At 36.4% G+C, this 243,793-nt stretch overlaps 2 protein-coding genes and 2 pseudogenes across 6 annotated transcripts; 3 read left to right on the top strand and 1 right to left on the bottom strand.

Moving 5' to 3' along the window:
- The first annotated feature begins 21,394 nt into the window (after positions 1-21,394).
- Positions 21,395-74,697, top strand: ACP3 (acid phosphatase 3). Of its 2 annotated transcripts, none has more exons than XM_081301799.1 (11): positions 21,395-21,565; positions 34,613-34,708; positions 37,530-37,616; positions 38,309-38,461; positions 43,296-43,394; positions 48,575-48,667; positions 51,194-51,326; positions 55,396-55,478; positions 57,293-57,396; positions 61,321-61,490; positions 71,861-74,697. In XM_081301799.1, exons 1-11 carry the CDS (start codon positions 21,467-21,469, stop codon positions 71,977-71,979), a joined length of 1,236 nt encoding a protein of 411 aa, XP_081157925.1. In that variant the 5' UTR covers positions 21,395-21,466; the 3' UTR covers positions 71,980-74,697. The 2 variants fall into 2 exon arrangements, with proteins under 2 accessions (XP_081157925.1, XP_081157926.1); XM_081301800.1 differs by lacking the exon at positions 71,861-74,697 and adding an exon at positions 65,057-65,096.
- A 42,990-nt stretch (positions 74,698-117,687) lies between these two features.
- DNAJC13 (DnaJ heat shock protein family (Hsp40) member C13) lies at positions 117,688-241,750 on the top strand. 2 transcript variants are annotated; one of them, XM_081300893.1, is made up of 57 exons: positions 117,688-117,931; positions 135,395-135,475; positions 145,077-145,216; positions 146,385-146,460; positions 147,194-147,343; positions 147,735-147,776; positions 150,902-151,102; positions 153,529-153,735; positions 153,827-153,922; positions 154,471-154,562; positions 156,211-156,377; positions 156,487-156,566; positions 156,662-156,831; positions 157,271-157,370; positions 158,505-158,612; positions 159,498-159,653; positions 160,398-160,454; positions 162,351-162,472; positions 164,641-164,716; positions 164,960-165,055; positions 166,195-166,338; positions 169,877-169,959; positions 171,996-172,149; positions 175,553-175,656; positions 175,743-175,902; positions 176,845-176,907; positions 178,117-178,218; positions 183,481-183,585; positions 184,439-184,641; positions 186,578-186,662; positions 189,264-189,418; positions 189,915-189,960; positions 191,711-191,865; positions 193,195-193,396; positions 195,009-195,124; positions 195,940-196,018; positions 197,499-197,634; positions 203,181-203,365; positions 203,760-203,834; positions 204,829-204,948; positions 212,144-212,323; positions 213,110-213,277; positions 214,570-214,683; positions 215,965-216,081; positions 217,141-217,318; positions 218,364-218,455; positions 220,295-220,394; positions 222,111-222,185; positions 222,397-222,509; positions 226,713-226,882; positions 227,052-227,094; positions 227,446-227,619; positions 229,845-230,024; positions 230,311-230,451; positions 233,705-233,848; positions 235,136-235,235; positions 240,896-241,750. In XM_081300893.1, exons 2-57 carry the CDS (start codon positions 135,440-135,442, stop codon positions 241,000-241,002), a joined length of 6,840 nt encoding a protein of 2,279 aa, XP_081157019.1. In that variant the 5' UTR covers positions 117,688-117,931; positions 135,395-135,439; the 3' UTR covers positions 241,003-241,750. The 2 variants fall into 2 exon arrangements, with proteins under 2 accessions (XP_081157019.1, XP_081157020.1); XM_081300894.1 differs by lacking the exon at positions 145,077-145,216.
- On the top strand, positions 199,390-203,142 carry LOC308652698 (citrate synthase, mitochondrial-like; annotated as a pseudogene). The gene is made up of 2 exons: positions 199,390-199,431; positions 200,738-203,142. The product of its transcript is annotated as a citrate synthase, mitochondrial-like (transcript).
- On the bottom strand, positions 231,649-232,197 carry LOC308653232 (large ribosomal subunit protein eL21-like; annotated as a pseudogene). Its single transcript has one exon. The product of its transcript is annotated as a large ribosomal subunit protein eL21-like (transcript).
- Positions 241,751-243,793: the final 2,043 nt, after the last annotated feature.

Raw genomic sequence — 243,793 nt, forward strand, 5'->3', positions numbered from 1 at the left:
TTTCATCTCTGTCCCCATCTTCCCCTTCAGATCTTGAGATTTTTTTTTCTTTATTGGATGTTCACAACATTACAAAGCTCTTGACAAATCATATTTCATACATTAGAATCAAGTGGGTTATGAACTCCCATTTTTACCCCAAATGCAGATTGCAGAATCACATCGGTTACACATCCACATTTTTACATAATGCCATATTAGTGACTGTTGTATTCTGCTACCTTTCCTATCCCCTACTATCCCCCCTCCCCTCCCCTCCCATCTTCTCTCTCTACCCCATCTACTGTAATTCATTTCCCTCCTTGTTTGTTATCCCATTCCCCTCATAACCTCTTATAAGTAATTTTGTATAACAAAGAGGAAAGCACAGAGATTCAGATCTTGAGATTTAATAACACTAGGAGGAGAGTCAAGAACCTGATTTCTTTTTAACCAGCCTCACAGGTGACTCTTTAGGAACAGCTCTAGGGCCCAGCTGCTGCCTCCTACTCCATCTTGTTGTTTGAGTCATAAGTTTGTGTGTTTGATCGATTGGTTGGTTTTATGGGAAAAACATTCATCCACATTCTACATTGTTTTCTTTGTGCTAATAAAGTATCTAGAAACATCTGGAACTCTGATGTTATAATTGAAGCTATGGGTCAAATTGTAGAAGTTATGAATTCATAAGGTTGTTTATTATGGAATGTGCAGAGTTTTGATGATAGACGGATTTCAAATGGGAAGAAAAATAGAAGAGGTATTATTTTTTAAAACATTTTTTGAAACTCTCTCTCTCTCTCTCTCTCTCTCTCTCTCTATATATATATATATATATATATATATATATATATATATATATATATATATATTAGTTGTTAATAGACCTTTATTTTATTTATTTATATGCAGTGCTAAGAATCGAACCCAGTGCCTCACACATGCCAGGCAAGTGCGCTACCACTGAGCCACAGTCCCAGCCCCTAGAACAGGTATTATAATAGGAAAAAAAGTCTTAGCCATGCAATAACTGGGGCAATTCTTTCATAGAAAAAAATACATGAACATGGTTGTTATATCAAGATAAATAGAGTTCACAATAAAGACCTAATGATTATGAATTTTTATATAGCAAATAACATAGGATCCAAATTCAAAGTCACAACTTCAAAAACATCAATGAAAAATAGGCAGAAATATAATTACTTATATTATATAAATAATTATATATTATTAAGAGACCTCAGCTTACCGAAATTAATAAAAATGAAAAACAAAGTGCTCTACTATCAAAAGAAGAAAAAAAAAGTTGAAATTCTCAATCTTACCAAGAAAAGAAATTCAAATTAAAAATTGTAATTAATTTAGAAAATAACAATAATAAAATCTCAATTCTTCAGAAACTGTGGGAAATGCTCAAAGCCATAAGGAAAATCTACAACTTTATTATGAACCAAAAAAAGAGTTCAGCTTTCAAATCAAGGTATTTTAGAAGGAAAAAAAAAAAGCAAAAGTAAGCCAAAAGAAACAACACAAAAATAATAAAGAAAAGCAGAAAGCAATGGATAAAAAGAAAAAAAAACAGAACTAGTTAAGAACAAAATCTTAGACAAACAAAAATTAAATAGGTAGCTTCACTGCCTAGAACAAGTTTTTAAAGGGGAGCACAAAAATACACAAATGCAGAAATATAAGGGGAATTTAAAAATATTATGAGACATCTGGATAGAGTAGATCACACTGATATAAATTACTAAATTTATATTTTATATATAAGCTATATATTAATGTAAATTATCAAAACTGACAGAAAAAAGGGGGGACAAGAAAACTAAATACCACTAAGAAACTGAGAAAGTTATCAAAGAGCCACACTTTAGAAAATATCAGATGTGGACAATTTCATAGGGAACTTCAACTTCTGCTAAACCTACAAGGAACAAAGATTTCCAATGCTACTGAAATAGTTCCAAAGCATGAAGAAAAAAAGAGAATATCCAAACAGTGTTTACAAAGCCAGCATAACCAAAACCTGAAAACAGCAACCCAAAAATCTACAAACCAATGCTTTATAAATACTATCTGAATATCAAAAAAAAAAAAAAGGATAGAAATAGAACCCAGCCATGCATTGAAAGACAAGGGCAGCATGATCAAGAAGAAGCTGCTAAAGAAATTTAAATTTAAAATTCAACATATGGAAAGACCACAGGAGAAAAACCATGTAATTCTTGCCAGAGATGTTAAAACAGAATTTCTAAAAATTCTAATACCTAGAGATCTGAAGGAGAAGCCCACCCACCACACCACAGCCCAAAATCTGGAGGAGAGGCCTGACCTGGACCCAGAGATTCATGGAGAGCCACCCCACACTGGGGTTCCTTATTCACCAAAGCATGGCTCCACAGCCCAACATCAGGGTACATATAGACTTGAGGCTGCCACCACCACAAAATTCGGATATCACCGCTTGTATCAAGGGACAACAATAAGGACCTGGTAAGCCCTCATCAAGGTCCCTGTGGGCCTGGCTGCACCAAAGGGGTTTCTGTACTAGGGGTGCTAACAGTTATCCTGTTGCTGAGGTAACAGGGAGTCTTGCATGGGGTTGCCTATCTCTTGTTTCTCCCACTAACACCCAACTTCTTATGATTACCCTCTCATTAGTCATATAATCTAATACCTTCATATTCTCACATCCTAACTCATAAACTTCTCAGCCAGCCCCCCCAGACCCTCCCTTCTACCTTTAGAAACTGTAAACCATTATGCAAACCTATTGACCATAAGGTAGAAGATAACTGAACTCATCATTTCTTATTATAGTGACAAAACTGTAAATGTAAAAATAAAAAAGCTAAGTGATATATGGCTGCATGTTGGGTATATTGAGTGTAATATTGATCTCTCCCTTAACAGTGAGGTTTTGGTAACCTATAGGGACACTATAAGACAATAGGGCAGAAGCTGTCATACCGAAGATCTATGCTGCAAGAGAGGAAGACTCATAGACATCATGAAAAAAACAGGGAGGAAAGTGCCCCAAACAAACCAAGATACTAAAACAATAGAATCCATTGGTAGCACTGTAGGTGAAATGTCAGAAGGAGTTCAGAATATACATAACTAAAATGATTTGGGAATTAAAGAATGACCTAAGTGAGTAGATACAGGCAAAAATTGATCACTCCAACAGAGATAAGAGAGAAAATACAAATTGCAAGAGAATACTTCAACAAAGAGATATAGATACTGAAAAAAACAGAAATCCTCAAAATTAAAGAAATAATAAGCCAATTAAAAAACTCAATAGATGGGCTGGGGGGATGTGGCTCAAGCGGTAGCATGCTTGCCTGACATGCGTGTGGCCCGGGGTTCAATCCTCAGCACCACATACAAACAAACATGTTGTGTCCCCTGAAAACTAAAAAATAAATATTAAAAAAAAATTCTCTCTCTCTCTCTCAAAAAAAAACCCTCAATAGATAGCATCACCAACAGACTAGATCATTTGGAAGTCAGGACCTCAGACAATGAAGACAAAATATACAATCCTGAAAATAAAGTTGACCTCACAGTGAAGATGGTAAGAAACCATGAACAGAATATCCTAGCATTATGGGATACCATTAAAAGACCAAATTTAAGATTTATTGGGATAGAGGAAGATGCAGAGATTCAAACCAAAGGAATGCACAACCTCTTTAATGAAATAATAGAGGAAATTTTCCCAAGCATGAGCAATGAACGGGAAAATCAAATACAAGAGGCCTATAGGACACTAAATGTACAAAATTACAACAGATCTACATCAAGACACATTATAATGAAAATGCCTAGCATACAGAATAAGGATAGGATTTTAAAGGCCACAAAAGAGAAAAATCAAATTACTTATAAGGGAAGACCAATTCAGATCTTAGGAGATTTTTCAACCCAGATTCTCAAAGCCTGGAGATCCTGGAACAAAATATACCACGCTCTAAAAGATAATGGATGCCAACCAGAAATCTTATATCTATATCCAGCAAAATTAAGCTTCAAATTTGACAATGAAATAAAAACTTTCCATGGTTAACAAAAACTAAAAGAATTTACAGCAAGAAAGCCTGCACTACAAAACATTCTTGGCAAAATATTCCACGAGAAGGAAATAAAAAACAACAATGAAAATCTGCAAAGGGAAGAACTACAATAAAGGAAAAGCCAACCAAAGGAGAAACCAAGTCAAAAATAACAAAAGTAAACAAAAATAACCTGTAATACAATTCATGCCTCTTTCAACTCTTTTTTTTTATACTTTATTTTTTAGTTGTAGGTGGACACACAATCATTATTTCATTTTTATGTGGTTCTGAGGATTGAACCCGGTGCCTCATGTGTGCTAGGCAAGCACACAACCACTGAGCCACAACCCCAGCCCCTCTTTAAACTTTTTTGATACATTTTTACACATAAAAATTTTATCATCTAATTTTTCAGGTTTTTGTTTATTTCGTCTTTTTTTTTGTTTTCCATTTCTCTTCACAAAGCTATACAAATATGTTCTTTAAAAGTTTTAGCATTTTTATGTTATATTTTAATATATAATTAGTCTGGTATGTGTATATACATTGTCTTTGATATGAAATGAGGTATATTTTACTCTCTTATAATTTAAAATCCATTATTCAAGATTTAAGGATGAAAAAGATCAGAGTAAAAATTGCTTAGTAAGATATTTATAAAGGGTAAGAGCAAGGTTGAGAATAACTACAAATTTTGTGAAGCATCTTTCCTTTTGTAGACTTGGAGAGGTAGGAGGTGAAATAAGAGAGAGCCATTATGAAAAACTTGTAGGAGGAGGTGACCTAACTGAAGTTATTCCCACCAAAAGCATGATGAAACCAACTCACAGTCTAACAGAATCTTATAGGGAGGAATAAAGCACCTCACTCTACTCTTGTATATTCTAAGTTCATCTCTTTGGTGTCTCTTTCTGATGGAACTCAACAGGAAACCACATAACAAGATGACTTATCATGCAACCTACAGCATATGTCTCACCAAAAGCTGAATATGTTGAAAGGAGTCAATATGGCAGCCATTGGTTACATGAGGCCACTGAGTACTTAAAATATGTCTAGTGTGAATGGAGGTGTGCTATGTGTTAAACAGACATTAGATTCCAAAGAATTACTAGGACAAAGAAAATGAACATGAAATATCTTACTAACAATTATTGTCTTTGCAAATTATGTTGATAATCCATTGGGTTAAATGAAAATGTATTAAAATTGATTTCTCTATTTGTTTAAAAAAAGAAGTAAAGGAGAACAAAGTAACATTCTGTATCTTGACAGTAGTACTATATATCCATATATATGTTGTCATTTTTGTATTTGTGTTATCAAAATTCATATAACTATAAAACTAAATGGGGTAAATTGTACCGAATACAAATTATAGCTCAACAAACATGACTTTAAGAAATCTAGTTCATTAAGTGTTTTAACAGTATTGGGCATATACTAACCACATGATAAATAATGGCTATTATTATGATTCATTAAAACAACCAGCATCAGGCTGCTTCATAATGGGGTAGGGAGGGGGAGCATGGGAGGAATGAACTCTAGATAGGGCAAAGGGGTAAGAGGGGAAGGGAAGAGGCATGGGTTAGAAATGATGGTGGAATGAGATGGACATCATTCTCCAAAGTACACATATGAAGACAAGAATGGTGTGAATATACTTTGTATACAACCAGAGATATGAAAAATTGTATATATATGTAATATGAATATATGTAATATGAATTGTAATGCATTCTGTTGTCATATATAACAAACCAGAATAAAAAATAAAATAAATTCTAATACCTATGCAATATGCTCTTGTAGTTTCTAAAGACAATAAAGCAGGACTAGAGCGACATTTTTATAGGGATATTTTTAATTTTAAAAGCAGGTGGGTGTGGGTGTGCCTGTATCTGTGTGTATATGTCAAACAAAAAATCAATTTTATTCTTAATGTGAAAGCAGTAAAATATTGCTTTAAAGGTAGAAATGGACGTTTTAGAAATGGACTCTATATCATAACTATGACACAAGATTACTTTTTAGGTAGTGTCACAATTAGAAAAGATAAATAAAAAAGGAGATATAAAAAGAGAAATAAAAAAGATAAATAACCATCTTGAATATAATGAATGTGTGTGTGTGTATGTGTATGTGTGTGTGTGTTTTGTATTGTGGGCATGTATGAACATCTAACAACAAATCCCATCATATAACTATAATGCACAGATTAAAAACGTGAAAAGAGGGAAAAAAGAAAAGAGAAAAAAGATCAGTAAATAAAGCAATCTGAATGAAGGAATACTGCAGTAAGATAGCACAGATCTCAAGTAGGCCCCCAGAACTGCCTGGGAACTGTTCTGCATATTCATTGAAAGTTCATCTCCCTATTAGCCAGGACATATATTTTCCAACTCCTTGGTCCTGAAATGTTTAAATATTCTCCACCCTCTTTGATGCCACTTCCTCAAATGACATTGTTTCTTATTTTTTTTACTGAGAGTATGAAGGACCCCAGAATAGTACTCGATGCTTCTCCTTTATCTTGCCCCTCCCTTTCATTAAAATGGATTGAAATGACCTCTTCTCCAAGGCCAACCATTTCACTGCACTCTGGATCCCATTTCCTCTCCTTATTGGAGGACTTTCCTCTGTACTCTGTATTGCATTATCATATAAACTCAATACTGAAACACAGAATTTCACACCTCCATCTGCCTCCCCATTTTCAACTCCCTTTATGGCTATATTTTTCAAGTTCTTCGTGGTGGCTGCTTCTCTACCCTCACCTCCCACTCCCTTCTCAGTGAATTCTGATTTTACTTTCATCTTCACTACTCCATAAACACAGGTCTCTGCACGACCTCATCTTGCAAAATCCAGTGATCACTTCTCTGTCCTTTCTTCTGAAAACACTCAAGACTTTCAAAACAGTTGACCACTTCCTCTTCCTCTCCACCCCCAACTTCTACAACACCACAGTCTCCTGTTTCCCTTCAATCTCCGCATTACATCTTTTCAGGTTCCTCCTCCTCTCAGCTCTAAATATTGGAGTGCCACAGTTCTTTTCTTTTTAAATTTTTAAAACCTTATTTAAGCTGGGCACAGTGACACACATCTATAATCCCAGCAACTCTGGAGGCTGAGGCAGGAGGATTGCAAATTGGAGGCCTGCTTCACCGATTTAGTGAGAACCTGTCTCAAAATAAAAAGGAATGGGGAGCTGGGCGTGGTGATGCACACCTGTAATCCCAGGCTCAGGAGGCTGAGGTAAGAGGATCAAAAGTTCAAAGTCAGCCTCAGCAACTCAGCGAGGCACTAAGCAACTCAATGAAGCCCTGTCTCTAAATAAAATATAATAAAGGGATGGGGATGTGGCTCCATGGTTGAATGCCCCTGAGTTCAATCCCTGGTACCAAAATAAAAGGGGGATGGGGATATGTCTCAGTGGCAAAGAACCTCTGGATTCAACTCCCAGTATCTCCCCCAATATAATTGAGATCTAATTTATATAGCATAAAATTCACACATTTTAAATGTATTATTCAATGATTTTTTAATAAATTTATGGAGCTGCACAACCATCACCACAATCACCACAATTTAGAACATTTCCCTTAACCCAATAAGATTCCTCTTACTCATTTTTAGCTAATTCCAGTCCCAGGTCACTGCTAATCAGTTTTCAGTTTATAGAGATTGACTCTTCCTTTCCTCTTTGGACACACTCTTTGATAGGTGATTTTTACACGATCTTGTGTTTTTTACATTATCTGTATGTCCAGGATGACCAAATTCATGTCAGTTCCAATCTCCGAAACTTCAGACACACATATCCAGTGGCCACTTGGCATCCCTATTGGATTTCTAGTAGGATCTCAAACACTGTTAACCTGTTGCTGGTCTGTTCCATGGAACCTCGTTAAGACCATGGCTTTAACTAGATTTCAGGGCTTGAATCTTGACTTTAGGCAGGTTACTTAATTTTTCTGGGCCCTAATTTCCTCACTTATAAAATGAAGTTTAGGAATACAAATGCTTCTCAACTTTTAATGGGGTTATGTCCTGAAAAACCCATCATTAAGTTAAAAATATTTCAAGTTGAAGTGCCTATCTCATCGTATGGAACATCATAGCTTAGCCTCATCTATGTTAAACATGCTCAGAACACTCACATTGGCCTGGAGTTAGGCAAAATAAGCTAGCAAAAATCTTATTTTATAATTAATCATTCAATATCTCATGTAATTTATTGAATACCTGTATCCAAAAAAAAAAAAATGCCCGCAACACAGCACACTGTCGGGAATCAGTGGTCCACCCTTGTGATCACATGTACTGCCTGTCCCGTATGGAGAAGGAGAATCTGTACCCCATCTCACTGGCTTAGGATAGATCAGGTATCACAACTCTAAGTTCTACTGAGAGCACATTGCTTTCACAACATAGCAGAGCCAAAAAGTCCCCAATGGAAGCATCATAAATTGAGACCTCTCTCATAGGACTGTTATAAAAATCAGGCCAGTCTTAACATCTATAAAGCATTTAAAATAGTGCCAGCCATATAGTAAGTGGTTGGTTCTCAACCTTTTGAAGCACTGTAGAATTCCTTGGGACAACATTTTAAAATGTGCCAAGCCTAGACCCAATTGCAATTAACTGAGGATCTGTAATTCCTACTGAATTACACATACATGTACAGTCTTTGGTAATTTCAATAAAAGTTTTTTTTTCTAGTTGAAAACCAGGGCAGCAAGAACTGCATATATATCTGTATAATATATATATATATATGTCAGATTAATCTGTATCTTTCTGAAGCTTCACCATCTGTATCTGAATAAGTAACTCACTGAATCATTCCACATTTTTTCCTTGCTAAGAACCTTTGTTCTGGTACCAGACAATCACCTGTCAGATCCTGAGGATGACTCATGGGTCTATGTCAGTCACAGCGGTCCTCCCTCCTACAGGGATTTGTTTAGGTGTGCTGATCTGGGTCAATGAAATATGAGTGAAAGACAGTGGAGGCTTCTGGAAAGGTTTTCTTTTTTTGACTCAAGAAGCAAACAGAAGGAAACACTCTCCTTTTTTGGCACCTAGTGGTTGCCACCTGCATGCTCTGGTGTTACAGCTATATCATAGGCATAGCAGCTATGACATCAGGAGATAAATAAGCAATGTGGTTTTGACCTCTGACCCCAGTTCCTGAGCCAGAGCTCCTAAAACCTTGTAGATATGAGTACTAGGAGAACACTTTGTTTTACTGTTTGGTCTTTAACCCCAGTTTCTAACACAGACCTCCTAAAGACCTGTGTAATTTCCTGAATGATGACACAGAACTCCTACATCCTTTGGAATTTTCTGGGTGCTAGGAGCACCTTTTGTTTTAAAGAGACAACTCTTGGCAAGCCCCTCGGTAGCTCCAGGATGGGGGCTGGTTGCCTGTGAAACTGAAGTGATTAGATTCAGCTTTGAAAAGGGCTGAAGACTGAGTTGGTCACCAATGGCCAATTCTGTAATCAATCATGCTTTTTATATGAAGCCTCCTTAAAAGGGGGGGGGCTGGGGATGTGGCTCAAGCGGTAGCGCGCTCGCCTGACATGCGTGCAGCCCGGGTTCGATCCTTAGCACCACATACAAACAAAGATGTTGTGTCCGCCGAGAACTAAAAAGTAAATATTAAAAAAAATTCTCTCTCTCTCTCTCTCTCTCTCTCTCTCTCTCTCTCTCTCTTTAAAAAACGGGAGGGGGGACAGGATTTGGAGAGTTTCTGAGCTGCAGAACCCACACAGGTGCTTAGAGGTGGTATACCCAGAGGACATGGAAGTTCTGTACCCATTCCCACACATCTCACTGTATATATCTCTTCCATCTGGCTGCTCATCTGCATCTTCTTTAATATTCTTTATAATAAATGGGTAAGCGTAAGTAAAATATTTTCTTGAGTTCTATTAGCCACTCTAGCCAATTAATTTAACCCAGGGAAGGGGTTGTGGGATCCTTTGGTTTATAGCCAGACAGTCAGAAGTATAGGTCACAACTTGTGGTTTGTGATTGACATCTGAAGAAGGGAGTGGTCTGGTGGCACTGAACCCTTAACCTGTGGGAGTCTGACACTATCTTTAGGTTGACAGGGAGTAGGAAAAAAACCAAACTTCTTTTCTCTGTTCTCACACCACAGCAAACAGCACAGAAGATTTCTGTGACCTCAAGAAATTGTGAAGATTTCTCTCCAGTAGCAAACTTGCAATCAAGTAGCATCAAATCCTATTGGGGCTTCAATCTCCCAAGACTTCCCCTCATCTCAGGTCCCATTCACAACCCCAAGTTGTTTTATCTGTGCTTCTGACCCACTAGATATGAACCAGGGATCCCACAACTTCTGCTTCAACTTCAATGACGTGGTATAAGCAGCTCACAGGATTCAGAGGCACACTGACTTAGTTTACTGATTTACTATGAAGGATATTACAAACAATCAGATGAAGAGGTGCATAGGGTGAGGAATGGGGTAAGGAACTTGAATCTTGTGTGCCCTTTCGAGTTGCACCACTCCAGGAAGTACCATGCGTCCCCAGCTATCCGGAAGCTCTCTCAAGCCTGTCCCTGGGTTTTCAATGGAGTCTGCATTGCACATCTAAAATGCCAGCAGACTGGGCGGGGGAACCCAGCAAGGTCTGACTGTTCAGATTCTTCTTGGCCTCTCTGTGCAGAATTCCTTCCTCCCAGGCAAGGAATGGGGGTCTTGTGATCTATGATGAGACAAAGTATGTCAAATAATTTCTTACAGTTAGTGCTTCTATAACCCACTTCAGAGAGGAGAAATTCTATGGGAAATCCCTGTCTTGGGGAAAGAGTTTAGGGAGCTAAGAACTATGAAGGAAAACCATTATAATTATTATTGGTATATGTCTGTCATGTACATGACATTACTATTATTATTGTGACAAAGTGATATCACAGAGAGCATCGGCGTTGAATTGAACAGAGGACACCCAGTTGGTGTCCCCAGAGAATGGGTTGTTGGTAGGGAGAAATCCCCAAACCCAGATGTCCATCAATGGATGAATGGATAAAGAAAATGTGGTATATACACAATGGAGTTTTATTCAGCCATAAAAAATGAAATTATGGATGAATGGAGGGAACCAGAGACCATTATGTTAAGCAAAATAAGTCAAACTCAGAAGATTAAGCATCCTAAGTTTCCTCTCATTTGCAGAAGCTAGAGATAAAAAAAGGAAAAGAAAGGTGGGGGTGGATCTCCTAAAAATCAAAGGGACCAATGCATAGGAATCAGGGAGGGAGTGGGGAGTGTTATTGGCCAAATTAAACTGTTATATTGGGTGCGTGTATAAATATGTAACAATAAATCCCACCAATTTGTACAACTATAATGCACCAATAAAAAAATGTGGATAAAAAAAAGAAATGAATTGTTCTGTATTGTATATCAGAGGAGGAAAAACAGCTTGTTTTTTCCTATCTCTTTCAGTTTAAAGGTTTTCTTTACTGATTAAATGAGCCACCCAGAAGAAAACATTCTCCTCATTCTTCATCTCACGGATATCGCCTACATGCTATAGTATTATGATGAACCAGAGCAGTGGTGCACACCTGTAATCCCAGCAGCTCTGGAGGCTGAGGCAGGAGGTGCAAGTTCAAAGCCAGCCTCAGCAACTTAGTGAGACTGTGTCTCAAAATTAATAATTAAAAGGGTTGGGGACGTGGCTCTGTGGTTGAGTGCCCCTGGGTTCAATCCCCAGTATCAAAAAATAAAAAATAAAAATAAAGGGGAATGAAATGGGATGAAATAGCTATATTTGAATGGGTTAGGAAGCCAGGTCTCAACCTTACTATGTTGTAACAGGGGCAACTCTACTTTCTTATCACTAAGTTTTCCCCACCAAGCCTCACAAAGAGTCCCATTTTGGGGCTGGGGGTATGGCTCAAGTGGTAGTGCGCTCACCTGGCATGAGTGCAGCCCGGGTTCAATCCTCAGCACCACATGCAAACAAAGACGTTGTGTCCGCCGAAAACTAAAAAATAAATATTAAAAATTCTCTCTCTCTCACTCTCTCTTTAAAAAAAAAGAGTCCCATTTTTCCCTTTTGAAGAGGATATATTATAGTTCCAAAACGAGGGCATATCATCTTGAGGCATGCATTCAGCAGTGTGTGTGTGTGTGTGTGTGTGTGTGTGTGTGTGTCCATGCACACAAGTGTGTGCACACATATGCTGGGGGTTCAGATCTTCATGGCCTATGTCACCCCATAAGTAACTTAAAACATATTTTTATTAAAATAAACATAGGCATATGATCACATACAATGAAGAAGTTCTATGAATTCTTCAGATTAAATATGGGACTCAAAATGTCTCCACTTCAGCAGACCAATTTTCCCAGGACATACAACAAATGACAGGAATTATTAGGGGAGCCTAAGACTAGTAGTCAAATTACCAGAGAAAAGGACTTAGAAAAATCACAAAGCTTTGAAGTCTCAAAACCAAAAGATAAAGTTTGGCATGATTTTCTTTAACCAAAGCAAATCATCCCAGGGTAAGATGGCCCATCATCTTTCTGGTAATGGATAAGCAGAAAAACAGATTAGGGATATTACAAGAAAACCTCAAAACATGGTGGGATATATATATATATATATATATATATATATATATATATATATATATAACATTTTATATAAAGTATTATTATGTATGTATTTTACATTGTAGATGTATATTCCATACACTCACATTTTATGTAATATATATTAGATAAGTAATTGATTAGTAAGGGTGCCCAAACTGAAAATTTATTCATTCATTAACAAATACTTATTGAGTCCCCACCATGTGGTATGTTCTGGTCTATGTGATGGCAATAGCAGTAAGTAAAACAGCCCTTTCTCTATGCAGTTTACATTCTAGTGGAAGAGATACATAATCAATAAACAAAGAAATATATGAAATAATGTCAAGGATGGAAAATGCTACCCCAGAAATAAAACAAGTTCATATAATACAGACGGTAGGGGAAGCTGCTGGATGGATCTAGGAAGGCCTTAGAGAATCAGTTCATCTGAGGGAAGAGTGTTCCAGATAGAGGACACAGTCAATGCAAAGTGCATAAAGTGGCAACAGATGTGGCTTCTGAGGAATAAGGAGGTCAGTGTGGCTGGAATAGAGTGACCAAGGCAAGAGTGATATGATATAAATTGAAGATGATGTAGGAGTCAGATCAAGCAGGGTCTTGCAGACTATGGGGAAATTTGGATTTTATTCTAAATGTGGTGAGAAGCCAATGAAATCCTTCTTTGCAGACCTGATTTAATTCAGGAAATTCTTTTTACAATGTTTTTATTAGTGCATTATTATTATACATAATAGCAGGGTTCATCGGACATAGTCATACATGCATGGAATATAATTTGCTTCATATCAGTCCCCAGTACTTCCTCTTTCCCTCACCTCCTCCCACCTCCCATTCCACTTCCTCTATTTTACTGGTCTTCCTTCTATTTATTTATTGCTTTTTAAATTAGTGTTTTACAGCATGCACCAACAGGCTCAGATAGAATGAGTTTGCTGATGGTTGGCCCTTATTAACCTGCTTCACCTTAACATCAAGACCCCCACCCCATCTCAACTGTCTCTTGAAGATAATAAATAATAATAATAATAATAAATAAATAAATTAGTGTTTTACATATACACATACAGGTGAAATTCAGTGTAATATATTCATGTGTGTACATAGCATAATTTGGTCAGTTTCATTCTGCATTTCTTCCCTTTATTTATTCCTCTTCCCTCTCCCCAAAAACTTAACACCAAAAAATAATAATAATAACTCAATAAATAAGCAAAAGAACTAAATTGATATTTCTCAAAAGAATAAATGCTAATGGCCAGAAAAATATGTGAAAAAATGTCCAACATCACTAGCAATCAGGAAAATGTATATCAAACCTACATTGATATTTTATTTCTCTCCAGTTAGAATGGCAATTAGCCAGAATACAAATAATAAATGCTGGTGAGGATGTGGGGGAAAAGATGCACTCATATATTGTTGGTGGGATTGCAAATGAATACAACCACTTTGGAAAACAGTACGGAAATTCCTCAAAAGCCTAGGAATGGCACCACCACATGACCCAGCTATCCCACTCCTCGGACTTTATCCTAAATAACTACAATCAGCATACTATCATGATATAGGCACATCAATGTGTATAGCATTGCAACTCACAATAGCTAAGCTATGAATCCAACCTAGATGCTCTTCAACAGATGAATGGATAAAGAAAATGTGGTCCATATACACAATGGAGTTTTACTCCGTCATAAAGAAGAATGAAATTATGGCACTTGCTGGTAAATGAATGGAACTAAAGACCATCATACTAAGTGAAATATGCCAGACTCAGAAAGTGAAGGGTCAAATGTTTCCTCTCATTTACTGAAGCTAGAGAAGAATAAGGAGAAAGGTGTGTGGGGGGTGAGTCCCATGATTCAGGAAATTCTTCAAGAGAACTTTTTAAAGGGTTTTGAATTGCCTGGGCATTTTTCACTCCAAGAAATTATGGAATCTCTCTAATACAAGATATACCAAAACAAGAGGTGGACAGAGACCAGAGAAGAAGGAAAAAGTTCTCTGTTGAGTAACTTCTGAATTAACCCAAAGAAAGACACATAAGTGATGCCATAAAATGAATTATTGTAATGCATTATTGTAATGCAATGTTTCAAAAAAAATCAATGTTAGACAATCCATTATTAATGAAAAACCAAAATGTTAAGACAGAATTGATATTTTTGATTTTTCTTCCAGGTCCATTTTCAAAAACTCTGATAATGGATTGGTACCCCATAATCAGGTAACCCCATGCCAGAGTCAGCATGGAGCTAATTCTAGACATTTTTAAATTTCTGATTTTGATGAAAATATCTGTTCATTGTGACCAACTTATTTTGGAAGGCTACACTAAACAGCCTGGATGTTTAGGTAATAGAATATTCTAGAATGACATGCAAGGTGGACTATAGCAAAACACAAGGGCCTTACATTTCCTACCAGTAATTGAGCAATTGCAGCTCATTTATGGATGATAATTTTAGAAATACAGAACCCTATCCATCCCTATTCTCCATCGCTTTCTTGGTTTCTTTCAGTACCATCAGCCAAAGCTGGCCTCACCTTACCCAGCCTGCATTCTCTTGTAGAGAAAACCCAGTGGATCATTTCATGTCAACAGAAAAAAGAAGGGGCTGGGGTTGTGGTTCAGCGGTAGAGCGCTCGCCTAGCACGTGCAGGGCGCTGGGTTCAATCCTGGGCACCACATAAAATAAAGAAATAAATAAAGGCATTATGTCCAACTACAAATAAAAAGATAGATAGATAGATAGATAGTAGATAGATAAAAGAAAAAAAGAGGTAATTCTGTTTGGTCTTCCCACTTAGAGTCATAGCTAGAAATGAAAAATGAGATGGGTGAGGTATTCACTTTGGGTACAAAATTTAAGGGGTGACCAAAAATCCTCCATAATCAAGATAATCATTCTATACATGATGAGCTAAAAATCTCCAAACTGTTTGGGGTGATAACAGTTTCAATTTGAAATATTTGTATCAAATCTTTTTGGTATCAGGGATTGAACCCAGGGGCATTATTGTAATGCAATGTTTCAAAAAAAATCAATGTTAGACAATCCATTATTAATGAAAAACCAAAATGTTAAGACAGAATTGATATTTTTGATTTTTCTCCTTTTGCCTCAGGTACCATTAAATCTTGGTAGGGCACTGTACTTACCTAAATCTACTGAATCAGAATTTCTGAGAGGGAAGCCCATGAATTGGTTGGTTTTTTTTTCATCTTTTAATATCAACATGTAAATTTTATTTTGTTTCTAAACTGGGAAGCCCAGGAATTGGTATATTTACTTTCATCTTTTAAGATCAACATGTAAATTTTATTTTGCTTCTAGCAAATGTTAACTGGCATATTTAAAAATTTTTATAAAGTGAATAATTACATTTTATTACAATAAATGTTGGATTAATAAACTATCTTCCTAATCAATAAAATAGATTTCAATACTCAAACTAAATTTCTATACATGATGAGTTAAAAATCTCTAAACTGTTAAAGGGTGATAACAGTTTCAATTTAAAATATTTGTATCAAATCTTTTCAGTACCAGGGGTTGAACCCAGGGGCACTTAACCATTGACCACATCCCCAGTCCCTTTGAGTCAGGATCTCACTGAGTTGTTTAGGGCCTCACTAAGTTGCTGAGGCTCACTTTGAACTTGCAATGCTCCTGCCTGAGCCTCCAGAGCTGCTGGTATTACAGGAGTAGGGCACTGACCTGTGTCAATTCTTTAATCATATATTTTAAACTGGAATCAAACACTAACATTGTAATCTAATATGCCAAATAGGAATCTGTATTTTATGAAGCTTTCCAGGATTTTTATTTTTAACACAGGATAGAGTTCAACAACAACTAAAAAATGATCACTGATGTTTCTCTACTGCCTTCTCTGCTTGCATACTTTGATGAGTTAGGTAGCCATATTGGAAGGACACAGGGCACAAGGAACTGAAGGCAGACTGCAGGGGACACCTAGCAACTCAGGAACTGATGCCCTCTATTCAACAGCTTTCAAGGAACTGAATTCTGACAAGGACCACATGAACTGGAAAGTGACCTAGGCCTGGCCAACACTGTGGCCTTGTCAGAGACCTTGAGCAGGACTCCTGACTCAGGGAAAATGTGAGATAATAAATGCACCTTCTTTTCGGTCACAGAGTTTGTGTTCCATTGTTTCGTAGCAATGGGTAACTTTTTTTTTTTTTTGGTACTGGGGGATTGAACTCAGGGACATTCGACCACTGAGCCACATCCCCAGCCCTGTTTTGTATTTTATTTAGAGACAGATCTCACTGAGTTGCTTAGCACCTTGCCATTGCTGAGGCTGGTTTTGAACTCACAATCCTCCTGCCTCAGCCTCCCAAGCCATTGAGATTACAGGCATGCTCCACGTTACCCGTTTAATAGGTAACGTTAATATTCTAGGGTTTTTTTTTTCATATGTTAATAGATAAGTGGTTTCCAAACTTGTTCAGTCATGATCTTTATCAATATAATATACATTATTAACATACATATAATAAATGTTTTTGGTTAAGGATACATTCCAATTATCTTCTTTATATTAAAAATTAGAACATTGATTGTGTATTAAATCATTTTCATAACAGTATTTTTGAGATATAATGAATATGCTGTATAGTTAAATCCATTTAAAGTGTACAGTTTCATGAGTTTTAGTATGTTCAGAGTTATGTATCACCACAATTTTAGGGAATATTTAGCAGCACAAAAATAGACCCTGTATCTTTTAGCCACCCCCCCCATTCTCCTGCCCCCTGCCCTAGGCAAAGACTAATCTACTTTCTGTCTCCCAAGAATTTTCTATTCTAAACATTTAATATAAATGAAATCTATGTGTCATCTTTTGTGACTGGTTTTCTTTACCTGACATAAATTTTTAAGGTTCACTCATGTATTAGTACTTTGCTCCATTTTATAACCAAATAATATTTAACTTTAAAATAGTTCCTTGTAACATAAAATTCCATTGTAAAGCTTTTATCTTCACTTTTTTTAGGTTAAAAAAAAGATTCTAACACTTTCTTTACCTTTGCAAGTGTTCTCCCATTTCAGGAACCCCTTAAGGTATATACAATTTTGGAAGAACCCAAGGGCACTTTACCACTGAACTACATCCCCAGCCCTTTTAATTTTTTTATTATGAGACAGGGTCTCACTAAGTTGCTGAGGCTGATCTGAACTTGCAATCCTTCTGCCTCAGCCTTCTGAGTTGGTGGAATTAAAGTCGTGTCTACCACACCCAGCTACACATCTTATTTTAAATGGTGTAGTAAGTTATTATGTGGAGGAATATTTGTCTAAATATTAATTAATAAAGTGGTTATTTTATGCCATAGACAAAGAAAACACACACACACACACACACACACACAATGATGGATTAAGAGAAGAACTTTTGGGGCTGAGGATATAGCTCAGCTGGTAGAGTGCTTGCCAAGGCCCTGGGTTCAATCCCCAGTACCACACACACACACACACACACACACACACACACACACAGGAAAAAGAGAGAAGAACCTTTATTTTAAACCATCTTATTAAATTTTGCCTAAGAGTAGCTCTTATTATAACAAGGCTCTGATACAGTAATTTGCCTTTATATCCAGGGTTGGCCAATCAGTACTACTGAGTGCCCACTAGTCCACAAGGCACCGAGAGTCCAATAATACAATTGCGCAAATCATAGAAATCCACACAGGGAAACAGCCTTTCTTCCTGGCTAGCAGCCATATACCCACTGATGGATCTCACACACCCAGACTCTCCCTGTCCGAGCACACTTAGAATTTTCAAAGTTAGAACTACTATGGATCATATTTTTTCCTATAAATATTTTTTCATTGGCAAAATTCTGTTACACCACCCCAGTGCCCTCTCGGATGTTGAAGTATTGATTCTCCCCAGATTTGGAGAGTTGTTGTGTGACATTCTTCAGCTGGCAAACGCTTGGAGATCTGCCTTCAGAAGATAGCCACCTTCTCCCTACCCTACTTGTGCTCCCTACCACAGGCAGTTTGAATCCAGTGATTGGCTAATGCTGGGAGGAAACAGCCTGGCTCCCCCACCCCAATTCAGGACAATCAAAGAGTCCCCCCATCTCCCGAACCCCCAGCAGGATCAGCTAGAGGTTGTCATTAGCATTTCACTGCAGTTCATCTTCTTCCTTTGCTCCACCCTGAGTCTGCTTTCCAAAAAAATCCCAACCTGCTCCAAATATGGAATTTTCATAAAACATTGCATTAATTAGGGTTTGAGCACTTGACCTATGAAGAAAGAAGTATTGCAAGAAACCAGGTGATTCAGCCAGTAAGTTCTACTAGTGGAAAATTACTGTCATATGAAGACATTCTAGTGTTTTTCCTTGTCACTTTTTTGTTGTGGTTTTGATACCAGGGGCATTTAACCACACTCAGCCACATCTCCAGCCCTTTTTATTTTGAGACAAGGTCTTGCTGAGTTGCTTAGGGCCTCACTCGATTATTGAAGCTGGCTTTGAACTTGTAGTCCTCCTGCCTTTACCTCCCCAAGTCACTAGAATTACTGGTGAGCCCCACCATGCCCTGGCTCAATGTCACTTTTGATATTACGATTTCCATATGTTTATCCCAAATGAAACTTGGTTCTTTGCAAAGACGTATGAGTTCAAGGCTCAAGAGGCCATAGAAGATTCTAAACTGGATTTATCTGAGTAGAGGATCTTTCAAGGTTATGGTGTTCAGGTTTTTCAGAACTCTGCCTTTATGATCTTATAACTTGATGATCAAAGTAAAAGCCAGGATGATGCTCAGATAGAAAAGAAATATAAACCACCCACTTAGTTCAACTGAAATTAAATTTGAGTTGAATGGTGTTCAATTCAAATCATGTTTTTCTGGTTCTCTGTTTAAGAAAACATCTTGTCACTGTTGTTATTGTTCTTATTGGGGGGGGGGGGGGGCTAGAAGTGCCTAGAGGAGGTACCACTGAGGAAGTCTGGGCCAGGTCAGAAAGGAGTCTCCAACACATGCAACATAGCACAGGTAGGTTAGAGAAACAGTCGTTATCAGCAAGAGCAAAGAATAGAGCTAAAATAGTCTCAGGCATTAGTCCAAGGGCAAGCCAAGCAAAGAGAAGAAAGAGCCAGGCTGAAAATGAAGAAATAGGCCATTAAACCGAATCAGGCAGTTGATGCCTTTTAAGGAATATACATGGGAACTGAGGTACTGAAGCTTTTCTCAGGTTGCCTAGTGAATACAGCAGCGAATGGTGTGGCAGCTGCCTGTCTACTCTGAACTGGAATTCTCTCCAATCTTCTTTCCTTTTCCTTGCACCCATCTCCTCAAAATCTCACCCATCGAAAATGACAGTGGGAGACTGTAATCCCAGTGGCTCCAGAAGCTGAGGCAGGAGGATTGCGAGTTCAAAACCAGCCTCAGCAAAAGCGAGGCCCTAAGCAGCTCAGTGAGACCCTGTCTCTAAATAAAATTCAAAACAGGGCTGGGGATGTGGCTCAGTGGTTGAGTGCCCCTGGTTCAATCCCTGATACCAAAAAAAAAAAAAAAAAAAAAAAAAAGAAAGAAAAAAAAATGACCATGGGTACTGAACAGGTGAGGGATGTAACCCTTAAAGGTCTAATTGTACCACACTAATTCTGTGCTTTTATTTCCCCCATACCTGAAGAACCATGGTCTCCCACACACCACATTCCAGAGCATCCTATGATCACATAACAACAGAAACTTCCAGTCACAGGTCAAGTGTAGTATACCCAGGGAATCGGTTGTGGGAAAACCATTGTTCTCCCTCTGCCCCTTGGTATGGAAACATCACAACAGGCAGTGCTGCCCGAAACTCCAGCAAAATCTCATCCGTGGTGTGCAGGGTCAGTGTTGTTTGAACCTAGGAAGGGGTAGACAGTCTGAGAAAAATGGAGAGCTGAGTTCCATCAACCCGGATCATCTTCTTTTGTAGCATCCCCAGTGAGATCGCAGCTGGAGAGGTAAGGGTGTGGCTCTCCCAAGGACAGGCTTTTGGCCAACGTCCATCAGTGACAATGCCGAGTTGTAGGTTTGTTTGGTTTTCAGCGTTTCTTTTTAAAAGCTGAGTCAGATTCAGAATCCAATCCTAATTTTGAGATGCCACAGGTGATCCTCCGATGACTTCAGGTAGAACTAAAATTTACCCACATAAACTTCTTTTCTTCAATTTTAAAACACCTCTAGGCTACAGGAGAGTTTAAGAAAATCAGACATCATGTTTGGCACGGGAACAGACCCCAAACATGTCCAGACGCGTCAGTTCCCTCCAGATTTCTCTTCCTTTGCTTGTGGATTCCCAAAAAATTAAGAATTGCTGTTCTCAGGCTTCCAAAGTCAGAACAGACCCTTTTTAAAGCAAGAGCTGGGACCTCAGACCATCTTCAGAAAAAATAAAGGTAAACTGCAAACAAGAAAAGAAAGAACTGATAAGTACTGTGTGACCTTGAGCAAGAGCATTTCCTCCAGTGAACCTCGTGGGGTCCTAACTTAAATGGAGGAGACCTTGATCTCCAATTCAAAAATTATATGACATTATTTACATGCCAAACCCCGCCCAAAACTTCCTGGAAATTTTACTATTTATGAGTTTGGCTCCTCCTCCCCTTTCAATCCTTTGATTAAATAGCTTCCCTCCTGAAGGGTTTTGAAGCTGGAGCAGCACCTTCGGACTCCTGCCAGAAGCAAACTCTGTCTGACGTGAGCGTTGCCTCTGTCCACATGGCCAGGGTGGCGAGACTCAGCCTTGGCTCTCTGCTTCTGCTTTCTCTCCTGCTGGACCAAGGTGTGCTAGCCAAGGAGTTGAAGTTTGTGACATTGGTAAGTACGCTTTTGTCATTGCTTTCTCTTTGAGCCTGTGTTACCAGCAGGGTCTCGAAAAGTCAAGGATCAAGTTTCACTTTTCTGTTGTCTCTGGGAGACCAGGGTCTGTTTAAACTCAGAAAGCAAGTTCCTCTTAATGAAGACATAACAAGGACGTGCCCTAACAACAACAAAAAGGTGTGCTGACTTTTTTTTTTTTTCTTTCCGTTTGCCTTTGTTGGTGTTATTTATTGACTCACTCACTTTAGAACTGCCCTGATTTCGGATTGCTTTTGACAGCCCTGAGAAGCAGAAGCGGCAGTTGGCACTGTTTATATACCAACAGCTAACCTAGCTTTGTTCAATGTGATGATTATTTGTTGGCAAACAGAAAAAAAAAAAAAAAACTGTCATTATCTGAACTTAGCAGCCCCTTCCCCTTATGTTATCACGTTTAGAAATGGACTTTGTTTGGAATGACTTCCAGATACATAGATTGAGTTGGTCCTTTAAATGGTACTTTTCCCTAGCCGTGGCCTGTGTGCTGTGTTAGCCAAAGCGGGAGAGTGGGTGGCTGAAGCAAGGTGTCAGCAAAAGAGAGCAGACTACAGGCATTGTTTAGAAAGTGTATGGAAAGAGGGTTTGCAGAGGAAAGGGGATTCACCTCGGTATGTAGAAGTCTTAGATTTTCTGTTTCTTTCCCCCACTTGGGTTTTACTCTGTCTCTAGGCCTGTCTTGCTCTTTCTCACCCCTGCATTTTTTTTTTTTTTATATAATGAGTGTGGGATGATGAATAAGCATTTTTTTGTAACAATGCTTCAAAATCATTTTTTTTTATAATTTAGAAGAAAGCCACCTTTCAAAACTTAAAACTTAAATTTGAAGTTCCCATTCTCTCAGGATGGTGTATTCAGAACTTTCTGCTTTGCTTTCTATAGGAAATCTGAATATCACATGTTTATGTAAATCATGATTCTTAGTCCAGTAAATCTTTACTGAATCACCAACATAAAAGTGATAGAAAAACCAGAGAGACCCATTGCCGGTTTGTGTACAAACAATGGCCAGCTGTCAGACTTCAGCGCTGAAAACCAGCCCATCAGGCACCTTCTGTAAGGAAACCCTTTCAAGCTAGACTGTTATTTATATTCCGGGTTTCCTTGCCAACATGTGCATTAGAAAAGTATAGGGACTCTGGAAAATGTACTACATTCTGTCATTTCTGCCGCTCTATAAACCTGGGACAAGCTGGTTGAACGGCAATCTTTGTTGAGATATTACAGTGAACCCTTCGTGGTAGATTCTCTCCTCCAGGTTTTACCAACAGCTCAGGATAACTTCTCTCCATTTCCCCTCCACTCTTGGTTAAAGTGCATTCAGGAACTACAAGTTAATTCTTTTCCAAGAAAAAAAATAAAAATAAAGAGGTAGCTCTCTTGGAACTAAAAAAATCACCAAATTTCCCATGAAGCTAATGTTCACTATTTTTCCTACGATGGCTTCCTTCTATTAATGTTAAATAAATTGCAGTTTAATGCATCTTCCGTGGCCCTTAACAAAACAACTCTCTAATGGTTTAAACCAGACGATGTCATTTCTTCTTTTCATTGACTATAGAGAATTGTGACTATAAATGTTTAAATCGTTTACTGATTTTAAAAAATCCTTAGAAAATTGTTAAGAAGTCAGGCATGGTGACACACATCTATATCCCTATAATCCCAGCAACTCAGGAGGCTGAGGCAGGAGAATCCAAGACCTGCCTCAGCAACTTAGCAAGGTTCTAAACAACTTAGCCAGGAATGTGGCTCAGTGGTTAAGCGCCCCTGGTTTCAATTCCCAATACTAAAAAAGAAAAAAAAATATTAACAGAAGCAGAATAAAAGAAAAATGCCAATGACTAAAGTGGCTATGTTAATAAACAATAGTTAACTGAGTACTTAACTGCATTCCAGGTACTATTCTGAGACATCAACGTGTGTAATGTCACATAATATTCCTTCAACAATTCTACAAAGTAGGATTGCTACTTAGAACACAGGAAGACCAGTTAAATTTTAATTTCAGATAAACTGAGACTCTTTTTTTTAACATAAGTATGCCCCATTTAATATTTGAGCATCTTGTGTTTCTACTTATTAAATCTGGCAACCATTCCATAAGGAGTTTTTAAAAACATATTCCTGGACTGGGGTTGTGGCTCAGTAGTAGAGCGCTTGCCTTGTACATGTGAAGCACTGGGTTCGATCCTCAGCACCACATAAAAAATGAATAAATAAATTAAAGATATTGTGTCCATCTACAACTAAAAAAGATTCTTTTAAAAAACATATTCCTATTTTATAGATAAAGAAATTAAGCTGGGTGCGGTGGCACACACCTGGAATTCCAGCCGCTTGGGAGGCTGAGACAGGAGGATCACCAGTTTAAATCCAGCCTCAGCAATGGCAAGGCGCTAAGCAACTCAGTGAGACCCTGTCTCTAAATAAAATACAAAATAGGGCTGGGGATGTGGCTCAGTGGCCAAGTTCGATCCTTGATACCTTCCCCCCCCAAAAAAAAAAAAAAAGAAATGAAGCACAAAGAGGCTACATACCTTGTTCATGGTCACCCAGACAGAGTGGTGAAGATAGGGTTTGAACCCAGGCTGACTGACCCCAGAGGCCATGCCCCTCCCTAATCATGAGGTGTAGTCTGTCTCTGCTGTGGCTATATAATCCAGCAAGGGAGCTGGTATGAGATACACATTAGGTTTACTATATTTGCCTGACTCAGAATAAGTAGATGATTTCCTTGCTTTTCCTCTGTAATCCAAAAAAAAAAAAAAATAAGTTATTCTACTCTGAAAAGCTGCTCTCAGCAGAAAAGTCAGGAAACTGTCCTTGATTCTTGTTCTCACCCATGAAAAGTCACAACGTGATCTTTTAAAACAGATTCACCAAAGCGCATCCCATCAATGGCTAGTTGGACCACTTATTAACAGATATCGCAGGAGAGAAAAAGACAGGTTTCCAAAGTAAGTCAGAATGCAGGCTACACTGTGTGAAAAGGTCTCTTTAATGCAGTACTTCTCAAAGTCTTCAGTATGCACTGTGGCTTTCAAGGAAAGGATCTAGAAAATTGTTTCCTAAAGTGACCGTGGCATCCACCTCCCCTCTCTTTTCCCCAGAATATCCTTACAGAATTGCTATTTTTAACTTTATAGTAAGTACTGTGAGTTCCTATGTTCTCATTAACCAGCTTCGATAATTATCACCCAGGGCCAATCTTGTTTCATCTATATGCCCACTCATTTCCCACACACACCTGTTGCCTTTTTTTAAAGTAATCTTGTACGTCATATCATTCCACCACAAATGGGAAAATGCCATTTAAAAGCGTAATCTCTCCTTGAAACAGGAAAAACCACAAGTTTGGTTATTTCAGACAGAGAGAAAAATTCCATCCCCATTCCACTGGGGTTTTCCAAAGAAAGGGATGATGAGTCACAAGGTATAAGCTCTTTTCATTCTCCATGGTTGACATTCATGCAGAATTATTATATGATTTCATAGGACATCCTTGACAGAAACAGCCTTTAGATCCTAAGCATGTTGTCCTTTTACCAGGATGAGTAACTTCCAAATCATGGTTGGACAAATTCAAACCATGCCACACACTACACATTTCAAGGTTCTTCCTCACTCCTCCTCCCCAGGCAGGCAGCCCAATCTTGCTATTAATTTTCTGATGCTATTTGCCAGAAGTTAAAAGCCACACTGAGGAAAATATTCAACTTCCATTAACTCACGTTCCACCATCATTTATCAGGTTTGGAACCTCAGACGGGTCACTTAATGAAGCAACTGAGCTTCAGTGTTCCCAAACTTAATTTCCCCAACTTAAAGTTAGAAATAACAATCATAACTATGCTTCCTATTTGAAAGAGGATCAAGTGACCTGATAGACATGTGACTATGTAAGGTTAACTGGATGTCCTCAGTCTAAAATGGAACCTTTCCAACTTTTAGATCCTTAATTATTCTTTTATTAAAATGGTGTTAGAAAACATAAAATTTACTATCGTAACCATTTTTAAGTGAACAGTTCAGTGGCATTAAGTACATTTATGAGTTGTACTTCCATCACCTGCATCTCCAGAACTCCTTCCATCTTATAAAACTGAAACTCCATATCCATTGAAAAATAGATCCCCTTTCTTCCTCCTTCTAGCCCCTGGCAAATGCCATTCCATGTTCTGTCTCTGTGAGTTGGGTTAGTCTCAGTAGTTGTCTTTGTTTGACCTGCTTATTTACTTAGCATAGTGTGTTAAGGTTCTAGATGATCCTTCATTATTACAGAACTTGCAACTTGAATAAGAACACATGTGACTTAAAGGAAGCAATGAAAGGAGAATAGAATGGAAGTGTTAAATATTTACCATCTCTCCTAGAACCTTGGACACACTACTTAGCTTCTCTGCACTCAAGCCTTCCCCTCTATGAATTTTAACTTATTTTTTCATGATGGAGGCACAGTTCTGGGGGTCCAGTATGGCTTGAGGAAGGGAGAGGAGGGAGGGGAGAACAGAGAGGGGCTCTGACCATAGTTCAGACAAGGCATGGGGAAGACCTAAGTTAGATCAGGAAAAAGGAGAATTGGAAAAGAATGGATAATTGTTTTGAATTGTGAAAGCAGAAACCCTGTGGGTTAAATGTGAGTAGTAAGGAAAAGGGAGAAACCAAAAGGATTCTGTGTTTTCTAACTCGGGTTACTGGAAAGATAGTGATGCCCAGGAGATAGAAAGCATAAAAGATACTAAACATCGGGAAAACCTAAGGAATATGAGGTATAAATACCTAAGAAATTTATGGTACTCCTGACTATACAACACAATACAGCAGGCCTAAGACTCAGACTACCTGGGTCTGAATGTCTGCGCAACCCCTTACAAGCTATGTGATTTTAGATGAGTAACTTGAACTATATGTGCTTCAGTTTCATTATCGATTGAATAGAGATAAAAGCACCTGGAGGAGTTGTTGTGGAGCTGTGATAAGTACAAAATGTACATATCAGCCCCTTTATAAATGTCCCAAACATTGTCACTAAAATTAATATGCATATATCCACATGATTTCCCTGTGCGTCTTATGATATTCATGTGACCAGTTAATTAAAATGACGGGGGTTACTTAATTATTTATTTGGTATTGGAGATTGAACCCAAGGGCTCTCAACCACTGAGTCACATCCCCAGTGGGTCTTTTTGTATTTTATTTTGAGACAGGGTCTCACTAAGTTGCTTAGGGTCTTGCTAAGTTGCTGAGGCTGGCTTTGAACTTGTGATCCTTTTCTCAGCCTCCTGAGTTGCTGGGATTACAAGTGGGAGTTTCCAGGTCCAGCTTAAATGCCAAGGGGATTTTTTGTTGTTGTTGTTGTTTTCTGAAGTTATTCTCTTTATTTTAAAAAGGATGAGGCATTTATGCATCTTTTAAATTTGATCAGTTTTTTTCTCAACATTGGGCCTCTGATCCGATAAAAACTGGAGAAATAGGGCTGGGATTGTGGTTCAGTGGTAGAGTGCTTGCCTAGCATGTGTGAGGCACTGGGTTTGATTCTCAGCACTGCATGTAAATAAATAAAGACCTGTTAACAACTAAAAAAATATTTTTTAAAAAAACTGAAGAAATACATTCAAAATGTGGCTCCAAAAGTTAAACAGATTTTACACATCGATGGACTCACCCATTGAGTTCTTTCATAACTTACCTGGAACAGACCAGTTATTACCGTGTTTTTATTTCTCTTCATCTCCATTGTTTATGTTTGAACAGTGCTTTGGGCTACAGGCATGAAATTCGCAAGATCTGTAAGTCCTTCCCACACACATTTTTTTTTCCACTTCTGTTAAAGCAGAATTGCAATTATAGCTAACAGATTGTGACCTTCCACCAGATGCCAGGCACTTTATTTATTTATTTATTTTGTATTTTGAATCCTTACAATTACTGATAAGGCACATAATATTATCTACCTACCTGCCCAAAATTAGTACCCAGCAATCCATTCAAATCATTAATCCATCAGATGGATTAATAGGTTACACTAATTAGGCTACAGCTCTCCTAACCTAATTACTCCACCTCTAAATATTCCTGTGTTGTCTGACCCAGGAGCTTATTGGGGGACATCTCATAATCTAAACTATCCTGGGGACTCGAGATGTAACTTCAGATGGCCTATCTAAACCTTCAGACTTGGCAAGAAGGTCATCACATGAAACTTTCTATCAGAAAACAGAAAGCAGGACTTTCATCTTGCCTCACAAATAACCCTACAGTGTCTTTTCTCTAACGTGTGACTCCCTTGTCATTGGAACCAAGGAACAGCACATTGTCTTTGGAACCCTGCAGGTTCTTCAGAGACGCTTGCTGAGGACACCACTGTACTCTGAGTGTTGGGGTTGGGCCAGAGAGGAGGTCAGTTCAGTTTGCTTACAGGAATTTGTCCCCAGTTTTAGGCCCAAGTGTTTTGCAGATTTTCAGGACAGTGAATTCATCAGGTAAATTGTATGTAGCCCAAGACATTTCAGCCAACCAGGGTGCCACTGTGGGCACTTTAAGATTTCAAAATGTCCTAAATCCAAAGGAATAATTAACTACTGTTCTTAGGTAAATGCAAGCAGAGGAGAGATGATCAGAAATCAATAGGAGTATTTCCTAAAGGAGAGGACTGTTTCTCTTTGCTCAACAGGTACTTCTCATTTGTCCTCTATGCTACAAAATATTGCCAGCAGGAAAGAGAATATAGGATAACTAGGTTAAATATGTAATATAATAACAAAAAATAGCAACAAATGTAAAATAAATCCCATATATTGAATGCCTCCCGTGTGCTCAGTACTATGCTGATAACCTCACATATAATACACATTTAATTCTCATGCTGTTCCTGCTTGTTAGATAATGATTTTCTTGTCATACAGAAAAGGAAATTGAGGCATGCAGAAGGTTAAGTTAAATCATTTTCCCAGGGTCTCTCAGCTAGTTGACAAGACAAGTATGTTAGCCAGCTTTTTGTCCCTGTGACCAAAATAACTGTCAAAAATGGCTTGAAGGAGGAAAAGCTTATTTGGGGCTCACAATTTCAGAGGTTTGAGACCATGGGTGGCCAACTGCATTTGCTCTGTGTTTGAAGTGAAGTAGAACATCATGGTGGAAAGATGTTGTGGAGAAACTCTGCGCACAGCAGCTGGCGGGGAGAGAGAGAGAGAGAGAGAGAGAGAGAGAGAACGAACAGGCACATGACCAGTCAGGAACAAGAAGATGTAGTACCCCAGGGTATGTTCCTAATGACCTGTTTCCTGCAGTCATGCTTCATCTGCCTACAGTTCCCACCCAATAGTCCATTCAAATTATTAACCAAATAGATTATGAAACTATAGTTCTCATGATCCAATCTTTTCACCTCTGAACATGGCTGTGTTGCCTAATACGTGACAATTATAGATTCAAAACACAACAGCAAGGGTTTGACACCTGGCCTAAATGACTGGAAAGTCAGAACTCTTTGCTGTATTATTACAAAGCTTGCGCACAATGTAATACACAGATTTCACCGCTTCCCTTTCTTGCATGTCTCTAGTTCTTCCTGGGTCCTGGATAAAAGTCCTGGTAGTCCTGTCTCAAGGGGAATGCAGGATGTCTCTCATGCTGATTCCTTTCCTAGCCAGTCAGCTTGTCTTTTGGAGTGGCATTCATTTACATGAATCATCATTTTTGCCCGAAATATTTTATTTTTTCTAATAATCTTTACCAATTGATTTATTTCTCGGTTCCTGAAAAAAAAAAAAGAAAAGAAAATGGACTTTTTTGAATGGAAATCTTTGTGCATCAAAAGATTTTTAAGATTTAGAATGTGCCTTAAAAAAAATCGGGAGAAGAATTTGATATCAAGAGCCAAAGTCCCTTTCAGGATTTCCAGAGTCATCCCCCAGTTTGTGTTGTGTCATGAGTTCCCAGCCTGACATGATGGAAGGATGTTTTATGAGACTCCAGGCTAATCTAGGGGCAGACTCGCTGTTTGAGGATCAAAGATACAAATTAAGAAGAAAGAAGGGAAAGATGAGGGAAGGAAAAAAAAGAGAGGAGTATGCATGGCACACTTTGCTGATGAGTGAGGATGAAAATCAAAAACCCTTATGAAATGGAAAGGCTTGAAAGAAAGCCACCAGGTACCTGGGGAACTAGAGCCAATCCAGGATCCAAACAGGCCTGTGCATGTCTGTGTGTGTGTGTGTGTGTGTGTGTATTAATATGTTCCAGGCACCATTTGGAGATATAGAGAGCTTCTGGCAGCTTTCAAGGAGTTCATAGGAAGAAAGGGAGCCAATTGGTTTTTTTGTTTTGTTTTGTTTTAGTTTTCGTTTTATTGATTTTTTAAAAATAAATGATTTCAATTTTGAATAAATAAAATTAAAAAAAAAAACAAGAAAATATCAGAGATGAAAACAAAACAGTGAGATGAGCTTGAGATTGAGCAGGACTTTCTTTATAATGGATAGTCCAGGAAGGCCTCTCTCCAGCGACCATGTTTTCCAGGACATGAATTTAGTGAGTGTGTGTGCCAGCAGAAGTAAAAGTAGGACATTCAAAGCCAACAGAACATCCGAGGCAAAGCCATTAGAACTGGAAGAGCAGAAGGACCCTTGTGGCAAAGCAGACTTAGCAAGAATGTGAGGTGAGGACATGAGGTTAGAAGAGGCCACATAGGTAGGGTCTTGTGGATCCTTGTAAGAACTTTAAATCCTGTGCAAAGAGAAGTAGAACACGATGTCTTAGGATGATGAGGATCTGAATGAAACAAGCCTAAGGACACACAAGTTGAAAATTGTTGGAGTCAGTGGTGGGCTTACAAGAGCTCATCATGAAAATCTCGACTTTCATATACATCTTTAAAGTTCTCCATGAAAGAACATTTAATACAATGAGAGAACATGAGGGCATCCTAATCAGTCAAGTGGCATTCTGATTGACATTTTGTAAAGGAGCACGTGACTGCTCGTGGACAGAAGAACTGGACTTGTCTTGACCATACTCATCAGTGTCCCCACATCCTAAGCCACACACCAAATCTGTTTAGCAGATTCCATGCAGCAGGGCCAGTCATGGGAGATGAACTTTTGTTTTTTTTAAGATTTCCTATAATTTTGCAAAGGTAAAATGAATGTAATGTAGTGGGAAAACTATGACCAAGCAATTATGATCTGGACAACTCGTTCAATTGCCTTGAGCCTCAATTTCCTGGTTTGCTGAGTGCCCTTATTCCTGCCCTTATTCAGGAATTAATAAATTGCAAGGAAAGGATTCTACAAAGCATGAAGGTTTGTGCAAACATAAGGTGTTGTTATTATCTTGGACAGCTTCCTATTGGGATTACTACTTAATACTGCAAAAATTGACTGCTAATAATGTTGGGTTTTTTTGTTGTTGTTTTGTTTTGTTTTTGTGGTACTGGGGCTTGAACCCAGGGTTTTGTGCATGAAAGGCAAGCACTCTACCAGCTGAGCTATATTCCCCAGCCCCTAATAATATATTTTTAAGTTACTAAAGGATTTCACAGAGTAGGATTGTTAGACTGAAACAGAGATAATAAATCTGGTAAAGCAGCAGTTAAGAACATTGTCCTACTACAACCTTAAGAATGCCTAAATAGCAGGGTATGGTGGCACATGCCTATAATCCCAGTGGCTCCAGAGGTTGAGGCAGGAGATTGTGAGTTCAAAGCCAGCCTCAGCAATTTAGTGAGGCCCTAAGCAACTCAGTGAGATCCTGTCTCTAAATAAAATACAAAAAAAGGGTTGGGGATTTGACTCAGGGCTTAAGTGCCCCTGAGTTCAATCCTTGGTACCAAAAAAAAAAAAAAAATGCCTAGACATCCAGATGTAGTGGCACATACTTGTAATCCCAGTGGTTTGGGAGGCTGAGGCAAGAGGATCACAAGCTCAAGGCCAGCCTCAGAAATTTAGTGAGGCTGTAGCCAACTTAGCAAGACCCTGTCTCAAAATAAAAAAATAAATAAATAAAAAGAGCTTGGGATGTGACTCAGTGGTTAAATGCCCCTGGGTTAAATCCCTGGTACCAAAAAAAAAAAAGTATGTCTAGAAATACTTAAAGGACTCCAGTTGGCTTGTGGAACTCCAGAAGCTCAAAGAACACCATCTGAACACATGGAAGCATTTACACAGGCACACACACTTTCTCTCACACACACATATGCAGGCTTTTTGATTCCCATCCCAGAGGAGGGGGTTGGTTTAGTAGGCATTTCTATAGGAATTCTCCTGCAAAGAATTCACAGCACATTTGAGCCACTACCTCAGTAACTCTCAAATCTCACTGAATCAGAGGGCAGTGCCCTTGTTTCTGAACATAGTTCAGAGTGAGGAAGCTTGCACAAGTCTCGTGATTACGTTCTAGTGCTCTGCTTTTCAACACACACCCTGCTCTGACAACCACACTTTTTTTTTTGTCTCAGGTCATTCTGCCATTTGGATGCATAACCTCAGATGGATTTATATATTTATTGTGGTGCTGGCTAGGCAAGCACTTTTCCACTGAGCTATATACCCCTAGCCCTTTTTTAAGTTTCCAAGAAAAAAAAAATTTTTTTTGATTACTGGGATTTGAATCCAGGGGTGCTTAACCACTGAGCCACATCCCCATTCCTTTTAGTTCATCTTAAGGTACAATCTCACTAAGTTGCTTAGCGTCTTGCTAAGTTGCTGAGGCTGGCTTTGAACTTATGATCCTCCTGCCTCAGCCTCCCAAGCCGTGGGGATGACACTCATATGCCACCGTGCCCAACTCGGTTTCATTCTTAAAGTCATGCACATAATTCATGGTGCCTTTGGGATTGTTTCTTTTGGATTTGTTTTGTTTCTGACGCAACACACACACACACACACACACACACACACACTCATGCACATGTATACATCCCAGTCTTAGAGGAAAAACGTACATTTAGTAGAGTCTATAAAAAATTCTCCAAGTCCCAGATCATCCTGATTATCTGTGGGAAGTCTGAGGAGCGAACCTGGAGCAGTGATCCTCCCTCAGCAGTGGGGAAGCTTGTGGTGTGGAGGACCCACGGCCTGCGTCTGATGAGCACTACGGCTTACATGCTGAGCAAGCTTGGGCAGCTCCCTTACTTAAAGCCAACTTCTTCATATATGAAATGGAAATAATAATAATAACTGCTTTGTAGAATTGATGGGAGGATTAAATGTAGGGGAAGCACCTGGCATGTTTCCAGGACAAAGCAAGTGAAAGGGTGAGGAGCTGCTGTTGTGTTATTGAATTGCATTGAATCATTTCAGTACAAGATGTCTCATCTGACTTCTCCTTAGCTGACTCGGGCTTTCAGCTGGGGGTGATTTCGGTTTTTATATTGTCACAGTAGAGGAACATTGCTTTTATCTAGTGGACAGAGGTCACGTTCTGCTAAACCTCCTACAATATGCAAGACAGCCCCACAGCAGAGAATTACCCAGCCTAAAACATCAATAGCACTGAGGTTGAGAAACCCTGGGAAACACCCAATACACAGCTAAGAATCTATTGACACCATATGACAACTTTAATTACCCAGATCTGGGAATGTATGCTGGCCAATTATTTGGGATCTAAAAAGTCTAAGATGTGTTTGGATTGTTAAAAGAGAAGCACTAATAGTTAGCCTTGGTAGTTCCTGATGGTGATTGAGTCACCCTTAGAAACTAGTAAGTAGCAGTAGGTGCTCACAAGACAAAATGCAGCTTTTCCTCCTGCTGGAAGGTGACTGACCATTCATGACCTTATTTCCGTAACTGACCCAAACAGTTTGTTACAATCCACTACACAGCTGTTCCTTTGTTTCCTGTAGCCTGTTCCATGGAGGTTTTCAATTCTCACTGGTTTAGGGAGCCAATGGCTTTCTTCAATACCAGAGAGACAATCCAGGTCTTCAAAGAAGCCCCCTGCCCTGTCTTGGAATTCCTTCTCAAAGATAACTAAAGTTTGAGAGTGCTGCTTATTCTGTGTCTATTGAGCTGTTTTACAAGGTTTCAAAAGAGCAATCTCTTGGCTTACTCTTCAATGGAACATTCTAGCCAGGTAGTATAAGCAACAAGTACAGGTGATCTCAGATAAAGCACAGCATTATGCAGACGCAGCTTCCTCTATATTAAAAATATTTGCTGACATCAGTGTAGACTTTGTCTTATACTTCTTGAGTATTTTTCTTTTTCTTTTTTTACTTTTTACTTATCAAATAGCTTTGGTTTTGGTGGGATATGCTATTCTGAAAGCATATTATAATCAAAGTGCCAAGGTTCCAAAAGTCCACACTCTTTCCAAAAAGAAATGTTCAGTGAAAATTGTAGGATGTGCACACAAATCCAGAAGTGCGTTATTATAGAGTACTGAGAATCAGCTTTCCAAATCTCCCTATCTGTAATTCCTTTATCCTTAACCTCCTAAAGCTAATAAATCATTGTCTCAAAATTTTCACAAATGGAATGTGTTGCTTAAAATCACTATTTCTATTAAATGTAAAATTTTAACACCATCATTTCAGTAATCATAATTAAGGGAAGAATTTCTCACCAGTGTCTGTCTGCAATAAAGTGGTTCTGTGAGCTTTGTGTTCCTTCCTACCCTATCTGACATAGAAAGGACTATCTCCATGCATGTATCATCCATCTCCCAATGGCTAATCATCCTGATTCTAACATTATCTTCAACTTAGGAAAAGTCTTAGTGAACTTTGAATAGTGATTCTTAACCTGAGGTTTACTTGGAAAGATCTTTAAAAAAAAAAAAAATTCTGGAGCCCTGGCTAAAACTCCAGACTAATTAAATCAAAATCACTAGAGATACTTTTGGTTTAATTAGTCCTCAGAATTTTCTAGAACTTCCCAGGCCCAATTCCAGTGGGCCTCCAAGGTTAAGAACCAGAGGTTTAGAAGAAACTATTATGACAAACAGAAGCAAAATACCCAAGTGAAGTTTGTAAAACTACTGTCTCACATGTCTTTTCAGGTATTTCGGCATGGAGACCGAAGTCCCATTGAGACATTTCCTAACGACCCCATTAAGGAATCCTCCTGGCCCCAAGGATTTGGCCAGCTCACCCAGGTTGGTTGGATGCCCAGCTGAAAGTTGTGGATGAGTCTCCAGGGTAAATGTGTGTAGAATTGTCACTGTTTTGATGCTTTTTACCTTTTTGGCTTTACCCAAGCACAGGAGCTATATATGGACAACAGAATCTGTGAATTTAGAAATGTTGAAGAGAGAGAGAGGGGAAAAAAAATCTTCTAATCAATAAACTGAATCTGTACTTGGCTCTGTGTGTTCTCATATTCTCCATCAGAAGAATCAGATTAAGGGACAACTGTGTCAGAGACGAGAATTTTTTTTATTGGCACCTCTTGCTGGAGCAGAAAGGAGACACAGCATTGACCCAGCTGGCTCTCAGAACAAAAAAAAAGGGAGCTAGTTGTTAAGTCTGTAAGGGTCGCAGGGGTGGGCTAGAGTCTAGGAATTTTAATGGGCTTTGGGAACAATTTCTGAAATGTTTTCTTTTATCATTTATTTTTATTTATTTTATTGGTGCATTATACATAATAATGGAATCCGCTGTGCCATATTCATGAACATAGCATAACTCAATCAGTCTCATTCTCCAGGACCTTCCCTTCTTCCCCTCTTCTTCCTCTCCATCCACTTACTCTACTGATCTCTCTTTGATAATTATTATTATTGTTGTTAATTTAATTAGCGTGTTATATACATAATACACATACATTATAAAACGGGATTCACTGTGGTATATTCATACATGGACATAGAACAAATTGGTAGATTTCGTTTCCCAGTCTTCCCTCCTCCCTCTCTCTCCATCCCCTTCCTCTGCTGGCCTCTCTTCTGTTTTCGTGAGATCCTCTAAGGTGCTTTCCTTTCCGGCCCCTCGCAAGCACTTCAGCCTTGAGGCAGGCAGACAGTCTGGAGCCAAAGGCTGCATCTCTCCCTGTATCATCCTTTCGCTTTGTGATAAGAGTGAGTCACTGCAACTATAGGAAAATTCATAGGTGGGGGTGGAAAAAAACACAAATTATGGGAGAAACAAGTTAAGGATCCTGAGAATTTGCTGTTTGGGTGACTTCTCAACAGTATTGTCCTTTATGTTGTTTATTTTTGGAGAATCATGGGGAGGGGATCCTGGCTTTCATGATGGCAGCTGTTTTCTGAAGTTGGTAAGACTGAGAGTGAGTGAGAGGCTAGGGGATGACACCATCATGCTCTTACTAGCTAACAAGCCAAAGTTAAGGTCCCTGGGTTCATTTGCCTTTGGTGGGGGTGGGGGTGCTGTTTCATGTGATTCCTCTGAAGTAATGACATTAGAATTTGATGTTTAACCAGCTGGATGCATTGGGATGGAGTCTCAAGCTTTCGTGTGCAAATGTTTTGTTAAAAATGCAGATTCTAATTCAGCAGGTCTGATGCGAGGCCTGAGATTCTGCATGTCTGGCAAACTTCCAGATGATGCCAGTGGTACTAGTATATGGCACACTCCTTAAGTGGTAAAGGTTTAGAGCTCCAATTTCTGCCTTTGGCCAGGAACTTCTAATTGGCATAATGATGGGACGATGAATCTCTAGATCAATGGCTCTCAAAGTATGGGCCCTGGACCAGCAGCCTCATCATTGCCCAGTACCTTGTTTAATGTAAATTCCCTGGCCCTGCTCTATAACAGTAAGTTAGAGATGTTAATGCTAAAGCCTAGAAATTTATGTTTTAATAAGTCCCCCAGGTCATTCTATGTGCCATTCTGAAATGTGAAAACCATTGCTTTGTACAGGAGATGACTGTTTCCCCCAAAAGTTAGCCATAAGAACACAACAAGACCCCAAATCCCTGCTCATCAGGTACCCAATCATGGTCCCCACATCATTCTTTCCCCACATTCATCCCCATGGAAGGTGATAATAGTGGTGCTCAACAGTGACAAGCTAATGAGCAGGTGCAGCCAAGCAGCACCCTGCAGCCACATCCTCTCTAGCTCTTGAAATCTGAAGAGGCTCTGGATTCAAGACAAATCTGCAGCAGTGTTCTCAAAGCATGGTGCTCTACTTCCTGCATCTGAATCAGTTGGAGTACTTGTTAAAATGCCAATTCCATGACCCCCTCCCCCCAGGATACAATAAGCTAGAATTTGGGGGGAATCTGTATTTCAACAGCACTTCTATGTAGTTTTATTCCTGATGCTCAGTAATACTTGAGGACCACTGAGCTAATGCAATGCATCTCAGTGTTTGCTGTCCCTTAAAAGGTCTCAGAGAGCTTGCTGAAAACATATTCCTAAGCTCCACCCTCTAAGATTCTCACTGAGTGGTCAAGAGTGGGGCTCCAGAATTGGATTTCGAATGTGATCTCAAGTGATGTCTATATTTCTGACTCACAGATTACACTTTGATTAATAAGTTTTAGTCCTTTATGAACCAGTCATAAATAAACTGTATGGATAATAAATCATTCATTGCATCCAAAGGTTGAAAGGCACCTTCAGATTCATCAAGCCCACCTTCACCACATAGTTGGATTTCATTCACAAAATCCCCACCTATCCGTCAACCAGTCCCTTTCAATACCCTACCATCAAGGATCCTACTACCAAACCAGAGATGAGTCATTTATTTTAATTAGGTCAATCACCAACTATCAACTAAACACATATGAGGTGCAAGTTCCTATGTTACGTGCTAATTAAGGTGAATTCGTCTTCTCAGGGGGGGCGAGAGTCCTGACTAAAGATTGCAACTGTTTTTATTTTTATGTATCTATGTGTTGTTATTTTGCAACTATTGAATCATACCTTATTCATTCCACAGGTACAATTAGAAGAGAGGAGACAATTTCATTTACTTTCACTAACTTTTGCTTTTATTTTTTCCCATAGAGAGGCATGGAACAGCATTATGAACTTGGACAATATTTAAGGAAAAGATATGATAAATTCTTGAATAAGTCCTATAAACATGATCAGGCAAGTTGGGGTGCTAACGGCAGGAACCTTGACCCTTGAAAAGAATTAATTCTGAATATGTATAAGTGTTTTACCTGTTTTGTTTTCCAAGGTACTTATATTAGTCAGAGATCTTGTTTACAAATGTATTTGTCTTTATATGATTATTTATTCCTAAAACTGTACAAATATGAGTAAGTTCAAATTTTTATGGATACTTGTGTAAATACTTTGGCTTGGCAAGTAGACATTGCTAATTGGTATCATTTGTCAATTCAACTATTGTCCTTCTAGTTGGCTTTATCCCAAGGTATGCTCAGAATATTACTCATTTTATAACATATTATGTTTATGAAGTTACTACAATGTCTGCTAATAGTCCAGTGTGACTGTCCTGCTCTTTCTCTAGTACCTGGCCAGCTCCACAGAAGGGGTACAAGAGACCCTCATGTTTCCTCCAAATTGACTTCTGTTTTGAGGCATGGTGGTGCTCACCTGTAATCTCAGCAACTCAGGAGGCTGAGGCAGGAGGATTACAAGTTTGAGGCCAGCCCCAGCAACTTAGTGAGGCCTTAAACAACTTAGCAATACCCTGTTTCAAAATAAAAAATATAAAGGGCTGGGGAGGATGTGACTCAATGGTAAAATGCCCCTGGGTTCAATCCCCAGTACAAAAAAAAAAAAAATCTTCTACTTTGATTTTTCCACTCTAGGTTTATGTTCGAAGCACGGATGTTGACCGGACTTTGATGAGTGCTATGACAAACCTAGCAGCCCTGTTTCCCCCAGAGGGCACCAGCATCTGGAACCCCAGCTTACCCTGGCAGCCCATCCCAGTCCACACTGTTGCTATCTCTGAAGATCGGGTCAGTATATGGAGAGGTCCAGGAGATATCACGTGGCCCTGGAAGGAGGATTTCATGGGTTCTCAGAACAGTGGATTTGGGAGTCTGAAGACACTTTGGGCTGTACAGTTTTACTTCTTTCGTTTAAAAAAAAGAAAAAGGAAAAGAAAGAAGGAAGGAAGGAAGGAAGGAAGGAAGGAAGGAAGGAAGGAAGGAAGGAAGGAAAGAAAGAAAGAAAGAAAGAAAGAAAGAAAGAAAGAAAGAAAGAAAGAAAGAAAGAAAGAATGAATTAATTCAAGGGACAGTCATAGTAGTACATGGAAAACCCTAGGCAGGATGAGTAGGAACTGAATATTTCTTCAGATCTCTACCATCCACTTTGTTTTGCCACCATTTCAACTTCTGCCAGTTTGTCCCTCTTGACTCCTCCCTGTCTCTCTGTCTCCCTCCCTTCCAGTGGGCTGCTTTCAGTTTCTAGGCTTTGGGTGCCCAACACAATTTGGACACAGATCTCCCTGCTTACCAAAAACTCCCCCCCCCGCCCCGAGAAAAATCTACATTCCTAGGTAGGGAAAAAAAGAAAGAGCTGAGTTCATGATTGGTCCCCACACTTTATATATATGCCCTCATATTTACCTTTCATAACAACCTGGGATGGATAATACTATTGTTCTTTGATCGTAAGGAGAAAGACTGCTCAGAGAGGTAAAATAACAAACAAAATTTGTCCAAAGCCACATAGCTGGTAAACAGTACTCCTATGACCCAAACTAGATCTGTCTAGTTTTGTTACCTGTAAAATAGTGATTCTCAAACTTAGTTTGTCTATTTGAATCTCTTGGGGAGTTTTCAAAACTCCTAATGGCCAGGGCACTCCCCATAACAAACCAGAGTCTCCAGGCATCAGTATTTTAGAAATAGTATACCTAGATGATCCCATTGGCAGCCCAGCTTGAGAACTGTATACCAAGCTACCTCACTGGGACAGTGAGAGAAACACTCTAACTTATTTACCCAGGGTGGGACTAAGAACTCTAGCCTTTTCATAACACTTGATATTTTAAAAAACAGTAATAAATATATGTAACTAATATTCCAGTGTATATGTAGGAAATGGTTTGGAACAAGCAGTTCTTTCCTGATTTCCCTATAGTTACATCATAGGCAGGATCTATCTTAGATCACTTTCCATTTCTACAGGTGAGCAGCACAGACTAGGTAACTTATGAAAAAAAAAAAAAAGAAGAAGAAGAAGAAGAAGAAGAAGCTCATTTAGCTTGTAGCTCTGAGGCCAGGAGGCCAGGAATGTGGCACCAGCACCTGCTCAGCTTCTGAAGAGGGCTTCCTTGCTGGGTCATGATGTCATGATGTGGCAGAAGGTATCACATGGCAAGACAAAGCAAAGAGTACTTGATTTTATTTTTTTAAAAAAAGCTAGCCTGGTGCAATGGTGCACACCTGTAATCCCAGTGACTCAGGAGGCAGAGGCAAGAGAATCAAGAGTTCAAAGCCAGCTCCAGTAACTCAGCAAGGCCCTAAGCAACTTAGTGAGACCCTGTCTCTAAATAAAATATTAAAAAGGGCTCAGTGGTTAAGCGCCCCTGGGTTCAACCCCTGTACAAAAAGAAATTTAAAAAGCCACTCCTATAACAATAACCCATTAATCCACTTATGAGGGCAGAGCCCACTTGGACCAGTCACCTACCAAAGGTCACACCTCTCAACACCACTGATTTGGGGACAGTGTCTCCAACACAGGAATACTGGGGGACATTTTCAAATCATAGCACTACCTTATCTCTCTATGCCTGAGGCTTAGTGTGGACCCCCCAACACACATACACTTAACAATGACTTCCAGGATATGTTGCTGTCCTCTTTGTCCTGCCAGTAATTCTAGAGATTTGACTTAATTGCTGTACCTAGTGGCTTAAGAATTTTCCCCAAGTGCTTTGTAGAAACAGCTGTCCCCTGTCAACCCCAATCAAGATAAATCTATTCTAAATTGATCACTTCTGTGGTATGTCCTGAAAAGTCAGAATGGTTTATATATATCGTCTTCCTTTATAGAATCAGAAGTGGAGTATTATATTATCCATGTTCTTAAATTTTTGTGAAAATTATCTTCCAAAGAGAAAAAAAATCATTTTTCCCATAGGCTTTTCTGCAGAGATAAAGACCAAATAGGAGCACCAGATTTAGCCAACACAAACTTGGATATCTATTTAACCTGTAATCCAGAAAGACAGTAATTAAATTACATAGAAAGAGAATCCGGGTGCTGGGGTTGTGGTTCAGTGGTAAAGCGCTCGCCTAGCATGCACAAGGCACTGGGTTCAATCTTCAGCACCACATAAATGTAAAATAAAGATATTGTGTCCACCTAAAACTTGAGAATAAATATTTTTTTTATTTTTTTTTTTAGTTCTCGGCGGACACAACATCTTTGTTTTTATGTGGTGCTGAGGATCGAACCCGGGTCGCACGCATGCCAGGCGAGCGCGCTACCGCTTGAGCCACATCCCCAGCCCCAGAGAATAAATATTTTTAAAAAAAGAAAGAAAGAAAGAGAATCCAGGTACTATTAGAAGAGAAAAAAAGAGGGAGAGAGAAACAAGCAAGATTATCTACTGTTGGCTTCCAGCTACCTGCTCACTAAAGCAAACAAAGCTCTCCTGTCAGTTATGAAGTCTAACAAAATCCATCAATCAACACAAGGTTACTCCTAGAACTATGCTGGGTGTTATAGAGAAATATAAGAAAAACACAAGGCCAAGTTTCCTCCCTAACTTATGATCTGTTTGATGAAAGAAAATGATCATGAGTAAAGCATGCAGAACAAAATGGTAGAACATGACATCAAAGACAAGCTATACACGCTGAACGAGTTCAGAGAATAAAACCTGCATGAAACTCCCACAGGGAAGTGATTCAAATCTGCCTAGAGTAAGAACTTGAACCAGACCTCAGAGGTAGGAAAGGCAAGGGGTGCATGCATACACTCTTCAGTATCATATGGCAATGATTTAGAAGGAACAGACACTGGAGCCTCAGAGAATACTTGTTGATGCAATTCAGCAAAGAGGAAACGAAGGCCTGGAGTTAGATGATAAAAGATGTCAGAGGAAGGAAAGCCAGCAAGGTCACCAACAGGAGCAGAAATGACAAGGCAGGAAGCAACTTAGAAACATTTTCTGAGCAGCCACTAACACAACATCTCTGTTCTAGGAGTTGACACTATAGCAGTGAACCAGTCAAACAAGATGCTAGGTCTCTTGAGGGTCTATACTCTGTTTTAAAAAAAAAAAAAAATTTTTTTTCTAGTTGTAGATAGACACAATACCTTTATTTTACTTATTTATTTTTATGTGGTGCTAAGGATCAAATCCAGTTCCTCACACGTGCTAGACAAGCGCTCTACCACTGAGCCACAACCGCAGCCCCTGGGGATCTATATTTGATAGGATAAGAAAATACAGAAGTAAATAAAATAATTTCAGATGGTGATAAGTGTTTTGAGAGAAGTAAACACATTAACGTGCAGGCTGGCTGCAGGAGCCGAGCCGAGGTGAGTATCAGTGGGGGATCTGTTCCAGGCAGGGAGGAGTTAATGCAGAGACCCTCAACCAGGGTGTTTAGAGACAGCAAGAAGGCCCACAGTGTTGCTGGATGGGAGAGGATGGCAGAGTGTTTATTAGGGGCCACCTTCCTGTAGACTTTTTGAAGCCATGCTGAGTGTGGATTTTATTCCAGGTCAAATGAAAAGTTAAGGGAGGTTGGGAACCACGAAATAACCTGATCTGATGAATGCTTTAAAAGATAAAAATAAAAAGCAATAGTGTAGCTAGTGTGTGAAGAATGAATTGTGAAGGCAGAAGAAAAGGATTTTGATTGGCCAAATAGGAGGCATTCACGGTATTTGAAACACAGATGACCGTGGCAGGGACTGGTAGGGGACAATGAAGATAGAGAGGGGTCTGTTGGGTGTATTTTGAAAGCCGACAAACAAGGGCCTATTTTAGATCTATTTTGAAAATAGACGCCCCCCCCAAAAAAATGATTAGTCTATGAAGCCGGGTTGTAAATTTTGCCATTGGCAAAAGTGGAGAAAGTATCAAGAAGAAATGGCTTAAAGTGAGGAAGTCCACTTTGGCTCTGTCCATGTCAAGGAGAAATATACAAATAGTGTTGTCCAGAAATACAGGACAAATACAGAAAAGCAAGAGCAACAAAATGAACTTGGGTGTCACCCACCTGTAGCGCATAGTTAAAACCCCCAAGAGATCATCAGATGTAAACTCATTTTAGGATAATCATTTTGTCCTCCTAATAGGCTTTAAATTATATTTTCCCATACATTTAATATATACCCTTATTTTAACAGTCTGCAAATTTGCAAGAACCGAAGTCAATGAATGGTTAGTTGATCTCTTAAGATTCTTTCCCGACCTCTAATTTATTTTCCATATTCCTGGGGGAGAAGGGTATATAACCAATGGGCACCTAGTGCTAGAAATGAAAGGGGAGGAGGAAGAAGCAAGATAACAGTAATTCACAGCAAGTGTGAATATTTACAAACAGCACATTCCAATTTAGGCAAGTTCATGGAAGAAAAAAATCATCATAAAGGTTTTTTTTTTTTTTTCTGATCTGGGTACAGATGCTGTGGTTTTCAGACCTTCAGACCACTTGTCTTGTTTTCTCCTATTTTAGCATTGAGCACACGTCTAGCATATTTGAATCTTAATTTATTAAGGTTGCCTTTGACCAAACAAGGCTTAAAATAATGGCGCAGCTCCCTTGGCAAGGTGCTTCTGGCCAATCAAGGTCTTTATGCTCTTTCTTTTGTCCTCAGTTGCTCCACCTGCCTTCCAGGAACTGCCCTCGTTTTCAAGAACTTGAACATGAGACTTTGAAATCTGAGGAATTCCAGAAGAGGCTTCATCCTTACAAGGTTTACAGTGGGATTATTTAATAAAGTTTTGGCTTTTTTAAAGGGTGGGGGATGAATGTGTCTGTGGGTGGCTGGTGACAGCAATGGGTTAGAATATTTAATGAGGAAAATCATCTCTACCTGATCCCCTTCCCTATGTGGGAGACACAATCAGTAGAAAAGCCAAATCCTGTACCCGTGTCCCTGGCAGGAACCAGGTGCACATGAGTAGCTGGATGAGACTAACTGAGGTCTAAAATCATGTGCTTTCTGAGGCCAAGTGACTGGGGCCTGTCTTCCTACACAAGGGACAGGTCTTTTTTTGTTTTATAAAGGTCACCCCCATTTCAGGATGGCACATAAGGTAGAAGATGGAATGCTTTGTATTTTAAAAATTATCTTCCAAAGGAATACAGTGGAAAGTCTCTAATAACCCCTCCAATAATCAAAAGCATTCTTTTCTAATGTAGTCTTTCAGGTTTTTATGCTTATACCAACCAATACATGTATATTCTGGTAGTTTCTCCTTTGATTCCACAAAAAGTATGTACTATTCATAGGGCTGGGCACTTTGGTTTTTTTGTTCTTATTTTTTCATTGAATAAAATGTCTTGGAAATACCTTATATCTGCACATAAAAATATCCTTATTCTTTTCATTCTTTTTTTGTTTTGTTTTGGTTTTGTTTTGTTTACAAATGTGCAGTGTCTGAATCTATGGACATACCAGCATTTATTTTAATCCTTTCCTATTGATGGAATCGGGGGTCATCTCCACTCTTTTATTTTTTTTACCGTCTGTGTGAACACCTTGGGCATCTAAATAATTTCATAACAATATCCACGGGATAATATCTCAGAAGTAGAAATTCTGACTTACTTTGAAATATTATCAAATTATCCTCTGAAGAGATTGGACCGATTTCCACTCCCAGCAGAATGGCATGGGACAGCCTGTATGTCCAGGACCTTGCCAACAATGTGCAGGCCACTTTGGCAATGTGTGCCAATCTGATGAGGGAAAAATGGAGCCACTAGACACATCCTGTCTGCAATGAGGAGCAAGACAAGGAAGCTCACCCTCATCACATTACATGAGCCTGTGCTAGAGAACTTCTACAATGAGTCAGCTCAGGCATCTCCATCCAGTCAAATGCCATGTGTCTCTTTCCTACTCTTTTCACTTGACTATTTTTTTGTTGGAATAGTGGTTTTCTTTTTTCTTCAAAGTTTTAGGATTTTTCTCTATTTTAGTAGTTCTGTCTGTGACATGACGGGTGTTTATTATATTGTTGTTTGTCCCCTGACTTGGTTTTTCATGTCTCTGCCATGTAGATTGTAAGTGTATCCATGTATTCGTACATATCTTCTACGTTTTCAGTTATATTTTGAAAAGGCTTCCTCGGTTCTAGATTATTAAGTGAGTCTAGAATGCTTTCTTCTAATTTCACTACAGCTTTATTTCTTCATTTGTATATTGCACCCATTTACAGTTTATAGTGGTATTAGGTATCCATCCTGCCTAAGTTTTTTTTTTCTGTTAGATTATCTAATTGCCCCATCCCTTTTTATTGAATGCTTTCTGTTTTCCCACTAATCTGAGATATTATATATTGAAATTCCTGTATACATGGAGACGATTTCTGGACTTTCTATTCTATTCCATTGTTCTTATGAGCCAAAAAAAAAAAAAACCATGGTTGTAATTACTGAGACTTTATAATGTGTTGCTCACCCTCATTGTTCTATGTTTTCTGAGTTTTCATGGTTGTATTTTTACTGGTTCTTTTTAGTCATACATGACAATAGAATTTATTTTGACATAATTAGAGAGGCAAGAACTATCATTTGTTCGGTCCCCAGTATTTCCCCTTCTCTTTCCTTCCTCCTTTCTTCCGTTCCCTTCCCTCTATTACATTGGTCTTTCTGCTATTTACTTATAGTTTTATTTTTAATTAGTGCCTTGTGTGTGTGCATCATGGTGAGGGTCACTGTGATATATTCATATATGTACATAGAAATGTTAGGGCAGATTCTTTTCACTATCTTTCCCCATCCCATCTCTTCTCCCTTCCTTTCATTCCCCTTCGTCTACTCCACTGATCTTTCTTCTATTTTTCCCCCCTCCACACCTTATTTTGGCTTAGCTTCTTCCACATATTAGAGAGAATATTCAACCCTTGACTCTTGGAGACTGGCTTCTTTCACTTAGCACAATAGCCTCCAATTCCATCCATTTATTGGCAAATGCCATAAAGTCATTCTTCTTTATGGCTGAGAACTATTCCATTGTGTATATATACCACATTTTCTTTATTCATTCATTTGTTGAAGGGCACCTAGGTTGGTTCCATAGCTTGGCTGTTGTGAATTACACTGCTATAAATATGGGTGTGGCTACAGCTCTGTAGTATGCTGATTTTAAATCCTTTGAGGAGTGGGATACCTGGGTCAAATGGAGGTTCGATTTCTAGAAACCTCCATACGGCTTTCCTGAGTGGTTCACCAATTTGCAGTCCCACCAGCAACGTAGGAGTACACACTTCTCCCCATATCCTTGCCAACATTTATTTTTTACTTGTATTCTTGACAATTGTCATGGCTATATTTTTAATTTCTTTCTGCACTTTAGAATCAGCTTGTTTAACTTTTTAATGTTTTTACTGAGATAATATTAAATTTATAAGATAACTTAAGGAGAATTTGCAACTTTTCAATGTTAAGTCTTTCTTTTTCTTTTTCTTTTGGTACTGGGGATTAAACTCAGGGGCACTCAAACTCTGAGCCACATCCTCAGCCCTACTTTCGTATTTTATTTAGAGACAGGGTCTCGCTGAGTTGTTGAGCAACTTGAGATAGCCGAGGCTGGCTTTGAACTCACCATGCTCCAGTCTAAGCCTCCCAAGCTGCTGGGATTGGAGGCATGTGCCACAGCACCCAGCTCACTATTAAGGCTCAGAGCAGAGCACTCGCCTAGCACGTGTGAGGTACTGGGTTCAATCCTCAGCACCACATAAAGTAAAATAAAGACATTGTGTCCACCTATAACTAAAAAAAAAATTTAAAAAGAAGAATATGATACATAATTCTTCCTGTTCTTAAAGATTATTTTAGGATTTTCTTAATATATGGCTTTACACCTTTCTGGTAAATTTATCATAAAATTGGCAATATCTAAAAATGACAATGGCTTGCCTCTAGTTTTCTTTTCGTTATTAATTTTTTATTTATATATGACAGCAGAATGCATTACAATTCTTATTACACAATATAGAGCATATTGTTTTCACAATATAGAGCACAGTATATTCACACCAATTCATGTCTTCACACATGTACTTTGGATAACCATGTCCACCACATTCTACCATCATTTCTAACCCCATGCTCTCTCCCTTCCCCTCACATCCCTCTGCCCTATCTAGAGTTTGTCTGTTCTTCCCATGCTCCCTGTTCCTGCCCCATTATGAATCAGCCTCCTTATATCAGAGAAAACATTCAGCATTTGTTTTTTGGGGATTGGCTAACTTCACTTAGCATTATCTTCTCTAACTCCATCCATTTACCTGCAAATGCCATGATTTTATTCTCTTTCATTGCTGAATAATATTCCATTGTGTGTATATGTGTGTATATATATAAGATATGCCACATCTTTTTATCCATTTATCTACTGAAGGGCATCTAGGTTGCTTCCACAGTTTAGCTATTGTGAATTGTGCTGCTATAAACATTGATGTGGCTATGTCCCTGTAGTATGCTGTTACCTCTAGTTTTCTAATATTTACACCTACAATCTCTTTCTTTTGCCTACCTGCACTAGTCAGTACTTGCAGTATCAAGGTACATGGTAGGATTGTCAGTGGGCATCCTGGTCTTATTACAAACTTAGATGTTTTCTCCTATTAAGTATGCTGACTTTTGAGTCAAAATATAGTAGACACATTTTTATTATGTGAAGCAAGTATCCATCCATCTTTCTTATTTTCTTGAGTGTCTTTTAAAAATAAATTTTGATTGTTTAATCTTTTGAACAATCTGTTTAATATTTTAAATATAATCAAGTTATTTTCCCTTGAATCAACTACTATGATTAATTATATTCCTAGATTTACTAATACTGAGCCATCTTTACATTTCTCAAATATATTTCCTTTCTTTTAATGTGAAATTGAATTCTTTGCTAATATCTTACTTAGGTCTTTTGCATTGTAAATACAAGTGACACTGAATTATAGTTTTATTTTCTGGGCAATCTTTGTCAGTATCGATGTTATCCTAACTCATAAAATGCCTTTTGAAAGCTCTCTTTTTCTTTGTTTCAGAACAGTTAAAGTAGCATTGGAATCATTTATTCTCAAAAAGTTTGGTAGAATCCCTCCCTGAAATCATCTGACCCTGGATCTTTTACATTTAGAGTGGTGATAGTGGGGTCTATAACAATCATTTCTATTTATTTTATGGAAATATGTTGGAATTAATATTGACAAATTATGGTTTCCTAGAAAATGTGTTCAATCAATGATGTCTTTCAAAAGACTTCCTAGAAACTGCTGCCCATTTCAGCAGATCGATGAATATGCGTCTCATTATGACAATCCAAGAATAGTACAGACCCTAAGGAAATGTCTGCATTTCATCCAGATTTTATGGTTATAGCCAGAGATGAAGTTTTGCCTCTGTCATGCTTTCCTAGGATGCTCTGGCCTGAGATCCACTTTCTTCTGTCACTCTCACCTCACACATTCCTTTACATGTGAGTTGCAACTTGGCCTACCTCCAAAGAGAATCTGAAGCAGATTGCTTCAGTTCCATCCCAGCACAAACCTGGATCAGGTGGCAGAAAGCCAGCATTCGTCTGCAATTTTAATGTATTAATGAGAAACAATAAATTAGTGTGTATAAAATTATTTGGTTGGCATATACCATAGCCAGTGTTACTGGTGCAGTCTTCTGTGAAGAACAGAGGTTCTCAGGGGAGTGGATTTGCCTCACAGGGAACACTTGGCAATGTCTGGAGACATTTTGGGCTGTTACAACTGGAAGATGAGGAGTGCTGCTGATATGTAGTGGGGAGAGGTCAGGATACTGCTAACCAGCCTACGAATGTGCAGGAGAGCCTCCCACCCACCCAAAATATCAAACTATGCCAAAGATGAGAAACCCTGATGTAGAAATATTTTCTCTCTGCTTGTGTTCCAGAATTTTATAGTAACCTTGCCAGAACTTTCAGGATTCCATGGCCAGGACCTTTTTGGAATTTGGAGTAAAGTCTACGACCCTTTATATTGTGAGGTAAAAGAAAAAAATATATCTATATACATATATAAATATATATATAAGTATATATATATTTATATATATATTTTAAATATATTTGCTATCCGGTTTTATGCTTTATACCTATTTTGAAATAAACAAATACACTTGCATTTTTTCTTACAAATTTTTACTTGTTACTCCCTTTGATATTGAAACACAACTTCAGGTTTTTCTCATATTAGCTTGAAAATTCTGACTTCTCTTTTCTCTGCATTATTTTATGATTTTTACCCTTTAGAAAACTGCAAACAAAATTTTTTTCTTCTGTACAGTGACGCTTATTTACTTTGCCGTCATTGAGGAATGCTGGATTCCCGTCAAGCATTTTAATGAAAAACAAAATGTTTGTTACATAGAAAGAAGGGAGAAAACTTGCCTAATACACAAGCCAACTGTAAGCCAGGCTATCAAAATTGGCTTGTCAGGAGAGAACTTCTTTACTGTGTGATGCATTTGAATTAATTTTGTAGCTAGATAAACTGGGGCTGTGGTTTTCAACGTTCCCGGTATTTTCACTCACCAGGCTCCACCTTCTGGCCAAAATGAGTAGTTTTCTCTTTTTATTTATATATGACAGCAGAATGCATTACAATTCTTATTACACATATAGAGCACTATTTTTCATGTCTCTGGTTGTATACAAAGTATGTTCACATCAATTCATGTCTTCATACATGTACTTTAGATAATAATGTCCATCACATTCCACCATCATTGCTAACCTCTTGCCCCCTCCCTTCCCCTCCCACCCCTCTGCCCTATCTAGAATTCATCTATTCCTCCCATGCTCCCCCTCCCTACCTCACTATGAGTCAGTCATCTTATATCAGAGAAAACATTCGGCATTTTTTTGAGGGGGTATTGGCTAACTTCATTGGCATTATCTTCTCTAACTCCATCCATTTACCTGCAAATGCCATGATTTTATTCTCTTTTATTGCTGAGCAATATTCCATTGTGTATATGTGCTACATTTTTTAAAATTAATTAATCCACTGAAGGGCATCTAAGTTGGTTCCACAGTTTAGCTATTGTGAATTGTGCTGCTATAAACATTGATGTGGCTGTGTCCCTGTAGTATGCTGTTTTTAAGTCCTTTGGGTATAGAGGAGAGGAATAGCTGGGTCAAATGGTGGTTCCATTCCCAATTTTCCAAGAAATCTCCATACCGCTTTCCATATTGGTTGCACCAATTTGCAGTCCAACCAGCAGAGTATGAGTGTACCTTTTCCCCCCACATCCTCGCCAACACTTATTGTTGTTTGTCTTCATAATAGCTGCCATTCTGACTGGAGTGAGATGAAATCTTAGAGTGGTTTTGATTTGCATTTCTCTAATTGCAAGGACCTGAACAGACACTTCTCAGATGATGATATACAATCAATCAACAAATATATGAAAAAAATGTTCATCATCACTAACAAAAGGAGTGTTTTTCTGTTTCCCAGCACAGTTGGCGCAGTTCTGACCATTCACCTGACCATCCACTTCTGATTTTGAGTTCATCATGGGGGAGTAGGGGGCAACAATTACTTTTATAGTTCCATCTCAGTAACAGATGACACCATGTGCCCCCTCTTTGGTAGTTCACTAGCCCAACTGCAAGCTACTCTTTCAATATTTCCACTTTATCATCAGCATCTGTTTCAATGAAATTTGTTAGTCTTGAAGACATTGTCAATGGAGACAAGAACCCACTGATTTAGTTCCTTACTCTAGTTTTATTTTGGTTCTTTTGTTGGTGGGTTTTGTTTTGGGGATTAAACGCAAGGCCTAAAGTAGGCTAACTCCATACTTCAGTTTGATCTGACCTATTCCATAAGGAGACCATGTTATGTGGTATCTTTCTCGTGTCTCTCTTTCTTACTTCTGTGTCACTTTGTTCTGCTCTTTCATGATCAATCAGTCTCTCTCTCTCTTTTTCTCTCTCTCTCTCTCTCTCTCTCTGAAACTTGGGGACTCCTAATCAGCTTTTTTTCTAATGGGTAATAAATAATGACACTAGGTCTCTACCTGCACTGCCTGAAGCTTGTTCATGCTTAACAAACATCTACCCAGTCTCTACTGTGCCCCAGGTACAAACTTCCAAGTTCCCAGGGGTGGGTGTCTATTATTGAAGGCTCCAGAGAAATACATTGCCTATCCTAACAGGCCTCTCAGACAGCTCATTCAGCTTCAGAGAAAATACCATCTTACCCTGTAAGCTTATACCTTCCCCCACAGATTCATAGAAGATTTCCATCCCTTGCATAAAGGAAGGAGCCACATCCTTGCCCTACTGCACTCTTGTTCTGCAAAATATGAATCACACGTTTATCCAGAGTTAAGTCAAAAACTATCTATTGTGATATAAAGTCTTTAAAAGAAGTGGTAGGACAAGAAAGGCTGGCCCCAGTGGTTCTTGTGGGGCCAAAGAAGATTTTTAAAAAATCAACAAAGAGGATAGTCATTAATAAAAAAAAATTGCACAAATGTTTTCTTCCTTTTTCTTTGATACAGGCTGTCCACAATTTCACTTTACCCTCCTGGGCCACTAAGGACACCATGGCTAAGTTGAAAGAATTATCAGAATTATCCATTCTGTCCCTTTTTGGAATTCATAAGCAGAAAGAGAAAAGTAGACTCCAGGGAGGTAAGTATTTTTGAAAATGAGATGTGTTTTGGATTTGTGGTTGTGGTCTGAGTCTGAGTCACAGTCCTATCACTGACCCACTGAGTGACCTCAGACACATCTCTTAAAACTGTAACCATAACACCTGCTTCATAGACAGGGTTAAAATGAATGTATGTATTCAAAGGATTTAGAACAAACAGCAGCTGGTACATAATACACTGTCAGCAAACATTGTGTTACTGTAATCATCAATATTACACACTCTGGGCCTTAATTTTCTCATCTGGAAATTGAAAGCTTTGAGCTAACACTAAATAAATGGTCCTTTCTGTCCAGATCTCTCTATCCAGATGAAATAACCAAGGATTCATATCTGAGTCCGAAGAAAATCACTTGTGCCTGGGAACCTGTAAGACATGGTTAAAAGTTAATAGAACCTATTTTGCAGGATCTATATATTTTATTTATTACAATTGATAAGTTTATGACACAGCTTGAATTGTTTCACTGGTGTTGAAAGGTATTGAGACTTATTTGTCAGTGATGCCTCTTCTCGGATAGAATTGGCTTTTCCCAGCACAGGTGACCCTGAAGGTAGACCCAAGCAGGAGGATTCTGGGCCCCTGTAATGAGGACAGGTGAGTAGAGGAAAGAAGCCAGGACCAGGTGGGTTAGAGATAGAGGCTGCAGCCTGTGAGGGCAGCTAGGTGGACACGCCAAAACACCAAGTGGGGTGTCAGGCTCAGAGGTTAATGTGAGGACATGCCTATTTTAGACATTTTGAGGAAACTGGTATAATCACATCAGGATTCCTGCCAAATGCTATTCACCTGATAAGGCCAGGTCCATTAGAATCCCAAGAGAAGGCATAGCAGCAGAGAATTCTGACAATTAGAGCTAGAAGTCAGTTATGGAGTCAATTACAGCTAGAAAAGCAGGGCTACACCTTAGATATAGAGTGAGACAAGCTGTAACCAAGAGAAGAGCTAATAAGACATGAAACCAGGATGATTAGGAGCAAATTCATGTGAAATGAGTGTGAGGTTGGGGCTAATAATGCAGGACAGTGGTCTCTAATGACATGAGGGTGTTGCAAAGCTGCTATGACAAAGTCCTCATAGCGTGGTACAGAATCAGACCCAACGAAAATGTTCAGGTCTTTGCTCCACGTTAAGAATGGCACAAGCAACAAGCCCAGCCCTTGAGGAAGAGAGCACATCCAGAGAGGAGTCTTAGATGAAACCTAGCATGTCAGAAAAATTACCAGGCAAGGTACAGACTGTGTGTAGGAGCAGAACCCAGGAAGAAGCTCATCCTTTACAACAAAAGACACAGAGGGTCTCACTGGCTACATAAGCACCAGGCCTCATTTCTGGTGCACCAGAATCAAGATTTATTTCCCCTCAGCCTCATCGTGATGGATTCAAGAATCTGGCCCTTCACTACTCCAAGTGCAGCCTATTGGCCTGCAACACCCCCTTACCTAACAGCTGGCTGGAAATGCAGAAGCTCAGGCCCCACTTGAAAACTGTTGAATTAGAATCCACAGCTTAGTAAAATCCCAATGATTTACACCAGAAAGGAATGAACAGTAATCTAATGCTGTGCAGATGTGTGTGTGTGTATATATATATATGAAATGGGGTTTACCCTAGCAACTCGTTCCTCCTCCCTCCCCACTTACCCTCTTTGTCTACTGGAGGGTTATACTGGGGGAAGCCACTTCCTCTCTCTCTGGGTGTCAGTTTCCCCATCTGATAAGTGGATCAAACTAGACTCTGTCTGTAAGTGTCCTTCCCTCAGATATTCTCTGGTCATGGATTATATAGGTTGGCACTTGTGGGAACCCTCCTGCCCTACTTCCTAGAGGAAGTTCAGTGCCACTGATAAGCCAGAAAATTGTTTCCTTCGTGGTTCTTCCAAAACACGAGCTCCGCCCTATTGTTCCTATCTGACTCAGCATGAAAGATTTGTCAACGTCATGCTGATTGAATGATGAAGCGGCTGAACACAACCATGCACAGAAAACATCCATTGTCCTGCTGACACAGAATACAAGAACATCAGTACTGTGACCAGTATCTTCTGACGTTGACCAGAACTTTTGTTCCACCAATTGATTTCAGAGGTGACAATGTCTGGTGATGTGCCCACACACACACACACCCCAAAACTCCCAAGACTAGTTTTGGAACAAACACCCACTCTTTTTTTTTTTCAACATCCACTCTTGCTGTAGACTAGAGGTTGGCTAAATCCAGCTCACTGCCTGTTTTTGTAAATAGAGTTTTACTGAAGCAGCCACTTGTTCATTTATGCAATGTCTCTGGCAGTTTTCATGCTACCGCTGCAGAGTTGAAAAGTTGCAACAGATCTAATGGCCCACAAAGCCTAAAACATTTACCATGTGACCTTTTACAGGAAAAAAAATGTGCCAACTTTTTCTGTAGCCCAGGAATAAAAGAAGTGAAGTTTGTGTTTTCTGATCAATAATGTTTTGTCTGGTTCATGCAAATTTAAGAAAGGATGCCACAGGGAATTTAGATGTTTGCTTTATGTGAACAGGGATTTTGACATACTGGGTTCAAAACCCAGGCTTTCTGCTTACAAGTCACACAATCTTGGGCAAGTTACTGAGCCTTTCTGAGCCTCTGCCATCCCACCTATAAAATGGAATATTGGCATGCCAGAGCCCAGAGATGATTTGATAGTCACCCCTAGCTACTCCTGGGACTAGGGAATAATCACCCAGAACTAAGAACTGATACCACACTTGTGACCAAGGCTGCAGCCTGCCCAAAAAGGCACAGGTTGACAAAGGGCAAGCCACTTTTGGCAGATGATTATCATGACTTCCAGAAACTTGGCAACAGAGTTTAGTACCATGAAGATCAAGTGTAAGTCCCTAAAGTATTCCAGAGAAATTGAGACTTGTTAGAAAAACAGCACCCAGTTTCTTTCATTCATGGTAAATGCCAGCATCTGAAAAAAAAGAACTAATCACCTACCTCCTTGATTAACCTTTTATTGTGCTAATTGGTGTACAGGCCTATATCTTCCTAGTATTTCATAACACTGCTCTGATTCACCTAGCACAGGGTCTGACCCAGAATAGCTGCTCAGGGTTAACTTGCTGAGCAAACTACAGAGTCTGGGATCATAGTTTATTAATGTCAATGCCTGTTCATTGCCAAAAGCAAACACACACCATTGGTCATTCGTAAGCCAGGAGAACACATATACAGTAGAGCAACCAACCAAGACACAGAAGTCTCTTTTGTGACTCCCCAACAGAGTTGGTCATGGAAGTCTCTGAAGCAACGTGTCCTCAAGCAGAATCTGGCACTGGGAGGTACACCACATCTTTCAGCATCTGCAAACAGCATAGAGACTGTGCTCTGTGCACCTGCCTTTCGCCACCTCAGGAGCAACAAGAGTCAGGTGTTTGGATGTGAAGGGCAGAAAGCGCCCCTCTACTGATGACAGATAGTGAGAGCTAAAGATTCTGGCTGCTCCCCAATAGTGACCCCCAGGATAATCTGAAGAAATGGTCCACAAACAGCCCATGATCTGTGCACACATCTGGAGAATTGCTTTCTCCCAAGGCCTCCCATAAAGCCTGACTGTTGGAGAGTGAAAAAAGGAGGTGAAGACAGAAGTACATGCCTTGCAGTCATTTCAGTTCTGCTCAAGAGATGGTCATTGGCTGACAACCATTTTGTAAGATCTGGAAAGAAAAAAATCTAAAATAACTTCCAAGTTATCAGCCTCCTAAACTGAAATTTAGAACCCATTACAGGAGAGTTCTAGAATGCACCAGTCTAGATCTCCTTTCCCAGATGGGTGAGTCACTTGATGTCGCCACGCTTCAGCTTTCTTAGCTATAAATGAGGGACAAGACTGAAACATCAGTTTAAAAAAAATGTGTGTAAGTTATGCTACCCAGCACATAGCTGAGGCTCAACCAAAGTTAGGTCTTTGCCTCTCTTGATAAATCATCAGAGAACATCCCCATTTATGGATAAGTTTGAAAACTAAAATATAAGCCTTGTTTGGTTCAGCTCCATTATTGATCTATCTCCTTAAGGTGTCCTGGTCGGTGAAATTCTGAATCACCTGAAGAGCACAACTCAATCCCAAAACTACAAAAAATTTGTCATGTATTCTGCGGTAAGTATTTCTGTCTTTATTTAACACCCATTTGTTTAAGTGTGTGATCTCTTAGAGGAACCTCATCTTGATCCTGATTACTTCCCCATTACCCAGGGAATGGTAGGCATCTGCACAAAGATGTGAAGATTAAATGTGTCATTCTGGCCCTTGAGGAATTTACAATCTAATGGTAATGCTAACAAGAAGACAAACACCAAAGCAGTGTGGAAATACCATTGAAGCAAGGGCTTTGGTGCCTCCTAAAGGGCGGCCACCTCTCTGTTGCAGGAGATGGGAGAGATAAGCAGGTAGATAAGCAGATAGACTCAGGCAACTTTGATAGAGTCTCAGAATGTTTGAGCTGGAAGGCAGCTTGAAGATCATGCTTCTTAGGGTAAAATGTAAGGAGAGATATGAAGCAGGGGAGACTCGCCCTACCCTGGAAGGGGTTTGCTCAGGGAGGTCAGGGCAGGGAGGACAGGATGGGGGCAGAATTTCAGAAATTAATTATCTTGTAGAAAGACTGGAATCTGGGACCAGCACCTAGTTAGAAAGCTTATGTAATATCTAGAAAAATGGAGAGGTCTGAAACCAGAGCCGCAAGAAGACAGGAAAAGGGATTTGCTCGGTTATAAGGGAAACTATGATTTGACTAGAGAAAGCCATGTTTTCATTCATGGCTGAAGATACAGGGAAGCTTGATTATTATATTATCCTCCATATGGATTAGGCTAGAGAAATAGCCCACGGAGGGAGCTAAAGAGAAGTGGGCCTGATTTTTTAGCTTCTAATCTGGTTTCTTTTTCTAACTTATTGTGTGACTTCTATCAAATTATGTTGCTCCTTTTCTTTTTCTTTTTTTTTTGATTGGTCCTCACCCCTTTTGAATATGTGTACACCGTCATACAGTTTGGGCAGTGAAATGTTGTCCCCACTTTATAGATGTGGAAGTTGAGAATTACCTAACACTAGATAGCTAATCAATTCCAGGATTGAAAATCATCCTGTATACCTTTCAGCCACTCTGAGGCAAACATTTAACTTTAATTCTTTTTTTTGGGGGGTGGGGGGTGGGACAGGGGTTAAGGGGATTGAATCCAGGGGCACTTTACCATTCAGTTATATCCCTAGCCCTTTTGTTTGTTTTATTTTGAGACAGGGTCTTGCTGAGTTGCTTAGGGCCTCACTAAATTACTGAGGCTGGCTTCAAACTTGAGATCCTCCTGCCTCAGCCTCCCAAGTCACTGGGATTACTGGTGTGCACCACTGTGCCCTGCTACAATTATGTTTAAGCTACAATTATTTTTAAGCTTCCTTATATTTTAACCTCCCTAAAACATTTATGGCCTTATATACTCTTCCAAAACTTTAAAATACAATGATACTAATCTATAGAAAAATATAATTTAGCATTAATGTGTTCTAAAATATCTTAAATTTTAATGAAAAATCAATGGAACAAGCAAAAGCAGAGATTTGCTTTACTGGGAAAAGGCAGAGGACTGAGAAGACTTGATTCAATTTTACTTTATTCTATGCTTATTTGATGATAATCAAGTTACTTAATGTCTATGGATCTCAGTTTCTTCATTTTTTAAATAGGAATATGTATGTAAATCTTACTATCTAGCATACAGCAAATGCTGAAGTAAAATTAGCTCTTTCCCTAATACTTATTATATTTAGTCCTTAGTACTTATTAAGACATTGGGAGTAAGGGAAATTAAATTGAATGGGAAACCCTAGTGGTGCTCTACAAATGCATATCTATTGAATGCAAATCTGAACCAGCAGTAAAATGATTGAAAATGATTTGTTCCCAATTTCTGTAGCATGACACTACTGTGAGTGGCCTACAGATGGCGCTAGATGTTTTCAACGGAATCCTTCCTCCTTATGCTTCTTGCCACTTAGTGGAATTGTACCTTGACAAAGGGTAAGTGCATGATGAGTGCTTTTGAAATTCAGCATCACTGGCCCCCAGCTTTGTTATTATTGCTATTGTTGGCATAAGGGTGGTTGTGTCTGTCTTTGGTTTGCTTTTATATTTGAAGGGAAGAATGGTGATAATAGTATCTGTGAGTCAGGGCTCTTTTTTTGTTGTCATGAAGTCTTTTATTTGAAAATAATGTACATAACACAGTAGATGGAAAAATTTTAGAGAACCATCCTAAATAGCAGAAATTATTTTTTTTTAAATTAAGGTATTCTAAGTTTGCTGACATTATATAGTTCTCTTGGTAAAAACAGCCTGATAGAAGACGCCATGAGGAAAAATGAAGGTGCTTGGTGCTTAAACAACAAAAGTATTTCAATTAAAAGACTTTGGACACACCCAGTGCAGCTCCTGGTGAGTCATATTCACCAGTAAAGATTCTTCTGGCTGGTGTTTACCTGGTGTGGCCTTTCCCAGGTGACCAAGCCCTTGTTTAAACCTAGTAGGAAGGTTAGATTTTGAGAGACCAAATGTCACATTTTACCCAAAACTGAGGGAGCTCCCAGAATAGGTGAGTTTTATTGTTAAAATGGGTCAAGTTGGGATAAACCAGGAAGAGTTGGTTACCATAGACAAGGTCACACCAAAACTTTGTATCATTTGCGAGAGGAGTTGTTTTTTTGGCAAATCACCAGAACTCATGGGATATTATTGAAGGAATAAAGGAAAAGAAGGGGACAAGTTAAGGCAGTGACCCCAGAGCTGTGTTCCAGGGTTGGCTGGGGAGATGAATTGTGCCTTCCTTTCAAGATATTCTCAGCAACTACAGGCAGGACCAGCCTGACACCAGGCCCCACACTCAGAAGAGCTCATGCTTGTCTTGACATTCTGCTGCTGCTGCCATCTTGAAATTCTCCATAATCTTGGAACAAAAGGCCCTGAACTTAATTCTTCTAGCTTTGTAGTTTTAGATACATGTTTTTGGTCCCCCGAATATGTAGAACAAGAAATTCACAGTATAAAGACCTAATTCTCAACCAATACCTTCACTCCTTATGAAGAAAGTGAGTCCCACACAGTTAGGGAAGGGTAGATGTTTTCTTTATCGAACCTCTAATTGGGTGACACCATGATGAAGTCAAACTATAATGTGGTCTTAGCTGATTTGCTCTCAAATATCTTGGGTCTGAGCAGAGAGAAGCAAATGGAGACTAGTAATGGAGACTAGCAAACAGTAGAACATGAGAAAGAGAAGACTGAAAACATAAAAATCTGTCTTAGTAATAAACCTTGCGGATCTGACCCTTTGAAGACCACCTCTGGACACATAGTTAATAAATCTAGACAAAATTCCAGGATCAGCTGTAAGCACAGGCACTGTTTCTTTAGGGATAAGACAAGAGAAGCTACTGACTCTTCTCAGGCCTCCCTCTTCTGTGATTTTTGTACCCCAGGGGCCTGAGCTTGCTTTGTTAGGGAGCCATAGTACTTTCTTCCCCTGAATCACTTTCTTTCACTATCTTGAGAAAACCTATGCTATTAGACAAGAGTGAGTTATTTTTTCAACTGAGCGATCTGGACACAGAATAAAAAAAAAAAAAATTAACCAAGAGCCATGCACAGGTCAAGGTTGTTGTTTTACTAGGATTTTCTTACTGGCACTCCATAGAAGGATTGAAGGTTGGACTTGATTGCCTTTAAGTTAAGAACAAGGAGAATCTAAGCTAACAAATACTATAGATGCCTGCTTATAGGGCGATCTTAACTAGGTCATTCCACATTTTCCCTATAAGATTAGGAGAGAGACAGGGAGAGTGTTTTAGATGTCTAGCTATTTTAAATACACAAACTGTTAAGGTTGTAGAAAAGGTAGTTAAATATATATTTAAAATATTTAATTTTAAATAAGTGTATAAATTTAAAATCATAAGCTATATAAAATAATTCATTAAGTTGAAAATACTACTTTTTTCCATTTTTACTTTTTATGGAATAGTTTCTTATCAATTCTTTTTTATGTGTCTTTAGCATGTGTCTTCCCTACTAGAGCCAATTTTGAGTCCCCTGATGAGTGCTTATGAAATATTAGATATGTTAATTAAGAAGGGTAATTCTGCCTTCTGTACAAATGAAATCTAAAATTCTTAGGGGCTTAACCTAAGAATTAGTGGAAATTAATGAAGATTAATGGAAATTAATCTTTCCCTTATCCAAAAGCCCAGTGCAGGTGTTGCGGGTCAACAGGTGTTTTAGTCAGCTTTCTCAGTGCTGCAAACCAAAATCCTGACAAGAACAATTTAGAGGAGGAAAAGTTTATTTGTCGCTCATGGTTTCAGAGGTCTCCGTCCATAGACAGCCAACTCCATTGCGCTGGGCCTGAGCTCAGGCAGAATATCATGGCGGAAGAGCATGGAAGAGAAAAAAGCTCAGGTTGTGACCACCAGGAAGCAGAGAGAGACAGCTCCACTTTTAATTGAGGACAAAATACATACCCCAAAGGCATGTCCAATGGCCCACCTCCTCCAATTATACCCTTCCTGCCTACAGTTACCACCTAGTTAATCCCTATCAGAGGATTAATACCCTAATTAGGTTAAAATTCTCATAACCCAATCATTTCACTTCTACACTTTCTCACATTACTTCACACATTAGCTTTGGGGGGATACCTCAGATTTAAACCATAACAATAGGTCAATGCAGGTGTTCTGCGGTGTGTTCCCACATAGTGATCAGGCACCTAGGGTTCCACAGTTTCAAGAGGGCTGTGCCACCTGTCAGCAGCTTGTAGAAAGGACAGAGAGGATAGAAAGACAACCTGCTTATCAACTACCTCAGCCCAAAAGAAGCACTTATCATTTCTGCCCACATTCTACTGGCTAAGATGGATCACTTGGTGCCACCGAGGTGCAAGAGAACCTGAGAATATAGTCATTTCTGATCTGTGACTCTATTCAATGGGCAGAAAATCATGGTTTTGGGATGAACTGTTGGTCATCTACACTCTATCATCCTGAGATAAAAGATGTTGCCACTGGAAAAGTTATCCCAACATGTATATGCTTGTTCATATAATATTAGAGAAATTTAAAATATAAATATCCTATAAATGATATTTGCAGTTACTGTGCCTATACAACTTTTTACAGTGATGTTTTTAAAAGCTTGTTTATAACAACATCTAAAAGTTGAAATTGTGAATTCACTGCATCAGGAAAGATCACTAAATCCTATTTAAATTTCTCTCCTTCCTCTTTGGTTGGGAAGTATCTTTCATAGGCAATTCATATTGGTTTTTTTACTGAGACTGGTTGTGGACATAAGACACTTTGTTTTTTAAAATAAAGTTTTAAGAGCGTCCTCTCTAATATGACACAGGAGTTGAATCTACATCAACACCTCTGAGATTTTTTAAAAACTTTCATATATTCAAATACATGTGTTACATATTATTCAGGTTCATATTTATGGCCTAGTTAAGGAAAAGGAACGATACATTCAGGGTAAAGACTGAGATAAACATTAAGAGAGGAAAAAAGAACAGAGGACGACACAAATGAGAAGAATAGAATACAAAAGGGGTGACCCATCACCTCCAGAGGCCCCTCATTTCTCATTACAAGACTCATTGAAGTGGCACCATCTCCCCCACCATCTCCTTTCAGTTCTCTGATTAAGCATCCTGGTTCCCACCTCCTATGCTTCTCTTTACCTAACAAACCAGCCTTCCCAATCCCACCTCCAAATCTGTCTTGCCTTCCCCAGTCTCCCCATTTCCACATAAAAATTTGCCAAAATCTCATTCCCATAAGCTCTTCCATGGGTCCTCCAATTAGCATGTTACCATCCAGGTGGAAAGAGGTTCAGTAGCAGTTCAGTATGGCAGAACTAACAGAGCTCTCTCCTCTGCCTTTCCCCACCAAGGGAGTACTTTGTGGAGATGTACTATCGGAACGAGACCCAGCATGAGGCTTACGCCCTAACACTGCCAGGCTGCACCCCCAGCTGTCCTCTGGAGAAGTTTGCTGAGCTGGTTGCCCCTGTGATCCCCCAAGACTGGTCCACGGAGTGTATGACCACAAACAACCACCAAGGTACTGAGAACAATTAGTGTGCACACAGAGCTGTGCAGAAAGAGCATTGCGCTCATTCTCAAAGCAGATGGTGTTTTGAAGATGTACTTTGGCCATTAACCCCAGCTTAGAGGGAAATGGGCTTTGGGTGATAGCTGTACATTTCAGGGACCCCCCAACTTTATGCAACTTTCTCTCAATCTAGTCCTGCCATAAACTTTATTTTTTTCAGTATTACTATAAAAGGCTATCAGTGCCCAAATATAATCAGGTATAAAACTTAGGTAAAAGTTCATGGGGATGCCATGAGCTACAGTATCAGCCACACAGTACTTTCTACTATTTAAAGGCTTCTAGGTTTTGTTTGATCATGATTAGATGAAACTGTGCTTAAAATTTCTGAAGTGGAACAGATTTCAAATAAAACCCGTAATTTAGTATGAGAACCAGGAAGGGAAGACTTTAATCTGAGGCTAATGGGGAAGCTTACCCGTCAATTCCAGTCTTCTTTCTAGGAAAGGCAAAGAGATGAGATACAAGGACAATAACTGGAAAATTTTTCTATATTGGGAACCTGTATTTATGTTAAATAATACCAGGTGGCAGAACTGAAAAATAAAAGTTTATTTGTGTCCTTTGGCCCTGGAACATTCATGTTCCCTTTGAAGAAGTTGAAATTAAGCTTTCCAAATACCTTTGAGTTATGTAATACATGCAGCAACCCTTGGAATATCTGCATCACAGCAGTTAAGCCATGTGATAAGAGCAAGCTATTCAGCACAACATTTCAAAGTTGAAACACTGCATGGAGGGTCTCTGGAAGTCCCAATGGCAGGGGATGTTGAATCTAAAGTTGATTTCAGAGAGAATGATGACACAAATGAAGCTGGAACAAATTAGAAATGTGAGAATGTTCTAAGTCCCTCCATGTTCAAAACTTGAAATATTCAAGAGTACGGTCATGAAATCCATTCAGGGGACAAAATGATCAAGGCTTTGATTCTGGTATCTTCAGAAAACCTAAGCAAACTCACAATTCCTGCTGAGACTGCTTGCTGTAGAAGAAGAAATCATGTTCTAATGATACTCTTTAGAGTCCCTTAGATTTGCCATGTAGCAGATGCAACACGTCTAGAGAACACCATGCTGTATTTCCACCATGGATAGAGATGAGACAGTTCCTGCTGGGTGCCAGTATCTAGAGCAAAGCCACTCCCTCTCATGGTTGGTCACAGAGTAACTGACGCAAGACATCGAGTTGATATGTTTCCTTGTGTAACTTCTTTCCCAAGTAAATATCTGTTGTTGGGGCCACCATCTATCCTTGTAACTTTCTTCTAGCAGTGAGCCAAATGTACAATAGTGAATAAAGTCATTATGAGGAAGTCCAAAAGCATTACTTTTATAATGAACTTCAAAAAGCTTGTGTGTTGTATTTAATTAGAATAAAATTCTGCAGGCAGATTTCAGGAGCTCTTTGTTGTTGTTGTATGGGGATTTTGTTTTGATGTCACAAAAGGAACTGAATTAATATGAATGATTGGAATGTCTTAAAAGAACATTTTACATGGACAATATAGTATAAACTTTAGTACTTCACATAAAGGCTAATCTGTGGTCCTGCCTCAACTACTTAAGATGGAACTTGCTAAGAAAACAACCTCAGAAAGTTCACAATGTAGTAAGGAAGTAAAGGGGTGAACATTACACGGTACTAAGAGTTACCCAGAATTGAAGGGAGACATGTAAGTCTAGGGAAGGCTTTCTGCAAGAGGGATCAGCTGCGCCATGTAAAGTCAGGTTGAACGTAAGTTTATACTGGTGTGCTACAAGGTACCAGAAAGGTATTTATTAAATGTCTTGGTAGCTTCAAACTGAAAAGGATAGGGGTGTACTCAGGAGAAGATTCAGGCTTCAAAGAGATTCCCACAGGTTGCATCCAAGAGGCCATTTCTGATAAGCTATCAGTTCCATAAGAACAAGGATTTTATCTGTTGTGTGCTCTGCTGTGTCTTCTCAATACCTAGAATTTCCTGTGTCAGGCATCACTTTGTACTCAATAAATATTTGCTCAATTTTTGTGTAAATTAGTTACCTTTCCTCCCTGAAGCTCCACCCACTATCTTGATTAACAGCAATACTAGCAACCTAGGATTCATTCCCACCTCCTAGGAGTTATTTTTATCCCACACTCTCCTTCATTCCCTAGGCTCTCCTCACCTCCTCTGGTCAACCTACCTGTAGTATGTTTGCAGAATTCCTTTCCTCAAAACACCAATACTAACAATTCATTATCCAAGTAAAGTAAAATATGATTAATTAGCAAAATATGTTAGCAAAAAGAAAACATGGGTGTCATTGTACTGCAGTCATATCTTAACAAATCTCAAGAGTAGAATATATGTGCAGCTCTTCCCAACTCTGAGTTCAGCAGTTTCACGTGGGTACCTTAAAGTTGGTCATGGCAGAAGCATCTTCACCACAGAAATCAGCAAGTACTCTACTATAATCAGCAAGGGCTTTTGTCTTGTTATTGTTTAATTCATATTACTAGCACATCACTAGATATGGTTCACAGAAAGCTTGGGAAAAGTCTATGGTCTGAAATGGTCTCCAACAAAGTGAGTTTCATATTTTAAATTCTTTAAGGAAAATGGAATAGATTTGTTCAATACAGTCTTCCAGGGTGATGATAAGTGCAGCTGGTAAAAATTTCAGGAAGACAGATTGTCATTCTCTGTTGGGAAATTCCTGAGAGAGGACCTGACCATTGGCCTGGATGAGCTTGCCTTGACATTGACTCTACAGAGCAGGCTTAAGTGTGGAGGGTAGTAAGGGTGAAAGAATAACTTCCTAGTAGGGTCACAAACTTAATAAAAGTACAGGCGTCTCAGATGCATTTGACAAATAGCTCTCATAGCTACAACAAATAGATGAACTGTTGTAATTCATTGGGGAAAAAAAAAAGTAGAATACAGGACATTTTGGTTGTTCTGAGAAAGCCAATGCAGAAGGCAAGACAAAATCATCCAATACAGAACAGATCCTGTATATGGGAGATGCCTTGCAACTCTGCTTCTTAAGGGATTTCTACCCATGAAGTGCTACCTAAACTGTAAGCAGTGGTTTTAGGTAGTTCTAGCAGATCCAGTTAACCAGACTATACCAGTTAAATCAACCAGAGTCTTTGCAAGAAAATCCATGACAAGTGCAAGTTCCATACTGCATTACTTGAATACAATAAAATTCTTTTTAAAATGCCTTTTAATTCCAAAGTTTTATTAATGATAACACTTTTAGTGTTAGCACTCTCCCACCTCCTACCTTAATATCCTGCTTCAGTTGTTTTATAGGAGGTAGATTTATTGGTGAGAAATTCCAGTTTCCCCCTTATTATCTCTGTAAAACCGACAATCTACAGTACATATTCACATGCCCAGGATTCAATCGTGAGCTTCTTAAAAGTGAAAGCCATAACTTTTTCCTCTTCAAATCTTTAGTTGGTAGAACATGGCACCTTCAATCAAGATTTGCTAATGAAATATATGTTCATCTCTCCATACTTAGACTAACTTTCTCATTGCTAGGTCCAGATCTCAGAAGTCTGGAACAATAAATAGGAAAGAGAGCTATGAATGAGCCTGCAAAGTGACTGATCTGTCGAGACCCAATGGCTTGCTATATGTATGTACATACTGGCCAATATGTCTGTGTTACTGGACATCTGTTTTCAACACAGTCCCTTGACATTCTCTTGTTCCCCTTTGCTGATCAATGATAATCAATGATATTTTTTCTAGCATCATTCCTCCCTTAAAGACGAGGCCATCTTATTAAAAACCTTTTTCTCACCCCTGTTGCCATTGTCTTCTGTTTTCCAGGACAAATTTCATCACTCATTAAAGACATTGCCTTGGTCTGCACTGACTCACTCCTCACTCGCACTCCTGCCCTCGTCCTAGGCAACTCTAACAGTCATAATCATGACCCAGCTCATACCCTGCCCATCACACCAATACCCAACCCACATCAAAGTCATCATGCGATTTTTTTCACTGGGATCTCCCCAGGAGAGCTAAAGAAAACAAAAGACTGTCTCTTGTGACTCTCAAACTATGAATGCTGAAATTTCTAGTCCAATCTCTGGTCTTTTGACACTGCTTGGAACATGTATTCCTCCTTTCTGGACCCTTCTCTACAATCTTTAGGAAGGCCTTTTCATTTTTCCCAAACTCCAGATTTCATTGTTTTTCTTTACCTTAATAAGGTAATCTCTGGATAACCCTTTTAAGTTCTCTTCTAACAACCTCAAAATATGTCAACAGCTTTAAGCTTCCCCTTCAGCTGTTCCTCAGGTAAACTGGCTCCTCCTTAAGGAGACTGACTTCTCACTCTGTGTAGGATCCATTAAGACAGTCTTCTTAGGACTTCAATGAATTGTTTATTCAGCCTCTTTTTCATCCTCTGCCCTGGCTCCTTCCCTCCTACTATGAAAATGGCCATAGTGTCTTCTTGTCAAAACACCTCAAGTGTCTGCTCCATTTTCTTCTTCAGTCCTAATTTTCTTAAACTAATGATTTGCCCTCTCCAGCTATTCCTTATCTCCTCAATTCTTAATTACTCTGTACAATTATGTCTATTCTCCCATCATCTTTTTTTCTAAACTTCCCTTTTGAAAACCATCAGTGCCCAATTCAGCAGTCTCTTTTCCTTGCCTGTTTTACAGAGAAGAAAACTAAAAAGCTGAGAGAATAACATGCCACAAGTAGTAAGGTCAGGAGTCAAACCTAACACTCTCTGATACCTTCTTTCTACTCTAGCATGTCCCTTTCTATCTCTCTTATACACTGTTGCTCTAGGACAATTTCCTAAAGTAGGATTGGTGGATCAAGGTATATGAATATTTAATAAACAATAGATATTTATTGAGTACCTCTTATTCATCAACGTGTACCTGGGTACCAGGCATTAAGTTTGCTGAGGATACAGATTGTAGAGAAGCAGATTCTCCCCATGTGGTTTGTAGACCTCTGGAGACCAGGATGGAAGGATAAGGAAGGACAGGAAGATAAAAAAATTAAAGCTCTACAGGTAAGGGACCATGAGCCCTCTGATGAAAAACATATAGGTATCATGAGAACATACAGCAGAGGCAGTGAACCTAAGTATATGGGTTAAGTTGGTAGAAGGTATCTATCTAAGAGAAATTGGCCAACCTAAGAGAAGGCTTCTCAGAGGGGTGATGTTTAAATGGAAACCTGAAAGAGAAAAGGACATAGCTAGGTGAATAGAGGTGAGGAAAAAGGAGGATATTACAGAGAAAAGAGAGAAGACCAGGAAGCTAAAGATAACATGGGCATTTTAGGGACTGGAAATGGAGAGCTGAGGCTGGAGAGATGGGTGTTAAGTGCTTTCTAGGTCACCTTGTGTAGTCCTCATCATTGAAAGATGCTGTAACTACATTATTACTTCAGGAAGACTTTGGTTTCAGGGGGAGAATGGATTGGAGAGGAGGCCAGGAGAAACAGGAAACTGCTGCAGTAGTCCAAAGAGAAAGGCAGACTTATCCAAAGGGTGAAAAGAAGTAGGGCAGACAGGACTTGAGGATGAATGGAAGAGGAAAAGGCTTTCCACACATTTCAAAAAGGTTTCAGCAATTCACACTGCCTTCAGCAGTGTGTGTTTGTCCTGGTATAAAGGGACATCTTCTCAGTCACTGCCAGCACTGGACTTCTTCACAGTAAGCGACAAATGATCACTCTCTCTTTTCGCAGCTTCTAGAACATCACTTTGCCAAAATCCTAAACTCTTTTGTAGTAGAAAGAAGCACATAGTTTTAAAATGAATAAGAACAAATCAGAGAAGGAGAGAACACCAGCTTTCCTGAGTCTTTTCTTTCTTCTCGGGCTCCTTGGTCAGTTGCTCTGAGATAGATACCTTCTACCAACCACTAAGAGATGATGTCCCAGGATCCAGTATGTTATTTCCTCATTCCACACTCACCATCAGGCAGTATGCTCAGACCTCTGTCTTCTATACTTGCCATCCTTATTTCTACTTCTAAGTGGAGAATTCTAGACCTGTTTTTTTTTTTTTTTTGGTGGTGTTTGTTTGTTTTGCAAACTACCTACTGATCATCACTGTCAGGATAATTACCCATCTCAGTGTGACATGAAAACAAAATCCATTACCTCCTTTACTCCAAACCAACCCTTTTTTGTGGTCTCTGTCTCAATTCACAGCTTTGTCATCTGATCAGTCAGTCACTCAAGCAAGAACCTAGGAGATGGTCTTGCCCACAATTTCTCATTTACCATTATATTTAATTTGTCACCAATGGCTTCACCAATGTCTGCCCTTTCTACTGCAAGAGTATCTCTGAACCCCCTTCATCTGTGTTCCCAGGTCCACCACTTCAGTTCTGAGCCCCTGCTATCTTATCAAAGATATCTCAGTAGCTCCCTGACAAGCCTACCATATCTCCTCCAACCTATCCTTTCCATCAGTTTGTTTATTTATTTATTTTTGTAAACACAGAATGGGCCATGTTATCTCCATGTATAATAATCACCAATCACTTCCATTTGCCCCCTGAAACCAGACACCTATAACTGGGCCCTGACCTACATGTGTGGTCTACCCTCCCTGAAGCCCGTGCTCCAGTCACTAATAATAAACTCCAGTAACTGCTCATTATTTCCCAGACATATCGTGTGCAACTCCTTCTGCCTCATGGCAAAGTCCTATTCATCTCACAGGCTGGCTTAAATCTCAGACGATTTTCCAAACTCTTTCCCTGTCAAATAAAATATACTCTATTGGTTGCGACTTGCTCCCTGTTCCAATGACCTCTTACACCTCCATTTCAGTATTTGTCACATTATCTTAGAATTGTCTGTCTGGTTCTTCCACTACACATTGAGCTCCTCAAGAGCAAAAGTTATGGAGCCTCAGCACTCAACACAGCCTGCGTGGTGTGTGACATGTGCTCACCGCATGTCTAGGAAGGAATGAAAGAAGGATAAAGAGTAGGGAGGCATATTCCATGGGACTGACATTACAGCCAATAAAAATAACTAAAAATAAAAATTTTAAGTAGTGAAAGTCAGCCATGAAAATAAATTTTGAAGAATGACTAGTATCTGTCTCCCTCCCTCATTTCCATGTAGTCCCATCTTTCCTTCTTCAGTTCCATTTAGTTCCCTTCAACTTTATATTAGCAACTTTTGAATTTCTAATGACACTGTCCTTTGGGGTCTAACTTTATTAATATGTACCTTTTCAGGATATTACAAAGCATCCTGGTATCATGAGAAAAACACTGGATAGAGAGTTGGCAAACTATGAATGCTAGGTTGTTACTTTTTTCTGCAAATATTTATTAGCATGGACTATGGATTATGTTGTATCTCTCTTATACACTAAGTGCCTGTATATATCTGTGAACAAAAAATACAAAGATTCCTGCTTCCTTGAAGTTTATATTCAATTAGGAGAGGGGCAGATAATAAATAATAAACATAATAAATAAGTATTTTGTTAGCTGTGGATCACAAGTGCCACATTGGTGGAGGGAGTAGAGAAGATTGAATAAATTATACTTGTAAATGGGAAGGTCTCTTTGAGATGAAATTTAAGTCAAGAAGGTAAAGGAGTGGCCCAATCCAGGGACCTGGGGGAAGAGCATTCAAGCAATAGTATCAGCTACAGCAGAGACACTAAGGGGGAATGCACATATGTGTTTGAAGAATAGCAGAAAGGTCTGTGTGGCCAGAAGAGAGTGAGTGGGAGAGAAAATCATAGGGGCCAGATGACGTAGTCTCATGAACTGTCATCATCAGGACCTTAGCTTGTCCTCTGATATTGATGACCACCCATTGTGGACTTCGTTGTAAGGTGCGGACGGAGTGGCATGGTATGACTTGAAACCATTTGATGGCTATGTTTAACACAGACTGTGAAGAAGAAAGGACAGAGGCTGTGGAGCAAGTCAGAAGCCACTGTAGTGATCCCAGCAAATGATAGTGGTTCAAAACAGGGAAAAGGGGAGAAGTCACTGGTTTCTGGATATATTTTTTTAGTAGAAGCAACAGGATTTCCAAGCAGATCAGGTACAGGAAGTGAGAGAAAAGATTCAAGGAAGACGCTAAGAGTTTTGTCCTGAGGCAACCGAAGAAGGGAGTTTCTATCAACTGAGATGAGGAAGGCTGTGGATAGAGCAGATTTGGTGTAAGAAGGAAAATGGAGGTTCAGTTTGGGATTTGTTGAGATTGAAACGTCCATTAGATGTCCAAGGAATACAATAGTCCCCTTTAACCATGGGGGTGTGTTCCCAGATCACCAGTGAATGTATGAAAACATTGATAGTACAGAGCCCTATGTATACTATGTGTTTCCTGTATGTATTTAGCTATGATAAAGTTTGATTTATAAATTAGGCATAGAAGATTAACTACAATAACTAATAAAATAATAGGACAATTATAATAGTGTACTATAATAAAAGTTATATGAAAAAAAAATTTATATGAATGTGCTGTTGTTTACTCACACACTCATTCTCATGTCCACATCACTACACTGGCATTCTGGGGACCATTATTAAGTAAAATCAGGGTTAGTTGCGCATAAGCACGGTGATATTTCAACAGACAATCTCACAACCAACATGGCTACTACATGACTAATGGGCAAGTAGCCTATACAACGTGGATGCACTAGACAAAGGGATGACTCACATCTCAGGTGGTGTGGAGTGGGATGGCATGAGGTTTCATCATACTACTCAGTACAGGGCATGAATTATTTACTTCTTGGAATTTTTACTTCTCATGTATTCTTTACTTCTCAAATTGGCCACTTAATATTTTCAGGCAGTGGTTGACCACCATGGGAAACTAAAAGCACAGAAAGTCAAATCCTGGATAAGGGGGAACTACTACATGCCAAGTATACATTGTACATAAGAGTCTTGAGTTTGAAAGAGAGGTCAGAGCTACAGATTTAAATTTTGAAGTCACAAGTGCACAGATGGTTTTTTAAATCATGAGACTGATACCATCCCATTTATCCAAGCCAAATTAAATTATATGCTTAACCTTAACTGTACAATCTAATCTCTGTGTTTCTTATTTTTCTGCTCTGTATAATGATAGACTAAATCAATGATTTTATCTGTGTCCCGTGGGGCTCTAGGGTTCCATAGAAAGACCCATTTAGATCCTGACTATTGTCCAATTCATGAATTATTTACTCAATTAAACCCTGCTAAATCTAATTTAATTTAAAGATTTTTTAATGATGTGAAAGCAAATTAAAAAATAATCAGGGGTGGGGTTATAGCTCAGTGGTTGAGCGCTTGCCTCACATGTATGAGGCACTGGGTTCAATCTCAGCACCACATAAAATAATTAATTAATTAATTAAAGATATTGTGTCTGTCTATAATTTTTATATATATATATAAAAAATAAAGATAATCAACCAGGCATGGTGGCACTCACCTATAATCCCAGCAACTCAGAAAGCTAAGGCAGGAGTCCAAAGGCAGCCTCAGTAACTTAGTGAGGCCCTAAGCAATTTAGCAAGAACTTGTCTCAAAATAAAAGAAAAATTTTAAAAAGGATAGGGATATGACTCAGTGGTTAAATATCCTTGGGTTCAATCCCTGGTACTCATCATCATCATCATCATCATCATCATCCTCCTCCTCAAATATCACTTACTAACAAAAAAGAAAGAAAGGAAGACCCATCTGGATCTGAGAAGTTTGCTCTCCATTGCCTAAGTCACAAAGTAATCCCATATTTTTACAACGATAAGACATACATTTAGAGAGGAGACAAACTGATATTTGTGATGTGTACACTATAGTGGAATAGGATGTATTTAGGGGAGACTAACTTTCTGAACAAAATAATAAATTAGTGCCATATATACATATAGATGGACAATTGTATAGTTAATATATATTCAGGGTTTCCTCTTTAAAATATATTTACCTGAACATCAAATTGAAAAATAGATAAAATTCCATTTCCTTTAGATTCAATTGGTTGCAGTTGAGTATTCAGAATTTCCTTTGACTTTGTGACCAGAACAATTAGTAATTTAACTGTAGAAAAATGCCCAAAGTTAGTACTATAAGAGGACCTTAGAAAGAATTCAGTGGATGACCCTCCCTTTACAACGGAGAGCTGAAGCCCAAAGGTCATGCTAGAACTGAAACCTAAGTCTCCAGACTTCTTGTCCTGTGCCCTTTGTAACCACCATCTGCTGACTTCTGTGCTGCTTCAAATTTACAATAAAGGCAGAAATCAACACTGATATGTAGTCTTCATATTTTCTTAAGATATCAATTTTACATTAATGCTCTTCCTATTTTCCCACAGTTCTAAGGGTCATCCTTGCCATTGCCTTTTGCCTGGTGTCTGGCATCCTAGTGGTGCTACTCTTCACGCTCATCCGCCATGGGCCCTGTTGGCAGAGAGATGCCTATCGGAACATCTGAACAGACTGCGGAACAAGAGGAGACAAGCAGATCCCAGTTCCTGGGATACAGCCCTGACAGCATTCCAAGGATAGGCATTTGTCGTGTGGGCATTGTGCGCCCACGCCCTTCCTCTTGAACCTGCCCAGATCATGGTCTGAACTCACAGCCACCCAGGGACAGCTGCTTGACTGACTGGTTACTTAGGACTTAGCTCTGAGCAGCAGTGCAGGCTGCTCATGTAGCTAAAAAGAGGCTCTTCTGTAGGGGACAGTTGTATTCTCTGACACAGATGTCCAGAGGAAAAGCAAGGAGTCAAATTCCAATCAGCCTTCCATCTGCCAAGAGCAAAGTGAGACAAAGACATAGATTAGACAAGACTTGATAATGGGAGTGTTAGACTAGTCATAGTATTATACAAGATGATTCCTAAGAAAAAAACACAGTAAGAATTATAAACATTTTCTTTATCAAGGTGGGCTACGCACACACACACACACACACACACACACATAGACACACCCCACTAAGAAGCAATTCCTATACAGTGTTTTATGGCTAACAGACTTCTGCATGTTTGTCTAACATACATGCATATGTATATTTATATTTTAAATGTCTTTGGAAGAGTTATTTCTCAGAAACTATAATATCAAAGAAACGTGAAAATCCATGTGGCCATGCTTTTATTTGTTTGTTTTAGACATTAAACCCAAGGCTGCACACATTCCAGGTAAGTGCTTTACCATTGAGCTACAGCCCCAGTCCCCAGTATTCTTTTTTTAACCTCCAGTATCAGAGCTGGATATTTTACAGTTTTGAATTTCTTTCTCTTTTTTTTTGTCATTTCTTTATTTCACTTTAAAATTGTGAGATCTTATGTGGATAAGAGTTATTAATGACAATGATGAAATGATAATATGTTTTAATTGCCACAATATATATAATTTTTTTCAGTACTGGGGATTGAATCCAGGGCCTCACACATGCTAGACAAACACTCTACCTCTAAGCTACATCCCCAGTCCTATCTGAATTTTACAGGTGGTGAGGTAGAAAGAAAAGTGGTCTGAGGGTTAACAAACAACTGCCTCAACTCTGCACTAGCTTTGGGTCAACAACCAGGAACAAGTTCTTTCATACCTTAAGCCTTAGTTTCTTGATCTACAAAGGAAAAATCAGGAGCAAATGAAGATAGAAGTGGCATCTTGTTCTTGTGTTCTGTGAGCAATTTCTTTTTCATTTTACACTATTGATGGGTCGTTGCCAAAACAAGCACTTCCATGGATAGTATCACTGTTAAGTTACTATGATGAAATTTAAAATTTAGCAGAGTAGCAAAATTTACTCTGAACAATTTTATTCTGCTCTGAATACCCAACCATACAGTTGATGGGAAAACCAGGCTCATTCCTTAGTAGGGTTCTCCACCTCTTCAGGTTTGACTAAAGATCCCAGAGAGTAATGGGAGAAGTCAAAAGGGTCCACTACAACTCTGTCCACACTGGTCTCCAGTAAGTTCACTGTCCACATGGACAGAGGTCTTCTGAGGGCAGTTGGAGGACATTTTTATCATGGCTCCCATCACTACACCCTTGGAGTTCACATCCTGGGACTGCCTAGACCAACTGCTCTACTGCTGAGCCACAGTCTGAGCCCCAGGAGCTATTTTTCTCTTACCTGACAACTTCTGATTCCTGCTGCAACACAAAGGCCACCCATAAAAGGAAAAAAGAAAATAAATTCTGGCTTCATCTTTGCTTGGGAAAGAGAAAAACATCTGTATCAACCAGGAACAAAGAACTTGCTGTCTTACTAGAGCAGCCAGCTCTGTCAGTAAGAAGTCATAATACCTTATGCTAATAAGTAATGAGTCTGTAAAAACAGAAATAAAAACACAAGTCATAGATTTTTCTCAATCATTCAACAAACATTGATGGAGGACCTCATATTCACGAACCTAGATAAATTGTCTATTCAGATTGGATTACTAGGATATTTGGCTCCAATGACCATCTCATTTAGAACTGGTGGAACATAAAAGCTTTTACAACCTTTTCCACATATCATCTTATAATACTTTCCATGGCTAAAATTAAAATTTCCATGGCTTCTACTTTCCATTGGTTCTAAGGGATTTTTCCACATCCTCCATTTCTTTTCCTTCTACCATCTCTTTAGATTACTGTAAAGAAACCTCTCAGGCTCAACTTAGTTGTTTCCCCCACTCTTTTCATAAATACTGTATTCGTTTTCCATACTTCATGTCAGAATGAAAAATCATAAGTGACAGATGACCTATAGCAATAAAGAACCCTAATGTACTGAAAAGTTTCTCAAGAAACTTCAAGAGAGGTTGTAACTCTTTCAACTGATAAAAGTTACTCTTTCAAACAGATCAGATAAGATCAGTAAAATTAAAAAAATGAAATAAATTCTAGCAATAAAATTTATTTAACTCAAGTATCTCTAAAATAGCATTTCAACATGTAATTGATACTTAAAAATTTTTAAAGGGATATTTAATGTTGTTGTTGTTGTTGTTTTCTGGTACTGGGGATTTGAACTCAAGGATGCTTTGCCTCTGAACTATATTCCCAGCCCGTTTAATCTTATTTTGAGACAGGGTCTCAGTAAATTGCTCAGGAGGGGCTCAAACTTGTGATCCTCCTGCTTCAACCTCTCAAGTCACTCAATATTACAGGCATGTACCACCATTATACTAAGTATTTAAAGTCTGATGTGCATTTCACCCTTGGATCACATCTCAATTTGGATAGACACATGTGGCTAGTGGCTACTATATTGAATAGTTCTGCTTAAGACAATTAAATGATGAAATTTTTAAAGAAGATAAACTGTAATCTCTGTTTATTTTGTAAAATCCACCTTTAGATTATTGTGAAAAAAATAAAAATCATCTTTATTATGTGTCATCTTTTTTTTGTGCATGGCTAAACTGATTAAAGATTTTTCTGAAATATTTTATCAGTAAACCTGACAACAGTAGTAGCCCAAACCTCTTCCAAAATTATCCTAAACCTAATTTATTTTTATTAATTTTTTTCTTGTTAAATATTTTAAGAAAGAATTTGAAATCAGTAAATAAAAACTGCTATATTTTGAGGGGATTCCTTTTAAAAGCTTAATTAAATTTTTGATTGTGAGTAATCCATAATCAAAAGAAAGATGAATGCACATAATTAAAAAAGAGTATAAAAATACAAAATAAGAGGCTTTCCTCTCCACTTTCAATCACAAAATACAATCTTATTGACAATATCTGGTTTTAGTTCTTCTATTGAATAGCATTAATTTTTATGGAATATACATTTATTTTCTGAAATTTTCATATTTTTCTCTGCTTTTATGACCAAAAGTGACCTCTTCCTTTTATTTCTTTTTGTCTTCATTTTCTTGTGGTAATTTTTAAATGATTCATGAGCAGTAAGCTTTTTAATTCTAACATATCCAAATATATCTACATTTCCCTCTCCTTTACCAATCAGTTGGCTGGGTATATTCAGGTTGAAAATCATTTCCCTCCCAAAACTTTAAAGCAGTATTTTGTTGGGTTGTAGCATTCAGGATTGCTGAGAAGACTCATAACAGTCTGATTCTCATTCCAATATAAGTAATCTGTTTTATTTTGCTTCTCCTGAATCTTTTAAGATATGCTTTTTATATATGGAGTTCTGAAATTTCACCAGAACATATTTAAGCATGGTGTTTTCGTCAGCTTTTTTTTTTTTTTTTTTTTTTTTTTTTTTTGCTGCTGAGACTAAAAGAATTTAACCAGAACAATTTTAGAAGAGGAAAAGTTTATTTGAGGGCTCACCAGTTCAGAGGTCTTAGTACATAGAAGGCCAGCTCTGTTTCTCATGGCTCCAGGTGAGGCAGGACATCATGGTGGAAAACTGTAGCTGGGGAAGCAGCTCCTGCTGGATCAGGAAGCAGAGAGAGATTCCACTTGTCACATGCAAATATAAACCCTGAAGCCACGCCCCCAATGCCACACCTCCTCCAGACACACCCCACCTGCCTTCTACCAGGTGATTAATTCACTGATTCGGTTAAGACTCTCACAGCCCCATCATTGCTTGCATTGTCGCACATGTGAGTTTTTTGGGGGACCCCTCACATCCAAACCATAATACATGGATATGGAGTGTTTGTAAGTTCTCTGTTTAATTTTATATGGCTTACATGTGTCCTTTCAACCTAAAAATGTTTGCTTCTCCTCAACTCAGGGAGATTATGTTCTGAAACTTCAATTTCCTGGAACTATCCTCCATACCTCAACTTTTCTCTCATATTTCCTACCTTTTTATTTGATTTCTTTACGTGCTAGGAAATTTTACTTTCCCCAACATCAATTTATTGGAAATAAAAAAATAATAAAGTAAAAATACTTTATTTTTTTTATTTCCAATAAATTCTTACTATTCACTAATTATTCCTTTTCAATAGTGACTTGGTGTTATTTTATTAATACAATCTTCTGTTGAATATCTTTAAGGATACTAAAAATATTTTTCAAATTCTCTTCTACTTCCTAAATTATTTTTCCTCTAAGCATATTTGCATGAGTTTATTAATCTTGGACTTTCTCTTTCATGCTCTAGATTTTTCCTTGAGTTCTTATGAAACGAAGTCTACCACGCGGCCTGCGCAATGGTTTCATTAATGAGGTTCTAGGCATAAAGTTAGTTAGAAGAGATCGAAATAAAACACACAGACTCAGTTACCTTATTTCTATTGCTAGGTCCGAGATGGCTCCCCTCTCTGGTTCCCTCCTCTAACCGCCCAGCAGGGCAGCAAGGATTACTCAGGGCTAGCAGGAGAGAGAGAGAGTGAACACGCCGGGGAGTAGCCTTTTATTGGGGAACAAGAGATTCAGGGGAGAATTCCATCCAATGAAGGTTGAGGGGGGGCTGCACTCCAAGGTCAGGGTCAGTGATTGGGTCCCCGGGGTCAGTGGTCAGGCACACCCCCACACGGATGGGCTCTCTCATCAGGAAAGGGCCCGGAAAGCTTCAACACAGCCAAAGCGCCTCAGGCCCTTAACGGGAGTCACCCAATCACGTGTTAGAATGGCTTCCCACAACGAAGAGCTTCAAGGATTAATTGAGATGGTTGGTATTAGTTTTCTTTTAAGTCATGTATGTGTATTTCTGTAACAAATGTCTTCTTCAATAACTGGTTTAAAATCCTCATGTGCTAATTGCAACATCTTAGTCATTTTAGCCCAATCCTCATTGATTGGCTTTTCTGAACAGGATGGGTTATTTTTCTGTTTCTTTTTATGTAGAGAAAGTCTGGGTTGTGTTTTAGACATTGTGGATGATATGGTATGGAGACTGGGGTCTATTGTGTCTCTCCAACAAAGTTATTATTTTTTTTAAGAAGCCAGTTAAAATGTCTGAAAACTCTCCCCAGTGATAAGCAGTAGTTCAAACTCACTTCAGTGTTTTTTTTTAGCCTTCATTCTTTTGGTTAGTTCTCCTTAGAGTCAGCCACAGAATGTTGGGGCAGAGTTTATATACAGAGTTTGGGGTTTTCCTTCTTGGGATTTCAGTTGTTGAGGATTTCCTTCTCACTATCAGAGACTATGGATACCCAAACTCTGTCCTCTGTTATTTCTATCAAGCAATATTATAAAATTATTTTATCTAGATTTTAGCTATCCACCTACCCTCTGCCTCTGCATGGCCAAGACTAGAGCCTGCCCTCATGCTCAGGACATAAAAAAATAAAACAGTGTTATTTCCTTTTTCCAAATGTGGACTTCCTCCAGTATCCAATTTTGATTGCTCCCAAGTGCCTTCCACTAGTTGTATTTTATATTTTACCCAGAGGGCATATTTGTTATCTATGGAACAACTACTGTGAAGAAAATATGAAAGCATTATCAAAAGTGGGTTCTCTAACAGGAATAAGAAGGGCAGCTTTGGTGTTCTGTGTAGAGTTGGAGTTATGGCAGCAGATGCCCAGTAGTGTGACAGGAGGGAGTAGTCAGCTGGGGACACATTAAAAAATTAAATGAATTTTTCTTGGCTGGCATTTTAGTCAACTTTGTGTCACTGTGACCAAAGGAACTGACAAGAACAACATAGAGGAAGAAAAGTTTATTTTGGCTCACAGTTTCAGAGGTTTAGTTCACCCTTGGCCATCTGTATAGCTCTGGGCCCAGGTGAGGGAGAACATCATATCAGAAGGGTGGGGTGCAGGAAAGCTGCTCAGTTCATGACATCCAGGAAACCAGAGAGAGCATGCCACTCACTGGAACAAAATATAAATCCCAAAGTGGTATCCCCAGTGCCCTACTTCCTCCAATCACACCCTGCAGTTACCATCCACTTAATCCATTAGTGGGTTAATCTCTGAGTAGGTTACAACTCTCATAATCAAATCATTTCGAAACTTTCGAACATTCTTGCATTGTCTCACCAAAACAGCTGGTATGAGGGTTTCTGTATGTATGTATAGTGAGTGGAATGGCCTTAAAATTGTTTCCCTCCATCCATTTCTCCCTCAGAAATCACAGCCACATTAGGAGTCCTCACCAAAAAACACCTCTTTTCCACAGAGAGCACTTGATCTGAGAGTCATCCACTCTGCATATGGAGATAGGAGTGGGATGGCAGACTAATAGATGCATTCTCTATTTAGTTATCCTGACATACTCCATAGTTCCCTAACGCTGTGTATGCTAAGCCAATCTGCATGCTAGGAAGAGTCACATTAGTCTTTGGTAGGTTTGACTGTCATTCCACTATTGTGACTTTTTCAAGAGTTCAATCATATCTGCTTGTCTTTTTAAGAATTCCTCAAAATGTATTACTCTTCTAGCATTGCCATTTCATTCTTATTTTGAACATCTTTCCTATTATTTCAGTAAAACATTGGGAAGAATGGAAGTGAAATGCAATAGATCTTTTTCCTCTAAACAGGAAACCCAGAATTTATTTTTCTACCAGTTGGGTCTGTAATTGCATTTGTCAAAGTTAAGAAAAAGAGCCAAGCCATTTGGCAAAGGGAGAGAAACAGACATTACTACTGTGTAAACAATTTAACTTTTTCTCACAAGCATCAGTTTAGTTTCTGCCTTTAGCCTTTGGCAGGATCTACTGTTTCTATCATCTTTTTTTCCCCTTAACATTAAGGGTTATTTTCTATTCAATAAGAGAAAGAAAAGTGGGCAACTTAAAAAATATATAAAACATCAGTAATTAAAAATACAGCTGAAAATAATCAGGAGATAAAATTCTTTCCTCAGACTGAAAAATGAAGAAGAGTGATGAACACAGCATGGGTCATTAGGAAATGGGAATCCTCACACACTCCAGTAAAGTTTGGCAATTTCAAAGTTTTGAATGCATATCCCCTTTGAGTTAGCAGTTTCATTTACAGAAAAGCATCTTTAAATATAACCATGAACGTCCAAAAGGATTTGTCCACACAAAACATTCATTATAGCATTGTTAATAATAATTTTTTATTCTTTTATCTTATTTTAGTTGTCAATAGACCTTTATTTTATTTATTTATATGTGGTGCTGAGAATCAAACCCAGTGCCTCACACATGCTAGGCAAGTGCTCTACCATGGAGCCACAACCCCAGTCCCAATAATAATTTTTAATAGAAGGGAAACTGATAGAGCCGAGGAAGGGGATTGAGAGGGAGAGGAAGGGGATTGAGAGGGAGAGAAGAGGGAAGGACACAGGGAACTACTGAGGAATGAAATCTACCATGTATATGTATGTCATGTATGAATATACCACAATGAATCCCACTTACATATATTTAATTATGAAGCACTAATGAAAATCATAATAATAATAGGAGGGAGTGTAGACAAGCAGATAGAAGAGAAGCAAGGAGGGACAGGCCAGGTACTGGGGAATAATATTGATCATATTATGTGCCTTTGCAAATATGGCATGATTCCCACTACTATATATTCTATCATATTTTTCAAAGAGAATATTAATTCAAGAAAAGTGCCATTATTTGGTACAGGGAGTGCAATACTGAATTACTTATAGCCCCTGCCTTTACAGTTGTCACAACTAAATCTCTTTAACTTACGTCTTCATTTTTCATACACAAACTCTCTCTCTCTCTCTCTCTCTCTCTCTCTCTCTCTCACACACACACACACACACACACACACACACACATATATATATATTACTTTAAGGATTTGAACCTTCTTCTCTGTAATTACCACCCAATTTTATTTATTAACACCACATTTCTGGTTTTAAATCACATGATATCCATTTTTCCAGTTTATTTTGCACATACTCTTAAGAATATGGGGTCTTTGGGAAAATTCAAATAGGCTCTCAATAGTTACCTGTTGGTGAACCTGACTAATAGGACTGTTGTAAACCATATCAGCTTTGGGTAGTTTAAAGCTGGGGTAGTTTTCATTTGGAAGCTCCACCTTGAATTCATTAGTTATAGAGACTGTACCAGAAGTTATAGCTAAGTCAGCAGTTTAGTTGTAACTAAATTCAAGTATACAGAAGAATGTCCTGGGATGCCTGGAGATTCTCAAGTTCAGATTCAGATTCTCAGGCCTTAATACCAGAAATCCTAACTCAGTGAGCCTAGAGTAGGCCAAGGATCTTGCCTTTCTAACAGGGCTTGAAGGGTAACGGAAAATAATATTTCTACAAGACAGCCCCTGGGGGAAAACAGAGGGACATTGTGGCTTTGAAAGAGGGAGAGAAATTAGCCAAACATTAAGCCTCTCCCTGTACATTTCTTACCAGTAATAATGGACCCTGAGAAAAAAAGCAAACTTTCACCTCTTCCTGGGTTCATCCCAAGCAACTCCACCAAAAGCAAATGTTCACCCCTTCCCCACTCCAGTGGATCTTAAAGGGAGGAGGCAAATACTGAAACTCTGAGCCCTGGATTTTTACCCTTTCCCATCGCAGATGAGTCCTGAAAGGAGAAAAGCAAATAGTGAAGCTCTAGGTAACAGTGGGTCCCAGAGGAAGGAAGACAAGCAGTGAACACCAAGTTGTGAGCTTTCCCAGTGACAGTGAGTTCCAAGCTTTTTACAATTTCCTTGCAGAGTCAAAATTTTAACCTGCACAACCAAGTTCCTGACTGTTCAAATGACATGTCTGCAGTCTCCAATGATTAATTCACCTTCACTGTAAACTATTAAACTCAGACTCCTTCTGTATAACTTGTGGGCCATTTCCATACCAAGAAAATGAGACCTCCCATGCCTGGCTGATTGATGGAATAAAGGAGAGCCTGCTGATCTGTTTGAGGTCTGTTTCCATCCTATTTGTATTTTCATTATGGTGCCGAAACCGTGTTGGTTATTTTTGCTTACAGGAATCACATGGGTTCTGCTGCAGATCTCTGACCTTGTTTTGAGAAATCCTGCAAGAAACCATGTGATAACCCTTGGTGAGTAGAGCATGCAGGTTTGCCCACTTCCTCAAGATTCTGTGAAGTAGCTCAGAGGTTTAAAGCTACCTTGATTATGTAGGCATTCGGATGGCTTTTGTTTTTCACAAAGAAGTTGGAAATGAGCTCCAATCCTAAACTGTAGTTTTAATAAATTTTACTTGAAGAAAAGAATGAAGTCCTGTTAAAATGGTTTTTGAAAACAAAGAGCAATAACTTTTCAACTAGATCAACCGTTCATAACGTTGGTTCCCCAAACAACTCATTTTATTATCAACAATTAGAAATGTTTCCTGTGATTCTGTTTTCCAAGCCTAAACATAAGAAAAATTAACTTGCCATGTAATGAAATATTTGAACAATAACTGTCCTCAAAAGCTAGGGTCAATAGTAACTTTGTCATGCCACAGAAAATTTAAAGCCAAACTTTAATACGGGACCCTCTGTTGTTACATCTTCCCAACTATTTGTTATCACCACTTCTTCTATTTCCCCTCTCTCTTACAAAATCTGTACAGAGTAAATCATACTTGAAATAAATACAATGAGTTGGGGAATAAAGCTTGTATATCTCTCCTTCAGTCTTTAAAAATGCGGTTTTGGGATCCCGCCCCACTTTGAGTAGCTTCTTTTCATTTGTGTCTGGTTCACCTATTGTTAAATTTTAAAAATTTTTAAAGAGGGGCCAAATCTTTTAAGGTAAATTTTTGTTAAATGTTTCTGGGTTAGCATGAACTTTTTAATGAAGTGACAGATGGAGAATTTTATTCAACACCATTATCTCTGTTTGGGTCATTAACTGTTTTCATTGTTATGATTTGAATGTGATTTGGTCCCTCACCAAAACTCATGTTGAGGCTTGATTCCCAAACTAACGTGCTAACAGGCATTGGAGCCTGTAAGAGATGATTAGATCGGTGAAAAGAAATTAATACTTTTTCTCTTGAGAGTGAGTTCTCAACTCTTGCAGGCCTGGATCGGTTACCATGACAGTGGGTTGTTATAAATCTGGTTCTCTCCTCCACCACACACAAACACACACACACACACACACACACACACACACACACACACACACAGAAACACGTAAACGCTTTTCTATACGTGCTTGCTCTCCCTCTATCATGAGACCCTCACCAGAAGTAGAACAGATATTGTTCCTAGACCTTCAGAAATGTAGGCTAAATAAACTCTTTCTTTTATAAATTACTCTATCTCAGGTATTTTGTTATAGCAACAGAAAGTCAACCAAGACAATCATACATGCAGAACAGACAAGAAAAAGGTGGTGGAACAAAGTGCCTGGGTTCAAATCCCAGCTTAGCTACTTACCAGCCAAATAGCCGTTGACAAGTTACTTAATTTCTTTATTCCCCAGTTATCTGTAAAAATGTGGATAATAATATTTACCTCTGAATCTTATTGTGAGAAATAAATGAATTAATATCTGTAAAGTGTCAGGGGCGGTGCCTGGCCCATAGTAAACATCATATAACTATCTGTTACATATAATATTGAGTGACGAAAAGGCAGAAATGTATCATTTTTAGCCCAAAGCATTATTATTCTGAATTTTACTGTTGAAAGAAACAAACATGAGATGTTCATTTTTCATGGCTCTCTGTATACTCTGCGAAGTGTGGAGGTTTTTCTTTTTTTCAATGTTCTCATACTAAATCGTGAAATGGCAACTATTATTAAAATGATGGAAGTTTCATTTGGTGGAGCAACAGGAAGATGAGATCTTATTAAAGCTGTTGCTTTGACTGAGAATTTGTTTCTGAGAGAACATAATATTCTTGACATTTTCCTAAAAATAAAAACAGAGCAACTGGATTTCAACACAAGGTCAACTGTCATCGGATGCTTAAAAATATGAATCATTAAAACTGAGAGTCTACAGTGGAAAAGCCTTAAGTTATTACCTATTTAATGTGGATGTAGATGCTGCAGAAAGAATAAAAAAGCAAAGTATTGGTTTTATAAAGATTTGTTATCTTGTTAATGAGAAAACGAAAAAAATCAATTAGAAAAATATTGAATGTAAATAAATGGTAGATATCTTTCCCAGTTTCTTTAGTCTCCTGCTATATCTCAGCTTGTTTCTTATAATAATAGAAGTAAGTTGCTGCCCCTGGGCCCAGGCTTCACTGGTCTCAATGAAGCTGGCATAGCACTGTTTCCAAAACAGAACTGGTGCTGGTGAGGTGCCCTTCAGTAACTGAGTGATTTTAAACACTGTCTGGCCATCCATGTGAGGTCAGAATATATAGCAGTTTTTCCAGGAAGGGACTCATGCATTCTCCCTCCCACAAGCCAGCAGCTATTCATGAATTGCCCTTTTTCAGAGCACATGAATCTAGAGTACAATAGGCTAGAATTTTTTTCATTAATTAAATAATTTATTTTAATTAGGTATATATGACATCAGAATGCATTTTGATTCATTGTACACAATTGCAGTCAAAATGGCCATACTACCCAAAGCACTATACAGATTCAATGCAATTCCAATTACAATCCCATCATGATTCCTTACAGAAATAGAAAACCAATCATGAAATTCATTTGGAAAAATAAGAGACCCAGAATAGCCACAGCAATCCTTAGCAAGAAGAGTGAAGCAGGAGGCATCACAACAGCAGACCTTAAACTCTACTACAAAGCTATAGTAACAAAAATAGCATGGTATTGGCACTGAAATAGACTTGTAGACCAATGGTGCAGAATAGAAGACACAGATACAAAATCACATAAATACCCGTTATCTCATACTAGACAAAGGTGCCAAAAACATACATTGGAGGAAAAATAGCCTCTTCAACAAATGGTGCTGGGAGAACTGGAAATCCATATGCAGCAAAATGAAAATAAGCCCCTATCTCTCACCATGCACAAAATTCAATGCAAAGAAGATCAAGGACCTAGGAATTAGTCCAGAGACCCTGCACCTAATAGAGGAAAAAGTAGGCCTAAATTTTCATCACATTGGATTTGGCCCTGACTTCCTTAACAAGACTCGTAAAGCACAAGAAATAAAATCAAGAATTAATAAATGGGAGGGACTCAAACTAAAAAGCTTCTTCTCAGCAAAAGAAACAATCAATGAGGTGAAGAGAGAGCCTACATTTTGGGAGCAAATTTTTGCCACACGCATGCACATCAGATAGAGCACTAATTTCTGGGATATATAAAGAACTGAAAAAACTTAACACCCAAAAAACAAACAACCCAATCAATTATATGGGCTAAAGAGCTGAACAGACACTTCTCAGTAAGAATTTTTTTGAGTTCTAAAAACAGTCACTTTGTTTACCTCCTCTCTCTTTCCTAAACAAATCATCTGGCCTCCCACGGGTGCCATGCAGTTCAGGGCATTCATAATGGACAAAATTATCTCCCTTGGTCCTCTTAAAGATGGATAGAGACACATTGAGATAAGAAACAAATTTATAATGATTTTAATGAAATGGGGTTCCAAAACAAAAGAGATATTAAGAAACTACTATTTTCCTAAAAGAAGAAACTTTTATTTTTATGATTTAATTATTTTGTATACATATAATTTCTCAGAAGTATCTCCACATCAAAATGTGGAAAAGCACCCATGTAGATAGGAATATGGGAACTCAGAACAACCTTATTTGACTAAGAAAATTAATGAAAAATTCCTATGGTTCACAGATACATTTTGCATATTTTGGTTTTTTTTTTTAACAAACACTTATATGGCACTTTTATTATGTGTTAATCCTGTTAGCCAATTAGAAAGAACATTTCTGTTTTACAGATGAGAAGACTGAGGCTAAGTAAATTGCGTGCAGCCACATAGCTAGAATGTGATAGGAATGAGATCTCACCCGAAGGAAGCTGTCTTCTAAAGGCTACAGTGTTAAACCACTAAACCACTCTGTCTTCCTTTGAGGTAAAGGACTTTGATAAGATTCTCACAGTTAGAAAATCACATCTTATTCTCATTTTATTTTGTTGATTTTTTTCTATCTGAAATCTCTCTCACTTGTGCGATGGTGATTCCTTGAAAGGAGACAACCACTAAGATGATAGGAGTTTTCTCTACTTCACCCAGGTAAATAGCATTCCTCTTTGACCATTCCAAAGTCATATGTAGCTGAAGGATCAGTAAGTAACTCTATATGCATGAAGCATCTAATTCTCTTGATGAAATTAGGGCTGCCATGATTACACAGACATAAGCTCAAGATTGTGATTTTAACGTAGATGTAATAGGATGTGAATGTAAGAATGTGATACCCCCATAATTAATGTGAATGACATTTTTTGCAGCTAAACTACTCCAATTAACAATCTAATATGCTGATAAAGTAATCGGTTAAAGATTCATGTTCTCCCTCAGCACTGAACCTCCTACAGTGTTGCCAGATCCTCCCTCACTGGAGTGTGGCAAAATCACTGCCAAATATTATAATCATAACCAAACATTATGGAAAACCCATTATAAGCTCCTCAAAAGATGCTTCAACCTTAAAATAAAATAAAAAGGACAAATTTCAGAAACCAGAGCACATGGCAATAAATGCACTCAATCTAAGGAAAACTTACTTTTACCAAATTAACACAACAGTTTTCAGATCAGTGTTTTGCACATCACAGTTAATGATCCTTCCCAACAAAACATGCTGAAATGAAAATTCACAGCTTGCCCCATTAAAGACACAGAACCCTTTTGGAAGGCAGACATAGATTTTTGCCGCAGTCCAGCTGCAGCAAAATAACCGGGGGGTGACGAGCAACTTTTGTAGATTGATACAGCAGGAGTGGAAGCCGTTTATTGTAGGACAACAGAGGTATTTATACATTCCACACAGCTTATCTTAATTAACATAAACTCGATACAGTAGTCAACCAATAAGGAATCTCCACACTTAATGGCTCCCTGGCATTACTTCACAAACCACTCCCTCTGGCATTTTGCCAGGTGCCATCCAGACTTGTTTATAGACTCTAACAGATTTTAAATAGTATTATCCATTTAAGTATGGTCACATGTTAAATAAAATGCATTGCAATGAAGACCTGCTAGAATTTGATGCTGGTTCTATGAACATGAATAAATGACATTATTTCTCTATTCATCTCTTCTTTTGCAAACCCCTAGATTTGCAACTCCTAAATGCCATGTTCAAGTTTTTTAGTTTCACCTTCATCATTTGAGCCTAGCTCTATTATTTAAGGCTTAGCATTTCTTAGAATTTAACCATAAGATATAATTAATATATCATTTATATCTTATAATCTCTTTTAAAATTATTCCCTATTTTTGTGTGAACTCAGAAATGTTGGTTATACGTTTTTATAATACACATTAAACTAAAACTACTATGATTATATAAAGTTTACATGTGCACCATCTGAAATCATGTGTGGCACACATGCATTTCAGGAATTACCTAAAAAATTCAAGAATTAATGAAGCCAGGCACAGTGGTTCAAGCCCATAACCCCAACAACTTGGGAGGTTGAGGCTGGAGGATTACAAGTTGGAGCCCAGCCTGGGCAACTAAGTGAGACTCTGTCTCAAAATAAAAAATAAAAAAGGGATGGGGGTATAGTTCAGTGGCAAAGTGCTCCTGAGTTCAGTTCCCAGTATCAAAAAAAAGGAGGAGGAGGAGGAGGAGGAAGAGGAAGAATATGAAAGTAATTAAAAAGAGAGAGAGCAATCCATTTCTTCTTCAATGGGAACCACATGTACCAGGCAATATTCTACAGGTATTAACTCATTTAAACCTCACTATACTAATTTAAGAAGGTTGCCATTTTATTCTCATTTTACAAATGTGGAAACTGAGGCACAAAGATATTAAGTCACAGGTCCTAGTCACACAGCAGGCATTGTATCTGAGCTAAATTTCAATCAGATCCTAAGCTCATATCCATGATACATTAGTGTCCCACTGGGTCTGTCTCCTGACTCAGTCTAATAATTCATAAGTACAAAAATTGCTTTCAGTACAATTACAGCGTTTTAATTCACATTTCCACATCTTCTTCCATAAACTTCTCACATTTCTTCTTGGGGAGAGTGTAACCTCTGAGACTCTTTGGGAACCCCTCCAGGAATCAGCATTTGGGGAGGATCCTGGGACTAATCTCAAGTCTTGGAAAGCAGGCAGGTCTGCCTTATAACCATAAGCAAACTATTACAAAATATACTTTTATCCCGTGAGGTGACTCCCTGTGGTTTTTTTACTGAAACCAAAAAGCTATCCAAGCCTGAATATCAACAATTCCTGAGACTTTTATGTCAGTTTGCTAATTAATGTGAAGGATACAAAAGACATGCAGAACATTGCCCTCTGTCCTACCTATTGCGTCCAGTTAACTACCCTAGAATTCAGTGGCTTCAAATAAGCATTTCAACTTGCTTGCAATTTTATGGTTCAGGATTTGTGGAAGAGGTAGGAGGAGCAGCTCACCTGTGATCTACATGGCATTAGCTAGGGCAGCCAGGACTAAAGGATCCACTTCCAAAATGACTTCTTCACTCAGGTGACTGGGGCCCCGTGTTCCTTGAGCTCCTTTGCTCTTCACCTGGGCCCAGGGCCTTTTATTTGGCTCATTCTTTTTAAAGCATGGTGGTCTCAGGGTAACAGCTCTTCTTGTGTGAGCTTTTGTTTCTATGAGGACCAAATCAGAAGTTGACAAATCAGTTAAAAGCTATGCTTAAGACTGGATGTTGGTCCTGTTGGTCCAACATATGTCCTCTTGGTCAAAGCAATCAGAGGCCCAGCCACTTCAAGAGGGAAGAGAAACTGACTCCATCTCTTGATGGAGGAGGGTCAGGGTCATACTGGGAAAGAGCATATAAGGGTGGGAGATATGGTTGCTTCCATCTTTGGAGCATCTAGTCTGCCACTTCTCAAACAGTTTCTACTCTAAGTCAGGAGTTTGCAGATTAGAGTTCATGGATAAAATTCAGATTTGTGAACCTAAAAGGAAAATATATTTTATTCTCTCTAATTTTTAATTGAACTTTAGCATTTGTTCATTTTTAATGCAGACACAAACTACTGTGGTTTTAACAACACTTTTGATTTTGTGACCAGTAAAAATCAGGTATTTGCAAAGCATATTTGGTGGTTACAAATATCTCAAAATATAATTTATACTCCTCACTACTTTGAAATTATAGTAGCTATAAACCCTTCACTGGATCTTATTGTTTAAAATGTTAATGAAGAGACAATGTATTACTCTATTACAATTATTTTTTTAACATTTTGATGATGATATTTCAATTTAACTGGCTTCCTTTATATTCCTGTATATTTTATTTTAAACATTTAAAAATGCTACTCTGGAAAGGGGATTTATAGACAGCATAAAAAAGCCAGATATTTTCATGGCCCAAAATAATTCTTGCTTTGGATGAAAATTAAAATGTTAAACACATAGACACATAAAAAATAGAGAAACCACACATAATGTTATGATCTAAGGTTGAATGCTGTAATAAAAGATTTCAGAAGGGGGAAATATGTCCTACAAAGGAAAAAGGATAGAATGTCTTAATAGAATCCCTGATACCACAACTTCAACTTTATGAGAAAAGTAACTATAAACCTAACATTCTTTACTCAATGAAAATGTCAGTCAAGTGAGAGGGGAAAATAAAGCCAATTTCAGATGTGTAAAAATTCTGAAAGTTTATTTCTCATGTACCCTTTCAAGAAATTACTTGAAGATGTTCACCAGTCAAAACAAGAATAAAATCCAAGCAAGGTGAAGACTTGTGATCCAATAACACTGGCTCCAGACCAGGAGCAGGGTGGAAGAAAATCAGAATGACAGCTTGGCATCTTGCCCAGAGAGCAGGTAGTCCATAAGCAATAAGAAGTCCCATGTTTCTGAGTAACCTGTCTTCAATGATTACATCACATCCCTACCATGGATGGAATATGTGTACAGAAGATATACATCTTAGTGACTTGATGAAGTCACATAGTAAAAATAAAATAAAAATACTTGGAAATCATAGGATAATGAACAATGTCAACACACTCAAAATTGTGGGAATAAATATTACTGATGTTAGATTCAACCAATGGGAAAAATATGCAAGAATTAATTAAGGTTACAGAAAAGATGATGAGAATCCTGATTAGAATATGACATATTCCATGTTTAGTATAAATATGTCAAAATAGGCATACTGCCATGTATAACTAAAAAGAACAAATAAATTTTTTTTCAAAAAAGAAAGGAGATAAAAGATGCCGAAAGTTGTATGTCTTGGGGAAAGAATAGCAGGTAAGAGAGTGGAAAAGGAAGTGTAAAATTTACTTATTTTAGTAATAATATAAATCAGTAATATATTATGTTGTATATATGTATAATTTTAGAATAGATAAAACTTTTTCCAAGCTTTTTAAACTTAAAAGTTATAGTTGATGAGATTAATAAAGGAAACTACTATGTATTTTTAAAAATGGAGCATGAAACAAAATACCATAAACAAAGTTAACAGACAAATGACATACCAGGGGAAAAAATGGCAACACATATGACAGTGGGCTCTTTTGCTATTAGGAATGAAGAAAAAAGTCAACAATTCAATAGAAAAACCAGCACAGGAAATAGTACACAAAAGAAAATACGGATCATTTCTGATTGGAAGCTTTCCTGAATGATCTCATTTGAAATACAGAACTATCTGTATAGTTAAGCATTTTTGGAATGTGCTAGAGCTGGCCATTGAAATCACATTGATAATTTCCCTGAAAGAACTTTTAGCAGTTTGGAAAGATGAAGCAAGAATCAGTGAGATTATGAACTGTGTTAATCAGCTTCATGTCCCTGTGACTAAAATATATGACAAGAACAATTTTGAGAAGGGAAAATTTGTTTTGGTCCATGGTTTCATAGAATTCAGTTCATGGTCAACTGGTTCCATTGTTCCGGGCCTGAGGGGAAGCAGAACATCATGGTGGAAGAGAAGGTGGAAGAAAGCTGCTTAACTTATTGCAGTGAAGCAGAGAGTAAGCAGGGAGAGAGGAGGAAGGGGACAGGGAGAACATAAACCCTTCCAAACCATTCCCCCAGTAACCTACTTCCTCCAACTAGGTCCTTCCTCCAACTAGGTCATATCTCCTAATAATCTACCCAGCTATCAATGGATTAATCCTTCAAATTTATTAATCTACTGAGGAGGTCATAGACCTCATGATCCAATAATTATCTGAAATCCTCACTTCTGAACCTTGCTGCGTTGGGGACCATGCTTTCAACACACAAACTTTGGGGACACATTTCAAATCCAAATCATATGTGAACTAATGACCAAAGAAAGTAGTAACCAAGAGGAACAAGCAGGAGGGAACTGGACAAGGCTAGTGGTCACCTAGTAAAGAAATAACGAAACCAACCCAAGAAAGAATTCAAGATATAAAAACATGGGGTCAGTATTAAGAAAATCAAGTGATTAATTGTGAGCTTCAGGCTGCATAAGGAAAACAAAGATGGTAGCCATGTGGAGCTGCAAAAAGGAGAAGATGGGAAGATCAAGGAGATTAGAGGTTTTGATACAATTAAATGGAATTTGGACATGAAAGAGCTAAAGAAATTAAAGTAACTAGAATGTTAGATTTTGATTTCTAATATGGATCAAACTCCTGATTACAAAGTGTGACCCAATATGTGGATAACTGAATTGGAGTGAAAATAAAGTCATTGGAGTTGAATTAATCATATTTTGGATAAATCATCCACAACACCATCCAAGGTCTACAGGATAATGGCAGGAACTGAGACAAACCATTGACATCATTAGAGAGGTCAACAGGCGACACAGAGAGGGCCCCTATCAGCAAGGCAAACTTGCTTGGAGCAGAGCAGGGGTGAGGATCCTAGGTTTTACAAGGTCATGGTGTCTAGGTTATCAGAACTGAACTTTAGTTGCAGAATTTCAAGTTTCTAGTAGTTAACATTTCTAATTTTGATATCTGTTTTATAAATATGTTGTGATAATTTAGTAAAACAACATATGTAAATAGTATAGTGCAGTAGTATCTCTAGTATTATATTTAGTATAATTCACCTTGTTGTATACTCTTGAGAGCAGAGAGGAAGTAAGTAATCACATTCTGTATTTTCATTTGCAAGACAGGATACTGGAAAACACTCCAAGGGAGTTGCTAAATCATGTCACAAATTTGTGATAGGAAGTCCTTTTGCAACTGTTTCCTTACTTTCAACAATTAATTTAGTTCATGCTGAACAATACAAATTGCATTTTTAAAAAACTCTCTAAATGAATATGGCCAAAGATAAATTAGTTTTCAGGTTTGCAGGCAACAGAAAATATATTAAATACAATGAATAAAACAAAATGAGTAATTTTAATTTTCAAAATTTGAATAATTTTAGAGAAATTCAATGACAACTATAAGATAGGAAGACTCGGCTCAAAATTTTTACATTTGTCAGTCTTATCTTGATATATGATGCACTAATGGAAGCTTATAAAGAGCAAGACTATTGAATTGCAACTAATGTCAGTAAAATTTAGTTACAGATTAAAGTGGATTGGAACACAAGTTATGTGAATACTAATTTGGAGTCCATTAATTAAGCTGTTCATTATTAAATTAACTTGTTAATTAAGTTTTTTTTGCAGTATCGCAATTACAGCTTTTAATTTTCACATGGTAGACCTAGTTCATGGTCCCAATTATATAATGAAATGGGTGAATACTGATTCATATCTCAACAAATAGCACTTATTTTTATTTTATTTTATTTTATCATTATTATTTTATTTATTTGGCACTGAGAATTGAACTCAGGGTTACTTTACCACTGAGCCACATCCCCAGCCCTTTTTGTTTTTTTATTTTGAAACAGGGTCTCAGTAAATTGCTCAGGGCCTTGCTAATTTGTTGAGGCTGGCTTTGCACTTGTGATCCTCTTGCTTCAGTCTCCCAACTCACTGGGAGTACAGGTATGTGCCACCATACCCAACATTATTTATTATTTAAAATATAAGGGTATTGGGGCTGGGGTTTTGGCTTAGCAGTAGAGCGCCCTCTTAGCATGTGTGAAGGGCCCTAGGTTCAATCCTCAGCATCACATAAAAAATAAATAAATAAATGAGACAGGTTGTGTGCAACTACAACTAGAAAATAAATTTTTAAAAAGTAAAATAAATAAGATATAAGGGTATTTTATTCAAATACATGTTTATGGGAGATTTTTTTCTTAGACTCATTGAGTGGCTATCTTTTTAGTGAAGTAAGGCAGAGAGCTGAGTGAAAGTCAATTATTCTAATTAGGAAGAAAGATAATTTGGCTCCAATCTCCTCCTCCTTAGCTTTTTGGAGGGAAGAGACCTTGTCCTGCAGGGGCTCAGATCGTGGGAAACAGATCCAGGATCCTGGCAGGTGACAGAAGACATGAAGCACGGTTGGAATAGTAGGCTTGCTTTTTTGCAGAGGCAGCAGCAGCCCCCTGAGTCACTCCATAGGCCTTTCTTTATGTGCAGGCCAAACAAAGAAGGCACCATGCCAACAGATTACATAACTGAGCACATGCTCACAAGCAGATATTTATGACCTTAAGTACATAGGCTGAACCAGGGAATTTATGACCTTGGCTACCTACTAAAATATAGCTGGCCAGAAGTCTCAGCGAAGGAGCCTAACTATAGCCATCTTGGGCCTGCCCCACACTCCACTCTTTTTTTTTAATATTTATTTTTTAGGTGTCGATGGACACAACACAATGCTTATATGGTGCTGAGGATCGAACCTGGGTCCTGCCCATGCTAGGTAAGTGCTCCACCGCTGAGCCACAATCCCAGCCAAACTCCACTCTTTTAAGTTTTCTCACTGTATAGTCTATGAGACTGATGTCTTCTGTAATGATCCCTCAGCAAAGAGGGCAGAACCATGCATCCACAGTTTACAACAGCAGTACCAGTTGCAGCAACATACAAGAAGAAGACAAGCCCCACCACCTAGGAGTACTAAAAACCATTGCCAGTTTCATCTTGTATTGATGTGGCAGTGAAAGTCCTTTCCAGTCATGTTCAATTGTCAAGGGACATAAGCTGTATTTGTCAGGGTAATCCAGCAGCAGAACTCACAGACACTGTAATGCATACCCAGCAGGTAGAGATGTTTGCTACTCCGGCATAGGTGTGTGCCGCAGTCTGGCTGGGCACAATTCAGGAGCCACTTGTCAAAAGAAACTAACTTTATTTTTAGAACTACAAACGCCAAACAAAACCGCTCCTCAGGAAAAACCCCTCAGAGCCCAACTGCCACCACCGGCTTCCCACAAGCCTCTCACCCCCACACAACCCTCACCACCTCCCACAATCCTCCTGTTCTTGAGGCCGATTGGCTGGGTCGCATGGGCGGAGCCAAAGAAGTCCCCCAATGAGCAGCTCGTGGAGGAGCCAGCTAGATGTTGCTGGGGCCGCTGTGAGCCAATCATCAGCTGGCAGCTGGTTGCTGGCAGCTGGAAGTTTGCTGGGGCCCCTTTGGCTGTGGCTCTCAACAGGTGTGTGCCCAGTCCATGATGGTGTTGGTGAGGACACAACACCAGATGAAGGTACAAAGCAGTTACAGGCACTAATAAAGGTAAATGACTTCCATCCAGGAGAATGCATGCCGGCTTTGGGTCCCAGGAAAACACGGTCACCACCTGCAGTGGCTTCCCTGGGCAGTGATATCATACTTGTACAGCTTGGTCCTATACCTCAGCAGGCTCTGTGCATACCAGCACCAGGAAATTCATAATTGGCCATAGGGAAATGACAGAAGTGTCCTTTAATATCTGTATCCTAGTTGTGAGACCTGGTCAAGTAACATATGGCAGGGGGGCATTCATGGTCACCTATGGTGTCACAAGGAGATCATATTCCAAACTTCTACCCAATGGGGCCAACAGGGCCATGTCCAATCTACTCCATTGGGAGCAGGCAAGAGAACATTCCCTTGCTGTGCAAATCCAGGCTCAAGTACCCCATTCTTTGTTGTCACCTGGACCTCTATTGAGGCCACTGTGCAGTGCAGCAAAGCCTACATAGGAACTGGTCCCCCTCATTGGGCATGCTCATTCAGAGCTCTCACAACTGCCCACTGACACTGTGCTTACGCCTTCACAGAAGGTGGGTTGACTGCAGTTTTAAGTCACTGCTTACACAGGCCATTATATCTTTCTATCATGCCTGCAGCCTGTGGATGATATGGGATGTACAGCTTCCATTGAAACTGTAACTGAGTTGCCCATTGCCACACATCCTGACCCATGAAATGAGTGCCTTGATCCCTCTCTGTTGTGATGGGCAGACCTTTCAAGACTGTTAATATCATCAGAGTATGAATTGTAGTATCCTGATTCATTTGGTCACTAGGCCAGGCAAACAACAAGCCTGTGAATGTGGCCCCTTGTAACTAAATTGAAGGCTGATGTAGTCAATCTGCTGCTATGTCAAGGGGTTGCAGCCACCTCCGCAGTAAGGAGAGGTGCTAACCTGTCCAATTTTGGGCACTACACATAATGCCATCTAGCCCTAAATCTCACAGGAGTAACAACAAAGTTGACAGGGGCTCTCACAGCTTCTGTCTAAATTGCTTTCCCAAGTCCACCAACTCTACTTAACAGGCATCTCTTATTCACATGATATCTTGCTGACTATCCCAGTTGCCCTGCTGGGGCTTAAACTTCCTGATTGATAAATTTAGGTTGATGCTACTTTGAATTCTGGTGTTCTTCTCCAATCTGTCTGTTGCTGTTTATTTTTCAGCCTTTGAGTAGCTGTTCTTGCATTCTCTCCAGGTTTGATGCTTACCTTCAGTTAGAAACAAGGTGTGAAGCAGGCCATCTCCCTTCAAGTGGAACTCTGGACACAAATATAATAGAGCTCTCCTTAAATCTAGGGATCAGACTAGATTATGTTAATATTCATGTTAATATTCCTTTCATATCAGAGAATCTCAGATTTGTTATTATTCCAATTTGCTTACATATTATATTTCTTCAGTGATTAAAAAAGAAAAAAAAAAAGACAGTCTCAAGAATTTCCAGGAAAAGCTTGCTCAGAAAGCTCTTCCTAGCTCTCTCTGCTCAAGTCAGAAGTTACCCACAGTTCAGACTCTTGAGGTCAACTTTCATGACATTGTATGTTTTTCTAACCAAACCAGGTCTCTAGGCTAGCAGATAGCAGATTTTACAAAATTGTTCCATTCATAAAAAATGCCATTTTGATGGTTTTACTGCCTTTTTTATTATACTGCTTGAGTGCACCAGATATTGTCTCTCAATCTACAAAATATTAAAGTCATCAAAGACCCTCACTCTACCCAGTTTTCTTCAATAATCTCAATAGCAGTCAAGTGTCAGTGTCTAAAAGACCCACATATGATAGCTTTCATCAGACAGAATTGAGCCTGGGATATGTTGCTCACTAAAATATTATTTCTAAGGGACGAGAGCCTCTTTAACATCTAGTTACTATGAAGAGGCAACTTCAGTGATATCAGTATATAGAAGCTTCTGATTATTCCAAGAACATATCTTTATTATACCCTTTGGATGATCTAATTATTATTATGCAAGATGGCTGGACCTATCTGTATTCTAAAATACAGTCTTGAGCTTCTTAATGATGTTTCAGTCAACAATGGACCATATATCCAATGGTGATCCCACAAGATTCCAATGGACCATCAGATTCCAACAGAGCTGAAAAGTTCCCATCACCTAGTGACATGGAAGCTATCATACCCATCACAATGCAATTCATTACTCATTTGCTTGTGGTAAAGCTGATGTAAGCAAACCTACTGTGCTGTCAGTCATAAAAAAGGACAGAGCACACGATTATGTCATACTATCCAGTACATGATACTTAGCAATGATAATAAACAATGATGTTACTGGTTTATGTATTTACCATTCTAAACTTTTTATTGTTATTTTAGCATACTCCTACTTACTTTTTAAAAAGCATAATGTAAAACTGTTTGCCATGTTATCCTGGCAGCAGTCTTGCTGTCCTGTGTTTACTGCATCTCTTGATTGCACATTTTCTCCTGTGCTTGATTTAATCTCCTGTTGATTTGTTCCTCATGGCTTCAAAGCATACAAAATCCACTGCTAATATTGCCATGAAGAGGATACATTCAGTGATTGACCCAGAAATGAAATTCAAAGTGTGATTAAGGGTAATGAAGGTAAAAAAAAAAATCAGTGATGGTTGACTCTCCTACCACCTCAGTTAGGCGTGTCCTATTCCCCCCTAGCCATGATCTTGAAAACAGAACAAAGTGACAGGAACTGTAAAGAGATCTGCTTTACAGATGTAGAGAAACTTCTAATGACCTGGATTGAAGAACAGCAGACTGTGACAGTCAAAGCAAAAAGTTTTGTCTACGAGGGTGAAAAAAATGGGTGGACTCAACTCCAATGTTAAATTTACTTCTTAGTGTTGGGTGGTTAAAACAATTCAAGTCACACCATTCATTACATAATATGAAAGTTAGTGGTGCTAAGATAGTTGAAGGATTTTTGGAAACTCCAGATAAATTGTGGAGGAAAATTACTTGCTGTATCAAATTGTTAGTATGGATGAAACCTCCATATTCTGGAAATGGATGTCTGAAAGAGTTTTTCATCCATAAGGAAACCAAGTCAGTAACAGATTTCAAGGCTTTTGTGGACAGGGTATCAGTCTTGCTTAGGGCAGGGGTAGAATTGGGCAATGTTGCAGGCTACAAATTGACACCCTTTGTGATCTAGTACAATAAGAACCCCAAGGCTTTCAAGCATATCAATACTGCTAGTGTACACCAGGAGCAATGAGAAGTCATGGAGGACCTGGCTCCTCTTCCAAGATGCCCCCTGAAATACTATGCCATCAGACTGGAGAAGTACTGCTTGGAGAACAACACATCTGTCAAGATTTTGCTTATTGTTGATAATGCTGTCATAGATCTTCCTTTTAATGGTGATCTTCATCCCAATGTCAAAGTGGTGTTTCTTTCTCCAAATATCAAAGTTTTGGTTCCAACCAATGGTTTGAGGAATTATAGCAGTTCTCTAACCTACTACCAGAGAAGGATCTTTGCCCAGGCTACTGTTGCAAACAAGAAGGACTCTGAGATGACACTGATGCAATTCTGGAAGGATTACAACATTAGTGTCTGCATTGAGAACTTAGTATAGGCTTAGAATAATGTCACTAAGGAGTGTATGAATAACATTTGAAAGAAAACACTCAAAAGGTTTATCCTTAACTTGAAAGGATTTGGCATGGATAAAGAGGTTGCAAAAACTTGAAAGGATTTGGCATGGATAAGGAGGTTGTGGTTGGGATGGCAAACAACTTTTACCTGGGTGTACATGAGGAGGACGACACTGAGGAACCTCGACACTGGTTCCTGAGTTATTGGAACTGGAACAAAAATGTGTGGCTGAAAAAGAGGCAAGAGAAAAACTACAGGGAAGTAGAAGGACCCCCAGAAAACTCACAGAAAAGGGTTTAGCAGAAGCTCATACAAACCTCACCTAGTTCCTTAAAAACATTTGAAAACATGGACCCTGTCACCAAAATATTTATGTTAATGCAAAAGAATGTTTGTGATGCATTATCGGCTTACAAGCAAATCCATGAAGAACAAAAGAAAAATTTCAGGCAACCACATGGAGATACTTCTGAAAAGAGCAACACCTCCTCAAGAAGAGCTTCAGGCAGGTCCTTCAGTAAAGATTCCAGATTTCACTGTTTCTGGAGGAGAAGTCAGGTTCATGCACGTTATTGCCCTTAAGACTTTCCAGTGGGACAAAATGTGGAGGTGGAAGACTGATGATCCTGAACTTGTGTAGTTCTAGGCTAATGTGTGTGTTTGTGTCTTATTTTATTTGGCATTGGGGATTTAACTCAGGAGTACTTAATTACTGAACCACATCCCCAGCCCTTTTTATTTTTTATTTTGAGGCAGGACCTTGTTAAGTCCCTTAGGCCTTGCTAAATTGCTGAGGCTGGCATTGTAATTGAGATTCTCCTGCCTCAGCTTCCTAAATTGCTGGGATTACAGGCATGCATCAATGTGCCTGGCTGTATCTTAGTTTTAACAACAAAAAAAATTAATAAGTAAAAAATATTTGAAGCTTAAAAAGCACATAGAATAAGTATGTGAAGAGAAAAAATATATGTGTATGTGGGTGAGTGTGTGTGTGTGTGCGCGCAAAACAGTCAAAGTTTTAAAAATTTTAAAGTTGATAAACTCAAAAAACTTCAGTAAGCTATGGTTACTTTATTATTGACAGTTTTTTTTCTTTTTTGGTTGTGCTAGGGATTGAACCCAAGACCTCATATACTAGAGAAAAATACTCTATGTAAATTTAGTATGGCCTCAGTGTGCAGCATTTCTAAAATCTACGATAGTGTCCATCAATGTCCTAGGCCTTCACATTCTCTTACCATACACTTGCTGACTCACCCAGAACAATTTCCAGTTCTGCAAGTTCTATTCATACTAAGTCTGTTCAGGTGCACCATTTTTGACCTTTTATACTATATTTTTACTCTAGCATGTGCATGTTCAGATATGTCTGGTTACACAAATATTTACCATTATATTACAATTGTTTACAATATTCAGTGTGGTAAACCTGCTGTGCAGGTGTATAGCTCAGGAATGATAGGCTACACCATATCCTAGGTGTGTAGTAGACTGCCATCCAAGTTTATGTCAGTGCACTATATGATGTTTACACAATGACTAAATCACCTAATGATGCATTTCTCAGAATGATCCCTGTCATTAAGCTATCCATGACTGTGAGACTGCTCCCAAGTTTCAACCACTAGTTTGTAGGTATAGTCTGCCATCTATTGTCCATAAATGGTCCTTTGCACGTTTGCTTTCATGGCTATTTAAAAATATGATTCAAAATACAAATATGTATTTTTTAAATAAGGAAACAGATACTCTTTTTTAAATGTAGGGTTTTTTTTAACTATCTCTACCCTTTCTACTCAGTATGTTTATGCTTCTTATGAGTAAATAGAACAGAAAAAATCTGAATTTCTTATTCAGTCAGATGACCTACCTCCATTACCACTTTAAATTCTCTTACTATTGGGCCGGAATTTGGGCTTTCATTGATCTCCAGAAAGAAATATTATTGAGCTGGGCACAGTATAATCCCAGCAACTAGGTAGGCTGAGGTAGGAGGAACACAATTTCAAGAAATTCAAAGCCAGCCTCTGCAACTTAACAAGGCCCAAAACAACTTGGTGAGACCCTGTCTCAAACTTTTAAACAAATAAAATTAAAAGGGCTGGGGATGTGGCTCAGTGGTAAAGTGCCCCTGGGTTCAACCCCCCAGTACCAAAATTAATTAATTAAAATAAAAAGAAATGTTATTGGGGGAGTAGGTTATATCAGTCTAATTCTGGGATAGCTTACTACTTACATATAATAGTTTGAGGTTCAGTTAAGATCCCCAGTTGCTGGGGCATGGTGGGGGGAATCTTTTCCTCATCCAGTTTTTAATTCTATGGTGAGAACTACAGAAGAAATGGTAGAAGAGGAGTAGAACAGGTCTTTACAATTTTATTTCTTTTTTTCTGCAATATTTTCTCTTCCCCTGCCCCACATCTTTCCCAAATGCTTTTTTTTGGGGGGGGGGGCGGGGGAGTGGGGGAGGGGTGTGGTTAATGGGGATTGAACTCAGGGGCACACGCCCAGCCCTATTTTGAATTTTACTTAGAGACAGGATCTCACTGAGTTGCTTAGCACCTTGCTTTTGCTGAGGCTGGCTTTGAACTTGCGATCCTCCTGCCTCAGCCTCCTGAGCCCCTGGGATTACAAGCATGCGCCACCAAGATGGGCAGATTCCCTCCATTTTGAAATCCAGATCTCCACTCAGATATCACCTGCTGGAAAGACTTTCCCCAGTCACCTGGGTAAGGTAGCCACTCTGCCTTTCCTGATGCCATCTGTTTTCATTTCTTCATAGCAATTATCAGAAACTGAAAGTATTTAATTCACTTATCAGCCTGTTTATTGTTGTTTCTTCCCTTCCCCGACTCCCCAGCCTGAGGTGGAGGCATGTTTCTTATTCACTGGTACATCCCCAGTACTTAGAACAGTGCCTAACCTATGATAAGTGCTTTAAAAATATTTGCTGAAAAATCAATAGATAAAATTATTTGATGACATCAGCCATCTCCTACCCTAGAGATTTGGTTTGCTTTGTTATAAAATTCTACAACAGCACTGACCTCAAGCATCTTGGAACTGTGAGGTTCTGTGGGGAACTGAGGCAGTGAGTTGGGAAGAATTTTCTGAGAAGCCTATGCTGACAAACCTTGAGAGTACTTTTTGATCGTTGAAGGAAAATGATTGTTAAATATGTTGAAATAATAATAAATTTGAAATTCTGTGGTCTGATAGGAACATTAACATCACAATCAGAAACTTGGACTCTTGTCCCCAGAATTAAGGAGACTTCTAATATAATTATTCCCAGAGTTACAGGTGAGATGGAGAAAGCCTATTTCACACTTGATCTCCCGCTAATATAACCATCAAACCTCTATGGGATGCTACAATGACTACTTAAAGACCCTGAAAAGTAAACAGCAGCAAACAGGTTAGAGGAGAACCTCAGAAAGTGCAGTATCATCAATCTAAGTTCAAACATGTCAATCAGAATATTAATGAGTAGACAGAAATAGGAAAAAAAAAAAAAAAAGCCAGGCACGGTGGTGCACACTTGTAATCCCAGCAGCTCAGAAGCCTAAGACAGGAGGATGGCAAGTTTAAAGCCAGACTCAGCAACATAAAGAGGCCCTGTCTATAAATAAAAAATAAAAAGGGGGTTGGGGCTGTAGCTCAGTGGTTAAACGCCCCTGGATTCAATTTCCAGTACCCCCCAAAAAAAAAAAAAAAAGATTGTGAGTTAGTACCTAAAAATGTGAAGAACATGGCTTAAAATTAAATTTTCAATAGATATTTGATGAATAAATGTATAGGTGAATGATGTCATATTTATTTGATACAAGATGCATGGTATTTGTAGATTCAGAAACATTTAGTAGGACATTGCTTTACTCTTAGGAAAATAATAATAGGAAATACTTGCCATATGCCAGACTCTGTCCTAAGTGCTTCACAAATAACTGGTTTAGTCTTAAGCATACGAAAAAGATATTATTACTAGCTTTCTTTCACAAAAGAGGAAAATTGAACACAGAGAGTTGTAATGACTTGCCTAAATTTGGCATTCTTAAAAAATCAGTGAACTACAGAAATGGGATTCAAATCTCTGTATTCTGATTCCAAAGTTCACAGTCTATACTGAACTGTGGTGCTTCAGTACTAGTTACCAAAATCAAATGTGCATCAGAATCACCTGGCAAATTTCTTATAACAGATTGTTGGACACCAGCCACAGAGACTCTCATTTGGTAGATCTACCAAAAAGTCTGAGACTTTTTACCTAACTAGTACTCAGCTGAGGCAGATTCTTTTGCTTTTAGGAACTGGAATACGTTTGAGAAGGAAATAAATTGCCCCTGTGGCTGTTTCCCTACCTAATCCAGTCTAGCTGGACCGAAGTTTCTAGATCTTGACTAGATAGTACTCAAACTTCTCTTACCAACTGTAAGATGTGGTAGATTACAGGTAAAGTATAATTAAGATTGATTTTAACATAAATTTTAACACTTTGCCATAAAACTGAGCAATTCCACATCCAGTTATCTACCCAAGACAATAAAAAAAGTCCAACCAAATATTTGTACACGAATGTTCATGACAGCATTTTTCATAATCACCCCGAACTAGAAATGCCTATCAAATAACAAAACTAATAAGAAGGGTTTCCATAAAAGCGTGGACTCTCAGCATTAGAAATCACTTTAAACCTCATGTGCTTCAGTTGGTTCCCCACCACCTCTGATTGTTGAGTTCAGAAACAGGACCATTCAAAATTAAAGAAATAAGGAAGTAAAAAAAAAAACAGACTGTCAAATTTATAAACTTTAAAAGAATGTATTTTCTTTGTAAAGTGAAGTCATTAGAAGTACTAAAAGAGACTATTATTTGTATTCCATATGAATCTATATATATGATTTGAATCTGTATGATTTGAACCTATATGATTTGAAGCAAGTTTCCTTTTTGTAAAATACTACTACTATTTCTCTCACGAAGTTATTGTGTTAAATAGTGTAATGCATGCAGAGTATTATTAGCAGGGCTGACAAAAGCTGGTACTTAATAAGTATCAGCTGCAATTTTTATTTGAGTTTTTTTGATAGTATGGTATAAAATCCAGTCTTAGCAATGCTGGTAATGAACTCAACACCCACTGTTATGGTTTGGATCTTAAATGTCCCTCAAAAGTCACCAGTCTATGGTGCTGTTGAGAGGTGGTACAACTTTTAGGAGATGGGGCCCAGAGGCAGAAGGTGAGGTTTTGGTGGGGGCATGCCTTTTATGGGGATGTTAGGACTCCCCCTCCCTCCTCACCACCTTGAAGTGAGCGATTTGGTCTACCACATGTTCTTCACTGTGACATTCTGCCTCACCCCAGACCCAAAGCTAACTGACCATGGACTGACACCTCTGAAACCATGAGAAAATAAATCCTTCCTCCTTATAAGTTTATTTTATCTTGGGTATTTGTCACAAGGTTGGAAAGCTGACTACCATACTCATGAACAAATGAACGGTGTTTCTCAGTCCATTTCATGCTTTTTTTTTTCCAATGAAATTCAATGTAATCTTTTTTACTATGAGTTTAAATTTGTATTTTTCAAAAGTGGATATTTATACTGAACTCCTCATATTGCTATACTGCTGTGAGAAATTCCTTGGTCTTCCAAATGTTTAGAATAACTTCCTTGTATTTAAAGAGAGCTAATAAGAAAAATAAATCTTCATTTCTGTAGATACAAACAATAAAATATGAGAGATGATCAAGGAATATAGCCCATAAGTCTAACTCCAAGATAACCTGAAAATCTAGGATAAGACCCTTACATCACAGGATTAAAACTTAAAACACCACCAAAATTGAGGTTAATTGCTTACAGGAAATTTTTACAGACATTAACAATGTTTATTTCTGCTGTATGCTTGATATATGTGATATATGACACGTTACATTTATTAAATATATTGTATACACATCACAAAATTAAAATAAATATAGGGATACTCTTCCAAGTTGAATAATAAAAAAATCAAGACATTCTTCCACAGTATTTAAAACAACCTGTCTCTAAGGATGCTCATTTCAAGAGCCTTATTTGTAAAAGCAGAAATTGGAGGCAGCCTACATACCCATCAGTAGAAAAGAAGTTACATTATGGTTCATATGTACAATGGAATAATTTTCAGCTTTCACAAATAGTGAAACAAATTATATACACCAATTTTGAAAATATGTTCATGGAAAATAGAAAATAATGATGCGTGAATGCAGTTATCATTTGTGTAAAACATCAATTTTATATTACGTTCACCTATGTGTAAACACACAAATTTCTATTATGCATGCATATGTATTTATAAATGCATATGATACATGGACACATAAAATAGTTGGTGCTTTCTAGTTCTAATTCTTGCAGCATTCAAGAATAGCTGTGATTTTAAAAAAACAAAGAAAAATTTAAGTAATATCATATCTTTCAATGTCACATCTTTTTGTAGGGAACCAAGTTTAATCTCATTGGTACCTCAAACAATTAGAATAGTAGTACTAGAAATATTATCAGCATTTACTGAGTTCTTACTATGTTTGGGTGCTTTTTTGTACACTTCAGATATGCATAAAAACCTACATCATAACCCTATGAAATATGCAATACTTTTATTCATTTTAAAATGAGAAAATTGAAACACAAATAGGATAACTTGCCTAGCTCTCTCTCTTAAGTGAAGTGTGGACCGTAACTGAGTTCTTTGCTCTTCAAAGGAGCATGACAGCCAGTACCATTTTTGTCATCAAAGTTCTGTTCTGATTTCAGGCTGAACCTTGACAAGATAAATTCTTTGGTCACTCAGACTAAATGTAGCACTTAAAATACCTGCTTTATCCTACTTCAGACAGTATTAATGAGTAATGAGATGTGAATACATGTGAAACGTCTTAACATCTAATAAGAAAAAATCATAACATTCAATGGTTCTAATAGGAAGGTAGACAGGGCCTTTAAAATCCTGATATTACTATTTAACTGACTGATAATTTTGTACAAGACAAGTCCCTTTGGATCTTGTGAAATTTAGAAAAGCTAATTCCCATTTCAAAGATGTCTAAAGAGATTTCCAAAGGAAAATTGTAGCACAGATACTAATAGAGGACATGAAGACATCAGAGATGATAAGGAGTAATTGAAGAAACAGAAAAAGATGTCAAAAGAAACAAACAATAAGAACTCTCACTGACACATTATAGAGAAAATTCTATCCCAGACAAGCATTTTCCTTAACATTGGAATTGTCTCAGAACAGGCATAGTTCTGAAAATTTTACCCCAAGAAATCAAATTGACAACCCCTTAACCTCTAGAACAATCCTCCTGCTAGGGCATTAGAAGCTGTCCCATAAATGGTACAGAAGCACAGGAAGACTTTTGTCCTTTGATTTTTGTCCAATTCTCTAAAAGAAAAGGGGGCTTATGAAAAACGTAGCACTGATACTTTAGCCCAGCAAGAAAATGGTAGACTACATTGTGAAAGAGCAATGAGATGCTTCTGGAAGGCTTTTTCTCAGCATTGTCAACTCCATGACAGGAAACTGCTATGAACCAGGAAACTGCTGATGGCAACATGAAGGTTTTAGACTAGTAAGTCTTTGTCCTCTCTAAACAGGCTGATGAGAATAACTGTATTGAGCAGATAGCAATGTGGAGGAGAACAGGAAGATAAGAGGGTCAGAGCAGGGAAAAAAAATGGGAATCAATGGCTGGGAGAATGACAAGTATCAGTCAACCATTCATCCATACACCCACCTACTAACCTACTTACTTACCCATCCATCTGTCTGTTTGGATATTGGTTTTAGGCTTTCATTATCAGAAATATAGACCAGTTTTCAGTGTGGCTACTTAAGACTCCTTGATGCCAGAGAAGAGGGGGGAAAGGAGGAGACACCTCCCTTTTTGGATTAGAAATAGAAATGGCAGCAAAAGGTATTCGTTTGTTCTTTTTTAGCCTCAAAGCCAGCATGCTGCTATTGTTTGCTGGCCTAACAAAAATGAAATCAAGGCTTTCACTGAACAGTCTTCTATTCTCTTGCCAAATGCTAAATTGACAGCTCAGCTTCTGTAACAGCTTGCTTTACTGACACCACACAGTTTCTGTTCATATACTGGGTCACAAGGAAGCAAGACAGTTAACAGAAAGCAAGATGGAACAGAAGAAACTAGATTAGCACTTTGAAGGCCCTGTAGGCTGGCATCCAATCAGTTCCTCCAGGAGGCAGAACTGGAATTATTAGCTTCCTGCTAAATATATTTCGTAGTTATTTCGTGTGTTATAGTAAAAATTCATGCTTTCTAAAATCCCCATCCCTCTTACTCAACAGAGTGCTTTCAACTGTTCTCAACAAATCCTTCTGTAATCTTCAGAATTTTTCTGGAAATTTTGATTTATTGATTCTAAAAACTGTAGTAACCTTAACCGATAAGTGCAATCCAGGTATTGATGCAAAATATGATAAGCAGCTTCTGGTTCAGAAGCTCATTAAGGGCTGAGGGGCTATGCCTGCCCCTGCCCTACGGCACAACGGACAGGACTAAAGTTCAGCCTTCACAGTCTAAGTAACACCCTAGGACAAGTATGACCTGTAATAATGGTCAGAGTATTCCCAGCTGGCCAGTGGTGAACCATGCAGAGGGAGTCAGGCTGTCTTTTGGGACCCTCAAGTCATTATTACTCCCTCCCCATCTGATTTGTGGTGCTGAATTCACCATTTCCCAAAAAACCTGTAGTGAAAGATGTTGAAGAGCATAATTTTGAAGGGATATCAAGGAATGGCTGGGCCTTTCTCAATGAATACCACTCTAATAATCAGACATTCTGTAACTGAAATGCCACTTAAGCCAGCAGATTTTTAAGAACAACATTAAGTAGGGTGTTTTGTAATAAACATTGAATGAGCAATGAACTGATTGTCCAGGAGGTCTCTTTAGTTCTGTTGATGGAACGATGCTCTTGGTCATTTTCTAAGCAAAGCTCCTTTGAGTGAGATGGGGAGTCCATAACAATGAGGCAAAAAGAAAGTTAAAAAAAAAAAAAAAACTAAAGCTGGAGGAAAAGTAAAAAGAAAGATACCAATTAAACATTTTTGGAGATAAACCCAGCAAAACCTGTCCATGCTTTGTGTAGGTTATCACCACTTTTAATTGCACATGTAGTAAAATATATACCTGTTCCCTTCTTAAAATGTTGGGAGATTGTTCCCAATGTTGATCTAGTGTTTTCCTTTTTCCCAAGATATCATTTACCAAATGAGGAAGAGGTAAGTGAGGAAAGGGTGAAATGAAGGAAAATAAAAGAAAGAGTCAGCAGCTTACAGGATCTGATACCTTAGTCTTCATGATGCCACACAGACTCGGGCTCCTGTTTCACCTCAACTGATAATGTAATAAATTAACTCAATCACTAAGATACAACCATTTTCCTTAAAAAAAAAAAAACAGTAAGAAAGAAACAGGAAAACCCTTCACCAGCTTCAATTCCACATGGTTTAATTTCAGTAGATTTTAGATTATTTTTGCAATTTCACTTCCCCTTTGTCATCTATTTGATTTCACTAGAAATGAAGAATTTACTTTCCATTTCTTTTACTCCTAATTTAGGCTACAGATGGGCCAGAACTAGGAAGACTGAAGATATGGATAAGTCTATAGGCTAAATTTTAATAAAAATAACATTATAAAATTGATGTTGATAGGAATAAAATACAAGTAGTTCTAGGCATGAGCTAAGAATGAAAGAAATGCACTATTGCTTTTCCCTTCATTTAAAAATCTCTCACATGAATTTTTAGTAAGATAATATCCAGCAATAACTCCTGAATGATCAATAAAGAGGAAATCATGGCTATCAGACTTGTGTATTAAATGGAACATAGTGATGTAGTGCATGGACCTTGAGATCCAAGAGACCTGGTTGCAAATGGCTCTCTACTCCTTTCCAGTGGTGGGAAATTGAGAAAGTGAAATACCTTCTCTGGGGTCCCAATAAAAAAATACGGATAACAATTATGTGTTATAAAACTAAAGTACTACCTCTGTGTTAGAACAATTAAATACAGTGATTTATTAAAGTCCGTCTCATAGTACCTGGCACAAAGTAACTGCTCAGTAAGTGATAGGATTATACATACATATATTTCTTTTGAAATGAGTCTGAAATTAACCAGCATTTTGTATTCTTAATATCTTTTCCTTGGTCACATGAGGCAGTATAGAAAACCTTAATAATAAATTAGTAACTTATTTTATTGGAAGGTGCTCAATAATAAGGATTGACCAAGTTTCATTGTTAAGATAAGGCACCATGGAACATTGTCTATTACAGATTCTCACTGTATGATTCACCAGAGACATTTTTGCTAAACCTGAGTTTATTGATATTTTTAGAACAAGTGGTAATGTGATTACTTGGGGAAAAAAATCCCAATTTGGTTGTTTGCAGAGATTTAAATTCAGAAGTTAAAAACTATTTTCATTTTATATTGGTAAACAATCTTAAATTGTGTATTTCACATCTACACACACATATACAGAAATACCTTCTGGCAAACTTGGTTTTTTAATAGTTACATATCGTTACAGTCTGAGTGCCTGTATCCCCCAAATCCATATACTGAAAACTTAACACCCATAATGATGATATTAGAATTAGAACCTTTGGCGGAATTAGTCCCCTGAACAACAAATCTATGAGAGACCCCTTGCCTCTTTCATGATGTGAACAACAAAGCCTGTGAGACCCCCCTTGCCTCTTTCATGAGGAGGCAATATCTGTGAAGCAGAAAGAGGGCCTTCATCAGACCAGCCCTGGAATTCCCAGCTTCCACAGTAGGAAGATACAAATTCCTGTGGTTTATAAAGTTGTAAATTTGTGGTATTTTGTTATAGCATCACAAGTGGATGGAGATACAGTTTTCCAGTAATCAATATTTACCCATTATCACAAACGTTAAAGAAATCTATATGAAAGTTGGAGGCAGTAGCACATGCTCATGCCTGTAATCCCAGCCACTTGGGAGGCTGAGGCTGGGGGATCACAAATTGGAGACTAGCCTCAGCAATTTAGGAAGACCCTATCTCAATATAAAAAGTGTGGGGATGTAGCTTAGTGATAAAGAGCCCCTCAGGTAAGCCTTAATATAGTACCAAAAAAAAAAAAATACATCACATCAAAGAAAATATATATGTTCTAAGATTATACAGAAAAATAAAAAGGCTAAGAAAGTTAGTCAATGTAATCATCTGGTGATTTTTTTTTAAGTTTCTTAATCCACACTCACACTATTCATAGGATTTTTGAAAGTTTCTATTATCAAATCGGAAATGGAACATTGATATAACTAATCCTACAAGAAAGACTACTTTACATGTTGGAAAATTCTTAGCATGGAAATGTTAATGACCCTCAGGAAAAACCTAACTACAAAACTTCTAAATAACTATTATTGTGTATGTTTTCACTCCAGTGGAAATTCTGCTTATCATCTTGTAATTCTCTTAAGACTACCTGTGACCTCCATATGTATCTTTTCCCCTATCTGCTGACAGTAATAATAATTACTACACAGTTTATGTTCTAGTCATGGCAGAAAATCTCAAAGTTTACAGAGTACGGACAACAAGAAGATCAATATCAGTTTATTCCATTTACTCAAAGTATCTCATTTCACCTATAAACAAAAAACAGTTTCTAATTACAAAAACAGTTTCTAATTACTCTTGGACAATCCTGGGTTTTGGAACCAGACTTCTGAGTTTGGAATCAGGAATATCTGAGTTAAAAATCTAACTTTGGCATTTAACTGAGACTTTTGAGTGAGTCCTGTTAGACTTCTGAACCATGAGAGGCTCCTCGTCTGTGCAAATGAGGTTGGCAACAGGTTGTAACACAGGGTGGGGCACGTGGTCTGCTCTCTGTGCACTGCAATGCCCCTCTGATAACTCCTCTTTGATCTCTCATACCTATCTTCAATTCCCATTTTCAAGATGATTATATAAAGTACTGTTACATGATTATGTATTCACGGATTTTTTAAAAAGATCTCCCCAATTTAGAGCTGGATTTAGATTACTAAAGGTTCTCTAATCTATACTATTGAAATAAGGAAACTCAGGTAAGTTGTTTTCTTCCAAGATTACTATTATTATTATTCTAAGTTGTTTTCTTTATGCTTTTTATAAAATAATACCTGGAAAATCCTCTTCAAGTTTCTTTCATCTTGGGGGCACTTGCTTTGCAGGTGTCCTAAGTTCTTGTTTAAACTGTCTACTGTATACTACAACTACCCCAGATGTTGTATTTTTCTGCTTCTAGAATTACAGAGAAAAAACAAAAGGAGTATAAGGAAGTGGGGAGGGGCTGGGGATGTAGCTCAAGCGGTAGCGCGCTCGCCTGGCATGCGTGCGGCCCGGTTCGATCCTCAGCACCACATACCAACAAAGATGTTGTGTCCGCTGAGAACTAAAAAATAAATATTCAAAATTCTCTCTCTCTCTCTCTCCTCTCTCACTCTCTCTAAAAAAAAAAAAAAAAAAAAAAAAAAAAAAAAAAAAAAAAAAAAAACACACATGGTATCTTTAAAAAAAAAAAAAAAGAGGAAGTGGGGAGTTAATGCCTATAGAGAATGAGTAGTGCTTCCTTAGTGATCCATAGAAGTTTCTTTCTGCCTTTCTTGGTTTTCTAAATGAGAAAGGTCTTAATTTATTGCCTAGTGTGAAAGATGAGAACTTGGTACAGATAGGCTCTTCTCCCTTATCCCATTTTTGAGAGCTTATGGGTTTTATTCTTTTATTACATACATTTATAATATTAAACAACATTATTTTAACAATATTAGGTGGTATATATTGATACTTACTTAATCCTCAAAACAACTATAGTGGAATGTTTTACTAACTTCATCTCATTGAAAAGAAAATTGATACTAAAGATTAAGTACCCAAGGTGGAACTGGGTTTCCACAGACTTATTAGGGAGAGCAAAGATAACAGATAAACATTGTTACCCAAGTAAGAGAATACATTGTCAGGAGATAGGTATAAGTAAGAAAAAAAGGAATACTTACTTGCTGTAACTAAATACGTGTTTCTTTTCTGGTAGAGTATACTGTTTTCACCTCTCAAAAGTTGTATTCCTTTGAGAAAAAAGATCTGTAATAGACCCAAAAGATCTGTAATATTTTTTTAAACTGATTAGCTGCAATGATTAGTACAGTATATTTGAATTGCTTTTACATTAGTAAGATTTTTTTTCAAAATGCATTTATTGGTAAGACTTTTATTTTGGTTTATGTTGATTTACTATTTATTCCTTGTAAAATCTATAGTTGGGAGCCAGTAACTTTATAAACTAACTAGCTAAGCTTGAAATAAAATTTCCCTTATTAGTTTTATTTTCCTTTGTACTATGTAGGTGGCTGTCTGCTCACTGTTGCTCACAACAAGAAAAAAATGTCATTTTTTTTTTCTTGGCAAAATTAAGTTTTTCATGAAAATAGCAGTCATATCGTCTGTATGTGTTCAAAGCCAGCAAGAATTTAATAGTGTAATGAAGTTTTATGTTCTAAGATGAACATAGCTGAATAGGTTTTCCAAGTAGGTTTTCTTGCTGGGATTACAGCAAGATCACTGTGCCTGGCTCCTGTGATATTTTTACATCATATTTCTTTCAAATGCAGATGACTAAAAATGTCTGAATATAATAATTTCATAGTAATTATAAATTATATGCACTTTAAAACCTTCTATGGAAAAATACATAAAAGATCTAGATTTTTCTCAAATCCAGTAATATTGAAAGTGTTTAAATCAACCAGTAAGGACATTCAAATTTAAAAAATCTCAGCAATGTATATATTGAAAAATAGCAGTGGGAGTTCATTTTAATAAGAGAAAAGAACATTGGTCTTTTCCTCAACCAGTTAAAATTTTAATAATGGTTTTAGAATTGTTAAACCACAGAACAAGATATTGTATTTTCCCTATTGACTCATCTCAGAAAATAAAGTCAAATCTAATTCCTGTAATTAAAGCATGTTTTTGTCAATACAAAATGTTTTAAGTCCAACATTTTTATATATGAACATAATTTCACAATTAAAGGATATGTTAGCTTCTATTAGTAATACAATTGGAGTTCCTGGTATAAGATTAAGTGGGCAAGGGAAGCTTGGCTATAACTCACCAAAAAGAAAAAAAAAAGTAAACTATTTATATGTGTATATGTGTGTGCGTGTGTGTGTGTGTGTATATACACACACACATATATATACACACACATACACACACACACATATATATGTGTGTGTGTGTATGTGTGTGTTAGTTTTATGTTGCTCTGACCAAATACCCAACAAGAACAACTTAGAGGAGAAAAAGTTTATTTTGGCTCACAGTTTCAGAGTTTTAACCCATAGTTGGCCAATTCTAAGGTGAGGCACAAGGGTATAGTAGAGGAGCACTGTTCCACTCATAATGTCCAGAAAGCAAAGAGAGAGAGGAAAGAACAGTAGGGAAGATCAACCCTTCCAGGGCATATCTTCAGAAACTTACCTATTCCAGCCATACCCCCATCTGATTACAGTTTTGACCTGGTTAGTCCGTTCAAACTAAGATGAACTGATCAGACTACAACTCCATAAATCTTAATCATTTCACCTCTAAATATTTCTGCATTAACAGAGGAGCTTTTGGAGGACACTTCATATCCAAACATAACATTCTGCCCCTGGCCCCCAAAAGCTCATGTCAATCTCACAATGCATTTAGTCTATATCCAAGAGTCCCCATAGTCTTACCAGTTCCAGTGTTCCCCAAAAGTCCACATCTAAAGTCTCATTTAAGACTCAAGGCAAATTCTTGGCTATGAGCTCCAGTAAAAATGAAAAGCAAGTTATATACATCTGATATATAATGGCACAACATTCCCATTGAAAAAGGGATAAATAAGAGCATAGAAAAAAGGGATGGGAACAAAACAAGACCTAAACTCAGTTGGGCAAACATTTCGTGTAGCTCCACCTCCTGCATCTGGGCTCATGGTGGTAAGAGATCTCCAAGAGTCGCGGGCAGCTCTGCCCCTTTGCCCTTGCTGGTTTTGGCCCATATGGCCTCTTTTTTAGACTGGCTATATCTGTAGCTAGCAGCTTTCCTTAGCAGACCACCCAGGTTACTAGCATCTCTTAATCTAGGGCGGGGGTCTCCATTCCATCTTTGGCTTTACCTTCACAGTTTCATGCATCACCCTCTCAGGATATTCCAACCCTGCTACACTTTCTCTAGTCTCCCAGGCCCTCCTTTGAAATCTCAGTGAAACCCTCCATTACCCATTAACTCTAGCATCCTACATTCCAGCAGAACCAGCACCACATGGACAATGCCAAGGCCTTCCCCCATCTTGAGTGGTAGCCGGGCCATTTGGGATCACAGCATCAGTGGCCTCTGAGTGCCTCAGCAGCAGAGCACAGTGAAATAATTCCCAAGGAAACAACTCTCTAGGCACCCCTATCAGAGCAGGAAACCCCCATGGTCTCTTAAAGGAGTTTTTACTTCTATTCCCTTGAACCTGAAATGGGTGTGGACTTGCTGATTACTGAGGTACCTTCCTGATATCTCTGTGCAAAGTACTTAACATTTTTTAATTGACTATAACCTCTTTAACTACCACAACTTTCATGGCCCCAGTTCTATGTGTACTTTTCGGGCCAAAGTTTTAAAAATATGCTCTCTGCTCCAAATTATTTCAGCAGCCCTAGATAAAAGCCCATAGCAACATCCATGCCACTGTCTGAATGCTGTGGTGTCTTGAAATTTCCTCTGCCAGAATAATTAGTCTATCATCTTTAAATTCAGCCTCACAGAAAGTCTTGGGAAATGGGAAAACCATAGCCAAGTTCTTTGCCAGAATATAACATTAATGGCCTCCAGTCTACTTCCTGAGTCCTGTTCCCCTCTGAAACCTCATGAACACAGACTTTAATGCATTCTGGTCTTTGGAGCTTCCACTAGAATCACTCATGAAGCTCTTCTTACATCATTCTAAGGTTTTTCTACCTGCATCTCCAAACTTTTCTGAATTCTTTCTCAAACAAGTGCCAAAGTCTTCTGTACCAGTCAGGTGAATCACAGCCATGAGTCGACTGATCAGTACCAATTTCTGTGTTAATGAGCTTTACCTCACTGTGACCAAAATACCCAACAAGATCAACTTAGAGGAGGAAAAGTTTGTTTTAGCTCACAATTTCAGAGGTTCAGTCCATGATTGGCTGATTCCATTGTTCTGGGCCAGAGGTGAGGTGGCGCATCATGGTGGAAAGGCATAGCAGAGGAAAGCTACTCAGTTCATGGTAGCTAGAAAATGGGGTGGGAGGTGAGAAGGGCTGCAGGGAACAGGCACCCAGAGTATTCTCCCAGTGACCCACCTCCACCAGCCATGCCTGCCTGACCTGCCTATAATTACCACCTGGCCCATTCAAACTAGGATGGACTGATGAGGTTACAGCTTTCACAGTCCAATCACCTCTTAGTATTCCTGCATTAACACAAGAGCTTTCGTGGGACATCTCCTATCTGAACCATAACAATATATATGTATGTCAAGAAATTCTTATTTCATAATTTGTCATATGTTGTCAAAAATTCCAAATTTATACAATTAGTAGTATGGAGGAACACAAAAAACTAAATATATATGGTGAGGTAAACCTTGAGAAAAACTCCCAAAACAGCAGAAGATGCCCACATAAAGTTAAACGAAGTCTAGAAGATGATTCTGTGGGTGCTTTGAGCCCATCAACTCAATTGATGTGTTTTATGACACTCACTGTGTGTCTGAACAAGACCTGATGACAATAAGCTGTCTAAGATAAGTATAAAGGGAGCCACATATAGAGTTTTGTTTCTTAGCAGCTACATTTAAAAAAGAAAAAAGCAAAATTACTTTAACCATTTTATTTAACAACACAAATATCCATAATATTATCATTTCAAAATGACTCTTTGCTTGGCAAAACTTTAGTTAGGCTCCTGAACTTTCTCCTAGGTCCATCTGTGCACTTTCATGTAAAATCCAGTTTTAGCAAAAACATCACGCTAGTTCAGTTTATCCAGAAGCCCCTGAAACCTTAGTTTCTAGTTATCCCTGGATATCTTATCAAGTTTCTCATCTTCCTTCTCTCTGGAGGTGATATCTGATTACCCTGACCAAAGCAAGAATCTTGTTATGTGGGTTTAGTCAGAATCTCCCATACCCCTCATGTTTCTTTCCTCTTAGTAATTTTCCCTACACTGACATTTGACCCCTATTCTGCTCCTTCTTTATAAATCCCCATTTGCTCAACTTCTCTCTCCACTTCTAGAACCCACTGCAATGGTCCCGAATAAAGTCTTTTATTACCATGCTTTAACAATACAAGTTAAGTATCCCTTGTCTAATATGCTGAGTTTAAAAGATAAATCCAGACCGAGGAAGCTTGAAGGTCTGCCTTGAAATTGTCAAACTCTTAAAAAAGAGCAGGGGATGGAAACAAACTAGTTTAACAGAGTGTTTCAGATTTTGGATTGTGGGGGAGGTGGAAATATCTATATAGAGTTTATCAGTTGAGCATCCCTACTCTAAAAACCTGAAAATGCTCCAAAAACTACTTTTTAAGCATTAACATAAATTTTGGGTTTTGGAGCACTTTGAATTTTGGATTTTAAGTTCAAATATTACTGAGTGGCACAAAGTTTTTAAGGATTTATTTTGGATTTAAACACTGAAATAATTAGAAAGATCAATTTAGCAAAAATGGGGACTTGAATGAGTAGTGTTTGGCCTGTGGGCTTTCTAAAATCCTGGGCCTCTCCTGCCTTCTATACTAATTAAGGACACTCATGAAAGCTATTGTTGTCCAAAAAATCTGTAAAAAGCATTTTCAAAAGTTGTGAAACATTTTAAGGATGTATAATATAGTCTGGATTATAAATTTGATGTTTGTTGTATGAAAATGTCAGAAAAGCTATTGCAAATCTGGTTTTGAATAAAAAGATAAATCCAGACGGAGGAAACTTGAAGATCTGCCTTGAAATTGTCAAACTCTTAAAAAAAAGAGCAGGAGATGGAAACAAACTAATTTAACAGAAGACTAAGGAAAGAAGAGCCAAGTCCTCCTCCTACTCCTGCTGACTCTTGTGTTTAGTTTCAGAATCTTAAAAATACTGACACAAATATGTTCAAATTCAATTAAGAGCAACCAGGGAAGATACAAAAAGTCTTTAAATCACATCTGTGAACAGAAGATGAAAGCAATAGGTTATTGCTTAGGATGAAAATCTGTGGTTGGGATAGTTAGGTGGATAAGCAGGAGAGGAGTGGGATAGGGTGGTTAGGTATATTGGTACATACTTAGAGATGTCACTTAGAAGAGGAAAAAGAGGGGGAAACTACTCATGAAAGAGAGGGCAAGATGGGCAAATACAAGGAAAATGGTTTCTAAAAAATGCAAAGGAAAAATATGTCTCGGGAGGCAGGAAATTTTCCACTCCAGGACATGAGAGCAGTTCATATTACCGAAGGCTCCTCCCAACTCTGAAAATCAATTTTATTGGTCCCAAATATTGAACAGAGAGGCAGTGTGGCAGCTTAGTAGTTCAATGGCCTTGCTGTTGCACATCCTGTGACTAAATCTTGGCTCAACCTTTAAGAGGTAGGTCACCTTGAGCAAGTTTCTTAGACCCTTTGGGTATACTTCCTCTATAAAATAGAAATGATACACCCCACATCTACTTCTAGGATTACTGGAAGGCTATAAAAGGCTACATAATCACAAATTTCTGTTTCCATGGAATAAACCAAAAAGGCCCCCTAACTCAGACCGTCTGTTTCTTTTTTCTCCTCCCTTCCTTCTCTATTTCAGGTCGTGTCTTCCCACACCCAGCTATTCCTGGTACCTCCCCTTACATGCACCTTATCTTACTGCTGCAATACAGGAAAGTCTACTCTGAGGATAAATGCAAAATCTTTTTCTGCCCTAGAGCAGAGTAATGGGTCAACAGAGTCAAGGAGCAAATTCTTTAACAATCGTTTTACAGATTTTTCATCCTATAAATACCATCTATAAAAAGAGTCAATCACTGAAGAGGACCCCAAGAAATCACAATTTCAGGTCTGCTAACATAGAGTATTAAACTCCTTATCAGAGTTTTAACCCTCATAAAATAATGTATCCATACAAAGCCCCTACACTATTAAAAAAAAAAAAAACTGTAGCAGAATAAGTTTTAAACTGTGATCTTTACAGTTCAGGTCTGGAAAGAAGGGGAACTGACCTTCCTTAGTTAAACAGCAAATGAGGATAATTCCTGTCTCATATTGTTTAGGATTAAGCAGCGTTAAGTAAACACCTAGATATGTGATCAGCAGACAATAAGTGGGCGCTATTAGTATCACCTGTCCAACACTCTCACCAACAAAGGCCTTAGGCATCTCTGAAGCTTTGGTCTCCACCACCCCTGAGACCGCTCAAAATCTGAACTGCTCAGTCGTCTTTCTTCTGAGTGTCTCAACAGCAAGTAAACTTGCTTCCAATCCAGATAAACGGGATAGTAGGCCGAGGCTTCCGCCTCGCGGATGCGCCAGGTCTGAGACGTGCTTCCAAACAGGACTTGACCGGATTAATAGCACAAATCCGTGGACACACTCCTACAACCCGCAGAACACAAATGGAGGGGCGTGGCTGCTGGAAAACACACCAAGAGGCTTGGCCCATCGCGTGCGCGCGCGCGCCCAGGGGCAGATCCTTCTCAGCACGCGCCGCGGGGCGGGCCCCCTCACGCGTTGCGTGGACCCTAGGATCCCCACGGCCGGCCTCCTCACTCACTCTGCGCATGTGTACCTGCTTAGGGGGCGGGCCGGCGGGTCGGAGAAACGCGATATTTCCCGGAAGGGAGCAAATGGGACAGGGAGGGCGGGGCAGGAGGCGGAAGCACTTAAATCAGCTGACTGGGTCTCGTGACTGCCTGGGCGGTGGCGACGCAGGCGTATTGGAGCGCGGCGCTCAAAGCCTGGACGAAGATGGCGGCCTCCAGAGTGAGCCTCTGAGAGGCAGAGGGAGGAGGCGGAGGGGGCGGGGAGGCAGCGCCGCGGCGGCAGCGGAGCTACAGGGCCCCGGCGGGGGAAAGGGGAAGTTGTGAGGGGGAGGAGGCCAGAGAGCGCCTCATCCCACTCTGGACGCAGAGCCGGCGGCGGGAGGAGCTCGGGCTGGAGCCTCCAGCCTCCCGCGAAGGTAAAGCCGACTCCGGGCACGAGACTTACCCCTTCCTCACGCCGCGGGGACTTGGGCGGGGGCACTCAGAGCAGGGAAAAGAAGGGATAGTGTCTTGGCCGCTGCAGTCTGAAGTTGCTAAGGGCAGCAGATTACCCTCCCCCCAGGCTACTGGTGTGAGTCCTTCGTTCGCAGCCCCCGGACCCCTGGCTCTGAGTGACATTTGCCCAGGGTACTGTCCTGTTCAGCCCCACTCCTCTCTTTGCCTGGTTTTTTTGGTTCCTACCCACCACGGTTCCCCACTCCCCTTAGTGCATCCCTAACCCCACACACCCCTCATTCCTCTGTGGGCTCCGCCCTCGGGATTCCCTTCCTGCCTCCTAGCCGGAGCACCTTTCCTCCTGGAGGCAGGAAACTCTTATTTCCTAGAGTCAGCAATCCTCCTCCTCCCTGAGTCGCGCTTAGACTTGACTTTCTTTTCTTAGCTTTGTTTCGTTTTTCTGAGAAATGAGCAAAATGCGTCGTCCCTTCTCCAGTTCCTTCCTTTATCAAAATTAAGCTTTTCTCCAAGGCTTTTTCTGTATGCAAGATAGCTTATACAAGTGGCCTTTCTTGGCTGCTGTGATTTCACCTCTGCAGCCTTTGGAATGGGTGAAGTAGGACTTTGACACTCAATGAAGTGACTGTTAAAGGTGTATTAGAGACTTACCACACTTAAGAGTGCCTATCTTTAAATTGTCCCGATTGTAGGGTGTTCATTTAACCTGTGTTGTCTTGAGATTGTTTCCTTTTTCAGTTGCTGGCAAGAGTAAAACTCTCTCCCTAATATAGCGGTAGTCTTTGAAAGTAATGTTTTTTTGATTTGCCTGTCTGCTTTTTTCCCTCTTACCCCACCTTGCTTCTCAAAAAGGAGAGCCTCTACCTGCTGTTGTTGCCTCTTCTATGAAGGGCTTTCTTTATACAGTAGGTTTATTTTGATATTTTTCAAGTACAGTGTCTTTGAAAAGAGCTAAACTTTCAGGACTTTGGACCCGTTCTTAGTGATGATGATGATTATTTTTTTATAATATTTCCTTTATTAGTTTCTGAACTTGATAGGTTTCTAAGTTTGAACATATTTGTGTCACTATTTTTTAATGCTTTTTTAATATTTATTTTTTTTAGTTGTAGTTGGACACAACACCTTTATTTCACTTGTTTATTTTTGTATGTGGTGTTGAGGATCGAACCCAGGGTCTCGCACGTGCGAGGCTAGCGCTGTACTGCTGAGCCACAACCCCAGCCCCATTGTGTCACTATTTTTTAAGATGTTGGAACTAAACACAAGAGTAGGAGGACTTGGCTCTTCTTTCCTTAGGATTTGAGGAAATTGCTCACAGAATTAGGGTTTGTATATATTGCCAGTAATTTGTGAGTCTATGGGAATATGAAACTGGACTTGCTCCCTCCCCCCAAATTGTCAGAAATCCAGTATCCTGAAAAAACTAGATTTCGCTGGGTTTTTTTGTTGTTGTTGTTGTTGTTTGTTTGTTTTTTGCTTGTTTCTGGGAAGTAGTTTATTGTTTGACTTCACATATAACAAAACCTTGCTCATATTTTAAACATAAGGTGAAACAATGTTAAGGAGCTATATCTAAAAAGTGGCTTGAACTATTAATATCACAATGCATTCAGGGAACATTAGTCCTTGTTAAGAAAACACTATATTTGTTTAAAAACAGGAAGTAGAACATATTAAGGGAGGAAGAAAGGAGTCAGAGCATTTTTAAGAAATAGGAATGTGAATAACCTTAATAGAGTTCAGTTCATGGAAAATACCAGCATTTGTATTCCAGTGAGAAGCAATGGCTTTTTTTCTAAATTCCTCTTTTTCTAAAGTGGTGGTGATAAATTGTCTAAAATATATAAACATCATCTAGTGTTAAACTTAGTTGCAAACAAAATACTTAAAAGTAAATTAACAGAATAGATTTATGTCATCAGTGAAAACCAGTTATGGAATCATGGAACACGCATTCTTTGCAAGAATTTCAGTTTATCCACAATGGGGGAGGTTGCACAGGTGAACCATCACAGTACTGGCATTATTAAATTTGTAAAAAGGTTGATAGTGGAGTCTGGTTCTGAATAAATTGGGTAAATTTTAAGTAATTGTTTCTCAACCAGTTGTATTTACACAGGTGACTTTAAGGTTCCTATTACACATATTTTCCCTCTGCTTCTCTGATTTACTTAAAATTAGCAAAGTAGAAACAAGACTATGCAGGTAAACTGCAATTTTGGTAAACACTTTGCACTAATAGATGTTGGCCTTCACTGTCATTATTGGTGGTGGTAAAAGGGGAGTTGTTTTGAGATATCCTTTGAGTCAATGTTTCTCAGACCCAATAAATGCTCCCTTTTTATGCCAAATTATTGTCACACCTCTTTCACTATCCTGAACTGCATCATAAATTATAGAACCGCATTCTGCAAAAAGCAGCTTTGTTCACCTTTGCAACAAAAGAGAACTAGTCTCACTTCAAATTCCTTTTTGGTTTTTTTTTTGTTTGTTTTTGAGATCAATTAAAGAATGGAGGCCACAGAGCAAACCACTAGCCCCAAATTTAAGGACAGAGAGGAGAGAGAGGGAGAGAAGACATAAATTTGCATTAATCTTCATCAGACATAATTGAATACTGGTAAGAAGAGTTCAGCCAGAATAGATGAGAAATTGATGAAGGCTGAGTGCACTAAGCTCTTTATCCACAAACTTCACTGGGTATGCTTCTAGAAAAGGTTGGAAGGGACCCAGGGGAGTATTGTTAGACCTAGTGGAGGGGAGTAGCCGCAGAGCTCTTAAATAGGGTTAAGAAACTATTCTCATTCTTCCCCTCTGTCTCATCTGTGGAGGGAAAAGGCATTCTTGCTAGTCCTATTGAACTCAGGTGAAACAAGAGAAGAGTGTAGGAATATTATGCCTAAAGGTGGGGCCCTGAACCCCAAACTGCAGTTAAGGACGATTTTGTAGAAATGAGAATGTAACATCCCTGAGATCCAAACACATAGTTTATGGCTTAAACTGAAAAATTAATTGAGAACAGAGACTGTGTCCCTCACCTCTTGATGCCACACTTTAGAAGCTTTGAATAGCAAGTAATCATAACTGCAGACTACTATGAGGAAAGGCACAAGAGTATACAAAAAGGTACACACAAAGAATTAGTCTGACTAGTGGCATAGCCCTGAAATCCCAGCAACTTGGGAGTCTGAGGCAGGAGGATCATAAGTTTGAGTCCTGTTTCAGCAATTAAAGTGAGGCTCTATGAAACTTAGTGAGACCCTGTGTTGAAATAAAAAAGGCTGGGGATGTGGCTTTATGTTTAAATGCCTCTGGGTTCAATTGCTGCTATCAAAAAAAAAAAAAAAAACAAGGAATAGACATTACTGTAGTAAGCCACCCCCCCCCATAGCAAACTCAGACCCAACCCAATTCCTAAATAGAGTAACAACATAACTGCACTAAAGGCCTCACAAAGAAAAGGTGTGTCCATTTCTAGTTATAAAATATTTTCACCTCAGTGTACTGTCCTATACAACATGTCCAGCTTTTGATGAAAAATTCTGACGCACACAAAATAGTAAAAGAAAAAAAAAACTTTCAAGAGGAAGAATACCCTTTGAGAACTACACTCAGATTAATGTAGAGACTATTATCTAGCAGGGGATTTAAACTATGTTGTTAAATGTTGAAACAGAAAAATGGGCAAAATGCAAGGTATTTTCAACAGAGAAACTATAAAAGAACCCAAAAGAAAATGCTAGAAATAAAATCTTTGGACTTAGGAGCTGGGGTTATGGCTCAGAGGTAGAGCACTCGCCTAGCATGTGTGAGGCACTGGGTTCCATCCTCAGCATCACATAAAAGCAAAATAGAGATATTGTGTCTTCCTATAACTAAAAAATAAATATTAAAAAAATCTTTGGTCTTAGATTTATCATAGCTGAGGAAAGAATCACCATACTTGTAGATATGTCAGTAGAAATTACCCACCTGCAACTTGGGTTCCTTCCAACCTTTTCTAGAAACATTTAAAAACACACACATTCGGGGATAACATTCATGTGATATATATGTATTTGGAATCCCAGGGGAAGAGAGAAAAGAGCAAAAGAAATACTTGAGATATTAGAGAATTATCCACAATTAATGAGACAGCAAATCACAGGTCTAAGAAGCTTAGAGAAATTCAAAGCAGTATAAATCCTCACCCCCACAAAAAACAACAAAAAACCCCAAAAACACCCTGTGCAAAGCACATGCATCCAAACTTAAGTAAACAGAAACCAAAGAGGGGAATGAATATATATATAAATTTATATTTTTTGGCACTGGGGATTGAACCCGGGGGCACTTAACCACTGACCCACATCCTCAGTCCCCCCCCCCTTTTTTTTTTAAATTTAGAGACAAGGTCTTGCTGAGTTTCTTGGGGCCTTACTAAATTGCTGAGGCTGGCTTTGAACTTGAGATCCTCCTGCCTCAGCCTCTCAAGCTGCTGGGATTACAGGTGTGTGCCACTACACCCAGCAAAGAGGAAAATATTGAGTCTAGCCAAGCAAAAGATAAACTATGTGTAGAGGAAAAAAGATCAAAATTATGACAGAGAATGCAAACAAGAAGACAATTGAGTGACAACTGTAAGGTACTTAAAAAAAGAAATGATCCACCCAGAATTTATATCCAGCATAAACACCTTTTAAGAATGAAGGTAATGCTAGGTGTGGTGGCACAGGTCTGTAATCCCAGCTACTCTTGAGGCTGAGGCTGAAGCTGAAGGATAGCAAGTGCGAGGCCAGTCAAGGCAACTCAGGGAGACCCTATCTCAAAATAAAGGGCTGAGTATGTTGCTCATACCCATGGTAGAGTCCTTGCCTCATGTAAGGAATAAAACCCTGGATTCAATCCCAGTGTCTACTCTTCCACCTCCCCCACCCTCCCAAAAAAGTGGTGAAATAAAGATACTCTGAAATGAAAGCTGAGAAAACTCTTGCCAGTAAATCTATACTGTAAGTCATGCTAAAAGAAATTCCAGATAGGTGAAACTTGTATCTACACAAATACATGCATGTAAAATTAAATTTATTTATTTTTCTTATTTTTTGTTTTAAAAGATTGTGTAAGCTGGGCATGGTGTAAAGATTGTCTAAGTGGCTGGGAGGCTGAGGCAGGAGCATCAGGAGTTCAAATCCAGCTTCAGCAAAAGTGAGGTGCTAAGCAACTCTGTGAGACCCTGTCTCTAAGTAAAATACAAACAGGGCTGGGGATATGGCACAGTGGTCGAGTGCCCCAAGTTCAATCCTTGGTTTGCCCCCTACCCCTCCCAAAAAAAGATTGTGCAAAACAAAAAGGGTATTGTGATAAAAAAAAAAAATTTAGTTGTTAGTGAACCTTTATTTTATTTATTTGTGTGTGGTGCTGAGAATCCAACCCAGTGCCTCACACATGCTAAGCAAGCACTCTACTACTGAGCTACAGCCCCAGCCCAGCATATTGTATTTTTATCTTGCAAAAATAGAAATTAATTGAAAGGATAAGAGGAAGATATTGAACATACTTAATAAGGTTGTTGCATTACACATAAAGCAGTATATTATTTGAAGTTAGGCTGGTTAACAACATATTTTAAACAGAGGGCAACAACTAACAAAAGAACACATAAAAGATGTAACTAATAAATCAGTAGCTAAGATAGATCTGTTAAATCCTCATTTAAGAGAAAGCAGAAGAGGCTGTAAACAATAGATGGGACAAATAGAAAACAGCTGGCAAGATATTCATGTAACTGTGTCAGTAATCACACCAGTTAAATTGTCAGATTAAATCAGAAAGTAAGATCCAATTATATATTGACTCAAGAAACCCACTAAGAAGACATAAGGTAAGATTAAAGAATGGAGGGGCTAGGATTGTAGCTCAGTGCTAGAGTGTTTGCCTAGTACATGTGAGGCACCAGGTTCCATCCTCAGCACCACATAATTAGCACTTGCCTAGTGTCAGTTGTCTTTGCATTTGATCAGTAATAGTAAAAGCAAAACACCTAAAGCAATTTACAATAATTATTTTCTGCTCTGATTTCATCAACTACAGTTGTTAGCACTTACTTAATGGAAGGATTACTAAGGTTATGAATGAAGGAGATTTTCTGTTTCCAAATTATGTACACACTAAAATTTAAACTCTTCTACAGGAAATTTCTGACTTTTATTCCTTGGTCATTTAGTGTCAGAGACTTTCTTTCAAACTTTTAGTGAGGATACAGAATGTATTTTGAATATTTCTTAAATCTTAGAGCAGATTGGCCATATTTTCCCAAAACCTTACAGGTGCTGGGTTTAATTTTAAAAGTGGAATTTTTTTTAAGGTAATTTGGAAGTATTCTGTGAGCTATAAAACACTATAGGAGAGTTAGAAATAATAGGGGTATTTTACAAAGAACAAATTGGAAACCTATATTACTACTATTTAGTATTGGGTGAAAGGGAAATTGTAACAATATAAACTTCTTATTTTCTTAGTATAAAAAGTAGTGTTTGTGCTTAATGTAAAACTTGTCTTCAAGTGGTAAACTGTTACAGGCTTAGGAAATTTAGTTTGCAGTGTGAGTTTACTATATAGGGAAAATAGTAACAAGTTAAAACCTGGCTGTTTAAAATTCCTTTTGCCCGTTAGGCCTATTGACCATAATAGAGTTAGATGATTAAATGTCATCTTTGAGCTCAAGAAGAGTTTTTGAATAGTACAGTTTGTTCTTGCAAAAGCCAAGTTATGCTTCAAAGATAAAGTGAAATAGAAATTAAGCCTAGAAAGCTTCAAGAATGTATACAAAGTAAAATGTGTAAATGATCAATAGCAGAGATCTTAAAAAATTGCTTAAGTGAACACACTCTGGAAAAACTTTCAGGTGACTAGAATATCTCAAGACATTTTTAAGTTTGAGAAAGGAAAGGGTCACAGTATATCTTCTGTAGAAAAATGTTTATTTTTTATAATAAAGTTTTTATTTTAGAAATAAGAGCTACTCAGATGAAACCAGCATACATATTATTAAAATAGAAGAGGTGGATGGATATCTTTTTCAACATTGCATTTGTTTTTCTGAATAGAAAAGACCAGCTGTGATATGTTGTGTACCCTTTTCTCCCATTGAAACACTGTTTCTTCAGATTTAGGGATTGCATTTTAATTTCTCTTGCCCTTTTATTTTATGAATATACACCCAATTTTTAGTTGAAAAGGTGTAATTTTTTAAAAAACAGAGGGAGATCTCAGATTATTTTGACTTCCTTGGGTAGTGGAAATACTTAAAATTAATTTTGATGTGGCAGACAATACAAAGGCTTCAGTATAACTTCTGGGCAATTATTTAAAGATGTGGTTGCTCTGTTGAAAGTTGATATTGTTGCAGGCCTCTTTATTTTCTAAGAGCATTTGTCTCTGGAGGAATTTAGTTCTTCTACAAGTTAAGGAACCTAAAATGTTCTTAAAGCTTAATTTGTGATCTGTTTGTGGCAGTTTTAGATTAGTGTAGGCATTGTACACTTTACACATACTGATTTGTTATTCATTTAGAAGGAAATACTTTGACTTATACTTGAGTTATATATTAAAATTAAGAATTAAAAACACTGTTGAAGATCATAACCCATTGCCTATAGTCCCAACTACTCTGGAGGCTGAGGCAGAAGGAACACTTGAGCCCAGGAGTTAAAGAGCATTATGGGCAACATACAACAAAAAACCCCCAACAGGGTTAAACTTCATAGGTGGCAATTTCCCCCAACACAGCACATTCTGTCCAAAATAGTTTAGTTGGAGCTTTTTAATCTGGGTAAATATTAATGTTCTGTTAAGCATTTATGGTTCTTACCTTTTATTTAAAAAGTACTAACCTACTGATGTGATTTACTCAGACTTGAATCCAGTTATGAACAAAATTAGATTTTTAAAAAGGCTTTAATTTCCTTATAGTTAGCTTTTACATTAGAAATAGTTGCCCTGCATTTTTGTAAGATATAACTGTATGAGGAAATATTAACTTCATAAATTAATTCCTACCATGTGAATGTCTACCATATTTTTTGGTGTTATTTCAGTGTAGTAGGTAAATAGTCTTTCCATTGTAGGACAATTTAATCAGAAAAGAAAGGCAGGCTCATAATTTTCCCTCATCATGTTATTAGAAATTTTCATCTATAGCCAACCTGAAAGAAATTTGCACTAGACATTCACATCCTATCTCGAGGATTTTCAGGAGTTTTTGTTGTTGTTGTTTATTGTTTTTTTGTTGTTGTTGTTGTGTTGTTTTGTGTTTTTTTTGTACGGGGATTAAACCCAGAGAAGCTTAACCTCTAAACTACATCTCCACCCCTTTTTACTTTTTTATTTTGAGACAGGGTCTTGCTGAGTTTAGTGCCTTGTTAAGTTGCTAAGGCTGACTTTGAACTTGTGATTCTTCTTCCTCAGCCTCCAGAGTCACTGTTGTGCACCATCATGCCTGACAAAGATTTTCAAATTAATATTTTTCAGTACTTGGTTTATCCCAAATCTGACCATCTGTCTATCCCTCCATCATTCCATTTTATATTTTTGATGTATTTTAAGACAAACTGATGTTTTTAATTCAGCACTTGAGAGCAGAATAAATTATGTTCTTAAGTTCTAGACTAAGAAAAATAGTATCTTACCTGCTATCTGCAAGTTATTTGTGTAAAAATTTATTCTAGTTGGTTATGCAAAAATGCATACTTGTTTAGTGCCAATTCTTTTGTTGATTAATTTGTGTTATTTTTTGGAGTGTATTCATCCCTGGTTAAATGAGGTTTGTTTGAGCTTATTTATCACAAGCCACAGGCATATACTTAATTTTGCTAGGTGAGCAAATTCTTTTGCCTACAGCCTGATTGTGATCTGTCCCAGACTGTGTCCATGGTGTTTGGTCACTTCATCCTACTTTTGTTCTTCGTGTCAGTTTGATGTAGGCTCCTGGTTAATGGACTCACAAGTCCTTTGGTTTTTGTCAAAATCCTGTATCTTCTAAAAGATCATTCCAATTTTATCCATAAATGATTGTGAATGGATGTCAGCATTGCTGCCAGTAATAAATTAGAGAATTCGAGAACATTGGTATTCGAAAGCATAAAGCAGTGGAACTCATTGAAAAAGGTGAATCTAGCCAAGATTCCTGTGTTACCCTGAGTTCGACTTTTTAACCCTTAGTACAGTTCTCTCAAAAGACCAAACAGGAGGAAATTCTGATGGTGGTTTAATATTAAGGTATATAAATAAAACAAGTGAAGCAGACTTGAAAAAATTTAGAGTTGCTTTCAGTGCAATTTAGCGACCAAGGGCCTGTAAGCTCAAGATTTTTCCTCATGAAAAGGAAGTGTAGGTCTTTGAGAATTGAGAAATTATTGCAAGAATAAAGGTGATTGAAATTTAAGTGATGGTAATTCTAGCAGATATTATTTCTAATTTGAGTGTCTTCTAACAACTGTCAAAGTGGCAAAGCTGATGACAAAACTGCTACCAGGATCTCCTTTCACAATTTATACATTCTTTAGTTGGACAGTTGTTATTTATAGCACATGCCTATAAGTGACTATTACTGATATTACCAACTTGATGCTTGAACTTCTCAAATACTAGAAATGCTACAGATTTTCTATCATGAAAAATGAAAATCCTTAAGAGTTTTTGCCTACAACAATGATATTTATACCACTTTTAAAGTGTATTAAAAATTTAAAGTGTTTACAGAGAAAACATTGACAAGATTAAATTTATTTTATGAAATGAAGTTTTTTTTTTTTTCCTGAAAGTTTCTCAGATCATAGTTAATGGGCATCAAACAAATTTCTAAAATCTTAGGTTGGATACAAGTAAGGGAAATATTTCTAATACTTGAAATTCCAAATACCTGGAAAAAAATGTAGTATACAATATTGACCTGTAATATTTTGTAAGTACAGTTGAAATAAAGAGAAGGTTAAGAATTAGGTTGTAATTGACTTAAATAGTTTTTAAAATTTTTATCATGAGTTCCTTGGTCTGTCTTATATATTCTTTTACAAAAGTTTTGTGGAAAATATAAGTTGTAGAAAATAAAATAAAATGACACCCTCATGTATGCCATCCAGTTTAAGAAATACTTTTGGCCGGGTACAGTGGTGCATGCTTGTAATCGGGAGGCTGAGGCAGCAGGATTGAGAGTTCAAAGCCAGCCTCAGAAAAGTGAGGTCCTAAGCAACTCAGTAAGACCTTGTCTCTAGATAAGTACAAAATAGGGCTGGGGATATGGCTCAGGGGTAGAGTGCCTGATTTCAATCCCCCAGTACCCCTCCCCCCCAAAAAATAGTTTATTTTGAATGGTTATGTAGTAACTGAAGGCTGATGGAATCAGTAAAATACTGTATTTTGAAGATAGAAACTCTAGTTGATTTACAGTAATTTCCTCTTACCCACAGAGAATATGTGCCAAGACCTCATGTAGATCTGTGAAATTGCTAATAGCACCAAACCCTGTATATGCTTTTCCATCTGAACTAATCACTTTTCACTCACTATGGCCATAACTTTTGCAGTTTGAAGTGCAGCAGTAAAATATCATGAATTTCTTTTTCCTTCTAAAAACGTTCATGGATGTAAGATTCATTCTTACTATAGATCTTAGCATCCTCAGCATATCTTCTTTTTTTTTATTGAGAACTTTTACTCCTTCACTTAATGATATATAGGCAGTAAAGAATATTCTATCTATTTTTTGTATTCTGGTTTTGTGTGTGTGTGTGTGTGTTGTGTGTGTGAATTAAAGGAAGCACTTTATAGCTTTTCTCTAGCAATTGCAAATCACCAGCACCACTATTCTTGTACTTTGGGTTCGTTAAGTAAAATAAGAATTACTTAAACACAAGCACTTTGATACTGTGATATTCATTTTGATAACCTGATTGACCTTTGATAGTCAATATGAGTAACTAATAGTACCAGTAGCATATATAGCTTGAATGTGTTGTACAAAGGAATGTTTGACATCCCAGGCAGGACAGAGTGAGGTGGCACTATATTATCATGCTACTCAGAACAGTTTACAATTTAAAACTTATGAATTGTTTATTTTTGGAACTTTCTGTTTAATATTTGTGGTTCTTGGTTGACTGTGGTTGACTATAGTAACTGAAATAGCAGACAAGTAGGATTAATGTACATTAAATAGAAGGATTGAAATTAACAAAAAATTTAGACAGAAGCAAGTAATAGACAAAATCAACTAATTTAATATAACTTCCCCCTCCAAATTCCTTAAAATATATAGGTACCTATAAGTTCTTGAAAATAAAAGAAAAAATATTATTTTTTCAGATATACAACAAATAACTGTTGTATATTTGGGGTAGTATGTTTAAAATAGTAATTATAAATTAGTCAGTATTTTTGAGTATTTCTAAGTCAAGTACCTTATTAACTCCTTTATTTGAATTAATTTATTTCCCATCAAAGCTGTTTGGTACAATTATTATCACTGTTATTTATAGATGACTTTGGTTCAAAGAAGAAAATTTTGCTTGAAATCACACAGCCAATAAATAGCAGTTATTTCTTGTCTAGCTTTGACCATAAGTAATATTTTTAAAATTTACCATCTTTACCTTCGTGATAGATTATTAAAATTACTTTGTGTTTGAACATAACTTCTTGTGCTCATTGTTCATTAGAATGTTGTGTGTGGACTAGCAACTCTGGGATATATGCTGTAGGCAGGTAGCTAACAGGGTTTTCCTAAAGTAAATTACGCGACCCCTGTATTCAAAGGGACTAGACTTGCCCTTACTCATTTTTCCAATGGTTCTCTTGAAATTGCCTCAGCGCTGTTTGAGTGATATATAGGCAGAAAAAATATTCAACCTATTTTTATATATTTTTCTGTTTTTTGTGAATTGCCTCTTTAGTTATTTAATGAATTAGTGAGTTCGGTATAGCTAAAAGTATCCTCATGGTCTGAAAGAGTTAATGAAGTTTTCAGACCAGTTGCCATTTCATTGGATGTAGTGACTTTATCAAAAAGTAGTTGAGATTTTCCTGAGAACATAAAATAGATTAACTCAAAGCTTTGAAGAGGTTAATATTATACCACTGGGAAATACATCACAGCCTCAGATCTCATTATTCTGGTTATTTTGAAAACTCAATGTTAGTTAAAATAGCATTTTTCTACTGTTGAATTCTCTGTAGAGAACATCCTGAAATCATATGTTGGTAACAAAGTTCTGTTGTTGCATGTTTAACTTCAACACGTTTTTTAAGAAAAAAAAAATTACAGCATGCCCATAAATGGAAATACCTTAAAGGTTTATTTATAGATGGCAAAGTATCTTAACTTTGGAAACTTCATTTTTCTTTTAGTTTTTTTGCCGTGAATTGAGTATGGTTATTTTCTCTGTTTGAAATTGTGGATTTCAAAGTTATTTGTAACAGGTTTCTAATTATCGCTCAGATAAAGAATTGAAAATAAAGAGTAGGAAGAAAAGATTAACATTAAACAGAGACATGAGATGAGAGGGAAAGGGAGAGAAAAGGGAAATTGCATGGAAATGAAGGGAGACCCTCATTGCTATACAAAATTACATATAAGAGGTTGTGAGGGGAATGGGAAAATAAACAAGGAGAGAAATGAATTACAGTAGATGGGGTAGAGAGAGAAGTTGGGAGGGGAGGGGAGGGGGGATAGTAGGGGATAGGAAAGGTAGCAGAATACAACAATTACTAATAGGGCATTATGTAAAATTGTGGATGTGTAACCGACGTGATTCTGCAATCTGCATTTGGGGTAAAAGTTGGGAGTTCATAACCCACTTCAATCTAATGTATGAAATATGATATGTCAAGAGCTTTGTAATGTTGTGAACAACCAATAAAAAAAAGAATTGAAAATAGTTCAAAATTATTCCACGAATGTACTGTCCAATGATAAATCTAGTTAGTTACATGATCAGAATTGATTTATTTTCATTTCCTAAAGTTGAGAAAATGTTTCAAATCATAGGTTAAGTGCACAGAATGGGAAATTAAGCAGGTTGGTGCAAAGCCTGGCCCAACCATTTAACTGTGTAACCTTGAACAGATTTAATTTCTTTTGAGTTTAATGTCATTCAAATGGGAATCATTATATCTGTACCAGTGTTGGTTATGGGAATAACCATGATAAATGCCTAGCCAAATCACTAACACATGATGAGTATTCAATAAAAGTTGGTAGTTGCACAATTTTAGAATATGTTATAAATTTTCAGATTAGGATAATCTTGCCTCCTCAGCTTTAGATAGCCTTTAATGAGGGCTCACTATGGAAAAGCATTACCATTTCTATTTGGAGACTATGCAGTCACTAGTAATGACATTTTATTATCTCATTTACAGGGGTGACTTTGTTACTTTGATGGGTGTCTCATGGCCCTCCTACCTCTCAAATATATATCTATAATATGACTGAAGGCAGGCTTTTCAGATAGAGGAGAAGTCTTCTTCCATATAAAACTATTTTACTTGCCTTTTAAACATATTCATGATTAGATGCAGAATAACAATATCACTTGTTGCCTCTGAAAATACTAGATATTTGTATTTTTCCGTCAGCGTTCTAATCTGCATCAGGTATTCAGTATTTCTTTTGACAGGAGGGTGGTTAATGGTTTACTTTATATTTCTGTGTTTTGTCTTCTCTCCCTTTCTTTTTTTTTTTTATCTGATCTTAGCTAAGAATTCTTTGAAGTCTGGTATTTTCATCTCTCCCAAGTTCATAAGTCTCCAAAAGGTGTAAATAAACTTTGTTGATTAAACTTGTTTTAATTTCCCTCCCAAAAGGTTCATTTGAGTTATATATTCCAGTGATACCTAGATGTCAGTGATTCCCATGAATTGATTCTTAAGCTGTTTTCTTTAAAAAAAAATCTTAAATTTGTTTTGTAATTAACTATGAAATTATTTTGCTTTTATTCTCTTCTTAGGATTTATGAGGATCTTGTGTGCCCTAGGTTCTTTATGGTAATTTAAAAATCTTTATCATTTTTCTCTGCCTTTCATTTAATTTTAAAGTCTCTTAATATCAGCCTCTTATATCAGTCTCTTCTCAAACACATTTTCTTCTCTGTTTGCCTAAGAAAAGACCTTAGTGCAGAGTCAGTCATTCTGATAAATCTAATGGACTAGGAACCCAACCTAATACTTGTCAATATCAGCCATTCATCTTTTTAAAATTTTTAAAAATTTGTTCTAATTAGTTATACATGACAGTAGAATGCATTTGACACATTGAACACAAGTGGAGTACAACTTGTCATTCCTCTGGCTGTACATGGTGTGTAATCATACATGTATATAGGGTAATAACATCTGTCTCTACCATTCATCTCCACAGCCCCTCCCCTCCCCCCTTACTCGCTCTGCACAATCCAAAGTTTCTTCATTCTTCCCTATCCCCCTCCCCATTATGGATCAGCATCTGCTCATCAGAGAAAACATTCAGTCTTTGGTTTTATGGAATTGGCTTATTTCTCTTAGCATGTTATTTTCTGGTTCCATCCATTTACTTGCAAATGCCATAATTTTATTCTTCTTTAAGGCTGAGTAATGTATCACATTTTTTTAATCCATTCATCTGTTGAAGGGCATCTAGGTTGGTTCCATAGTTAAACTGTTGTGATTTGTGCTGCTATAAACATTTAATGTCAGCCATTCGTGCTTTGTATGTTTCTTTTTTATTGTTCTAATCTTCAGTTATAATTTTAAGGAAAAAACACTTGTTCTCCTATGTATTTTACTTTTTTGGTGAATTTTCAGGCTACCCAGGTTTCTTTTTTAGCAATATCATTTATTGCAAATGATTCAGAAAGAAGGGATGTTTTCTGGGTTTAATAAATCTTATTTGACTGTGTCATCTCACATTAAAAAAAATCCAGAACCAACTGTCGGGATTACACTCAGCAGTCTCTATGCTCATTAGCAGGAAAATGCCAATTGTCTGGTAAATTTCGTCTTTCTGATAACAATAAAGTCTTCTTTAAACCTGGTATTACTTGTGGTTCTTTTTGTCATTCTCAGAACATGAATTAATTTTGCTTTTCTAGAAGATTAAGAAAAGCCCTATTGCAGTATACCTGATAGAGCATCAAGTTTGAAGTGGACATCCAAATTGCCCAGGAGATTGCTACATTTCATTTATTCATTCAAATATTTAATGAATATCTGTTTCGTGTCCTACACATTATTAGAGGCTCTGGAGATACATTAGTGAACTAAACAAGTGTCTCTCTGGACATTCTGATAGGATTAGATGAATGATAATAAGTTTCACACTAGAATATGAAAGGTGCAAGGGGGCAGAGTCAAAAGGGAATTGAGAGTAGAATGAGGAAAGTGGTCACAGTTTAGAACACCATGGATAGGGTAGGTCTCGTTATAAAGATTTGAAGCAGAGGAAGGTATAAACTATATCAATATCTGAGGGATGAGCATTCTATGTAGAATACAAAGGCTCTAGCTAATTAGTGGTCCAAAAACAAGTAGGAGATATGAAGAAAGCAATTTCAAAAATATAGGCATTTTAAAAAATGTTTTTATCCCTCAGGCATATAACCAAAGAAATGAAAACATGTCCCCACAAAAACTTGTATACACATGTTCATAGCAGATTTTTTCATAACAATAAAGTAGAAACAATATATATAGGGGTTGGGGTTGTGGCTCAGCAGTAGAGCTCTTGCCTAGCACGTGTGAGGCCCTGGGTTCGGTCCTCAGCACCACGTATAAAATAAATAAAGGTATTGTGTCCAACTACAACTAAAAAATAAATACTTAAAGAAATATATGTATTATGTCCAATCAACTAATGAATAAACAATATGTGGTATGTCAATATAATACAATATTATTTGACAAAATGGCCAGCACAGGCAGATGAGTTGTGTCAGGTGCTGAGGGCAAGGGAAGTGACTACTGACAGTGTTTCTTACTGTGGTGATGAAAGTGTTTTAAAAATAGTGATGATTGAAGAACTCCACATACACCAAAAACCACTGAATCTGATGCTTAAAGAGTGAACTTATCTTAGTGTGTGAACTTATCTTAGCTATTCTTTAAATGCTTTTGAATGAAAATTTTTTCTAATTGTGAAAGGAATATGATTTTTAAAAGTTGGTATATAAAGATGTAGACCAACCTTAAGTTAGCCACAATTCTAGTTATTCCATTTGCATTAACACTCTGGTATGTATGCTACAATACTTTTAGAGCATTTTTAATTATTAAGGCCTGGAAGTTGCCAAGCCACAAAAGAAAACAATTACCATATTCATTTTTAAATTTTATTCAAAATAAAGTGATGTAGTGTTTTGAAATTTTATCATCAGTTTTTCATTAGTAGCCATCCCAACAATGATCCTGTAGAATTAACTCGATTTCATTTTTTTTTTAATGAAATAAGTGGGTTCTGGATTTTTTACATGAAGTAAGTGGATTCTGGATTTTATAGACTCACTGCATGTGACTGTTAGGAAGCTCATTCCATGTGTGATTCATCAGTCTCAGAAGTTCAACAACCTTTATCTGTTATCTTGTTCAACCAGAGGACTCCACCAATCAAACTGCTATTAAGAGTTTCTGAATACTTAATTTCAGTTTCCTTTCTTATCTTGATTTGATCTGGTAAAAGCAGTTTGCAAGTATACTTTGATAACCCTGTCCCAGTATATTCGTAAAATGGAATACCATGTAGCCTTAACCATTTTCTCAATATTTAATTCCATGGAGAAAAGTTATTTTCTGTGAAAACAGGTTGAACAGTACAAATGACAATCTCAGTTTTGTTTTTAAAAATATGAATTTTCTAAATGTAAAGAGAAAGAATGGAATGATTATCTTTGGATGCTAGAATGAAAGACGACAGACTCTATGAACATTGTAGATTTGTTACTATGGACACATTACTTTTATAATGAGAGAATTATTACTTTTAAATTCTTATTTACAAAAGGTCCCCTTTAATGTGACAGTGATGACAAAGTGGCTAGCTGAACATAAACCTTTTGGAATTGTTTTGACACTTGGGAAACAATTTTTAGGTGCTCTTCATGAGTCAAGGTATTATTTTGCAATGTGAGATTCAAAGATTCATTTTTGTTAACTGACAATTTTTATTAGATCCCATACACACAGGATGTTGGTCAAGAGCAGTTCTTGTCCTCAAGAAACCCAGTCCAGTGGGTGACAGTTGACCAGACACCAATAAAAAAGCTTTAAGAACATTGAACATACCACTGCCCTTAAAATAATCTTATGATCTTGTAGAGCTAGGAAAGTAAGGGAAATATCATACCTTTGATGTGGGACATTCAGGAAAAATTAAGAATATATAACATTGTAATAAGGATACCAATATTTTTATCTTTCAGGTTTCAGCACAAAATGAACATAATTAGGGAAAATAAGGATTTGGCATGTTTCTACACAACAAAACATTCATGGAGGGGAAAGTAAGTATTCCTTTTGGTTTTATTTTTCTGTGCTTTTGTAAAATACCATTTCAAACATTACTGTTTCGATATCTTGAATAATACTGCACAGATCAACTGCCTATTCAGTTCTCTTTTGAAAAGCATATGTGCACATTTTAAAAGCAAATGCTACATTTAGAATAAATTATTGTTCTTTTTTCTTTTGACATTTCTAGTTTTCTATATCTGTCTTGAGAAGTTTTTTTTAAGAATTGAAAAGTAAGGGCTGGGGATATAGCTCAGTTGGTAGGTAGATTGCTTGCCTCACATGCAGAAGGCCCTGTGTTCAATCCCCAGCACCACCACCAAAAAAAAAAAAAGAATTGAAAAGCATCAATTAAGAGGAATGTAGACCAGTTAGCCATTCTCTTTGCTGCTGTCAGTTAATTTTGAGGTTATACACTAATGACAGTGTTAACTACAATTCTGTTGCCCAGAATCTAACCTGTTGTATAATCAACACATTTTCATATCCATTTGATTATCAGATGAAATATGTCATTAATTCTAGTGAAGTTTGTACACTTTTTTTTTAAGTGTAGTGAAATTTAAAAATTGGATGTGTTCTTTTTTTCCTTAAGGGGTTGATTGCATTTTTAGTAGCTTTCTTAGATAAAGGTATAAATGCTTCTGTTTCCTTTCTGTACAATGGATGGTAATTCCTTCACCTCAGATTGTTGTAAAGATTAAATGAAGTGATACTGAACATATGAAGGTTTTTAAGTTATGCCCTAAGTAATGAGTGGCACCTTCTTCACCATTGCAAAAGCAATTTGGCCTCTGGTCCTCTTTAGTACTAATGGGTAAAATGAGTGTGTCACACATGAACAGAGGTGACTACCTTATTCTAAATCGGGTCTCAAGATAAAAGAAATGAATACACAAAGCCATTAGCTTTTGTTTTTATTCTTCACTTTTTGTTTTTTAGTGAGAAAATGTGGCAACTTTTGGGATGGTGCAACATTAGAACTCCATAGTGTTTCTGGTTTGCATTAACAAACCAACTATAATTTTGAAAGATTTGAATGTTTGATTTTGTTTTAGCAGATTAATTGTAAAAACTTCTAAATTAGCATAATTATTACCCTTATAAAATACTTATTTTATAAAAGTCTTTTATTTCTTTGAATCAGACTTGAAGAAAATTGTACATTTAAATGATTCTTATTTCTTCTCAAGTGGTAGATTGCTCTGGTTGTCATAACTTCTGTTTTTAATATCATCATAGCATACTCATGCATTCTAAAGAACAAACTTATTGAAAAGCTTTTTGCTTTGTGAGCTTGCCAGTAATTGTAATCATCTGGAAACATTTTTTTTTTTTTAATGTTCTTAGAGAGTAGTGACTAAGACAGTTCTCTTTGATTTCCCTTTTTTTGTTTAAAAAAATTGGAGCACAGCTATTTCTATGATACCAGAACAATTCTTTTCCTCTATTTATACCTTGAAACTTTGTTGTTGTTGTTTTTATAACAGACTTAGTTTATGATTTATATATCATAAAGCTCACTCTTTTAATACAATTTAGTGGTTTTTAATGTATAGAATTTTGAACCGTCACCACTGTTTTTAGAACACTTTCATCACCCAAAAATACTTCCTCTTAGAACTGCTTAAGAGCAGTTACTCCTTTTTCCCTCTTAGCAGCTGGTGGGCACTAAACTACTTCCTGTCTCTAGATTTACCTATTTGGAACATCTCATGTAAATGGAATGATACAAAATGTGGTCTTTGTGGCTGGCTTGTTCCACATAATATTTTCAAGGTTCATCCATGTTCTAGCATATGCCAGTGTTTCATTTCTTTTTATTGTTAAATAGTATTCTGCAGTATGGATATACTGTATTTTGTTTGTCCGTTCATCAGTTGATAGACATTTGTGTATGTTCTCTTTTACTGTTTTGAATAATGCTTCCATGAACATTCATGTACAGGATTTTAGGTAAATTATTATTTTCATTTCTCTTGGGTATAATACCAAGGAATGTGTTATCTGATTTAACTTTTTGAGAAATAACCAAATTGCTTTTTACATTCCCATCAACATATGAGTTCCTATTCTTCATTATTGCCAATACATATTATTGCCTTTTTAAAAAAATTTAGCTATCCTAATGAGTATGATGTAGTATCTTACAGTTTTGATATTCATTTTCCTAGCTAATGATTTCAAGTATCTTTTCATGTGCTTATTGGCCTTTTTTATATCTTTTTTTTTTTTTAATGTCTATTCACATCATTTACCTGTTTCTAAATGGGGTGGTTTTTTCATTGTTCCCTGTAAGAATTTATGTATTCTGAATACAAATTCCTTATCAGATAATATGATTTGTAAATATATTCTCCAAGTTGTACAGGTTGTTTTTTCACTTTTTGATTTCTTTATTTTTTCTGAAATGGGTTCTGGTTATGTTGATTAGTCTAGTCTTGAATTCCTGGACACAAGTGATCCTCCTGCCTCAACTTCCCAAGTAGCTGGGACTACAGGGGTGCACCACTATGCCTGACCTTCATTTACTTGATGGTATTCGGTGAAGCACAAAGTTTTTAAATTTTACACTTGTGACTTTGGTGTTATATCTAAGAAGCCATTACCTAATCTAGGGTCACAAAGTTTTACTCTTGTGTTTTCTTCTGAGTTTGTAGCTTTGAGTTAATTTTTGTATATGGTATGAAGTTAGGATGCAAATTCATTCCACTAATAAAATACATATGGTAAAATACATGAAGTACATCTGTGGAGGTTGATGAATTGTACCAACAGTGTGGCTGACATCCACCTCCCCAGACAGGACCTGTAACATTCCTATCACATGTGAGTTAATTTTGCTAAAAACATAGCTGTAATTTGAATAGGGATTGTATTGAAACTGTACATCAATTATGGGGTTATTTCTAACTTTATAGTGTTAACTCTTCTGAGCTATGAACAAAGAGATCCCCTTTCTCTTTGGCTACTTGGCATTTATACACCTCATCTTATTCGAATATTTTAAAGTTTCTTTCAACAGTGTTTTGTTAATTTCAGTGTACACACACTCTGACCTGTTCGCTCTACCCGTAAGATGGCCTCGGCCCTGACTTTTGTCATTACCGTGACCTCACAACTCTAAAAAAATGGTTTCGTCTTTCCTGGTTTTAAATGTCTTAAGGATGGGACCATAAAAAAGAAAAATAAAACATCCCCCCTCCCCAAAATTTCATTTCACTGCATGATTATGTACATAATTTAATTGTACCAGCATCATTTGTTGAAAAGACTGTTCTTTCCCCCTTGAATTGTTTGTGGAAAGTCTGTCAAAAATCATTTGACCATAAATTTATTTACTTCTGGACTCCTAAGTCTACTCCATTGATCCTATAGCCGATCTTTATGCCAGTCCCCTCTTCCTTGATTACTGTAACTTTGTACTATTTTGGAAAAGGGAAGTATGAGTCTGTAACTTGGTTATTTTTCACGATTATTTCAAGCATTCTGTTTTAATTCATTTCCATATGAATTTTAGAGTGAGTTAATTTTGCTAAAAAGGTAGCTGAAATTTGAATAGGGGTTGTATTAACTGTAGATCAATTATGGGAGTATTTCTACCTTTATAGTACTAACCCTTCTGAACTATGAACAGGGAATGTTTCCAGTTATTTGGATATTTTAAAATTTTCTTTCAACAATATTTTGTTATTTTCCATGTACACCTTGAATCTTTTAACTTCTCCCCTAAAACAGATTGTGCTTTCCATATAGCGTCATTTCATTGGGTTGTGTACATTATTATGTAGCACTGAAACTTTTATTATATTTGTTTTATATGGCCAATTCTAATCTAGGTTTAAAGTATTATCAGCAATGTTAATGTGAAGAATAAATGACCAACATTAAAATTTTTCTATTGTTTCAAAGTAGCCAATTGAATTATCTCTCAAGAAATATTTTATATACAACAAATTTTCCATGTGATTTGAGAGACTTAGGGACTCAGCTTTAAGAGACTCCATGACTACCTATATGTTTCTGACCCAGTCCTAACATTTTAGAAAAGTATTATTGATGGTGGCAATAAAGATGAATAAATATTTTTCCTTCTCTTCATATACCTACTAAATTAAAGATAACCTCCAGATATTCTCACTAAAGACGTACGTGATGCATTCCTTTTACCTTGGTTGTAGTTTCTATTATGCCCCATATCCTTTCATTAATGCAGGTCTGTTCACCATCAATCTAGAGATTCTCTTGGCTTGCAAAGTAGCTTTTCTTCTACCCTTATTATTTTTTCGCCCTTGCACAGTATATACATAATTTAATTACATGCTTGTTCTGAAAATAGTCTTCATGAAGACTTTTCTCTCACAAAAGAGCAAAATTTCCTTTTTGGCCTAAGCAAGCCATTTCAGACAGGAAGGAAGGTGCAGATGTTTCAGTTAAAGCAGAAGTGCTGATTCACTGTGGAAAACTTCATGATAAAGTAAGTCCTTAAGTTTTTCTGGATGGAAATTACAGGTAAAATCTATTTGTGGATCAATTTAATATTTTTATATATTGTAGCAAATGTTGAGTAGCATTTTAGTATTCTAATAGGATTTTAATTGTAATACATTAGAATATATGGTGACTAGTCTATGAAATTTAATTTCTGAACTATGAACAGGGAATGTTTCCACTTATTTGGATATTTTAAAATTTCTTTCAACAATGTTTTGTTATTTTTCAATGTATACACCTTGACTCTTTTAACTTCTCCCCTTAAAACAGTCTATGCTTTCCATATAGAGTTGGAATAACTCAGTGAGAAAGATGCCCCACAGATATTTGCAGAGTATGTCCTATTACTATTTCTTTTCTTTTCTGAAGAATACAGTTTCTGATATGAATGAGCTCTCTTAGGTCAAAATGGAGATTGACAGATGCTCACTGCATTTGAAGAAACTCTATGTGGTGATTAGATTTAGGGCATTGAGAGAAAATGAAGTTAGTGAAGTTCTGACACTTTTCTATAAAAAACAGAAATAGAGTTTTACAAGAGAAGAGATCCCCTTTCTCTTTGGCTACTTGGCATTTATACACCTCACTAATTCTGATAACCCTAAATGCCACCTCACTAATTCTAATAACCCGGGGTGTCTTGAGAGTTTTTTTTTTTTTTCCTGTTTTGTCCTAGCTCTTGACCCTGCCTCTAAACTTCAGAAGAGTGTGACTTAAATTCTCTGTGTGTATTCTTTGTGTAACTCTCTCTGACTATTATCAGGCAGTCTGGGATTTGAACATCTTCAATCCAAAAGTGAAAATTGGATCATATCTTTATAAGAATCTTAGAGCTAGAAAAAATATGGACATTGTATCACAGAATTTTGAGTTCTTAAAATACTGTTACTTCATGAAACACTCCTTGTTTCTTCCAAGAGAGGTGGGGCATCTTACTCACTGATTTATTAAAACAAATATTTGCAGAATATATCCGGTCACTATTCTTTTCTGAGGAGTACAGCTTTTGATATGAATGAGCTTTCTTAGGTCAAAGAGGAGATTGACTAGAATCAAGTATCCTAGTGATATAGCCAGATGAATGACAGTTTGTTCATTTTGTTCTGAGTTTTAAACAAGAATTTGCTAAAGCCATCATGGCTGTTTAAAATGTAAGGATTCTAATTATAATTAATTCAGTTATTCTATTAGAGTTTTAGAATCTCCTCCCCTTTCCCACTATTAGTCATCTAGCAGAATAATAGCAATAGGAACAGCTAACATGTTTTGACTGTTTACTTACACACTAAACACTTAAATGCCAAGCACTTTACATGGATTATTTGTTGTAAGTAATTGTATGTATTAGCCACATCATTCACTTGGGAAGACTGAAGCTTAAAGAGACTAATTAGGTTATCAGAGAATATGTAATCGGTAAGAGTTTCAGGTAATATTTGAATCCAGGCAGTATGACCCCAGAGGTGGTGGGCTTAACCCTAAGCTGTGGTGCCTCCTTTAGCAGTGCTTATCATTTATCTCCTAACTCTGTGAAAACTTTTAGTTGTCCTTAATTTTATTATTAGGTGGACAGAAGCCCTAGTTCAAGTAACTGGATTCTCAAAACCTTGAATAATAAAAGGAAAAAATCATAGGTTCTATGAGGATTTAAAGAGTTTGAAAAATTGATGGCCAAAACTTATCGTTGATGAAACTAGGATGTTCAGCCTAGGAAAAAAGAATCAATTGAACATCAGATTGAAGGAAGAATCAGTAAGCTTTATGTGAAGCGAAAGACAGAGTTTGGATCAGAAGGTTAAATTTGTGGGAAATTATGTATCAATTTCTTTCTGAGGATCTGTTGCCGATATCTACGGAACTGGGAAATGATAGAATTGCTTTTAGGGAGGATGAATTCCCTTTGAATAGTAGTGAACCATTAAAACTAACCAGCCTTGCCAGTGGTATTAGGAAAGTTTAAGCTGTATATTATTGGACTTAGTGGGTGACATGAAAGCTGTCTTCCTAGTTTGATTAGATCTGTTGGCTTTCTTGAGGATTTTGAGCTTTAAAAGTAATACACTGCCAGGCACAGTGGCACATGCCTATCATCCCAGCTCCTCGGGAGACTGAAGCAGGAGGATTACAAGTTCATGGACGACTAGGCAACTTTAATAAGAACCTGTCTCAAAAAATGAAGAGTGATACAAATGTAGCTCGGTGTTTAGTAAAGTGCCATTGAGCTTAATCCCCAGTACCAAAGTGGATGGATGGATGGATGGATGGATGGATGGATGAGTGAGTGAATAAAAGTAATACACAAAGGTCTCATTCCCTTCAAGAATTTGAGAACCATTACTAAATAATAAATCTTTTTTTTGTAATTTACTGAAAGAAAACAATATTAATTTTTTCCTATTAGAAAACTGAATGATATGAATTTTCTGTGTAGAAGAATATGACATTGTGATGATAACCCAGTATATTTTGGTTTATCTCTTTATATCAACACTTACACATGGCAAATATATCCAGGACTGAAAGTAGCTTTCAGGCAATGACTGACATGACCACTTTGAAATTCATTTCAGATGTCTGAAGTAAGTAAAAACAAATTGTTAGAAAGAAACTCTTTCAAAGACTCTCTTTCTCTCTCTCTCTCTCTCTCTCTCTCATTTGCTGACATATCATTGAACCTAGCACAGAGTTGGGTGCTGATTTAGTACTGGGTCAGTCTGTGAAATACCTAATATAGTCTTGTTCTAACCTGTTAGTTTTTTTCCCTTAAGAGGTGGAGGGAGTGGCCACAAGAAAATAATCATGTTATAAAAAATTGTTTTGAAAGAGAAATCAGTATTCATAAAGATTAGAAAATTTAAGGGTGTTTTAAAATTTTTATTGGGCTGGGGATGGGCTCAAGTGGCAGTGCGCTCACCTGGCATGCGCAGGGCGCTGGGTTCAATTCTCAGCACCACATAAAAATAAAATAAAGTTGTTGTGTCCACCGAAAACTAAAAATAAATAAATAAATAAATATTTAAAAAATTCTCTCTTTAAAAAGTTTTATTTATAGAAATTACAATAAAGGAGTGTATTTTAATATGTTAATATAAATCCAGTGTGTCTATTAAAAAAAAAAACTTAAGTAAATGAAAAAAATGCTCACATCACTAATCATTTAATTTCTGAACTATGAACAGGGACTGTTTCCACTTATTTGGATATTTTAAATTTAAAATATCCAAATGATTTTAATCAGAACCATATAGATACAATCTCACCCCAGTAAGAATGACTTACATCAAAATGACTAAAGTCATAAATACTGGTGAGGATGTAGAGAAAAGGGAACCTAGCACACTGTTGATAGGAATGTAAATTAATTCAGCTATTATGCAGAACAGTATGGAGGGGCCTCCAAAAAATAGAACTACCTTATGATCTAGCAATCCCACTGCTGGGTATATATCCAAAGGCAACAAAATCAGCATAACAAAGAGACATTTGCAAAAACTTTCATGTTTATTGTAGCACATTTCACAGTAGCCAGGAAATGGAAGTATCCTAAGTATCCGTCAGCTGATGAATGGATAAAAGAAAATATGGTACATACACACAATGAAATACTATTCAGCCATAAAGTGAATGAAATTCTGTCTTTTGTGACAACTTGGATGAACTGGAAATCATTAGTGAAATAAACCAGGCACAGAAAGACAAGTACTACATGAGGTCACTCATAGGTGGGATCTAAAAAAGTTGATTTCAGAAGCTGCAAGTAGCAAATGATGGTTACCAGAGGATATGGAGGGTAAGGTGAAGAGAGGAACAGAAAAAAGTTGATAGGAATAAGAAGTTCTGGGAATAAAGTGCCTGTTCAGCATGAAAGAGGCCCTGGGTTCAATCTGAGACCACCAAAAAAAAAAAAAAAAAAAATGCTGGTGTTCTGTTGCACAGTGGCATGTCCATAGATAATAACAGTTATATTTCAAAAAGTTAGGAAAAAAAGATTTTTAACGTTTCACCATAAAAATATGGTAAATGAATGAGGAAGTGAATATTTTTAACCTGTGTGCTTTATACAGTATATACCTATATGGAATTATCACATGGTACCCATTAAAATGTGCATAATTTTAAAGTTTTTTACATATCAGTTAAAAATGATTTTAATAAATAAAAGATGTTAGAAGAGGCCCAGGTGTGGTCAAGACTGGAAAAAGAAGGTACAGGAGTGAAAACATTTTCTTGACTTATCCTCTGAGCCTCTGAGACTGCACATAACAGCAGTTAACTTCTGGAATATTTCAAGCATTTAATTCTTACATTTTTTACTTGAAGAATAAAATAAATATAGGTGGTTTTACTTTAGGATTATAAAGATTCTCATTTTTGACTCAAACTGATTCTGCAAAATAGAATATATGAATTCATATTTCTGTTGAACATTCATTTCCATCGTGTAGTCTTTTAAGTTAAACATTGACTTGAGCAAAATATTTATTTTATTTCCCATTAATTGGTTAAACCTCTGAAGTTTTGTGACTCTTTAGCTGTTGAACTATATCATTGGCTTACTTCACTTATCCCCAACCCTCACTTCAATTAGAAACAAAGGAATGTTTATATGTTAGAAGGAAATGCTTTCCTTTTTTTTAGTTTCCCACTTAACTTTAGACATGTAAAATTGGGGGAAAATTCATAATACAGAATTATTTCTTAATGAATATATGATAAAGATTAAGTATATTGTTTTTGCCCAAATAGAAACAATTTTGATCTTTATATAATATGCTGATTAGAAAAAACGGGCAATAAAAATTGGAATCTTTTGAGATCGCTTTTAATCTTAATGGGAATACTTCTAGGGTGTTACCCTTGAGTCTAATAATGTCTGTTGGTTTAAAATAATGCATGTGTTTTTAATGTATTAGTAATCTAAAGCAGAAAAACATGATATTCTCTATTGATATCAAAAACGCATTTGATTTAATTTAACATCCATTTTTGGTTATTTTAACTGAAACATAATTTTAAAATATCTTAACTATATGTACTTCAGTAAATATGATCAGTTATATTAATGGATTTTTCTATATTGAACTGTTTTCCTAAAATGAGTGTGGATCAGGAAGCAGAGAGAGAAAGAGATCTCCACTTGCCAGATATAAATATATAACACAGAGCCACAGCCCACAATGCTCCACTTCGTCCAGCCACACCCCACCTGCCTTTTGCTACCACTCAGTTACTCCCACCAGGTGATTAATTCACTGATTGGGTTAAGGCTCTCATAACCCAATCATGTTTTCTGTAAACCTTCTTGCATTGTCTCACACATATGCTTTTGGGGGATACCTCACATCTAAACCCTAACCCTAGTAATTACTTTAAAAATTGGGTTGTTTTTTTTTTTTGTGTGTGTGTGTGTGTGTGTGTGTGTGTGTTTGTGTGTGTGTTATCAGATTTTAGTATCACTAAGAGAATTGAGAACCTGTCCTCACTCTGTTTCCTGGAACAATTGAGAAGTATGGGCCTCTAAGGTTTCTTCTGTCTTGAAATTGCTGGGGCCTGCTGCTTTGGGAGAGTACTGTTCTTTGTAGCTTTATTAAATTATTCTATTTAGTGGTTGATGTACTCTTTAGTTTTCAGATTTGTCAGCCACAGTGTTACAGTATTATTTTTAAATGTCTTTTGTATCTAGAATTCTTCTTATTCTTTTATTTGTTTTTGTTTTGTACACTGAGGTTATGCCCATTTTAATATTTCATATTCAAAGATCTATTTTTTGAACTTTAATTGAATTTTCTCATTCTGAATTTCTCCCTTTTCTAAAAGATTACTGATAACCAAATGTTTTTCTTGTTTGGACATGTTACTTTAAGTAAAGGAAATGAAGTGAGAAGTGAAAATTTCTTGCTCGTGGTACTTATAAAATTGCACTACTTTAACGTAATAGGTAGTTGCTTAAGTAGAAATTGATTCCTCATATGGCTGTGACTGACCAGTTGCAGGCCATAGCTTTCCTTCCTTTACATCATTTTGTTGGAAAGGATATTTTGAAAGAATTAGTATTATGCATTGTTTTTTGGTTAAAGTAAAATTTTCCCATTTAAAATCTTCTACCATCCTCAGCTGGTTCTTTGCCAGCTTAATCTGTGCTAACATCACAAGGTGCTTGTGTACTTTTTAATGCAGAACTCTTAATAGTTGACAGTAAAAGGAATGGTGGGTGAATTTTAATACTAGTAACATTTTAGAACATAAAAAAGTGAGAATATAAAACTCAGCTGTATTTAGTCACTATTAATCAACTAACACATTTATAATTATTTATTGAAATGTTCTTTCTGTGTTAGTATGATATATATTCTTTCATAAGATTTTGTTTGTTTAAAACTAAATTTAAGCCTTTGTCTTTCTTTGTAGGTATAAGCGTGTCTTTTCAGTTGGAACCCATGCAATTACTACATATAATCCAAATACTTTAGAAGTAACTAATCAGGTAATTATGTTAGATGCTGTTAGGTTTACATGAACTGTCCTTGAATTTAAAAAGTCAGGATTTGATCCATTACTTCTGGCCTGAAACCAGTATGTTAGGATAGAAATATCTAACCTGAAAGAAATTAATATGCTTATTATACATAATGCTCTGTGTTCAGGATCAAAAATAAATAAATAAGGAAGAGAGCAGATGAGCTTATTTTTAAGGCTTTCAGGGGAAATTTTTTTTGATGTATTACTATTGATTATATGTAAAATTAGTAAAGTAGTTCTTATAATTTTTAAATACTGTTATTATAATGCAGGTAAAAATTATATCACAATTGGTATAAAGTACTTGTTATGGAGGTAGAATTACTTGTTTATAAAGGCAAGACCAACTGAACATGGACAGATAAGCATATTTAAAGAAATTATTTTAGCTTATTTTAAGTCTAAAGTGCTTTTTTAAACAGACTTAACAAGTAATCATAAAATGTTATTTCCTAATTCTTTTCACTTCTATTTTAATTGTTTTAGATTAATGTCAAATCATTACAATTGTAACACTGGTAAGACTTTTGTGGTTGTCTGTGATGACTAAAAACCTTTAAAAGAACTTGACTTCTTCTAGACCTCTATTATTTTGTAAAATTGAGCTCAGTTAATCAGTGAATATGAAGTTGAAGTAATAAGTGTTTCATTTTACTGTATTTTAACCCCAATTGAAAAAATTCCTTTATTTTTGTTAGTGGCCTTATGGAGACATTTGCAGCATCAGTCCTGTTGGAAAAGGTCAAGGAACAGAGTTCAATCTCACATTTCGTAAAGGCAGTGGGAAAAAGTCAGAGACTTTAAAATTTTCTACAGAGCACAGAACAGAACTTCTTACAGAAGCATTGGTAAGAAAGGTTCCCTGTTTATAAATTAAGTTTACCTTCTCTTTGAAGTGAAATAGTTACACTTAAGTGGGAACATTAATGTTCTCAACTTCTGTACCCACTGTGCTTATTTTTTCTTATTAATCTTTAAATGTGAAACTCTTCCTTTTGTCCAACAGAAAACCTGAAATATATATTTTATATTTGATAGTTCATTAGCCTAAGATGCATATACAAGAAAAAGCACTATATGTTAAATCTATTTTGTTCTTCAATAAAACTCTATACTTTTTTGTTGAACATCCTTAAAGTGTAACAACAGTTTTTAGTGTCAAGTTATTAAATTGTGCTTTCCCATGAGTCTTCCTGACCGGTTTGTTGTCATTAACTGTGGTTATGTTTTCTCTTTCAGAGATTTAGAACTGATTTTTCAGAGGGAAAAATCACAGGAAGGGTAAATATAAGTATTTTTATTTGTTTAAATGTTGCCCTTTATTATAGAATTTATTCCATAACTAGTACCTTTTATGGCAAACTTAAAAGGGAAAAATAAAAACATAGTTTTATTGTTGTCTCATACCATATGGATAGATAAATGTAGCTTAATAGGAAACTAGTATGAAGAAGTAAACTTAAGACTTTTAATTCTAGCAGGAAAAAAAAATTATCAGGCAAAAAAAGATTTATATGTGATAGCAGTGCTATAATTCAGGTGATTCTTATTCAGAATTCCAAGCAATAACACCAGTACATATCATACTAATAATAATACTGGTTGGAACATGCAGTAGTTGTTTGGTGTAGGAGTTTCCTAATTCAAAAGTATTAAAGTGTTAAAGTTTGGGAACATTGAAACTGTGTTTATTACATCTTCCTGCCCTGGATCTGGCTCATACTAAAGCTTGGCATGGTGTACTGGCAGCTTTGTGGGAAGTTATAGTTGCTTATTAGAATCTTAACTTTCCCAGTCTGTCTTCAGTCATGTTACAGCAGCATTTAAACTAAACTAGAGATTTCTGGGGAAAGGAATGGGAATTTATGGGAGGGTTTGTTTTGTTTTTTACTCTCTAAAAATTTTGAATTTCTTACCCAGGCATAGATATTACTTTTATAATTGGGAAAAATAATTCCTAAACTTATAGCACTATACAAAACCCTCACCTCTGACAAAAGGCAGGAACTATGCTGGCAGCACCAGCATCTTGGAGACTCACTGATTTCAACTCTAGTGATTAATTGGTTGCTCAGGAGCCATTTAAAGTAGTTTAATGGCATCTGGCAAGCTGGCTGGTTTCTTATTCTGTACATCTCATCTTTTTGGGAAACAATTGTTTTAAAAAACATAACTTCGGGATGTTATGTTATAACTTTTTTAATCAGTCACTTAATATTTTTCAAAACTTTGAGATAGAAACAATATTTCTAGATGATTGACTGAAGGTAGTTCACTTATTTTTATATCAGGAGTAAGGTACACAAAGGGACGCCTACACTTCCCCACAAAAAAGGTTCCACCCCAGTGCTGTCCTGGCTGAACAGCTCTTATAGAAATTGAATCTGGCCTAAGGCCTCCAGTTGCCCTAGATATACTTGAAATTGGGGTCTTTCAAAGTCCTTTAGGCCTGGCCCCTAAAGTCCTTAGGGATAATGAGAAGTTTCCATCAGTATATGTCATTAACAATAGGTGATTATCAACTGGAAGGAATGGAGAATATCCTGTGGAGTGGGTTTGGAGCATGTAAACAAGCCTAGTGTGAAAAGCACACCATTTTTTGGTGGCCTTCATTTTACCCTCATTCCTACGGAGAGGTATGGCATTGATCTGTTTTTAAGTTCAAAATCAAGGGTCTAAATATATTCTTGGGCGAATGCAGGTTTTTTTATTTTTCTGCAGAATTTGTGTATAGATAGATAGATAGATAGATAGATAGATAGATAGATAGATAGATAGAAGAAAGAAAGAAAGAAAGAAAGAACTGTACTGAATATGATGCCATAGATTTGTGATACTGATCCTATGAATATCATTACTGAAGATAGTGTTGGGATGTTAGTGGGAGTGTTCATTACTTAATGCCTTACTCTTTTCTGAACACTTACAAGAGAATTTCTTTCTGATTTCAGTATCAGAAATAGTTACACTTCTGAGCAACCAATTTATTTTTAACTTGAGAATTGTGCAATTGATCATGTATTCCTCTTCATACTGATGGGTACAAAACTGTTATTTGGGCATGGGAGATGTTTTTTTTGGCCACAACAAGAACAAATTAAAGGAGGAAAAGTTAATTTTGATATCACTGTTTTAGAGGTTTCAGTACATACATGGATGGCCTACTCCATTGTTCTGGCCCCAAGGTGAGGCAACATATCATGAGGGAGAGGGCGCAGTTGAAGAAAGCTGCTACACTCATGGCAGGGTCAGGAAGGCAAGGGTGGAGGGAGTTGGTGTGTGGACAGGGAAGATGCACCCTTCCAGGCATACCTCCCATTGACCTACCTCCACCAGCCATGCCCCACCTGCCTACAGTTACCACTCAGTCAGTCCATTTAAACTAGAGCAGACTGGTTAGGTTACATCAGCAATCCAATCACTTTACCTCTTAGTGTTCCTGCATTAACAGGAGGACATCTCATCCAAATCATAACAGAAGGGGATATTCATTTCACATGTGACACCTTATTATCATTTCTCTGCCTTTCTTATCCTTTAATTTAAATTTATTTTCCTCTTCTGCCTCACTTAGCTTAGAAACCTCAATTAAATCTTTTCTCTTTTTAAGAATAAAACTAGTAAGTAAATGGATATTGATTGTTCTAATCATTTGGTACTCATGGAATGCATCATCTAAATAGAAATTTACTTGCCAATATAATCCAGACTCAAAGAAAATTTCCAGTGCTTTGATTAGAAAAGGTTCAGGTATAATTTAGGCTTCAGAATTTTTTTTTTTTTTGGTGTGTGTGTGTGTATAAATATAAAAAATACATTAACATGTAGAGGCAAACCGGGTTGTTTAAATTGAATATTATAACTTTCCCTGAAATGTGATTTAGCTGTTTTCAGTATCTAACGTGGATGAAAAGAATGTATCATCAAAAAATGAGATTTTTTCCCCCATTAAAACTCATTTAGTCTTTCAGAATATCTTTCTGTTCAGATAGAATGTCTATTTTTTAAAAATGTGAGATGGGTCTTTGCTGTATTGCTCAGGCTGGCCTGGAACTCTGGGCTCAAAGGATTCTCCTACCTTAGCTTTCTGAGTTGCTGGGACTATAGGCCTATCCCTCGCCCCATTTAATTTACATAAGAGTTTCTTAAAATTGTTTTATAAAATCGTGTAACCCAAAGTCTTTGCTAATTAAAAAAAAGAACATATTGTCTTCAGTTAGAGTGAACATTCTTAATTAAATAAATATAGCCTCTCTAGCTAAATTAAATGTTTTTACAATTTGGATAGTAACTATAAATATTTATGTTTTGAGTTTTGATTGTTTCAGCAGTGATGGATGTATTAAATATGACTTTATTGTATGGTAAGCTTGAATATGTAATTAAAAGTAATTCTTTTTCTCTAGAGATACAACTGCTATAAGCATCACTGGAGTGATACAAGAAAACCTGTAATTTTGGAAGTAACTCCTGGAGGCTTTGACCAAATTAATCCTACAACCAACAGAGTACTCTGTTCCTATGACTATAGAAACATTGAAGGTTTTGTAGATCTCTCTGATTATCAAGGAGGATTTTGTATACTTTATGGAGGATTTAGTAGATTGGTGAGTAATGTTTTTAAAACAGCATTTTAAAAGGGTTTGAAGGAAGAAAGTGTTTTTACACTTCATTTTGAAAATTCATGTGAACCTCAGAGGAGAAGGTAGGGTATTTAGAGTGCAGGCTTTGCTGTCAAAAATAAGTGGACTTGAACCCTTTTGTTGTTCTTCAAAGTGAGGAGGGTAATATGTCATCCTGTGTTTTTAGTGAAGATTGGAGATTATCTACCTAAAATGCTTTACACAGTACATGGCTTAGTAGTGTTCCATAAATAGTAGTTACAGTTATTATTTTCATTAGTATTAATGCCTTACCTGAAAGTTTCTAATTTAATTTCTTTTTATTAAAAAAGTAATACAAATTTCTTTTTATTTTTTTGGAGAGTGTTCTGTCCTCTGTCCTTTGTCAAGCTGTTTGTAATATGTAATGCAAGTATGTATTGAAATGCCATATTTGGAATTTATTGCTTGTTTTTACTTGGATCTTGAATTATTTTTAAGTAAGTTGTGGAGCACAGTAGAAACTACTTAAGATGCTGAGATGTTTTTAAATTAGTAATAGAAGCTGAACTACAGATGATGACCACCTTTTGAACTATCCTGCTTTCTGTAATAAAATTTAAACCCAAGATCTCAAATGTAGGCAATATATATAGTCTCTAGGAAGAACTAAGTTGAACTTACTTGAAAGATTCCTTAGCTTGAGAATTTGTTACCTTAGCTCCCTTAGAAGCCTGGGACCACTACCCCTAAATTCAGTGTTTTGTGGATAAAATATCCTTCCCTGGGAAGCAGAGCTAAGGCAAGCCTAGAATTTTTAGATAAATAAAAGTGTAGATAGTAGCAAAAGGCCAAAAAAAAAAAAAAAAAAGAATAATGAGGAGAGCAGCTACATAATCTGATTTATAAAAATACAATTTGCTTTACAGAGTTGTAGGCCTCTTTTTGTCCTAGAAACCACTTGATTGGTAACATCCTAATTTCCTTCATTTGGGGAGCACACAGCTAGATATTTGCTTACCTCTGAGTCTAGACCCAAAAGAACAAAGCTTAGTTTTCTCTCCCACCCTAAAGAAGTCTCGACTGCGCTGTCCACAGATGTGTCTTCTCTGAGCAATGGAATTTTGCAGCCATTAGCTTTCGGTGGAAAACGGGCCAAATTATAGGTATGGGGCCTTTTAGACCCTAAAAACATAGCTGTATCACAGTAATTCAAACAAGCTCTTTAATGGAACAATAAGTTGAACATGAATGACTACTGTTTGATACTTTATCAACAACATTTATTCTTGATTGGCTATAATAAGAAGATTTAGTTTGAATTATCCATTTTCTAAGTATAATCTATCCTCTAAATCTATGGGTTCTTCATCTCTGGATTCAACCAACTGTGGATTGAAAATATTTAGGAAAAAAATTGCACATGTACTTTTTTCCTTGTTATTATTCCCTAAACAGTATTGTATAACAGCTATTTGCATAGTATTTACATTGAATTAGGTATTGTAAGTAATCTAGAGATGATATAAAGTATATAGAAGAATGCATAGATTATAACATGGTGAAGTATCTGCATATAATTTGGGTATCTCTGGGACTTCCTGGAACTAGTCTTCCACAATGAGGGATGATTATATATTCTTTGCTTTTTAAAAGACACTAGTGGAAATAAATCAGTTCATTGTAATATATGATACCACACAAATTAATTCAACAAAATTTTATTTAATATCTTCTGCATTAGTGGTGACTGAAGTGAACTCATGTAATAAAATCAGACTCTTAAATATGATCCAACCCAGTGCTTCTCAGCAGAGGAGCTATTGGCATCCGGCCAGGACAAATCATTTTTTTGTGTGGGGGATATTTCTCTGCTTTTGCAGGACCTTTAGCAGTTCTGGTCTCCGGGCACCAAATGCAAGTAGTGATGTCTCCTTAACCTTACCTTTGTAAATACAAACCTAAAAGTTGATTTGTAACATCAATAGGGAAATGACTCTTAAACATTCTTGCAAGGAAACCCACTATGTAAAACAGATTTTAAATAAGAGTACTTTAGTTGAATCGGAATTCTACCCACACAGTCCCTGTTCACCCCAGTAGATTGGGTAGGGTTTCTTATTGAGCCCTAGCATGTTGTTTTGCACAAGATGGTAAGAGTCAGAACTTAAGGAATGATGAGATAATTTCCATTCAGTGAGTTGGATGTAAGGCTCTGTGCGCCAGACTTTTCAGACTTTTGTGATTTTAATTTAGTAACAGTCTTTCAACTATAAAACTGCTCATTTCCTTCTGAGACATTCTATTACCTTTCTTTTCTAGAATTGCTGCTACTTTAATACTACTTTAATATCCTTCCTATGAATTGATTAAATATAGTTATGTTTTAGTTGTTTTAACTTTTGACTTTTAAAAATCCAAAATTTGTGCAGCATTTATTTGCATCAGAACAAAGAGAAGAGATTATCAAAAGCGCAATAGATCATGCTGGCAACTACATAGGTATTTCATTGCGGATCAGGAAAGAACCTTTAGAATTTGAGCAATATTTGAATCTTCGCTTTGGAAAATACAGCACAGATGAATCCATCACATCTTTAGCAGAATTCGTGGTCCAAAAAATATCACCTAGACATTCGGTAAGACCTGTATGTTGAAAATAAAAATTTATTCATCTGATTGTAATAATTTTCTTGAATAACTTTTTAATCTCTATTTTATTGTTTGAAGGAACCTGTAAAAAGACTTTTAGCACTCACAGAAACATCTTTAGTAGAACGTGATCCAGCAACCTATAATATTGCAACTTTGAAGCCTTTGGGAGAAGTAAGTTTCAGCATTATTAGCTTAAGTGAGATTTCTTCCTGTTGATATTGAGTAATTTTCTTATTTATTTTTAATATATTTACTCCTTCCTAAAGAATGGGAAACAGAATCCATATTTAATTCTTAATCCATTTAGATTTATTGGTCAAATAAAGATTATTGACCTCATGAATTTATTGATTGATGAAGATTCCAACAATAATTTTCAACTATATCAGAAGTGGGACTTTTGGGCTGGAGCTATGGCTTAGCAATAGTGCACTTGCCTGGCATGTGTGAGGCACTGGGTTCTATTCTCAGCACCACATATAAAGGTCTATCAACAACTTTAAAAAATACTTAAAAAAAGTGGAACTTTTTATTCAATAATTATATGAAAATTTTATTAAGACTCTTAACCAAATTTAAACTCCGGTATTGTAAACAAGTTGCATTTTTAAATATTGACTTTGGTAAAACTAAATGATGGTGTGCAATTTTTATAATGAAGTACAAAAAAAACTAATCATTTTTTTGTTGTTGTTGAACTTTCTTTTGTTTTTCATTAGGTATTTGCTTTGGTTTGTGACTCCGAAAATCCACAGCTTTTTACCATTGAATTTATAAAAGGGCAAGTCCGGAAATACTCTTCAACAGAAAGGTGTTTATTTCTTTTTATCTCATCATGCTTTTGAGTTCCCAGCATGTGCAAAAGCAAAGTGCTTGATCAAAAAGGAAAAACAAATATTTATAATCTGGAACTTTAAAATTATTTAACTTTGGAAGACATTATTGCCTATTTAAAAAGATCTTTATTCAAGTTTTAAATTCCTAAAGACCATAAAAATAGTAATTTGATTTTAAATGAAATGATGAAAGCACTGTGTATTTCTGTAACCTTTTTTTCCCCTCCATACTGAGGATTAAACCCAGGATCTTTTGCATGATAGACAAGCGCTCTTAGACTGAGGTACATCCCCAGCCCACTGGTGTTTTTAAAGTATTTCAAAATAGCACCTCTTACTTTCATTTTTAAATTGGATAAAAGCAACAGGTTACTTTAATATATTAAATACACTTGAAATTAGTTTTTTATATGCTAATATTGAAAGCTACTTAGCAGTTAACCAGTGGAACATACTTAATTTTTTATGTTACTCATGACTTATTTCTCGTGTGGAAACCTATAAGCTGCTGCAGCTGGCTTATAACACATAATTGCTAATGTGAATGTTCAATGTCTGATGTGAATATCTGCATTTCCCTTTGTGTACTAAAACTGTTTTCATGAGATTGGCAATTCTTATATCTCAGGTAGTTCTTTCATGTCGTCGTAGTGAGTTGGTTCTAGAGAGTCTATATTTTAAAGTTATTCCATACAATTTGGGTACTTTTTGCCACTGTGTACAATACAGCCTTCTTGAGATTTGTATTTATTTGTTTCTTCTTTACTTGCTATAATATAACTACAGTTTATCTTAGAAAGCTCTCAGTCACAAGTCAACATGACTAGAAATATAAGCAAAAGGTTACAATTTTTCCTGTTCCAAGTTTAAGGAAAAAACAGGAGTGCAGGTGTTTTAATCAGAGGAGAGATCTCAATACTCAGTTTGTCAAATACTTTATGTACATTATCTTGTTTATTCCTGACTATAACTTAGGAAAAATGTGTCATTATACTAATAATGCTTATATGTGGAAAGTAAAGCAACTTTTTTGTAACTAGGATTAGGGACACTTTTCTTAAATATAATAAAACAGTCCATAAAAGGAAAAAGTTTATTAATTAGACATCTTCAGAATTTAAAACTTTGAAAATAGTAAGACAAGCTACAGATAGGGAGAAAGTATTTACAGAACACATAGCTGATGAAGAACTTGTGTCTATAATATATAAAGACCTCTTGCAACTCAATCCTAAAATGATCAAACAGCCTTTGGGCAGAAGATTTACATAAACACTTGACTAGAAAAGATAACTGAGTGGTAAATAAATACATGAGAAGATCATAACTCATTAGGGAAATACAAATTAAAACTACTTTAGATCCACTATAATGACTAACATCAAAAGACTATCAATGCTGATTATTGGCAATGATATGGAAAAGCTGGAACTCTTTGATATAGGTCATATAGCAGCAAGGTGAAAAACTGGTGTTAGGACTCTAGGCTCTCCTAAAGCTCTGTTTTTTTTGTACATCCGAAAGCAGGTTACCTACCAAAGTGCCTGTACTACATTCTGAATCAAAATTCCCCTTAATTATCAATTCTAAATCCTTTTTATTTTATTTTTTAACCTTGCCTAGAGATTCCTTGTTAGCAAGTTTGCTGGATGGAGTAAGAGCCTCTGGCAACAGAGATGTTTGTGTAAAAATGACACCAACCCATAAAGGTCAGCGATGGGGGTTACTCAGTATGCCTGTTGATGAGGAAGTAGAGAGCCTGCATCTCAGATTCTTAGCTACACCTCCAAGTAAGTATTGATTTTAATGTAGTTGTATTTCCATACATCTACTTGATGATAATATTAAGAGTTAGGAACATAGTTCTCTAAATCTTTTTTTTGAATCTTCTCCTTACAGATGGCAACTTTGCAGATGCTGTATTCAGGTTCAATGCTAATATTTCATATAGTGGAGTTCTACATGCAGTAACGCAGGATGTAAGATATATAATATATAAAGATAAATTGCATCATAATTTGTTCATTATTATTAATCGGTATGGAAACTTCTAAAATACTCTTTCTTTGCCCAGGGTCTTTTCTCAGAAAACAAAGAAAAACTGATCAATAATGCCATAACAGCATTATTGTCCCAAGAGGGAGATGTTGTTGCTTCAAATGCAGAACTTGAGAGTCAATTCCAGGCTGTAAGAAGACTTGTAGCTTCCAAAGCTGGTTTTCTGGCCTTCACTCAGCTTCCAAAGTAAGTTGTCTTTTGAACTTAGCTTCTCTTACAGATTTTAAACAATGCAAAATAAAAAATACTGAATAATTTATTTCTTTACTGCTGACTAAACATGATACCTTTTATCTAATAATCTGGAAGTTTGTATTCATGAGAAATGAAAAGGAAAGATGAGTGGGGCTGATGAAGGATATAAGATGCATAAAATGAGTAATATCACTGACTCTTGATTTAGTGAATTTGAATGGGAAAGTACTTGTCATACTTTTAGTTAACCTTTAAAAAATCCTCTACTCAAAGGAAAGATTATTATGAAAACATGTTTGAGTAATGGGGTTCAAATATGTAATTGCTACCATACAATAATGGAAACTTAAGATGACCTACCGTATCTTAATAATAAAATACTAACAGATGTTTTGATAGTGCTATTATATACTTGCTTTTGTTCTACAAGGTTTCGGGAGCGTTTAGGGGTGAAGGTAGTAAAAGCACTCAAGAGGAGCAACAATGGAGTGATCCATGCAGCCGTTGATATGCTTTGTGCCCTCATGTGTGTAAGTAGTACTTTTCTTAAGGAAACTGGTTTTTCTTAACCAGTTTCTTGACTGAAGGTTTTAGTTTCTGTGGACCCAGATTTTCCTTGTACCATGATTCTATATTTCATAAGTTGCTCTCAAAGCCATTTGTTTGCTCAAAAAACATTTACTTAATACATCCTACATACCAAGCAGTGTTCCATAGTGCTAGAAGTGCAAAGATGTTAAGACACAGTTCCTTCCTTCCTTCAAATTGCTAACAGTCTATTAAAGTAGTCATATGCATTCAACACAAGATTGTGGGGCTATGGCATCACACACACTTATTTTTTGTTTGGTGGTAGAAGGAAGGTGAAAAATTCTCAGTCTTTCTAGAGATGTTCAATTTGATCTGAATATTAAAGGATGGGTCAGGATATTTCAGTTCTCGGCAGAACTTCCTGGAATAGAGAATAACATATAGAAAGGTATGTTTGGGAAGAAGCAAATAGCTAAATAAGGTTGGGTCACAAGATATGTTTGGGGGATAATTAGGATTTGCTGCCAGAGGAAGATGCGGAGACAAGTCATCCAAAAGCCTTTTGTATCAAAAAAAGAGCTGGGTTTGTATCTTTAGTGAGGAACATTGAAAAATTTTTAAGTAACAAGATCAGGTTTGATTTTCAGAAAGTCCACTGTAATGGTATGTGGAGGATAGATTAGAGATAAGGAGGCTTGTTGATCAAATTATATATAAGAGCTGAGATGCTGAAGTAAGGTAGTGAGGCTGAAGAAGCACATTTGAAAGCTGTTTGATCAATAAATAGCTAACTTGGTGCTAGTTTGTGGAGGGAAAGATAATTGTTCAGTATACCTTTGAAATTTCTGATTTATCTCTTTTCTGTATTCTATCTAGGACTTTAATTCCTTATAAAGTGTTTTAGACAAGCTACATTGTATAGAACAAACATAAGTAAATCCTTGTGTAAACCTTGCATTTATTACCAAAAGTGAATTAAAGAGAAACCTTAATCATGAGTTTCCTTTCTGCCATACACTTTATGGTGTGGTTTTTAATTGTTCCAGTTTATAATGAATATTCTTTATAAATGAATTTTTTTGTGATGCCAGCACATGAGACTGCTTATGAAATTTACTATTTTTAATTGATAGCCCATGCATGATGACTATGACCTAAGACAAGAACAGCTAAACAAAGCTTCTCTTCTCTCTTCAAAGAAGTTTCTGGAAAATTTACTGGAGAAATTTAATTCCCATGTGGTAAGTTGTTATTAAATTTGTCTTCATGGGAAATCCTGTACGATTATTGAAAGTTTCTGCAATGTGGTTTCTACAAGCGCAACGTGGGGTTTTGTATTATAGCTACATATTTGATTTTTATTCGTCACAGTTTAGCTTGGTCACTAGTAATAAAATATTCTCTTTTAGTACTATATCCATTTATCTGGGAAGGATACATTGCAAAGCTTTTAGATTTTTCCAATAATATTCCAGAGTTTTGTTTCTTTCTTGAAAATTCTAATTGTGAAATAAACTTTTAAAAGTAAGTCAGATCTTCCCATTAACTGACATCTAGTTCCTCAATCGTTGGGAACAGTTTTGGAGATGGACATTCCATGTAACTGGAAGAAACATGAACAAATTGCCATAATCTTGCAAGTATTGTCAAAGATAATTTTTTATTCAAATACACATTAACCTTAGTATACACATTTGAAGATTCTGTTTTTCTCTTGAAATTTGACTGAATTTTAATTATGTTCCTTTTGAGGATGATGGATTTGCTACATTGGCAAAGGAAGTACTGTACTACGTAAATTATCAGAATTTGAACCTGATGCTGGGTGTGGTAGTACACACCTGTAATCCCAGCGACTTGGGAGGCTGAGGCAGGAGGATCACAAATTCGAGGCCAGTCTCAGCAACTTAGTGAAATCCTGCCTCAAAAAGGGATAGGGAAGTGGCTCAGTGGTATAGTATATCTGGGTTTAATCCCCACTACCAAAAAAAAATTTTTTTGAACTTAAGGTTGAAAAATTAAAGCTAGTAATTATGCCTAGCATATAGAATAAGAGAAAAGGAACATATTTTTGCTGTTTAAGCTCTATATTTATATTTTTAAAGCAGTGTGATGCTTTCTTTCAGGATCATGGGACTGGTGCCCTAGTTATTAGTTCACTTTTGGACTTCCTTACCTTTGCCCTCTGTGCTCCATATAGTGAGACGACTGAAGGGCAGCAGTTTGATATGCTTTTAGAGATGGTAGCCTCCAATGGAAGAACCCTCTTTAAACTCTTTCAGGTAAGATCTTGTATTTTTCCTACCAGATAACAACTAATTTAAGAATGCTACTTTTTTTTTTTTTTTTTAAGAGAGAGAGGAGAGAGAGAGAGAATTTTTAATATTTATTTTTTAGTTCTCGGCGGACACAACATCTTTTTTGGTATGTGGTGCTGAGGATCGAAGCCAGGCCGCACGCATGCCAGGCGAGCGCGCTACTGCTTGAGCCACATCCCCAGCCCCAAGAATGCTACTTTTTGGATAAAATTGTTTTTAAAATAGTTTGTGCACCCTTCTAATATAATGACAAATGCAACCTAACCCTAACATCATTACCATGTGAGGACATTTTAGCTCACAGGTTTCTTGGTAGTTCACTTAGACCGCCTTGTTGATGGCAGTTAACCACTGTTTTCCATCATAAAAATTCATTTTTTTTCTGTGGTATGCCCAAAGTCGTTCCCCCCACCCCCCGCTTTTTTTTTTTTTTAACAAATTACCAAATAATACAGTGAGCTTTAGCAGAGCTATTCATAAACGTTGGAAAAAAGTGCCATCTACTTTCTGTTATATTCCTTTATGTTTGCATATCAGTAACTGTGAAGCTATATTGGAGAATATCTAAAATATTTAAACTCTGATCTGATTTTGAGACATATCATTTCCTAATTTTATAGCTCATAACCTTGCATGAAACTGTACATCCTTGTGTTGGAATAAAATTTTTTTTTTATTCACTGATACTTTCCCTTCACCTTTTTAAAGCATCCTTCCATGGCAATTATAAAGGGAGCTGGATTGGTTATGAAGGCAATAATAGAGGTGAGAGCAATTTCGAAATTTTAAACTTAAGTGTTGATTGACATCTTAATTGAAAATGACAAAATTGCCTTTTATGGGAAATATGCTATACTCTGGGTAAGAAAAGTAATTTTAACTCTCCAGTTAGATATTAGTTTTAAACTAGTTGAAGAAATGATCCTCAATAATTAAAAAAAAGAGAATTTTAAATTCTTTAGTAAGTAGGGTTATAAAGCAAATAAATTTGTTCTTACATTATTTGTTTTATTTAAAAGAATTAAAAGTTAGCTTTCTTTTGTTCTTTCACTGGGTGATGATGATGAAGGTCTGAAATCTTGAGGTACTGAGATTACATAGAAATCTGTTATTTGAGTTCAGAGCAAGGTGATATCAAATGAGAATAGCAACAAAAACTTCTTGGTAAAATGCATTTTAAACGAAATTCTAGATACCAGGATTTGATATTCAGGTTATAAGATATTGCTTCTCAAATAGTTGCTTTAGCCTTGTATTTAAAAAAAAATTTTTTAAAAATGATCATGGTTATAAATTTCAAGCACATAGTATGATGTTTACAATGACATCAATCTAAATGACTTGAATTTTTGTATTTTTTTGTTGTCATTATGTAGCAATTTGGATAAAACATAAGAGTGTTTTGTTTACCAAGGAGGAGGAAAAGAAACTTGATATTGTGATATATCAGTATAGCTCAGAATGAAATAAGAAGCACAGAGTATGTCCTTAGACATCTGTTGAATTTTTTAAAAAGGCATCAAACTGGTTGGAACATCAAAATTTATTTGCATTTTCAGTGTGTATATACTACTAAGGGCTAATTTCTCCCCTCTAGTTATTGGATGTTATGCTCAGTTTTAGCTTTCAAAAGTAAATATCCCATCTGAGTTTGTGGTAGCCAAGGAAAGTTAGGCCCATGCAGCCAACCAACATGTTGCCATTCATATTATACATGCCATCCAATTATTCATTTTATACAAAAATATTTGTTTAATACTAAGTATAATCAAAATGCTGACTTTTGACTTCAGGTACAAACCACACGTATTAGATTCATATCTGGTGATTTCTGTGGAAAAGACTATTTATACTTAAATCCTGGCAAATTTTCTTTTTTCAAATTATAAAAGCAGTCTATAATCTTGGAAGAAAAAAATCAAGATGTACAGAAAAATACAAGGGTTAAATGAAAATAAATCATCCACATTTTTACCACCCAGTATCATTTCTATGAGTATGTTGGTGAATTTCATCTCAGACTATATGTGTACTGTTAAAAATGGTATATGTACATATACATACCGTGTACATATTTGTGTACATACTACATGTTCATTTGGTATAATAGTACTTGGTACTAACATGAACATTTTTACCTTTTGATAGATTATCTTAAATTGTTATACTGCTTATCTAATTCATAGTTCTTTGATTAATAGTCCTATTTATCTGTTTGCCAAAGTGAATCCATATAAACAAAGTAAAATCAAAATAAAAACAACTACCCCAACATCACATCATCCTTTAAATAACAAAAGCAAGCCAGGTTTGCATATGCCTTTGATAGGAATTGCTGGTTTCTTCCTTGTTGACTGATAGATATTTAGGAATTAACCTAATTTTAATATTAATTTTAGAAAAGTATAATTTGTAAGGTACTTTATCTGGTAACATTTAAACCTGATTCCAAAGCCACATTGAATCTTAAAATGTCATCTTTCTGGTTTATTTTTGGAGAATTAGAAATAATAATAATTATTATTATTACTATTATTATATTATTATTCTAAATAATTATTTTGTTTAATGTTGTAATGAACTTTTGTTTAAAGTTTAATAAAGTTGGGATAGCTCGTTCTAGATTTCTGCTTTAGGGATCATCTTACCCTTTTTCCAAAGGAAGGTGACAAAGAAATTGCTACAAAAATGCAGGAACTTGCCCTAAGTGAAGGTGCCTTACCTCGACACTTGCATACTGCAATGTTTACAATAAGTTCAGATCAAAGGATGCTTACAAATAGGTAAGTTATTTGATTTAATTTGCTATAAATTGCTGTTTAGAGAATGAATTTGGGTATTACATAAAACAAACTGAATTAGGTATTTGCTTATACATATGTTCCATTTTCTTTTGATTCCTGTAGCACTTTTTTTTTTTTGCTTGTAGAAGGATTGTGCCCAAGTGGTCATTGTCCCTGCCATGGATAACTTGGGGTGAGGGAACCGATTCCTTTTTTTTAACTTACAATCTTGTCAAGCTCTTAACTCACAGTCCTGGGACTGGAACATGGAAAAGAGTACTTTGAAGGCCTTTCCCCTTCTGTTTCCTCTGACTATCTTGCATGCACATGACCCCATCGACCCCATATGGGAGCCTTGCATAAATTTTCAAATACCTTTGTTAATTTAGGTGCTCTGCTTTAAATATAAGAAATAGGAACCTTAATTATTTCGAGCCTGAACTAGGCTTATCCTAAATCTCTGTGGGTAAACAATTTCCCCTTCACAGAATCATCTTTCTTTCAGTAAATCATTCAACTACAAGAAAACCCATAAATCTCTTCATTTATTCTAGGCAATATGAATTCCATTTCTTCAGGGGTTTTTTTGTGTGTGGTTCTTGATATGTGACTCTTTCAGCTAGCCTAGTCATACCAGAGTATAGCATTAATAAACACCAAATATCCTAAGTATTTAACATATTTCAGCTTAAGCAATAGCATAATTTACTGACTTATGTTTTATTTTATTTCAGTACTACAGATTTCCATTTTTTATCACCTGTGCTGTTGTGTGCTGCCTTGCCAATAGTTTTTTTTATACTGTTATAGAAAGCTATCTGCATAACTTAATTGTAATGCTAGCCATTAAAGTAATCTTCTGTATTGTCTGAGAAGATGGAAAGATAGGAAGGTTATTTCCTTAGTACTGTTTATTAGCAATGTTAGATCTCAACTTTCATTAAAATGTTATTTTATTCCATTAACCCCTATGTTACTTGTTTGCTTGTTGTGTTCCTTTTTATCATAATCAGTTAAATTCCCTACTGTGATCAATTAGTGTATTTATTGGGGAAGCACTTTAATTTGGAGAAGGTTCCAAAATGTTACTAATACTTGAATTACAGTATTAAAAAGCTTTCCATTTGTAGTAGATGTACCACTTATCTTATTACTTTTATCTCTAATTAGAACCTTTTTAGGAGTCACTGATAAGAGACCTACCAAATATTAGTGAAGGAAATTATAAGTGTAATTACTGCAATATGTTAGCTTCCCGATAGGCTCAGGAATGAGCAGTTTGAGTAGTATTCACTTTCTGATGAAATAGTTTTGCTATTCATCTTTGTTCTTCTGGGAATGTAAGATGTAAATACATACATCTGTAGATGATTATTTGGTTCCTTCCCTGATTGGCTTCATGACCACTCATAGCAAATGCCAAAGTCTACCAAGTCTAGAAAGAATCAGTGGTGAGTGAAATAGTGTTCCTGCTTCTGAGGTGTTTCCGATTTAGCAGGCAGTGTTTTACATGGGAATTAAGGTTAATAAATAACCAAACCACAGAGTCAGCATGGTTTTTAGATTTTCATTTTGAACCAAAATTTTAGCTTTTAAATAGAATTAGAATAATTTTCAGTAAATGCTTTGAGTCTTTACCCATACTCCAAAAGTGAAAGTATTTTTTACTTCTGATCTTGCCAAAAAGATTTTCTTAGAACATAGCTGTTGACTTTTGCTTGTGTTCACAATTTTAAAGAATAACAGAGTGCTATTTCATTGTATCATATCTTATTATATAAACTACTTTTTTTTTTTTAATTCTTTGGGGGGTTTTTGTTTGTTTTTAATTCTTACTTTCTTTAAATGTTTAAATTGATTGTTTTAAATTTTTACTTTCTTTAAATGGACAAGAACCTGTGCCTTCATGTTTAAGATTCTTTGAAAATTAGTGTAGCTATCTGGAAAGTACTTTAACTTAAAGAAACTTCCAAACTTTTAATACTTCAATTACTATCGCAAACACCTCTCCACATTAAAATATTAATTTTTAATAATTTTTAACATCAGAGTGATTTTCTTACTGTAGCCATATTTCTTATAGTTATGTGATATTTTGTTTTTAAAAATTCCTTTCTGTTCTAGCTGAGATAAAGCAGCAAACCTTTCTCAACGTCTGCTTTTTTCAGACAGCTAAGTAGACATTTAGTGGGGCTCTGGACGGCTGATAATGCAACTGCGACAAACTTGTTGAAACGCATTTTGGTAAGTCCATGAGAAACTAGAAAAGATTTTTGTGTTCCTTTCAAAAAATTTAATTATATACACAATTAAAGGGAATTTTTTTGTTTGTAATTGAAAAGGTATTTATCAGAGGACTTACCATATAGTAAGTGTTACAGTAACTGAATCATAGTGTTAATTTATTTAGGCTTTTACATCTGAATTTCCTTTTGTGCAATTATTTGGAAAATGGATATGTGTTTTATTATTGTTTGTTGTTTTTAGCCACCAGGCTTGCTCGCATACTTGGACAGCTCAGATCCAGTTCCTGAGAAGGATGCTGATCGGATGCATGTTAGAGATAATGTGAAAATAGCAATGGTAAATATAAATATGCTTGTCCTGAGTGTCTTTTCAGGATTAAGAGTACTCTAATATACTCTTCTGTGGATGACTAAATATTTAGTCAAGAACTCTGAGTTAGTAAGTTTTGCATTGCTTTGACAGAAATACCTGACAAGAATGACTAAGAGGAAGGAAAGTTTATTTGGGGCTCACAGTTTCTCAGTCCATAAACAGTTGATTTGGTTGCTCTGGGTCCAAGGTCAAGCAGAACATACTGGGGGAAGAGTGTGTATGGTAGAGGAAGGCTGTTTTCCTTGTGGAATCCTGAAAACAGAGAGTGAAGGGGCCAAAGGGAAGAGGTACCCTTTTAGGGTACTCCTGTAGTGACCCACCTCCTCTAGCTGGGATCTACCTGCCTACAGTTACCAACAGTCCATTCAAACTTGAATGGACTGATAAAGTTACAACTCTTATAGTCATTTTACCTCTGAACATTGCTGCATTAATACAGGAATTTTTGAGGTACACCTCATATCCAGACCACCACAAACTCATTTCATCGAGTAGTAATGTTTTTCTTTATTATTATTACTAACAGCTTTTTTGAAGTAAAGTTTACATTCCATAAAATTCACCTGTTTTATGCATTGCATTAATTTTTAGTATATAGAGCTTATACAACTGTCATCAGTCTATGAATAGAATTAATTTTATTCAGTGTTTTATTTCTCTAACTCAACTTATTTTATTTGCAAATTCAGGAGTGGGTTTCTTTTTTTATTTCAAATGTGTAATGTGATATTTTATACATATGAAATTACAAATGATGTTAGTGAAAGAAGTTACTTGGCACATTTTTCTTATAAGATCTATGTTAATTATTAGGTTGGCCTATCCCCAAGAAAATTAAACATCTTTCAAATCTTTTTCCTTTCTCTGTGTCATCTCCTACTTGCATGTTATTACTACCAAAAAAGGAATTATCTTGAAACCCTAATGTTTCTTGGACAAAAAGAATAATTTATTGTAGAAATTTTTCACTTTGTTTTTCTATTTAACCCTAATATCCAGTATTTATTTTATTATTTTAAATAGCTAATATGACTCTGCTGTACATGGAGTTTTAAAATAAATTTGTAAGTAGGTGTGTAATAGATTTCAACATTATTTTATAGGATCAGTATGGAAAATTTAATAAAGTTCCAGAATGGCAAAGACTGGCTGGAAAAGCCGCTAAAGAAGTTGAAAAATTTGCCAAAGAAAAAGTGGACCTTGTGTTGATGCACTGGAGGGATAGGATGGGCATTGCTCAAAAAGAGGTAAAAATAAAATATGCTTTTAAATTTATAGCATTTCTACATGTCCTAGGCCTAACTTCAATTGCTGTTGTTCACAGTGAAGGCATTCAGATATGTCTGGCCGAATACCTGAAGCTTAAAATGAATGTCACCTAAATCTGACTCATATGTTTCCTCCTTGATTAATAGTTTTGTGAATTAATGATTAGGATTTTAGTTAGGTATTTAATATAGAATTACTATCTTAAATTTTCTTCCATAAATTTCATTTTCATACTTTTTTATTTCTATTTACTCCCTTTCTTCTTTGGATTTTGTTTTGCACATACAAAAATTCTCTTTGGTTTAGTCTTTGTATTCAGAACTAGTCAAATAATTCAGAGACAATTTTTTACATTTTTTATTAAATTTATTTTATGTTCTTAAATCTTGCAGTATTAGTCCTCAAATCAAGGTCAGACCTCGTTTTAGTTTCATTCTTCATCATGTAGAATGTGTAGCAGAACCTCATTCAGTAGTTCATTCTTCCATCTAAGAGGCGTAATTTATAGCAAGTATTTTCTTTACTCAAAACGAATAATTTTTGTGTGTCTCTAAAATGTGTTTTTTAGGAATTACCAGAATATTTAAACATAACAAATGCTATAGTCTTAAGTGTTTTTGAAATTCAGATCAGTCTTCAGTTATGTAGAAATTGAGCATAGTAGGTTGATGGTAACTTGAATAAGTGATATTTGCAGTATAACAAATCATTAGACAGGCTTTCAAGTGACCAGGAGAGGCAAGAGAGTACTGAACTTTGAATTGGTTAACTGACATCTGAGCCTGTCTATCACTTATTAACCCAAGTTACAGGTTTTCAGAACCCTACTTTTCTGTTTTTTAAAATCAGAAATAACAATACCATCCTCATAGGGTCACTTTGATATATAAGCAAAAGAATAATAAAAACACTATATACAGCTGGGCCCAGCTGCACATACCTATAACCCTAGTGACTAGGGAGGCTGAGGCAGAAGGATCAAAGTCAGTCTCAGCAATTTAGCTAGGCACTAAGCAATACAGTGAGACCCTGTCTCTAAATAAAATACAAAAAAAGGCTGGGGATGTGGCTCAGAGGTTAAGTACCCATGAGTTCATCCCCAGTACTTAAAAAAAAAAAAAAAAAATTATATACATATCTGGTCATGATAATATTGCTATAGCATTTGAACAGTAGAAAAATCTGTAGGTGTGATATGAATGATTTTCAAAATTACTAAAAATTACAAGCTCCTGGCTTCATGTAGTTAAGCCCATTTTTAAAATAAGTTATTTCAAGCTGTATAAATGGAAATAAAAATATATATTTATGTGTGGGCAAATATAGAGTGTGTGGGATGACACGTGCATGCTATGCAACTGGTCTACCACTGAGCTATATCTCCAGCCCATGCTGTATGAGTTTAATTATCATACATCAAATATATTTTTGCTTCTAAGATTTCATGTGTGACGTGTACCCATCATTAAGCAGTGTAACTGGAAATAGGGATGTATGTTATTTAAAAACAGCAATTCAGAAGGAAAAAATGTATTGTTAATATCAAAAATTTTTTACTGGTTTGTTGATACTGTAAACATGGAGTATTATCTAAAATTTTGAGCAAATATTACCAAATATGCTGTTCAGGAAGATCTTTGGTAGCATCAACTGATTATCATTTTTTTTTAATTCTTTTTAAATTGTCAGTGGATCTTTTTTTTTTTTTTTTTTTTTTGATACATGGTGCTGAAAATCAAAACCAGTGCCTCACACATGCTAGGCAAGTGCTCTGCCACTGAGCCAGAACCCCAGTCCCAGATTATCATTTCTGCCTTGGTATTTAACATTAATTTCTTTAGGAAACAGTAATCTTTCTAACTATTTTATTCATATAAATAACGTGAAAATATAGAAAGTAGAATTTTGTGCTTTAATCTGAAAACTATTGTCAAGATTATTAATACTGGCTAGTCTTGAAATGAGCTGTATTACTTATATAATCATAATATGATGTTCATTTTATTTGTAACTGTTTTGGATTAATTAAGTAACTTTGGCTAAAATATAAAATTATTTTTTAAATATTTGTTATTTTCAATTTAAGGATATGTTTACTAACTGTAGTGCTTAGCTTGTTACTATCAAGCTATCAGTCTGCCCTGTTTTTGGAGAATTGGTTTTTCTTTCGTTACTCTAGACTGCCACCCTTTTCTCCCAAGGTGGGAGGAAAATTAAAAGAAAATTCTTTCTAATTAGAAGTCTTGAGAAAAGATTGTTACAAAAACCAAACTTTCAGTTTGTTTTTATACTTTAATCACCTTTTATTAATTTTCATGGTAGTGCGCAGAATTAAAATTTGTAGAAAAATTTTCTATGTATAACCAACAGGTTTTATGTTTCAAAGAGTATTTACTTTTTCAAACTTACTAATGAATTTACTTTCATTCTTCCTGTATCATATAGTCCATTTTCTTGCTTTATTTATGTAATTTGCCACTTTAATAAAATTTTAAGTTTGATGTTTCACTCTGTACTGCTTCATATTTTTTGTTTCTCTCATATTGAGGATTGGAATTCTCGTCTGAAATATCCACAGTTCCACTAGGAGCAGAGATTCTTAACCTCTAGTCCATATTCATACTTCAGGGTCTCATTGAAATCTTCTGTTCCAGTTACAAACCTTACATGTGCCTCTGTGGAACAGGGGGTCTTAGCTTTATTTGAATTCTCCAGCTAAAATTTGAGTCATAGGCCTAGTGAAGCAGATGGGCCTTTTTCTGACTTAAAGTGAAGATGATTTATATTAACAACATCAGTATATAAGTATACTGTATAAGTTTATACTGTATATAGTATACAGTATAAGTTTATATAGCTTCGAAGATTTAGGCTTGCTTTCTCCTTTCTATTTTCTTTAAAAATTTTTTTTTTCCTTTTTACAATTAAATTCAGGACAAAAACAATATGGTGAGTTTAAGTCCCTGCTACATGTGTGAAATGTGTTAAATTGGCATGTAGATTTGTCTTTGGTATTCTTCGTTTAGTGAATTAAATTCAGTTCTCATTTCATATATGTCTGAATGTAGATACGTATTTCTTCCTTTAGCTATTTCAATTTGTACTTGCTTCTCTTGGCTCTTGTAGCAGCTTAATAACCTGTAACCTTTTTCAATTACTGATTTTTCATGATTTTTCTATTAATTGCATGTAAATGTTTGAACCAAGTCACTGTTTTTGATTATTATAAATTTTACTAGTGATATGTATGAACTTTACAAGATTTCATGTTGAAATGGTTTAGGTTACTTGGAAAATATTTGAGGAACACTATAGAAATGTATGCTGGTAAATTATTATATGTGATGTCATTTAATGTCCTGTATTCACATCTTATAGATTTTATTTGTTTCATTAATTTTGTTTCTATCAAATTTTAATAATAATATTTCCTGTTGCTTATAAAAATGATGATCTTCTGACTGAGCCTATTTGCTAGTCTCAGGTTGAGTACTATATAGTCTTTTTCTTTTCCAGAATATAAGTCAAAAGCCAGTAGTCCTTCGAAAGAGAAGACAGAGAATAAAAATAGAAGCAAATTGGGATCTTTTCTATTATAGGTAAACTTTAAGCCTATTTTTCAATATAGATTAAACTTGATATTTCTGTTAGAGGAATCATAACAAGTTAGAGGAATCATAACAGATTTTCTTTCTCTGGAAACAGCTTTTTTAAAAATATATTTTTTTAGTTATAGACGGACACATCGACATTTATTCTAATTATACATGACAGTAAAATGCTCTTTGATACATCATGTGTAGATGGAATATAATTTCTCATTCTTCTGGTTATACATGATGTGAAATCTCACTGGTCTTATAGTTATATATGTTCATAGGGTAATAATGTCTGATTCATTGTACTATTCCTTCTACTCCCAAACTCCTTTATTTATCTGTTTTTATGTGGTGCTGAGAATCAAACCTAGTGCCTCACATGTGATAGGTGAATGCTCTACCACTGAGCCACAACCCCAGCCCCTGGAAACTGCTTTTTGCCACAGGTATTTTTATGTTGTCAAGCTCAAGATGTGTAACTTTTAAGATTGATTTGATTAGAGTCGCTTCTTTAAAATTAGGCTTTGTACATAGAGTGATGATAGTCTGAAGAGCTAAAATTACTTTAAAGTTTTTGTTAACGCTTGGAGATGATGACTTGTGACACTTATATTATGGCTTAGAAATGATTGCATACTTACTTTAAGCCTTGTTGGAAATGGAGTCTTAAAAGGGATAGATGACCACACATGGTGATGCAAGGCAGTAATTCCAGCTACTCTGGAGCTTGAGGTAGGAGGATTACAAGTTCAAGGCCAGCATCAGAAACTTAGTGAGTCCCTGTCTCAAAAAATAGAAAGAACTGGGGATATGACTCAGTGGTAGAGCTCCACTGAGTTCATTCCCCAATACTGGGGAGAGGGAGAGAAGAGTTAGATAATGAAAACAATGAGACTTTTGACAAATGAATATGCAAGTTAGTTGACTTCATATTTGTCTAGCCTTTCAAACAAGGTAACCCCCTTCCACTCCCCATTTCCATCCCTATCCCTAACACCTAACATAAATACAGAAAGACTTGATTTAAACATTTTCTTAAAAAAGTGACCCACTTGTACTCATTCTGGAAGCTGAAATATTGATTGTACCTTGGCTAGTAAAGGAAATACAGTGTCTAAAATCTTTCCATACTACATTTAAAGTATATAGTGCAAGTATAGTATATCCTTAAAGTATATCCTTTGTATTTCTTTCTCAGGCATCCCTCAGTTGTGTTGTACCCCTAGAACTTTCTTGAAAGTCATTAAAATGAGACTTTCTAGAAGGATTGCAAACTGATAGTAAGCAGAAGTGGAATGTGTCCATCACAGTTCATATTTTTGTCCAACTTTATTATAATAAGTTATTCTGTAATTTCACCTGTTGTTGTTGTTGTTGTACTAAGAATTGAACCCATGACCTCGAACTTGCTAGCAAGTGCTGTATCTCTGAGCTACATCCCCAATCCATTTTATTCCAAAAATATAAGGAAGATATTTTGAAAATGTCCATTCATAACTTGGCAGTTTTATGGTATTATGTCAGGTAGTCTATAAGTTCCAAATATAGGATATTTTTCAGCCCATATACTTCACTCCAAAAGGGTCAAAATTTTTTTGCCCAACCTGAAATTTGATGTCTGAAGATTTGAATTGTTTTCTAACTCAAAACTATTGTCATGTGTATCTAAAAAGAACAAAAAAAATTGTATTAGCAAAAGATTGAAATTGAAATGTCAGTTCATTTTTTAAAATTTACATGGATTTGTTTTATAGTTTAGGTTTATTTTTTCTTAATATTTTATTATGAAACTTTCAAAAATGGGAAAAGGTGAAAGACTTTTACAGTGACTGCCTGTGTATTTATAATGGTATTTATTCTACCATTAGCATTTTACCATACTTCCTTTACACAGATTTTTATTTTCTTTATTCTTGCTAAATAATTCTACAGTTTTCTTGCTTATTATAAGACGTAGTAAGGGCTATTTATGGTGAGTTTTTTTTTTTTTTAATGTTTATTGCTTCTTTTTATTTTCTGATTATATGTATGTCTAGGTTTAGTCAAGACCACGCCAGGTCAAACCTTATTTGGAATTTCAAAACACGAGAAGAACTGAAAGATACTCTTGAATCTGAAATGAGAACATTTAATATTGATAGAGAGCTTGGTAGTGCTAATGTGATATCCTGGAACCACCATGAATTTGAGGTAAAGTTCAATCTTTACAATATATTAATCTGAAAAGATAAAATATGTGCTTTTGAGTGAATTTTTAAAATTTTATAGTTATATAACCTGTATCTTTACCTTCCCTCTGTGACATCATAGAGGAAATACTAGATAACTTTTATCTTTGCTTGAGACAAAAATAATTCTGTTGAGTAACTAAGCTTTACACATGAGAATCTTGTAGGAATTTTTAATATTTTTTTTCCTAGGTATTCCAGATGTGTTCTGTGTGTGTTTGTTTCCATTTCTGGGACCTAGAGAGTCTTTCTTTGTTGAAATATACTGTTACCTTATTACTTGTACTTTGATTAATTTTTTTTGTGCTAATTTGATTCTGAATGTGATTTTATTTTACTGGACTATTTCTAATGTGAGGAACTGAAGAACAAGAAACATACTCGTTGTAGATAATTTTGTGTTTAATGTGTATATATATTATATTATAGATGTAGATACATATAGTCATGTGCTGTGTGATGTTTTAGTCATCCTTGGACCACGTATTCCTTTGTAGTCCCATAAGATTGTATCCCCTAGTGACAGTGTAGCCGTCTTGGTATTAAGCATGCTCTACAGTGTTCATATAGGTTGAAGTTGCCTAATATTATATTTCTCAGAATGTATCCCCATCATTAAATGATGTGCAACTGTATGTACTTTTAAACTGTTAGAACAGATGTGAGATTGAATGTGCAGGTGATCCCACAGGCTTTCATATTTTAAACCAGCCATATTTCTAAAGCATCTAACAATTTGAATGTACTTATTCTCTCCTCCTTGGAAAAATTTTTTTTACTTTGATTTGACAGGCTGTATTTTCCTGGAATTTGTTCATTTTTATTGCCCACTTCTTCTCAGTCTTCTTTATTCATTTCTCCTTATCTTGCTAACCATTAAATGTTAACTGGCCACAAAAAGATCAGTTCTTGGACCTCTTTTCATTTGTATTTATTGCCTCAATGGTCTCATGAATTTCAATGTTTTTCTCTTTGCAAATGGCTTCCTGGTTTTTATCTCCTGGTGGGACATTCTTTCCAAGACTACACACTTTCATCCCTTAATTGGATATACAATAATCATCTAGAACTTTCCTCCAAAATTGTGCTTTTGTTTTTACCTTAAGACTCCTTGTCTTGTAATCTTTGATCTTAGATAATTAATATTCCTTACTTTCTAGTCAGAAGCCTTGAAATCATCTTTTCTTTTCTATCCTGAATTCAGTCTGTCAGCAAATCCTTTTCATTAAGCTTCAATATTTATTTAGAACTGAATCAACCATTCTTGCTGTTGGATTGTATCAATATCACTGCTTCTTTCCTTGCCTCCCAGTAATCTGTTATCAACATAGCAACAGCAGCTATATAGCAACATTGTATTGTTACAATATAAGCAGATTATATCATTTCTCTGCTTGGTGCTCTTATGGTTTCCTGTCTCAGTAAAAGTCTTTTAAGTTCTTGGAATGTCTGAGAAGGTAAGATCTGTGAGCCCCTAACTGACTTGGATCTCCTACTACTCTCCCTCGCTCACTGATTAAGCTACACTAATTCCCCTGAAAACATCATTGTTCTTGCCTCAAGGTCTTTCTACTTGATATTCCTTCTGCATAGAACAATCCTTTTTGTAGATAAACTTATAATTTGTTTTCTTATCTCCTTCAGATTTTTTTCTTTGGCAGTCACCATCTGATATACCTTCCCTGGTTACTCTTTAAAAATGTAGCCCTTTATACAGAATATGTACATATTCATTCTCTCTCCATATCCTGTTGCTTTATTTCAGTCTGTCATACCTGTTGTCACCCAACTATCATATGTGTTTCACTTTTTCAGAAAATTTTGTTTTGTTCTCTGCTATGTAGAACAGTGCATGGCACATAGTATATGCTTCTAAGTAGTTTGAATGCTCTGAATTTATAGAAGGAAAGTGAAATGGAGATAAAACATTTCTACACATATTTTATGTAGTTTATATTTTTAGACATAAGTTAAACTGATAGTTAAATAACTAAAATAATAATAAATAACGAATAATAATTAATAAAAATAAATAATAAATAAAATACTAATGATAAAATGAATAGGCTTTGGAAAAAGAATTTTAGTAGTCTGGTCAGGGAGAATTGTTTTTTGTAATAGCCAGTAAATCTTTCCTTGAAACAAGCAGCATGAGCCCAAGGGTTGTGGCACTGCCCCAACTCCTGGTCTTGGACTTCTCCATTGCATATCACCTCCAAATAGTTGCCTGGGTTATTTGTCACACAGAGAAGGTTACTGTAGAAATATGTAAAATGTATTCAGTATGTTGTTTTAAATCTTGGCACATCAGCAAGAGGTAAAGCTAGGGGAAGAGGGAATTCCTGAAGTAACTCGTGCATGCTAGGCAAACTTTCCTGCTGGATCATCTCCTCTTTTCTTGGTTATGGTAAACTCAGAAAGGAATGAAGCAGATTTCACTGATACCCATAGTGCTGTGACAGTTTTTATCAGAAAGTTGTACATTCTTAAGATTACCACAGTGTTTGAAAAAATTACTTTCACAGCAAAGAAAACATTCATGACTGACGTTTAGTAGTACTTTCATATGTTGTGCCACATTTTTGCCTCAGAGGTGAACTTTGATCTTTTTCTTGGTTCCTGTCTTTAAACCTTCTACATGGCTTTTGGTGTGTGTTATTAGAAAACATCAATCTGATTCATTTGATTTCGCTGAGGCATTTAAGTCTTCCTTATAGCTGTAAGAGCATATCATGAGCAACCAGCTTGCGTAAGTGTCATAAAAAAGGTTTCTTCCTTCAGGGAGCATCACATCTTCAGTTTCTGTATTGCTTTCACTCCCTAGTATTTGCTGTGGGAGCTCCTTTTATTCTTTCATTTGTTATTAGTAAGTTTATCTTCATTGGTACAATTTTTCCCCTCACAAAAATGTTCTTTTCCACATCTCTCCATATCTAATTCCTGATTTCTTATTTTTATGACTTAAAAATTTATAGACAGCGAAAAATATGTAAATGTTAACCTTCAGGTCAGAATCTTTTGTCTCTTGCAGTTTAAGGTAATGGGTGGAGTAGCCCATCTAAATTTTCCTCATCTTACTCTCATAGCTTCTGGAGTTTCTTCAGAATGTGGCATATTTTATTGTGCTCCTATATAAGATGAAGAATTATCTATTAAAATTACATTTTCAACATAAAAAGTTGATGTGGTGTGTAATTCCAACTCAACATTTAACTGAAATAGTAAGTCATGTTGTTAATATTGAATTGCCAGGTGTTTGAGTTCAGATAAGCTCTGAACAGAAAGAGTATAAGAAACAGTTGTGTGGAAATTGTCAAATATCTATTGTAAATTAAAGTGATATAATTTGTTTTTATTAAATGAAGGTTAAATATGAGTGCCTGGCAGAGGAAATCAAAATAGGAGACTATTATCTGAGATTACTATTGGAGGAAGATGAGAATGAAGAAAGTGGATCAATTAAGAGATCGTGAGCTATACTTCACATCCTTTTATATTTGTTTTCACTATTGGTTTCATGATTATTTCTATTATTGACCATTTATTCTTACCTAGGTATGAATTTTTCAATGAGCTCTATCATCGCTTTCTTCTAACTCCAAAAGTAAACATGAAGTGTTTATGTTTACAAGCCCTTGCTATTGTTTATGGCAGATGTCATGAAGAAATAGGACCTTTTACAGACACAAGATACATCATTGGAATGTTAGAGAGGGTAAGGATAACATTTAAGGAAACTGAATCACTGGGACTTTCTGCATGAGTTATACGTTAACGAGTTTAAATCTAACTTGGTTGAATAGTAATTTGACCAGATTAATACTTGTCCATGCCAGGTTATTTTTATTCTTATTTTTTAAGTTGTGCTTTTGAAGAACTTTAGCAATCTATTTGCCAATCTTTTAATTTAAAAGTATGAAAATGAAAATTTTAGAACCTTGCAGTAATAATTAGAAAAGGGAACTTGAATTAGCCCTTTTTTCGTTTTATAATTTTATACAATTTGTCATTCAACATTCGAACATGGTAGGAGAACAGATTAATCCATTCATTCATGTTACATGTTGTACATACCTTCATTTGTGTTTGTATTCCTCTTAATTAAACAGTTTAAATTTCAATGAACTGCTTTAGAGAGGATTATTTTACCAATTTTTAAAAATAATCATCTATGCTTATTATAGTTGTGTAACTGAGTCATGCTCTGTATGTTAGAAAACTGAATCTGAATAAGGTCACTCAACGAGAAGGGCATAATTAGGACAGAAATCCTTACTGTTTTCTGTTACACTGAATTTCACTCTTGAATTCCAATCCACTCTTCATTCCAGTGACTTCTGGCATACCATTTGTATTTAAGCCAGTACATTTTTCCTCCTTGTTTATATTCAACATGATGACATTTATATGTAACATTATTTACCAATTCTTTAGAAATTTTAATTCAAGTATATAGTTAAAATTTCTTTTCTAGGAAAATTAGATAAGTTATTATATAGAATTATAAAGGCTATAAGACATCAGACAGGCTTCTATGATTTTTTTCCTTTTTTAAAAGATATTTCTTATGAATTGTCAATTGGTTTTGTAAAGTGGTAGTAATCTTTTAATTTGTGTTTCTATTTACTCCTGACTGAATTTTCATTTATTTCAATAGTGCACAGATAAACTTGAACGAGATAGATTGATCCTCTTTCTAAACAAGTTGATCCTTAACAAGGTATAGTATTTTTGCATAAATATACTGTCCTTTCCAAGTCATATGGTTATGTAAAGATAAACTCTCACAGTTGAGTTAATTATCCAGAGATGGTTCTGTTATTATTTTCTTTTGAGTTAAGAAAACTAAACTTCTGGAGAGAGAAGTTTTTGCCAATTCCCTGAAAATTTACCCTAATATTGCAGGTGCAAAATAAAATAATGATAATAAAATTCTGAGTGGAGAGTAAGGAAGGAAACATCATTAACCAATTTTACTTTAAGATTAGATTTCAAGTAAATAAATACCTGACATAAAATGGGACATTGAATTTATCAGTATATATTTTGATGATGAAGATTAATTTGAAGATTTAAACTGGAGAATCATTTTAGTCCGTTGTGTTTTTTTTTTTTTTTTTAATATTTTAGTAGATTCTTGCTGGTTTCTCACATGAAAAAAATTGATAATTGTAGCTGGGTGTGGTGGCACATTCCTGTAATCCCAGCAGATCAGGACTCTGAGGCAGAAGGATTGTGAGTTCAAGGCCAGCCTCAGCAACTTAGTGAGGCCCTAAGCAACTTAGTGACATCCTATCTCAAAATTAAAAAAAAAAAAAATTATAATTGCAATATACAACATTAATTCCCAATTACATGGTGATGAAATAAGTTTATGCACATTTTTGTGCTTTAAAATTTGATACTAAAATTTGCATGTTTTATTCTCACTTTTATTGTGATATTTATGTTAACAAATACCACTTTTAGTAATACAAATGTTTTAAAAGAAAATATAATTAAGAATTTCAATTTATAGTTTCTTCCTTCTAAGAAATTATCAGTTTTTATTTTTCAAAAAACTAAAATTGTAAAAGATTTTTAATAGAGCAGATTTATTTCTGGTTATAGAATAATCTGTTTATTAACAAAAAGACCTTGACAGGATAATGATTTGTTCATATTATTTTTGTGGGGGATATATATTTTTTTTTTTTTTTGCTCAGAACATATTTTAGTAGAATTTTTTGCTGTGATCTCTTTTTAATATATAGTATTGCCCTTTAAATCTATTGAAATCCTGTCCTCTGAAGAGAGTCCTAAAACTACTAAGTAATACCTGTTGCATGTCAGTGGTTTTCAAAGAAACTCCAAATATCCTCTTCTTTGAGAATCTTAGACAGCACCTGCTTAACAGAAAGGTTGTAAATTATATAAAAATGTTTTCCAGAAAAATGTTAAGGATCTCATGGATTCAAATGGAATTAGAATCCTTGTGGACTTGCTTACTCTAGCACATCTCCATGTGAGCCGAGCTACAGTACCACTCCAAGTATGTATGCTTGTTTAGGTTTTTAAAACTAAGCATTCTTTGAATATAATTTTAGGGACAAAAGAATCATGGAAGTCTAAATACATGTGAATACATAATGGTTAACAAAGTATTTCTCCAATAATTCTGATAGTATTAATATCTACTAGATTCATTCACATCAAAAAAGTGAAATCACTATAACAACAATCAGAAATGGACAAAAATGATCCAGTTTTATTTTTCCAATATCTTTTGTCTTTTAAAGTAACTGCATCTCTAATATGGCTTATTTTGAGAAAGTGTGACCTTCAGGCTTTAAACTGAATTCATCAAATATGTGACTAGAAATTTTAACATCAACCAACAATGAAAATATGCTTTTTTTAAAAAGCAAATCTTTTTTATGTGTTCTTTGTAGTTATACATGCCAGTAGAATCTGATATATTTATACAAGCATGGAATATGTCTTATTCTAATTAGGATCCCAGTCTTATAGATGTACAAAATGCTGAGATTCACTGTAGTGTATTAATATATATACATAGGAAGTTAATGTCCTATTCATTCCACTGTCTTTCCTATTCCTATCCCCGCTCCCTTCCCTTCATGCCCCTTATTCTGTTCTTCCCCTCTCCCTGCTTATTTGTGTTAGCATCCACATATCAGAGAAAACATCCAACCTTTGGTTTTTTGGGATTGACTTATTTCACTTAGCATGATAGTCTCCGGATCAATTTACCAGCAAATGTCATAAAAGTCATTCTTTATGGCTGAGTAATATTCCTTTGTCTATATATACCAAAGTTTCTTTTCCATTCATCTGTTGATGGGCATCTAGGTTGGTAACTTAGGTATTATGAATTGTGTTTCTATAAACATTGATGTGACTGAGTCACTGCATTATGCTGATTTTAAATCCTTCGAATATGTAGAGAGAAGTGGAATAACTGGATCAAATGTTGGTCCCACTCCTAGTTTTTTGAGGACTCTCCATACTGCTTTTCAGAGTGGTTGCACTAATTGCATACCAGCAGTGTATGAGTGTACCCTTTTTTGCACAACCTTGACAACATTTATTGTTACTTGTGTTCTTGATTGCTGGTTTGAGTGAGGTGAGATCTCAGTGTAGTTTTAATTTGCATTTCTTTAATTGTTAAAGATGCTGAACATTTTTTCATTTATTTGTTGGCTGTTTGTATTTTTTCTTCTATGTTTAGTTCCTTTGCCCCATTTATTGTTGGTTATTTGTTTTTTTGGTGTTAACGCTTTTTCAGTTCTTTGTGTGTCCTGAGGTGCAGATAGCAAAGATGTACTCCAGTTCTGTAGGTCCTCTCTTAACATTCTTGGTGGTTTCCTTTTCTGTGAAGAACCTTTTTAGTTTGATGCTGTCCCATTTATTATTGATTTTTATTTTTTAATTCTTGTGCTTTAGGAGTCTTGTTGAGAAGTGGGTTCCTAAGCTGACATGATGGAGTATTGAGCCTACAATTTTCTACTAGTAGGTGCAGCATTTCTAGTCTAATACCTAGATCTTTGATCTGCTTTGAGCTGAGTTTTTTGCAGGGTGCAAGATAGGAGTCAATTTCATTCTGTTACATGTGAATTTCCAGTTTTCCTGGCACCATTCATTGAAGAGGCTCTTTTTTCTCCAAAGTATGTTTTTGATGTCTTCATTTAGTACGAAATAACTGTGTTTATGTGTGTTTGCCTCTCTGTCTTCTATTTGATTCCTTTGGTCTACATATCTATTTTGGTGCCAGTACCATGCTGTTGTTGTTACTATAGCTCCATAAAATATTTTAAGATCTGGTACTGTGATGCCTCCTGTTTCACTTTTCTTGCTTAAGGATTGCTTTGGCCTCTTATTTTTCCAAATGGATTTCATGACTGCGTTTTCTATTTTGTTGAAGAATCACATTGAAATTTTAATAGGAATTGGATTTACTCTCTATAGGGCTTTTGGTAATTAGGCCATATTGACAATATTAATTCTGCCTATCCAAGAACATGGGAGATCTTTCCATTTTCTAAGGTCTTCAATTTCTTTCTTTAGTGTTCTGTAGTTTTCATTGTAGAGATCTTTTATCTCTTTTCTTATATTGATTCCCACGTATTGTTTGTTTTTCTAAATCTATTGTGAATGGGATAGTTTCCCTAATTTCTCTTTCAGCTGATTCATTATGGTTGTATAGGAATGCAGTTGATTTATGGGATTAATTTTGTAGCCTACTACTTTGCTGTATTCATTTATGAGTTCCAGAAATTTTTTGGTGGAGTATTTGCAGTCTTCTAAATATAGGATCATGTCGTCGACAAAGAGAGATAGTTTGAGCTCTTTTTTTCCTATTAGTATCCCTGTAATTTCTTTCTTTTACCTAATAGCTCTAACTAGAGTTTCAAGGACTATGTTGAATGTCCTGAATTAGACTGAATGATTGCAGTGTTTCTGCATTTAGAATGATTTTGGCCTTGGGTTTGTCATATATAGCTTTTACAATGTTGAAGTATATTCCTCTGTCCCTAGTTTTTCTGTGTTTTAAATATGAATGGGGTTGTGGCTCAGTGGCAGACATTTGACTAGCATGTGTGAGGCACTTGGTTCAATCCTCAGCATCACATAAAAATAAACAAATAAATGTACATCAACAACTAAAAATATATATTTTTTAAATGAATGGCTGTTTTTTGTCAAATGCTTTCTCTGTATGCTTTGCCTTAAGGAACCTTGAGACCTTATTGTAATCCAACCAAGAGAATAAAACTTCTGATCTACTAAATGGCTTTTTTGATATCTAGTTTATAAAAGGGATTTGACTGGATGCAGTCGTGCACGTCTATAATCCCAGTGGTTCGGGAGGCTGGGGCAGGACGATTACAAGTTTAGAGCCAGCCTCAGCAAAAGTGAGGTGCTAAGCAACTCGGGGAGACCCTGTCTCTAAATAAAATACAAAACAGGGCTTGGGATGTGGCTCAGTGGCTGAGTGCCCCTGAGTTCAATCCCTAATACCAAAAAAAAAAAAAAAAAAAAGGCATCTGTACTTAGCATATTTGATTTCTTTCCTTCCTTCCTTCCTTCCTTCCTCCCTCCCTCCCTTTCTTCCAGTTTTGATTTGTGTTTTGTTTTGTTTTTGTTATTGTTTTTTAGTTTTAATTTCTTGGTGTAAGGAGATGTTAGAGTTGGGATTTTTGGATTTGGATTTTCTTTTGTGACAAAAACTTCTGATGAATATTTAGAATATGGGCTTTTTCTGTTACCAGGTGTGAATAGGCAAAAATCATAATGCTTATATATGCTATTCTATTCAGGACCTATTCTAGTACATGTAATACATTTACACTTTAAATCTCCAATAGCTTTATTATGTTGTTACCATCATTTTCCCATTTTACACTGAGGAAACTGAGGGACAGAGAGACTTGAGTACATTGCCAAAGGTTATGAATGGCAGATCCCAGAAGTCTGTCCTCTTAACCATGTTGCTGTACTTCTCTATGTGAATCTAACTGGAAACTGATAGTTAAGAGGGTATTTTAAAACCATGTTGTACTAAAATACAGTAACTACATGAAATTTCTGGCAGGAAAGTGGGGGGAAAGTTAACTCATATATTGTTGATGAGACTACAAATTAGTACAGCCGCTTTGGAAAACAGTATGAAGATTTTTCAAAAGAATAGGAATAGAACCACTGTATGACCCAGCTATCCCATTCCTTTGTATTTATCCTAAAGAACTAAAATCAGCATACTGTAATAATATAGGCATATCGATATTTATAGCAGCACAATTTATAATAGCCAAGTTATGAAACCAGCCCAGGTACCCATCAACAGATGAATGGATAAAATGTGGTATATACACACAATGTAGTTTTTGTCAGCCATAAGAAAGAATGAAGTCATGGTATCTGCTGTTAAATGGATGGAACTAGAGAACATCAGTGTTTTCTCTCATATGTGGAAGCTAGAAGAAAAAGAAAAGGAGTAAAAAAAAGGATCTCACAACAATAGAAGGGAAACTAATAGATTATATACAGAGATAGAAAAGGGAGAAAAGGAAGGAGGATGTGTGGAAGTCCTAGAGAACAAAATCTACTAAATTATGATATGTTCATGTATGAATATACTATCATGAATTTCACTTTTATATGCAGTTATAATGCATCATTTAAATAATAGGTGGGGCATTGGAGCAGAGCAAGGGAATCGGGAGGGAGTTGAGAGAAAGGGAGATACTAGAGAATGAGATTGATCAATTTGTGCTTATATGAATATGGCATAATGAATTCCATAATTTTATATAATTATAATTCAATAAAAATAATCCCATAAAAATAACATTCTATCCTCATCAAACACTGAAAGAGAAAATTATAAGAATTATCTATAGTGTTAAAAGAGAAAATGTCAATCTAGTTTTGCAGATTTTAATTGGCTTTACATGTGATTCTAGAATTGAGCTCTAGTCTAAACCAAAAATGGTTCAAGATGCTCTGTACCACCAGATGGGCAGGTTATACTTATAGCCAGGGAAAAGGAAGTAACATACAGAAAATGGAAGTTGGGTACAGAAACAGCTCAGTTGATTACAGTTTGCATCTGTCATATATGAGCATGTTTGAACATTTGTTTAGCTATGGTTGACTAAAGTTGTGATTGAGATGGTTATTTTTCATAAGAGTGGATTGTAGTATGTTTATGCATCAAGTTAGATTACTATTCAGTATGTATTGAGAAATGTTTAGGACAAACCTAAATTATGTATGAAGGCAGCTTTAGTTCAGACTTAATTCATTTTAACAGTAGTGCAGGTAATGAATTGAAACTAAATATTTAAAACCACTAAACCTTTGTTAGCATTTCAACTCTTTGATCTCAGATGCTTATTGAAACTCTTGACAGAGTGAGTTTTTTCCTCAAAATAACCTGTAATATTTTGAGCATTGTGTTTTAATGGTATTTATTTATTTAACCACTTGCAGAATGCTACTAAAACTTTAGTATCCTGAAAACTTATTAATAAGCATAGGAAGTGTGAATATTTTAAATTTAATATAGATTGTTAAATGGATTTAGGAAAACATTTATTTCAGATGCATATTAGGAAGTAGCTATTTTTGGTTATTTGGCTAGGTATTTAATTCTTAAATATTAAAATAATGTTACTTAAACTTTTGAATTGAGTTCCAAATGGGAAATAAACCCCCAAATTTTGTTTTATGATGTGTGCCCCCTTAGATTTCTGTGTTGCAAAATAACTGAAATCTTTTTAAAATTTAGAGCAATGTAATTGAAGCTGCTCCAGACATGAAGAGAGAGAGTGAAAAGGAATGGTATTTTGGCAATGCAGATAAAGAAAGGAGTGGCCCCTATGGATTTCATGAGGTATGTGTTTTAGAGAAGCTTTTTGTGAAGGTCTCCGCCTTTCTTTTGCCCTCTTGCTTAGCACACAGCGATGTATAATATTGTTGTCAGTTCTAAGGGCCCTGTATCCCATTTATATGGGAAGGAGTAGATGGCTTGCACTTTTGGAGAAGCTCACATGCATACACAATTGTGTCTTCAAGTCTTGTTTAAAAACTATTGTTAAGGAGGTAACACTCAGGTTTTTAACGAATTTCTATGTAACAATTGCTCTCTATTGTCTGTTGTTGTATTTCTTTCCTTTTTTTTTTCTTGTTGATACTGTTTTGAATCTTGCCACATGTTGAGCAAGCATTCTGCATCCCTAGCCCCAATTTCTAAATAATTATGTCAACTATTATCAGTGGTATGAACAAGTAAGTTTTAATATGTACTCTTAACATTGAATATTGAACATTGCCTATTCAGTTCAAGAACTAATGGTAGTTTCACTTTGCATCTGCAATATTTGATCTTGATCTCCCATCCTCAGCCTTTCTGGCTCAGTGGGAAATTGGCCAAAGATGGTTTTCTGGAGGCCATGCCTTTTTCTCTTACAAAATTGGTCATTTTTACTCTTTCTAGTATCCTGCAATTGACCAACTAAATGGGTTTTTTTTTCCTATTATTAGCCAAACTTGGATTCCTAAAAGCTTATCAACAAATTTTTTTTTAAATACTGAACTTGGATGTTTATTTCACAGTATATTTCAATGATAGTGTATTGCTATTTTATAGTGTCTTCCACTTTCATATGTATTTACTATGATTAATATTGGCAAATTTTTCATTTTATTTTATCTGTCTGTAATAATGATGCCTTTAATCAATTAAGATGCAAGAATTGTGGACCAAAGGAATGTTAAATGCAAAAACCAGATGCTGGGCTCAAGGCATGGATGGATGGCGACCACTTCAGGCAATACCCCAGCTTAAGTGGTGTCTGTTAGCCAGTGGACAGGCTGTTTTGAATGAAACTGATCTTGCTACCCTCATATTGAACATGTTGATCACAATGTGTGGATATTTTCCAAGCAGGTAAAATATAATTAATATTTTAATGATTTCCAGGGCACCCAGAGATATCTTGTTTTTCTCATTGGTATGGATACTTCTTCAGTAACATCATGGGATTACCCTGGCTATTTAAAACATAGGTGTCCTATTTGTGGCCTTGGGGGAGTGCTGCTTTGGCCTTTAGAACTTTTTGAAACAGATATAAAAGAATACTTAACAACAGCAAGTGCTGGCGAGGATGTGGGGAAAAGGGTACACTTGTTCATTGTTGGTGGGACTGCAAATTGGTGCAACCAATTTGGAAAGCAGTATGGAGATTTCTTGGAAAGCTGGGAATGGAACCACCATTTGACCCAGCTATTCCCCTTCTTGGTCTATTCCCTAAAGACCTAAAAAGAGCATGCTACAGGGACACTGCTACATTGATATTCATAGCAGCACAATTCACAATAGCAAGACTGTGGAACCAACCTAGATGCCCTTCAATAGATGAATGGATAAAAAAAAATGTGGCATTTATACACAATGGAGTATTACTCTGCATTAAAAAATGATAAAATCATAGAATTTGGAGGGAAATGGATGGCATTAGAGCAGATTATGCTAAGTGAAGCCAGCCAATCCCGAAAAAACAAATGCCAAATGTCTTCTTTGATTTAAGGAGAGTAACTAAGAACAGAGTAAGGACGAAGAGCATGAGAAGAAGATTAATATTAAACAGGGATGAGAGGTGGGAGGGAAAGCGAGAGAGAAGGGAAATTGCATGGAAATGGAAGGAGATCCTCAGGGTTATACAAAATTACATACAAGAGGAAGTGAGGGGAAAAGGAAAAATAATACAAGGGGGAGAAATGAATTACAGTAGAGGGGGTAGAGAGAGAAGAGGGGAGGGGAGGGGGGATAGTAGAGGATAGGAAAGGCAGCAGAATACAACAGACACTAGTATGGCAATATGTAAATCAATGGAAGTGTAACTGATGTGACTCTGCAATCTGTATACGGGGTAAAAATGGGAGTTCATAACCCACTTGAATCAAAGTGTGAAATATGATTTGTCAAGAACTATGTAATGTTTTGAACAACCAACAATAAAAAAAATTAAAAAGAATAAATACTTTGGAAATTATTGGTAAAGTAACTGAAAAGCAACCTTCTGTGGGAAATTTCAAATAAAACCCGAGACCTACCAGCTATGCTGGTAATAATTTTTATGTGAATTAGGTATGAATATTTTGAAATAGATATACTGTAGTCCATAGTCAGTGGTGAGTTCCTTATCTGTCATGTCAGCATCCTGGTGTAGCAGTGTTTCTAGGCCCACACCTCGTTCTACTTAACTAGTGAAGGTAAGGATGTATTTTCCTATGGCAGTCATAACTCTTGCACAGAACTTTTCAGTCTGTATAAAATACTTGCATATACATCTTTTTATTACTACACTACCTTGTGATGGAAATTACTAAAAAATGTCACATATTTTATGACACTCAAGGTATTCATGGTTCTAGTTCTCTTTAAAAATTAGACTAGACTCAAAACCATACAACCAGTATGTAGAAGTAATATGGCATTAAAATTAAGTCTGTATTTGAAAAATACTGACTATAGTTAAATTAAAATTTAGATTTATGTGACAGAAGTTTGATATGCCCTTTGGGGGGGTCTATCCACTGACAATGTATTAGACAACACAAAGTTTAATCAATTAAATAATAAATAAGAGTCTTTGGCTCTTCTAGGGTACAGTTTTTCAAGGAAATCTTATGGAAGGATATGAAGTCATATTAAGCAGCCAAATAGATTTAAACCAAAATATCTAATCATGTTCCCAGCTGTATGAGAGCTTAGTCTTCATTAACAAAAAAGTAAGGTAACTTGCTTCATGCCTAGAAGAACGCTCTGAACATACAAATTTTAATAAATATATTAAATGTTAACCATAGAAAATATTTTCTAGGGATCAAGATAATGCCATTATTCGGCCTTTACCCAGAGTGAAAAGACTACTATCAGATAGCACCTGCCTTCCCCATATTATTCAGGTGAGTTCCTTTTGTGTTATTGAACTAGGAACAGTATTTTAAGAATTATTTTCTCTTATTTAATTTTATTATGCATCCTCATCTTTATTATAGTCTGTTTCATTCTGATAACTAAAAGGTGCTTTATAGTTTGTAGTGCAGTTTGATATTAACTGCTGGCTCCTGCCATAGAAAGACATGGAGGCTTATACCTTAACAGATAAACTAGCACATGCCTCAGATTTTGATTGTTCTCAGTTACATGTTTTTGTGTGTAGCAACTGATGATTCAAAGAATTGAGTTGGAATTATATAGGATTTACTAAAGACATTTTTCTTTTTCTTCTTCTGCATTCTTCTATTCAAATTAAGTTACCTAAACTCAAATTAGGATTAGACAAATCGGGTCCCAGAGATTTCATAGGTAGTCATTTCCCCCCTATCTATTAATTATTTTTGTCAAATCTAATTTTTTTAGACCTTAACTACTCATGGTTGACTTAAGAGCATTGCTAGTAATTTATACCATTTGTATATTAGTGTGGAAGAGATAATGACTCAATGTATATATTCTTATATTCATGTATTACTATTAAGTGCCTTGTTAATCACTGATACTGAAAAAGTCATGTACAAGAATACAGTTTTTTTTTCTTCTAACTGTTGTTATTTAAGCATACCAACATTTAAAAATTTGTATGCTTTTCTATGTGGACATTTCTGTTAAGACCTTTATATGAAAAAGCAGTGTAATTATTTCTTTAAACCACTACCATCTCGCCCACAGGACTATGTGACTGTGTATTGTTGGAGGGACTTGTTTTCTGTATAGGTCCTTCTCAACATTAGATAAAATGTCATACTCAGAAAATTAGCATCTCCTAAACATGTTTCCAAGAGTCTTGAAACTGAAAAGAATAAAGTAAATGCAAATAGCATTAAATTTAAGGCCAGGAGGGAATGACTGAAAAGATTTTAAGAAATATAGCACTATAACATGAAGCTTGGGAGGAGATGGAGAAGTGTATGTTTTCATTAACCAGAAACTTTTAGCACCTTATGAACAAAATGATAGAAGAATTACTTACATTTCTAGCTTTTAATAGCATATTCCTTCTACATTTTTAATACTGCTTTTAAAAATTGTTTCTTTGGAGTTTTTTTCCCCCCTTAATTTTCTATATTCTCACATACCGTAGTCTTGCTAAAACACAGGTAGTAGTTTTCAGAAACAATATTTACATTTGGAAAGGGATTTCTGTACTTCATTTGACTTCAAGAATTGTCACCAGTTTGACTATATGGTACAGCTTTCAAATTTTTAGAGTGTTCTAAGATGCAGTGAGTTTTCTGGCATAGTGACAACATGAAATACTTTGAGCTTTGTTTGATAATTTCCATAACATCAAATATTGAACTCTATACTAGAGAAAATTCTGTGTTCTACTTTCTTAATTTTTTTCTTTGTAAAGTATCTCATAGTATGAAATACTTAAATACTTTGATAAATAGATAAGACACCAAACACACCAAAAATTTATATTGTTTACTTAAAAAACTTTGCACCTGTAATTTGGATCTAGTACTTCTTCATTGTCCCCCCCCCCCCAGGTAAAATTTGACCCCAAATTGGAGATTATTTGGAAGCAACTATTTAAAGAAAATAGAAGTACCACTTTTATTAAGTTTCAGAGATAAAATTTTTACAATTTTTTATCAGCTGTTTATTCTGTTTGGTTTTAGAGTTAGCCCAGATTCATGATAGTGATATCATATTTCCTTCAGTATTTCTAGTTCAGATTTCTAGAGGTCACATCTTTCAGTACTTGTAGAAGTAGTACTGTGTGCTGCTTCTAGTAATTGTTTTAGCCTCTTGCCTTTAGCACCACTCCTAAATCTACTTTGTAGTGCCATTTCATCAATAGGTGTTCAATACTCTGCTTCTTGAGTTCTTAAGTAGCATTCAGAGGATTCTTCACATTAACTCAATTGAACCAAAACTAAACATGTAGTTAATTTTTTTTTGTTTTGTTTTTTCCTTTTTCTTTTATCATTAACAGAAAAAAAATCTATTTAGGAACATTCTCAAACAGGAAGCAATTTTACTTGTAAAATTATGACAAAAGTAGCTCTAGGCATATTAGGGATTTTTGTGAATATGATTTGATCAACTTTCAATTAATATTTTGCTATCTCCACTAAATGTTTCAGTGAGTACACACGCACACACACACACACACACCTGTGTGTGTGTGTGTGTGTGTGTGTATTTATTTATTTTAACCAGGGATTGAACCCAAAGGTGCTTAATCTCTGAACCACGTCCCCAACCCTTTTTTATATTTTACTTAGAGATAGGGTCTTGCTAAGCTGCTTAGGGTCTCAGCCTCCAGAGCCACTGGGATTACAATTGTGCACCATAGTACCTGGCTAGAATAAATCATTTTTCAAATCTGACTTGAGTCTGGTAGATAAGCTTACTGAATTGCATGAATTTTTATAACTTATATAACAAACAATAAACCTCAAGTTAGGATGTGTGTGTGTGTGTGTGTAAAATGAATAATGATATTGCAATTTTTTTATAACTTATTAACCAGAACATTTTATTCCTGTCTTCAGTTACTGCTGACGTTTGACCCTATCCTTGTTGAGAAGGTTGCTATTTTGTTATACCATATCATGCAAGATAACCCACAGTTACCTCGTCTTTATCTGAGTGGAGTGTTTTTCTTTATCATGATGTACACTGGTTCCAATGTGCTTCCTGTTGCTCGGTAAGAACTTTAAAGATAACTTATGTTAAACATTATCTGAATTAACCATAGGCAGATTTATGTATTGAACTTTATCATTACTTATCATTGCTTTAATTTTTTATCATAAAACTACATAGCTACACTAAAATTTGGAAAGTAGGATAGGGAAAATTAGTCAGAATTGTACCACTTTACCACATCTAATATAAGAATTTTGTCATCTAGTATTTTAATATATATTTAATTAACTACATTCATATTATACATGCAGTTTTACATTTCATTTTCTTACAAATACTCAGTAATATTCATATTGTTACATAGCCTTAATATGACCACACTTTAAAAGTCTTTCTAGCACATTTAAGTTCTTAATCAGAAATTGAATAATTTGGGAATATGGATTTATGAATTGTCTATTTTTAACCTATAAAAAATCAAATCTTTAGAAACCCAAAATCACTAAAACCAAATCAGTTCCTATATCTGACAAGTGATTTATTTTTCTTTCTAGGTTTTTGAAATACACACATACCAAACAGGCTTTCAAATCAGAGGAGGTAAGCCAATTTAACCTCTGAATACTTAATACCCGAGTAAGCTCCATAGTTTCCTGAATATGTCTGCTTCTTAGTGTACAACAAGTACCTGAGGGAAGACCTATTTTATTCATCCTTGTACATTCTTTGTGGTTCCTTGCAGACAGAAACTAAGCTAAACTTTTTTAAGCTTTTTGAAAACATAAGCCTTTTGGACTTATATTGAAATTGCAGCTAGGAATTATATACTGATACCTCTATGAATATAAGTTGTTCTCTTTAAGATTTAGATTAATGATTTTTATAAATATTTCACTAAATACTTCAATCTCATATAGTTGGCTAAGATTCTTTTTGTTCAGATCCCAAGGTAGAAGAAGTACTCACTTTCTTTTTTGAAGTTTCCCAATTTTTCACATGTTCTCAAATGTTTGTTTAGGAGACTAATCAAGACTGTTACACCACTTTGACAGTAGGTACTAACCAAACTGTAGGATTTATAGAATAGCCATTGAAGCCCTAAAAATTAATCCATTTGTCTAATAATATATGGCAGTATAATTCCCATAGCTTTGTGTAAATAAAAAAAAATGAAAATATAAAAAAGGTTTTATAAAAATTGTCTGTAATGACACTACCTTAACATGGTATTAGGCATTTGGGGGTATTCTCTCTTTTTCCTTTATTTCTGTGCAGTAGTACATGTGTAATCTTCAAATATTGTATGAGAAATTATACATACAATTTCACCTAAGTATTTTGAATAATTACAGCAGAATAGTATTTATAGCAAAATTCTGAATGCAGAAATTACCAGATAATAGAGAACAGAATGGGGCGGGGGTTGGGGTTGTGGCTCAGAGGTAGAATGCTCACTTAGCCCGTGCATCGTCTTGGGTTCGATCTCCAGAACCACATAAAAATAAGAAAAATAAAGATATTGTGTCCAACTACAATTAAAAAATAAATATATATAAAAAAACAGAATGAGCAGATTTTCACACAAAAGTTTAAGAGATAGTGAATTTCTTTTATTAACAAAAACATGAAGATTTTTGTTGCCTAATTTATCTTTGTACTAAGTTGTAAAGCCATGTTTAAGTGTATTCCCCCATCTGTCCTATCCTGGAGAAGTAAAACATCTTAAACTAGAAGGAGACAGAAGAAGATAAAAAAGAAAATTTATAGTTTTAGAATTTTCTTTCGATCAGGTAAATAAGAGTATAAATTTTTAGTTATGACAATTAGGATCAGTAGCCTGACTCCATTTGGCCAGCCTGAAGATATGAACTTGTCAAAACAGTTAATTATAATTAGTTTGAGAAGAAATTCTCCATCAAACTCCTAGTCACATTTCATGAGATGACCTCTTTAAAATCTTTAAGATCTTCTGAACTTGTTTTTGAAAACAGAAGCAGCAGATACATAGGAACTGTAGCCAACAATGTTATGCAAAATACCTGATATCAGTCTTCAGGGGACCTTCCTTGTGTTGTTCACTACTGTTCCACAGGGTCACATGCTGTCCTGAACAGCAATGGCAGCTGATGTTGAGAAGGTTAAGACTGCAGCAAGGTGGGGGCTTCTCCATTTTACCTTGGAGCTCATGCCAAGTCAGTTTGCCCCACATGTTCAACTTCACATTTTGCTAAAGCATAGAAGCATTTTGTTGCAGTGTGTTCTTTCCTACAGTGCTCATTAATCATATTCATTATCAGAAAATTGAAAGAGAACTTTAGTGTTTCTGACTACATTTTGTTTTGTTTTAAAGACAAAAGGACAAGATATTTTTCAGAGAAGTATACTTGGGCACATCCTACCTGAAGCAATGGTTTGTTACTTAGAAAATTATGAACCTGAAAAATTTTCCGAGACTTTTCTAGGAGAATTTGATACACCAGAAGCAATCTGGAGCAGTGAAATGAGGTAAATAATCAGTTATATTTTGTACCCAGAATCTTTGCTGCTGGTCATCTGGTTTGAGTCTTGTTGAAAGAAATGTTTCACTAGTTTGCTAACATAAAACAACAGTTAATTGTTGGTGCCAAATCAAGTGATAGGTTTTGACGAGGCCTTAAGCTTTTTGTTCTGACATGATTTGACAAAACTACTGTTACCTTAATAGAGCTTTATGTAAGAGTATGGCCTCCTACCACTAATGCTTCTTAAATCAGTTGATATAGCTTGTAAGATTTTAGGCAGCAAACTGATGATATATATGTAGGAATAATTAGCAATAAAATCAAAACATATCTCTTGGATGCTTGGAAATAGGATTGTACTCCATTGATTATAAACTATGCCCACATAGAATGGATCAGACCAAAGATACCCAAAATAGATTCAGATTGAGGGCTCCTAGCCAGCACATTTTGACCTTTATTGAGGGGCTTGCATTGCTAAGTAATGGAATGCCATAAGAGAAGCCTGTGGAAATGCAGAAAAAGGAAAGGCACAGAATTAGTTGGCAGTGACTAACTAGGCTCTGTCCAGGAAGGACTTGACAGTTCATAGGTCCAGGGTCAAGACTGCTTGTTTGTGGAGAAGCCCTTAGTGCTCTTTCCTTAGATGGCATGTGATCTGAGTTACTCACAACTCTCAAGCTAGCTTCATACTCCATGCCACCTGCTGGTAATTATTAAACTTCTGGGGTAGAGTGACCTATCGGCTTGTCTCATAGTGGCCACTAGTTTTAATGTATTCTGTATAGCATTCATATTTTCCACTGGGAAAAATACATATTATATGAATATGAATAAAGTAGCAGCACAGTTTTGTTTGTGTAATATTTTTCTTCTGAAATTGGCTGAGTCCCCATCTAAAAGATGAATCTCTCTGTACATTGACCAAATCAATTTTCTACTTATCCTATTAACTTATATGAAGTTAATTAACATAAATACTATATAATGAGCTTCTTTGGAATGATGGTAAGCTTGCCTTTCCTTTCTGAACCCTCATGCATGCAGACACCATGCCATTTGACCTTGTAGTGACTGATTTTTTTTTAACAGGACTGAGCATATTGCTGATATTTATAGGTAAATAAGATAATTTTATTTCTATTGAGTATTTTTACACAATAAGATTAGAATACCTTGAGTAACTTACTTTGAGGCTGTAATATTAGGCCAGTAATTGAGTTATTCTAGAGAAGATCCATGTAAGTATCTTTTATGCTGACCTATCTTAAGCTTCTCTTTAAAGTTTGATAATTCTATCAGAATGATTGAATGGAGGTTTCTATGATTGTAGGCGCCTCATGATAGAGAAGATCGCTGCCCATCTTGCTGATTTCACACCTCGTCTTCAGAGTAATACAAGAGCACTTTATCAATATTGTCCCATCCCAGTTATCAACTATCCACAGCTAGAAAATGAACTATTTTGTAATATTTATTACCTCAAACAACTTTGTGATACACTCCGATTTCCAGATTGGCCAATTAAAGACCCGGTAAGTTCAGTGTGTGCCTTCGGAAACCACACAAACAACCTCCTAACACTTCTGGGTAGTTGTTTCACCTGTGATAAAAAAGGATATTAATATTAATTAACTTAATACTAAGTCAGGATAACTGACTTAATATTAACAGAATAACTCTGAGTGTGTTTAACATATTTGGACAAATCTCAAACCAAAAGGTAATGTTTTGAGGGAGTATTAAGAACTTTAGGATTTTGAACCTGTATAACAAAGACAGAACAAACTCCATGTGTATAACACAATAATGCTATAATAGTTTGGCGGAAGCTTACCTTTCTAGCAGATTGATCAAGCTCCTGGGTGCTGGAGTCAGAGTTCAGCTTGGCCATTAATAGCTCTGCTTAAAACATTACCTTATTTCTCCAAGCTTCAGGTCTCATCTTCAAAACGGCAGTAAGAGCTGGGCACAGGGGCATATGCCTTTAGTGCTAGTGACTCGGGAGGCTGAGACAGGAGGATTCTAAGTTCAAGGCCAGCCTTAGCAACTTGGCAAGACCCTGTCTAAAAAAATAAAAAGAACTGAGGATGTAGGTCAGTGGTAATGCACTCCCATGTTCCATCCTCAGTACAAAAAAAAAAAAAAAAAGTAAAAAATAAAATGGCAATAATAGTAATTGTAACAGTTGTCTCTGATGGTTGTGAAGATTAAGAATTCATTAAGCATAATTCCTGGCACACATAAATAACGGTAAATGTGACCTGATTATTTGTATAGCAGTAGGTGTTATCTGTCCATCCATGGTGTCCTTGGAACCCCATTAACCTGAGTCCTTGTAAATCTTTGGGGAGCCTAGAATAAAGTAGGCCTGGATGACATGTTGTTCTATTACTATAGCAGAAATTATATCATTATCATTACCATTATTATTAAAAGATTTCAGATCAATTGCCATTTTTGTACCTCAAGTCACTGCCTGTTCATGGTGCTTTCATAAAGATAAATAGACTCTGGAACTTGTTCAGGATTCAAAATGAAATGATACAAAACGTAAAGGCTTTTTAGTCAGACCTAGGTTTGAATCCAGTTCCACCATTTATTAACTAGGACACATGCATCTATCTCTCAGAATCTCATGGTGTGTGCTTGAAATTTTATATAAGAATCAAATTTTCTGTAGTCTGTAAAGCACCTAGCTCTTTGGCATACAGTGTGCAGTAAATATTAGTGCATTTCTTCCCACTCAATAGCAGCTCCTTTGAGTGTGCTATCCTTTACATTTGTTCGAATGCCAGCATACTTGTAATTGTTAGATCATCTTGAGAAGCATACTGTAGTATACTACTTTCGTATTTCAGAGTTTTCCATATTTTCTGAATGTTTCTTTAAACATTAAGGGTAAAAGCACAAATTGGCAGAGATTTAAAAATCACTGAAAGATAGAGGAAATAGCCTTGAAACAAGTATATTGCTACCTAAATGTTACAATGGTAAGAAGATAGTTTTTAGTTATTTGTATTTAAGAAAGCTATTGATTGGATAGCCTAAAAATGGTGATTTACATCAAGTATTTTATAACTTAAAAGTTATATTTGGTAATAGTTTTACATTAGTCAATATAAACTTTAATCCTCTGTCTCTAAGGTCAAACTTCTAAAAGATACGCTTGATGCCTGGAAGAAGGAAGTAGAAAAGAAGCCACCCATGATGTCAATAGATGATGCTTATGAAGTGCTTAATCTGCCTCAAGGACAGGGGATGTGAGTTGTTTTCAGTTATTACAATAATAAATGTCTGCCTTACCTTAAAATTCTAATATCAAAGGTGAAATTATATTTTAAACCAACCATTTTTTAATTTTTCTGTCTATTCTTTGACATACATAATTGGGATTAACTACAGACTTATGTTTGACTTTCACATATTACAGTTTATTAATATGTGAAATTGCATTCTTCTGTTCTTTCTGATTTTTTATTAATTCAAATAATCTAGGCAGAGTACCTCACACTGTTATCTGAGATATGGTACTACTCACTCATATATTTTTCTCCTTTCTCTTGCAATTTGTTTTATGCATGAAGAAGAGATTTGATAGCAGTAGGCCTAGAACACTAAATGATGGATTAGAAAAGAATGCAGATTTATTTTAGTAATTTGTAGTAGACTAGAAATGTTAGGGAAAAATGGTGTAAAGACATTTTCTTAAATACAAACTAAAGTTTTTGTTCATTCTCAGCAATGTTAATATAGCAGCTTAAAGAAGAGTAAATTGGCATTTTGGACATTTTGGCAAATTAGTAGGTTTATAGAAATGTATTTTAGTTCATCAAACCCCAAATATGGTCTTATAACTTAAAGTGAATGATAACCTTACACAGGGAACTTTTAGGTTATATCTTTCACTTGTAAAGATAACATATAAGAAATAATTCTATTTAAGTCTTACTGGGTTTAATTTGATGACTAATACATGATCACATAAAATTCCTGAATAGATTCTTAAAACATCACTGTATGACTGTATAAACATTTTTTCCTCATACTTTATAAAAACAATTTTCCTGCTTAACAGGCATGATGAAAGCAAGATTAGAAAAGCTTACTTCAGACTTGCACAGAAGTACCACCCTGATAAGAATCCAGAAGGGAGGGTATGTACTGCCTTTGGATTGTCTTTGGGTTTAGGGACTGACTTCCTTTTGCTCTGGTATTATTTAGGAGGAGATAAGTTATCTTTCATGCAAGAATCTGTCATATAACAAATGCTCAGGGCATGTTTAATAAGCTTCAGCCCAAATACCCAGGTTTTCTGTGTGAATAAGTTCTCCCTCAGTTAACCAAAGGAGTCTCCTTTTGACTCATACCCTATGTGAAAATTTATTCTTTCTCCTTACCCATCTCTGTTTGAGAATAAACTCTAATTGGCAATCACAAGAATAATTAAAAGTTGGGAGTATAGTGGACCTTAATTCATTTATCAGTAATATTGCTTTCCAGATTGCTTTGAGTGATTTATGTAATTTTTTTAATATTTATTTTTATTTGTAATTGGACACAGTACTTTTATTTTATTTATTTTTATGTGTTTCTGAGGATTGAACCCAGTTCCTCACACATGCTAGGCAAGTGCTGTACCACTGGGCCACTACCCCAGCTTCTGTAATTTTTTCTAATGACATTCAACTGCATAGCATTCTAACTGAAGAAGCAGAAAATTTGGTTCAGATTTTAAATCATCTCCTGCCAGTATTCCTTGATCTCACCGTGTCCAATGAGAATTCATAAAAGATGAAGTCACTTAAGAACACTATAACTAGGGACTAATAATTTATTGCCAGAAGCCTGGGATAATTTCTACAGATTTCAAGTCAGTGGTTTTCATTAAAAACACAGTATTCCTGAACAGGAAGATTTGATATTGATAAGGTGCCACTTTTATATGTGTAAAACATTTTTTATCCAAAGGCTACGTGGGGGTGTTTTACTTTGGGGGAATTGTGCAGCGATTCAGATTTATATGAGAGAAAAAGAACAGTCAGGACAGGAATAAAACTTAAAATCAATTGTTAAATTGCTATACTTATCAGATACTAAAACAACAATCAATATATAAATCAATGGGACATAATATTGATAGAGTATGGACTTATGAGTCAGAAGCCTGGGATAATTAACTCTGCCACCAATTGACTTTGTGTTTCCAAGTAAATTACTTAATATCAGTGAGTCTTAATATCCTCATTTGAAAAATGAAGATTATAATTTACACACCTTACGTGGCTATTTTGAGAATAAAATAGTGGCATTTAGCTCAGTGCTTGGCATAATGCTCTATAGACAGTAGCTTAGTTTTCTAAATTAACTAAAATTCTAAGAGTTCAATATGAGAAATATGTTTTAAGTTCTTATTTGAAGAATTTTTAGCAAGTTTTATTGAGATCATTGGATAGTTTTTTAGAGGAAAAATAAATTTCACGTTAATAGTATATCAGTTAGATTCCAGTTGGAATTAACTCCTTAATGTAACTAATAAAATAATAAAGAAAGTATTGGTAAATTATAAGCCATCTTTACCCTGTTGTGATTTGAGATCATCCAAGTTAAAATTTAATTACCTTTGGTTGTACATAGGATATGTTTGAAAAAGTAAATAAAGCATATGAATTTTTATGTACCAAATCAACAAAAATAGTGGATGGACCAGATCCAGAAAATATAATTTTAATTCTGAAAACACAGAGCATTCTCTTCAACCGACATAAAGAAGGTAAGGCATCTGTTATCACAGATTTTGATTTATCACCCAACTAATCCTATCATTAATTTTTTTCTATAGTATATTCTGATAGATTTTAGAATTATTACTGCAAAAGATAATTGGAATCACTTTTCTTTCTTGTACTGGGGATTGAATCCTTTGTCATTGAGCTGTACCCCAACCCTTTTTTAGAATTTTGAAAATTCTAAAAAGGGTCTTATTAAGTTGCCCAGGCAGCCTCAAACTTGTATCCTTCTGCCTCAGGCTCTAGAGGAGCTTTGATTACAGGTTGTGCAACACCACGCCTGGCTGTGGAATCACATTGATATGGGAAGAGTAGTTTTCTAAAGGAAGATCCAAAATGATGTTTTTTTTCATACCTTCCTCTTCTTACTGTGGGTTTTTTGTTTTGTTTTTTGTGGGTTTTTTGTTTTTTTATTCTTCCATTTCCAGCAAGTTTTCATTATTCCTTCCTGAGTGACATTTCCATTCCATGAAACTACATGGTTAGTTTTTATGTTTAGCCATGTAGCAGCAAACATATTAAATCTAAAATATTAAATGGAATTTAGAGTTGAAGGATCATTTAATGTTCTTCTTAAATTACATATAAAAATCTGACTTTCCTAACTCCAAAAGGTTCAGAAGGTTGAAAACACTAAAAGATATACAGGACCAACTTGAACAGTTTCTACTACTTTCTAAAAACCCAACTTCTGTTATCCCAACAAAGTATTAAATGTTTTCAATATACTCCTGGCTTTCTGGGCTGCTACCATTAGAGCTACTTAGATTTTTTTTTTTTTTTTTTTTTTTTTTTTTTTTTTAAAGAGAGAGTGAGAGGGGGGAGAGAGAGAGAGAGAGAGAGAGAGAATTTTTTAATATTTATTTTTTAGTTCTCGGCGGACACAACATCTTTTTCAATATACTCCTGGCTTTCTGGGCTGCTACCATTAGAGCTACTTAGATTTTTTTTTTTTTTTTTTTTTTTTTTTTAAAGAGAGAGTGAGAGGGGGGAGAGAGAGAGAGAGAGAGAGAATTTTTTAATATTTATTTTTTAGTTCTCGGCGGACACAACATCTTTGTTGGTATGTGGTGCTGAGGATCGAACCCGGGCCGCACGCATGCCAGGCGAGCGCGCTACCGCTTGAGCCACATCCCCAGCCCGAGCTACTTAGATATTAAGGACAAAGAGCAAATGCACTCCTTGCCCTCGGCTCATTACCATACAGCCATCAAAACCTTAATGTCAGACACCAAACAAGCCTCATCTATTCACTCTCAAACAGTACTAAGCACACATTAGAGCCAGGTACTTTCACTTAACTCATGAGACAATTTCCTAAAGTCCAGTCCTAAAAGCAGTCAATATAACTAGTTCCTTTTATTGTTCTAGTGAGCCAGCCTGACACTTTCTTCTTGGAGCTGTGTCTCCCTTCTCAGGTGGAAGCCTTCCTAATAATAATAAAGGCTCTGCCTGTATATTTGTATTTGCATGACTCCGTTTCATTTCAGATTGTGAAGTTAAAGTTGGCAGTGTCCAGCATCACTGCCACATGGCCTTGCAAACATGTTGAATAATCCTACACCCTGAAACCACACCTACTTCACAGATACCAGTGTTTTTCAAACTGTCGCAGGGGACAAGAAGATCTTGAGAGAGATGAAAGGAATGAGAGATGTAAAAAGATGTACAGGACCACTTGAATAGTTTCTATTGCTTTCTAAAAACCTGAACAACCTGAATTGGGTTTGATATAGCAGATGCACATTGGCTTGGGAACTGAAGTTGGCGTACAGAACAAAGTGGGAGACTCATTTGCTATAGGATGATGCTGGAAGAGAAGGAAGAGGGTGGTGGAGTGTTGAGTAATTGAAGACCAGATGGAGTAGTAATTTAAGTATTGGAGGGGACAGCCCGAGGATCTAGAAATCGATTATTAAGGAGAGCAATGATTAATTGTTTCACTCTTGGTATATGAATTGAACTCTATATAAAATATTTTAGTAATGTGGCACTCACCAGCATGCATAATCAGTTTAGAAATTCTTTAAAACCACTTGATTTATTTTTCCTTTTTTAAAATATATTTTTAGTTGTAGATAGACACAATATCTATTTATTTTTATGTGATGCTGAGGATCGAACCCAGTGCCTCACGCACGCGAGGCAAGCGCTCTACCACTGAGCCACAACCTCAGCCCCACTTGATTTAATGGCTGATAACTATATTAGCCACAAATTATTGTGACTCAGCACTAGTTTGCCTGTTGTCAAGGCTGTCTTCCATTCTTCCCATGGGGGAGCTTATACCCATTAAGTTCTGGGGTGGGGGTTCTAATTAATTCACAATTCTTTCTTACCAAATATATGGATGTATGTATCTATATATGTTATAATAGGAAAATAGGATCATTTCTAAAGGGCACCTTTTGCTTTTTTTAATTTTAAGCCATCTAAAAATGAGTTAATTTAAGGCAGATTATTACTCAGCTTCAAAAGGCAAAAGGCTTTATGTTGATTTCAAATGGAAGAACAGAAGTACTTATAAAATTATGGCAAATTTATTGGCATGGTCCTATCTAATAGATTAGCTTTTTGAAAAGCAATAATTGTGCACCTGTGTATGATAAGCAGATTTGAAGGCAAAAGTTATCAAAACATGGAATTAAGGTGGGTGTAGTGGTGAGTGCCTGTAATCCTAATGATTCTGGAACTGAGGCAGGAGAATCACAAGTTCCAGACCTGCTTCAGCAACTTAAAAAAGTAATAAATAAAAAGAGCTGGGGATGTAGCTCAGTTGCAAAGTGCCCTTGGGTTCAATCCCCACTACCAAAAAAAACCCCAAAAACAAAATAAAAAATGGAATTAGCTAAATAAGAATTTTGTTTTATATTATAGTAACAGATTATATTTAGTATTTTCAAATGTTTAAGATAATTGATTAAAAAAAAGAAAAGTACACTTGTTATTCAGAAAGCCGAATATAAAATACAAATAAAATATCAATCTTTTTTAAAAGAGGTGTTTATCATAAATGTTAATGCAGGTTTTTTGGTGTATTTGTTGTTGCTATCTGTGATTAGGTTTAAAAGATCACATGGGTAAAAGAAAGTAGGTATTGTACAAAGTATCACAACAACTATACTGATTTCACCCATTGACGTGGCCTCTGGTAGCAGCAGCTTCTGTTTCTGCCACATCTCTCTCCTCTTCTTCCCTCCTCACCAGATCCTAGAGTTGCCTGCTATAGCTTTACTCACTGCTGCCACACAGCTCTTGAGTGCCAAGAACACATCCTGTCTTGTTCTTGTTGCCCAGCAAGCCGTACTTCTTCCACTAATTTGAAAGGCATATTGACCAACCTGATACCTTAGCAGGGCAGAATTAAGGCATTCAGGCAGCAATATGGCAAGACAGTGGTGGGCCAAATCACTGTGGACATGATGTGTGGTGTCATGAGAGGCCAATGAAAGGACTTGTATATGAAACATCAGTTCTTGATCCCAATGAGAGCATTCTTTTAAGAACCCCTCTCTGAGGGCTTATTTTGGCTACTGATACCTATTTCTCTCTTGGGATCTGTCCAGTTATCTTGGTTTTCAAAGGAGTGGACAAAGAAGGCAGCTCTGCCTTCTCATGTGTTCACCATGCTGGACAACTTTCCTACCAATCTGTACCCCATGTCTCAACTCATTGCAGCCATTACAGCGCTCAATAGTGAAAGTAACTTTGCCTGGGCATATGCAGAGGGTATTAATCAAACCAAATACTGGGAGTTAATATATGAAGATTGTATGGATATCATCGAAAAACTACCTTGTATTACTGTAGAGACCTACCAGAATCTCTACCAGGAGGGCAGCAGTATTGGGGTCGTTGATTCTAAGTTGGACTGGTGCCACAATTTCACGAACAGGTTAGGCTATACTAATGCTCAATTCAGTAAGCTCATGTGCTTATACCTCACCATCCACAGTGACCAAGAAGGTGGCAATGTAAGTGCCCACACCAACCACTTGGTGGGCAGTGCCCTTTCAGATCTTTAACCATTCTTTGCACCAGCTGAATAGGCTAGCAGGGCCTCTAAAAGGACTAGTGAATCAGGAAGTACTTGTCTGGCTAACACAACTGCAGAAGGAAGTTGGTAGAGATGTATCAGACGAAAGAACTACAATTGGAGCACACTCAATTCAGGACGGGTTGTCCTAGACTGTGGCCATGTAGTACTAAGGAAGACAAATCCACAATATTCTAGTCAGTGAGAGTTTGCTCTGAAACACCTGCCTAATGACCCTATGTTCAAACTTGTTGCTCACTTGTACAAGATTGTGCCACTATCCTTTTGGAGCAGGGAAAGGCCAAGAATCCTTGGCCAAATATAGATGCCTACAGTGGGGTGCTGCTCCAGTACTATGGCGTGATGGAGATGAATTACTACATGGTCCTCATTGGGACGTCATGGGCACTGGGTGTGCTGACACAGTTCATCTGGAGCCAAGCCCTAGGCTTTCCTTTAGAAAGGCCCAAACCAAACAAATGGTTTGATGAAGTCAGGGTAAAACTGGAGACTGGGAGAAACTGACAACCAGAAGATGAGGAAGCTTTAAAGTATACTTTTGTCTCAGGGGTCCTTTAAGATTCAAGATTAAAGTTTATCTGAGACACTGAAAATACATTTGAAGTTAAAATATAAATTAAGACTTCAAAAGATTTTTTAAAAAACTATATGCGAAGTGAAACCAGATTTAGAGATGCTGCAATTGTACCTTCACAGCAGGGAATCTCTGCAGCAGGCAAAACCTGATTCTCCGTTGATACAGTCAATAGCAGGATCTGTGCTGTAGCTCTGTAGTGATGCAGCAGAGCCTAGCCAGTGACTTCTTTCTGGGTTCTCATCTCTCAAATTCAAAAAAAAATGAAACCCACAGAAAACAGAGAGTAAGAGTAAAGGTGTGGGATTTATTCAAGTGAGAAGAAAAGAAATAAGATGGAAGGTGGGGATAGCAGGTTGTCAACTAAGTATACTAGTCTAGGAATTAATATAGTTACCAGGCAGAGTCATTGATCACTATCTATGCTAAACAGATATTGGAAAAGCGCCAAGGCTATTGGTCTGTATCTGTATAAAAGAGGTATTGGAAAATCGAGTCTGTAGCCTTCGCTCAGATCCGGCCTGTGGCCTGCTTCCTGCTCCCTTTTCCTGTTGCTCCAGAACAAACAAGTTGGCTGGAATGTTTGGAATATTTCTACAGGTTAATTTCATTGAGTGGTCTTTGCATTTTAAAAAGGCTTTGGGGGGCCCATTGCCTGCCTGTGTTAATATCTATCCTATCTTGTTCAAAAGTATGATTAATTTTCCAAAAAAATATTATTTAATTTCTTGTATAGACTGAAGTTAGGAGGTATTTAAGATGTTGAATATTTTCTTTCTTTTTTTTTTTTTTTTTAGGCAACAAAATTGAACATGGTGTCAGCATCAACTTAAAACAATTGCATGATCAGTTTTCGTTGTGTTTTTTATTTTCCCAGTACTAACTTTTGGTTATTTCAGATTTACAGCCTTATAAATATGCAGGGTACCCCATGCTAATTAGGACTATAACAATGGAAACTTCAGATGACTTCCTTTTCTCGAAAGAATCACCATTATTGCCTGCAGCTGCAGAGCTAGCTTTTCACACCGTCAACTGTTCAGCCCTCAATGCTGAAGAGCTCAGAAGGGAGAATGGGATAGAGGTAATATGAATAGCCTTTGGGCTTATCTTTAAGCTAGTTAAGGAAAATTAAATGACGCATGACAAAGAGAATTCACCCAGTACAAATGCAGTTGATATGGTTTCTCCTTTAATTTATTCTCTATATTCTAGTACCAAAATTAAGAGTAAAAATGGAGCTTTAGTTCTTAATGTGAATTTGAGGATACTGTGGTTCAAAATTAGTAAAAGGAACTGTTGCTTACAAAATAGCTTATGGGAATTCTTAAAAGGGACAGAACTTTTGATAGTTTATTTAACATGTTAATTTAGTTACCAGATAGCTAACACTAAAAAGTTATCTTATTCCTGCTAGAAAATGCTTTTCAGATTTAAAGTCAAAATGAAGAGTTAATGGCTCATTTCTTTCTCTGCAGATATTACAGGAGGCATTCAGTCGTTGTGTAGCTGTCCTGAATCGCTCTAGTAAACCAAGTGACATGTCAGTACAGGTAAGGCTAAAACTCTGGCTTCAAGAAAGTTATACTAGTAATGCTTCAAACCTTAATATATATGAGAATAAATTAGAGGGCTCATTAAAACACAGTTTTCTGGCTTCTAGTCTTGTTCCAGGTTGAGACCTGAGAATCTGCTTTTCTAACAAGTTTCCAGGTGGTGTTGCTGCTGCTGCTAATCTGTGCCTCATACTTAAAGAAGCATTGTACTAAATCACTTGTAGTGTACTGGTCTAATTTTTTTCTTTCTTAGAGTATTTTGAACCCTATGTCTCCATTACCAGCTTAAAATATTTGTTGTTTTTTTCATTCTTGTTTTATGTATCTCCCCTGCCCTTTCCCTAATTTCCTTCTTCCTCTCTCCTCCATCCCTAGCATTTTATTTGGCTATTCAACAATAGTTGAATTCTTTGACAGAAAATTCATCAAGAATTCATTATGATTGTAGAACTGTTCTTTTTATGTGGCCCTTTGCTTATGCTAGCAAAATTTAAAATATAAAACAGTTGAGTACTGGTTTTTCCCTCCTTATTGAAGGGTATTATGTAAAAATTGTAATATTCTACCATGCAAATAAACTGAATAAAAATACCTTGATTTAGAGACAAGGACACTTTTCTTACAAAGGTTCAGAGAGTAAATAAATATTTGAAGATTTACTTTACTCAGTCTCTGTTAGATTTTTTTTGTTGTTTTTTTATTAACTCACTGAAAATTCAAAAACTATTCTTAGGTTATTGGTGTTACAGAAACAAGCCAGGGTTGATTTTGCCATGTTTTTCATTGTAGCCACAGTTTTCCAACTTCTGCATCTATGAGAAATCTGAATTAGAAAGACTCATGATACAATAGAAATGTTCTGTTTAATTGTGGAACATCATTATACACCATTAAGCATTATTCACAAATGTCTTCTGATTTGATTTCTACTGTCTTAAATAAGGGATGCACATGTGACTCTCCTTTTTTTGCTCTGTTTTGTTGTCTGTAGGTGTGTGGACACATAAGTAAGTGCTATAGTGTGGCTGCTCAATTTGAAGAATGCCGAGAGAAGATCACAGAAATGCCTAGCATCATCAAGGATCTCTGTCGAGTACTATATTTTGGCAAGGTAGAGTTCCTAATGATCTCTGGGTACAGTCAGTAATGAATTTTCTTTTCAAATAGCTTATCCCCGATTTTATAATTAGGTTGTTATCTCAGCATTATTTACAAGTAGTTTGCAACTCAAAACATTGTTCATAGAAATTATACTATATATGAAGGCTTTGACCCCGTGCTGTGACACAATTTTTATTTCTTTAATATTGAATTTGAACCCAAATCCATTTAGATTGATGCTAAATTAATGGAAAGCAAAAATTTCAACTTTCCAGAGCCTCCAAGTGATAAACTGTGTTTTAAGATACCTAAGTTTATTAATCCCAGCAGCTTGGGAGGCTGAGGCAGGAGGATCGCAAGTTCAAAGCCAGCCTCAGCAAAAGCAAGGCACCAAGCAACTCGATGAGACCCTGCTTCAAAATAAAATACGAAATAGGGCTGGGGATGTGGCTCAGTGGTCAAGTGCTCCAAGTTCAAACCCTGGTGCCAAGAAAAAAAAAAGGAGGTAGGGCTTTATTCCTAGCAGGCCCACAAAAACTAAGGCTCAAGTGACATATGTAAAGGAAGTGAGTTTCACCTAATTTCCAACAGAGAGAGGGAGAAAAGGCCGAACTGAATAAATCTAATAAAAATAAAGGACCATATAAAGCCTAAACTTAAGAGTTCATTTGCTGCTAAATGAGAAAGGCTGTAGACATCTGAGAGCATATGGTTCCTTCCCAATCCAAAACTGCTGAGGGAAGTTGGCTAAGAGGAGATACAGTTGGTGACAGAGTTGAAAGGGACTTCTTACATAACTGGGTAAGTTGTGCTTAATAGAACAGGATGGAGGTGGGTGATCATGGACTAAAGTATGTAGAAGTTAGAGCTTAATGAAACTACCGGCTCAACTCTTATCTACTTGGTGTCCTTAGAAATAGTATGAATACAAACTCTGATAAAATCAAGTTAAATGCTTGTATCTGCACAAAATGTTATCATTGTATGAAGATCACCAGTGGGGAGTTACTGTTGTTGCCTTAGCCCACTTTTTAAAAATTAAAAATACTAGAAATAGGGAAAAGTATATTCCCAAATCTGTAGACACTAGTCTCAAAGATGTTAACTCTACCTCATCATGAGGTCACTTTTTATTTTAGACTTAAAAGACTGTACATAGTATTTTTTTTTATTGTTGGCTTTATTTTTTATTTTTTTATTTTTTTATTGATCAAAACATTACAAAGCTCATGATATATCATCTTTCATACATTTGACTCAATTGGGTTATAAACTCCCATTTTTACCCCAAATACAAATTACAGAATCACATCGGTTACACACTCACATTTTTACATAATGGCATATTAGTGACTGTTGTATTCTGCTACCTTTCCTATCCCCTACTATCCCCCCTCCCCTCCCCTCCCCTCCCCTCCCATCATCCCTCTCTACCTCATCTGCTGTTGTTCAATTCTCTCCCTTGTTCCCCCCCCCCTTTCCCCTCACATCCTCTTCTATGTAATTTTGTGTAACATTGAGGGTCTCCTACCATTTCCATATGATTTCCCTTCTCTCTCCCTTTCTCTCCCCCCACTCGTCTGTGTTTAATGTTAATCTTTTCCTCATGCTCTTCCTCCCTGTTCTGTTCTTAGTTGCTCTCTTTATATCAAAGAAGACATTGGCATTTATTTTTTAAGGATTGGCTAGCTTCGCTTAACATAATCTGCTCTAATGCCATCCATTTCCCTGCAAATTCTATGATTTTGTCATTTTTTAGTGCTACGTAGTACTCCATTGTGTATAGATGACACATTTTTTTTTTTATTCATTCATCTCTTGAAGGGCATCTACGTTGGATCCACAGTCTAGCTATTGTGAATTGTGCTGCTATGATCATTGATGTGGCAGTATCCCTATAGTACGCTCTTTTAAGATCCTCAGGGAATAGTCCGAGGATGGCTATAGCTGGGTCAAATGGTGGATCCATTCCCAGCTTTCCCAGGTATCTCCATACTGCTTTCCAAATTGGCCTTACCAATTTGCAGTCCCACCAGCAGTGTACAAGTGTACCCTTTTCTCCACATCCTCGCCAGCACTTGTTGTTGTTTGACTTCATAATGGCTGCCAATCTTACTGGAGTGAGATGGTATCTTAGGGTGGTTTTGATTTGCATTTCTCTGACTGCTAGAGATGGTAAGCATTTTTTCATGTACTTGTTGATTGATTGTATGTCCTCCTCTGTGAAGTGTCTGTTCAGGTCCTTGGCCCATTTGTTGATTGGGTTATTTGTTTCTTATTGTTTAATTTTTTGAGTTCTTTGTATACTCTGGATATTAGGGCTCTGTCTGAAGTGTGAGGGGTAAAAATTTGTTCCCAGGATGTAGGCTCTCTATTTACCTCTCTTATTGTTTCTCTTGCTGAGAAAAAACTTTTTAGTTTAAGTAAGTCCCATTTATTTATTCTTGTTATTAACTCTTGGGCTATGGGTGTCCTATTAAGGAATTTGGAGCCTGACCCCACAGTATGTAGATCGGAGCCAACTTTTTCTTCTATCAGATGCAAGTGTCTCTGATTTGATATCTAGCTTCTTGATCCATTTTGAGTTAACTTTTGTGCATGGCGAGAGAGGGATTCAGTTTCATTTTGTTGCATATGGATTTCCAATTTTCCCAGCACCATTTGTTGAAGATGCTATCCTTCCTCCATTGCATGCTTTTAGCCCCTTTATCAAATATAAGAAAGTTGTAATTTTGTGGATTGGTTTCTGTGTCCTCTATTCTGTACCATTGGTCCACCCACCTGTTTTGGTACCAGTACCACGCTGTTTTTGTTACTATTGCTTTATAGTACAGTTTGAACTCTGGTATCGCTATACCTCCAGATTCACACTTCCTGCTTAGAATTGCTTTAGCTATTCTGGGTCTTTTGTTTTTCCATATGAATTTCATGATTGCTTTATCTATTTCTACAAGAAATGCCGTTGGGATTTTAATTGGCATCAAATTAAACCTGTAGAGAACTTTGGGTAATATCGCCATTTTGATGATGTTAGTTCTGCCTATCCATGAACAGGGTACATTTTTCCATCTTCTAAGATCATCTTCTATCTCTCTTTAGGGTTCTGTAGTTTTCATTGTATAAATCTTTCACCTCTTTTGTTAGGTTGATTCCCAAGTATTTTATTTTCTTTGAGGATATTGTGAATGGAGTGGTTTTCCTCATTTCCATTTCAGAAGTTTTGTTGCTGATATACAGGAATGCCTTTGATTTATGCGTATTGATTTTGTATCCTGCCACTTTGCTGAATTCATTTATTAACTCTAGCAGTTTCTTTGTAGACCCTTTTGGGTCTGTTAAATATATTATCATGTCATCCGTAAATAGCGATAATTTAAGTTCTTCTTTTCCTATTTTTATGCCTTTAATTTCTTTTGTCTAATTGCTCTGGCTAGTATTTCAAGAACTAAATTGAATAGAAGTGGTGATAGAGGGCATCCCCATCTTGTTCCAGATTTTAGAGGGAATGCCTTCAGTTTTTCTCCATTTAGGATGATTCTAGCCTGAGGTTTAGCATATATAGCTTTTACAATGTTGAGGTAAGTTCCTGTTATCCCTAGTTTTTCTAGTGTTTTGAACAAAGGGATGCTGTACTTTGTCGAATGCTTTTTCTGCATCTATCGAGATGATCATATGGTTCTTGTCTTTAAGTCTATTGATGTGGTGAATAGTATTTATTGATTTCTGTATATTGAACCAGCCTTGCGTCCCAGGGATGAATCCTACTTGATCATGGTGCACAATTTTTTTGATATGCTTTTGTATTCAATTCACCAGGATTTTATTGAGAATTTTTGCATCAAAGTTCATTAGAGATATTGGTCTGTAGTTTTCTTTCTTTGAAGTATCTTTGTCTGGTTTTGGGGTCAGGGTGATGTTGGCCTCATAGAATGAATTTGGAAGAGCTCCTTCTTTTTCTATTTCTTGAAATAGCTTGAAAAGTATTGGTATTAATTCTTCTTTGAAGGTTTTTTAAAACTCCACTGTATACCCATCCGGTCCAGGGCTTTTCTTGGTTGGTAGTCTTTTGATGGCTTCTTCTATTTCTTCCTTTGTTATTGGTCTGTTTAAATTGTGTGTGTCTTCCTGACTCAATCTGGGCAGATCGTATGACTTAAGAAATTTATTGATATCTTCACTATCTTCTATTTTATTGGAATACAGGGTTTCAAAATACTTTCTAATTATTCTGTATTTCTGTAGTGTCTGTTGTGATATTGCCTTTTTCATCCCGTATGTTAGAAATTTGAGTTCTCTCTCTCCTTCTCTTTGTTAGCATGGCTAAGGGCCTGTCTATCTTATTTATTTTTTTCAAAGAACCAACTTTTAGTTTTTTCAATGTTTTTTTTTTTGTTTCAATTTCATTGATTTCCACTCTGATTTTAATTATTTCTTGTCTTCTACTACATTTGCTGTTGTTTTGCTCTTCCTTTTCTAGGTTTTTGAGGTGTAGTGTGAGATCATTTATTTGTTGGTTTTTTCTTTTTTTGAGGAAAGAACTCCAAGAAATGAATTTCCTTCTTAAAACTGCTTTCATTATGTCCCATAGATTCTGGTATGTTGTGTCTATATTGTCATTTGTCTCTATGAATTTTTTTATCTCCTCCTTTATGTCTTCTGTAACCCATTGATCATTCAATAACATATTGTTCATTTTCCATGTGATGTAGGATTTTTCCTTCCTTCTTTTATCATTGATTTCCAGTTTCATTCCATTATGATCAGATACGGTGCATGGTATTATCTCCACGCCTTCATATTTACTAAGAGTTGCCCTATGGCATAATATATGGTCTATCTTTGAGTAGGATCCATGTGCTGCTGAGAAGAACATGTATCCACTTGATGATGGTTGATATATTCTATATATGTCGGTTAAGTCTAGGTTATTGATTGTGCTATTGAGTTCAATAGTTTCTTTATTCAGCTTTTGTCTAGAGGATCTGTCTAATGGCGAGAGCAGTGTGTTGAAGTCACCCATAATTATTTTGTTGTAGTCTATTTGACTCTTGAACTTGAGGAGAGTTTGTTTTATGAACGTTGCAGCTCCATTGTTTGGCGCATACAAATTGATAATTGTTATGTCTTGTTGGTGGATGGTTCCTTTTAACAGTATATAGTGTCCTTCTTCATCCCTTTTGATTAACTTAGGTTTGAAGTTGATTTTATTCAATATGAGTATGGCCACTCCTGCTTGCTTCCAAGGGCCATGTGAGTGATATGATTTTTCCCAACCTTTTACCTTCAGCCTGTGTATGTCTTTTCCTATCATATGAGTCTCCTGAAGGCAGCATATTGTTGGATTTGTTTTTTTGATCCAGGTTACTAGCCTATGTCTCTTGATTGGTGAGTTTAGGCCATTAACATTTAAGGTTAAAATTGAAATATGATTTGTACTTCCATTCATGTTTATTTATTTATTTATTTTAGTTTGGCTAGTTTTTACTTTTTGGTTATTTCCCTCCCCCTTTACTGAGATACCTCCTGCTGTTAGTTTTGGGCACTATTTTTCAATTCCTCCTCTTGTAGTATTTTGCTCAAAATGCTTTGCAGTGCTGGTTTTCTGGCTGCGAATTCTTTTAGCTTTTGTTTATCGTGAAAGATTTTAATTTCATTGTCAAATCTGAGGCTTAATTTTGCTGGATACAGTATTCTTGGTTGGAATCCATTATTTTTCAGCATTTGAAATACATTGTTCCAGGATCGTCTCGCTTTCAAAGTCTGTGATGAAAAATCAGTCGTTAACCTATTTAGTTTACCCCTGAATGTAATCTGCCTCCTTTCTCTCGTAGCTTTTAATATTCTCTCCTTGTTCTGTATGTTGGCTATCTTCATAATTATATGTCTTGGGAGTTGGTCTATTACGGTTTTGAATATTTGGGGTCCTGTAGGCTTCCAGGATTTGGCAATCCATTCCATCTTTCATCTCTGGGAAGTCTTCTCGAATTATTTCATTTAATAGGTTGTCTGTTCCTTTGGTTTGATTCTCTATGCCTTCTTCTATCCCGATGACTCAAATTTGGTTTTTTTATGACATCCCATATCTCTTGAATAGATTGCTCGTGGGATTTAAGCATCTTTTCTGTGTTGACTATATTCTTTTCAAGTTGATAAACTTTGTCTTCATTATCTGATGTTCTAACTTCTACTTGATCTAGTCTATTTGTAATATTCTCGTTTGAGTTTTTAATTTGGTTTATAGTTTCCTGCATTTCTAGGATTACTGTTTGATTTTTTTTTTAAGATCTCTATCTCCTGGTAAAGCTCGTTCTTTGCCATTTGAATTTGTTTGTTTGATTCATTTTCAAAATATACTTTTATTGCTTGGACTTGCTGTCTCATGTCTTCTCTAATATTCCTTTCCGTCTGAGTTAGGTATGCCTTGAGTTCTTTCCCTATCCCTGTTTCTGATGCTTCTAGGTCCTCCTGTAGATTCAAGTTGTCCTGCATTGTTTGTACTCCTTTTTTCCCTTGTTTTTTCATGATGTTCACGCTACTTTCCAGCTCTATTTGATTGTTGTGTTTCTGCTCTCTTCTATAAATTTGTTTTGGTTTTTTATATCTCTGTTGTCTCTCCTTTGTGTTGGTAGACTATGCTTGTTAAAGTGGATTCCACTGGGAAGGAATTCCGACAGCCGAGCTCCAGTGACGTCACCTCTCTTCTGTGGCGGGCCCCAGGCTCCTTACTGGGGTGTCAAATGGAGTGGTGGGACTGGACTGTCTCTGGTTGGTTTCAGCTCCCGGACGCCGGGGGCCAGGCGGTCTCCAGCCTCCCAGTCGCGCTCCAGCCGCCCAGTTGCGCTGGCAGCCGGTGGGCGATCGGTCACCGGCGGGTGGGCGGACTCCAGCCGCCCAGTTGCGCGTACAGCAGGCGGGCAGGCAGTCTCCAGCCACCCAGTCTCCTGGACAGCGGGTGGGCTGTCTCTGGCGGGCAGGTGATCTCTAGCCACCCAGTCGCCGGGGCAGTGGGCCGGCTGTCGCAGGCAGGTGGGCGGTCCCCAGCTGCCCCATAGTATTGTTTTAAATGGAAGTTGAAAATACAGGCAGAGGCAAATATTTTGGAAAATAAAATAGCTAGTTTGACATACATTCACAACCAATTTCTCTTGGGAGTTTTTGTTGTTATTTTTTTAACCTGTGACTTAATTTTGTATTCTTATTCTCAGAGTATTCCACGGGTGGCTGCTCTTGCTGTAGAATGTGTCAGTTCTTTTGCTGTGGATTTCTGGCTACAGACACACCTCTTTCAGGCTGGAATTTTGTGGTATCTGCTTGGTTATCTCTTTAATTATGACTATACACTAGAAGAGAGTGGTATTCAGAAAAGTGAAGAAACAAACCAGCAGGTAACTTTTATTGCTTTAGTATTGAATTTGAACCCATATCCATTTAGGTTGTGCTAAATTAATGGAAAGCAAAACTTCAGCTCTCCAGAGCCACCAGGTGATAAACTATGTGTTAAGATAACTAAGTTTATTGTTTTTTAAGCCCCCAAACTTTTTATCTTGACAGCTTATATTTGAAGGCAAGGGAATTTGCAGTAGCATATATTAGACACAATTTAATATTTTTCTTAATTACTCAGAGTAAACTTTGTGACTTGAAAATTGAGTTTATATAATAGAAATGCAGTGATGTATCAGGCTTTTGGGGCTAGCTTTCCCACAGACACTTGAATACTTGTCTGATTTTTATAGATATTCTTGTGTGTGTCCTAAGTGTTGTCATTTATTGCTCATATTGTCAGCATGTGCCTGCTCCCACTATACTTCCAAATGTGATTCTGTAAATATTCCATAGATACAAATGCGTACATAGATTCTGAAGGTCTTTCCTGTAAATTAAAAAATAAAAATAAAAAACTCTAATGCAAAAGCTTTATCATGTCAGCGTTTGCATTCTTGTGCCTTTTTATTGTTGGCTTTCTCCTCCTTAAAAAGGTCCCCTATGGCGCCTGGGGACATAACTCAGTTGGTAGAGTGCTTACCTTGCATGTACAAGGCCCTGGGTTCAATCCCCAGTGCCACAAAAAAAAAAAAAAAAAATTCCCTATGATTTTGATTCCATGAAGTTTCTATGTTACCTATGTAAGAAAACAGATCTTCTTTAATGTTTCAATTTTTTTATAACAGGAAGTAGCCAACAGCCTTGCCAAACTGAGTGTCCATGCTCTAAGTCGTCTTGGAGGGTATTTGCCTGAAGAACAAGCAACCCCAGAAAATCCAACTGTAAGGAAGAGTTTAGCTGGCATGCTGACACCCTACGTTGCTAGAAAGCTTGCTGTCATTAGTGCTACTGAGGTATGTGCTTCAGAAGTAGCCTGAGTTTTTATGAATAGTTTGATCATTTAAATAGCAAAGGAGCATAGTGATATTGCTTATTCTAATGAACCCTGAATGTGGAAATTTTCGCATGCTTATTCTCTCAACCAAGAAAGTTAATTTGTTTTGGATTGATGATAATGATAATAGCTCTTCAGTTCAAGTCTCTACAAATATAAATTAACTTTATGTTTCCCAGCTGTGGATCCCACCATAATTCTTGAGTCACAAAGAGACAGAACAAGAGAGTTAATTTGGAATGATGTTTCACAGTGGGCAGAGTACTGGAAATCAAGGGATGAAATGTGTTTTTAGCTGTTTCTTTTAAGCCATAGCCTATTCCCACTTAAGGTTGAAATCCAGACAGTAAATAGATAAGTCATACCTATATACATGTGAGTGCACAAGGATGAGATGACTTTATATTAGATGGAGGTTATATCCTCTCTGCTTAGTCATAACACAAAGCTCTGTAAATGTAAAATGTAGAAGATTTTCATTTGGACATGTAAGGATGTGTCAAATGTCTGTCTCTATTTACACTAAACATTGAGGAGAGCTAAACAAAGTGAAAGCACCTTGGATGGCTAAGTAGTCACCATCTATGTCTGCTGAACTCCTTAATGTAGCTTTGAATCAGGGTATAGCCAAGAAAACCTGGACCAACTTTGTCACTCATAAATATTTCCCTTCATAAGGGTACACTTCAACCCAGGCATGGTGGTATACACCTCAGGAGACTAAGGCAGGAGGATCACAAGTTCAAAGACAGACTCAGCAACTTAGGCTAAGTATAAAATAATGGTGTGCTTCCTAAAGACTTAGATTTTGTTTTCAAATATATTAAGGTAGTATAGTTTGATTCTTTTTTAATATTTACTGTGTGTTTATTAAATACTAAATACAAAATATTGAATTTTCACCATAGCAGAACAAATGTTAAAGATGTTGAAATCAGACTCAAACTTGAATCCCAGTTCATCACTTACTGGTTGTGAGACCTGTGATAAGTAATTTGGTCTTTCACAATCTTGTTTTTTTCTCAGCTGCAATACTTGTTAGAGTAACTGGGATACTTCTTGAAATCCATTGTGTTTAATGTATCTTGATTGTTTAAGTAGCAAAGGAGCACAGTAATATTGCTTATTCAATGAACCCTGAATTTGAAAATTTTAGACATTAAAAACAAGTCATAACTTCAGTCATTTTATTTTAATGGTAATGTTACAAAGTGGTCATGTTACAAAAAATGATCATGTTCTATCTCCTAGATTCTGAAGATGCTTAACAGCAACACAGAAAACCCCTATTTGATATGGAACAACTCTACAAGAGCAGAACTACTAGAATTTCTTGAATCACAACAAGAAAACATGATTAAAAAAGTATGCTATTGTTTTATAAATTTCTTGGGTAATTTATTCTTGGAATCTTGGAATTTCTTGGAATCCCAGAAAGTGTGTAACGGTATTGATGAACCAGAAATGCACAGTTTATCAGTTGGATGTTAATCAAGGCAATGGTTTTTTTGTCACCTATAGCTCATTTAAGAACAGCATCTGTTGTTTAAAATAATACTTTGTTGATATTACTACTTGCATACAACTATTTCTATTTAATTAGTTTTTGTACCCAAAGGCCTTACTTTAATTGTTCACATGATCCTCTTTTCTCCAGTAAATGCAAGTTGCTTTACAGTGTCAAATGAAAATTTCTCCTACCATCCTACCTTCCAGTGAAGAAGCTAGTTAACCATGAGGTTGGGGGGCAGGCAGTGGCATGGAAAATAAGGAGGTACCCTAGATGATTGGATATTGATGGTTTGAAGACCATTATATTTGTAGTTACTGAGATTTTCTTAGAGCAATCATTACTCTTACATCCTAAATAACTCGGAATTTGTTGATCTTTTTTTTTTTTTTAACTCATTCCGTGATAGTTACATAGGATTTTTTATAAAGTTTTTGAGAATTACAGAGCTAGTGAGAGCAAGTCTCACATTTCTACATCATCTCGCCTTTTTTTCAGAATGCACTTCATAATAAATTGTCTTTGTTAGCACTTTATAATCTATTCTATACTTTTACATGTTATTTTAGTATGACCTAACTTCCTTGTGATTTCAACCTACATCTTCATGGGAACTCCCCCCCCCCATTCCTCTTTTCTTTTTTTCTTTTCCTTAAATGGAACCTATTCTTGATTTTGTAAGCTCTATTATATCACTGTCTCTTAGTATTCAGAAACTGTTTTCCAACACTTTCATTTAATGTGTTCCTTCCTTACACCCAATCCAGAAGTACTCATTTCTCAGCTTTATTCCTATATAGCTTGATAGGCCAAATGTCTGCTGAATAGAGAGAGAAGAGCAAAATGTTGTGTATGCTTTGTAAACTCTAGCTGTAAGACACTTTGTTGGTCATCTCTGTGATCTTTTGAAATTTTTAAATGATTTCATTTAATCTTTCAACTAAAAATTATAATTCTGTTCCAATTCCAGAATCATAGTGTTCGGTGTAAACATTAATGTTGCATTGAGTGCTGTGATATGTATCAGCATTCTTCCTCTAGAAAATGAGTGGACTTATTGAATTGTTTTTCTGTTATGAAACTGAATAGGGATATTTAGAAATTAGATTAATGATTTACATTCTTTTTTTTAAAAGGGTGATTGTGATAAAACTTATGGATCAGAATTTGTCTACAGTGATCATGCCAAAGAACTTATTGTGGGGGAGATTTTTGTTAGAGTGTATAATGAAGTCCCTACTTTTCAACTAGAGGTAAGCTTTCTACCTGGAATTTTGTCCATTGCCTTTGATATTGTGTGACTGAAAACGACTAGCTTATTCACGCTGTATGCATTGAAATAAAACCTTCTCTTTTCGAAATTAATTATAAATTAACCTAACTAAGTATTTGATGAGTGATCCTGGACTACTTATAAGCCTCTTTATCTGATTGTTGAAGACTTGATTTCTTATGCATAATACTCCCCACTGTGCCCAGCATGTCTGCCTCCAGCTCCCAAAGTACAATGCCAGTTCCACACTCACTCCATCATATGGAATGTTAGACCACAAGACAAGAGGCGCTCTCTGGCCAGTTATTAAAAGAAAATATAGGTTAATAGCAGAAAGATCTTTTAGATGACTCATCTCATCGGGTTATCTCTTGTAATGATCTATAATTACTTCCAGAAGCAAGGGAGGATCTTTTTCTTTTTAGTGCTTGGGAATCATGTTAGAATTTTTGTTTTTGTCTTATTTGTAGGACATAGCAAGGTGGATTTTGAGATTGATTTGTAAGGAGGAAAGCAGTGAGTGACACTTTATTTTAGAATTTGCTTTTGAGGGAAAAAAAGAGGAGTTTCCTAAACCATAATGTATATTATTTATCACAGAAATATCTCATTGTATGTGTGTATAATTAGTATTAAGCAGAATGAGTTAAGTGATTTGTGAAGTGCCTCAACTATGCTTTGAATTTATATTCTGAATATAGAATTTTTAAAAATATAAATGTTACATATCAATCAGTTATTTTGATAAAGCAAAGAAGTACTCTAAACTTAGAATTATTGTACTGAGGTACTTCTGGGAACTTACCAGACCTCTGAAAGTTAAGAAACACTCTACTGCAGTTTGGTTTGTTTCCTTCCCACCCAAATCCCCCCAACACACACACACACACAAAACACACAAGTGTATAAGTATATTCATGTGTATTTATAATATAATCTTGCTTACTTTCATGTGTTGAATTTTTTTCTTTTGCTATGAAATCTTTGTCATAGTTATTTCTGAAGACATATATGTTTTAAATGTTCCTCTGCTTGACAGGTTCCAAAAGCATTTGCTGCAAGTCTCCTGGATTACATAGGCTCTCAGGCCCAGTATCTGCACACGTTCATGGCCATCACACATGCTGCAAAAGTGGAATCAGAGCAACATGGAGACCGCCTGCCAAGAGTGGAAATGGCTTTGGAGGCTCTGAGAAATGTCATAAAATATAATCCAGGTGTGTAATTGTACCCTTAATTAATGAGAACTTTCGAATCAAAGGGTTCTAAAAATTTCCAATTCTCAATTTTATAAAAAAAAAAAAAAACTCAGGGAAAATTATACTTGATTATAATGTTATACTTTGTATAATTTTAAGGGAAATTGACCTAATAATATTTGCTACCTACAGATAGTAAGCTAAGGAGAGAGATGAGGCACCATGCTTAGAAGAACTCCTCTCTCTAAAGAGAAAATGAGTCTGAGTTGAAAAGGCAGAATAATTTGATAGTATGAAATTTCACATTGATGACACAAATTGGCATAGCAAGTGTAAATGCTTAGATTTATTCAGTAATCTAAATTTTGCCTCTTTTCTAGTACTAACATAGTGCTGTGTTCCTGTGAACACTCATATTTTTGAAAACTTGCCTGAAGTTTTTAGTGTCTAAAAATTCAAATAATAAAAAGGTGAGAGTTTCCACTCTTAAACATCAATCTATAAGAGGATTCTTCCAAAAGTATTAGCACTCCAGCCTGACTCCAGAAAGACAGATGAGTGAAAATCTAAAAGCTTTTTCCAATTCTAATTTTGATAACTTTAATGTGATAATATAGAACGTAAAATCTAAAACAATACAATACTTGAACACTCCAGATCTTTTTTTTTTTTTTTTTTTTTTTTTGGTACCAGGATTTGAACCCAGAGTCATTTAAGCACTGAATCACATCCTCAGCCCTTTGTTTATGTTCTTTATTTTTTGAGACAAGGTCTGACTAAATCCTTAGGGCCTCTTATAATGTCCTTCTTGCCATTAGCCTGGGGCCTAGAGGCAGGGATGGGATTTAAAATGTGAAAACAAAGAAAAATTAAGAAACTATAATATTTTATTTTTTGCCTTTTAGTGCTGCTTAGAGATACTTCATTCGATTCATGTCATAATGGTTAAAAAAAGATCATCCAAGACTTACGATTAACAGTAAACAACTGTGTGTTATCAGTTTTCTAAAGGTCTGTAATTTAGAATATCTTGGAAATAAAAACCATTTTGTTTACTCCCTAGGCTCTGAAAGTGAGTGCATTGGTCACTTTAAGTTAATATTTTCTCTTCTCCGGGTCCATGGAGCTGGTCAAGTACAACAATTAGCTTTAGAGGTAAGAGTATTCTATACTAAAAGCGTGTTCCTTTTCCTATCACTTAACTAAATACAGTTTGAGCATCAATTAATTATCTGAAGTTGGATAAAAATATGCATTTTTAAAATATTACCTATTCATGTTTTTCAAGGTGTTTCCTTTCTAGGTCACTATCTGTCATACATCAGGGCTTTGGGTACACTGTGAAATGTCCTAGTCAGAAGATTAAGGAATAGGCTTTACTGGAGAAGCTTAGAAGCCATAGATCAGCAAGAGGGGGAGGCAAGGTTTCCCTGACTTCTCTGTCTCTACAGAGAGATATAATGAAGCCAGGACACTGCTTGGCTGTGCACTGTGGGTTTTCATTCCAGAGAACTCACCTGTACTCTCCCTTCAAATCTAGTAGCAAGGTAACCTTTTTGATGAGAATTACAAATAGACACCTGGGTATACTGCTGTTAATAGGTGTTATCTAGGAAAGCCAGCTGCCAAAATTTGTGGGTCTTAAGGGTTCAAGAGAAGTTGGAGGTCCCTTCTTCAGGAGATTGAAACCACTGGTCCTATGGGGATGCTACTTGCGTGCTACTTTTCCTCTGACAGAAGCAGAAAGTCCCTGGTTACAGGTGTTCTTTGTCCAGGCACCCTAGGGTAAGCTCCCAGGATCATTTTTCAGATGATCCTGTTCATTGTAATGCACATAATTTATTACAAAGAACACCAAATTCAACCCTATAGTATCAGGTAAAGAAGTGGTTTATGAATGAATCAATTAGATTATCTTTCAGCTTAAAACAGATTCTTAATAGACTACTAATATTGATATAATAGTAACATTATTAATCTAGACTGCTTTGCTTTGATTCTGAACATGGTCCAAGTGGCATTGATCTTTAGACGTGTATTGTAAAAGTCAGAATTGAAAAATTATTCTTTGTTTTAAGTCAGCTTTTGTTTCACTCTGACCAAAATACCAGACAAGAACAACTTAAGAGGAAGGAAAGTTTATTTAGGACTCATCATTTCAGAGGTCTCAGTCTATAGAGAGCCAACTCCAGTGCTCTGGGCCCAGGATGAGGCCCCACATAATGGCAGAAGGGCCCAGAGGAGGAAAGCACCTCACTTCATGGTGGTCAAGAAGCAAAGAGCGAGCTCTATTCACCAGTAACAAAATAAAAACCCCAAAGTCATGCTCCAAGTGATCATCATCTTCCAGCCACAGCCTGTAGTTACTGCTCAGTTAATCCACATCAGTGGGTCAATCCCCTTATCAGATTATACCTCATAATCTAATCATTTCACCTCTTAAAAGTCTTACATTGTCTTACATATAAGCTTTTGGGAGGCACCTCATACCTAAACTATAACCTCCTCTTTTAAAGAAAAACATACCTATTTTATTATATAGAAAGAGATCTAATCTGTTGTGTGGAGTGCTAAAGACATTAACTTTCTTCCTCTATGAGCAAAAGAAACTCCCAGAAGTGAAGATTATTATCTTTTAACTGCGTACCCCAAATCTGTGATTGGAAAACACTACACTGTATGCCATAGTCATATTTTTTCTTTGTTTTCATGTTTTAAATCCCATCCCTGCCTCTAGGCCCCAGGCTAAAGGAGCATGTTCTGTATAGGATTACAGTTTTTCATGAACCTTAAGGTTATCAAAAGATAAGATAACCTTATCAGAAGATAAGTCTCAAAGTAATAAGATCAATCTTTTAAAATTAAAAATTTCTCTAAAAATTAAATATTTTGTGTTCCAAACATTTTGTTGCTTCTATTAAGTCTATATTACTGAATTTCATTAGGTTTGAAATTATCTCCAAACCTTTTTATGTCCTGTTGATTAATTTTCAGGTTGTGAATATAGTGACATCTAACCAAGATTGTGTCAACAATATTGCAGAATCAGTGGTTTTATCCAATTTACTGGCTCTTCTACATTCATTGCCATCAAGTAGGTATATTCACAAATGGCATTTTGGAAACCATAGAAGGACCAACCAAGGGAGGGGAACAGTTATAAAACTGTTGCAAAACCTCGGGCAAATATCATCCATCTTTAGTTTTGGAATATTTACAGTGGGATTGTTTATACTAGATTTGTCTTCCTAATTGTATTTTACATAAATTAACAAAATTATCTCAACTTTCCATATTGAAGGTTGAAAGTTGGAGGTGAGAGAGGAAAAGCAAAGGAAAATAACCTGGGATTGATTGTCAGGTTTTTTTCATGAGTACATGAATAATTGAGAATTAACTAGTATTCTGTGGTTTTTTTAAAAAGACAGTTTTGGGTGCTAGAAAACATTCTTAAGATAAAGTTTACCTTGTATTAAACTTAGCATTGTCTTCCCTACTTTGTATCTATTGACAAGAGATTATTTCCACAAAGAATAAAAATTTACCAACCTAATTTCTTGAATACAGCCGGTGTTGATGCAGGTTGCTCAGAAACTCTATAGTTAACAAGTATAATAGTTTTGTAGTTGTGCCAGAGCCAGCATTGAGATTGCTTTTCAAAAGCAAGATGTTTAGTGTATCAGGCAATTGCAGTTTAAATCCACCCTCACCACAAACATTGCACAGGTGACTTTGCTAAACCCTTGGATGTCATGTTAATCTTAATTTTATGTCTATTCACCTTGAGAGTAGGACCCTATATCTTTGATCATCCCATTGCTTGGCATGTATTCAGTGTTTCTTTATGTTCAGCGAATTGAGTGGAGTTGAAATTTCATTGAGTAATTTTTTTTTTTTTTTAATAAATGACTTGCTTGAATTATCTGTTCAAAATGACAACCTGGAGAAATAATTTGCAGATTCTTTTTATTATACCTTAGTTGGTTTTTTTCTTTTTCTGTTTTTATTGGTTTTCAATAATTTTGTAAGGCTTTAAACAATACAAAACTAAACTGGTTGGTAAAGAATGTAAAACAGAAACCATAGTTTTAAAGTATAACTTTTACCTGATTCATTGTTAACATTTTAATCTTACAAGTAGCTGACATCTAGATATTTTCGTCAACTTTGCCATCACTTACACATAATCTAGACTAAATTATCTACCTTATACAGTGTTTGCTAATGGACATTGTTATTATTGTGTTGTTTTAGACTCAGCCCAGTGCTTGACAGTCTCTACCCTCTTTGATAACACTTTATTCCTTTGGCTTTTTGTCTGTCCCATTTGATTCTAAAAGAGCAAAGTTCAGTAGCCCAGTATATTTGCACATCAAAAGGCAATGAGTAGGTGAGAGATGAACTGTGTCCAGAGGAAATTATTATGTCTTAGAGTAGAGCTCTGTCTTACAGTGATTACTTCCTTATTTTCCTGAGATAGTAGTATCATGTAAAAATCTGAGATGCCTGGTACAGTGTCCTCTGGATGTGTTTGCCATTAATATTTAGATAGGAAAACATTATGCCATAGTAGTTATGAGTGTGGACTTTGGAGCAGATAGATGTAGACAGAAAACCCAGCCATAGAGCTCACTAAGTGTGAAATAATGGGCTGGTTATACTGGGCTCCTTATCATAACACAGCCTTGCTGGTTATTGTGAAGATGAAGTATGATTCCGTATCTGGAATACCTAGTTAATGTTTGGCATAGAGTCAATGTCTAGTAAATGTAAGGTCGATACATTCCTTGAAATGTCTTTTACTCTGCAGGTCGTCAGCTTGTTCTGGAAACTCTTTATGCTTTGGCATCAAGTACAAAAATAATCAAAGAAGCAATGGCAAAGGGTAATGTATAGAATTATTTTTCATCCAGTCTTATTCAGCACTATGAAGCATATCTTGAGTTGCTTTTTGTGCAGTCTGATAAATTAGAAGAATGCTTTGGAGACCCTTAAAGTTTAAAAAACATCAAACAGCATTGAGTTGAAATAAGGTTGAAAATGAATTCTACTAATTGAAAATAATATAAGCACTGATTCTCTTTTTTCCTTCTTAGGAGCTTTGATTTATTTATTGGATATGTTCTGTAACTCAACACATCCACAGGTTCGAACCCAAACAGCAGAACTTTTTGCCAAAATGACAGCAGATAAACTGATAGGTCCAAAGGTGAGTATAAAATAAGTTCTCAGAAGGAAATTAATTAATAAAACTCTTTGATACTGATTTTATGAAATTCACCAATCTGAGATGGTAAAGATAAGAAAATGATGTGAAAGTTGAACAAAATTCCTGAAATTGTTGCTGTATGTTACTAATTGAGAAAACTAGTCAGGGAAGTCGTACCAGAATTGAAATGTTTGAAGAGAATGTGTGGATTATGATGATAACTGTTCATCTTTCTCAAAGAGAGAACGGAAGTACATTTAGGTTATGAAAGAAGGCAGGTTAGACTTCACTCTGCAAGGATTGGCTCATAGAGGTAGCTAGTGAGACACTGGTAATCTGTATCTTTTACATTCCACTCCTGAATTAGTAAGGTTATGCAACCCACAGGAAGTGAGGCTGTCTGGGGACAGGAGTATAATGACTCCTCTGCTTTCCTACTGTGCAGGGAGACTTTTTAATCCAAAACTAGAGGTGACCATATGATCTCTGGAGCCATGGTTCAATTTGAAGAGAAGGAATTTACTTCTGAGTAGAATTTCATTCAGACACAAGTGTAATCAAAGTTCCCTAATTCTATTATTAGATCAGTTTCATAAGAGATAGGGCTCATAGTGCCAAGCCCACTGAGCAGCACATCAGAGGCATGGGGGAGCTACAAAAAAAAAACAACTTCTATGCCTTACTACCAAAGTCTGATTCAGGAAGTCAGGGGCAGGGCCCCAGAATTTGCTTTCTTAGTCCATTTCCCAAGTTATTCTTTTGGAACCTGTCTGGACTAATATGTGAGAATCACAGCTCCAACATATCTGCCAAGGTACCTAGGGTAAGGAAGAGTCTACAGGTTACCTATTTCCATCTAAAGCCACAGTGGCCTCCCTCATATGTGTTGAGCCTCCATGAAAAGTTTAGTTTGAAAAAACAGTTGTTCAAAGCTAATGAACATTTTTACATCAGTACAACAAATTAGACTCAGTTGTCGCTGTTGTTTTCTTGCTTGATCTCTCAGTCTAGATGTTAAGAATCTGTCATAGGACCCAAAATAGTTTTACTATAGTGTTAATAATAGTCTGCCTTTAGCAAGGTTGATGAGATGAGGGAATTACCTTTGGATGTCTACAAAAGAGTCCATAAAAAAATTAATATTGAGTCAGGCGTGGTGTCTTACACCTGTAATCCCAGCAGCTTGGGAGACTGAGGCAGGAGAATTGCAAGTTTGAGGCCAGCCTCAACAACTTAGTAAGACCCTGTCTCAGAATAAAAATAAAGAGCTGGAGATGTAGCTCAGTGGTAAAACATTCCTGAGTTCAATCCCAGTACAACCGCCCCTACCCAAAAAAGAATTAATGTATAAATATTGATATTTAGTATTGAGTTTTCTTAAGTCAGGAGTTGGGTGGCACATAACTACAATGCTTACTATTAGATATTTTAAATAGTGTGTTAGATGTTTAAAATAACTATGTACTGAAATTGAGCTCTCCAGTAATATTTTTGGCCTTTGATATACATGTGGGACAGATATTATCAAGGTGAATGTCTTTACATTTAAATTTTCTATATAGGGAAAATCAGCACCTTAATTCAATGATTTGCAATAAGAGACAGCTGGGTCGGTAAACTTTTTAATTTTTATAACAGCTTTATTGAGATATGATTGATATACAATACAGTTCAGTGATTTTTAGTATATTTATGGATTGAGCAACTATAATCAATTTTTTGACCATTTTTATCAATACAAAAGAAGCCTCATGCCCTTTAGCAGTCACTCTCCTGTCCACTTTCTCCCAGGAACTACTATGCACTATACTTTCTTTATAAATTGTAGAATTACGTATAAATGGAATCCTATAATATAGTCTTTTGTGACTGGTTCCTATCACTTAGCATAATGTTGTGAAGATTCACCTACTCCTTTTTATTGCCAAACAATATTCCACAATTTGTTTACCTATTTATCTCAATGAACATGTGAATTTTTTTGCTGTCTGAATATTACTATTATGAACACTTGTGTACAAGTTTGTGTGAGCATTGGCTTTTGTTTTGAAATGGAATTTTTGGGTCAGATAGTAATACTAAATATAACATTTTGAAGAATCATAAGTGTTTTCAAGTGGTTGCACTGGCTTTACATACCAGCATTATAATATCTCTTTATCTTCCCTAACACATGTTATATGTTTTATTATTATTATTATTATTATTATAGCCATCCTAGTAGGTGTAAAAGCACTATCTTATGGTTTTGATTCACATTTCCCTGGTTAATGATGCTGAGTATCTTTTCATGTATTTATTAGCAGTTAATACAACTTTCTTAGAGAAATGTCTCTTCATATCCTTGACTAGTTTTTAAATTGGGTTATTTTAGTTTACTGTCCTAAGCTACTCGGGAGGCTGAGGCAGGAGGATGACAGGAGAAACCCAGGAATTCAAAGTCAAATCTGGGCAACATAATAAGACCCGATCTCAAAAAGCGGGGAGGGGTGGAACAATGAAACATTCAATGTTATTTCAACTTTCTTAGAGAAATGTCTCTTCATATCCTTGACTAGTTTTTAAATTGGATTGTTTTAATTGTTGAGTTGTAATTGTTCTTTGTGATTTTTGAAACTAATTTCTATTATTTGTACATGTTTTTTTTTTTCATTCTGTTGATAATTTTTTTCATATTCTTGATCATGTCCCTTGAAGCAGCAAAGTTTTAAATTTTGATGAAAACAGTGTTCTGTTTGGGTTGTCAATGTTGCCTAACAGTTGGGTTTCTAATTAAATATCCAGGTGTCTTTCCAGAAGACAGTTTTGTTTAAAAGTTTAGAAACAAGAAGTGATTGTGTAAGAAATGAAGTGATTGACCTTCAAGTTGGCAGCGTGGCATTGTGAGCAGAACTTGTTTTGTTTATCACAATCCTGAAGCTGCTAACTTGACTTAATGACTCTGGATGTCTTCTCTCCAAACCTAAATTTCTTTTAACTTCATAGTGAAAAATTTAAAATAAATGGCCTTTAAATCCTGCTTCAACTCTTAGTGCTTCTTTGGTATATATTTCTCAGAGCTTTGTGAGAATGTGTTACTTATTTACTGCAGTTCAGGCAGGGTTCTTACTCAGGAGACTCTTGATGAAGAGTGACATAATCACTGTCTATACCTGCTTTTGTTCTCTATAGAGCTGAATTGTATTTTGGCATGATGGTCTCAGCATACTTAAGAGAAAATATATATATATATATATATGAAATAAGCCTGTGAAACTGGCTAATTTCATCCTGATGATGATATTATTTGATATAAAACAAATGCCCTCTTGTGGGAGCCTTGAGAAATTTCTTCTCCTCCTCCAGAATAGTTAGGTGTCTGTGAAGCAGCTGGCTTGATTTTATTTTGTGTATGCCCTCTGTCACGTAATCAACATAGTTTATTTCCGTTCCTTGGGAGCTAGAAGTTCAGAGCTAAATTTGTGGTAGATATCACTACCAGTTACTCATAGCTTCTGGTGTTTCTTTTGCATGCTAACTTCATATTGGTCTTTATTCTTTCAAATAATGTAAGCATTTGCCAAATACCAGGAGCTTAGAAAATAATAAATGAGCAAAGCAGACCAGGTCAGGAAGGTTTCCCTAAGATGAGCGCTGAGAGTAGTGTGACATGGAGCGAGAACCATGTGATGGTGAAGGAAGATACTCTTTTCCCTTTTTCCTTATGCCTCAGTAATTTTCAATCTGTGCATAGCATTTGTTGGATGGATTTTTTTTTAACTTTTAGAATTCTTTTTGGAAGAAGGCTTATGATAACATAAAACAGTAGCGTTAGCATGAGAAAAACTATAGTTTCTGAGGGCAAAGGGTGTGAGGAAGAGTTGGACAGATGAGCTAAGTGCATTCTCAAAAGAGGTTATAGCACATGCATGACACCACAGGGGAGACTTTGGAAACTTTACACTCTGAATTTCTTAAGTTTTTTGAGTTAGATAATGGAAATAAAGCTTTGATAGGTAAGTAGGGCCAAGTCATAGTCTTGTTAAAGTTACCTTTGCATAAACTAAGGTTTTTCTCCCACTCCAGAATTTTTAGATAATAGTTATTTCTTATATCAGTCATAGCAAAAATTGCTCTGATATTCTCAGAAAATTGTAAAAAGCAAGCTGAATATTGAGGTATTTCCAACAGTTCTTGATTTCTTTCTCAAACCTCCTCTCATAGGTTCGAATTACATTAATGAAATTTCTGCCTAGCGTTTTCATGGATGCTATGAGAGACAACCCTGAAGCTGCTGTTCACATTTTTGAAGGAACTCATGAAAATCCTGAGTTGATTTGGAATGACAGTTCCAGAGATAAAGTGTCTACAACAGTGAGAGAGATGATGCTAGAGTAAGTAAAGACAAAGATAATAACTTGAAGCCTTCAAATAAAATCCCCAGGAAGGGCAATCGTTTCCCACTCTGCCTCTCTCCTAAGACTCGCTCTAAAGGTCAATGTAAGTGTTACGTTGTGACTAAAGTTTGGTATTCCTTTCCTCCTTTTTTTTTTTTTTCTCAAGGCACTTTAAAAATCAGCGGGACAACCCTGATATTAACTGGAAGGTAACATATACTTTTATCTTATAGGGTTTTTTGTTGTTGTTGTTATTTTGAATTACTCCTGAGTTAGTTTAAAGTCAGCCTGTAGCTCTGTCATAAGACCCTGAGGTACACCCCTGGAAAAAATAAGTCTTCAAACATAAAAGTGGGAATACTTTCTTTTGAAGTAGCTAATAAAACATCCTATGCTTTTAAGAGAAAATAAAACTTAAATAGGCATTTATATAATCAAATTATAATAATTTTATCAACTAGTTCATTGTATGTAGAATTCTTTAATTGGACTTGCATTTCCTGCTTCATGTACAACTAAATAATTAAGTGACCTGACTGAAATTCTTTTTCTGTTTAAAGTTGCCTGAAGATTTTGCTGTGGTGTTTGGAGAAGCAGAGGGTGAACTTGCTGTTGGAGGCGTTTTCTTGAGAATTTTTATTGCACAACCAGCATGGGTTCTCAGAAAGCCTAGAGAATTTCTGATTGCACTGTTAGAAAAATTAACTGAGCTCCTGGAGAAGAACAGTCCTCATGTAAGCTTCAGTCATCAGGAAAATATATCAGAATTTGCTAAACATACTAATTTTTTCTCATAAAACCTTGTCTTCACTGACCATGCATTAATAGTGGGCTACCTCTTTCAACATAGTAACCACATGTAAATTTAGATATGTCCATTGATTTTGTGTGTGTGTGTGTGTGTGTGTGTGTGTGTGTGTGTGATTTTTTGATAGTGAAGCTCTAATACCATGGTTATTTATAGATAAAAGTTAGAGATGTCTGTATTGAATTGCTATTTCTAACAATTATAAAAACTCTAAAAGAATATTTTTGCCACACCATTTCCAGTGATTATATAACTGATCAAAAACCTAAATGTCTGGTGTTTCTCTGAAAGTGTATTCATGTTCTTTAGTGCACTTTGTGTATATGGCAGGGATGACCCTAGTCACAGAAATTGACAGAATAGTAACCACGTGAATGAACCCTGTACCTGTGCTCAAAACCAGAGACTTTCTGGAAAACAGAAGGTAGCTTTGATCTTGGTTTGACAGGTCAGAAACCCTGATAGTGTCTAACATTTTGTTATATGAACATTTATGTTGAAATCTAGAAATAGATGGTGGTTGTTGAACTAAACACACAAGGTGATTAAACAGCCTAAGCTGGCTGGACACAGTGGTATACGCCTATAATTCCAGGGGCTTGGGAGGCTGAGACAGTAGAATTGCGAGTTCAAAGCCAGCCTCAGCAAAAAGCAAGGCGCTAAGCAACTCGGTAAGACCCTGTTTCTAAATAAAATACAAAATAGAGCTGGACATGTGGCTCAGTGGTCAATTGTCCCTGAGTTCAATCCCTGTTACCAAAAAAAAAAAGTCTGAGCTGTATTAGGTGGTCCTGGATCATCCAAGCCCAGCTTCATCAGTAACTAGCTGGCCTCATGATTCAGCCTCAGCTGCCTCATAGAATGAAGACTGCATCTACCTTTGGCTGAGGTTTTAATAAGTTAATGTGTGTGGAATACCTAACATATCTGCCACATTTCAACTGCTTAGAAATTGTTAGTTACTATCCTTAGTTTATCCTTAGTTTAAAAAATAGAATTAGTGGGGCTGGGGATGTGGCTCAAGCGGTAGCGTGCTCGCCTCGCATGCGTGCGGCCCGGGTTCGATCCTCAGCACCACATACCAACAAAGATGTTGTGTCCGCCGAGAACTAAAAAAAAATAAATATTAAAAATTCTCTCTCTCTCTCTCTCTCCTAAAAAAAAAAAAAAAAATATATAGAATTAGTATGCCAAATATTTATTAGTGTCACATTCCATAGTCATATTTCCCTTTACTAATAAATTCTAATACATACTTAGTTTTCTTATAAAATGAAATCCTCACAGATGGGGGGTTTGCTTAGAGGCCCCGGGTTCAATCCCCAGCACCAAAAAAAGCAGGGGAACACAAGAGAATTCTCAAAAAATGAATCTTAGCAAGGAAAAGCAAGTAGAAATTTCATCATATGTCACCTTTCTTTTTGGGCACATCCCAATTTTTGTGTTCATTTAAAAAGTGTTTTGTTATGGATATATATATGTATGATCGCATATTATATATAGTACAAAGTTCATTATAGCCCTCAGGTGATGTTAAATGTAGGTTGAGCATTCTTCATCTGAAAATGCAAAATTTGAAATGATCCAAAATCAAAAACTTTTTGAGTACCACAGCAGTGCTAAAAGTTTTGAATTTCAGAGCATTAAACATTTTGGATTTTTTGACTAGGGACGTTCAGCTGATAAACTCTATATTAAAAAAGTCCAAAATCAGAAATACTTCTGGTCTGAAGCATTTCGAATAAAGGGATCTTCAACCTGTAATAAGATTTTTAATAGAACTGAGCATAGTGTTTTACTAATCTACATTCTCATTGATTATTGATGTTGTCTAACATTGACAGGTCTGTAACATCATCTAGAAATTTCTAGTATCATCTTTTGGGAGATGATCTATTATACCTGCAATAGAAATGAGCTACGTCAGGCCTGCTGAAAGACTATTTAGATAATAATTCTTAAGTCCTCTGTATGCCTGCCTTTGTCAAAGAAAATGGAAAGTTTGTTTTCACTAAGGTTTTATGAAGCAATAAGTTAGCATTTAGAACTTTTGAATCCCTAGTTTTGAACACCAAATATATTGCCAGGTATATTGAGGACTTTTTCAGTATTTTATTTATTTTGATTGGCTGTTTCTTTTACACTTTCCAGGGAGAAACTCTGGAAACTTTGACAATGGCAACAGTGTGTCTCTTCAGTGCACAACCTCAGCTGGCAGATCAAGTCCCACCACTGGGCCACCTTCCCAAAGTTATCCAGGCAATGAATCACAGGAACAATGCCATTCCTAAGAGTGCCATTCGGGTTATCCATGCCCTGTCTGAAAATGAGGTATTTATGAATTTATTCTTTAGATTATAGCTCTAGAATTTTATGTGATTCCTCTTATAGACGAATGCACACTAAAGTGTACACCCTCTTTCTAACAGGAACTGCATGGTATTTTATTGATTCTTAAGCCAGTTAAATGGTATAATTAACAGGAGATGGAATTTGACTCAGTTTATTATTAAACTTGAAAGTAGTTGTTTTAAAAATTATTTTGTTACCTTGGTATCCACTATGCTTTATAAAAATGTTTCTTTACTACAAGTAACCTTCTCTTTTGGGGATTTAGCTGTGTGTTCGAGCCATGGCATCCTTAGAAACCATTGGCCCACTGATGAATGGAATGAAAAAGCGAGCAGATACTGTTGGTCTAGCCTGTGAAGCAATTAATCGAATGTTTCAGAAGGAGCAGGGTGAATTGGTAGCACAAGTAAGTGACTTTCTAGATTCAGCACTATTTTAGGAAAACAAATGTAGTAGACAAGTATTCCCTGGCTAAGGTTTGATGGAGGTAACTTATGAATTTGTGCGTGCACAAGTGTATATTTCATATTCAGTTATGTGTATGTGTGTGCACGCACACACATACACAGAAAAGTGGTGCTAGGTGCTAGAAGTCTTACCAACTTCAAAATTTTGGCCACTTATTGTGCATTTATCCTTAGTTTTCTTCACAAAATTTGCCTTATCTGGTCAAATGTTCTCTCTTTACATGGAAGCTAAGTGGGGAGTGGAATAGAAGTTCAGTGGACTAGACAAAAGGGGAATGAAGGGAGGGAGGCGGAACAGGAATAGAAAGACAGTGGAATGAAACAGACATAACTTTCTTATGTTCATATATGAATATACCACAGTGGAACTCCACATCACAGTGGGATCCTCATTAGAACATGTATGTATCAGAATATAGTCTTATTGTCATGTATGTTTTAAAAGAACAAATAAAAAAGAAAAAAACATTGCTTTATCCTCTTTAGAAAGATTTATTCATTCCTTTGTTTCTTAAGTCATATTGTAGAATCATGCCAAGACTTTTATTGTCCTTTTCAAAAGGACTTTTTACCTAGTGAAATAGGACTTGGTAGGTTATCAATGTTGAGTAGATAGGCACTAAAGACAGAAAAAGCACATCGTAAATTTCAACAACCATTGCAAAAGTGATTTTTTAAAATCACAAAAGTATAGCTTTTTTTTTTTTTTTTGTAAGTATAGCTCTTAAGAACACGCACTGCATAATTTCACCAATGAATGGAATCTAAAACAATCAAATTCATGGAAGGAGAGCACAGAATGGTGGTTACCAGAAGCTGGAGGGTGGGAAGAATGGGGATATGTTAATGGTATAAAGTTTCAGTTAGGAGTAATAACTTAAAGATCTATTGCACAGAATTGTGACTATAGTTTAATGTATTTTTCAAAATTGCTAAGAGTAAATTGTTCTCACCATAAGAAATACATTTTTGAAGCAACAGATATGCTGATTACACAGTCCAAATTGTATACATATATCATAACATCACTTTGTATCCCATAAATACATATAACAAAAATTAAAAAGTAATAAAATATAACTCAGTCACTCTTTTTTTTTTTTAATAGTCCACGGGCCTTTATTTATTTATTTATTTTACATTTATTATGCCATGAATTCATAGGGAATAGGTTCCAGCAGTTCAGGCTCCTTTCCATTTGTTTTCACAAAATGTGCTTCTCTGTGTGGGACAGGCTGGCACTTCAGCTGAACTCGGGTACTTTTCTCTTTGGCTTCCTTCTTTTTCAGATCTTTTTCCTTCACACGATTCAGGAAGCTGTCTCGGCTCTTAGAGTGCTTAATATGGTCAATACTCACATTAATTCTCTTGGCAAGAATCTTGCCCTTGCTTATTCACAACAGTGCCAACAGCATGCTGGGTAACATTGTAGACTCTCCCAGTGTTGCCATGATAACATTTGTGGGACATTCCTTTTTGAACAGTACCCATTCCCTTGATGTCTACAATATCACCCTTCTTGTAGATTCGTGTACACGTGGCCAAAGGAACAACTCCATGTTTTCTAAAAGGCCTAGAGAACATATATCGGGTTCCTCTCCTCTTTCCCTTTGTGTTCATCATTTTGGAGAATTACTGGAAGATGGTGGTTCCGGCTTAAAAGAAGCTACTCTTTTATCTTTTTATTCCGCACCCCCCTCCTTTTTTTTTTTTTTTTTTTTTCCTGGTACCAGGGTGTGCTTAAACCACTGAGCTACATCCCCAGCCCTTTTAATAATATTTTTTATTTAGCAACAGGGTCTCATTAAGTTGCTTAGGTCCTTACTGAGTGGCTGAGGCAGGCTTTGAATTTTTGATCCTCCTGCCTCAACCTCCCAAGCTGCCGGAATTAGCCACCACTCCCAGCTGTCACTGTTCATCTTTAAAAATCTTCAGTGGTTTCCCATGACAAAGTGACATCTGGCATTCTTAGTCTGAAGACAGTGACCTCCTATTCTCCTGGTCCCCTTTCTTGCTGTATCTGTCTCCACCCCACAACCTCAATTCAGGCCCACCTTTTAGGCTGGTCAAGATACTGGGTAGATCTGAAGGAGATAGTGAATGCTATGAAGTTCAAACTTAGTGTTGGCTCAGGAGTTTACCAGATGAGGAAAAACATGAGCTAGTACTACCACTTGGTGTCTCTATGACCCTAGGTATGATTTTTAACCTTACACTCGGATTTCTCATCTGAAATAAAGTTATAAATTTATGACTGCCTCACAAGTTATGAAAAAAAGAGGTGCACTCACTAAATGTCAGTTATTTCCACCTCTTCCTTTTGATTTTTAATGAAGATTGATACCATATTATTATTTTTTAATTTTAAAAATATTTTTAGTTATAAATGAACACAGTACCTTTGTTTTATTTTTTATTTTTTTTATATTTTTTTATTGGTTGTTCAAAACATTACAAAGCTCTTGACATATCATATTTCATACATTAGAATCAAGTGGGTTATGAACTCCCATTTTTATCCCAAATACAGATTGCAGAATCGCATCGGTTACACATCCACATTTTTACATAATGCCATATTAGTAACTGTTGTATTCTGCTACCTTTCCTATTCTCTACTATCCCCCCTCCCCTGTTTTCATGTGGTGCTGAGGATTGAACCCAGTGTCTCATGCATGCTAGTCAAGTGCTGTATCACTGAGGTACAACCCCAGCTTCTGATACCACATTATTATTTAGCTTTTATTAGACTGATAGGAACTGGTGATTGTAAAGATTGATGTTTTAAGATAATATGGGAAAATATTAAGGCATTTCAGAGATTGTTGCCCATTAGTGTAGTATTATTAAAGCAGGCTCCCTAGTGGCTAAAAGCTCAAGTTCTTTGCTTCTTGGGTCCAAATGCAGATTTCATTACTGCCCAGTTCTTTGATTATGAACATGCTTTTTTACCTTCTGTGCATTGATTTTTTCTATTTGTAATAATAATAGCACCTAATTCATTAGATGTTAGGAAGATTAAATAATTGATGTATAGCATTTAGAACAGTTGACAATAGAATAAAATCTTATTAGATAAGAATGTTATTAGCTACTAAAACAAGAAACTGTATCTGGTATTAAAACACTGTGAAAACAGGTTGCTGATTTATGTTTTCCAGTATGGTTATAGATGCTTCATATGCCTTCTAGGCCCTGAAAGCAGATTTGGTCCCATACCTCTTAAAATTACTCGAAGGCATAGGACTTGAAAATTTGGACAGCCCCGCTGCCACCAAGGCCCAGATTGTTAAAGCACTCAAAGCGATGACTCGAAGCCTGCAGTATGGAGAACAGGTGAGTCTACAAGCAGCAGTGTGATCTGCTGATTACAACAAGGTATTCTCAAAGCCATGGTCTTGGCTGTGGGTAACCTGCACACCTGTGTTCACATCCACTCACGTCTGCAACTGCAAAAGACCAAAGACCAATGATGGGCTTCCATAACTGCCTCATAAACAATGAAAAAGCATAAACCATACACTCAGCAGTCACTCAGGAGCATTCCTTTTCTGCATAGCAATGGTGTGTTTTCGGAAGAAAAATGCGAAGAATATTCAGCATTTAGTATTGGTTAAAATTAACTTTTGGTTTTAGGAATTGTCAATTCCCACTGTCCACTTCCATGGGAGCGGAGGTGAAGTTATGTTACTGTCCAAAATAGGAGCTCCTCTCTCACCTTCACAGCTAATTGCTTCCTCTTTTGCTTCTTTCCAAGGTTGGACTGGTGTCCTCTCTTGGACTCACATGGTCACCATGTACATAACTACTTTAATTCATATTGCTAAACTATCTGGCACTGTCTGTACCCACTACTAGACTGTGAGCTTTCTATCTGACTTCAGAGACAGAGGCTGTCTTGCTCATTGTGTTCACTGTTCGTACCACATAAGAAGTATTATATTTATATTTCCACTACTTATGTGGAAAAGACTTCTAAGTAGGTATTTCCTAAATATTTTTTATTTGTCACAAAAAAATATCTTTTATCTTAGTCCAGAATATATATATATTGTGTGTGTGCATCTATCTACCCATTCATGATACTCTTATACTTCTCTGTATTCACCTATTTTCTCAAGTATGCTATTTACTCCCCTTTTAATGGATTTTATTATCCCCCAACAGGTCACAACTCATAATTTAAAAGACTGCTTTAAAGTTTTAGCTCCAATTTGCAGAATGCTCTCCTCAAACCCTTCCTCAGGAAAAGTTCATCAGCCCATACCATACTGTCTGTCATCTGTTACCATCATAAGAAAATACTTTTTTAGGAACCTTCCTGCCCAAATTATATAGAAGTCAGTAAATTTTAGGTTCAAATATGAAGACTCCAGCTGTAAAAGAGCCAATTCAGGCACTTTTGAATCTGGTTAATGAGATGTACCCAGCCAGTGTCTGGTATAAAGTGTTTCATGAATGCTTGTTCTTGCTCCGTCTTTGAGTGGTTCTCACTACCCTTCTTCTTGATTGTTTTAGAAGTTGATTTTTCTCTTTAATTCAGTCTTCTTTTTTTTTAATTCAGTCTTTGAACATGTAGTTCTTAATTCGTTTATGTCAAAAGTATTTGCTTCACTTCTCTAGGTAAATGAAATCCTGTCTCGCTCTTCAGTCTGGAGTGCCTTCAAAGATCAGAAACATGATTTGTTTATTTCTGACTCACAAACAGCAGGATACCTCACAGGTAAGTCATTCATAATTGGTTATCTTAAGACACCTGTCAGAAGCCACTTGGACCATCCTTTTGCCCTGAGTAGACTTAGTGTTCACTGCTGACCTCTCTTGTGGGACATTCCTTTTTGAACAGTATATATGTATATCTGGCAAGTGGAATCTCTTGGAGGTGCTGTGACCATGCCATAGAGCTGTGTTTCCAGCCTTGGGTGGCGTTTGCTTGGTGGTTGTTTTGAGTGTGTATTCATAACATGGACTTGGCTCAGTTTTGATCCAGTTGGATAAGTTATATTTGGAGAATGTCTGTATTAAAACATTTATCTCAAAACTATAAAAAGAAAGGAGAAATATCTACTCAGGAATGTCAGTGTCAGAAACATGGTAGCATTATGCCATTTCTGTCAAAATAATAGAATGACACTCCAAATATATGTATCGTGTATGTAAAATATTTTTCTTCCACATTTTTCAGTGATTAGTCTATAGCTTTGCTGAATATTTAGGATTTGTTCTCCCATATTGATATCATAAATGAAAGAATGTTTGCTTCGTGTTCAAAAGATCAGGTTTGGAACTCAGGACATTTGTCCATTTTACACACTAATTGCCATAATAATTTTAGAATATATATTTTTCATATTGGCTCCTATTTAAGAAAAAAGTCATACTATTTACTTGCTATATGCTAAAGATGAAATAGTGTCTGGTTAAAAGATTTCAGTTTGACATTACCTTTAAGAATATGAGGTGATTTTAGCCAAGTCTATAATCCCAACCACTTGGAAGACTGAAGCAGGGGAGATTACAAGTTTAAGGCCAACCTGAGCAATTTAGCAAGACCTTGTCTTAAGAAATAATTTTTTAAAAGGGCTGGGGATATAACTTAGTGCCTCTGGGTTCAATTCCCAGTTTAAAAAAAGAGAAGAAAAGAAAAGAATGTGAGGTGATTCTTGCCATCTGCCTGAATTAGTAATATATAAAAAGATGGCAACCCTACATCCCTTAACCAGAGATGACATAGGTAAATTGAGAAAAAAAGTATTATACCTAATGTTTCCTACACTGGTGTAATTGTTTTAATCATTCTGTTTGCATACAGAAGTTTATTAAATCATGCAGACTGAATCTTGAATATTAAAAAACAGGGGCTTTGGAGAAATAAAAAAAGTACTCCATTTCAATTTTAGAATTGGTCATGACATTACTGGTTTTTCCTTCATTATGATGACCACTCTAATATAAAGTCACTTCTAACGTAAGTTGGAGAAGAACCCTCAATATTATAAACGTGACCTTGGGCTGTTGGCCCTGTGTATATGTTAAAGAACAGAGCGTCACAGATTTTCTTTCTCACTTTTCCAAATCCTGCCCCTGATTTTTGTCGGGAGAAATTCATTATGGACTTGGTCTCTCCCACCTCTCTTTTTCAAATTAGAGGTGAAACTGAAGCTTCTAACTAGGAATATGTTTTACAGGCACTGAGAACTGCCCTTGAGGCTGCACCCATGAGTTCACACATCCCACTTTAATGGCATTCATTCCTTACTTTGTATAAGGATAGTGTGATTAGGAGACCCTGCCTCATTTTGTTAGCTAAGAGTAGAGTAAACTTAGAAGTTGGCTCCTGAATAGCATAGTGTAGATTAGAAGCCTCTTTACAGGAAGTTTCTCCTAGTACTGCTCATCCTTGTACCCAGCATTCCATTAAGTTGAAATAAAAAGCTACAGGAGTCCTTGACTTATTTGACAGCTCTAGCCAAGAGGTCTGTTATTAGAATAAAGAAGAGATACCATTTATCTTTAGAGACCTGGACTTCATTTGGTTCTTCCGCTCATTCAAATTCTATAATTATTTTGTTTCTTATCCCCTTTCCAAATTTCCAAAATTTGGAAAATTTTCCAAATTTCTTAAGACCATAAGGGAGAAAAGTACAGGGAGTAAAAATCTTTTCCCTTGGGGTCGGCCTCTGAGTGATATGAGAAGCAGCCATAATAAGCTGTGGAATTAGAAGAGCGTTAGGGAAAAAGAAAAGTTGAGATTTACAAATTTCTTCATATCTTTGGAATGGCTCAAGGGTAACAAGTTCTGTACCACCCCAGCCAGGGGGGAGATAGTATAAATCCCACACTGGCGGGGGCCTGGTGTTACTGTGTCATCCTGAAGGTTATTGCTAAAACCTCAGTCATGTCAACACAGGACAGTCTAAACTAGCTGTGAGCTGCATTGGTCTCAGAGCTGTCTGATTCTTGATCATCAGTCTCTGGTGTTCTTGTTGAGATGTTGGTTGCTTGACGAGGTTTTTCTACCAGCTTTAGTCTACTCCATTTGAAAGGACCAACTCTATTTCAAGAGTTAAGATTCTGAGTTAAGCCAGGCACAGTGACACACGCCTTTAATCCCAGCGGCTCAGGAGGCTGAGGCAGGAGGATCATGAATTCAAAGCCAGCCTCAGCAATGTGAGGCGCAATTCAGTGAGACCTCGTCTCTAAATAAAATAGAAAAAAGGACTAGGGGTGTGGCTCAGTGGGTCCAGTGCCCCTGAGTTCAACCCCAGTACCCCCCCAAAAAAGATTGTGAGTTAAATGCCAGTTGGATGGATGGATTCATGTTCATTTTTTTAGGTTGTCAAATGTTTTTTTGTTTTTGTTTTTGTTTTAGCTTTTCCATTGATGTATTGTGTGTCATGAGTTTAATAAAGGAGCAAGTACTTCTGATACTGCTAAAATCCTATTATGTGGAACTCAGTGGAATGTACTTAGTGTCATATTGATTTGAAATTCTATTTAATTAAACTGTACTCCATCCTACCTTCAGTCTTTGGAAGATAGATTATAACCTGCCTTTCTCTAATCAATTTTCAAATGAACTAAGGTGCTATGAGAATACACATTACCAACCCTTTCTTATAACTGATGTCTTTGGATATGTTTGGCAAGTGGGTATCGTTTAGGAGATGGGGGGAAAAATGAAGGAACGTTAATTACTACTTCAAAGTAAGGTGAGAATGACCAAAGATTCACTTATGATTTTCTTCTCTGGCCACTGAGCAAATGTCATTCAGTCACATGCTCGCGATTTAAGATAAAATTTAAAAGTTCTAGGTAGAGTTGCTCAGTGTTGGTAAATTACTGTGAGACTGCCTATTTCCATAGATTCTCTTTCCTGACATATTGTTTTCTTATGATAAATGCTTATTTAACAATGTCTCAGTGGGTTTTTTCCTGCAACATAGACATTTTATGGTTTTCTCATTATCTGCAAGTACTTAGCCATTTGTTAGGTTCTAGAACAGCTTGTTGCCTGTGACTTCAGAGTCCTATAAAAATAATTTCAGCAATGATAATCCTCAAATCACTTTACCTAGAATATCAGTAGTGAAAGCAGAATCCTTGGGTGGAAAATAATCCAAGGTGAAGATGCTTTTAAGAGATGGAATTAGGGATGAAGAATTTCACATGCATATATTTCACCATGGAAGCCAATTTCATATGTAGAATTATTAATTTTCCATCTGTTTTCATTTCTCTTAAGTCCATCATCCTTATACAGTGTTTCCACATACTTTGGCACCTCTATTTTCTTCCCTCTTTTCTTTGGAGAACACAGCTATTGCATCTCATCTTGATGACCAGATAGCTACTTTCAGTCCCGAAAGTCAGATGCATCCTCAAGGAGAGACTGGAGGCAGGGTTGGGGGAGAACAGCATCTCAGACTGTGCTTGTAGAAATACCCAGGAGTTGATTTGCCTTTCCTAAAGAAGTGGGGCTAGAATTTGATATTTTTCCTTCTAGGCCCATATTTCACAATTTAGATTTTAGCCTAGAGGTTCCCAAATTCTCTCCTTTTACAGTGCTCTTAATAATAATGCTCTTAGTAATATTTTCATCCATGCCTAGGCCACAGAAGATACTTAAGAGTTGTTTATGAAGTAGTTACATCCAGACAAATGGAAAGGAGTTGTTCACATTTCTGGTAGTCTCTGTCACTGTGTTTCAAATTTAAAATACCAGCAGTCCCCTGAGAATTTATCCAGGGTGATTTACCCCAGCACACAGTTTGAGAACCACAGCATTAATCCCCTTTCCGTAAGTACCATTCATGGTTCAGTTGCATAACCTACTGTATCTATATGAACTAAGTTGAGCCCATGGTCAGTTTCTCACAAACCACACCAGTTTGGAGTGGTTGAGGTTTTTTAATGAGACCTTTGTGATAGTTTTGCTTCCGTCTTAAGTTCAGAGAATGCTAACTTGTTGGCAAATTCTGTAACAGTGTGGAACTGTAACTTTGAACCACATTGTTGGGGAGGCTCAATGACCTGGTGGTCTTTTCCTGAGCAGGCTTTGGCAGGCCTGGCATCCTGATTAGTGGAAGGTGGGGGCTGATAGATGCAGACCCCCTCTGGTACACTGGAAAAGAAAATACTTCTTGTAAGTGCTATAAGGCTCCAGGTACCTGCGCACTGGGGTTGGCTGAGTTACAGCTTACGCAGACTGGATCATCTCTGGCCACATAGCCACTCACACAATGTCTATACAAGCCATTTCGAGTCCACAATGCAAATGCTTGTGAGGTGAGAAACGAGGTGAATTTGAATTGTGGCCTTTTGTCCTGCATCAGTCCTGTTATGCCTCAGCCTTCGTCAGACTGCTCTGCTGTTGCACTTCCTCACCACTTCCCTTGCTGCTTATATTTCTTTTTTCCCCCCAGGTGTCTCTCCTTCCCTTCTAACTGGCAGCAGCCCCCTTCACCTCAGGAGCGGGCTTTAGATCCGCTCTGCCAGGCAGCTTGCTAACTTCTGTGTAGCTCTCTGAAGCAGGTAGAGAAACATTTTGCTAAATGCATGCCGCTCCCATTGCCTCTCTAGTCCTAACCCTTTGATGTTCTGTATGCATTATTATGCTATACTTCTCTTGGAAGTACTTGTTATTTTGTGAGATGTAATTAAATGTCCGTGCAATGTTTAAAATAAACTCTAGAGGGCTAACACCATTAACATGCTCTGAGGACACGTCTGGATAAATGCTAGCAGGTATAGCATTTTCATGCAATAGAGACAGAATCAAAGAAGACATGTGAAACTAAAATATCAGTCCCTCTTCCCAGAGCATTCTTGTTTTAATCTATGATAGATAAATGTCTAGAGTCTTTCTCTTTCTCAGACTTTGGTGTAGCAACCCTTTTTCGTTTGGTGTTACTTTTTAGAATAGTATTTCTTTGCACCAAATGAAAATAGATTGACTTGAATGTTGACAGAAGTATTTATGTTGAGAATTTTGTCACATATGACTTTTGGATGAGCTGAGTGTAGAGTTTCTTTTCTCTGTTTGTTCCCATTTTCCATTTGCCATAGCTCTTTCAGTGCCCAGGATATTTTGAAAGATTGAACTTCCCAGATGAGAAGGAAAAATGTTTCCATATTTCCACATCTGTATTACTGTCCAGCATAAATTTCAAAATGATTTTTAACTTTGTCACATAGTAAAAGCAAACCATGAAAATGATGGTAGGTTGCAGTCTGTTGAAGTTCAGTTGTATATTTAGGTGATTCTCATAGATTATCAGTCTCTTATGTTGGGGCACTTGACCAGGTCTAACCTTTATGTAAAGGGCAGTGTTTTTGCATGATTCTGCTCTCTGGAGTGAGTGTTTTCTTTCTCTCTTGCAGGACCTGGAGTTGCTGGCTACCTTACCGCAGGTACATCCTCATCAGTCATGTCTAACCTGCCACCTCCTGTAGACCATGAGGCAGGCGACCTTGGCTATCAGACTTGAAATACTTACAAGAGACAATAATCGCTGAAAGGCCAGTGCCGAGTCCACATTCCTCCAGCTGATACGTTGAAGCAAACTCTTACTGCCTTTCTCCTGGTTTCATGACAGTATTATTCCTTTTTCTATAAATATATTTTTATTTAGGGAAAAAGAAGTCAGTGATCATAATTGTAACACATTATGAGAAAACACTCTGGATCAACCTAAGTGGGTACACAAGAATTTTTTTTCTTGATGTATGTAAGCACATTTTTTTTCCTTTCTATCTGTTTACAAGACTGTGAATCAAAAAGACAACACTTTCTTCCTAGTTTTTATAATGTTTTTTGAATTAGTGTGACTGTGGGGCTGAGCTCCAGTCTTCAGAAATTGGACTAAGTCACTTATTCCCAGAAAAGTGTCATGTGGCCATTCTCCTCCCGTCATCGAACACTATTAGGTTTTTGTTCCTGTACCTGTTCCCTGGTCTCCTCAATCATTAACTTCTTGAGAGCTCACAGTACACATCGATATGTATAACTGGCTTTACCAAATTGAATGAAAAGGAGCTTGTGCAAAAAAAAAAAAAAAAAATTTAAAGTTTAAAATGGATGTCAAGATGTTATGTAAGAGATTAGTGTAATTGTGAAATGTTCTATACATTATCAAATATATAAAACTTTCTATATTGAATGTACATTATACAGATCATTCATATGTGTACATAAAATTTTAAAAATAAAGGGAATTGACTGCTTTGTTAATGATATATTTGCTCTAATTCAGTTTTCCCCTTTGAAGGGTGTATTTTATTTCTAAGACATCTGTAGTAAGCACATCTTTTATGTCCAATTCACAGCTCCTCAAGTAGAAAGTGTATTGATATAGATGCTTATTAATATTTCAGCCACATTGAAGTTTCCAGAAACAGACAGCATCTCACTTTTTTTCCTTACAGGAATGGGCCAGGTGTTAGTACTTTAGTATATATGACATTAATTCTAATATTCTTTTTTTTAATTCTAATATTCTTAGAGGAGAGAAAATTAAGAGAGACAGTAGATATTTCATATAATATATCTCAGCACATAGATCTTCTAATGTGACTACAATCTACAAAAAATATATAAACAAATATATACCAACACTTTCTTTTAGTTTTCTTCTTCTTGGTGCTAGGGGTCAAACCCAGAGCCTTGCACTTGCCTGGCAAGCTAACACTTAGTGAAATGCCTAGCCCCAAATACTTCTTTTAAAATGAGGAATACTCTAGTCTCCAAGTTGCCTTGCAAAGCAGTGACCCAGTTTGTCCTAGTTGCTATGTAAGAACAGCTACAGTGGGGTGTGGCTGAATGGTTGAGCACTTGCTTAGCTTGCTTGAGGCCCTGTGTTTGACCCCAGCACTGCAAAAGAAAAAACAAAAGGAACCCAGCTAGAATGCAAACTTCTTTTGCAAATTGTTAATTTAAAATTTTGCATCAGATTTATCATTTCCCAAATTTAAAATTATGGAGTAATATATTCCTGTAAGTATTTTAATATGTAACTGGATTTTAGTTTCTAGACAACACCTTGTCATAAAAAAATATATGCACAATAAGAGATGATTACAGTTAATTAGGGAGGTATTTAGGAGGAAATAAATCAACACAGCAATATTTTTCCCCTAAATACTAACAGAATATAAATAACTTGAATATTTATAGTATTTACAGGTCCGTTTAAATTAATCTACAAATATTGATATTTAAATGCCAATAAGAGTTAATCTGTGCTAGCATTTGCTGTAATGCCAAGTATTGTCTAACCTCATTTAATCCTAAGAGCAGACCTATGGGCTTGGTACTGATATAATTCCCATCTGTTAAACAACATGGGATTCAGAGAAGTAAGACAACTTCCAAAACCACACAGCTAATAACAGAGTAAGAAATTGAAACTACTTTTTCATGACACTAAAATCTTTTCTGAGCTACTATTAAGACAGCTGAAATCTCAAGTGGTATGCGTCTGGAAAAACTGAGTTTCAATGTTTTGGGGTGGAAACTTTATCTGAAACTTAAGCATGAAGCAGTTTGCTTTAATCCTGATATATAAAAGTGAAACAACAGGAACAGGGTAACAGGGAAGTAAATAGAGAACCCCGGGATAGGTGGATGAGTGGATGTGTCTAGAATGGTTGGCAGATAAGAATTCAGAGAGGGAACCCTATCTCAGACCCTAGGACAGGTCTGTTGGACAGTGTCTGAGTGCCTGACTGGGCATCAAATCCAGGCCTGATTGTGATCCAGATTTAAAAATAAACAATGGGTTGTGATCAGTTTGGTGTGTGTGTTGCAGGGGAGAGTGATCAGAAGTGGCAAATGTCACAAGTCATACTAGTAGCAGTCCACCTGAAGAGCAGTGCAGAGTAGGGATGCTGGAAACAGGAAAAGGACTATTCTGGAACCTCATCTGTGAACCTGAGGATTTTCAACAGATGACCAGCTCAGGATACCTTTCAGTTCAGAAATTTGGGGATACCTCTCATGATCCTTAAATTATTCATTATATGATGAAAATTAGTAACTACAAATAACTAAGCTTCATTAGAATTTTGGGAAGAGCACTGTGAAAAAATATTGCACATAAACTTAGTCTGGAATTTAAGTTGCCTACTTGACATTTTGGGAATCCGTGGTGTCTCATTCTTTTTCTTATTAGAGCATTATAATTAAACAGTGTCACCCTGACAAAATCATATATGCATGGAATCTGAGTCACTCCATTTCAGTCCCTTTTCACATGTTCCTCTGATCCTCTTCTTGCTCAC

This window comes from Spermophilus citellus, assembly GCF_964194105.1.
Source record: "Spermophilus citellus genome assembly, chromosome: 7".
In the NCBI taxonomy this organism is placed as follows: domain Eukaryota; kingdom Metazoa; phylum Chordata; class Mammalia; order Rodentia; family Sciuridae; genus Spermophilus; species Spermophilus citellus.

What these genes read in the sequence shown, in the direction of transcription:
- ACP3 (XM_081301799.1), top strand. Translation starts at nt 21,467, where the DNA reads ATGGCCAGGGTGGCGAGACTCAGCCTTGGCTCTCTGCTTCTGCTTTCT. An exon ending in AGTTGAAGTTTGTGACATTG is followed by an intron (nt 21,566 to 34,612) that starts GTAAGTACGCTT and finishes ATGTCTTTTCAG; the next exon opens with GTATTTCGGCATGGAGACCG. An exon ending in AGAGGCTTCATCCTTACAAG is followed by an intron (nt 43,395 to 48,574) that starts GTTTACAGTGGG and finishes CTTGTGTTCCAG; the next exon opens with AATTTTATAGTAACCTTGCC.
- DNAJC13 (XM_081300893.1), top strand. Translation starts at nt 135,440, where the DNA reads ATGTTTCTACACAACAAAACATTCATGGAGGGGAAA. An exon ending in TGGGATCTTTTCTATTATAG is followed by an intron (nt 169,960 to 171,995) that starts GTAAACTTTAAG and finishes ATGTATGTCTAG; the next exon opens with GTTTAGTCAAGACCACGCCA. An exon ending in GCCTGCAGTATGGAGAACAG is followed by an intron (nt 233,849 to 235,135) that starts GTGAGTCTACAA and finishes TCACTTCTCTAG; the next exon opens with GTAAATGAAATCCTGTCTCG.